The sequence below is a fragment of the Monodon monoceros genome, unplaced genomic scaffold, assembly GCF_005190385.1.
Source record: "Monodon monoceros isolate NGI ecotype Baffin Bay Population unplaced genomic scaffold, NGI_Narwhal_1 Super_Scaffold_7, whole genome shotgun sequence".
Classification (NCBI taxonomy): Eukaryota; Metazoa; Chordata; class Mammalia; order Artiodactyla; family Monodontidae; genus Monodon; species Monodon monoceros.
The window spans coordinates 82617461-82836065 of NW_021703784.1; the positions used below are offsets into that span (position 1 = coordinate 82617461).

The window sequence follows — 218605 nt, forward strand, 5'->3', positions numbered from 1 at the left end:
TTTTCTCTACACCCTCTGCAGCATTTGTTATTTGTAGACTTTCTAATGGTGGCCATTCTGACTGGTGTGAGGTGGTACCTCGACAATGTAGTTTTAAAAAAAATTTTAATTTTTTTTAGTTTATTTTTGGCTGCGTTGGGTATTTGTTGATGTGCGCGGGCTTTCTCTAGTTGCAGTGAGTGGGGGCTACTCTTCATTGCGGTACGCAGGGTTCTCATTGTGGTGGCTTCTCTTGTTGCGGAGCACAGGCTCTAGGCGTGTGGGCTTCAGTAATTGCAGCACGTAGGCTCAGTAGTTGTGGCACATGGGCTTACTTGCTCCATGGCATGTGGGATCTTCCCAGACCAGACCGTGTCCCCTGCATTGGCAGGCGGATTCTTAACCACTGCACCACCCGACAATGTAGTTTTTAAACACACACGTACACACTCTCTCCCTCTCTCTCTCGCTCTCTCTCTCTCTCGCTCTCTCTCTCTCTCTCTCTCTCTCTCTCAAACGCTCAGGTTTATAGATAAGTCATTAAGTTTCTTTCCAGCAGTTGTCTTTGTGAGGGCCTACTGTGTGCAGTTCACTGAGGATTCAAAAAGGAAAAAGACATGAATTTTCTCTCAAGGAATTCATAGCCTTAGATGGGTAGATGGGACCTCCATGGAAATAGATTTTACAAAGTTGAAAGTGGAGGGCTTCCCTGGTGGCGCAGTGGTTGAGAGTCCGCCTGCCAATGCAGGTACATGGGTTCGTGCCCTGGTCTGGGAAGATCCCACATGCTGCGGAGCGGCTAGGCCCGTGAGCCATGGCCGCTGGGCCTGCGTGTCCAGAGCCTGTGTTCCGCAATGGGAGAGGCCACAACGGTGAGAGGCCCGCGTACCGCAAAAAAAACCCAAAAACCAAAAAACAAAGTTGAAAGTGGAAATTGCCCCAGAGAAGGTGTAAAGTGTTATGAGCTCGGCTCTTGACTATTTACAACAGGACAACACAACCAACCAACCTGGGTATATTTATAAGCATTCACAGGCATAAAAAAAATGTTTATTTTCTTGATGCTTCTTTAACATATGGCCATTTTCCCCTACACTATTTCTATTTATTGCACACATTGTGGTAAATTTATCATTGTGCATAAATGTCATTAAATTCTGCTCACTGTCTACTCTTGAGTTAATTCGTTTGCTTTGTAGCCAAAGGGTTAATGAGGAACTGTTCTGCTCTTGTCTGGAAGAAAACAGAAGTGTCCCACTTGTGAGGACTCCTCAACCTCTTTTATCCATATGTCAGCTATGTTTCCTTTCCTTGGAAGTTGAGTGAGCTTCTCTCCAGAACTTTCCCAGTTTTGTTTTGTTTTTTAAAGATTTATTTTTATTTATTTTTGGCTGTGTCAGGTCTTAGTTGCGGCACGCGGGATCTTCATTGAGGCATGCGGGATATTTTGTTGTGGTGCGCAGGCTTATCTCTAGTTTTGGCATGTGGGTTTTCTCTCTCTAGTTGTGGTACGCAGGCTCCAGGGTGCGAGAGCTCTGTAGTTGTGGCACACGGGTTCCAGAGCACGTGGGCTCTGTAGTTTGCGGCATGCAGGCTCTCTAGTTGTGGTGCGTGGGCTTAGTTGCCCCGCGGCATGTGGGATCCTAGTTCCCCGACCAAGGATTGAACCCGCCTCCCCTCTGCGTTGTAAGGCAGATTCTTTACCACTGGACCACCAGGGAAGTCCCCAGAACTTTACCAACTTTGAGAACTGAACTGGACACTCTGAAAAAACCTCAAAAGCAAGGACCTTCCTCCCTCTTGTCTCCAAACAGCCATCTCTTGCTTTCTTGCCACTCTTTTAGGCTTTGCTGGGGCTCCCCTAGAATTCAGGAGCAGCTAGCTATCATTTATTGAGCGCCTACCATGTCCAAGGCATTTTACGTATATTTTCTTTGAATTCTCTCACTTTATCGGATGAAGAAACTGAGGCCAAACAGTCAAGTAGTTTGACTAAGATCACATAGCTAAAATTTGGACCCCAAACCCGACTCCAAAAACTGATGCTTTCCCTATTGTGCTGTGCTACTTCTAAATCAAAGAACCCAGTAAGAGAGAAGATACTTTAGTCCAAAGGAGAAAAAAAAATCTCCCTGACCCACAGACTTTAAAGATAGTCTTCATTTAATTAGCTCTCTTATTGATAATCCCCTTATTGTCCTGCCCTTCTCCTCATATCCAAGAGGCAGGTGAAATGGGAAGAAACAGCAGGAAAAGGAGGTGTGCATCGTAACCATCCCACTGCAGAAGGAGAGTTTGTTCTACCTTTTTCCTACACTAGTAACCCCGTGGTGATTGGCTGTTGATGAGCTAGTTTTACCTCTTGTCCCATAGTTCAGCCTGTGGGGCATTTCACTGGGGGCCTCTCACCCCTCTCTGAGTGTCTTTTCTCCCTCTTGTGGAGCTTCCTGCTTTGCAGGGTCCTGGAGGCTGGGGTGAGTGAGGTGGGTTGTGGGACCAATGCCTCTGTCTAACGTTTTTATGAAGCAGGAGTTTTTCCTGTATGCTTCCTACTGCCCAGTCTGGTGACTCAGACCTGGCCAGGATATACTCATGCTGAAGCTAAAAAAGGAAGCTTTCCGGCCGGACTCACACTTTTAGGATGCTGTTGATGACTCTGTTTCCTGGGAAGCCACATGCGTTCTCCAAGTGGCTCACATAGTGTAGTGCTGCTCTTTCAGGTCGCAGCTGGATCCTTGCAAACGTCACAGGATGGATGAAGAAAACAAGATACTGGGAGTGTCAGTGAATTGCAGAGCTGTGAAAATTTGCAGTTTCGGGAATGAGTCAGATTATTTCTGGAAAAGATATCTGCAAGGATGGGCGGGGTGGGGGGGCCTCTACATTTTTCTGGAGAGGGTTTTAGTTTTAGCTTGCTCCAAATTTTAGGATTACTGGCAAGGGTAGGGAATGGAGGATAAGAGTTATTAAAGTAAGACTGTTGCAGGGGGAGCTTCTAGTTCATCGTGAGTTCAAATGTGACTCAGCAGTGTGAGATGGCTGGGTAAGAGAGCTAATTCACTCCTAGGGCACCTTAATAGAAATACGATACCTTGAATCAGAGATGTGATTGTTCTCCATACTTGGGGATGCTGTGGAGATGCTCCTAGAGTACTGGGTTCATTTCTGGAATTTCAATTCTGTTTTGTCTAGGAAATTCTCGAATTCTAGAATCTTTCTAGGTCACTTTTCTGAGCTCAAAAAGCAAGAGTTGTCAGAGGTGACAGGCATCTGATCGTATCAAGAATATAATTGAATATGGCCAAGTGGAGTCAGTTTCAACTTAAATTTTGAACCAATCAGATAAAAATAGCTCAGAAATACTAAAACTTAATCACCATTGAGCATCTGCAGTTTCTGCTTCGAGTTTAACTTTGAAAACATTTCTATGCTTAAACGTCATGAAAATAAACTCAAAAGTAAAATACAGTATTGGTTCATTCAACATCCAGTTGATCCTTTCTTGGTGGATATTGCCATGCAAAATATTGTAAGGAACACAAATAAGAATAACACATTCTTTCCTCCCTCCATTCCCCGAGGTTTTTACTCCTCTGTTACCAAAATGTTTATGTTCTATTTTGGGAAAGAGGTAATACTGAATAAAAAATTAAATAACAATTAAGGGCAAGAATAAGATCCCTTCCAGTAGAAAATAAGACCCACCTATCTGCAAGCAGCTATTATGCAAGCTCTCTGTCTAGAATCAAGAAGTAAGAATTCAACTGTAGGGCCTTCCCTGGTGGCGCAGTGGTTAAGAATCCGCCTGCCAGTGCAGGGGACACGGGGTTTGAGCCATGGTCTGGGAAGATCCCACATGCCGCGGAGCACCTATCTACTGAGCTACTACTCAACTACTGAGCCTGCGCTCTAGAGCCCGTGAGCCACAACTACTGAGCCCGAGTGCCACAACTGCTGAAGCCTGTGCGCCTAGAGCCCATGCTCCACAACAAGAGAAGCCACCACGATGAGAAGCCTGAGCACCTCAACGAATAGTAGCCCCAGCTTGCTGCAACTAGAGAAAGCCCACGTGCAGCAACGAAGACCCAATGCTGCCATAAATAAATAAATAAACAAATAAATAAATTTATATAAAAAAATAAAAAATTTAAAAATTAAAAAAAAGAGGAAGAGTCTCTGAGCTGGTGAATTAGACATCAGGAGGTCCTGACATTACAACGGAAGTTTACTGAGAACTCTTCATACCCTTGTTTATACCCTAACTATTCTTAATTTACAAACATTTCCAACTATAGTTCTACCATCGTTGCAATGTTGGCAAATCAGAGGCAACAATTGAGATGGTAAAAGAGGCTACCATTGACACAGGCAACTACCTTTTGGAAACAAGGTAGCCAATAAATAAATATAGGCAGATACCATGACAGTAATAGGGCTTGACATTGACAGCTAGACAATAGATGTGACAGAAAGCTATAAAAATCTCTGCCTGGGGTAGGTTTAAATAGCCCCACTGAGCCCAGTGACCCTGAGGGCTTCATTGCATTAAGGTGCATTATAGTAATTGATGTGTTTCTTCTGAGTCTAATAGCCTGTGTTCATAACCATGACCCTGAGCCCTGCGGGAAAGATTCAGTTAGTCTCAGTGGATGCTGTTTAAGAAGGTATGTGGGTGCACTGTATTATTTTTCTTAAATAATTTTAGAAAGATATTCTAATGTCTAAAGCAGTGGCATTGTCATAGAAGAAATATGTTTTGAAAAGAAAGGAGAAATAAGATGAAAAGGAATTGCTGCTTTAAAAGAAGTTGGAAAGCCATTTGACGAAAAGAAGGTTTAGTGATTGCTGCTTAGTTTTCCAGAAACCTCGGTCAGCCATGAGGACTCATTCTCCAAGGGAATTCTCTGGATTGCCAGCAATAATAAATGCTGTAGAACTGTGCTGTCTAATAAAATGGTAGCCACAGTTACATATGACTATTTAAACTCAAATAAAATTAAGAATTTAGTGCTTTGGTTGCACTAGCCACATTTCAGGTGCTCACTGGCCACCTGTGACTAATGGCTACCATATTGGACAGCACGGATATAAAATATTTCCATCATTACAGAAAATTCTTTTGGCCATCACTGCCATAGAATGTCAGGAGGAAACAAGGCTTCATGTGGGAATTAAAACAATCATATAGACATCTTTCAGTCTTAGTTTCTTGTTTGGCTTTGGCGTTTGAGTATTTGAACTAAAACTTCGTTGCAGAATTCCAGTTAGGTTTGGTTCTGTTAGAATTAGTCAGAAAAATGCTGTTTCTGAAATGATTTCATGAGTATAATGCTTCTGCATAGTTTTAGAGGCAGCTAGAAAAGTTCTTTGAAAATATGATGCTTCTGAGTCCTTTTTCTAAATGCACAGAAAGTTCTGGAAAAATCACAGAGTTCACAAGGCTCTTGGTTAATTCCATGCTAAGTCATTGGTGTATTTATCTTATTTTTTTTTTTAGAGTTATTCTGCAAGATGTATATTGGAAGTAGTAGGGGAAATAATCTCAGCCAGTTCTTCCAAATAGATTTTAGGGAGCAAAATGTCGTTTCTTCTTCACAAATGTGTTCAACCAAACACTATTATGTTTTAAGTTACCTGAGAAGGAAATGTTCACCAGCTCACTAGTGGTCCAATCTGTGAGTGATGGTCATGATAAAGAAGACTTCTCTTAGGAAAAGCGACAGACCAGTAAATTATGGGGAAGATAAAGGTATTCAGTTACTGACCAAGGGGGGCGTTCTCTTTAGCTGGTTGATAGTCGTCATGATATATGTAGGTTTAAAACGAAAAGAGGAGAAACTAAAGTCAGTTTAACAGGTAACTTATAATTTGAGCAGGGAACAAACTGACTTTCTCAATCTTAGAAAACTCAAATCGATGACCTAATTTATTTTTCCCCCAAGGGTGGCTGATGCTCTGTTGGAGGTGGGCGTCACGAGAATGTTGTAATGTCCATGCCTGCCTTTAGCAACCTAGGTATTTTATCCGTGGGAGTTAATGAGCACATATTGGTTTATTGAATGTGCTGAACTTGGTAGGGCACATGTAGGAAACAACTTTGCTCTTTCTTATATCCCTTAACTTTTCTAGCCACTCTCAGGTGATAAGCCAGTAGTCTTCTTTCCCATGTATTAAAAATATCCATCCAATGTAACATCAAAATCCAATTAAGGGCTTCCCTGGTGGCGCAGTGGTTAAGAAACCGCCTGCCGGTGGCAGGGGACACGGGTTCGTGCCCCGGTCCGGGAAGATCCCACATGCCGCGGAGTGGCTGGGTCCGTGAGCCATGGCCGCTGAGCCTGCGCATCCAGAGCCTGTGCTCCCCAACGGGAGAGGCCACAACGTGAGAGGCCCGCGTACCGCAAAAAAGAAAAAAAAATCCAATTAAAAAAATTTTTAAAGTCCTATTTAAAACACCCAGTTAAAAACTTCTCCCCACCCCCAACTCAGGCCTCCCTTGGTCTTCCCCTCTTGGGAAAGAGGGATGTGTATTGGGTTTCATGTCTATTTCCTGCTCCCCCTTATCCATCCCTTAGAGGGTGTAGTGAGGGGATTTGGGGGTGGGGGAGAAAGTCAAGGATCAAGAATGAGGAACAGGGCTTCCCTGGTGGCGCAGTGGTTGAGAGTCCGTCTGCCGATGCAGGGGACACGGGTTCGTGCCCCGGTCCAGGAAGATCCCACATGCCGCAGAGTGGCTGGGCCCGTGAGCCATGGCCGCTGAGCCTTTGCGTCCGGAGCCTGTGCTCCGCAACGGGAGAGGCCACAACAGTGAGAGGCCCGCGTACTGCACCTTCTGCGTTGGCAGAGGGACAGTTGCTGGCTCATTGTGAGGTGCTTTTAGGGTTCTCTGGGCTCCGCCATTGCTGAACTTTCTTATTTTTCCAAGACAAAGTGTAAGTCCCCTCTCCAGGGGAGGGGGTGGAGTGTGTTGAAATATGCAGCACACTGATAACTCTCTCTGTAGAAAATATCTTTGCCCTCCCAATGAATTCTTCACTCTCTCTTAAAGAGCCTGGAGGTGGGTGGTAGGCTCACGCTAGCAGAACTGGCAGCTCAGTCTCTTGGCAAGTCCTGCCAAGGTTGTCCAAGATACGAGGGATCTTAACATCTGTTGAGTAGTTTTGCTTCAACCACTCTGAGACCAGAGAAGAAGTGGACTTAACATCCTGTTATAAAAGCATCTGGACCGCTCAGCCAGGAGGAGGCCTAGGTCAACGGGCTTTTCAGTTGTGAACCCTGATCGCCACATACTTGGTAACAAACCCAGGAATTTATGGCATTTCAGCTTAATGTGGCCACTGCTCACAAGGCTCTAAGTCTCTACTGGGGGAAAAGACCGATAAATACAAGCTCAGTCCATATTACAGGTATTCCATGCTCATCTAGGTGTTTCTACAGCCTTCATTTAATAAGCATTCATTGAACCTTCTGGATTTGTGTGTGTGTGTGTGTGTGTGTGTGGGTAGTCAGGGATGACTTCCTGGAGGTGATGATCTCTTCTGAGCTAGGTTCTGAAAGAGGAATAGGATATGCCTGCAGAAACGAGTGGTACCAACCTTAGGCCTGGGCCCATTCTGGCCCTCCTCAGTCTGCACGTCTCCATGGGGCAGGGGCTATGCAGGGACAAGGAGCCGTGCCCTCCCTTCTAGAGTCTAGAATCTGCATTAGGCTTTGGGTGCCCACAACTCTGGAATTCCCTGTGCATGTCTGTTTCCATGGCCTGTGTGGGCTTCATTCCTTCCTCGCGAGGGCAGCCTGTGACACCAGTGTGTGCACCCATGGGCCTAAGAGATGACAAAGAAATGACTGCTCTGTGTGCTGAGATAGAAGGATTTGTATATACAGCCCAGCATTTCCATTAGCGCGAGTCCCCTTGTGCTGTGGGATGGGAGTGAGAAAAGAAGGTGGGCCGGTTGAGATCCAGGGGCTGAGGGCCAGAGTGAGAATTCTGTATTTGAAGCTGGCCTTCTAGGTCATTACGAAGGAATCAGTAATAAGATAGGATAGAACATACTTCATTTAATAACTTGTCAACTTGATTTATAACTTTAAATATTTACATTTATGGCATGCAGGCCTCCGTTTGTACTCCTGCCCCAGGTTCTGCAAATGTTAGGAGTGGGAGTGAAGGTAAGCACGTTAATTAGGGCGATTGGATGGCTTTAGATCATAGGGGTTAGAAGATAGCTCTAGATTAATTAGAAAAGAATCCTATTTAGGAGGAGATCCAAGAATCAGATGAATTTTAGGTGAAACCTGCAATTAAAGGAAGCTTAGTGTGGTGCGGGAGGACCGGCTGCAGGGTATCTGAGGGCAGCTGTGTCAAAGTGGGCCTGCCGTGAATGCTTACAGATGCTGTCTGGAACAGAGCAGGGCTTGGGAAAACTCACAGCCTGGTAGCTTGATGTTTGGCTCTGTTTGTAGGACCCGTAGTATTCAGAGCACAGACATCTGAAAAAGAGGGTGATCTAAGAAGAAAAAGGGCAGGTGGCCCCTACCTGGGTGTGTTTTTCACTAATGATTGTGCTGATCAAGTGACAGGAGCCAGTGTCCTGGTGTGGTCGGATGAGAGCTCAAGATGCTCACTGGTGCTTTTGTCCCCCATGAGGAGCTCCAGATATTGGGTTGGCCAAAAAGTTCGTTCGGGGTTTTGGTAAGATGTCACAAAACCCCGAACGAACTTTTTGGCCAACCCAGTAGATTTAGGGAAAGTGTAGAATTCACAGGGTTAAACTCGAGAGCCCAAAACTTAGAATTTGGGAAATGGAGGCATCTGAAAGTGACAGCTGGGATGGTAGGAGTGGCAGGATGAGGAGTTTCAAGCTTTTAAACAACATGTTTATTACTTACATTGCTTTTTATAATCCCCAGTTCCCCAATTTTGCTTGCAGTTACCAGCTGCTAGGAGATAGGCTTTTTTAATGGACTGCATTTATAAATTTGGGCATTTGGGTGCTAGTGGAGAGTTTATTTCAACTTTACAGCAGACTGAATTGAAGGGATGCAGAGCTTCACCCATTTAGCTCAGACACAGCTATTTCTAACCTTGTTGGCCGGAGGGGTAGGATGGGAATCCACGTCTATATTTATTTGGATCTATACTCTGATGCCACCCCTTCAGAGATCTGCTTCCTCCGTCTGCGTGTATGTGTTTTGGGGAGAGGAGGTGGGCACGGCAGGGCTTTCCAAAGGGTGGTTTGTGTCACCTCCTTTGGAAATGATCATATACATTTGGAGCCGTTACCCGACAGATCTGTCATCTAATGTCACTTTGCCTTTGGCCACTTGGCTGTGCTCTGTCTCACATATGTCCTGTCCCATGACGCTCAGCCCAGGAGGGTTTACTTTGTGCGACAGTGTGCTGTTAGCAGCATAACATATTACTTTTTATTTGTTACTATAAAAGGGGTGAGGAGTTGAAAAACCAGTGTCCTAGAGGATGTGGCACACGCATTCTGATTCATGGCCTCGGTCAGAACCATCCATCAGTCTTTTTCCTTTTCTCCTTGTATAAATAGCCTTCATCTCACCTGCTCCTTTTATCTTTATTTCTTCTCTCCCTTAGCAACCCACAGCATATCTTTTATGCTACTCACCACACTCGTGCTCTTCATGGCTACCTTGGACGGACCTGTATTGCTCAAACATAGCAAATAACAATTAATCCTAAGTGCTCGCTGGCCTCAGGGAGGGACCTCAGCTCCACTGAAGTGGAATTAGACAATTGGCTTTTCAGTAGTACCTCTTGATGGGAGCAGGTGGGAGCACAGAGATTGAGATGGGGTGGGTGGGGACAAGGGGAGTTGGGCAAGCATGCACATACCTGATTTTGTAATGCTCCAGAACCAGTCACTACACACAGGGCAGCCCAAGTCAGCTGCCTGGCATCGTGAGGATGGGGATGTGGGATGGAAATGAAATTCCATTGGCTGGACTCACATGGTTGTGTATATGTATATGAGGTGAGAGTTAAGGGGTTCCTGGTGTATGGGAGCCATCTGTTGGCTTTAAAACATGGAGTGGTATTGGAGTGCTGACAGACTCAATCATGCCTTCAGCTTGCTTGAGTACATGAATATTGACTATATTTGGATTCAGCATCAATTGTGAATGTGTGTGTATTTTTCTGCCTGGTACTTGGTTACATATTGTTGCTCGCAGGGAGATTTATGCATATTGAGGAGGTTGTAGGTCTTGGGGTAGCATGTTTAATTAAAAATAATTCCCTTACTTATGTGCTCCTGTGAAATAAATAGACAAAAATCCTTCTTAAGCATTTACATTTTGTTCCTTGCAAAGATTGGTGCAGGCAGGGATGGTCCTGAGGGAAATGGGATTCCTAGTCTTTGCTGTATGGGACTATTACAAATGGATTGGCATGTATATTATAGGCAGAGAAAAACCTTCTGGAAGGGTAAACACCGAAATGCCACATGTAGTTATCTCTACACAGTGGGATTAGGGGAGGCTAATTTTCTTCCTTTTATTTAGTCTCTATTTTTAAGGTTTTTTTTTTTAGAGTGAAATTGCTTTGCTGAGGTATTTAAAAACAGGTTGAAAAAAAAGAAGAGCATTAAAAATTGAGTTGGGGAGTTGATTTTTCATATATATATATGATATGATATCTATGATATATATGACACATGATATGATATATATATATATTTCCCTATCTCTAAAGAGTAATCAGTTTTACATCATGTTTTCATAAGAAATTGATTTTTTTCCCTTGGTAGAAGAGAAAACAAAACATTCTTATAGACCACTCTTTCAATAAAGAGGAAAATTGACACTTAAGTAAAATTCAATAGGCTGCTATAGTGATAGTATCTGTTGTTTACGGTGTGCCGGGCATTTTACACGTATTGTTTGCGGCTGTTTCAGCAACACTACGTGGTGGTAGGTAGTATCATCCGTATTTTATAAACGGGGGTACAAAGAGGTTAAGCAGCCTGCCTGAGGCTGCATAGCAGGGGAGTGCTGAGCTGGGATTTGAGCAAATGTCTGACTCTAAACTTTGGTTCTTCCCATATGCCAGGCTGCCTTCCTCAATAGGAAAGCATCCAGGATCATTGCAGTGCATCTTGTAGGTGTTTGCTATACCTCATGATTGCTGTTTGTCCCCAGGCATCTCATTCTACCTCATGCCTGAAAAAAATAGTTCACACCTGTGCAACCTCTTCTCCCAAAGGGCCTGAGGGTTACTACTGCTAAATAAATGATCTGTTAGAAAAACACAACTAACCAAATAAAACCTGCCAACCATTTCTAGAGTACTCACCATGTGCCATACATATGGAGTCTTTTTTTTTTTTACATCTTTATTAGAGTATAATTGCTTTACAATGGTGTGTTAGTTTCTGCTTTATAACAAAGTGAATCAGTTATACATATACATACGTTCCCATATCTCTTCCCTCTTGCGTCTCCCTCCCTCCCACCCTCCCTATCCCACCCCTCCAGGCGGTCACAAAGCACCGAGCTGATCTCATATGGGGTCTTTTATATGAATTGTCTCATTAGGTTTTTACAACGGCCCTGGGAGGTGGATATCGTTATGATCTTCATCATTTGCAGATGGAGAAATTGAAGCGTCAAGATATCTCAGCTTGTGCAGGAGCGCCTGGCTAGGGAGTATTAGAGCTGGTTTTAGGGTCCAGACAGTCAACTCAGTGCTACGTGCTTTATCAGGACAAGATGCCGAAGAAAGTGTAGGCTTCCTTCTTGGGGCTCACGGTGGCTAAGACTCTGTCACGCAGAAGCCAAGGATGTGGAGACTTTCTGGAGGAGAGGATGGTGTTTGCTGAATCCCAAAGAGTGTCTGAGTCATTTAGTGGCTAGCCAATTCTTAATTCATAAATGGACCGCCATATGGACGGAATTTATCAATCAGCAGAATTCTCCCCTCAGGTTTTTGCTGGAGAATATTCTGAACCATCTAATAAACCAGCTGTCGGTAAAAACTGAATGGAGAACAATAATATTTAGGGAAGGTAACTTAAGGAGCATATTCTCTGCTTCTCTGGATACGGGCCTCTCACTGTGTGGCCTCTCCCGTTGCGGAGCACAGGCTCCGGACGCGCAGGCTCAGCGGCCATGGCTCACGGGCCCAGCCACTCCGCGGCATGTGGGATCTTCCCGGACCGGGGCACAAACCCGCGTCCCCTGCATCGGCAGGCGGACTCTCAACCACTGCGCCACCAGGGAAGCCCTAAGCTGTGTTTTTATATAAGCCTTCTAATTGTTTTTGAAAGTTTTAACAAAACTATCTGCATATGCCCCTTATGTAATATTTCTAAGAAATTTTTCACTGAGTTTTTCACTAGGAAAAGCTTTTCTGAGTTTTTCACTAGGAAAAGCTTTTGCTTCCCTGAGAAGCTATCGTGTTTCTTCCCAAATAATAAGAATTATGTAATTCAGCCTGTGTCTGCCTTCACCATGACTGCCGGGAAACTCAGCAGTAGAGATACAGTGTCTTTGGTGATAAGGGGCCTGAGCTCTCTGATGTCAGACTTCCTGGGTTTAAAACCTGATTCTTCCACTTACTGAAGTTTCAAGTTTCTTAACTTGGGCAAGTTTCTTAACTTTGCTGTTTTTCAGTTTCCTCACCTATAAAATGGCAGTGGTAATGCTGTGTTTCCTTGGTTTTCAGCCATGGTTTTTATGTTTGTTTGTTTTTTTGTATTTTAGCATCTCTGAATTGCCTTAGTTTAGCTGGCAGTTTTTCCTTTCTTTTTTTTTTTTTTTTTAACAGATCTTTTTTTAATTTTAAATTTTATTTATTAATTTATTTATTTTTGGCTGTGTTGGGTCTTCGTTTCTGTGCGAGGGCTTTCTCTAGTTGCGGCGAGCGGGGGCCACTCTTCATCACGGTGCGCGGGCCTCTCACTGTCGCGGCCTCTCTTGTTGCGGAGCACAGGCTCCAGATGCGCAGGCTCAGTAGCTGTGGCTCACGGACCTAGTTGCTCCACGGCATGTGGGATCTTCCCAGACCAGGGCTCGAACCCGTGTCCGCTGCATTGGCAGACAGATTCTCAACCACTGCGCCACCAGGGAAGCCCCAGTTTTTCCTTTCTTAATGATGCCTTATATGCAGTGAAATATGGTACCTTTCAACCATGTGGTTATTATAAGAACTACATAAGGTGACACACATCACGTAACACATGAATATCATGAGTGTTATGACCTTTTTTCACGCTCACTCCCAGGAACCACAGTCATCCTTATTGTTGGCTCATCTGCTCTTCTCCTCTTAACTGTTCTCTTCCTTTTATTTCCATTTTATTCATTTTGTATTATTAGTCCCTTTTGAAAACCAGTGTAAATGAATTGCAAAAAAGTAGATAGTGTTGTAGGATGCATTAATTATTACTGCCACCAACTGAAACCACCCCAAATAAATACCAACCTCTGGGACAAGAGAGCAGCCAAGTCCACAGGCACACGTTCTTCTATCAGAGGAAAAGAAATACCGACTGTCTGTTGTCAGGCTAATCCCAGGAACACCACTGAAAAAGTAGCTCAGTTAAAATCAATGATTATTTTTCTGTTTGATAGTTATTGGTCACAGACAGTCTGAACCTCTTTCTAATTGGCAGAACATGACCTGGAAAGACTTTTATGTTACGTTGTGTCTGTGGCACCTTTCCTACAAGCTTTAACTTCTTTGCTCTCTAAATAATAAGCTCCTGCTCTTTAGTGGTTCAGTAGCTACTGAAATGAGGATTGGCCAATTTTTCCCATTACAGACAAGGAAATTTTTTAGAAGTTGTCTTCCACTTGGCATTAGGTACAGGTCTAGAATCTCTACTTGGTTCTCCCCTTGTACTGTATTTCTGGAACACTGTGCTGGTGCCAGGTGGCAGGGGGAGGGAGGGCAAACAAAACTGAAAGGGGCAGAGTTTTATTTGGTCAGTGCCTATGCTGTGCCAGACCTTCGCTTGGCAGTTTACGCACACGGTCTCACTTGATCCTGATGATAATATTGTAAGCAGGTATTATTATCTTCTTTTTACAAATGAGGAAACATTCTCAGAGGGGATCAACTTGCACAAGCTCACACAGCCAGTAAGTGATAGATCTGTGATTTAAATCAAATCCTGCCTGGTTCCGAAGTCCATGATCTTTCCATTAATACTTCCCGAGGCCTCTGTCCTCTGTCACTTGTTTATTCATTCATACTTTCACCCGCTCATTCAGGCACTCAGTCATTCATTCAACCAGCAGACGTTTATTAATTGCCTGCTCTGTGTCAGGCACTGTGCTGGGCCCTGAAGATACAAAGATAAATAAGACTTGGTCTCCCCTCTTACATCCCAATGGAGAACACAGACAAGCCAACAGACAAGCCAAGACACATGGTAGACATGCGTGACTGCAGAGCCCTGTGTGTGTATGTGTGTGTGTGTGTGTGTGTGTGTGTGTGTGTGTGTACAAGCTAGTTGAGGACCCCTGCACTTTTTTCCCCTAAACATTAACATTTACTGGTCAAAGAAGTTAGCAGTCCCATCTCCCCGTCCCTGCCGTGTCTCTTTAAATTCATTCTCTACACTGCAGCCAGAGTGGTTTTCCAGACGCACACCTACTTATATCACTTTCCTTTTTAAAACCCCTCGATGGTTCTTGATAGCCCCAGGATAAAGTCCAGACTTCCTAGCAAGGCTTACTAGCCCCTTCTTGATCTTCCCTGCGTCTCCCTCCACCTTGCAGTGCTTGATTCGGCTGTCCGGGATTCCTATGATGCTCTTAGGATACAGTCCAGACTTCTTATCCTGCATCTTCCTTCACCCCCAAGTCTTTGATCCAGCTCTACGGAACTTCTTGGGGATCTAAGAAATCTCAGAACATGCTCTGCATCTCTGAGCTCTGACCTTTTGCCCCAGGTGTTCTCCTCGCTTGGAACATCCCCACCTCCACCCCAACCCCCTCTTGACCTTCTTGTCTTCCTTCACCATCACCTCCTATGGGAAGCATTCCCCGACCCCAAAACCTAGGTCGGGGGTTCCTGCTTTGTGTCCCCATCCTTTCATGCATGACCAGCATTTATCACATAGTTTTACAACCTCCTGTAGACACACCTGTCCTCTCTACTGGCCTGTGAGGGCCACAGGGGCTTGAGCTTGTTCTCTGCTGAGTCCTCAGCAGCTAGCACCCTGACTGGCACATAGTAGGAGCTTAATAAGCATTGCTGAGTGAATGGATCAGACATTTATATGCCAGTATGAAGAAAACAGAGGCCCTGTTTTCTTTTATACTAGTACGCACTGAAAAATGTTTAGCCTTTTTCTTTTATTTTTTTCACAGTCTGATACTATTGTGTCAACTTGTTGGGTCATGGGATGCCCAGATCTGGGTGCGTCTGTGAGAATGTTTCTGGAAGAGATTAGCATTTGGGTTGGTGGACTGAGTAAAGCTGCCCCAATGTGGGGTGTGTGTGTGGGGGGGGGGTGCATCATGCATCTGCTGAGGGCCTGATGGAACAAAAAGGGGGAGGAAGGGAGCGTGCTCTGTCTGGCTGATTGGGCTGGGACATCGATCTTTTCCTGCCCTTGGTGCTCTTGATTTTCAGGCCTTCAGATTCTCACAGGAATCTACACCATCAACTCTCTGGCTCTCAGGCCCTGGAACTGGGTCTCCAGCTCGCAGATGGCAGGTCATGGGACTTGGCAGCCTCCATGGTCCTGTGAGCCAGGTCCATATAATAAACTTCATATATATAAATTTCATTATATATAATATATAAACAAATATATTTCTATCAACATATTTAAATGAATAATACATTATATAAATAATATACATATATTAAAATAAATACAAATATATTGGTTCTGTTTCTCTGGAGGACCCTGACTAATACACATGGCTAAGTTGATGGACCTACGCCTGATATGCAAATACACAAACAAGTGCAAGGTGAAAATTGTGGAAAGCAGCAGCAGTGAGAAGAAGGGATGGTGGTCTAGAATTTATTAAGATGAGAAGGCTGGTATCTTTTGTTCTATAATAGAACATGTTGTGATTAACAAGTAGGAAACAGAATGCAAGCACACCCACACTAGTGAGACAACTGAAATATTTCTAATAAAAAAGCATGTCCAGGGCTTCCCTGGTGGCGCAGTGGTTGAGAGTCCGCCTGCCGATGCAGGGGACATGGGTTCGTGCCCCGGTCCGGGAGGATCCCACATGCCGCGGAGTGGCTGGGCCCGTGAGCCATGGCCACTGAGCCTGCGCGTCCGGAGCCTGTGCTCCGCAACGGGAGAGGCCACAACAGTGAGAGGCCCGCGTACCGCAAAAAAAAAAAAAAGCAAGCATGTCCAGAGAGAGAGTGACTATGGAGCAAATGGAAGGCTCATTCTTGAGTTTGAAGGAGGAGCATAGGGGTGGTACCTGCTGCATTAAATCAATGGCAGGGACAAAGTGGGAGGGCTCCAGGGGACATGGCCTGGCCACCAGGAGCTTAGTAGGTTTGCTTGATTGGAGTTGAAGTTCCACGTGGGAGAAGGAGAGGTTGGTAAAAACCTTGCTGAAGAGTCTGGGCTGCTGGTTGGGTGGTTTGCTGTGAATACCCTGGGTATCTGGACGGATAGCAGACTACTGAACATTGGACCCTGAGAACAGTATTGCCATTTGTGCATTTTCTTTTATTCTTAATTTTTATTCTTTTACTGAAGTATAGTTGATTTACGTTTCAGGTGTACAGCAAAGTGATTCAGTTATACATATACATATATATATTTTTTCTTTTTCAGATTCTTTTCCCTTATAAGTTATTATAAGATATTGAATATTGTTCCCTGTGGTATACAGTAGGCCCTTGTTGTTTATTTTATATATAGTAGTGTACATCTGTTAATCCCAAATTCCAAATTTACCCTTGCCCCTGCCCTATGCATTTTCTTTATTGCTTTCTCTCTCTGGGCAGTATAGTAGATTCCTTTTTTTGTTTTGTTTCTAGATCAGCTTTAATGAAAATCTACTGTGGGTTGAGAGATGCCACCTTTGTTTCGAGGGTGCAAGGGAAAAACAACAGTGACCCTCTGCAGCGAGCAAAGTGTAACACCTGGGGTCTGGCTTGCTTGTCTCATACTATCCCAGAGTTCAGGTGAAGGAGAAGGTGAAAAATTCTGCAGTTCCATAAGAAAAAGAAAACAACAAAAAAAAATCCAAAACAAAATCTTGTCTTTTGTGCTCCTTTGGAGTAGGGCACTGGGCACTCCCAGCCACCTTGTCATTAATTCCCTGGATGTATCTACAGCCTTCTCCAGACAGCCACATTTTTCCACTGACAAAACATTTCTCAGTGACATTTCTCCATCATTATAAATAGCAGGGAAGTTTCAGTCATGTTTTAAGTGCCAAAGCTTTTTTCGCCCAGTAGGGCTATAGCAGTTTGAGCAGAGCCATTTGGATCCTAAAACAGATCGACTGGCTAGTATTACACTTGGCTCTTCAAAGAGAACTGCTGATTTTAGCACATTAGGAAGTTTCACAGGGGTATACATTTTCATATTTTCCTCCTCCAGTCAGGAGTTGCCACGGCACCAAAATTTTTGTGTAGCTGTCAACACTCTGGGATAGCTCCAATGATCTCTAAGGGTGTCACACATTTTGAAAAAAATTATCAAAAAGAAATTAGTTTCAATTCACTGTAGTTATGAAAAACTCCCCAGCCCTGGCAAAGAGTGTTACAGAGTCACCCAGCTAGGTCATTCCAGACCTGGGACTCACCTGTGTCCTCAGGTCCATCACTGTCACATTATCTGGAGTGATGCGTATTGCCCGAGAGCTTATATTCCTCTGCTGTTCTGCCCCGTATCCCTTGCATTGTTCCTCGTTTATGTACTGGTGAGTGATATGGGTTAATAAAACTTGGGAGAAAACATCATGTATGAAGCAAGAAGATTAAATTTGGTGAGTGTTGATTAGCATTCTCAGTACTGCTTTAAAAATATATACTGTAATGAACCCTTCTCGGCTAAAATATGGCGTTACATGATCATAATTCTGGTTTCTGTGCCGGCGTAATCTCCGTGAGTATACTTTATTGCTTCCTGGTCCTGGGTAGAATGAAGATACTGAGCTTATTTTCTTTTTAAAATGTTGTAGGAACATCAACAAATCGTTTTTTAAATATCCCCAGGAAGGTAGAAGTAAGTATTGAAAGAGGGAGCATTGATGTGCTCTGGGTTGTATTGGGTCTGGGCAGAAATGGTCCTCCAGTGAAGTTTTTTGGTTTGTTTTTGTTTCTTAAATAACAGCTTTATTGAGATATAATTTGCATGTCATAAAATTCGCCCATTTAAAGTGTACAGCTGAGTGGTTTTTATATATTCACAGAGTTGTCCAACCATCAACACTCACTCATTTTGCAATATTTTCATCACCCCCGCAAATAAGCCCAGTACACATCAGCAGTCACTCCCTATTCCCCCTTCCTGTCAGTCCTAGGCAACAACTACTTTCTGTTTCTGTGGATTTGCCTATTCTGTGCGGCCTCTTGTGTGTAACTTCTCTTACTTAGTGTGCCGTTTTCAGGGTTTATCCATGTTTCAGCAAATATCAGAACTTCGTTCCTTTTTATTGCTGAACAATGTTCTATATGTGTATGTAACCTTGTTCATCCATTCATTGATTGATGGATTGGGTTGTTTCCACTTTTTGGCAATTGTGAATAATGGTGCTATGAACATTTATGTGTAAGTTTTTGTGTGGATATATGTTTTCAGTTCTCTCCAGGAGTGGCATTGCTGGGTCATATGGTAACTCTATGTTTACTCATTTGAAGAACTGCCAAACTGTTTTCCCAAAGTTTCCAAGACACTGTTTTACATTCCCACCAGCAGTGTAAGAGGGTCCCAACGTCTCCACATACTCATCAACACTTGCTATTGTCTGTCTTTTTGATTGTAGCCATCCTAGTGGATGTGACTTGGTATCTTATTGTGGTTTTGGTTTGCATTACCCTGGTGGTTGATCATGTAGAGTGTCTTTTCATGTGCTTATTGACCGTTTGTATGTCATCATTGGAGAAATGTCAATTGAAATCCCTTGTCCATTAACATATTTTTAAATAGGTTTTTTTTTTTAGAGCAGTTTTAAGTTCACAGCAAAATTGAGTGGAAGGTAGGAGAGTTCCTACACACCCCCTGCCCCCATACACACATAGCCTCCCCAACTATCAACATCCTGCACCAGACTGGTACATTGTAACAGTTGGTGAACCTGTGGTAACACAAAGTCATTATCACCCAAAGTCAGTAGTTTACGTTAGGGTTCACTCTTGGTGTTGTACATTCTAGGGTTAACTCTTGGTGTTGTACATTCTATGAGTTTTGACATATGTATAATAACATGTATTCACCATTACAGTATCTATCATACGGACTTGTTTTACTGCCCTAAAAGCCTTTCATGCTCCACCTATTCATCCCTCTTGCCCCCCTGACTCCTGGCAATCACTGATCTTTTTACTGTCTCCATAGTTTCTGCCTTTTCTGAAATGTCATATAGTTATAATCTTACAGTTAGCCTTTTCATATTGGATCTTCCAAAGTGGCTGCACCATTTTGCATTCCCACCAGCAATGAATGAGAGTTCCTATTGTTCCATATTTATACTAGCGTTTGGTGATGTCAACATTTTAGGTTTTTGCCATTCTAATAGATATATGAGGTATCTCATTATTGTTTCATTCATTTTAAAATTGATTTATTTGTCTTTTTGTTGAGTTGTAAGGGTTCTTTATGTATTCTGGATATAAATTATATATCCTTATCAGATATGTAATTTGCAAATATTTTCTCCTATTCTTTGAGGTTTTTTTCACTTTCTTGATGGTATCCTCTGAAGCACAAATGTTTTTAATTCTGATGAAGTTCAGTTTATCTGTTTTTTTTGTGGCTTGTGCTTTTGGTGTCATATCTAAGAAACCATTGCCTAATTCAAGGTCATGAAGATTTAGTCCTATATTTTCTTCTGAGTTTTATAGTTGATGCTCTTACATTTCGATTGATGATGTATTTTGAATTAACTTTTGTATATGATATTAGATGGGAGTCCAACTTCATTCTTTTTTTTTTAATCTTACTAAATAGTGATTTATTTATTTATTTTAATATCTTTATTGGAGTATAATTGCTTTACAAATGGTGTGTTAGTTTCTGCTTTATAACAAAGTGAATCAGCTATACATATACATATATCCCCATATCTCCTCCCTCTTGCGTCTCCCTCTCACCCTCCCTATCCCACCCCACTAGGTGGTCACAAAGCACCGAGCTGATCTCCCTGTGCAATGCAGCTGCTTCCCACTAGCTATCTATTTTACATTTGGTAGTATATATAAGTCCATGCCACTCTCTCACTTCGTCCCTGCTTACCCTTCCCCCTCCGTGTGTCCTCAAGTCCATTCTCTACATCTGCGTCTTTATTCCTGTTCTGCCCCTAGGTTCTTCAGAACCTTTTTTTTTTTAGATTCCATATATATGTGTTAGCATATGGTATTTATTTTTCTCTTTCCGACTTACTTCACTCTGTATGACAGACTCTAGGTCTGTCCGCCTCACTACAAATAACTCAATTTCATTTCTTTTTATGGCTGAGTAATATTCCATTGTATATATGTGCCACATCTTCTTTATCCATTCATCTGTCGATGGACACTTCGGTGGCTTCCATGTCCTGGCTATTGTAAATAGAGCTGCAATGACCATTGTGGTACATGACTCTCAACTTCATTCTTTTACATGTGGATATCCAGCTGTCCCAGTACTGTTTGTTGAAATGACATTCTTTCCCCTTGAAGGTCTTGGAACCTTTGTAAAAAATCAATTGATCAAAAAAAAATAAGTCAATTGATCATAAATGTAAGGGTTTATTTCTGGACTCTAAATCTTATTCTGTTGAGCTGTAAGTCTATCCTTGTGCCAGTATCACAGTCTCAATTATTGTAGCTTTGTGGTAAGTTTTGAAATCAAGAAGTGTGAATTCTTTGGCTTTTAAAAAAAAACACATCATTTTGTCTATTCTGGGTCCCTGCATGGAGTTTTTATTGCTAGAGTTCCATTTCCACTTAAGATTCTGGCTTCAGAAAGAAGGGGGCAGGGTTAGTGGCTGACGGAGGGGATAATGACTGAGCATAATGTTGCTGCAGTGTGATTCAGTGCTTTGTTCCGGTGTCCATGGTAACACAGGTACTTCAGTAGGTTTCTTACATTCTGAGGGAAATGTCTTTGAACACCACTACCACCCCCCAACTTTTCATGGCTTAGAGAAGCTGAAAGCCCTTTTTAAAACTTCTTTGAACATCCTCAGACTCGTGATCCCAGGGTCTCCTCTGTCTAGCACCTGCAGCTGGGTGGGCCATCTCAGATTCTTTCCCCGTGGCACCTTTGGTGACAGACTTAGCCACCTTGTTGGTTCTATAAATCATGCAATCATGCCAAGCATTTTGCAACTTTGGTAGACTGCCAGTGAAAATTGGCAGCTCACTTGGAGTAGTTCTGCAGGGTAGGTAATATTCTTCCATCTCAGTCACCCTTTCTTCTCTCTCTCCTCAGTCCCTTCATTCCAGATCTCCCCCTCCCCTTCTCTAGTGCTTGATGCTCAGTTATACAGAACAGCTTTTCTCTTTCTTAGACGCCTCATTCAGGCTTTGAAGATATAACTTCTAGCCCAAGGAGCTCAGCAAAGCCTTTATGCAACAGCAGCAGATGTCTCTCTAAGAGGGGTTCTCCTCACCACCTGCTAAGAGAAGAAAACTTTTCCATCTCCTTTCATATGTTAACTCACAGCAAAGTCTGTCAGCTCTACCAGGGAATTTGTTAGGCAGGTGCAGATCTGACATGAGCTCTGGTAGGAAGGAACAGGGAGCCAGGTTTCTGAGGTCCTTCCTGGATCCAACATTTTGGGAGTCTGTGAATCCTTAGATTCCTTATCAGAGCCTCTTCAACATTTTCATGAAAGCAACCAGACAGTGGCTTAAACATTCATGGCTTTATTTTCTTGTGTAAAAAGTCCAGAGTTAGGCAGCCCAGAGCTGGCATGCAGGCTCCTTGCAACCTGCTGCTCTGATGTCCTTAGAGGACCACCTCGGGATCCAAGATGGCTGCTTGAGCTCTCTGCTTCACGTCTACATTTCTTTCAGCAGGAAAAAGAAAGGCAAAGACAGAGTGCCTTTTCCCTTTAAGGACACTTCCTGGAAGTGACAGACAACACTTCCACCTACATTTAATTGACCAAATCTTAGTCATATGGCCACACAAAGGAGACTGGGAACTGAAATTCCAAGGACCATGTGCCTAGTTAAAAGCAGAGTGTTCCAATACTTTCTCTGGACTTGGTGATAACACTTCACTTCCCAGAAGGCTGGACTTGGGCTCATGAGGCTCTGTGGGAACTGGTGTTTAGGGCCTTTGGATTCCATCATGTGACCAGGAGCAAGAGTAGGGGCTGACTTGGGAGGCAGACACACTGTAATTACCAAACCGGAAGCACGGTGCAGGGTATAAAATAGGGCCACAAGAAGTGTTTGTTGGAAGAACAAAAGAGCAAGTGAATTTACTGCACCTACAGTTCAGACTTGCATGGCTGTGGTTGTAGTGTCTTTTGGGGGCTTTTTTGATGCTGTTCGCTTTAACCCACCAAGCTTTTATTGAGCATCTATTACATGCCAAGAAATCAGGAATTGAGGGAAATCAAAGATGAATAACCATGGTGCCTACCTTCAAGGAGCTTCCGTCTAGTGGGAAAGACAGGAAGCAAACAGAAATTTCAACGTCAGTATTCGGTATGAGGAAGCACATAGGAGGGGCACCCAACCCAGTCTCTGGAGAACAGGGGATAGACGCCTCCTGGAGGAGGTGATGCCCAAGGCAAGTCTTAAAGATTGCTTAGGAATCATCCCAGCGTTGAAGGAAGGGAGAGAAAAGCATGTGTGAAGGGTCATTGGTGAGACGAACTGTCAGTAGTTGGAAGTGACCAGACGATAGTTATCTTCTCAAGGCCCCCGTTTTATCACCCCTCTCCTTTGGCCATCAGTGTTCTGTAATACCCTTTGCCTAAAGAACGTAGTCCCCACTTCCGGTCATGGCATTCAGGGCTCACCACCCTGTTGGTCTCCTACCCATGCTCCTTTCTAATCATATCGGTTTGGCCCCCATTCCCTGAACGTGTTCCTCATTCCCACATCTTGGCTGATTATATAATCTCTGCATAGAGTAACTTTTCCTAGCTTCTCCTCTGGTCAAGTCTTATCTCCTTTTGGGAAGTTCTAACTAAGATGTCACCTTGTTTGTGAAGCCTTAAATTTGTCCTGAATTGGACCTGCTTTGCCTGTCTCCCGTGGTTCCAGGACTCACGTTTCACCATGTCGTGCTGATCACCTTCAATTCTATACCGTAGTCACATACCCGTTTACCTTGCCCATCGCTCTTCTGTGAACAACCTGAGGGTAGGGACGCGAGGCTGAGTCATTTTTATGTCGCAATTCTTTACTAAAAGAGCGACATGAATGCACACCCACTTTAGACTCAAATCTGGGTTCGATACTGCACTTAGGCAGGAGTGATGTGCCTTGGGGAAACCCTTTCCCTGCCCTGGCTTCCCAACTTGCTCATTTGTACGGGAGAGATAACAATAATCACCACAGCAAGGAGTGGGTTGGATGATTAGATGAAATAACATAGGTGAAGTGTATTTCATAGAAACTGGCACATAATAGGGGCTCAGGAATACTTGCCAAATGAAACGGGGCTGCGACCTGATCGCTGCTGTTTGTTTTGGTCCTGTTTTTTCCAGGCCGGGGGTCTTGGGGCCTGTCATCCTCATACACAGTCTCATGTGAGAAATGGTGTGGGCATTCTAATTATTTGGTGCTGTAGACTTTTTTTTTTAATTAAGGAGGGCTGCGAGATTTTACATGTTCAGGGGAATATCCAAGGGAATTGAAAGCCAGGAAGAGTATGCATCTTCAGGGCATGTGGTTTTGAAAACCCTGCGTGTGTGGATTTGCTGGTTGCTGCTGTGGAGCTGTGAACACTGAAAGCTAGGAGAGTGAAGAAGCAGGTGCGTCTCATTCTCCTGCAATGATTTTCTGAGCAGAGAGGGTCAGGGCTCCATATACTCACTAACCCATAATTCTTCACCTCCTCTTCTCCTTCCTGATATAGCCCTGATCCATATAAGCAGGAGACAGTTTTTTTTTTGTTGTTGTTGTTTTTTTTTTTAGGAGAGAGTTTTTCCTCTTCTGATTCTGTGACTGTTAGTGTACGGATGTGTATTTATTTATTTTTTCCTTAGCCTTGTTCAAAATAAGAATTTGCTGTGGTGAGCTTGTAAATATAGCCTATCTCTCTGCAGTTTAGTGGCTGTTAAGCAGAGGTACATGTCAGAATTGCCTGGGAAACTTAAAAAAAATACAGATTCCATGCCCCCTCCATCCTGGCCCTCCCTGGGTGGTGATTCACTAAATCTAGAGTGGGCTGGGGCACATCTGGAAACTTCGCCAAGTCCCCAGATGTGTCTATCCCTGGTTGAGAAGCTTTGCTCCACATCACCCAAATGGTCTTGTAAAATCTGGAAACCCCACACAACTGGCCAGAGTAACAGCCTGTGTGAGAGATGGCAAGTTTGAATGTCACTCAGGAAATTTATTACTGAGCTGAGATTGGCAAGCTGCCAGGCTGGTGGCTTTAAAGGGAAGGAGAGTGCAGTTTTGTTGAAAGAGAAGTTTCCTCTGCAATCAGGGGACTCGGCTAACGAGCACGCAGACCATGCTGATTAGGGAATAAGGCATTTAGAGGAATGAATGGGGGTGTGTGTGCTCATTGAGAAGGCTCACCCCCATCTCTCTCTCAGTGTGGGCAGCAGAGAGGCTGGGGCCAGACGTTGGACTAGAGAGAACCTCAGGTCTAGTAAGCAAAAGTCAAGTTCAGAGAGGTTATCTGAGAAAAGGAGGAACAGGTAGATGCTATAGGGCCAGAGTCCTGAACACTTTTATTTATATTTATTTATTTATTTATTTTTTGTGGTACGCGGGCCTCTCACTGTTGTGGCCTCTCCCGTGGTGGAGCACAGGCTCCGGACGTGCAGGCTCAGCGGCCATGGCTCACGGGCCCAGCCGCTCCGCAGCATGTGGGATCTTCCCGGACCGGGGCACGAACCTGCGTCCCCTGCATCGGTAGGCAGACTCTCAACCACTGTGCCACCAGGGAAGCCCGAGTCCTGAACACTTTTGATGCAGTAATCTTTTAAAAACATGAGTCAGATCATGTCACCCTTTTGCTTAAAACTCTCCAATGAATTCCCATTGTGCTTAGAATGAAATCCAGACTCCATACAATGGCCTGCTAGCACCTACCTGCCCATCTCTGCGTGGCCGGTTCCTTTTCATTGTTCAGGCCTCAGCTCAGATGTCTCCTTGTGAGGCCTTTCTTGTGCACCTCCTCCCAATGTCACTTTGAAATGCATTACCCTGTTTTATCTTTGCTTTTTCATAGAATTTATCACCACATAAAAATCTCTCATTTATTTCCTTACTTGTGTACTTGCTGGTTTGCTTCTCTATCTGTCTCTTCCATCAAAATGCAGGTTCCATGAGAGCAGACCTATGTACCTGGTTCGATTCTGTATTCCCAGCACCTGGAACAGTGCTAGCCACAGAGTGGGAGCTCAGTAAATAAGTAATCAAGTGAATGAATGAATGAGTGAATGCAGATTCCAGATCTCAAGCCAGTAAGCTGGAGTCCAGACTGTAGTTCTAGCAGCTCGGGGTCGGCAACCAGGGCAAAGGCGGTCACACATCGGAGCTGAGAAGGGAGCCCAGTCAGCTCTGTCTGTGTAGGAGTCTCCTTACAGCCTCCTCAGTGGGACCTGAGCCCAAGGGGAGGAAAAGTGTCCACTGGGTAGATTGGCCCCCAGTGCACTGAGGAGGGAGCTGGGGAGTCTGCCTCTGACACCTCAGAAAGGGTGAATGTACATTTAACAAGATGTAGAAATCCAGTGAAGTATGACTCACACAAATGTTCTCTCCGACCTTCTGTCCAATGCTATGGAACACAATGAATTTTAAGATGTAAGATGTTTAATGTGGGGTTTTTTAGAAAGGCACCATGATGATGAACAATTTGTGGTGGAGTGTGCCTGGGAGGGGTGCCCAGGGACACATGCACACGCAAAGAACTCACATCCCTTTGTGCACAATTCTCTTTGGCTAGGTCCTCACTTTTTGAGCTGCATTAAGGTGCCACTTGCTTTGGAAACCATTGCCCCAGGGCCATGGGAGGTGCTCTGATTTGCAGTCCCTTGGCCTGAGCACATCCTACCCGCCCAGGGTCATCAGTTACCTGTTCCCTCTCACACCCCCAGGACTGCGAGCGCCTCAAAGGACTGTGTTGTTTGTCTTTATTTCCCTCTCACCAAGCACAGTGCCTGACCCACAGTAGGTCGTAGTAAATGTTGGTTAAATGCACAAACACATGCACACACGTGTCACTGCAGGAACATATTTTGGCTTTGTCTCAGTTCAGGGAAACAGGGAATAGTCCCAGGGGCACAGAGCACTTGATCTGCTAAAACAGCTCGTGGTTTGGAAACGGGCAAAATACAGGTTAGACGAGCAGGCCACATTTGGACAACAGGCTGGGGTCCAGCCAGGGAGGGTGTTGGCTTGTCCCAGAGAAGGGCAAGGCTTGAGTTTTCCTCTGGGATTTACTTCCCTAGCATAAAAGGGCACAGGAGGGGAAAAATCCCCAGCAGTAGCTAAAGCCGTTGTCTTCAGCATGCAGATCCCTCTGACCTTGAACTCACTGATGACATGGTATCAACTGCACCTGCAATCCCACGGCTGCAGCTGCTGGCAGAAGCCATGCTAACAGGGCTCTGAGAGAGAGAGTTTTGTTCCAGCCTGACCAGCACAGCTGGCTTTGCCGCCTCAGCCTGGGCAGGGGTTTCTGTAAAGCTGTGTCTTGCAGGGATTGCAGTTTTGTCTTGGGAAAAACACAGATTGGCCTGAACTGGTTGAGGGGAGGAACAGAGAGAAAGAGGTTTCTCTGGCTTTGCAGAGCTCTTATAACCACACGGAGCAGATTTTCCGAGTTGATGGGCTTTGCCTGCAGAAGGCTGCATAGCACCGAGGGAGGGCGGGTCGGTGAGTCCTCCGTTTCCGTCCTCTGAAGAGCCGGTCACAGAGAGTAATGGCATCTTTCCCAGTGGATTTTTTATTTCGTCCTTCAGGTAAAGAGTAATCTATAATTTTGCCTTAGGTGGACTGATAGAACGACCACAGTCCCAAGCCTTTTACTCGAATCATCTCATTTAATCCACACAATATTATTATCCCCATTTTCACAAATGAGAAAACTGCGACTTGGAGAGGCTAAGCAGGTTGTCCCTTAAAGCCACCGGTTAGTAAATGACAGAGCCCAGATTTGAATCCAACACAGTTAAAGATGTATATGGGATATATACAGATCTGCAGAACTTCAGAGTTTTCCTTCTCAGCAGTGAACCTTATAATGTCTTTGTCCTCTTTGCCTTTCTTTGGATAGAGAGGAGATGGCCAAGGTCTGTGGATTTGCCAGCTGGGGTCTGGAGCGTCTGGGGGTGTCCTGGGGTAGCTGTCAGCTGCCCTGTGGTGACTGGGGAGGCTCTGAGGCAAGGCCAGAGGGCATTCAAGCCACACACAGACCACCCAGGAGCAGCCACCTGGCCTTTCCTCCTCTGGGATTGGCCAGTGTTAGGAAGAAAAGCCAGGATATGGAATTTACGAATGGCTTGTCGAGGGATGGGGTTGGGGGGCTTCCAGATTGAGAGAGGTTGGCAAAGAGTGAAAATAAATCTTCAACCCAAAAGTAAGGCAGCATTGGGCAGGAGGTCTGGGCTACACAGATGACAAGCTGGTCCTTGAAGTGGCTGAGCCAGAGAGAAAGGCTAGGAAGTGCCAGGAATAGAATAGGGAATCAGTGGGAAATTTAAAAGTTGAATTAGAAAATCTGAAATGAAAGCAGCGTCGGGGGGATATGAGAAGGCTCTCAGTTGTACTGGCATAATAGATCTTGTGATTCTCAAACCTTTTCTCCTGTTGTCAAGAGCATAACCTTAGGTCTGAACATTGAATTGAGATGTGTGTTTTTAGCAGAATTGTTGGGAGGGAAAACAAGAGCCAATACTGGCCCAGTTTGGTAGAGAATTAGACTTATTTTAAAAGAGAAAAAAGAAAGAAGAAAAGATAGGACTGTCAGGACCAAGCAAGGGTGGGAGAAGAGAGCTGAGAACTCTACCCAGGGTCTCCATTTAGAAGTTGTAATATGTTTAGCAGGCAGGAATTTGTTTCAAAAGACTGGGCTACAAGAGACATCCTGTTAGCTTCTTTTCCTAAATCAAGTTAAATTTGGCTGTAGGCCTCCACTTATCAGGGTTGGAGGCAGGTTCTTATTAATGGTGTGTATGTGTGGTTTTCAACAGCTTTACTGATACAAAATTCACACACCAAACAATGCACCCTTGAAAGTATATAATTCAGTGACTATATATTCAGAGAGTTATGCAAGCATTACAATTTTAGAACATTTTTGTTACTTTAAAAAGAAACCCTGTATTCATTCTCCTACTTTCCCCTAACCCTCCCAGCCCTAGGCAACCACCAGTCTACTTTCAGTCTATGGATTCGCTTATTCTGGACATTTAAATAAATGGGATCATACAATATGTAGTCCATTGTGAACTGGCTTCTTTCGCTTAGCATAATGTTTGCAAGGTTCATCTATGTTGTAGTATCAGAACTTCATTCCTTTCTATGGCTGAATAACAGTCCATTGTGTAGATATGCCTCACTTTATTTACCCAGTCTCCAGATAGTCTTTGGTTTTCTCCACCTTTCTGCTGTTACGAATAATGCTGCTGTGCGCATGTGTATAAACGGGTTCCTCATAAGTTTGGGGGATCTCTGGCCTTCAGTCCCCATGAAGACCACAAGATGCTCATTTCCCAAATCTGTGTGGCCCATTTGAAAGTTAGTGGTTCTTCTATTCTCCGTATCCTCTTAGATCCCCTGGCCAGACTCTGCAAAGGGATGGCCACTGTTTGCAAGGCTGGACTTATGGCTCTGTTCCCTGGCAGCCATGTGCCACTCCCATCAGAAGCCCAGCTACCTCCTAGGATATCACGTGGAAGGAGCAATCTGCCTTTGCTGCTACTTAAAGGACATGGCAGCAACATCCTCCACTAAATCTACCATCACCAACATATTTTTTTTCCTGTATAATTGCACCCGCATTGAATTTTGCCATTTGTATTTATTTTAGTTTAATGTGTGCAGTTATGTCTTAAGTCATTTTAGTTTGTTTTGCTATAATGCCTAGGGACGGTACATTTCTCTCTCTCTTTCCTTTCTTTCTCTCTCTTCTTCCTTCCTTCCTTCCTCTCTTTCTTTCTTTCCTTTATTCTTTCCTTCCCCTTCCTTCCTCCCTCTCTCTTTCTTTCTTTCTTTTTCTTCTGTTTACATTTCCTTTGGGCTAAGTGAACCATCTCCTCTGGCCCGCTTAATGAATACAGTCTGGGCTTTTTGTATATATTTATATCAGTTCTTTTTTTTTTATATCGGTTCTTTATACATACTATTTTTGAATAGTGAAAGTTTTATCAGTTATGTTTGTCCTATTTCCACATTACTTTTTATTTATTTATTTTTCAAACCTGTTGATCTTTTCTCTTTTATTTCTTTAATAGTAAGACCATTCTCTCATCTTCATTTTTCATTTCTAATATAATTCTGGTAGTTCTAATACATAATCAGTTGCCCTGTTTGAAATTTATTTTGTATCACCAGGACCTAAGGTACAACAAATCATTTTTATTTAAGTTGGCATTTAACAGTAGTTATTTTTTTCACTTTTGTATTGCTTCTAATATGTAATTTTTTTTACATTCCTTTAATAGTTTGAATTATGTTTCTGAAGTGTATGTCAGACCAGTGATACTTGTTTTTTTGTTAATACATTTATTTATTTTTGTCTGCATTGTGTCTTTGTTGCTGTGTGCGGGCTTTCTCCAGTTGCAGCGAGCGGGGGCTACTCTTCATTGTGGTGTGTGGGCTTCTCATTGTGGTGGCTTCTCTTGTTGCGGAGCATGGGCTCTAGGTGCATGGGCTTCAGCAGTTGTGGCGCACGGGCTTAGTTGCTCTGCGGCATGTGGGATCTTCCCGGACCAGGGCTCGAACCCGTGTTCCCTGCGTTGGCAGGTGGACTCTCAACCACTGCGCCACCTGGGAAGGCCCCAGTGATGCTCGTTTTTAATAAAGCTCCATACAATTTCGATGACTGCGGTTTTATAGTTTACAATCCAGTAGGATGGATCCATCCTCATTTCTTCAAAAAGTCTGTTATTCCTTATTTCTCCAGATGAGTTTTACTCATCTGTCTGGTTCTCGAAAGTATTCCAACAGGTCTTAGTAGATAATGGATTAATTTGTGTCAACATAGGACATGTAGTCATCTTTACCAACTGAACCATCTCTATGCCCTTAGCTGTCCCCTTTAAGCCTGTGGACTCATCCCACGTCCCCCATAAATGCCCAGCCCCCTACTTCCTCCTCTTTCTCTCAGAGGAAGTTGGAAATTTACCCTTGGAACAGGGAACATTACTCCATTTATTCAAATTTTCTTTATTTCTCTTAACAGAGTTTTACAATTTTCTTTAAGCATTGTGCGTCTCAAGTTAAATGAATGTGGAGGAATTTAACATTTTATATTATTATTGCAAATAGCATTTTTCCCTGACTTTTTATTTTTAAGCTGTCTGGCACTAGTATAAGCAAAGGTTATTGATTTTTGAAGATTCATTTTATATCCACAATTTTGAGCAAGTCATTTTCTGGTTAATTTTCTTGAATTTTCTAGGAACACAAACACGGCATCTGGAAATACTGATACTTCTATTTTTTTTTTCCTTCACTATCTTTGCACTTTATTTTTTCTTAAACAGTTATCTACGAATATTTCTAGAGCTAGGTTTAATAGAGATGGTAACAATGGGGCATTGCTGTTTTGTTTGCAGTGGGTATAAAACTGATGCTTCACAGTAAATATGCTTAGCCCTTCCACTAGGCTAAGACAGAAATTCTGTACCATTTTTTAAAAAAAATTTTATTTGTTTATTTATTTTTGGCTGTGTTGGGTCTTCGTTTCTGTGCGAGGGCTTTCTCTAGTTGCGGTGAGCGGGGGCCATTCTTCATTGCAGTGCGCGGGCCTCTCACTGTCGCGGCCTCTCTTGTTGCAGAGCACAAGCTCCAGACGCGCAGGCTCAGTAGTTGTGGCTCACGGGCCAAGTTGCTCCGCGGCATGTGGGATCTTCCCAGACCAGGGCTCGAACCCGTGTCCCCTGCATTGGCAGGCGGACTCTCAACCACTGCGCCACCAGGGAAGCCCCCTGTACCATTTTAAAAAAGAAATTAATTAAAAATTAATGCTGAATTTCACTGAGTTCCTTGTTGGCACACTTTAATAATTATATGTATCTAAGGACTTTCTTTGAATATGCTACATTGTAAAAATAGTTTTTTAAATTTGTACTAGATTTACATGACTGGGACAAACTCTACTTGGTTATAATGATTTTATCTTATTTAAATTAATTAATTAATTAATTTGATAGGTAAGAAGTGGATTTATTTAGAGAGAAACACACTCCACAGGCAGAGTGTGAGCCATTTCAGAAGGTGAGAAAGGCACCAGGGTATGGGGTTGTCAGTTTTTATAGAGGTGGGTAATTTATAGGCTAATGAGTGGGAGGAGTATTCCTGCTATTTCAGGAAGGGGCGGTGATTTCCAGGAATTGGGCCACCACCCACGTTTTGATCCTTATGGTCGCCTTGGAACTGTCATGGTGCCTGTGGGTGTGTCATTTCGCTTGCTGATGTGTTACAGTGAGTCTATACTGAGGCTCCAGGTCTAGTGGAAGTGTCCGCCATCTTGGGCCCATTTGGTTCTAGTCAGTTTATGTCATGTCCTTGGTCTATGTCATTCTTTCAAAGGTTGTGCCCTGCCCCCTTCCCTCCTGTTTTATTCACCCCTCCGAGATTTTACTCCCATATTCTTATGGGAAGCAGAAGTGTGATAGTCTGTCTTCTGTAACTGCTTCAAGGATGAGTAGGGGCATCGACCCTGCCTGTCAGGGAGTAAAAATCTCTGGATGCCTGATCTAGGGGCCCCAGGAGCAGGACAGGTCCTTGTTTTAAGTCAGTGTGGGCTGGAATCCTCACATAGCCATCATCTTGGTGTGGAACTATTGTAACTGCTTCCATAGCCTTTCTGTGAGTCTCCTTGATGATGAAGCACTTTTTGTAACAGCATCAGAGTATAAAAATATTTATAAATGACAAAAGACTTAAAAGGCATGCTTAAACATGATTTTAGATGCTACCCCTTCCAAGGTAGTCTCCCAACCAGGTATTAGTGCCCAAAAAGTTGTCACAAAGAAACGGCACAGAAGACATCCCCAACGGTGTTGACGACGAGGAGGAGTTGGTCTAGCTTATCACTGTCCTTTCATGGTCACCAGCTGAAACCGTGCACCTCAGACTGGGTCTTGAACCCACGCAGCCGGGACTGGAACCCAGCCAAAACCCACAGTCTTCCAACTGGGATCACACACCCGGTTTCAGGACTTAATGAAGCTCAGGTTCTTGATGTCTTGTCGCAGAAAGAATTCAGTGACAGACAAAGTGATAGGTAAGAAGTGGATTTATTTAGAGAGAAACGCACTCCACAGAGTGTGGGCTATCTCAGAAGGCAAGAGCAGGCTACTTGGTTATTAATGATTTTAAATGTCAGTGTTTCCCTGATATTTTCATAAGACAGATAAACCACTACCCAGCTTCCTTCTCCCCATTTCCTTCCTTTGTTCCTTCTCCCCCATCCTCTCTTTTCCTCTTTTTCTCTCTCCTCCCTATCCCTCCTCTCCCCTTCTCTCCCTTCCTCTTCTTTTTCTTCCCTCCATTTGTCCTTCCTTCATCCCTTGCTTTTGGTGGTGCCTTTGTCAGGTTTGGGAGTCGAGGCCTTTATTTCATAAACTAACCTAGTTTATGAAGGTTAGTTCTAGAATATGAGATACTGCCCCCCCACCAGTAAGTAGAATATGAGATCCTTTATTTAATAAGTGGGTTGGAGAAATTTTCCTGTGAGTCGAGTAGTAACAGATATCTTATTTGAGGGGTGGACAAGGGGATTGGAAGTTGTGCAGGAGAATCCTACATTCTGGGGTGCCCTTTAGGAGATTGATATGCCAGCCTTGAGTGGAATGACTTTGGGGAGATATGGATGGATAAACGATTCAGGGGTTGGTACATTCACCTAGAGAGAATGAATGTACCATTCATTCTGATCTAGAATGGTGGGCATGACACTTACACACGGTGAAAGACACATTGTGAGGGTAGAGTTTACTCCATTTGGCAAACAACTGAGCATGACAGGCAAGGAGGCAGGACAGGCACGTGTTTTCCGCTCTCAGACCGTCTCTGTCTCTGGTAGTTATCCTTCCACCCAAAGAATTAGCTTGGCCATTCGGTCTTGGTCTTTGGGTCTGGAAAATATTCTTCGTGGTCAGGTACTGTCCATGCTCTGAGGGCTGCATGTGGCTTCATGTGCGGGTAGGTCCTTCCCAGATCCTTCTCTTTTCCTAAATGTGAAAGGTAGACTCTTAAGGTTATTCTTACTATTCCAACCATAACTCTTAATTTTAGAGGCAGCTCATGGATCTTCTCTTTGAATTTCAAGTTTAGAAAGCTGTTAAGTGCAAGTCTCCAGACCTCTCTTGGACTTCAGTCCTGCACCTAAATCTGCCGCCTTGTTGATTGATATCCACATAGAAATTGTCTTTCACATGAGGGCCTTTGTCTTTATCGCTGCCCTCTTATGATCTCAGCATCACTGCATTTGTTTTCCTTTTTTCTGTTGGTGCCTGTGTCACAGGGTGTGGATCTTCATTCTGTTTCCAGTTATGGCTGTTCCTTCTGCCTTGGAGGCAGTGTGGTGTGTTGATACGGGCAAGGGCTCTGCCTGGGTTCTAACACCAGCTCCACCACTTAGAGTCAGAGTTAAATAACTTGGCCAGTTATTTATCTCTGGTGTAACATGACGTCTCCAACTCTGTGATGAGAATCATGACCACTCTTTCCATAGAGCTGTGAGAACGAGCTTATCCATATGTAAGGCTTTGTACAGTGTCTGATAGAAGTGAGTATTCTATAAATACTAGCTGTAGCTTTATTGTTACAGTCTACTGGTGTGGTAAAGCTATAAATTAGGTTTTCTGTGGTTCTGTGTGCTCTGTTAAAAAATTCTGACTCTGATTACAATGTGTGTGTGTGTGTGTTTTACCCCACATCACCAAGCAATTCTCTGACACCAGCTGGGTTTCCTACAATTTAACTCAATTCAACACTGTCTACCCAGATTCCACAGGTGAAGGGCTCAGTCCCACAAGACTCTCCCTGCTTCAGGTGCCAGTCATAAGTCCGGGTTGTTACCTGTGCTTCTGACCAACTGGCTATAAATCAGAGATATGTACCACCCCCTCCTTGGGTTTGATTAATTTGCTAGAGAGGCTCACAGAACTCAGGAAACTCCTTTACTCACTAGATTACTGGCTTATTACCAAGAATATTAAAGGATACAAATCAACAGCCAGATGAAGAGGTACATAGGGCGAGGTCCCGAACAAAGGGGCTTCTGTCCTTGTGGAGTTTGAGGCCAGGCATGGTGGCATGTGGAAGCCACATGCTTCCAGGTTGGTTCTGTTTCACCAGCCTGGAAGCTCTCGGAACCCTGTCCTTTGAGTTTTTATGGAGGCTTCATTGCGTAGGTATGATTGATTAACTCATCAGCCATTGATGATTGATTCAACCTCCAGCCCTTGTCCTCTTTCTGGAGGTCAGTGTGGTGGGACTGAAGGTTCTAACCCTTTAATTGCACTGTTGGTTCTCCTGGCAGCCCCCATCCTTAGGTGCTATCCCAAAGCCATCTCGTTAGCATAAGAAAAGACACCTTTATCTTGGGACTTGGGAAATTCCAAGGGTTTTAGGAGCTCTGTGCCAGGAACAGTGGATGAAGACCAAATATACATTTCTTTTTTTTAATGGTTTTATTTATTTGTTTTTTGCGGTACGCGGGCCTCTCACTGTTGTGGCCTCTCCCGTTGCGGAGCACAGGCTCCGGAAGCGCAGGCTCCGGATGCGCAGGCTCAGCGGCCGTGGCAAATGGGCCCAGCCGCTCCACTGCATGTGGGATCCTCCCGGACCGGGGCACAAACCCCACCCCGTCCCCTGCATCGGCAGGCGGACTCTCAACCACTGCGCCACCAGGGAAGCCCCTACATTTCTTATTATAAATCATAGTATCACACCATAATATCAGTGTTTTACCCTGCCCTCCCTTTTTTCAGTCCCACTCTAGAGTTTGTAATTTTACTGTGGTACCGTTACTTCACTGCCCAATCTTGCTTTGATAATTCATTTCTTCCTGCATCTTTTAAATAAGTAGTCATGTGCCATGCTTCTATTGGCCTTCAGAAGGCACCAAGCCAATCAGGCCATTTTAAGCATCACCTGTCAACTTCTCCTCCCCTACTTGATCCCAGTATGCTTGGGTTGCTTTTTCATCTCTCTGGGTCAGGCTTTCCTCACCCCCTGACTTTGGCAGCTGCCATTGGCCCAGCACAGATCTGGCTTCCTTCTCTGGCACTCATAGCTCAGCATCTTGAACCTTACAACCCAGGTTGGGACTTAATTTGTTACTGAACCTTGGTGCTTCCCATGGTCAGGTGAGAGCCCCCCGTTCTAACGCAGCATTTGGTCATCTTGCCAACTTGCCCTTTGGAGTCAACAAAGCTTTTGAGGATCTGTGTCTTTTAAAATTGGTTTTAGAGCATACCTTGCTTGGTTTTATTACTGTTTCTGTTGGTTTAAGGTATTTGGCATTTTTTTATTTCGGCCAATTTGGTTCGGAGGGAATCCCCTGGGGATAATGCCGTTCAACTTGTTGAAAAAAAAATTGAACTACTATGCATTTACTTTATGTATGAAATTATACTCTGTATAATTAACTTAACTAAGTCTCTATAATAAGTGATATTATACTCAGAACAATGTTTTATTAAAGGCTAATAGATGATCTTCGATAGGAGAGACACCGTAACAGCTTTTCATTTTGTCATCTCACAAAGGACAAATTATCCTTTGAATCATTGCCTATATCTGGCAATTCTTTTAACATCTTTCAAATGTCAAGGTCTTTCCAGATTAAAGAAGAAAAGAATCTATGAATAAGTCAACCAAGGAGCTGCCTGCAAAACTCAATTTCTGCTGGTGATTAGGTATGTCACAGAAATCTGGTTACTGATGATGGAGCAGGTATTCTCAGTCTTGTTCGAGCCAAGACTGACTTTGGCCCATCCATTCCTAACAGTTTTTTTTAAAATTGGAACCACTACATTACCGTCATACACTTTGTGGACCCATGAAAACAAGTGGCTTTAATCATTCTCAACAGAGCCTGCCCGTGATGAATATCAAGAAATATTACATGGATTCCCTAGTAATTGATTATTCACTCAATCAGAAATAAATTGCATTTCTTCACTATGCCTTGACCTGTAGGAGGCCCACTAATGGGGAAAAGATAACATCTAATAAAGAAAAGCCTGGTTGTTTTTCGAGATGTCAAAGTGTCGAGGTCAGGTTCCAGCAAGGACAGGGTCATTTGAGAAGGTTATGAGCTGTCTCTTTTCTTGGCTCCAGCTATAGCTCATTTGCAAGATTCTTGCAGACCACAGAGACTGATTTGGAGGGGTGGGGCTGCACGGTGGGAGGGTGATATGTACTGACCAAAAGGTGCAGTCCACTAGATGGAGGCAGTTTGCTGGATGAAGAGCTCTGGAGGCAGGGACTGTGGTCTATTGCTTTTGTATCCTTAGCAGCTGACACACAGAATGTCTTGACTGTTCATTGAATGGCTGAGTGATTGCCCTGGGGCTTTGGGAAATGGGATGTTCTAGCAAAACTCTAGCATTTCAGTGTTGGAAGCTCTTCTTTCCCCTCTTGTCCTCAAAAGTCCATGAGCTGAAGCATTGGTTTGTAACTATGAATGCATTCTAGAATCACTTGTGAATGGTAAAAAAAAAAAAAAAAAGTGACACTTGGGCCCATGCTCAGAGATTCTGATTTAATTAATCTGGGGTAGGACCCAGGCATCAGCTTTTTCCAGAAGTTTTCTCATGTGACACTAATGTCCAGCCAGGGATGAGGACTCCTGGACTAACAGAAAGACCAGTGTAATGGTCTGAAGTTGAAAACCCAAGATCCCGTGTGTTAGACTCCACAGTTGAGCAGGGTTGGTTGGGGGGCCTGCTAATGAGTAAGAACTCTGTGTCCTCTCTGTAGCTGAAATCTTGGAAATTAAACCTAGAATCATCTTTTAGAGGGAAGATGATTTTCAGGGGGCAGAATGATAGAGTAATCCAGGAAATGGGCTGTGAGAGACTTAGATTCTGGTCCATCTTCTTATAACTAGCTGTGATCTTGGCCAAAACACCTAACATCTTGGAATCCCAGCTTTCTCATTGGTGAAACAAAGACTTCAAATTTTAGAATCTTTCCAGTTCTAAATATGGTTTGGTATATGTGCCTTTTTGTGCTGACCCACTCCCTCAGTAGTCAGTCTATGATGTTTGTGGTGCTCAAACCCAAAGAGAGTGTTAGGAAAGTGAGTTACACTGATGTCATAATTATTTACATTCCCTGCTCTAGTCTATGGATATTCCTGAATGTGGATAAGTCCATCTACAGGTATGTTCCCCCTCAATTTTCTTGAAGAACAAACATTAAAGGATGGCAAAAGGACTAAGTCTAATTATTTTAGTTGTCAGAAATATTTATATTGATCAAATACTGTATGTCTAGGGCTTCCCTGGTGGCGCAGTGGTTGAGAGTCCGCCTGCCGATGCAGGGGACATGGGTTCGTGCCCCGGTCCGGGAAGATCCCACATGCCGCGGAGCGGCTGGGCCCGTGAGCCATGGCCGCTGAGCCTGCGCTCCACAAGGGGAGAGGCCACAACAGTGAGAGGCCTGCGTACCACAAAAAAAAAAAAAAAATACTGTATGTCTAATGGGAAGCAAGGCCAATGTGGGCAAAGCAAGACATTTTGGGTAGTTGAAAATTATAATTCGTATGTCCTATTTAATCTTAATAGTTACCAATGTTTATTAATTGTTTGCCATGTACTAGATGCTGTTTTAGGAACTCTGTGCCTGTCTTCTCATTCAATACTCACAACGACCATACGAGGTAGATTCTATTATTATCCCAAATTTACGGGTGTGGAAATTGAGGCACATAAATGTTAATTAATGTGCCTAAGGTTACTATCCAGGAAGTAGCGGATCAGAGTTTTGAATTCAGGAAGACTAGTTCCTAACCACTAAGTCATATTGCCTGTGGAATAACAGCTTTCATTTCTATGATACATTCACTTATAAGAGCCTGTCATCTGCCTGAGAGCCCTGTGAAGTGTTATTCTTATCTCCGTTTTCAGGATCGGCTCAGAGAGTATGAATAATTTATTCAGGATCATCCAGTTTGTGTGCAACAGTGCTTGGAGTTGAACTTGGTCCTGACTCCAGATCTGGTGTTCTTTTCATTCTCTCTAAACATTTGCACAGCACTCAACAGTTTATAATGCATTTCTACATTTGCTATGTTGTTAAATGTTCACAACAACCCTATGAGGTAAACTGTGAAAAATGTGACTGTTGTACTGCACGGCTGTAGTTAGGTGGCACGCTAGATGCTACACCAGATACACCCTGAAATTGCTGACTTAACACAATATCAGTTTATTTCTCACTCATACAGAGTCCAGTCAGTAATGAAGGTGATTCACTGCATGAAGTCATCATTCAGGGGCCCAGGCTGATGGAGGTGCTGCCCTCCTCATCCCATGATCTCCAAGGTTACTCCATCCAGCAGCATACTGGGGAAAGAGTGGAGGGTCCCACAGGAGGCTTTGATGGGCCAGGCCTGGAAGTGGTATCTGTCTCTTCCAACTGCATCCCATTGGCCAAGACAGTCCATGGCCACTCCAGACAGAATGGAGGTCTGCAAAATGTAGTCTAGATGTGTGCTCAGGAATGAAGGAAAATGGGTTTGGTGAACAGCTGGCCAGATTCTGCTGCAGTAGTTAAAAATAATGAAAATATCAAATATTACTAATTCTTGCTATATGCCAGGCACTCCGTAATCTCAATAATTTACAAACATTATGTCAGTAAATTCTCATAACCGTCTTTGAGATAAGTTACTACTTCTTACAGATGCAGAATTTGAGAGACATGAGATCAAGCGACTTGCTCAAGGTCAAAGAGAGAGATGATAAGTAGCCAATCTTGAATTCAGGCCCAGGTCTCTCTGACTTTGGAATCAATATTCATAACCACTCTGCAACTTTTACGTCTTCTTAGGGCAAGTCAGGAGAGTGGGGTTCCAGTCCCACTCTTGTCATTAATAGTACAGCATAGGCCTTGAGTGATGAGGCAGCTAAGCATGTTGGGGAGCACTGACTAGTTTCCCTCTCTTATCCAAGGCCCAGGCCATGAAGGGCCTGAGTCTCGTGCGGGAGTTGATAGAACTACTTAATTTACTTCAAATTAGCCAGGCTTTTCTAAATCCTGCGTCCGTATACATTCAAGCAGATGTAAAAGTCTCTTCCCTTGATTATTCCTGGCACATTCTCCTTGCAGCTCCAGTTAGGTGTGTTAGCAGGGACCCAGCTGCCCGGTTTTTCGTTGACATTTAACACAAAGCTTTTCAAGTTCTTATATGCCCATGCATCACCTGGGATTGTATTAAAATGCAGATTCTGCTTCAGCAGGTCTGGGGTGGGGCCTGAGAGTCTGCATTTCTCACAAGCCCCCAGGTCATGCCCACCTTGCTAGCCCATCAACCACGTTTTGAATAGTAAGGATCTGGTATCTGTGTAGCAGAATCAGCCCGCTCCCTCCTCCTTTGTTCCTATCTGTCACTTCACTTGTTATATTGTACTACAGCTAATGGGATAGATGGGCTGTCTTCTCAACTAGAATCTGAGTTTCTTGAAGACTGAGACCATTTATACTTGAAACTTTTATAGCTGGCTTAGTGCCTGATTCATAATAATTGCTGAATCCATGTGTTTTGAGTGGACAACTAATGACTGCAAGTGCGAGTATGGAGCGAGGCTTCATGGAATCCTGCTCTTGAGGCACTGTCAAGGGCATTGCCTCTCACCCTATAGGGTGCTGTGTGAAAACAGTTGGCCATCTGCAGGTCCCACAGGGCTTTTGATCCTTTTTGGTTCCTTCACTGTTGGTATGACAATACAAAAACAAATGCAAGACCAAAGAGTAGAAGGATACATAGGGAAATTGTCTGGCTAATGTTAATTTGGTGGGTGCGGGAGGAGGGATCTGGAATACACAATCCATAGTGTTCCAAGCAGCCAAGGTTGACTAGTTACAGTTCCTATTTGGCTATTTTCTTGTAGGTACTAGGTTTTGAATGTGGGAGTACTTTCCAAACTAAAAAATGAAGATCACCATAAAATATATATCTTTCCCCAACAAATCCCTTTTCACATTTTTCTACAGAAAAATCTGTTTTCTCTAAAGAAACAGAATCTGAGGGCTATAGTTGTCTGAAAATGGGATGGTATCGACCCATTTTGTAAAGACACTCCTTCCCCCCAAGTAGTGGACCCTTGAGGTTACCTGAGGTGGCTGGTTCCTGCAGTTCTCACCAGTGACAGACCACTGACAAGAAAAAGAGGACATGAACTTCGAGTGTTAGAGGAGAGATCTGGTTTCCGTCCGAGGTTCAGATGGCTTAGAAACAAGATCTGTTTGTAGAAGGTGAGATCTAGGAAGGGAGTCAGAATAGGCAAGGAGAAGAAGAAGGTAAAGTTTCTGAAAGATTGTCAGGCTAAGCCTTTCTGTGGATCACCACAAAAGTCTGCTGGGACCCGTGGTACCTCTGCCCAGGAGGGCACATACATGCACAACTGTGCATATGATTGCAGCGAGTTCAGGGTGCCTTTGGGCCCCAGATTAAGACCAGGGTTACCCCTTGGAGTGACGAGACATGAAGACTAGGGTATGGATAACATGGGGCAGGTTTTAAAGAGGTTCTGTCTCTCTCTCATCTATTCCCAAATGGAATTTCACATGGGTACTAGTTATGGACATGGTTCTACCTTGTGTTATTTAGGCTGTTCAGAGAAAGTTTAGCTTCTTTTCAGACACTGATACAATCTCAGAGACGATCAGAGATGTCAAGAGCCTTAATAATTGGGCTGCATAGGTCATGGCATTAGTTCTGCTCCTTTAGCAAGATTGGATTTTATTGTCCCAGGCATGGGTACAATGTTCCCTATCAAAAGCTATTCCAGGGACTTCCCTGGTGGCACAGTGGTTAAGAATCCGCCTGCCAATGCAGGGGACACGGGGTTCGATCCCTGGTCCGGGAAGATCCCCCATGTCGCGGAGCAACTAAGCCCATGCACCACAACTACTGAGCCTGCGCTCTAGAGCCTGCGAGCCACAGCTACTGAGCCCAAGTGCCACAACTACTGAAGCCGGCGTGCCTAGAGCCCGTGCTTGGCAACAAGAGAAGCTACTGCAATGAGAAGCCCGCGCACCGCAATGAAGAGTAGCCCCCGCTCGACGCAACTAGAGAAAGTCTGCTCGCAGCAACAAAGACCCAACGCAGCCAAAAATAAATAAATAAATATCCTTCAAAAAGCTATTCCACATACTCTGTTCATTATTTTATCTGCCTGCAGTACTGTCATCAGATGAATACCAATCATTTTGGTGGATAGTTCCCAATGCTGTTCGGAGTAACTGTTTTTCAGCTCGGTTAACGTTAGCATTTGCAGTAACAAGGCAGGGAGCGGGGGGCGGGGGGTGGGGAGAGGGAGATGAGGCAGTTTATGTTCATCTTCAGGAAAACAGAGTGTTTTCTTTTAGCGGGAGTCCATGCAGTTGTCATGACTTCTAATTTAAAGAAAGAACAGGAATCCTCATTGTCTGACTTGCACCTCCGATTCCTGAAAGTGATGAGAGAAGGTCTTGGTCCCTCTCCTTGGGACTTGGCTCATTGCAGCAATAGTGAAGTTTTCATTTGAGCTGCAGCTGGGATGGTGAACTGAACTGTGCACATTATGTGATGCTTGGGGCATCACACATCTAGCTCTCTGAGTTCCTGCTGTGTTGAAAAGGGTGGTCCTGGTAAAACACAAAGTTCCAGAATCGTGGAGACTGTTTCCCATGGGTTTGTGTATCAATTAAATTATGCCTTTATATCTAAAAACAAAATGCTGGAGAATTGTCACTTTGATCTTTTGGCTGCCCAACCTCCATTTGCTCGCCTAATAGCACCCTAGTCCCCTTTTAGGGAATTACCTTTTCCCCAGTGCTACCAGGTCTGGCAGGGCTAGTAACCACGTGCCCTGTCTTCCCCTAGCTAAGGGGCAGGCTTGTGAATCAAACTAAGCCAGTAGTACCCTCCCTCCCCTGGGATTTCAGTCTTAAATAGCATGACTAAGGGACTGAAGATGATGGGAGAGCAGTCATTTCTAACAGCAGGTCTCCAGTAAGAGCAGTTCTGTACGAGGCCAGTTAAATCAGAGTCCCAGAGGACGAGGTCAAGACATCAATATTCTTTATTTCTTTATTTATTTTATTTATTCTTTATTTATTTTTTTGACCGTGTTGGGTCTTCGTTGCTACGCACAGGCTTTCTCTAGTTGCAGCGAGTGGGGGCTACTCTTCGTTGTGGTGTGCAGGCTTCTCATTGCTGTAGCTTCTCTTGTTGTGGAGCATGGGCTCTAGGTGCGTGGGCTTCAGTAGTTGCTGCACGCAGGCCCTAGAGCGCGTGGGCTTCAGTAGTTGTGGCATGTGGTCTCTAGAGCACAGGCTCTGTAGTTGTGGTGCACAGGCTTAGTTGCTCCGCGGCAGTGGGATCTTCCCGGATGAGGGATTGAACACGTGCCCCCTGCATTGGCAGGGAGATTCTTAAGCACTGCGCCACCAGGGAAGTCCGACATCAATATTATTTAAAAGCTTTAAAATCTCCCCTGATGATTCAAGTGTGCAGCCAGGATAAGAACCATTGCCAAAGAGGCTGTTCTGGAGTCTCCAGACCTGCCTGCCTGGTTTCCACACCTAATTCACCTTCTTGTTGAATCTGTGAGTTACTAAAAACCTTCTTTTAAATCCTCGAATTATTTAAATTAATCAGAGTTTGTTTTGTTTCTTGTAGCAGATGACCCCAATATTAAAATAAAAAACAGTCATATGAATATGTTTTACTCTGAACCCAATGCAAGTTAAGCCACCTTGCCAAGAAACCCAAAACTAATGGATTTGACAGCTTAAAGCCAATAATTACTCTTCCTTTCCTAATGGAAAAGCCAAATCCACTCATGAAAGGTAAGCCCATTATTCCACCAACACAAAGACTGGGGATTTGCATGGTATTAGGAAAACTTTTTAAGAATCCCTGGAAGACTTAAGCAAAAGGATACTCTAAGTACCAACATGCCCTCTTTTCCTTCTCTACCTGCTAGAGATAAATTAACATGTAGCCAAATAGATACTTACTGGCAGCAAACGTGTAAATCAGGGACTTTGCAGGCACTCTTCGAAGGCAGTTGGCAACAGGAGGGCTTTCTGGACCTTCAAAGAATTTTTAAGTGCCTTAGATTTTCCAGTTGGCATCACAGAAGAGGAAATTGTATCTTTGAGAATGAGGGTGATAAGTGGCCAGTGAAAATGGAAAATTTTCCAAAAGCCAGATTTCATTTAGATTGTGTTGCAAATCCGGAAAAGAGCCACTTTGGCTTGATGCTTCTCCCCTGGGTACACAGCTGAATTTCAGGCTTTGGAACAAAGGTGCAGAGGCATCTCATGCAGCTTTCCTGTGAGAAGAAAGAATTTGTAATTTGTGAATATTTATCTGCATTTATAGTCACATCGCTTTTTTTTTTTTTCCCAGCAAAGCATTTTTATTTTTTTAAATAGATCTTTATTGGAGTATTATTGCTTCACAATACTGTGTTAGTTTCTGTTGTACAACAAAGTGAGTCAGCCATATGCATACAGATGCCCCATATCCCCTCCCTCTTTTTTTTTTAAACATTCACAGAATATATATTTTTAAAATTTATTTATTTATTTTTTATATTTATTTTTGGCTGTGTTGGGTCTTCGTTTCTGTGCGAGGGCTTTCTCCAGTTGCGGCGAGCGGGAGCCACTTTTCATCAGGGTGCGCGGGCCTCTCGTTGTCGCGGCCTCTCCCGTTGCGAAGCACAGGCTCCAGACGCGCAGGCTCAGTAGTTGTGGCTCATGGGCCTAGCCGCTCCGCCGCATGTGGGATCTTCCCAGACCGGGGCACGAACACGCGACCCCTGCATTGGCAGGCGGATTCTTAACCACTGCGCCACCAGGGAAGCCCCTCCCCTCCCTCTTGAGCCTCCCTCCCACCCTCCCTATCCCACCCCTCTAGGTCATCGCAAAGCACCAGGCTGATCTCCCTGTGCTATGCTTCTGCTTCCCACTAGCTAACTATTTTACATTCAGTAGTGTATATATGTCGATGCTACTCTCTCACTTCGCCCCAGCTTCCCCCTCCCACTCTGTGTCCTCAAGTCCATTCTCTATGTCTACATCCTTATTCCTGCCCTGCAACTAGGTTCATCTGTACCATTTTTTTTTTTTTTTAGATTCCATGTATGTGCATCAGCATACGGTATTTGTTTTTCTCTTTCTGACTTACTTCACTCTGTATCCATCCACCTCACTACAAATAACTCAGTTTTGTTTCTTTTTATGGCTAATATTCCACTGAATATATGTGCCACATCTTCTTTGTCCACTCATCTGTCCATGGACACTTAGGTTGCTTCCATATCCTGGCTATTGTAAATAGAGCTGCAGTGAACATTGTGGTACATGACTCTTTTTGCATTATGGTTTTCTCAGGGTATAAGCCCAGTAGTGGGATTGCTGGGTCATGTGGTAGTTCTATTTTTAGTTTTTTAAGGAACCTCCATACTGTTCTCCATAGTGGCTGTATCTATTTACATTCCCACCAACAGTGCAGTAGGGTTCCCTTTTCACCACACCCTTTCCAACATTTATTGTTCCTAGATTTTTTGATGATGGCCATTCTGACCCGTGTGAGGTGATACCTCATTGTAGTTTTGATTTGCATTTCTCTAATAATTAGTGATGTTGAGCAGCTTTTCATGTGCCTCTTGGCCATCTGTATGTCTTCCTTGGTGAAATGTCTATTTAGGTCTTCCACCCATTTTTTGACTGGATTGTTTGTTTTTTGATATTGAGCTCCATGAGCTCTTTGTATATTTTTGGAGATTAATCCTTTGTTATTTCATTTGCAAATATTTAATCATAGTCAAACATTGAAGCAGAGTGGTCTTGATAGGAAATAAATACATTCTTTATTCAGTGTGAAGAAAGGAGAACTATGCCTTGTTGTAAAAAGATTCACACACTTCTAGTCCTTGGGGATTGTTGTCATGTGTATTAACAGCCTTCTTAGGCCACTTGCAGAGATCAGAAGTTGGAATGCAGTTGTCACTTTAAAACTCTTCGATCTCCTTTCACCCATAGACAAATAAACCCTGAAGTCATTGGACTTCCTTATAATATCTGGGAATAGGGGTTTAGGATCCCAGGACCTCTGGGTTGGGCAGCACTGGAGGGGGTGGCAGTGGCAGCCGTTGATGTAGTGCTGGCAGCCCTTCTGCAACGCTGTTTTAGTCTAATGCATATCTCAGCTTACTATGCCCAACTTACAGCTTTGGAATTCTACTCCCAGACATGTTCCTCCCATTTCGGTATGGATGGCATCTTCAGTGGGGATCCTTCTCAGCATCTCCACTGTCACTCCTTATATTCAATTGCCGTAAACTTAGCCAGGCCACTGTAATAACTCCCAGCAGGTTGTCTTGCTTCTCCTCTTGCCTTCTTCCCTCCGACACTGCAATCATTTCCTCACTATACAGCCAGAGTGATCTTCTAACATGCAACTCAGTTTATATCACTCCCTCATTTAAAAGAGAATAGCTTTTAGAGTAGAGAATTGCTTTCCATCTCAATAAACTAAAACTCAGACTCCTTATGGTGACCATAAAGCCCTATGATCTAATGCCTGCCTTTTTTCTAATCTTACCTTGTATAATTTTTCCCTTTGCATCACGTTCTAGCCACAGTAGCTCTCTTCCCACCCCTTCAACACACCAGCCTTATTCCTACCCCAGACCCTTGCAGTTGGTGTTCTCTTGGCCTAGAATCTCTTCGCCAACTCTTCCCATGCTACTCTTTCTTATGACTCACATCTTAGTGCCAGTGTCACCTCTTCTGAGAAGCTTTCCCTGACTACCCAGGCTAAGGTAGCCTGGCTTTCTTCAGCACCACATTCTACTTTCTCCATAGAATTTAACACTTTTGTGTCCTATTCAACTGATTTCCCCCACTAGAACCTAAATGCCATGAAAGCAGGGACTTTAAAAAAAATTCATTGTTGTGTCTCCAGTACTTAGAATATTGCCCAGCACAAAGTGGGTAACAGTAAACCCCAAAGTAAAGCTTAATATGTAGCCCCAACATTCAAAGAGTAACTTAGATTGCCTCACCTTAATGTGCAACTTTATTAATAAGCAGGTGACATTCTTTTGAGGGGGGGTGAACTTTTTAATTTATTTTTTATTTTGTTAATTTAAAAAAAAATTTATTGAAGTATAGTTGATTTACAATGTGTTAATTTCCACTGTACAGCAAAGTGACTCAGTTATTCATATACATATATTCTTTTTCATGTTCTCTTCCATTATGGTTTATCAAAGGATATTGAATATAGATCCCTGTGCTATACAGTAGGACCTTGTTGTTTATCCATCCTATATACTAGTTTGTATCTGCTAATCCCAAACTCCCAATTCTTCCCTCCTCCGACCCCCTCCCACTTGGCAACCACAAGTTGTTCTCTATGTCTGTGAGTTTGTTTCTGTTTCGTAGCTATGTTCATTTGCGTCGTATTTTAGATTTCACATGTAAGTGATATCATATGGTATTTGTTTTTCTCTTTCTGACTTACTTCTCTTAGTATGATAATCTCTAGGTTCATCCCTGTTGCTGCAAATGGCATTATTTCACTCTTTTTTTTATGACTGAGTTACATTCCATTGTATTGTATGAGTAATACCCCATTGTATTGTATCCCATTGTACCACATTTTTATCCATTCATCTGTTGATGGACATTTAGGTCGTTTCCATGTCTTGGCTATTGTAAATAGTGCTGCTATGAACATAGGGGTGCATGTATCTTTTCAAATTATGGTTTTGTCTGGCTATATGCCCAGGAGTGGGATTGCTGGATCATATGGCAACTCTATGTTTATTTTTTTGAGGAACCTCCGTACTGTGTTTCATAATGGCTGCACCAATTTACATTCCCACCAACAGTGTAAGAGGGTTCCCTTTTCTCCACACCCTCTCCAACATTTATTATTTGTAGACTTTTTAATGATGGCCATCCTGACTGGTGTGAGGTGGTACCTCATTGTAGTTTTGACTAAGCAAGTGACATTCTTTTTGAGAAAACTAAAAAATCATTATTTCAGCTCATATAAAGCCCAGTTGTCTTGTGGCCACGTTTAGGTATGGTGTCACTTTCAAAGAAACATTACTCCGGGACCTCCCTGGTGGTCCAGTGGTAAAGAATCTGTCTTCCAATGCAGGGGACGAGGGTTGGATCCCTGGTGGGGGAACTAAGATCCCACATGCCGTGGGGCAACCAAGCCCACGTGCCACAACTGCTGAGCTCGCATGCCTCAACTAGAGAGCCCACGCGCTCTGGAGCCTGGGTGCCTCAACTAGAGAAGAGAAGACCCGCACGCCACAACTAGAGAGAAGCCCACGTGTAGCCACAAAAGATCCTGCGTGCTGCAACTAAGACCTGACGCAGCCATAGAAATAAATTAATTAAATTTAATTAAAAAAAAAAGAAACATTACTCCATCCTCCAAAATAATCAAAAAGGAATTAGAATCTTTACTGCAGTCTGGAGTTAAAACTCCAAAACGCTTCTCAAATATCTTCTTTCTTCCTTTTATTCCTCCTTAGTATCTCTAAGGGTGGAGGATTGCAATCTATTTATTAATACTTTCCTTTTTTTCCAATTTACATTGTAAAAATAAATTTTGAAAATTAAAATATAAAAAGAACACAACATAACAAGGCAGTATTCTGTCACTACAGACATATTTTATATTTACTTAACCTTTCTTCAAAAGTACTAGTGAAGTTTGTGTTGAATAAATATGTGCACACAAAATAAAAGTCCATTAGAACTTAAATATGCAATTAAAGTACCAGCTGTTGCACTACAGTTGCCAGATCTTGATGTTTATTTGAGCTACGGTACCAGACTGACCTGGATTCAAATCCTAGTTCCACCATTTGCTGTCAGTGTGATCTTGGACAAGTCATGTAAGCTCTCTGAGCCTTGGTCTCCTCACCTATAAAACAGAGATACTAATAATGGTGACCTTATGGCCTCCTTTGTACGGATTAAATGAGATCATGCATGGAAAGCATTTAGCACAGTTCTGGACTTCTGGTAACCCTCAGTAAGGGTTAATTTTAACAACATAAATTACTCTTGTTAATGGGACTGGGAGTGATGTCAGAGCATGTTAGTATTATCTAGGGGCTCTCCAGGAAGCTTTGCTACACCTTCTGTCTCCACCCACTCCCACCTCAGACTCACTGTGTCCTCCTTCCTCTTTTCTATCTTATCTGTCATCTGGCAGTCTGAGCCTGATAGCTACATTGAGAGGAGAATTGTCAGTGGTAGCTTGTGCTCTAATTAGAATATGATGTGTGGCTTGCCTCACTCAGGATCCAGCTGGCTGGACCTTTTATACCCTTCTGATGTATCCTATTCCCTGGGTTTTGGTGGAGATTATTAGTACATGCTTCATCATGTCTGGGTTGGCTTAAACAGCTGAGGGCCAGCTTGGATAGCTCAACTGGGGTCGTATATATGGGTTTCTCAGTTCTCTTCTACGTGATCTCTCCACATTGCTAGCTTATTAGGCTTCCTCATAGCATGGAGATTTCAGGGTAGCTGGACTTCTTACATGGCAGTTGCCTTCCTCCTAGAGAGAAAGCAGAAGCTGTCAGGACTTTGAAAGCCCGGACTCAGAAGTCCTGGAACATTTCTTTCATCACATGCTATTAGTCAAAGCAGTTATAAAGCCAGCCCAGATTCAGTGGGAGGGGAAAGAGACTCCATCCACATCTTGATGGAGTGTGTGCATACAGGGAGGGGAGTAATTGTCGGCAGCTGTCTTTGGAGATAATATGTCACAGTGAGAAAGTGACCGTTCCCTTCCTGCAGAGGGGTTGATGGGAGGGGATAGACTCTTCACACACAGTGCACTTGCTACAAGACCACCACTCGTAGCTACTAGTCCTTTTCTTACATTAACCTGTGAGGGAGGTAGGAGGGCTGGTTCTTCATCCTCATGACTCTCAAAGAGCCCTGTGACGTAAGGCACGTGTTTGACTCTAAAGCTGGTATCTCTCTGAGCTTACATACGAACACTCAGAGCCTTTTTTTTTCTTCTTCTTTTTTTTCCCCTGAACTATTGCACTGAGCAATTAAAAGACAAACCCCTACTTGACATTCTGCTGTATAGAAAAGATCTTCCTCTTTCCCCCATGTTAGCTTCTTGGTTATTTTCTCCCTCCAGCTTGTTTCAACAAGTAACCTTCTCTATCTAGCCTAATCTACTCAGGAACTGAGTAGATTAAATTACTTGTTAAATAAATCCCTACCATCTGAACTTTGATTACTCTTTTGATGACGCTCAGAGAGCAGCTAATGCACTGGGTGGCATCCCTCACTCTCCAGACCTGTATCCAAACTCTCCTAGGTTAATACTTATATTTCATATATTTGGGTATTTGGGGGTGGGAGTGGGGAATAGGGAGTCTGTATTCCCACCCTAGAATGTAAGCGTTATTGAAGGTGGAGTCAGTGTCCATCCTAGCCCTATGGTTTATTTAGCATAGCGCCTGGCATGTAACAGGTGCTCAATGAATAGTTGTTGATTGAATGAGTGAAGAGAATGTTATGCGCAGAGGCTTAACGCTCCCTGAACCAGAGTGAACATGCTCATCTCTCCATTTTGGTTTTTGTGCAGTTAGTTTTTGGACCAACTTGTAAGGCCTCAGAGTTATCTCATCTCTATTTCCTCTTGTTAGATCTTGTCAGGATTTAAATCTAGAGCTTTCTGTCTCTAAATATAGTGCTCTTATGGTGCTGATATGAGAATTCAATGAGATAAAGTATGTATAAAGCCCCCAACACAGTGACCGGCATGTAAAGGCACTCAGTTTCCTGATAGAGAATTCAAATTCATTCCCCATTAATAAAGCAAACAAACAAGGAGCACACATGAATCATTCTCCTTTGAAACTCAATGCAGTTCATAGCAAAATAAAGGAATTTATATGGGGGTCTTACTTAGCTCCAAACATCTGCATTCCTCATGTTATGAACCATAAAGTGGAGTATTAGGGAGGGTGGGAGGGAGGGAGATGCAAGAGGGAAGAGATATGGGAACATATGTATATGTATAACTGATTCACTTTGTTATAAAGCAGAAACTAACCCACCATTGTAAAGCAATTATACTCCAATAAAGATGTAAAATAAATAAATAATAAATAAATGCCTTCAGCGCATTTGGAAGCTGTTGCCGTTGCTGTTCGTGGTGCTGAATCGTTGTTGCCCGATCTCCCTCAGAATAATATTCTAAATATCAGGATAAGGAATGGTAACAAGGAAGAGAAGGGGCAGGGACACAGAGACAAAGCAAACAAAATCTGTTGGAAAGGCCTATATTTGCTTACAGAAATTTCCAGGGAGAAAAAAGTGAGCCCTTTGTTTCCTGTTCTTTTCAAATACAGACGTCATTCGTCATTCAAACTTGGGATCAGCTAGCTACAAATATATTTTCAGATAAACCCCTTGCTCTCCAAACTCTTGGTACTGGTACTATTATAAAATCAGGAATCAAACAGATTTGTATAACACAGTATCTCTGACAGTTCAAACTTGCTATTTAATCTCAGAAATTTAAATAATTTAGGTAACGAAGGACAGTTGTAATTGCAGTTCATTTATTCTAGTAATGTGTACTGAGCCTTCTGTGTCCCGGGGACTGTACTTGGCAACCAGACATAGAGGAGTGAACAAGAAGGATGAAATCACTGTTGTCATGGAGATAACATTTTTGTGGGAGAAGACTAAAGATAAACAAATAAATATAAATAATTTGAGATTCTAGTAAGTACTATGAAGAAAATAATCAGCAGTTATCAAGAAGGAAAATTGTCTTTTTTCTTGGCAGCTGTGTGTGTATGTGTGGAGGATATTGTATATAATTGATAATACTAACAAGTACTAGCACATGTTTAGTGTTAGGTGACAGGCACTATTGTGAACATCTTACCTGTATTAACTCATTCAATAATTACAACAACTCTATGATGTGGCTACTGTTTTTATCACCCCCATTTTATAGATGAGATGGCTGAGGCACAGGAAGGTTAAGTACTTGTCCAAGGTCACATGGTAAATCAGGGATAGAGCTGAAATTTGAGCCTAGATAGTCTGCTGTCAGAGTCCACCCCAGAATCTGAGATGCCCAGAAGCCAGTGGTGAGAATGAAAGGAAAATGGTAAGAGAAGAAAGGATAAGAGCAACCTCCTCAAGCAACCTCTCTCGGGAGAGGTTGGCCTTTCAGAGAAGCTCATGCAGAACTTTGCATCTTGCTTTTGCAGAGCTTAACCTTCCAGTCTTCATGAATCAGTCTTCATTTCTCCCTCTTTTTACATCTGTGATTCTATTGCTGAGACCGGATTCTTAGTGAGATTCTGCTCCACAAGCTTCTGGATAGAGCTCCATTCCATCACTCATGAGAAGTCAGTTTTTTTTTCTTTTATAAATTTTTAATTTTTATTTATTTAGTTTTTGGTTGCGTTTGGTCTTTGTTGCTGTGCGCAGGCTTTCTCTAGTTGCGGCGACTGGGGGCTACTCTTCATTGCGGTGCATGGGCTTCTCATTGTGGTGGCTTCTCTTGTTGCGGAGCACGGGCTCTAGGCACGCGGCTCAGTAGTTGTGGCACACGGGCTTAGTTGCTCTGCGGCATGTGAGATCTCCCCGGACCAGGGCTCGAACCCATGTCCCCTGCATTGGCAGGTGGATTCTTAACCACTGTGCCACCAGGGAAGCTCTGAGAAGTCAGTTTTAATCAGGAATTTTTATGTTACTACCTTCGGTCTCTGAGAGGAACTTCAGAGATAGGGAAAAAGGCTTAGGTCAGTTTGGTTTATGAAAAATTTTGTATTGAAAGCTTTAAACACTTCTTTAGAGCATCCATTTTTCCTTTATGTGAAGGCAACTTGGTGATATCTGAATCTAATTCTCTCTAATCTGCCCTCAGGCACACTCACTTTAGGAGTCGTTTTTTAGTTTCTCAAGTTGACCATGTAAACTTAGTTCAGAGTTTGTCCTGGAGTTTTAGTGTTTTATTCACAAAACTATACAAAAAGTGACATCTAATAGGAATATTGGTATCTTCAACTTTAAATGTTCATGAAACCTAACAAGCAGATGCCAAAGACAGATATATCAAAGAAATAGTTATTTTTATTACCAGAACATGCTTCATGGAGTATAATGTGGTCTCATGGAAAGAGCATGAGCTTCTTAGTCTGTGAGACCTGGTCCAAACCTCAGATCTACCACTTGTGAGTTGTGACCTTGAGAAAGTGATAATCTTAGAACCTTGATCATCTTGTGTCTTAAAATGGGGATAACCTCATACAGTTGTCTGTCAAGGTCAGTTGGAATCACGCAGATAAAGTTCCTAGCACAATGCCTAGCTAGTAATTGCTAGTTGATTTCTTTTTCTAATGTAAACTTTGTATGAAATATATACAATAGAAAAATGCACAAACCCTAGGTATACAGCTTGATGATTTTTTTTCAGATGAACGCATCTATATAACCACACCTAGATCAAGAAACAGAACATTACTAGCCCACCTGAATACCCCCTTATGCCGCTTCCAATCACAGTCTCACCTTATAGATAAATTTTGAATGTTTTTGAAATTCATATAAATGGAATTATAGATTAAATTCTCTTTTGCGCCTGACTTCTTTTCCTCAGCATTATGTTTGTGAGACTGAACCATGTTGGTATGTGTAATTGTGATTGTTTGTCCTCCTTGCTGTGTAGTATTACACTGTATGAATATATCACAATTATTAATCCATCCTGCTGTTAATGGGCATTTAGGTGGTTTCCTTTTTATCTGTTATGGATTTTGCTGCTAATTATCGTTCTAGTATGTGTCTCTTGGTGAACATATGTAGGCATTTCTATTGTATATGTATATTTTTTATTGGGCATATTTCTAGTAGTGGAATTGCTGGGTTATAGGATATGGTAGACGCTGTCAGTGTCAGCTTTGGTAGACACTGTCAGTCAAATGGTTTTACAAAGTGGTTCTACTTCTTCCTTTTCCTTCTACAAAGGAATATGTCTCAAGGTTTTTTTAAATAAGTGAGTATGTCTGGGTGTGTTTGTAACTTTATTTCTGAGAGTTCCTTTTCCTGGGAATTATTCACTCTGCCACCAAAAAGTCATCTGACAGTTTCAAATATGGCAGGGCTTAAACTGGTTGATTTTCAGTAGTAGCTTCAGTGTTTACGCCAAGCTTTTCTCACCTTTCAATTCTGTGAGTGTAACCCTTGAATTATTTACTAGCTCTCACTGAGTCTTGGCTTGAAGCAGGGACAGTTAACAGAATACACCCACTGTCATTATTCAGCTCAAACAACATTCACAAAAATTCTGCCTTCAAAATGGCCTAAAGAATTGTGATTTTGCAATCTCCCAAGTTATGTAAGTTCTCCCCTTGCAATTTAAGAAGTTTGATGCTGCCTCCCATCTTTACTATCCCCGTCATTTATTGCTTGCCTCTTGTGAACAGAGAGCACAGAGTGAATTACTTTACATGTGTTTCATTTAATTTTCATAGCAAGGCCATCAAAGAGGAATCATCACAGATTACTGAGCTAAGGCACAGAGAGGTGTTAAGTTGCTCCACAACAGCTCCCAGGTGGTGGAGTCAAGGTTCTAACCACAGTGCACAGGACTCCGAAGTCAGACCTCTTTCCTTCTATCACACGTCTTCACATCTCTGTATCCTTCCCTCAGAAGTACTTAAATCACAAAGAACAAAACACCCCATGCACAGAACTGCCTGAAGCGAATGTTCTGTTCACTCAAGTTCATTAGTTGGTTGTGAGGAGACTCTCCAGTGAATGCATTATCTGTGCTTTTAGTCAGTAAAGGCTGAAAACTCTGCATCTGTGAACTTTTTGTCTCTCTTCTCTCCTTGCCAACTAGTGCAGTTATTCTGCGGCCAACACAGCCTTTCTCTCCTATTCCTGTTACCTGATACCCCATGCTCGATTCGCATTGGGTTCCAAATCAATTGTAAGTTTTTAGCAAATTGCAAATCCAGGCCACCTCCCACTCCTGCTCTGCACCCCCTCCCCATTTCCCTCTGTTTATCTTCTACTCCCACTGCCATCAAATTGAGCCTTCACCTATTATGTCTGCTCATCCTCTATTATTTCGGGTCTGAGCAAAGCAATGGAGACTTCCTTTCTTGTACCATCTGTGCTCTCTAGGAGGTCAATAAAGCAATATTTGTGAAAATTAGTGAAAAGGAATCTTCTCTTTGATCCTTCCCACCTGTAGCTACAGTTCTGGGTTTTTGGTTTTTTTTTTTATGGCCAGATTTTTGGCATCTGGGAATATGATTTCAAGACTACAAAATCTTTCAGTGGCAAAGGGAAAGATTCTGATGTTCGACCTCCACAAAAATAATGGCTTCTATTTATTAAGCTCCCGGACCTGGGATCAAACCCATGTCCCCTGCATTGGCAGGCGGATTCCTAACCACTGCGCCACCAGGGAAGTCCCCATATGACATATTAATTTATCAACATGACAACCCTATGAATTCTGTTATTCTCATTTTACAGATGAGGAAATTGAGGCAGAGAGAGTTAAGAAATTGACTCATGGTTATCAACTTAAAAATGGCAGCATGAGGATTTGAACCCAGGAAGTCTAACTCTAGTAATGTTTACTCATTCTGCTCCCCTGCCCAATGGTGGATGAGTCCTGGAAAGAGCTCTGTATCTGAAGTTAGGAAACTGGGATGGTTCCTGGCCCTGCCATTTATTAGCTGGCCGTTTAGAGTGGAGAGGTCGCTCAGTTTCCTTCTGTGTAAAATGAGGACAAGCTGGGTTGATGTGATGTCCCATGAGAGTGCTGCATGTAAAAGTTCTCTGTGAGCTACGAAGGCTAGAGCGGCATTATGAGTATTGTCTCCTCGCATTACTCTCCTTGAGATGCAGCCTTAGTTCATTTAGATTTGATTCAAAACACATAATGGGGCTACAAGGAGCTGGCATTAATAACCATTTGCTATTTTGTCAAGCTGGTGGCTTGCTTCATCACCATTTCTGCTACCTCCAAACTATGAAAACAGCCAGGTTTTGGCCCATTGGAAGAAGATTAAAATATTTGAAGTGTTTCTGAAATTAGGCTTTACTTGACATTGGAGCTCTACTTTAACAGGTCTACCGATACCAAAATCCAGTTTGTTGCAGGAGCCCCACCTCTTCCTAAACCAGGCCTCAGATACATGGAGGGCATGATGCTTGGGAAGAACCTCCGAAGGGTTGAGGTCCTTGGAATAAATAGGGTCCAGCCCTGTTCAGTTTTCTTTGCCAAACTCCTGAGCAGCTTGATTTCTAGGGAAAATACCTAATTTCTGGTATGACAGTACCTTAAGTGGGAAACAGCAAGGCGTAGTGGAAAGAACACAGGGAGATTTGGGTCCTTTTGAATGATGGCTTCTTGAAATACCACCAAATTACCTGCAGCCAAGACAAGGCTGAGTTTATTGTTTGCTTCAGTCAGGCGAAGGCCACCTTGATGGAGTAGCATCTCAGGGTGAGGAAAGTTAAGATATTTATGAGCTTTTGAGGAGGTCTTGATAAGGATTGGGTGAGGATCAAGGTAGAATATTGATAGTTTAGGATTAGGGGACACAGCAAGGCAAGAGTTTCTAAGGGTCTTGGAGTATCAATAGTCATTTGATGCTATCATTGAAAAACCAGGCAGTTTTAAGTAGGTTTTTGGGAAGTCTTTGAAATGGATAATAAAGTTATTTGTAACTTATATCTTCTTGGCCAAGAGTTTCCTGGAAGAGCAAAGTCATGTTGATGAAGACAGTGGAATAGTAGAGTCCTGTCAGTGAAGCCAGTGGAAGAGTCCCATTAGTGTAGACAGTGAGCTGCAGGTGTAGACAGTTTTCACCTCTCAGCCTGACCCCTGGTAGAGCTTACCAGCTGTGTAACCTACATCATTTTGTGTGAGATGGAGTTACTCATGCTTACTTTACAAGATATTTTTGAGGATTGATTCATAGAACATATATAAAATACCTTGAATGAGTAAGTACTCGACTATTAGTAAGTTTCTGAACTTTCAAGAACAACCGCCAAAAACTATCTTGAAGAACTGTGCTCTGAAAAATCAGGAAGCTGCTATCATAGCTGATGGTTTGAGAATCACGCTGCTGTAGCCACGACCCCTGGCAGCAGAGAGCATGTGCTACACCTTCCTTTCTCTGCACGTGACTTAGCTCCAGATGGAAATCTTGTGCGGTGCATATACTTGTTGGAACCTAATTCACACACAAAACCCCAGCTGCAAGGGCATCTGGTAAATATGGTTTTTGGTTTTCCAGCCTCTTCATGCTACGAAGAGGTTGGACTGGGTATTGAGCAAAACAGTCAGTTCACATTATCCACATAGACAGTGTGCTACTGAAACCTTACCCAGACACTCTGCTCTTTCCCCATCCTTATCATTTCACTGCCTGTTAGACTCCTAACCTCCAAAGGAAGCAAAGGCAAGGAGTGAAAGAGAAATAAATTGCTCTGCTTTGCTTCTTGCAGATGAAAGAGGTAAGGTTAAAATTAATGGCTGCTGGTATAGTGCACAGAGCTCCAGAGTTGTGGAATTACACCTGAGTGTCTACTCAGGTTCGTTGTCCTCATTCTGCTTACCCCGGGCTTTGGGCAAGGTGATTATCCCCATAACGCAGATGTGGCTCACATCCTTCCCCTCCTACCGCTACCATGCCTGTACTTAGCCTGCTCTTCATTTAGTCATTTATTAATCAGACCACGTCACACACTTGCGTGAGAAATGGATGTCTCTGTTGTGCACCCGGACATCTCCCACCACCAACTTGCAAATCCCTTTGAGATCTCTCCTCTGAATGAGGAAGGGAAAGAGCAGTGTTCAAGTAAGTGGAAGCCTGGATTTTTGCCTTAGGGCAGCCCATTTCTCTGCTGTGTGTATTGGTCAGCTCAGGCTGCCATAACAAATACCACAGACTGGGGGGCTCAAATAATAGATACTAATTTTCTCACAGCTCTTGAGGCTGGAAGTCCAAAATCAAGATGTTGGCAGGTGTGGTTTCTCCTGAGGCTTGTCTCCTTGGCTTTCATGGCTGCCTTCTTGCTTTGTCCTCACATGGCCTTTTCTCTGTGTGTGCTTATCCCAGATGTTTCTCTCTTCTTATAGGGACACCAGTCCTATTGGATTAGAGGCCCATTCTTATCCTCTCATTTAGCCTTAGTTACCTCTGTAAAGGCCTTCTCTCCAAGTACAGTCACACTGAGGGTTAGGGCTTCAACATACAAATGGGGGAGTGGGCACAATTCAGTCCCTAACACTGTGTGGTCTTGGACAAGTCGTTTAACATCTGACCTCCATTTCCCCATGTATAACCTGAGAGGATTGGGGAATATGACTTCCTTTCAGCTCTTTGATTCTACCATCTCTTGGGGGGAAGTTCAGCTCCTAAATGACAACTGAGGGGGTGACTTGTTTTCTGAAGAGAGACCAGTGGCTTATGCCACCTTCTCTTGACCTTGACACCCCACTGCAGACTCCCTTCCTGCTCGGTTTCCATCACTCTTCTAGCATTCTCCATACTCACTGCATTGTACTTGTAATGATTCTTTGGCGTGTCTGTCTTTCCCACCGTCTTTACAGACAGGGACTGCTCTTTATCTTCTTAACTTTAAAAAGAAAGGCCAAACCTACCCTGCGTGATTTGCAAACAGGAAATCTCAAAGCACTGTTCTAGGTCCCACTGTAGTTTCTGTATTTTACCTCCAGCAGGAAGACTTGCACCTGCTCCCCCTTTATTCTTGTTCCTTACTCCATTACCCCAAAAGACCGCCTATTTTATCACCAGTGGTGATGGGATCACATCAGATAACATTTATGATGTTCAAGAAGTACAAAGTCGGGCTCCCCTGGTGGCGCAGTGGTTGAGAGTCTGCCTGCCGATGCAGGGGATGCGGGTTTGAGCCCTGGTCTGGGAAGATCCCACATGCCGCGGAGCAACTAAGCCTGTGTGCCACAACTACTGAGCCTACGCTCTAGAGCCCGCGAGCCGCAAGTACTGAAGCCCGCGAGCCTAGAGCCCGTGCTTTGCATCAAGAGAAGCCACCGCAGTGAGAAGCCTATGCACCACAACGAAGAGTGGCCCCCGCTCGCAGCACCTAGAGAAAGCCTGTGCGCAGCAACAAAGACCCAACTCAGCCAAAAATAAATTAATTTATTTTAAAAAAAAAGAAAATAATTATGGTACAGTGGACTCATTTTTCTTATACACACAATTAGACTTTTAATTTGGCCATCATTTTCTTAAAATATTTACCTTTTAATACCACAGTGGTGGTAACGATTAATACATAATAGTCACATTTTTTTCAGGCAATCTAGTTTATTTCTGTTTTATAACAATCCCTAGGCAAGGAGGTGGTTCTACCTCACGAAGCCATCCAGGGATTCAGGTGCTTTTCTCTTGCTCCTTAGCCATGTCCTAAGGTGTGTCCCTTGTTCATACAGTACAAGCTGGCTTACCAGTTACACATGTTATGTTCCAACCCAAAGGGAGAGTATGAAAGAATGGTGGAGGGACAGCATTTTCTTTGTAAGAAATAGAATATTACTTTTGTTCACATTCCACTGGTGAGAACTTAAGTCACCTGGTCACATCATTTGCAAAGGATAACGAAATATTGCTGATGGTTACTATGTATTGTACTAGGCACTATTCTAAACTCTTTTAATGCCATGTCTCCTTTAGTCCTCACATCAGCTGTGTAAGGAAGGTATTTCATAGGTGAGAAAATCGAGGCAGAGAGAAGTAAAGCGACTTGCCCAAAGTCACACAACAAGTGTAGTGCTGGGATTTTTATCTGGGTCTGTCAGGTTCCAAGGCTCACGTTCATATCCACCGAGACGGAAGAGAAAAAAGAAAGCTAAGAGAAAAATTGCACAGGGTTGAGAAATCTGAGCTCAGGTCACCTTTGTCAGTGTCACATTGGCTCCAGCCCCCTTCCCCCACTGCATGCTTGATGATGTGGTGCAGTTGTCGTCAGGACACAGAGACAGAGACTGTCAGCAGCGCTTTCTCCCAGGCCTCCCCTACATGGTGGCCAAAAGTGTCAGCTGGGAAGCTTTCCTCTAAATTTATAGTCAAATTCATCCGCTGTCTTTAAGAAAAAATGAATTTCAGGTGTTATTATGGTGTTTGGGACTGTACTGAACAGATAGACTCCAAAAATGGGGTAAAATGAAAGTAAATCAAATTTCTTCCAGCTCAACAGAAAATCCCCTGGTGACCTAGAGTCTTATCGTGGAGGGATTGACAGTTTTCCTCACAGGGGTTGGGGTGGAGGTGGATTGCAAATGTACAGAAGGTTTGGATGGTCGGAGTCTTTGGGTGCCGGTAACACTCATACTAGCTGAACCAGAGATGGGGGTTTTATTGGAAGGCTGCAGGGGTACATCAAGGAACCCCAGAAGAGAGAGTACCCCCAGGCTTGGTGAGAGAAGAACCAGCAGATCCAGGGCAGACCATCTCTGTTTCTATTGTCTGTCTCTGCCTCTCTCTCTCTCTCTTTCTTGTCCCACCGCCCCAATTCTCTCATTTCTGCTTCTCTCTGGTCCTCTCCTTTACGTTTATCTGAACACTTTCTCTGGGTCCATGGTATTCAATACAAATAGCCAACCTGAAAGGGCAGCATGGAGTCCAGTGTCCACCCCCCACCCCCAACACCTTACTGAAGCTCTCTGTGGCCCAGGGACAGCTTGATTGCTGCAAGGTCAGGTACAGTTAGCTCCCCCTGGGGCAGGTGTCCACTCTTGGACACCTGAGTGTCGGCAATAGGGGATGAGAGCAAACCAGCTTCGTGTTTTCAGGAGAGGGCACTTGCTGGCAGAGGGGCTGTGCACTGGACAGAAGCTCCAAATGGTGTCTTCTGCAGCTGGACAGAATAATGACTGTTGATTGGTCATTTACCTTGTACCAGACTCTCTACCGTCTGAAAATGAAAATCAAGACTGCCTTGATCATTCCATAGTATTTTACTCATACCCCAATTAGGGCATCTGGACAGGTCCAAGGCCCAAGGAGGTAAATGGCAAAGGCAGATTCAGTTACAGCTCTCTTTGCTCCAGGTACAAAGGTCGCTCGCTTGGAGAGTTTGGTTCGCGTTGCAACGTGAGCTGCACAGCTGCTCCTCGCCGTTCCAGGTACCTCTTTTGAGGCATCTGGGTGACTTCAAGGTTGACAACCGGGAAAAGCTCCAGAGGTTTATCTTTTTAGAGGTTAAATGTTACACGTGGTCTTGGAGTCAACTAGAGGAAGAATAAACTCAGCAAAACTAGAGTAGTTTATGCAAAATCACTAAAAAATTCAGAGATAATGAAAATTTTAGTCTGGAGTGTTCGTTTCCCAGAATGTGTGGTGGAAACTGCACACTGATCAACGCTTTGCAAATCGCATGACTTTTACAGGTCTACACTGCCTGATGCTGGCCATGGGGACATATCAACAGGATCTTCCCTCCACCTTCTCATTTTCTGTACCAGATTTGGAGGACTTCAGTGAAAACCCAATCCTTGCAAAAGTGAATTGTCTTTTAAAAAGAGTTTATCTGTCCCTACTTTATATCACTTTGCTTTCCTACAAGGAGGCTTCGGAGCAGTCTTTCAACAGGCTTTGCCTAAGCGCTCACCGACACTTTATTTAATCATAGTTTTATGAACTCTTCCTATGCCACCAGCCAATTTTACAGCCCCAGAATCTTGCTTAGGAGACAGACACTGCATTTTCCCACAGTCGATTTTAAAGGCTTTACCGTCTGGGATTTTTAGTAACTTGTGACTAGCAAACGGGTGCCATGTTTTCAGGACTTTGCAGCCTGAAAACTCTAGGGTTGTTGTGCAGAAATGCCTGGTAATAAATAAATGACATATACTTGTTTCACATGCGTTTGAAAAGCTAACCATCAAAATAGATTTTAAGTAGCTGATATCTTGTTTAATTTGATGTATTGCCTTAGTGCCTTACTTGGTGGATAAAAGTCAGTACATTATTGCAAAGGTTACCGTACTATGTCAGATTTTCTGAGAACATTTGACCTGGAAAAGGATACTATTTCTCATCTCCTCCTCTCCACAGCTGTCACTGTGTTCATAGAAAATGGAAACCAACCAGGGTTAGGTTGGCTTGGCTGAGGTCATATTTGCTTGCAAAGAACAGAAGCCACCTGAGCTAGTTGAGGCAAAAAAGTCTTATATTTTGGGAATCATGCAAGGGTATGTCACAGAACACAGTGGTCTGGACCCCAGCTGAGTCCCCCTAGAATGTGGAACCAGAGCAGCTAATCTAACTGTCTCTTCTTAAGATTACATGGTCTCTTGCCCGTGCAGCTCCTTGCATCTGTTTCATTCTTCTCTCTTTCTTCAAACCAGCATTCTCTGCTTTGGCACGTATGTGTGCCAAACGTGGCTTCCTGTTCTGTATCACTTCCCTAGTCAAGCACCCAACACAGAATGACAGTGGTCTCCAGGTCCCAGTTTCAGATTCTGGGGGAACAGTTCAGTTAGCCCAGCTCTGACCAGTTATCCATTCCAGGTCCAAGCATCTGTGACCACATGACCAGAGATCTGCTCAGATGGGGCTATAAGAGCTGATGCTCAGGGATGCAGCAGGGGAGGTGATACAAGTAGGTTCTCTCAGGTGAGTGGTGAGGAGGAAATTGTCAGTATCTTGGACTCACTAGGTGTGGAAACAGCTAATTTGCATACCCCCTGTAGCCTGGAAGTCATGTCTATCCTCTGACCCATCCCTATGAATCTTGCTGATCTTTTCCTCTCTTTCATTTGGTCCCGCAATCATTCTTTAACTTCCTCTCTTTGCTTCTCCTCACTTCATTTTCTCTCCCCTGTCTCTTAGCTGATGCTTCAGGAAAGTAACATGATGCATCTGGTGATAGAAAGCACACGGTCATTGGGAATCCAAGACCAGCCTCTAATTCGTACTTGCCCAGAGCTAGACCTTGGCCAAGTCACTTAACCACCCTTGGCCCTGGTTTCATCTTCTGAAAATGAATGGAGCTAGGCTAGATGCTGGAAGAAATCTTAGAGATCACGTTGTCCAGGCTGCTAAATATCTATCTGTCTGCTAATGCTACCATTGTGCAAATATGGCATCTGTGGCAGACATTACTAATAGATTCCAGCATGCTTCCCTGCTGATCCAGAGCTGTGCTTAGAATCCTTCACAGCAGTCTGGGCAGCCACTACCAATCAGTTGGAGGCAACCCACCTTTGAGATGAGACCAATTAGCCATCTCTAAAGCAAGAAATCAAGGCTCAGATGTCTACCAATTTTTCTTCCTTTTACCTTCCTTAGAGGGATGGGATATGTGAAGTCACTATTCCTAATTTCCTGAAACCTTGAAGAAAAAATAAATGCCCTCTTCTGCCCTTTTCTTCCTAATATTCATTCAATCCAATCCATCCAGTTCAGCCTTTAATTTCTCCTATGGCTGAAAAATTGACAGTTCTTTTAGCAAAGATGTGGAATCGGCCACATTTGTCTGAGAGCCTCAGAATTAGACTGTCTCACTTTGCAACTGTGTGGTGGAAGGCAACAGTGAGCGTTATTTTACTTCTTGAAAATATGTTTTCTGCAGTTATATTTGGACTGAAAAAAGATCCTTGCATTCTCAGCTCAAATTATATTCAATGTTCCTAATTGCTGTTACCCTCAAATACGATATTGAGTGAGGTCACATCTTCAGTTCACATTTCTCATCTATATTTACAAATGAAACAGCTTTGGAACATCTGCTCTGCCTACAGAACACTCATTTTTGTAGATGATGCAGCTGTAATGGCTGGTGGCAGAATTGTTTCCTCGACGACAATGCTGGGAAACATATCTTTCTCCCTTTCTGCCTTTCCTGCTAGATGCTGTTTTTTTAAGTCGCCTTCTGGAGTTCATTTCCCCAGGAGAGACGGGTTTAAACTTCTAAGGTAGCATATTCCAATTATTTCTGCTGAAAGGCTGCCTCCTTAGAATAATTACCGATGGCAGCTTCCATGTGGTTAGGGTTAGGACCACCTTATGTAACGGCCTTGAGGTGGGGGAGCTGTAGGTCTAGAAAGGAGACTGATTGTAAGTAGAGGGATGAAAGGAAACTTTTCCAAAGAAGACCAGACCTGGGAGAAAATGCCTGTCTCCAATGCATTGGAGCTGGGAGAAAATGCCAATCTCGAAGGCATAGGAGTCTAGAGCTGGCTTCCTAGTAAAAAAGAATCCTTGCTGTTGGTAGAGAATCTGGCCTTACCACTTTATTCCTCCTTGGAAAGGGATAGTGCTCTAGGTGAATGAGGAAGAGTGGGGTTACAGTCCATAAAGACTGCATTTAAATGCTTTTTTGTTGTTGTTATGTACTTCCCATTTAAAAATATTATAAGGTAATAACAGTGAGGACTTAAGTGCTTTCATTTCTGGAGCCAACTGTCATTTGCAGGAACTTCAGAGGACAGAGGTATATGTTGAATTGCACTGTGAGTAGATGCTGACCCAGTTCAGACTGTGGGAACTCTACAGGTTCAAGGTGACACATTGTAACGTCACAAAAGGAATGGAGGGCAGAACCTGGAGATTAAAAGATACCTAAAAGACATAACAAGTTTTTGTTTGTTTTGGGGCAAGATTAATATATATCTAGGATGATAAAACTATTGAAAAATTATTTCCTAGATTAAATCATGCCATAATTAATGGGCTCTTCTAGATGATCAGTTTTACCCTCTCATGTTACAGAGGAAGAACCTGGGACCCAATCAGACAAAGTAATTTGCTTCACATCTAAGTGGGAGAAGGTAGGAGAACCATGGTCAGAATCCAGATGCCCTGGCCCACGTGTGATGTTTCTACTACTCCCCGAGTATGATCTTTGTCATACATTAATTTTATCTTTGAGTTGACTGAAGTAGATAAGATCACAGCAGAGCCACGTACATATTGGAGACTACTTTGTGTTAATCTGTTCTGTTACTTGCTTTTCAAGCAAAATTGGCTATTTGTCCTTTATATAGTGGCTGTAAGGAAGCCCAGGAACTGCAGCATTCTCTGACTTTCAGATTCAGAGCATAAAGTTATTCTTTTACTTTCTACTTGTTTTGATATTATAAAGACACTTTCAATGTTCAGCACTATTAAAATGCTCTAAAGTTGCAATTAAAGCTATTAAATAATCTTTACCTTTGTTATTAAATTTCTTTTTTTCCCAGTAGTTCTTCCAGCACTGATTTAAATTACATATTTTCACATGTAGCACTTCTTCTTGGGGAATTCATTCTTATATAGACTGGATGTTTTGAAAATGGGAACTGCCTGATGTAGGTTGGCATGAAAAATAATGTTAAAATTTCAGAATTCTGAATAAAGATGTGTATCACTACCATGAAAACAACTTAGCCAACAAATTCAACCTTCTGAAATAGATTTAGGATTTAAATTATTTAATATTTCAATATAGTTTGAGAGAAAATAGATTTTAATGAAGTCTCTATAATAGAGATGTTGATTTCTATATGACATATATTTGTCATTGATTATTTCTATTTTTGAAAAGAGCCAGGATTTCAGGATCACTTACATGTAATTAACAACCCAACTAGTGTGCCACAAGAAACATTTAATTTCTCTTGGTATTTGTAAAGAGTGAACAAAACATGCTACTATTTCACTGGTAATGGTTCTAACAGTTATTTACTGTGAAAATAATAGTGTTAACAATTCAGGGTAGAAGAGGGAATTGTATGTTATTTATTTTGCCGGTAATAGTGTATGTTTTTAACTTCAAGAAGCTTTATATTGATACTAGGTGGCAGTTTGGCAGGAACACACAGCATCTCCCCCCTCCTCCCACCAAATGGTGTGTAGTCAGTCATCCCTAGGCTTCTTCTGGACCCGAGTGGGAACTGTGTTGGATAGGCCAGGTGCAGAGAGTACCAGCATTCTGGTTGCCTCTTGTGGGCAACCCTAGTTCTGGCCAGACTCTGTTGCTAGTCACTCCTCTCTGGAGGAGACTAGAAAGATAAGGGAAAATCCATTGCCAATACTGAAAAATCATGTCTAATGATTCTGGTTAATACTAGGTAAGCCAAAGTATTGGGAGAGAGAAATGGAAATTCTGTTGAATGGAATAAACTTAATATAGATGGATCTTACTATTTTATACCAAATGAGGGAAAATGTAGTCTCAGAAATGTCTAAATTATAGAATTCTTAAAAAATAAATGCTATCTTGATAGGACCACATGTGTAAACACTAAAGGCAAATAAACTATAAATGAACTAACACAACATTGTAAAACAGCTATACTCCAATAAAAATTAATAAAAAATAATATAAACTATAAATGGAAATTGCTATGAACATATTGGCTATCTTATTGAATTTTGGTGCTTCTAAAGGGTTTGAAAATTATTTACTTAGAATAAATATTTTCTTTTTTATCTTAGAGGTAATTGGTTTGATCATTATTCAATCCTAATGGAGTTGATCAATAATTTCTTCCTACAAGAATCTGAATTAATAAATCCTGAAATAGTGATATTCATATTAATGAAGTTAGACTTCTGTAGTAAAACATATGCCTACATCAGTCACCAGTGAATATGAATTAAGAGTCAGTAATAATATTTGTATTAATATTGGCTACTTATTCTGCTTCTTTGGTCTCCACATAGTTACTTGCAGGTTTTTGGTGTCTAATTGTAAGAAAATCATCAGTATCCATGAAGCATCACACAACCTTTTCCAGTAGAGCACTTTTTTTTTAGGTCTCCAGTCAGGGGGGAAAACAGTCAAGTTATTGATATTATTATTTTACCTAAATTAAATTAACTTAATGCCCCAAGAAGGCATTAGAGCCATTCAGTATAATAATGGTGGCCCTTTACGTTAGTGACAGTGCTTTACAGGTTTCCTAGTGGTTACCCTTGTGTTATCTCAGTGATGTGCATCGATAGAAGAGTTTACGAATAAGTCTGATAAGGTATACTGGGAAACAAGCAAACAGAAGCAGAATTTGTCAGCTATATAATGACCAAGGGTAAGTTTTCTGATTCTTTAATGGATTCAGTCCACCCATCAGTGCTTCTTTAGTTTTTCTGTGTGTCTGAAATTGCTCGAGGGCAACAACTTTAAATTCTGCAGTGATCTAAGCTAGAATTCCAAAGTGTTCTTCAGTTGGGATATTAAGTGGTATCAAGCAAAAAAGAAAAAGTCCCACAGTCAACCAGCTTGAGTATTTTCTAGATGAAATAGATTTTTTTTTTATCGCACACTTTTCAGAGTCTTTAGTGTATTTGTTTGCACTGCGAATCTCCCACAAGAAATTTCCTGAACTGTTTTGAATACAGAACTTCTTTTCCCTCAAATCATTGCATGGGACCAGGATTTATTGGAACAGATGTTGGGACCTGGTTGTCTTTCCTTTTTCTCAGGTTTAAGAATGTCAGGTTGTCTGGATGTCCGTAGGATTATTTTCTTATCAATATAAAAAAAAATCATGTGAGATACAAGATGAATGAGAAGGACTCTGCCTATCATGAACAGCAATGCAAATGGTACAGAGTTGAGGTTGCACACATTGAGTCCAGAGTTGGGCCTAGGGTCATACTATTTGGTCTTTAAATGCAGTGGAAAGTTTTACATTCTCCTTTTGTGTGTATGGATGTTTTGTGCATGCACTTGTGTGTGTGTTTGTGTTGACTGTCACAAACCTTATAAAATTTTTATTTATTAATTGATAATTTATGCATTGCATAATTTATTATTATATACACATACATAATTTTTATATAACTGCACAAATGTATCTTGGAGTGTACATAGATTTCTATTGTTCACTGCTGTCTTTTCCCACCCCCTACATACACAACATTTTTGCTTGGCTGCCTTGTATTCACTTACATATTTTGATCATTGCTTATTTGTTTAATATATCCATACTGGATTTGGGTGTTAAAGCAGTACTGGTTTCATAAAACAAATTGGGGACATTTTCACATATTTCAAAGGCCTGAATTAGTTTAATAACATTAGAATTACCTATTTTTTTTTAAGTTAGATAGCTCTCAGCTGAATATACCTCATTCTGGTGCCTTTTTTAGTAGTGGCTCTTCTTTTTGTATATTAATTTGTTTAGGATTTTCATATCTGGTTTAATTTTGGTTATCAAAATTTTTCTCATGTAATAAGTAAATAAATATTAATAAATACATTAAGTTTAAAATTTGAGATAAATACGTGAGAAGCTCTTGTTCTGTCTCTGTTTTCTTCTCTCAGAGTCTCAGCGATAGTTGTAGTTAGATTTGTAAAGAATCTTATTGGGAAAGTGTTCACTTGGCAACTATGCTGAATAAATCATCTACAAAACCACATTCCTGACTGTGGAAATAAGCAGGCTTCAGGGGAGAAATCTAATGCAGAAGCTCTGTGAGCTCTTACTAATGCCTAAGAAAGCCAGATGGATTATTCAGGTACTCATTGGAGAATTACGGCTGGGGAAAAGGGATTCATTGTAAGGAAAGAGAACTATTCCTGAGAAGATAGAAGAAGTTTACCCTCAAAAGTGGGAGTATAAGAATTTATTTTTATCATAGTTTAGAAAAAAGATATGCCTCTGAAACCTCTCAGTTGGATTTTGTGCCCCTTGATGATAATCATAACAAGTAACATTTTTTAAAACATCTTTATTGGAGTATAATTGCTTTACAATGGTGTGTTAGTATCTGCTTTATAACAAGGGGCAGGACAGGAATAAAGACGCAGACATAGAGAATGGACTTGAGGACACAGGGAGGGGGAAGGGTAAGCTGGGATGAAGTGAGAGAGTGGCATGGACATATATACACTACCAAATGTAAAACAAGTAACATTTTTTTTTTTTTTTTTTTGGTACGCGGGCCTCTCACTGTTGTGGCCTCTCCCGTTGCGGAGCACAGGCTCCGGACGCGCAGGCTCAGCGGCCGTGGCTCACGGGCCCAGCCTCTCCGTGGCATGTGAGACCTTCCCAGACAGGGGCACGAACCCGTGTCCCCTGCATCGGCAGGCGGACTCTCAACCACTGCGCCACCAGGGAAGCCCCAAGTAACATTTTGACTGCTAAACCACATACCAGGTTATGTTTCAAATACCCTACATGGATTAATGCATTTAAGCCTCAAAACAGCCTGTGAGACAGCAATTCCTACCGTCCTCATCTTAGAAAGGAGGAAACAGGCATAGAGAGGTACTAACTTGCCTAAATTTATACAGCTGGAACAAGGCCATCAGCTGCTCTGTCCCCAGGTCCCACACCCTAAACCATGACCTTTGCCCACCTTCCCAGTGAGATCAGTTGTTTTTTTTTTTAAATTTTTTAAAATTTTATTATTATTTTTGGCTGCCTTGGGTATTTGTTGCTGCACGCGGGCTTTCTCTAGTTGTGGTGAGCGGGGGCTACTCTTCATTGCCGTGCGCGGGCTTCTCATTGTGGTGGCTTCTCTTGTTGCAGATGGAGCACGGCCTTCAGTAGTTGTGGCTCGCGGGCTCTAGAGCGCAGAATCAGTAGTTGTGGCACACGGGCTTAGTTGCTCCGCGGCATGTGGGATCTGCCCAGACCAAGGATCGAACCCGTGTCCCCTGCATTGGCAGGCAGATTCTTATCCACTGCGCCACCAGGGAAGCCCTACAGTTCGTCAATCTTTGTAAAACAGCGACAGTCAGATAAAGCATTCAATATGTATTTGTGGAATAAATGTTAAGTGATTGAGCAAATAAGGGAGATAACTGGCTGTCATACTAAGCAGAAGGGAAGTACTCTAATAGAGCTAAAAATAGAGAGTTGTGGGAACAGTGCCATCTTAATTATGGGACTATCACTTAGGAGTGGTTTACATTTAAGCCTTTCAACGTGGGGGAGGACTAGTAACATGTTGTCTTTTTGCTCAACTCTCTAAGCTCCTGTTACTGCTTTTCTCTAGGTCCAGAATTTCCTAGATCTCCAGTATCTTGCTTAATGGATTTAAATGGTCTCAGCTCCCCTTAAGGCCATCAGAATGAAATAGTAAAAATTGATACGAAATTTGGAAAGGTTTGCCAATAGGATTGCCCTAGTTGTGAAGGTCAGCTCCTGGTGGTTAATTGTGTCTTCTGTCATTGAGTTAGGCCATCATGAAGTTTTAAATTTATAAATGACCCTATCCGAAAGATCAGAAGGATGCCAGGGCATAGGGGTAGGAGAGAAACTCCAAGTCCCATTGGTTTATTTCTCTTGATGAAGGTGATCTTCTGAGTGTATGGTGTCCTAGTCCATAAGAGGAGGTCATTGTATCTGTCCCATCTGCCACATATGGATTTTGATGACAGAATTGGAAGGAGATGAGGCCATTATTTATAATACTGAAAATTTATAAGCAACCTGTATCCTAACAGTTAGGGAATGGTTAAACAAATTATGATACCACATCTTAGTGGAAATAATATACAGCCTTATCCAATATGGAAAAACGCCTTAATATAATGTTAAAAGACAAGAAGTAGGTGCAAATTTGTATGTGCAGCGTGATCACCAGTCTGAAAAGCAAGCTAACCCAAACTTTCCCAAGAATGAAGTCCAGAAGTACAAGTCACCACAGCATGAATCCTAGTTTTCTTGGTGTAGCTGGACATGCACATGGAGGGGGCCGAGGGCAGCACGGGGTTATTTTTCTTTTCTTTCTACTTTTCCATCTTTTCTGAATTTTCTGTAATGATCACATATGCCAAGGTTTTAAAAAACTGAAAATGAAATTTATTACTGTTATAAAGGGGGAAGATCAATTTTATTTTTAAACCTGTTTCACAAAGGATTTGAAAGCAATAAACTTTTTTTAAAACTTTTTTTAAAGAAGAAAACAGGGGCTTCCCTGGTGGTGCAGTGGTTAGGAATCCGCCTGCCAATGCGGGGGACATGGGTTCGTGCCCCGGTCTGGGAAGATCCCACATGCCGCGGAGCGGCTAGGCCTGTGAGCCACAACTACTGAGCCTGCGCGTCTGGAGCACGTGCTCCGCAACAAGAGAAGCCGCGACAGTGAGAGGCCCGCACAACACGATGAAGAGTGGCCCCCGCTCGCCACAACTGGAGAAAGCCCTCGCACAGAAACGAAGACCCAACACGGCCAAAAATAAATATAAAATAAATAAAGTTTAAAAATTGTAGTATGTTAAAAAGAAAACAGCTGTGAAGGAGCTTTGAAAGTTAAAATGCTTCTGTCAAAGCAGTAAACAGAAACTGTTTGCTGGCATCACTTCAAGGAATGGCAATTTGATTCTATTAACTGGTGCATTTCATTTTAAAAAGCCCCAGGAGAAATCATCTTAGGCAAAAACATCCCAGGTGCCAGACTTCAGGACTGTGGGGTCTGGGGTGTGGGGTGGATGCTTCAGCATAGCAGTGATGCTTAATCCATCTCTTCTGACCTTCTGGGAGTCGAAGCCTGACAGGTCTTGGTGATTTAGAGCTGTGTTCCAGTAATGTTTGCCAAAGCAGCACCAAGGAGAGAGACTCATCATCAAACTCAGGAGAGGAGGGCAGCTACCATGTGGGCTGGAGGATGGAGCCCACCCCAGACCTGGAGATGGAGCAAGACCTACTCATGTGGAACAGAGAGCCTTGGATCTGAGGTCAAAGGGGTTGACTTGTACTTGGCTATAGGGTCACTCTCAGAGTGACCTTGGCCAAGCCAGCACTTGACCTCCCTGAACCCTGGTTTCTTCACCTGTAAAATGGGGATAATAACCTTTATCTTCTACCTCACAGGAACTGTAAGGAACAAGTTGGGTTGAGGGTATGACAATACTGTGCAAACTGGAACGGGTTCCACAGATGTGTGGGATTGTGGCAGTGCATGATCTGCAGGCATTTCTAAGTTCTGACTGGTATCCAGATCCTCTGAGGAGGCTTCTGAGCCTCCATGTCTACTCTGGGCTCAACAGGTAATAAAATAACAATAACAATACTAGCTAGCAGTATAGGAGCACTAGTACCAGGAAGTGTCCTAAGGACTTGACATGTATCACCTCATTTTAATCCTTAAAACAATTTCGTGGTACTGTGGGTGCCATGAAGTAGGGACTGTAATTGTCTCCTGAGGAAACTGAGGCACAGAGAGGTTAAGTAACTCATCCAAGGTCACACAGCAAATAGAGGAGTGAGTGGGATTTGAATCCAGGCAGTCTGACTATGGGACCTGGTAGAAAGCCTCAGCTATTTTTCTCTGACATACAGGGAAGAAGAGTTTGGGATATTTATTAATCGGTTGCCTTAGTTTCCTACATTTAAAGGTTGTTGGGGATCAGGTTTGCTTTCCTTTAAGTGCTGCAGGGAGCAAAACTGCTGGTGAGCGGGGAGCGGGACAAAGTGGATGGTTTCTCGACCTTGGCTGGAAACGCAGCCATGCCTCATCACGCATTAGGCCGGCTGTGGAAGGCTGTCTTCCCCTCCATGTCGCCAGCAGTCAAAGAAAGGAACAGCGCTGATTGGGAAAGGACTGTGGCGGGGTTACAAGAGTGGTTTTGAGGAAACCAGCAAGCAACCCAGGGAGGGCAGCGTAGAGGCCCTGTGAACCTGAATGAGAATGCTCCTTAAGTAGCAGACTCTGAGGGCTTTGGAAAAGAGGGTCTCTGAAAACAGCCATGGCCAGGGGACTGACACAGCCCTGGGGACTGAGGAAAGAGGCTCAGGTGAGAAGCTGCAGAGGAGTCTGCTGTACCTGGGGGCTCCTGTGAGGTTAAAGTGTGCCCGGTGCAGGCAGTGCATCGCAGCCCGGCTCTGCGTCTTATGTACAGGTAGTGAGGATGATAAACGAGCAGCAGCGCCAGGGGCCTCAGGAAGACAGAGGCCTGAACAATCCGTCATTATGCATCTCCGTGTTCCCACGTGGATCTCTGAGGTCTGGGGAGACTAGGGAGGTAGTTCTCACCATTTTGACATTAGTCAGTGACAGACTCTGCCTCCAAACCTGGCCAAGCACTTTCTTAACTTTTGATGTTTCATTATGTTAATGATCTGTTTCTGGACTCTTTTCGTTGAAGGCTAAGTGTAGTTGCCCTGGGACTCTGCAAACTTGCTGAGCAACAGAAGCACTTGATGCTTAACCTGTGCGTGCAAGCTTGTGCACTTTATTATTAAGTCTGATATTTGGACAGGAGTGACTTATCACTTCCCTGAAGCTCTGAGAGTCATGGTTTTATTTAAACCCGGCTCAGATAAGCTTGGTTTAAAATGCGTGTGTGTCGGTTGTCTGCTGAGCAGCATTTGTGTGACCACCCATCCTTGTTGCCCGAAGAAGGGAAGAGCTGACTCACGTTAATTTTCTTTTCATTATTTTGAGCGTCTTCATCTTGCTTGCTTTCACTCGTTTGCAACATAAGTTGATCTTTGCTCCTTGTCTTTCTTCATCCAGAGCCTCCTTAAATCTCTACCATCTAAACGACTTCCCTTTACAGTTCTACCAGTCCCTTTGTGGGAAACACTGTCCAAACAGAAGGTAATTGTTGGCTTGTCCCTGGAATGGATGATGTTTGTAAATGTTCAGAAAGGGTAGCCAGCCTGGGGCTCGTGCGGAAAAACACCACTGTCTTTCATCTCCCTCTGTAATGTGTGGGACTTATCTTTGCTTTCTGTACACGTTTTGAAGACTGTTACCATATTTTCAGCAAAGAATAATCCATTTATTCTAAATAGAAGAAAGTTATGGGGGAGTGGAGATTGGAGAGTCAGCGGGAGTTCATTGAGAAAAATAAGAATTCAGTTTGATTAGAATGGTGTGGCTTTTTTTTCCCCTGAAAAATGGGATTTAAACAGAAGAGTACACCCACCCTGTTTCATAGCAACATTCCAACGTGTCTGGCGCTATTTGCTGTGGCTTTGTTTCTGCTCTTGCAAAGCCCTGTGTTCTCTTCAAATAACATCCTCCGAGTCGCAGGTACTGTGTTAGAATTTTTACTTCACAGCTGTTCTCTGTGATAGTCCAAACAAGCATATTAATTTGTGCTCCTTTTCTGCTGACTTGAGTACACCTTCTCGCCATCCTTCATGCTGCACTTCAGCCATGGTACCTCGTGCTCCGTCTCTGCTTCCTTCATTCCCTCAGCACCATATACCCTTCCACAGCGTGTTACTGCCTACTTATATCAATTTTCAACTGTTGTGTAGTCAACTGCCACAAACTGTACAGCTTAAAACAGCACACATTTATGATCTCACAGTTTCCATGGGTCAAGAGGTTGAGGATAGCTTGTCTGGGTCCTTCGTACAAGGTCTAATAAAGCTGCCGTCATGGTGTCAGCTGGGCTGTGTTCTCATCCAGAGGCTTGGCTGGGGAAGAATCCACTTCCAAGTTCACTGAGGTTGTTGGCAGAATTCATTTCCTTGTGGCCGCCAGATTGAAGGCCCAGGCTTTTTGCTGGCTGTCAGCCGGAGGCCACCCTCAGCTCTGAGCCGCCACTTGTAGTCCCTAGAGGCCACCTGCAGTTCTAGAGGCCACTGCCAGCTCTTTGCCACACGGGCTTTCTCAATATGGCGTCTTAATTCATCAAGCCATCAAGAAGAGCGAGTCTGCTAGCAAGGTAGAGTCTTGTATAAGGTAAGATCATGAGGGTGACAGTCTGTCACCTTTGCCATAGTCTCTTGGTTAGAAGCATGTCACAGGTTCTGCTCTTACTCCAGGAGGGCGGTCACACAAAGGCATGACCACCAAGAGACAGGGATCATGGGGCTGTCTTAGTCTGTCCAACATACCACCTCTACCAAGCTTCTACTTCACTTCCTTCGAGTGTGTTTTAAGCCCTCTGTAATTTGGTTTTGTCCTACTTCTTGTAATTTACTTTCCCTTCTTCTTAATCTATACCACCTACCTTTCATTTCTCCTCAAAATTTTTCTTCCCTTCTTCTTTCTGTGATGCATCTTTAATTAATACAAAAATATTTAAAATTTTTATTATTTATTTATTTATTTATTTTTGGCTGCATTGGGTCTTTGTTGCTGCACGCGGGCTTTCTCTAGTTGTGGCAAGTGGAGGGCTACTCTTCATTGCGGTGCGTGGGCTTCCCATTGCGGTGACTTCTCTCGTTGGGGAGCACGGGCTCTAGGTGCGTGGGCTTCAGTAGTTGTGGTGCACAAGCTCAGTAGTTGTGGCACATGGGCTTAGTTGCTCCGCGGCATGTGGGAACTTCCGGGACCAGGGCTCGAACCTGTGTCTCCCGCATTGGCAGGTGGATTCTTAACCACTGTGCCACCAGGGAAGTCCAGTACAGAAATATTTTTATTAGCAGAGACAAAGTTCTAAAATCTTATGTGTAAAGCAGAAGTATTTTTCATTGAAATGAAGGCTTCTTAACTGTCTTTTTGGCTTCTGAATCCTTTTGAGAATCTAATCAAGGGTATAGAGACTCACTCCCAGAAGTGAGGGACACAGCCCTGTACTGTTTCAGTTATTATTTCTGCACAACATACCACCCCTAGCTAAGTGTTGTAAAACAACAACCATTTTGTTGTGCTCATGGTTTCAGGAATTCAGACAGAGCACAGGGGGGATGGCTTGTCTCTGCTTCTTGATGTCTGGGGGCTCCATAGGGAAGACTCAGACAACCACAGTGATTCAGGTGGTTGGGGGCTAGAAGTATCTGGAGGCTTTTTCATTCACCTGTTTGTGCCTGGGCTGGGATGACTGGGAAGCTTGGCTCAGCTGGGACTATTGACTGGAGTACTTGTGCGTGATCTCTCCACATGGCTTGGGCTGCTCACAGAGCAGTGTCTGGGTTCCAGGAGGAACAGTGAGGGAGGGGTATGGAGGGGAGCATTCCAAAGACCAAGCAAAAGCTGCTTTTTATGATGGTAGCCTCAGAAGTCACATGGCATTATTTCTGCCACACTAATTGGTTTAACAGTCTCAAGTCCACCCAAGGGATGGGAACCTAGACCCCCACCTCTCAACGAGAGGCATATTGGAGAATTTGCAGTCATTAAAAAAAAAGAAAAACCCACCACATACACAAACACACACATTTTTTTAAATTTTTAATTCAAGTTTTTATCAAACACCAATACTTCATAGACATGCAGGACATGACCATACTATATTTCCATATTTTCCACAGAAGTGTGAGGGATCACATGTTGCCCACGTTTTCCTTTTTTCCACCCATTAGTGAATCTTTTTTTTTTAACATCTTTAATGGAATATAATTGCTTTACAATGTTGTGTTAGTTGCTGCTGTATAACAAAGTGAATCAGCTACATGTATACATATATCCCCATACCTCCTCCCTCTTGCGTCTCCCTCCCACCCTCCCTATCCCACGCTCCCTATCCCACCCCTTTAGGTGGACGCAAAGCACTGAGCTGATCTCCCTGTGCTATGTGGCTGCTTCCCACTAGCTATCTACTTTACATTTGGTAGTGTGTATACGTCCATGCCACTCTCTCACTTCGTCCCTGCTTACCCTTCCCCCTCCCTGTGTCCTCAAGTCCATTCTCTACGTCTGTGTCTTTATTCCTGTCCTGCCCCTAGGTTCTTCAGAAACTTTTTTTTTTTTTTTTAGATTCCATATATATGTGTTAGTATATGGTATTTGTTTTTCTCTTTCTGACTTATTTCACTCTGTATGACAGACTCTAGGTCCGTCCACCTCACTGCAAATAACTCATTTTCGTTTCTTTTTATGGCTGAGTAATATTCCATTGTATATATGTGCCACATCTTCTTTATCCATTCATCTGTCAATGGACACTTAGGTGGCTTCCATGTCCTGGCTATTGTAAATAGAGTTGCAATGAACATTGTAAACACACATATATTTAAAGGAATATACTATCTTGAACTCTGAGAATTGAAAGGGACCGAGAAGGATTATCCATTTCAATCTCCCACCCACGGCTCAGCTCCTCTTTACAACTTCCTGTCATCACATACCTGGACCACAGCAGGTGTTTCCTTACTAGTCTTCTGTTGTCCACTCTTGCCCATTACAGTCTGTTCTTCACTCTGTAGCCAGAATGATTGTTCTGAAACACAGATTTGCTCCTGTACATCACCCATCCTCAACTCCATTCCCTCCCACTCCTCTTTGAACTAAAATCTGTGACACTCCAATGGTCCAGTCATCAACTACCTCTTCAGCCTTATGTCATGGCCACTCATGTTCTACTTGATCTTGCTATGGTTACTTTTTTAGTTCTTTGTACTACTTATGCTTCTTCCTGCCACAGGGCTTTTGCATATGCTCTTCTCTCTGCATGGAATGTTTTCCCCTACCCTCTTGGCTTGATTAATTTCTCCTTATTCTTTGGCTCTCAACTTGGTAGTAACTTTCTCAGTGATGTGCTTTCTGACCTCCCTGATCAGGTCACATCCTCTTATTGCATGCTCTTAAGGACTGTGCATCTTTCATCTGTAACATGTATCATTTTCACATTTGTGAGAATGTCTTGATTTAACTCCACATCTCCCATAAGACTGTGAGGTCCATGAAGCCAGAGACCATGTATGTTTTTTGTTATTTATTCTTTATGTATTTATTCTTACATACAGATGTTATAAATATTATTTCCTAAGTATGCAATAGTTTTTTATTTTAGGAGTGAAAAAAATTTAATGCAGCCTAAGAATTTATACTTTCCTTGCTAGCCTACATTCCTATTGTAGCTTATAATGAGCTCCAGTCAAACCTACCTATAGTTAACATAAGCTATCCTTAAAGGGAAGCTCCCCCATTCTGTTCTTGTCTGGGTAATATGTGGATTAAGGGTAAGCCTTTATACTTAATCCTAATTTATGTCTTCCTTCAACAATAATTTCAGTCAGTTGACATGTCTTTGAAGCGTGTTTCTCTGGAATTCTTCATATCAATTATTCTTTTGAATTTGCTATCATTTGCTAATTCAGTGAACATGGTTTCTTCCTTAACTTTGTGTATATCGGTGGGGTTTTTTTTTGTCACCAAGTTCTGAGGTCAAATATGTTTGAGAAATATCCTAAACATATTTCAGAAGTTAAATATACTTGATCAATTTTGGCCAAAGTTTAATTAAACCATCCAACATCAATTCATGGAGTTTTTACTGCATCCCAGGCACTTAAGTTTTCTTGATTATGGGACTTCTCAGCCTTTATTTAAATGTTGATATACACGGGAGTATGCCCATTTAAGTTCCAAATCCACTCTGATACCAATTTCTGAATAGGTTAGGGTAAGTTAGGTTATGCTTCAGTAACAAACAACCCCCAAACTGCAGTGATTTAAAAGAGCAAAAGCTTATTTTTTCCTCATGCTACCTGGACACACTTTTGCAGCAGAGGGCTTTTACTTATTTCAGTCCCTAAGGGACTCAGGCTGGTGGACCGACCTACAAACATTTTGAAGATTACTAGGTTCCTTCTCATCCTTCTTCATAACAGCTTACTGAGATATAATATTGCTAGGGTTTTTGTTTTTTTTTGTCTTCAGAGGAAGCAAGTTCTGGAGAGTCTTGCTCCAGCATTGATTATGAATGTTCTAGACCAGAACTCACAACTCATTGACCAGAACTAGTCACATGGCCCCACCCAACCACAGAGGTATCCGGGAAGTGCAGTCCTATTATATGCTCTGAAGGTAGAGAACCAGAAATATATGGTGAATAACATTAGTGACTGTTAGGTGTGAGTGTAGTGTACAACACTTCTCAAAATTGTTAGTTTGTTGAAACTTTTCCTCATGAGGCATCTTGGGGCACTGTGTTTTGTAAGGGATAGCTTGGGAAACACTGGATTCTAGTCTAGAAACAACAAGGTTTAGCAGAGGCAAGTCCACTAGAGACTACTTCTTTACTTCAGCCTCCTTTGGCTGTGCCCATCCAGTCAGTTACAATCCCCCTTGTATTAATCATCCAACACCCACTTCCCCTTCCTGTTTGTAAGATTTTTATGAAAGAGTTTGTAAAAAATATTTCTGAAAGCAAAAACTGCTTTGCCTGTCACATTCTTTTTGACTTAGACGGGTACTTACTTGAAAACAGTTTAATTTGGTATGACTCTTGAATCCATGAGTTGAACCCATGGTTGACTCTATTTCAATGAGAGTACAAAAGAAGAAATTCTACATAGATTTCATCTGACATGCCAGTAATAAAAATGGATTCTAAAGTGTTAATGGAAAATGCCAAAATGCACAAACTACATTAGATGGATGTTATATTCACTCATGTAAGTACTGCCTATATACATAACCAGACAAGACTGCATGACAAGTGTGAAGCTGAGTCTATCTAGGAGATAAGCATCGTGAACAAGAAGGACTGAGGCATGACAGTAGTATCAGCCTTCCATGTAAAATTGCAATCAAGGGAGCATGGATACTTCCTTAGGCTGAGTTTGGTAACAGAAACACAATTTTCATTGCAAACCATGAGGTAGTTCCCAGGGAGTGCAGATATTTTAATGAAAGGCTGTGTAGACTTTTTTGTCCTATAGCTGTATGTACGTTTGGCACTTTTCCTGTAAAAGATGCATTTTTGCTAACAGAGGCAGGAGGAAGCTTTGGGTCCTGCAGGTAAGGGCTGTAGTGATTCTGATCTGGCGACAAGGAGACAAAGAGGCTGAGCCTGGCTTATGAAGATGGCTTGCCCAGGAGAAGGGGTTGGTTCTCACTTGCAAAATTAAATGAACAAGGCCGTCGACTGCTGTAAGTATTGGCTTATATCCTGATGTGTTCTAAAAATGACTTACGGCTAATTCCTTGGGTATCTGTAAATCCCAAGAATGGGGAATTTTTAAAACAAGAAAACAAAGAATCAGAAAGGAAAGTTATTTTTTTTTTGTATTAATTCAGAGTAAAAGACATCGTTTGTCCTTGCTTTTTCCATCTTAAAAAATGAAACCGAAAACAATATTTCAGAACATCATCACTGTTAGCCTTTTGTGACTCAGAGTATATTTCATATTCTAAAGGCTCAAATATATGAAAGCTTCAGCTTTAGCTGTTTGGTTTTCTGGTGGCAGGATACAACGGGGGTGGAGTGAAGGCTAGAACTGGTTTGGGAGAAGCAGTTGGGAAGAAGACACTGCAGTGGGAGTGAGGAAACCTCGCATCTGGACCTGCTTCTGTCCCTGATGGGTTATGTGGCTTCTGGCAATGATGTCTCCACTCTGGACCATAGCGTCCTCTTTTGTGAAACAAATAAACAGAAAACACAGGGACTTAGAGCCTGTAATGACCGCTCACTTGTTTAATGATTTTTTTTTTTTTTAAGCATTTGTTTGGTGCTTTTCTGCTTGGGGAGCCCTTCCTTCCACCTCCTTGATTTCCTCTGTTCCTCCCAGCCAGCCAGTGGGGCAGTTAGAGTGTGCTTGTTGCCCTCACTCCTGCCCCAGCAATCCACAGATGCACACACGGCCGCGGGGGGCTAGAGGGTGCGTGCGAACCCAGGTCTTCTGACTTCCGCTCTTGGTATGTCTGCTTCTATCAGATGGTTCTAACGTTTTTTTGGCCAATAACATAGAAAACTCTAGGAGTACCTTTTCTTTGTTATTTTTAATTTAAAATACTATTTAAGGGCACTTAGCCATCTCTGGGGGGTCATCAACACCATCGGCACCACTGTGGAAAGGGGGATCAGAGAATCCTCAAGCAGGATGTCATTTCTCTTCCCAAGCATGGAATTCCCGGCTCTCTGATCAGTTATTTCCTTGCCTCCTTTCCTGCGGAGTCACCTTTTGGCCCCGTCTCCTCGCCTTTCTGCCTGCAGTTTTGCTCATTAGTGCTGACAGTTCTGGTTTCTCTGCAGGTGCTGGGAATGACACCAGGCCTCATGAGAGGTGTCTCTGGTCCTAGATGGGATGTGAATAGTGTTTCTCTCAGAAATAGCCTAATTTGAAAGAAATCCCCTTTGCTATTTGAAATGGTGTGAACGATAGCATCAGGAATCCTTTTACATCCAACAAAATAAATATGTCTCCTTGGTGCCATGTTCCCAAACACAGGCAACCTCAGTTATTGTGCTTGAGATGCCCTAGGGTCTGAAATAAAAAAGATTTGCATTCAGATACACAGTCCTTTCCCTTTGCATTTTGGATTATTGGATGGGATTTATTTTGGTGTCCTTGGCCGTGGCAGGGAGCCATGTTCATCTTTGATTTTCCAGGTTGTGAGTTTCACAGTCCAACCCTTGTAGGTGGAACAGAAAAGAGATTTAAAATACACAAGTATCTTCCACATCTTTGCTTAAACGTCACTTCATCAGAGACCAGTTCTCACCAACCCTGCCCTGTAGGTTAGCTGCAGCATCTATGTATTTGTACCTAAGTTATCATTTGAATGTGTTTAATGAGTCTTCTGTGATGTGGTGGAAGCTCTGTGAGGTCCGAGCGGTGCTTGTCTGGCCTACCCTTCTCTCCAGGACCTATGATGAGCCGATGCCTGACTGCTTGATCCTTTGTTTCACAGGAAGGGACAATCTACAGATCACTGTCACCCCAACCCCGGTGTCATTTCCTCATGGGAAATTGTTACCGATTTCACCAACATGGCCTTTGTCCGAAGTCCAGTCTTCCTCAGCGGTGGATAGAATGAAGCCTGTGCCGGGACGGTCCCCTGACAACACGAGCTGGCCGCAGTCTGCCCAGACGCCTCCACCCAAGACACAGCGCCAAGCTCGGGCCCACAGGCACTTCTCTCCTTCCCCTTACCAAGGCAGTGGACATAGCGCCTCCCTCGAGCCTTCCAAGGATTCTACTGAGGCCCTGGTCCAACCAAGACCTCCAGGGGGAAAAGAAGCAGCCGCCGTGTCAGGTTTGCCTCACACCAGCATGCTTCCCACACTGTCCCCTCTCCCACCAGTGGCGTCCTCCCGTGCTGGCCTCCCATCCCGGCCACCGTGGGTAGGGACTCCTTCCATGGCAGAACTACATTCCCTGAGGGCAGACGCTCTCCCCTCATCTTCACCTTCTTCATTGGCTCCTGCCTCACCTCATTCCATCATCTTTTCTAAGCCAGCAGAGCAACCCATCAAAGTGCTTTTATTCCCCCAAACAGCTCCAACTGACTCATCCTCAAGTCAGAGCATAGCTAATCCCCTAAACCCATTTGCTGAGGAAATGAACCACACTCCATCCAGAAATGCCCAGGATTTAATAGGCGTCCCTCGTCTAGGTTTTCCTGGATCCTCAAGCCCAGCAGAGGATCCTCACTCAGCAGTCTCTCACACACCTGAGTTTCTGAGCTCCGTGGCCGACCTGGCCCATCTGTCTCTCCCTCCCCTAGCTCCCGGAAGTCTTCAGCTTCCAGGTGGAACACCCTCATCACCGGTGTTGGAAGGGGCTCCAAGTCCTGCGTCCACCCAGCCAACTGAAGCTGAGGTGGCTGAAAGAGCACGTAATGGGGTGTCTCTGCCAGCCTTTAAGAGCACCGCGACCCATGAGGCTGTGTCTTCACCTGTCCAGGCTGCAGAATCGGTGGCAGTGGGAATGATCAGCCGAAAGGCAGCCCCTGCTACTGCAAAGGACTCTGCTCACCCCCTGCGCTTGTCAGCAGCTCCAGAGAATTCCAAAAGGCCCGCCCTTTCAGCAGAACACACATCCTCCCCTTTGGTGCCTTCTCTGCCTCTCACCCCAGCCAGCCGAGGGCAAGAAATCCTTCCTGGGGAGGTTCTCACATTCTCATCAAATGGCGCAGTGGCAGACTTCCCCTCCATGCCTTCTTTCCTCCGGCTGGCAGGGAATCATGCCTCTCCATCCGCCATGCCCCCAATGCCAACTCATCAAGAAGCAGGCAATTATGGATCCTCTCCTACTGCAGCTGCAGACCTGCTCCTCTCAAGCACATTTCCTAATCTGCCTTCCACGACTTGGACATTTCCCCTGCAGAAAGAAGGTAGCGGAACAGATGTTTTAAAGAAAAACAAAAAGGCAAATTTGACAGTTGCTCTCCAGACCGTTTCAAGTAAAGAGAGGCCAAGTCTTCACACTGTAAGTGGAGTCACCTCTGATTTTAGCACTGATCGGGTTTCTTCAGACATTACACCACCAAGAACAAACCTCCTTCCTTCAGAATTATCTCCATCTTCCATCCCCTTCGCACGAGCCACCCAGACTGTTTCCCCATCTCATAGCTCTTCCAACACGAAGCCAGATACTTACACAGTTGTGACGGACCATTCTGAGTTGCCAGTTTCAGCTTCCAAACAGGTGACAGCATTTCCCTCCTCCAGTGAGGTCTATGATTTCTCAACAATGGGAGACATGAAGAAGCCAGCAATCACAGATGTTTTCTGGCATTCTCTTGCAGCAGAAACTGGATCCCGTTCAACAGAACCAATGATATCTGGCTTGCTGCAGCAAACAAATTATGATGTGAACGGGCACACAATTAGCTCCACAAGTTGGGAAACTCACTCAGCTTCAACTGCTCCTCCCGGTGGTTTAAATTCTGTTGCCAGTACAATAAAATCTCGGGATTTCAAAGGTAATGTTGGGCATTTAGCGACTGCAGAAGGCTTTAGCGTTCAGGATCCAGTCTCTGGTACAAGCACTAACCAGCTCGTCCAACAGTCAGACGTTACCATGGTTGGAAACCATACAGACTTCTTGTCTATAAACACTAACAACTATTCCAGAGACTTTCAGACAGCTGAGGTTGAAGATGACCCACCCATAAGTCAACATTCTGTGTCTCATCCCCATCTACGGCTGCCTGGCCATCCAACACACTCTCTTGTGCTGACCTCTCCAAGTCTAACTTCCACAGCTAGCTTATGGGAAATGCTTTCAGATGGAATGGATACAAGTTTCCAAACTTCCGGCAACGTCTATCCACCTCCGGTGATAAATGCTTCCCCACCGTTCCAGAGTATCCCGAGATATCACTCTACTGCTGAATCTCCTCCTCTATCAACCAGTGCCTTATTCAGGACCCCATCCAAAGCACTGCCGGCTTCTCAGCACCCCGAGAAGTGGACAGGTGCAGCCTCTAATGCAGGTAGTTTGTTTCCTGGTACCCCCTCCCCCAAAATAGGTGTGACTGCTTCTGGGGCCAAAGCATCTTCAAGCTCAACACAGATACCCAGCTTTTCCAGATAGTCAGGCCCCTGATCTTCTGCCGACTTGATTTTTTGGAAAGTATTCAGAATTTAAGGGTCCTTATTTCCAACCATAGCTTTGCTCTAAGTGGCATTCTCATTATGGTTAATCGACTTAACGAACCTAAAGCTGTTTTGCCTAAATTCCAGTGCTCAGAGACTTTTCACCCCAGCAAATCCATAAGTTACATCCATTCATTCCCACAGTGGTGTGTACATTCCGGACCAATGACAAACTTCGCTTTTCTCTCTTTGCAGTGGACTCCTCGGTGTCGCCCAAGGCAGAACCAACAGCAGCAACCATGTTGTTTCTTCGGAAACCAAGTCCACTGGTGCTGTCTGCAGCCCTGGTTGCTAAGGGCGCCGGCAGCAGCCCTTCGGCCGTGGCCTCGGGATTAGTCAAGAGCAGCTGGACCACTGCTGTAGCTAAAAACGTCACAAGCAACGCAGCATCTGGCCCAAAGGCGACACCAGGGGCAGCCCATCCAGCCTTCTCGTTCACGCCGACCTACATGTTTGCAAGAACAGCACACACCGTGAGCACTCCCATGGCCATGCAAGGGAACACGGGCACTGCCTCTGGCCTGTTGTCCACAACACACCTCCCCAGGAAACCACAAGCCATGTACACGGGCTCCCTGAACCCCACCAACCCAGACATGCCCAAGGTGTCCACCGCACACCCGCTGACAATCACGGCAGCCTTGACGTCCATCACTGCACCAGTAAGGGCCACCCGGATGCCGCCTTTGTCAGCAGAAAACGCAGACGCCGCTCTTCCCTCTGTGTCCATGGCCATGGTCACAACTGGCAAAATGGCATCCAACCTGGAGTGTCAGATGTCCAGTAAGCTCCTGGTGAAGACAGGTAAGAGTCCACTGTCCTGATTTGACTTGAAAGCAGCAAGTGCATCGTGGCCTCAGAGGTGTAGCGGAATTATTAGATTTCTTTGAGATCAGTGGTTCTCAACCAGGGGGCGATTTTGCCCCCCTGCCCAGCCACCAGGGGACATTTGGCCATGTCTGGAGATGTTTTTGGGTGTCTACAACTTGGAGGGTAGGGAGGGTGTTACGGGCATCTAGTGAGTTACAGACCGGGGATGCTGCTAAACATCCTACAGCGCATGGGACAGTCAGGCAACAAAGAACGATCCAACCCAAAACATCGGTAATGCCGAGGTTGAGGAGCCCTGATCTTTATCGAGTGACAGAGGAGAGGAGCATCATGTGACATGGATTCTAGTCTTGGGATCCATCCTGATACCAGAGGCCCCTGGGAAACCAGTTCTGCCAGTGAGTCTAAGACAACAAATGTACACCAAAGTTTGCGTGTAGAGACCTCGGTGATGTCTCACACGCGTGAATGATGTGATCGGTAAAATGCAGAATCTTGGGAAGGGCTACAGAACTCAGAAAGGCTTTCTGTCATGTATTTTCTCAACCAGCAGATACTAACAGTACAGCTACCGTACACTGTGTTGGCGCCCAAGATTTCTTCTGATGTTAAAAAGGAGACCTTCTTGAAAAAGTCGCGTAGATGCTGTCTTTTTTAGCCCCCGCCTCTGAGTTGCAGCAGACGGGCCAGGAAGGCACAGGATGCTTTTAATAGTGTGGCAATGTCTGCTATAAAAAGCATTAGACACGTTATTTGAAAGAACATGCCAGTGTTGAATGCTCACGTCCCGCCTTCCTCTTCACCCCGCAAAGAATTAAATGAAATTTATCTCTTGAGACGTGTCTTATTCTAAAATGGGAAATTGTGAAACTAGGCAGAGCAGAAAGCACAGTATCTTTTTCAGTTTCTCAAGCAGTTATACCATCTGGTTTTCCACATCCCAGCCACCTAGGTGCAGAAATCTGGAACATTCTCCCCTCCCTCTTCTTCACAACCTCCCTTCACCCCAGCCACCCCCAGTCAACGACCGGTTCCTTCCAGTTCTACCTCCTAAATACCTCTTCCCTCCACCCTCACTGCCGCTTCCCTGGTTCACACCGTCACCATCGCTCACCTAAATTTCTGAAACCACAGCTAGATTTCTCTATCTGCCTGCAGACTTCCCCCACCCTCCAATCTGTTCTCCAGTCTGGAGTCCAGGGAGCCTCCTAAAATACATGCCTTTGCTTTAAACCCTTCATTGCCCACTGCCCCAGGACCGAGCCTGATACTGTAGGCTGAAATATTCACTTCTCTCCCCTGTGCCTTTGCACTTGGTCTTCCCTCTGCTGAGAGTGGCTCCCTCCGGCCTGGGCCTGGTTCTCGCCCATCATCCTCCAAGACTCAGTGGAAGCGACAGTTCCACCCGGAAACCTTCCCTGATCCCCACCCCCTTGCCCAAGTCAGAGCTGGATCCTTCTCCAAGGGCCTCCAACCACATCCTAGGCTTCCGTTCACATAGCACCTGTCACGTTCAATCACAAATGCCTCTTCTCCATGCCAGGTCTCCATTCCTGTCTCTGTCCCGCTTGTGGGGTGAGGACTGCACCTCCCGATGCAGGGTTGATTTAGGCTGTTTTAGGATGCAGGGCCTGCAGTTAAGGAGGTTCTCAGGGATGCTGTTCCAGGAATTTCCTTGCATGCAGACCGGTCAGGGGCAGGCAAGGCTTAGCCTGGCTTTCAGGGTCAGAGGCAGCGTTGGTCAGAAGTGAAGTGCCACCAGCATGCTAGCTCTCTCTCCACTAGGGCCACACGAATGGCTGGGGCCTTCTTTCCTTAGGACTTGAGCGGGACCAACGGAGCTGCTGCCCCATTGGTTGGACCTGTGCCCACTAGCTTTGCTCAGAGCCTGTAGGAGGTGGTGGGTAGCTGGGGAGGAGAGGAGGGCTCATTAATTAGGAGGTCTGCTGCCTTATGCTGATTGCATGCTTCTGTTTCGCCCCACAGTTCTCTTTCTGACCCAAAGGAGGGTGCAGATCAGTGAAACCTTGAAGCTTAATGTAGCCAGAGGGCTCACACAGGCATTGCGGAAGGCATTTCACCAGAATGACGTCTTGGCTCATGTAAGCCCCCTGCTTTTTTAACCAGGCTCATCTGTCTCTTCCTCTTGGGTCCAGAGTCTGTTTAGATTGTTTTCCTCCTACCTGGGTACCATAGCCACAACAGAAGTAGGATCTTTCATCATTTGGGCAAATAGCTAATGCATGGTAGCTGGAGAAGGTCAAATTCTGAGATGGAAAATTGAGGATAATTGCCTTATGTCTAGTTTTTTTTTTTTTTTTTAAGCCTGGAGGTTCTGTTTTAAATTGTCCCATTATCCTGTTGTTTGGGGAAAGTATTTAATTGTGTCAGTGTAATTTTGCAGAAATCATCCATTGTGTTTTTCCTTTATCTTCCTCACCATTGTGAACAATTAGTGATTTATTTCTGGACATTTAAAAATTACTCTGACTTGTAAACTGAGTCCACCTGTGCTTGAATTGCCAGCAGCAGATAGGGAAGTAAACATTTTTTTTCTCTAAACACTTTAATGCCAAGAACTATTTAACAACCACTAGCTGATTTTGATGGCATATCTAAGTGATGGAAGCCTTGCTTTACACCCTTTTGGTTTGATTCCAAGTTTTCAAGCAGTAGATGTGATTGGCAGTCAGTGGACAACCCTTTACATCACTAAAAAATATTGCTCTCACTTCCTCCTTTGATGCTTTGTGCCCCAGCTGCATTCAGATTAGGGGTCCTTCCCCACCACCACATGAAGGACTAGGAAGGAGATTGGGCACACAGTTTATTGGTCATTGTTAATCTCTTTTATGTAATTCTGAAAAAAAAAAAAAAAAGAAGAAGAAGAAGAAATGCTCTCCACGAGAGGCATCTGTGGTTTCTGCACCAGAAACTTTATTTGAAAGTTGAAAATGTGAATGCTTCCATGTGGTTACCTGAGAGAGTTTTCACTAAACTTTGGTCGTTTGCAAATTACCCTCACAGCTTTTGCCTTTTTTGCATATCATCACAGACCGCTGTGACAATTAGTACATGTTAGTTTTTTTTTAAATCAGCTTTTATTTAAAAAACACTTAAGATTGGGATTGACATACACTACTGTATATAAAATAGATAACTAATAAGGACCTGTTGTCTAGCACAGGGAACTCTTCTCAATACTCTGTAGTGACCTATATGGGAAAGAATTTAAAAAGAGTGGATATATGTATATGTATAATTGATTCACTTTGCTGTACACCTGAAACTAACACAACATTTTAAATTGACTATACTCCAAAAAGTTAAAAAAAAGAAAACACTTAAACATGTTTCTGTTGAAAGGATGTTTGATATTACCACCATAAATGGCAATCAGGATCATTTGCCACAAATAAAAGGTAATCATAAAAAGGAGAATAGGGAGTTCCCTGGTGGTCTAGTGGTTAGGATTTGCACCTTCACTTCCATGGCCCAGGTTCAATCCCTGGTCAGGGAACTGAGATATTGCAAGCCGAGCGGTGTGGCCAAAACTTTTAAAAGATAAAAATAAAAATGAAAATAATGGAGACAGTCTGTTAAATTCAAGCTAGACATTGTTGCTTACAGAAGGCATTAAGGCTGGGCCTGGTGTTCCTTTGTTTGTTTAAAAATATGGTTAGCAAGGATTAGAGAGGTGTTAAAAGTCAATTATCCTCAAACTGAGACCTGCTCCTTGAGGTGATTGGAAGGGTTGGAGTGGGAGTAACTTTCTTGCTGGGTGACTTGGTGGCATTTGGTGCTGAGTCCATGTTCCATCCCGAAAGTCACCTAAAGTCACGTTGAACACCGCCTTTAGGTAACAACGTGCTGGGGAGCACACAGTGTGGAGGAAGCAAAGGCATACCCAGCCTGCTGCAAAATCAATTGTCTTGGTTTCTTTGGCAAATACACATGACACTCCTAATGGAGATGCAAGAATAAGGGGGAGGAAAGCAGGTGTTAAAAACACCCTGAACTGCTGATATAAAACACTAAGAAAACAAAACAAAGTAAGAATAAAATCGAAAGTCTCAGAATCTTCCGGTTGGGTCAGAATGAGCTCAGATCATCAACATCCCTTAGGACTCAGCTGTAAGAGAAACTCTCCATGGCCCATCCCTGCCTTGGTCTTGAACCAGTCACAAGCTAAGAATGGAGTGAAGTCTGAACAGTTCTTCTCTCAGCTTCTAAAGAAAGGAATTCACCTCATTTACTACCTGACCCCTGTCCTGAAGGGCCTCCACTTAATCTATCTCTTCTGCCTTTTAATGTTTATAAATGATGAGAAATATGATACAGCTGTTTTTCCCAGCATCCCATTCCCTGGAAATCTCTTTTGCCTGCCGTCTCCTGCCTGCCTTCCTGGGTGCTAATTGATGCTCACAGGATTATACTGAGGCACTTAAAGAATAATAATAAAAAAGAAAACCCCACATTTAATTCTATTCCAGAATTAAATTAAATATAGATTGAATCCCATATCCGTAGGTTCAATATAAACTATATTTTGTTGTATTCTTGTATTTTGAGACTTGACAATCCCCATAGGCTTATGGGATTGTTAGAATATTTGTCAAATGGGAGTGTCCTATTACTTAGCCATGCTGAGTAACAGTTGTGGTTCTAAGAAACACCAAGAAGAACTAAAAGTACCATGGAAATGAACACTGAGTTCTGTGGGTCCATTTGTTTTGTAGGTGGACATTCTGGAACATTCTCACAACGTCACTGTTGGTTATTATGCTACCAAAGGGAGGCTGGTCTACTTGCCTGCTGCAGTGATTGAAACGCTGGGCATTTATGGGATCAGCAATGTCACTGCAGATCTGAAGCAACACATCCCAGCCTTGCAGTCTGTGGCAGTACTTGCCTCCCCGTGGACTCCCCAGCCTGCAGGCTACTTGCAGCTGAAAACAGGCAAGTAACTCAGAAGTAAAGGATTCCTATCCGTTCTGGGATCAGCGGCGGTACCAAGAGGACACCTGTTTGAAAACTCCATCACTGGCTGCTCTGTTATTTCTTAGAGTCATTGTGTACCTTCCTCCAAGGGCCTTGCTAATCAAATGTCCAAGTTCCCTGCACAGCAGCCTAAACTTTTCCAACCTGGACTCATTAGAAATATTCCTTCACAGGAGTCTTTCTTCCCAATTTATATAATTATGAGTATATCGTACTTGTGAGCATCATATACTGTATTTTTTTTTTTCCTGTATTAGCAATGGATACTGAGGAGAGTTGAGCGTCCATAAAATCTGTGCTTTGCAGCAACACATTCCAGATGCCCCTGAATCAGAATCTCTGAGCTTAGGCCTTGGAATCTTTCTTTCAAACTCCCTGGTGACTCTGATCTGTGGTTTGTAAACCACAAGAGTAGAGGAACCATTGAAATTGAAAGACTCAAACAACTTAGTCATGCAGGCCAATTGATTGTTTTTTTCCCCTCCAAAGAAATAGAAGACATGATCACTCTTAAGCCATTTTGTTGTCTTGGAGCAGATGTCTCCATATGCCAATCAAATGAAATCACAAAATCCTTTGCATTGGAGGGAATCTCAGGTTAGATCCTGCTTTTAATTCTTCTATGTTATAAATCATTTTAAGAGCCACTTCCAAAACTGCAACTGTCCTTATTTGCCTGATTTCTCTGACGTAAAATCATGCCGTTTTATATCATGACTGCTATTAAGTTCAAGGAACTAAGACACAGAGCTTTGGTGAGCACTGATTTATTACTCTCATTCTAGTGCTACAGTTTGTGAGCCAGTCGGACAACATACGGTCCTGCAAGTTTGCTCAGACGATGGAACAGAGGCTACAGAGGGCCTTCCAGGACGCCCAGAGGAAAGTTCTGAATACTAAAAGCAACCTGACGATTCAGGTAAGGAGGAGGTTGCTTCAGCTGTGTAGTTGACAGAGGCCAACCGGAACACAAATGTTGGCAAGAAGTGATTTGGTCCCGCATTTCAAAGCTGCCTGGTGTAAATGTAACTTTGTACTTCGGGCATGTGATATCAACAGGAGAAGGTGCCACTTTGGGGCCACCGAGTTGAGTCAGGCCTGGCAGTGATGAGGATGTCTGGGGTGTGGTGGTCATGACAAGGGAGATGCTGTGACACTGTGTACCTGCTGTGATTTGGGATTTAATATTTATTTTCCCAAAGCCTTTCTTGGGAAGGCTTGAAGCTTCCTTAAGCCTTTCTAATACATTTATTATTATTATTATTTATTTTATTTTTTTTTGCAGTACGCAGGCCTCTCACTGTTGTGGCCTCTTCCGTTGCAGAGCACAGGCTCCGGACGCGCAGGCTCAGTGGTTTTAAAATTGACATTTAGCATAAGTGAATTATCAGCAAAGCCGATATGATGTGAAAAGCATACATTTTAATTTGAATGAGCAGTCGTCCTTTTCTAGATTCACCCAAAGTATATATGGAAGTATCTCATTATGATCTGGTTCATATTAGACTAAGATCTAAAAACATGTCACAGACATAAGATTTATGTAAGGAGTGTGACTCAGCTCTTTTTTCTTTCTGTTTGCATTTATGATCCTCACAGGTACATGAGTCTTATTGGAGCTTGGCAGTGGAACATATTCTAATTATATTCAAGAAGCACAGACTTATCGACTAGCTTCTCTTTATCAGGCACTGGAAGGGACACCAAGATAAATAAGCTGCCCTTGGCCTTAAGAAGCCTCTCTTGTGTTGTCGTATGATAGTCAGGGGCCGTGAGATGAAACTTTATAAAGCAAGTAACAAACATTCCTTGGAAAAGACTACAATGGGCAATTAGATAATTGCATCTAAATAGATTTTAGATGCTCTTGAACATATCCACAGCTTTGGGTGGATTGTTTTATTAACCTTCTTTCACTTTTTGCCTTGGCTGGCAGGAAGCCCAGAGCCAAAGTTGTTGTGTGGATTTAGTAACCCTCTAGGCCCCTATATCATGCATAGATTGCTACATGCTAATCATCCCCCCAGGGTTGTCTTTTTTTTTTTTTTTTTTTTTTTTGCGGTACGCGGGCTTCTCACTGTTGTGGCCTCTCCCGTTGCGGAGCACAGGCTCCAGACGCGCAGGCTCAGCGGCCATGGCTCACGGGCCCAGCCGCTTCACGGCATGTGGGATCTTCCCGGACCGGGGCATGAACCCGCGTCCCCTGCATTGGCAGGCGGACTCCCAACCACTGCGCCACCAGGGAAGCCCCAGGGTTGTCTTTAATCTGTTTTTTCAGGACCTGGTTTTGTAATTAATAAATTACCATTTTATTGTATTAAATGTAATTTGTGGGGCACCTTGAATCTTTTGTGGAATAAGACCATGTAAATATTTAATTTGTTCAGAGAGTCATCAAAAAAGTGACTTGATTATTTTTTACTTGTATAGCATTGATATTAGGGGCTAGAGTATAGTAGACTCAGTTAGGACTTTTTGATTATAAGCAACAGAATCCAAGCTCACAGGCTTATGCAAAAAAGAGGAAGCGATTGGGTCATGTAACCGAAAGGTTCACAGCTCCTTACTTCAGGAGCAATTGGATCCAGGTGCTTACATGATTTCTTCATGACGTTCTCTCTTCGTCTCTTGGCTTGCCTTGCTCTGGGCGGCATCATCCTCAGGCCCCTGGCACCTCCAGGTTTGCCTCATCCTTATTACTTACAGTCTCATGGATCCAGAGTGCCTTTTTTGTGTCATTCCAGTCAAAATCCTGGATTAGTTTTCATTGAACCCTCTTGGATCACGTGCCCATTTCTGGACCAGTAACTGTGGTCGAGGATATGAAATATCCCAGTCAACTAAGTCTGGCTGAGATGCCCACTCCTGGAACCTGAGTGGGACAACTGCAACAAAAGCACATGAACTGATTGGAGAGGAGGAAGTGTTTCCCCAAGGAGAATTGTGGTGCTGACAAGGAAGAAGGGAGAATGGATACTAAGAATGAAAACAACAGCTTTCCATTCTGTCAGCGTTGTGGGTCTAGTTAGCTAAATAAATCATGGCATGAGTGAATGGGAAGTAAGAGATACGGTCAGAACCCATACAAGTCTAAGCGTAGAGGGGTAATGGGAAAGTATCCCCTGCAAGGCACAAGGCATGACTATCAAGGAACAGTGATATGACCTTGGTTTCAGGCCTGTGGATCTCTTCTTATTTATGAAGTTGTTGTTAAGCAGCCCCCAAGAATGGTCACACTTTTCTTAGCTATAAAAAAAAAAAAAAGAGTACAGTAAAGAAAACACAAATAAATGGAAAGACGTTCTGTGCTCATGAATTGGAAGACTTAGTATTGTTATGATGTCAAATACTACCCAGAATGATCCCTGTGCAATCCCTATCAAAATTCCAGTGATGTTTTTTGCAGAAATAGAAAAATCCATCCTAAAATTCACCTGAAATATCAAGGGACCCCAAATAGCCGAAACAATCTTGAAAGAGGAAAACAAAGTTGGAGGTCTCACACTTCCTGATTTCAAAACTTAGTGCAAAACTCTGGTAATCAAAGCAGTATGTTACTGGCATAAAGACAGACATATGGACCAATGGAACAGAATAGAGAGCCCAGAAATAAACCCTTACATATATGGTCAAATGATTTTTGATGAGACCATTTGGTGGGGGAAGGGACGGTTTTTTCAACCAATACTACTAGGAAACTGGATCTCCACAAGCAAAAGAATGAAGTTGGATCCTCACCTAACACTGTATACAAAAGTTAACTCAAAACGGATCAAAGACCTAAATGTAGGAGCTAAAACTGTAGGACTCTTAGAAGAAAATAGGGGAAAAAACTTCATGACATTGGATTTGGCAGTGATTTGTTGATATGACACCAAAAGCACAGGTAACAAAGGAAAAAATAAATAAGTTAGATGTCATCAAAATTAAGAACTTTTGTGGCTCAAAGGACATAATCAAAAGGCAACCCACAGAATGGGAGAAAATATTTGCCAATCATGTATCTATAGGGGGTTAATATCTAGAATATGTAAAGAACTCCTACAGCTCAGCAAGAAAAAAACCAAACAACCCAAGTAAGAAATGGGCAAAGGACTTGAATAGACATTTCTCCAAAGACGATATACAGGTAACCAATAAGCACGTGAAATGATGCTCGACATGACTAATCATTAGGGAAATGCAAATAAAAACCACGAAATACCACTCACACCTATTGAGGATGGCTATTATATAAAAAAATAGAGAATAATAAGCATTGGTAAGGAGAAATTGGGACTCTTGTGCACTGCTGGTGGACGTGTCAAATGGTACAGCTGCTGTGGAAAACAGTATGGCATTCCCTCAAAAAACATAGAATTACCATATGGTCCAACAATTCAATTTCTGGGTATATACCCAATAGAATTTAAACCAGGGACTTGAACAGATATTGGAACACCGGTGTTCATAGCAGCATTATTCACAACAACCAAAAGGTGGAAGCAACCTAAGTGTCCATCCATGGGTGAATGGATAAGTCAATGTGGTATATACATGTGATGGAATATTATTCATCCTTAAAAAGGAGGGAAATTCTGGCACAGGCTACAACATGAATGTACCTTGAGGACATCATGCTAAGTGAAAGAAGCCAGTCACAAAAGGACAACTACTGTATGATTCCACTTATAAAAAGTATTTAGTTTTGTCAAATTAATAGAGAGAGAAAATAGAATGGTGGTTTCTAGGAGCTAGGAAGAGGAAGAAATGGGGCGTTATTTAGTAGGTACAGAGTTTCAGTTTGGGGTGATGAAAAAGTTTTGGAGATGGATGGTGGTGATAGTTGCACAATAATGCGAATGTACTTAATGCCACTGAACTGTACACCTTAAATGGTTAAAATGTAATGTGTATTTTACCACAAAAAAGTATGAAACTAATATAATGTTGTATGTCAATGATGTCTCCTCAATTAAAAAAATTCTCATCTGAAAAAATGTATAACTTACCTGGTCGAGTGTAGTAGGTACAGAGATACCATACTGCAAGCTCTTTGGGAGCCAGTGAGATTTAGTTTTGTTGAAAAGCAAAAAAATAGAGTGTTCGGAATAGAGATAAAGGTTGCAAAGTTATTTTAGTTACTATTTTTTTAGGTGACAGTGCAGTGAGGTCTTTTGAATTATTCAGAAAGAAGTGCCTTTTTTCTTGGTACCTTGGGAGAGGCATGAATATCTGTGGCTAAACCACATTCCAGAAATACTGTTGGAAAGGAAGTAATAGTTGACCAGAAAAGTTGACTCTGTATATCGTTAATCATGGGACTCTAGCTACTGTGTTAGAGAATTTAAAAGGAACTTCCACTTATGGGAACAAGTTCGAAATAACATGAAGAAGCTATTCTTGACGGTCTTCTTCAAAGTAAGGTTTAAAAGGAACGTTGCAGAGATATTTATGTCTGAGCACACAAAGGTCTGGGACAGACTGGGTATCAGTTTCCAGCAGAAAGAGAGGACACATTCAAATGAAGATAATTTGAGGAAAGTCCAATGAAAAGGACTTTGTAGAAGTGTGGGCGGGCTCTAGGGAAACCACAGGGACAGTGCAGCTGCCAAGGCTGTGACAGTTGGGGCTGATGCGGTGAGAGGAGCCAGCAGTTGTGGGAAGCCTGAGGCCAGAGCTGCCCAGCGTGAGCTGTGACCCCACGGGAGGGAGTCCCTGACACCAACTCTGACCTCACTCTCCTCCTTCTCTCCCACATCCTCCTGAGCTCCCTGCAGCTGAAGCCAGGGGGCCAAGGAGCCCATTGACGTGGTCCACAGGGGTCTGCCTCTGGGGGCGCTGAGCAGAATGAGGGCAGGGTGGCAAATGGATCTGGAGGGGGAAGGGGCAGACGCCAGCACAGAAGCCCATAAAGAGTGTCTCACCAGGCAGAATGCCTTCCTACCGCATCTGTTTTTCAAAGCTCATCTGTGGGATATTTTTATGTATACATTGACCTATAAAAGTCTCATTTCCTCATAACTAAAAAACTGACTTAGACAAGATTCGAGAAGAAAACCACACCATCTCATAGTAATATTAACATGTTTTACATTGAATTAATAGACCACAAGGAAATGGAATCTCTCTCTAAAGAAGCTGTTTTCTGTTTCTGAATTCTTTTTGTCATCAGGTTCGGTCACGCTGTCCATGACTAGGTTGATGATGGACGGTGTGCATTCCCTGTCCTTTCAACTTTAAAACCCCCATAAGTTTGACTCAGGCTTTCTCTGTCTGAGCAGTTGAGTCCTTCTTAAATTTACCATTCCTATGCTCTGTTGTGTATTTTCAGAACCATAAAAGTAGCCTGAGACCATTTAGCCCCTGGAAAAGATACACACACCAGTGGTTAAAACCCGAAGTCAGGCTGCCTGGGTTGGAATCCTGTCTCCGTCACCTTGGGCAGGTCCCTTGATCATTCTGGGCTTCAGTTTCCTCCTCTGTAAAAGGGAGTCATAACAGGATACACCTCCTAGGGTTGCGGTGAGGATTAAATGAGATCATGTGCCCTTAGCACGATGTCTGGCATGTAAGCAAGCAATCTGTAAGTGACAACTACTGTTATTCTTATCTCTTCCTTGCTCTCTTCCCACCTCCCTTTCATTCCTAACCTCAACTTCTCCTTAAACTTCTCCTCCCATGGCCTCCATGAAACAGACCCTCATCTTATTTGGCATGTCTCCCTCCCCTTTCCTCCTGTGTCGATTCAGATGGTGAGCACGTCCAACGCCTCCCAGACAGTCACCTTGGTGTACGTGGTGGGCAATCGAAGCTCCTTCCTCAACGGCACCGTGGCCAGCAGCCTCCTCCGCCAGCTCTCCGCTGAGCTGGTGGGGTTCTACCTCACCTACCCGCCGCTCACCATCGCCGAACGTGAGTATGTCCACGTCCTACAGGGACTCTGCCATCTTCTCCGGGGCCTTGTCTGTTTAGCAAACCTCCATGGTGCCAGGCCACATGCTACCTCTTTTGTCATTATATCACAACTGAAATATGTGGTCAATGGGGATTGAATTGATGAAAACTTTATTACACGTTGAAAAAAGCACTAGGTGCTTTTACCCTTCACTTATCTCATATCTCATTTAATCCTCACAACTACCCTATAAGGTAGGTGCAAAATTAACCCCATTTTGCAGATGGGAAAACTGAAACTCCAAGAGTTTCAACAAGATGCCTACTCTGACATAGCTAGCGAGACATGGAACCTGGGGTTTGAACCCAAGCAGTCTGCCTTCTGAGCTTATAACACTGCCTGGTATAGCATCTGTCCTTGTGGCAATCTGGGTTGCTATGGTTTCCTCCACTTCTGCCATCAGCAGATGTTCCTGGGCCTACAGCCCTTGCCCGGGCTATAGATATTATGATGCAACTCATGTGCAGTCAGCATCGTGACTTCACTTAATGAAGTCTCCGTAGGCTTGTGGCCTCATCTTCCTCTAATGCTTCAGTTACATAATCCTCATTACCATTCAGCAGTCATAGACTTTGAAGACGATGCAGCCTACATTTTGTACCCAAACATTTACTTGGTAGCCAAAGGAAGTAAAGATCTATGCTCTTAAATTTAATCATTGGTACATTTCTAAAGGTCACTGGGCAAGTTATTTTTTTAAACATGTATTAGCAAAATTGTTTCTATTTCCTTCTTTTATATATGGTAGATAAGTGAGATAATGTGTGTGAATGTACTTATTAGCACATAGTAGACACTCAGAGTTTTTTTTAATGTTTGTTTAATGGCAAGCTTTTGTGACTTTCCATATACTAGGGAAAGATGCTTCTGGATTTTATGGAAAAGATGATGTCATTAAAGATGGCATTACGTCACCTGGCAGCACATGAAGAATTTCTTTTTTCATCATCTTGATATTCTGAGAATAATAACAATAACACAACTATGATTTATTGAGTACTTACTATGTGCCAGGTACTATGCTAAGCCTTTTACATGTATTAACTCTGATGGTCACCACACCTGTAAAGAAATGGTACCGTTACATTTGGCTATAAAACTTAGTCCTTGACACTGGAAAAATCCATTCAAGAAATAATTATTCCTAAAAGTGTTGTGATGGTTGGATAATTTTTAAAGAGAAAGCTATTGTTAAGATAGGTTCTACCTGTAGGTCTTGACAATGGAAGTGTTTCACTTAAGAAGGTTTTGATGGAGAAACCAAAAGCAGACACCCAAAAGCCCTTTACTGAGTATTTTAGTTTTCTGAATAGCAAGTTTCAGTCTGTATGTCCTAGAATTCCCAAGAATGATAAAGCAGGATTTAGCTGCTTGGTATTTTGTCAGCTATGTCTATTTCTCTGAACAATATTTACATATAAAACCTGTGAAAGTAATTTGGTGTGTTGCTTGTTTGTTTTAGCGCTGGAATACCCCAACCTTGATATATCAGAAACAACCAGAGACTACTGGGTAATTACAGGTAATCTCTTCTTTCATTTCCCCTTTCACCCTATCAGGTTGGTTTATTTCTTTCTTTATTTCTTTCTTTCCTTTCTTTCTTTCTTTCTTTCTTTCTTTCTTTCTTTCTTTCTTTCTTTCTCTCTCTCTATTTCTTTCTTTATTATTTTTTTAACATCTTTATTGGAGTATAATTGCTTTACAATGTTGTGTTAGTTTCTGCTGTATAACAAAGTGAATCAGCTATAAATATACATATATGCCAATATCCCCTCCCTCTTGCATCTCCCTCCCACCCTCCCTATCCCACCCCTCTAGGTGGTCACAAAGCACCAAGCTGATCTCCCTGTGCTATGTGGCTGCTTCCCACTAGCTATCTGTTTTACATTTGGTAGTGTATATATGTCCATGCCGGTCTCTCGCTTCGTCCCAGCTTACCCTTCCCCCTCCCAGTGTCCTCAAGTCCATTCTCTACGTCTGTGTCTTTATTCCTGTCCTGCCCCTAGGTTCTTCAGAACCATTTTTTTTTTTAGATTCCATATATATGTATTAGCATACTGTACTTGTTTTTCTCTTTCTGACTCACTTCACTTTGTATGACAGACTCTAGGCCCATCCACCTCACTACAAATAACTCAATTTCGTTTCTTTTTATGGCTGAGTAATATTCCATTGTATATATGTGCCACATCTTCTTTATCCATTCACCTGTCAGTGGACACTTAGGTTGCTTCCATGTCCTGGCTATTGTAAATAGTGCTGCAGTGGACATTGTGGTACATGTCTCTATTTGAATTTTGGTTTTCTCAGGGTATATGCCCAGTAGTGGGATTGCTGGGTCGTATGGTAGTTCTATTTTTAGTTTTTTAAGGAACCTCCGTACTGTTCTCCATAGTGGCTGTATCTATTTACATTCCCACCAACAGTGCAAGAGGGTTCCCTTTTCTCCACACCCTCTCCAGCATTTATTGTTTGTAGATTTTTTGATGATGGCCATTCAGACTGGTGTGAGGTGATACCTCATTGTGGGTTTTTTTGGTTTTTTTTCGGTATGCGGGCCTCTCACTGTTGCGGCCTCTCCCGTTGCGGAGCACAGGCTCCCGCGACATGGGGGATCTTCCCAGACCGGGGCACGAACCCGTGTCCCCTGCATCGGCAGGCGGACTCTCAACCACTGCGCCACCAGGGAAGCCCCGCTTATTGTGGTTCTGATTTGCATTTCTCTAAAGATTAGTGATGTTGAGCATCCTTTCATGTGTCTGTTGGTAATCTGTACATCTTTTTTGGAGAAATGTCTGTTTAGGTCTTCTGCCCATTTTTAGATTGGGTTGTTTGTTTTTTTGATATTGAGCTGCATGAGCTGCTTGTAAATTTTGGAGATTAATCCTTTGTCAGTTGCTTCATTTGCAAATATTTTCTCCCATTCTGAGGGTTGTCTTTTTATCTTGTTTATGGTTTCCTTTGCTGTGCAAAAGCTTTGAAGTTTCAATAGGTCACATTTGTTTATTTTTGTTTTTATTTCCATTTCTCCAGGAGGTGGGTCAAAAAAGATCTTCCTGTGATTTATGTCAAAGAGTGTTCTGCCTATGTTTTCCTCTTAAGAGTTTGATAGTGTCTGGCCTTACATTTAGGTCTTTAATCCATTTTGAGTTTATTTTTGTGTATGGTGTTAGGGAGTGTTCTAATTTCAGTCTTTTACATGTAGCTGTCCAGTTTTCCCAGCACCATTTATTGAAGAGGGTGTCTTTTCTCCAGAGTATATTCTTGCCTCCTTTACCAAAAATAAGGTGACCATAGGTGTGTGGGTTTATCTCTGGGCTTTCTATCCTGTTCCATGGATCTATATTTCTGTTTTGGGGGCAGTACCATACTGTCCTGATTACTGTAGCTTTGTACTATAGTCTGAAGTCCAGGAGCCTGATTCCTCCAGCTCCGTTTCTGTTTCTCAAGATTGCTTTGGCTCTTTGGGGTCTTTTGTGTTTCCATACAAATTGTGAAAATTTTTGTTCTATTTCTGTGAAAAATGCCATTGATAGTTTGATAGGGATTGCACTGAATCTGTAGATTGCTTTGGGTAGTAGAGTCATTTTCACAATGTTGATTCTTCCAATCCAAGAACACAGTATATCTCTCCATCTGTTTGTATTCTCTTTAATTTATTTCATCAGTGTCTTATAGTTTTCTGTATACAGGTCTTTTGTCTCCTTAGGTAGGTTTATTCCTAGGTATTTTCTTCTTTTTGTTGCAATGGTAAATGGGAGTGTTTTCTTAATTTCTCTTTCAGATTTTTCATCATTAGTGTTTAGGAATGCAAGAGATTTCTGTGCATTAATTTTGTATCCTGCTACTTTACCAAATTCATTGATTAGCTTTAGTAGTTTTCTGGTAGCATCTTTAGGATTCTCTATGTATAGTATCATGTCATCTGCAAACAGTGACAGCTTTACTTCTTTTCTGATTTGGATTCCTTTTGTTGCTTTTTCTTCTCTGATTGCTGTGGATAAAACTTCCAAAACTATGTTGAACAGTAGTGGTGAGAGTGGGCACCCTTGTCTTATTCCTGATCTTAAAGAAATGGTTTCAGTTTTTCACCATTGAGAACGATGTTAGCTGTGGGTTTGTCATATATGGCCTTTATTATGTTGAGGTAAATTCTGTCTATGCCTACGTTCTGGAGAGTTTTTACCATAAATGGGTGTTGAATTTTGTCAAAAGCTTTTTCTGCATCTATTGAGATTATCATATGGTTTTTATCCTTCCATTTGTGAATATGGTTTATCACATTTAATTGATTTCCATATATTGAAGAATCCTTGAATTCCTGGGATAAACCCCACTTAATCATGGTGTATGATCCTTTTAATGTGCTGCTGGATTTTGTTTGCTAGTATTTTGTTGAGGTTTTTGCATCTATGTTCATCAGTGATATTGGCCTATAGTTTTCTTTCTTTGTGACATCTTTGTCTGGTTTTGGTATCAGGGTGATGGTGGCCTTGTAGAATGAGTTTGGGAGTGTTCCTCCCTCTGCTATATTTTGGAAAGTTTGGTTTATTTTTAAAAACTGCATGCCATTCAGTGATAGAATTGGCATCTTTTCTTGGGTCCTGTGTTATACACCAAGGAGTTACTTCCCTAGGACCGGAAGTGTGTGGAGTAAGCTGAGATAGGAAAAGACAGCACGCTGAAGATCAGGGTTAAATAACCAATACAAAACAGCTACGCTGAAAGTCCCACCCAGGAGCCTCCTCTTCGCAAAATGCGTGCCCATCAAAAGGTGCGGCATTAAGCTGTGGACATCTGGGGCATGTCCATGTGAATGGGTGTCTATTCGTTTAAAGATCATTTAAAGACCGTAGGACTTTCTGCACTGCTTTACAAAACCCAAATGAAAGTCAGAGGAATGCCAGGCATGCATTTTTCTCTCTCCCTGGTACCCCCCGCGCTGATCCTGGTGGAGCCCAGGCGTGTCCTGACAGTGAGGGTGGATGGAAGTAAAAGGGTGTTTGGGTGGCAGTTTCCTTTTTTCTTCCTTGACATTTCCCAGCTGAGATTTATGAAACAGCAAAAAATTTTTGCTTGTGTTTTTCAAAAGCCAGACAGTAGCTCTGAAAATTAGAGGAGCAAGGATTGGAAGCAGAGAGAGAGGACAGATGCTTGTAGGAGGGAAAGTGACCAGCCGGGCCATAAAGGGTGATGCCAAAAGCTCAGCTTCTCGGGCTTCCCAGGTGGCGCAGTGGTTGAGAGTCCGCCTGCCGATGCAGGGGACATGAGTTCGTGCCCCGGTCCGGGAGGATCCTGCATGCCTCGGAGCGGCTGGGCCCGTGAGCCATGGCCACTGAGCCTGCGCGTCCAGAGCCTGTGCTCTCCAACGGGAGAGGCCACAACAGTGAGAGGCCCGCATACTGCAAAAAAAAAAAAAAAAAAAAATGCTCAGCTTCTCTGTAACTGGTGACACACTGAATCTCAGAGATGGAGTTTTGGGTTAAGTAGAAAAGGATAGCTTCATTGCTTTGCCAGGTAAAGCAGAACACAGCAAGTTCCTGCCTTGAAAAACTATGTGTCCCAACCAGGGAGGATCTGATGAGGAGTTTTATAGCAATAGTTCAAGGGTGGGGTTGCTGATAAGATTAGGGTGTGTGCAGGGTCTGCATGCCTTTACTCTCATCTCAGGTGGTCGGTCTCCTAATCTTGATGAGCTTCTCTCGTCCCTTTAATCTCACCTCAGGTGGTCTCTTGGCTGCTTCTCCCTTGATTAGCAACTCTTGGAATCTGCCCTTTGGAACCCAGGGAGGGTCATGGAGGCTGGAGTCTTGCCTACAAGAAAGGGGGGACAGAAAGGCTTCCATGCCCAGGAGCCCCACAGGGTCCTCCTCAGTTTCAAGGGGAGGGACGGAAGGGTGTTAGTCTGCTAGAGCTGCCGTAACAAAGTACCCCAGGCTGGGGGAGCTTCAACAACAGGAATTTATTTTCTCATAACTCTAGAGGCTGGAAGTCTAAAATCAAGGTGTCAGCTGGGTTGTTTTCTTCTGAGGTCTCTCTCATTGGCTTGTAGATGGCCTTCTTCCCTCTGTGCATGTCTGTGTCTTAGTTTTCTCTTCTTATAAGGACACCAGTTGTATAGGATTAGGCCTCACCCTGATGAACTCATTTTATCTTAATTGCCTCTTTAAATGCCCTATCTCCAAATACAGTTGCATTCTGAGGTCCTGGGAGTTAAAACGTCAACATGTGAGTGGTGGGAGGACACAATTCAGCCCATTACAAGGAGGGAGGAAGGTTTTGCAAGTCCTGGAAGATGTGCCTGAACAAGCAGGCCCTCCCAAACCTCCTTCCTCCCTTGCCTGTCTCCTCCCTCCCTTGCTGTCCTAAACAAGCAGTGGATGGGCTGCTGCCTGGAATACTAACCAAGGAGCTTGGTGAAGCTCACTCAAGATCTCTCCTAAACTGCAGAAAATTGCATTTCTTTCTCCCCTGCAAAGCCGTGGATTTGTAGAGATTATTTTACCTGCTAAGAAGGCCAACTAAAGAAACGTTTAAAAAGGAAACAACAACAACCCATCAGAGTTTATGCTCAAGAGAGACAATGCAACACATTTTGGAAACCAGCAGGTTATGTAACATTTACAAAATCATGTTTCCTGCACAGGGAATGCTGTTTTTTTAACTTGTAGCCATTTCCTCCCTTCTCTTAACTTTTAAGATTTACATTCAATGGTAAAACATCCTGTCCTTGACAGACTCCTGTTTCATGCTTTCCTCATGTACCTGTGTCTTGCCCTGCCTCTGTTTTAGTGACATAACCTTAATAAAAAGCTCCATACGTGGTCTTGTTTTCGGGATTCTTCTGGGACTTGACCCCTGCCCACTCACCTACGTACCCAACTTTGTTATCGCTGTTGCTGCCTGTTGGTAGTCAGCATACACAGTGGCACCCATCGCTGTGTTTGGGGCTGATTGGATCAGTTGATTAGTGCTTGCGGGGGAAGAGGAGACAGGTCCAGGTCTCAGGATGACCCTCCTGCCTTCCCTTTCGCCCATAACCACTTTCTAGACCCATGGGCAGCCACCACCAACTTTAACCATCTTTTCCAGAAGGGGTAGGAGATTAGGAACTGAGAGATGAAGACAGCACTTGTTCAAACCCTCGAATAACCTGTCTGCCCAGATATTCATCCTGGGCATCCTGTCTTCTGCTCATTGCTAACAGCCAAGAGGATTTGAAGCAACTTTTCTTCCTGTAATTTGTATCGTAAAAGCCTAACATGTTTTCATCTGTTTTCCAACTAAACTTATATTAAATATGTTTTGGCACACTATCCACTTCTCCCCTCCCTGAGTGTGGGTCCCGCTGTGGTGGAAAATCACTGGCTTAGGGTGACTCCTGCAGCCCCTCTTTACAGAGTACCCAGGGGCTACCCTGCTCTCATGGATCCTGCAGTCAGGGGTGTATATATGAGGTGGGGTAGAAATGTACAGACTTAATGTTGCTGCCTGACAGAGGTGAGAGCCCCTCTTAGGTTTATTCATCTGTCTTTATTTCACCTACCAGAGTCAAAATATCCCAGACCCAGCAATTACAGGATTTCTTCTGGTCTCAGCTCTGCTACTGACTAACCTAGTGTGTCCTTGAGCAAGTCAACTTAGACCCACTAGGCAGCACATGCTCACCTTTAGAATCAGGAAAAGATGTGAACTGAGGATTGAGGTTCTTTTGGCTCTGAGTATGTGAGATTCAACCATGAATAAAACAACTTAACTTGAGTTCACTTGGCCTGATCGTTGGAATCTTAGAGCCCAGTGCAATTGTAAACAAAGAAGGAATGAGAGACCAGTGATGTTACAGCCACCAAATCCTCTGGACAAAGCTCCTAGGAACACAGCTGGGACTTGCCCGCCTCCTCTGAGCTGAATCAGTGGTGGGTAAGGGTGGGTGGCCAGGGCCCTGGCTGATGTACTGAGGGGCTGCGGTCTTCCTGGGCCCCCGTGCCAGGGTCCAACCCCCGCTACTGCTTCCGTGTCTCTGTGAGAGCTATGGGCACACACCTCTTTCTACTCCCTTCCGGGTGGGCAGAGAGGGCCAGGAGCCTGAGGTCCGCCGTGCTTCTCAGGGGAAAGGAAAGGAGCTACAGTCCTGCAACACAGCTCTATGTTTTCCAGGCAATTCCTTCCTCTGGTGAGGATGTGTCTAGTGAAGGAGGAGGCGCGTTTGAGCAACAACAGCTACTGTTTACGGGCACCCGCCTCTCAAGTGCTTTATGACACTATGCTGGAAGCATTTTTGTATAAAGTATACTGTTCTTTGCAATGATACAGTCAGGAGGAGCTTATGATAACCGTGTTTTCTGATGAGGAACTGGGGCCCAGAGAAACTAGGCAACTTGCTCAAGACACTCGGTAAGGGGGCATCAGGATTCAAACCCAGGCCCCTGGCTCCAACCCTCTGCTCTTCTCCAGCCACCTCGAGAAGGACACATCCTCTTTGCAAATAGAGCCACGAGGCATGAGGGAGCTGCCCAGTTGATTCCATGTAGCTCTGTGACTGGTTCCCACGGCCTCCTGTACTTCCCTGGAGGTATTTTTTCTCAATTTTTAAAACTGTGGTAAAATAAACATAAAGTGTGATTTACCGTTTTAACCTTTTTTAAAAAAAATATTTATTTGTTTATCTTTGGCTGCGTTGGGTCTTTGTCGCTCTGCCCGGGCTTTCTCTAGTTGGGATGAGCGGGGGCTGCTCTTCGTTGCGGTGCGCAGGCTTCTCCTTGCGGTGACTTCTCTCTTTTTTTAAAATATCTTAATTGGAGTATAATTGCTTTACAATGGTGTGTAAGTTTTTGCTTTATAACAAAGTGAATCAGCTATACGTATACATATATCCCCATATCTCCTCCCTCTTGCGTCTCCCTCCCACCCTCCCTATCCCACCCCTCTAGGTGGACACAAAGCACTGAGCTGATCTCCCTGTGCTATGCAGATAGCCAGTGATTTTCCCACTAGCTATCTGTTTTACATTTGGTAGTGTATATATGTGCATTGGCTTCTCTTGTTGTGGAGCATGGGCTCTAGGCGTGCAGGCTTCAGTAGTTGAAGAACGCGGACTCAGTAGTTGTGGCTCGCGGGCTCTAGAGCACAGGCTCAGCAGTTGTGGCGCATGGGCTTAGTTACTCCGCGGCATGTGTGATCTTCCCAGACCAGGGCTCGTACCCGCGTCCCCTGCACTGGCAGGAGGATTCTTAACCACTGCGCCACCAGGGAAGCCCTTAACCATTTTTAAAGTGTACAATTCAGGGCCATTAAGTACATTCACAGTGTTGTGCAACCATCACCACTATCTATTTCCAGAATGTTTTTGTCACCTGAAGGCTTCGACTGTTCTCTTCTTTGATGTCTGCCCTTGCATCATCTCTGGGATTCCTGTAAAGTAACCCATGATGACGTCCCTCGACCATCCTGTGTCCCCTCTCTTGCTCTTGTCCACCAGTTAGGAGAGACCAGTGTAGAAGTAATCCTTCAGCAGTTGGCGCTGTCCTTTTACGGGAGGGGTGTCTTTGAGCGCGCAAGAACACGGGCTCTCCTTCTGGGGTCAGGAGGCTGGTCAGCCCTTCCTCAGCCTGACAGCTGTGTCAGGAGGGCTCCAAGGGGCCACAGTGGGAAGTGCAGGAGTGTTTTATCTTTGTTTGCAGGAGTTCTGCTGAGCTGGGAGTCCCTCATGAGGGCCCTGGAAGGAAAGCTGCTTTATGCCCTCCGTGGGGATTATTTAGCATTTGTGGTTTCAAAGAAATGATTTCTAAGACTCAGCTGTGGGTTTTATTTTTCTCTTCATTGGTTTAAACATCGTTCTCTGTATCTCGTTGTCATCCGTTGCATGTTCTGGCCCTGTTAGAATGCCATCATAGCAACAATGCCGTCTTTATATCCAAGCTATTGCCAGATCCCAGTAGACAGGTGGTATTAATGGTCCTTGGCTGGACTGTAGTAGAACAAACTCTGCTAAATGAAAAACCTTGTATTACATTCCCAGCCCTTGTAAGTTTTGGTCTAAGAAGATGAGAATTGCTTTTAGCATTTTTGTTTTCAGGGATGACTGTGTTTGGAGGGAGTGTTTGTGTGTTTGGGAAGAAGTGTGCTTCTTCCCAAGGGTCTCGGAGGAAGGGCTGGCATTGGGGGTAGACAGCAAAAGGCAGTCGCCCCCATAGTAATTGACCACAGCAGTCCTTGGACGGCTCTGGTGTTCACTAAATTCTCTCCCGTGCACCAGCCATTGCCTGGAATTCCATCACCAACGCCTTAACCCATTGATTACAGACACCCTGGATGTGGGTGAAGCCCAGCAGTGAAGGAGGGATGGAAAGAGAGGGTTTCATTTGCCTTCCGCACACCAGGCTCTATGCTAAGCTGCTATATACATCTTATTTCATCTCAACCTTAAAGCCCGCTAGAAATATATTTGCTGTGATGTAGCCCTTCTTATTCCGTTTTACAGAAAAGGACTTGGACTCTGAGAGGGCCGGTGGTTTGCCCAAAGTCCCCCAACTGGCAAGGGCCAGCACTGAGAGAGCCCACTCTTTCTATCACACAATCCTTCTCTCAAGTGAGAGAGACCCCAGGGGCCCTGGGCAGCTTTAGGGGTGAGCCCTGAAAGGACCCCATTGAGGAGAGAGGGAAGAGGACACCGAACAGGGTGGTTTGCCCGTGTGAAAGGGGCTGAGTTGCAGGATGGAGCTTAGATTTCTCACCAGAGCTGTTGGGAAGGAAAAGTAAAATCAGGGTAGCGCTGAGCCAGGGCTTCTGAGTGGGAACCACCAAAAATCCAAGTAGTTGTACCCATTAGCGATGCTGTATTCCCATATGGACTCTGACAACACATACTATCTTAAATAAGGTTGGGACCTAATACAGCAGCGTTACACCTGTCACAGCTTGTGAAGGACAGAGTGCATGCTTTGGGGTTCCACAGGCTCGGGTTTGAGCCCTGGCTTTGCTGATTACTAGCTGTGTGACCTTCGACAAGTCACTTAACCTTTTCAGCATCTCGAACAGGTCAATAGCGATTCCTAACTCCTGGGGCTGATGTGAGGGTAAAGTGAGGGAAGGATGGCCAAACCCTAACGTGGGGTCGGGCCCATGGCCCTTAGTGGCTGGTGGGGGCCAGCGGTGGCGGCTGTGGTTCCGAGTCAGCAGGCAGCCTCTCCTCTGACAGCCCCTCTGTGTCCTGTGTCCACAGTGCTGCAGGGCGTGGACAGTTCCCTGGTGGGCCTGCACAACCAAAGCTTCGCCCGGGTCATGGAGCAGCGCCTGGCCCAGCTGTTCATGATGTCCCAGCAACAAGGCCGGCGGTTTAAACGGGCCACCACCCTGGGAAGCTACACCGTGCAGGTGGGTGTGCGCAAAGTCACGGGGGTCTTATAAGAAGGGTGTGGAAATGTGCTTCCTGAGCCTAAAGAAAACCATGCTGCGTGCCGAGGAGCGCTCACATTGCAAGCTGATGAGGTCCGTTAATCCACACTGCTCTTAGGTTTTGAGGGGGGGCGGGTGACAGTCATAATCATCGAAATCATGAAGGAGGGTGAGAGCTGCTCTCCCGACTACTAGACTGTAGGGAAAGGAGGTCTCGGAAGAAATGCTGCCCACATGCACATATTTATTAAACAGAAGGCTATTAGTAAGCAAGAGCAACTCCTCTGCATCCTGTTCTGGAGGCTGGATGACGTCCCAGCTTTCAGGCCTCTCAGCGCCATGACTGTGATCAGCAGAGACACCGATCAGCCTTACAGGTGTGGGATTCTGTTAGCCTTGTCGAATCCGTTTCAACAAATAGAGCCCTCTACGTTTATAATGGACACGTGACCACGCAGGGATTCAGGGTAGGGAGCTGTAGGAGACACCACTGGTGTCCTGCCCAAACCCCCTTCTAGCTTCTATGATGAATGCTGATGAACTCCCAGCATCTCTTTATTGATGGGCCGCTCTTGAGATGCCAGAACGTCCTTTGCCCAGCCACGGCTGGCCGGAAGCGCCTGGGAATTCACCAGTGGTGGAGGTATAAATGCCACAGCTCTCTTGCTTCTTGGCTGGGAGGATTCTGAAATGTATGCTTTAGGATCATTGCCAGAGCTTTCCCACAGAGAATTACACTTTAGTTTCCCGCTGCGGTGACTGGCTTCATAATGCATCCCTTGTTAGCTCCCTTCCACCCCCTGTCAGTTCCCTGCATCTCTCCAATAAATTACAAGCATTCAACTCATCTCAGAGTCTGCTTCAGAGGGAACCCAACAGAGACAGTAGCCATCCTGAGGGCAGAGGCTCTCTAGATTGTTTATCCAGTTCAAACAAGAGTGGGAGTGTCTATAGCATATTCTGGCCAATCCACGTATCTTGAGTACCACTAATTTCACCAAAAGAGAACCCATTTCTAACATTTGTTATGCTAATTAACAAGCTCTCTTGAGCAAGGTATCAAATTACAGAAGTGCTTCTGGTAGTTGCCTCTAGGAAGTGGGCTTCTTATTTTCTGGGATCTAGTTGACTGACCCTGGATTGGTAATTGACCACATCTAGTGTGTAACTTAACCCAAACACACATGCATGGTGTCTAACTAAGAGGAAGCTTTAAAGGAAATTGCAGACATTACCACCGTGTCTGCAGATCATGTCCCCAGGCAATCTTGGAAGTACAAACGACCCATCTTCTGGAACACACTTCCCTATGTTAGTCAACATCACGCCCCTGAGGGAGACTCCAGGTCCCCCGTTCGCAGTTGGTGAATTTGGCCTCTTGTCCTATTGGATGTTGCTTTGGTTCTAAAAATCTTTGTGGTCTGAGACAGCCTTGTCATGAGGTAAAGCGATAGTTAATTTCATGTGCCAGGTTTGTGATTTCCCTTCTGTGGGTCCACGTGAGCCCTACAATTCACACTTTTCCAAATGACAGAAGGGAAGTTGCTGGGCTTCAGACAGTTGAAATGGGATTTGCCTCAGCTGAAGGGGAGGAAAGAATTACCCTACATTGCTGGTGTTATTTGTAAACCTAAGAAACCCAGAACATTCTAAGTGTCTAAAAGAGCCCAGTGAGATGCTGTTTCCTCTTTTTTTCTGAGTACCCAGTGTGCTTGGTCCCTTTCGTTGCCTGGAAAGCCTGAGTGAAGTAAGTAGTGGTTTATTTCTGCAAATCCCCAATTTACCAAGGCTGTAGACCACCTAACAACGTCATCCTTGGAGAAATTTGGTAAGAAGAATTTGCTATTAAGTTGAAATTGAGCAAAGTTATTAGATACTTGAATGTTCATTCACCTTGTACCTGGTTATACTAACGCTCTCCCTACCTCCTCTCCCACTGGGGACAGAAATAACACCCCCAAGTTTCCCAAATAAAGTTCACTCTACACAGCTTACATCATCCTTCACCCAGAGAAGTCCTTCATCTTGGCTCAGATCATTTGTAAAGATGAGCCACCTTCATGAATATGGAGATTTTAATGTCTAGAATCTAAGGATATTTCTCTAGTGGATGTATTTGAGAAATTGAGTCCAAAGAAGATATACATATGACAAGTAAGCATTTTTAAACATTTAACTCTTGTCATCAAAGTAATGCAAGTTTTAATTACCACAAGATGCCATTTTCAAGATGAGTAAAATGGTACTATCCCGTGTTGATGAGGCTGCAGTGAAGTGGGCACCCTCAAACACAGTACATGGATATGACCTTGCTGGAGGGCAGGTGAGCAATTTAGACAAGAATCTTTTAGATGGTGACAACATTACTCCTATAAATTCATTTCGAGGAGATAGAGATGAACACAAAGATGAAAGGGTAAGAGCAGTGTTTCTCAGAGAGGGTCCAGAAAATGACTCTATAAGGTGCCCAGAGGCAAAGGGGCTTTCTGGCCAGGGCAGTTTGGGCAAGGCTGCATCCTGTAGAATGTTCTTGAAGATTCCAAAGGCATATTGGCATACCAAAGACTCTAAAAAAACCTGCAAGTAAAGAAATCTCCTTGACTTTCTTCAATATACTGGTTCTACATTTCAATGCCAATAAGACCCTTGTTTATAATAATATCTACATTTCCCCAACATTTTATTATAAGCATTTTCAAACTCACAGAAAAGTTGAAAAAATTATGACGTAAGCACCCATTTACTCACCGTCTAGGTTCTACAATTAACAGTGTATTATGTTACTGTTTTATATTTGATAACATATCATTTCCATACCGTAGATCAGTTTGGACTGTTCTAGAATCTCATATAAGTGGAATCCTACAGTATATTCTCTCTTGTATAAGGCTTTTTTGACTCTGTAGTGTTTTTGAGATTCATCCATGTTGTTCTTTTATTCAGTAGTTTATTCCTTTTTATTGTTGAATAATATTCCCTTGTATGAAATATACTACCGTTTGTTTATCCATGCTTCTGTTGATGGACACCTGCGCTTTTCCCAATTTTTAGCTATTATAAACAAAGCTTCTATGAACCTCTTCTGCAGGTCTTTCCATGGCCATGTGCTTTCATTTCTCTTGGGTATGTAGGAGTGGAATTCCTGGGTCATAGAGTTGGTCTATGTGAGTTCTAGGAGAGACTGCCAGACCTTTTCCCAAAGTGTACAGTTTGACGTTCCCACTCCCACCAACCAGATGTGGAGTTACCCCACCTCCTCATCAACACGGTGTTGTCAGCCCTTCTTATTTTAGCCACTCTGGTGGTTGATATTGATGACTTGTGTTCGTTTTTTTTTTTTTTTTGCGGTACACGGGCCTCTCGCTGTTGTGGCCTCTCCCGTCGCAGAGCACAGGCTCTGGACGCGCAGGCCCAGCGGCCATGGCTCACGGGCCCAGCCGCTCCGTGGCATGTGGGATCTTCCCGGACTGGGGCATGAACCCGCGCCCCCTGCATCGGCAGGCGGACTCTCAACCACTGCGCCACCAGGGAAGCCCGACTTGTGGTTTTAAATTGAATTTCCTCATTGAGCATTTAAAAAATATGCTTATTGGCCATTCAGATATCTTCCTTTGTGAAGTATCTGGTCAGACTTTTTTAAAACCCATTTTTTATTGGGTTGTAGTAATATTTATTTTAATTATTATTTATAGCATACATACATAGGAGCATAAAAATATGTAGAGTTTAAAGAGCACTAGTAAAAAAGAACCCACAACCCAAAGAGTAAGAACATTACTGTTACCTTATCCAAGAAGCCTTTTCTGTGTCTTTTCTGATTATACATACTCACTTCCTTCCCGTCAGAATTGACTGTGCTTCTGAATTTTGTATTAAATCACACCTGTGTTTTCTGTATAGATTTTACCATCCTCATGTGTATCCTTAAGTAGTACATCATTCGGTTTTGCATTTTGTATTCTGTAATTTGTTTCTTTTGCTCCATATCAGGCTTTTATATTCACCCATATTGATACAAAGAGCCATAGTTCATTTACATGACTCTATAATATTGCATTGTGTGACTGTACCATAACTCACATATCCATCCTACTGTTAGTGAATTCTGAATTTTCAGATTTTTTTGCTATGATATGAACAATGCTGCTATAAATATTTTTGTAACATCTTTTAATATCCTGTGAAACTCGTAATCTGTAATGTACACTTCGGAAAATACTATATTATGCCAATAATATTTGTCGATGGTTAATTACACTAGTAAAAATTTGAAAACAACCTAAATGTTTAAAAATGAAGGGTTAGTTAGGTTTAAGAGACATGCATACAGTAGAACATTATGTAGGTTTTAAATTTATGTTTTCTGTATTTCTAATGATTATCAATTGTTAGTTACAATGCTGAAAAATGAGTAACAATTTAAGTGTTCAACCATAAAGGACTGGCTAAGTTTATGAGGCATGCCTTGGAATGCCGTGTAGAAGTTAACATTTATGCTTTTGTTATATTTAAGCCCATTATGGATGCAAGTAAAACTGGCAATATATAATACTATATAGAGAGTATGATAAATAATTTTGTAAAATGATAAATAAAAGGCCTGTGTGGAAAAAACAAAGAATAGAAGCAAATACTCCAAAATTGTAATAGTAATTAACTTGTGGTGGAAGGATTCCAGATTGTTTTTATTTTATTTCATTTCTCGATGCTTTTTTGTATTTTCAGATTTTTCTGTAGTGACGATGTGTGACTTGTACAGTGAGAAAAAGCAACAAAGGGTATTTTAGAAAAAGAGCTTTGAGTCTCCAAGTACTGCTTTTGTCAGAGTTCTTCTGAATTGCAGACATATAAGTTCATTTTTTTTTCCTCTCTGGCAACTGCAGGAATTTGAAATTAGAAATCTTGTTTGAGAATAACCTAACATGCCCTGAATTAATGTGGAGGCCTACTTTCAAATGAGGCCAGAGTTCTCTGGAGGCTGGAAGACATCACCATTTCAACGTTTCCTTCTCCAGCCTGAAACTGTTCTTTCCAGATGTTTATATTTTCAAAACCCTTTTCTCCTCGCTGCCTCCCTCCTCCGGCCATAGCAGGGTTTCTTGAGACGTTGGTGATAGGGAGGTATGAGAAGGGTGATGTCTAAAATATACATCATGGGTCCACTTAGCCATGGAAGGCTTCGCAGTCGGGAGACAGCCTGCTGATTGCCCAGGTGATTGCAGAGTTGATGCAAGATGCCCTGTAAACATGGCCTGTCTTTTTCTGAAAGATGGTAAAGATGCAGCGGGTGCCAGGACCCAAGGACCCCGCGGAGCTGACTTACTACACCCTGTACAATGGGAAGCCTTTGCTGGGGACTGCAGCTGCCAAGATCCTGAGCACCATTGACTCCCAAAGGATGGCCTTGACCCTGCATCACGTTGTCCTTCTGCAAGCTGACCGTAAGGGGATAACCTTTCCATTCATTCATTTTTAAATTTTTAATAAATTTATTTATTTATTTTTGGCTGTGTTGGGTCTTCGTTGCTGCGTGCGGGCTTTCTCTAATTGTGGCGTGTGGGGGCTACTCTTTGTTGCGGTGCGCGGGCTTCTCATGGTGGTGGCTTCTCTTGTTGTGGAGCACGGGCTGTAGGCGCGCGGGCTTCAGTGGTTGTGGCACATGGGCTCAGTAGTTGTGGCTCGCAGGCTCTAGAGTTCAGGCTGTGTTGTGGCACGTGGGCTTAGTTGCTCTGTGGCATGTAGGATCTTCCCGGACCAGGGCTTGAACCTGTGTCCCCTGCACTGGCAGGCAGATTCTTAACCACTGCGCCACCAGGGAAGTGCCATCATTCGTTATTTTTAATACCAGTAAATGTTTCCTGAATCACTTGGATGTTATTAGACCCAGAGCTAAACATACTTCTGTTCTAGAAGGTTCTCAAATCAACCAGTTGTTTCCTGTGTTGTTTGAAGCAATAGGTTTTGGGTCAGGGATATGTTTTGGCTACTAGGATGATGATAATACTGCTTTTCCCCAGGTCCTATCCTCTCTTCCTCCTCAGTATAATCTTGTGAACAGTTAGAAAAATCACCACAGCTGAGCTGGTATTTGTCTGCTGGGGAATTAAAGGTAATTTCATTCAATAAGCTTTGTAGAGTCCTGCATGAACTGTGTGTTCAGTGCTGGAGGACATATAGAAGTGGGCAAGTCCCAGTCACTGCCTTTAAGGAGCAGAGAAGGCGTTAATGCAGATATAAAGGCATAGAATGCAGGAATGCTTTGAGGAGACAATGTGATTGATACAGGGCTCAACCGAGGGACAGATTGCTCCAAAGGAGCATCCAGGAAGGATGAACAGAGAAAGGATATGAAACATAACAGCTGCCTCTTTGAGGACCCTCCCCTGGCAGCTACTATGCTTTTTGCTTTACATAGATTTTCTCAATTTCTCTGGGGCAACTTTATTCAGCTCCAAATTACAGATGAGGAAACCTAGGCTCAGAAAAGTTAACTAACTTGCACAACATCACAGAACTAGGACTTGAGCTGCCAAGATATGAATCTGGATCTGTTTGACTTCAAAAGTGTGTTCTTAACTGTATTGCATGCTACAGTTTCAGCAGAGGGAGAGGAGGATGTACTGTCCAGAAAGAGGGAGCAGCAGAAGCAATAGAAGGGAGGTGAAAAGTACCAAGGGTGCTTGAATAAAAGGAGTTCCAGTTGCCTGGAGTGCAGAAGCATGAGGAGGAGGTGATGGGATTAGAAACGAGCATTGCTTAGGAGACTCAGGCGTTGGATGGCAGGGGAAGGAGATTGTACATGATGTGATTGGCTGTGGGGAGCTGTTGGACATTTCTGAGCAGGGCAGTAGTATCACTGGAAGTACCCATTATCTAGGGAGGTTAATCTGTCGGCAGTGTCCAGGATGAGAGGGGGCAGGACTAATGAGGCTCTCTGGTGGCCCAGGCATTGGGGCCCCAGAAGAGGGCTGTGAAGACAGCAAGGGGAGAGGGGGTTGATGAAGATGAGAGATTGTGTGGTAGAAATATTAGATTCAACAGCACACTGAGCATACAGGGCCTGGAAGGTCATCTCCCGTTGATCTCCTAGTTGGTGTCCGTGTTCCTTAGGAACCTGACGCCTGGCTCATGGTTTTCCTCTCCCCTCTCCTCCTCGTCTCCTGCCTTCGTCCGGGGTAGGTGTGGCTTCCACAGGGATGGTCCAGCCCACATGTGGTTACGGCCCTCACTTCTGCTCGGCCAGCACATCCTCACAGACACACCTTTGCCTGGAAATGATGGTCTCCCTCTACAATCTTGTCTTTGAAATGACTTTTTAACCAAGATGCTCTTCCTTTGCACCTCTCTCCTTCCCTCCCTGTGGGCTCTGTCCCATCTCTGGTCAGGTCAGCTACTAGCTTCATCAGTTTTACTGCATCTTCTTTAAGTGTGTTCCCCAGGGCTCCATTCTCAGCTCTTTCTCCGTCTCTCCAGGTAGAGAATGAATTGTAGAGGACTGGAGTGAAAACCATTGTAGGTGCCCAGGTGAGAGGGGAAGGTGTCCGAGGTGGAGACTCAGAGAAGTGGTTGGATTCGGGATATTTTTGGAGACAGAGCTGTTGGGGCAAGGTAATGGATTGTGTGTGTGGCAGGAGGAGGTGAGGGCTGGAGGACTCAAGGGTGATTCCCAGGTGTTTGCTTGAGCACTGGTTGTGGTGTCATTTGTTGAGATGCAGAGAGGAGAGGAGGAGGTTTAGTGGGGCTGCAGTGGCGGTGGGGGAGATGGAGTTGAAAGTTTGCTTTTGGACATGTGAGCTTACACATTCAGGGAGAGCTCAGGAGATAGGAACTCGGCAGTCATCCACACAGGTGACATTTAGAGCTAAGGGAGTAGGTTAGATTAACCAGATTTGCCTTGATTTAGAACTAAAGAGAAGAGGGTAAAAATCAGGCCCAGGGCATCCACATGAGGGAAGAACTGGAGCCAGCAAAGGACCCTGGGAAGGAGCATCTGGGGAAATGGAGGAGGTGGTGTCTAGAAATAAGTGAAGAAAGTGAATGTCCTGGGAGGGAGGGAGCTGCTGCGTCATCTTCTGTTCTGGAAGGATGGAGATGAAGTGAATTTGGTAAACTGAAGTTTGGTGGTGACCTTGGCAGGAGGGGTTTCCAGGAAGAGGTGGTGGAGACAGCTTGGCTGGAGTGGACCCAGGAGACGGTGGAGGTGGGGAAGCAGTGACAGCAAAGGGAGAAGATTAATGGGACAGTTGCTGGAGGGGCATATGGGAGATATTGGGGTACGTTTGAATATTATGGGTGACTAATAGCAAGGGAGAAATTGACGATGCAGAAGAGAGACGAACACTGCAGGGGTGAAGTCCATATGTGCTCAAGGGGGTGGCACAGGTGGAGGGTTCAGACTCAGCGAGGAGCAGGGACGGCTCAATCTTTTGCACCAGGAAGGAAGGCAGAGTACAGGGGTGTGGGTGTCGGTCAGGGGGTACATTTGGTAATGGAAGCCTGAGGATGTTTCTGTGGTTGTTTCTGCTCTCTTGGGGCATAATGAGGTTGGCAGCTGAGGTTGAGGTTGTGGGGGGGGCATTTGAGCAAGGGTGCGGTAGTACACACTGAGCATCAGGAAACTGATGAGAGAAAAACCGGAAGATTGGCAAGGCTCCCCTCCTCCTGGGTCCTCATTGCTATGTTCAGACCATTTCTTCTATTCTTTCAAAATTCTAGATGCTTTGAACTGCCCCTTCCTCACTGTAGCCACCTCTAGAACCCAAGCTGGCCCCCATCATCCTGGTTCATTGTCTCTTCCTCTGCATCGCTTCTCCTGTCCCAACCCATCCTCTACTTTGAGGTCAGTTCCTTGACCTCCTCACATCTACTCTAGGCCTTGTGGTACTTGGGAAGGGGCAGAAATGGGAGAGCTTGCCTTATTTAGAGCAAGAAGTGAATGGAGTGTCAGGGCGAGAGGTAAGGGGACTTTGCTGAAGGAGATGGATGGGAACAGTGTCTGAGATCATGGGCAGGAGAGAGCAATCACATCAAATTAGAAGGTGCATGGAGCCTTGTGGAAATGAGAGTCGAGAGGTCATCTAGGGGTGACCTTAGAGGTTTGACTCGGGCTCGGAGAGCCAGGATTCAAACTCTGTTCCGCCTGGCTCCGGAGCTGCTAACCCTCAACCTTACTTCTTTGTTTCCTTCAAATCCACCTGGCTCTCTCGGTTCCCTCCTAGAGTAACTCACAAACTGTTTCCTCTTCTCCATTTCATCATTATCTCCTCTTGGACTTTGCAGGTGCTTCCCAAATGACTCAGCCTCAGCCTCTTTGCCACTAATGTACCATCCACACTGTAATTAGAGTCATTATAATAAACACAGGTTCTGGTCTTACATCTACTCCATTTAAAAAATATTTGGTGGCTCTCTGCTGTTCATAGAATAAAATCCAATCTTCTTAAAGTGGGTCTTTGAAGCCTTTCACAACAGGTGCTCAGCAAATGTTCAGGGCCCTTGACAACCTGGTCTCCAGGCTTCTTTCCCAGCCGTACAGCTACTCTTCTCTCCTTCAGACCTAATGCTTCAGCCACATGGGAGGATTCATTCTTCACATTCCCTATGCCTCTGAAGCCTTCCCTGACCCCTGAAGCATGACCCCTCCCCGAAGTTTCCCTAGTTCCAGGGGCCTCCATTGCCCTTATCACACTGGGCAAATGAGTTGTTTTCTCGCTTTTCTCCCTCATGAGCTCTTTAAAAGCAGGTACCACATCTCATTCCTTTTTGAATATCCAGCCCCAGCTACTGCCTGGCTCGATCCTTGTGAAGGCAAAGAACCCACTTTTGCTAAATGCCTCTGCCAGGCCCTGAGTGAGGCACGTGGTTGGAAGACACCATAGCAGAGCAGTTGAGAGCAGAGCCTTTGTAATAAGACCGAAGGCAAATGAATGACCCTCTGACCTACATTTTCCTCATACGTAAAATGGTGATATCAAAAACACTGACCTGGTAGAGCTACTGGGGGGATTAAATAAGATAATTATTGCATGTAGAGGGTTTAGTACCATCTACTACGTGTCTATTAGGCACGTAGTAAATGGTAGCCGAGTGTCTCATTTATCCATAAGGTAGAAGGACTCGAGGAGAGGCAATGAAGAGGGAAGGGAGATTTGAAGGTTAAGAGCCTGTATAATTCAGAGAATAGGGTGCTTTTAATGCAATTAGAGAGGGGGTTAGAGTGGAGAAGCACTTTCAGGAGGGAGAAGGTGATTTACTCAGTTTGGACCATGTGGAGTCTAAGTGATGAGCTATTAAGGGGTGTCATGGGGGTGTTGAGGGCTGAGGTTAGGAAAGTTGTTGGAAATCCAAGCCTGGATCCCAGGAGAGAGGCCTGTTAACACTATGGATTTTGAGAATGTTGTAGATACAGGGTAGAATTTAAATCCTGGAGAAAATTCGAGTCCTGGAGGGAGTATAGCTAGATGACAGACCCTGGGAAATGCCTCCATCCCAGGATCAGATGAGGAGGACACTAAGGCCAGTGAAGAAGAGGAGAAACAGAGAGGTTTTAAATCTCATTTTCTCCTAAGAGCTTTGAAATCAGCCTGAGATGTGAATCTGAGGTCAGCACTTTGAATAGAGAGTCATGGTGTTGAACAGACACCTTGTCCCTCTGAAGGTAGGGTGTAGCGTTCTGTGTGTTCCAGTGTCTTCTAAATCGCTAGGTCTAGGGCCGATGTGCAGTGCCCTACAGTGGAATATATGATGCCCACTCTACCCATGTCATCTCTGGGTAATGGGGCAGCAATGACGTCTAAAAAAGCAACTGCATTCCCGATGGGGGTTTTCATCTACTCCCTTTGCAGGATCTGGAGTGAGAGGCCCCTCAGAGAGGTTATCCAGCTGATGGAGTAGGGAAAATTCTCCCCATGCAGAAGCAGTCCAGGGCGGGAATTGGTTTACCTTACACGGCCATCAGAAATTTATCTCAAAAAAAATATCACTTAAAGAAAGCCATAGACTGACCCTTTGGTGAAGGGAACTCTCATTCATTCCTTCAACAAATATTTTTTGAGCACCTGTTACGTGTCTGGCACTGTTCTAGGCACTGGAGATACAGCCGTGAGTAAAGCAGGCAAAACCTCTGCCCTCATGGACCTTACATTCCTGAGCGGGCAGGTTAAACAGACAAAATAACTGAATAATATGTTAGATGCTAATAAGTGCCATGGAGAAAAATTAAGCACAGAAGGGGCTAGGGGATGCCGAGGAGATAATGGCTGTGATTTTAAATTGTTGGGGTGTCGAGAAGAGGATACTGAGGAAGTAACCTTTGAGTGACCACCTGAGGATACCTGGGACAAGATTCCAGGCAGAGGGGGGAGGGTTTGAGAGCCAGCGAGGAGGTCCCGATGGAGGAGAGCAGCAGCGATGAGGTCAGAGGTGCAGACTAGGGGCCACGATCGGTGGAGCCCCATGGGCTGCACCCAGGTGGGGTGAGAGCCACGGGAGTGTGTGGGCAGGGGCAGGATGGGCCTGGGCTCTCACCAGCTGCTGGACCCTCCCCTGTGTCCACTCACAGCAGTCATGAACTCTGATGTTTTGACAGCCACAGAAACGAGCTGGGAGCTTTTTCGAATGGATTCCTTCTCCTTTCAACATTTGCTCCACATGAGAATAATTATTCTGAGTTTAGGTTATGTGGACCGTTTGACTTCATTCCCTCTGACAGATACTGTGTGCGTGTGTGTGTGTGTGTGTGTGTGTGCATGCACACGCACACATGCACAAACTTCCATTCATGTGTGATAACTCAGAACTGACTTAAATTGTATATTTCAGAGAAATGAATTTTTTGGTAAAAAAAAAATATCTAACCTCCCCGGGGCTCAGTTTCTTCATCTGAAAAATGGGTATAAGAATCTTGACAAAGAGTGTATCCCAATGCCTAACACACGGTAGAAGCTCAAGAATGTGTTGTCTCGTTTTCCTATCCTTCCTCTGACATTCTTGTAAGTTAAATAACCATTTGTTCCTTTTCACCTCTGTACATGACTTTGTAGTTTTAGATCATTATGCCAATGAATATACTGGGTTTGGATGACTTCAGCTGACCTAACTTTACTATCGCTTTGACTGTTCAATGAATTTATTAATGTACATAGCATAAATTTGTTCTCTCCCCATTTATATGGAGGTGAAAGGATTTTCCATACTGCATCAAGAAGGCACACCTCCATCAAAACAATAAAGCTGAGTAAAAGCAGAACACATGTAAATATTTCATTCTTGCTAACGAAAAAACTTATATACATATATAACTATATTTAGGAGATCATGTTCTGATCCACTATACATTTTTCTCCATCAGGATAGAACAACAGAGCCGAAAAGAGGCATACTGATATTTTTCACAGAAGCACGGAGCTTTAAAAAATGTTAATGGCCTAAAACTCACATATAAATACTGAATTACTAAAAGCAGCAGCAATTACATGTTTAATGTCAACAGGAGCACATTATCTAATGAGCTGTTTTTGGAAGTTAATAATGTGATTAATCACTGACTGACAAAAACTGTGGAAAAGAAGTTCTTTTGTACTAATAGTACTCCCGAGGCAGTTGCTGCCTGACGAGAGGTGGATCTTGGCTAATGAGGTGCCAGTTCAAGTTAGGGGCTGGTGGAAGTCAGAGAAAGCTCAGCTGGCTCCTCAGGCAGGCCCTCACCATGTGGCACTTACTGGTGGGGCCTTTGTATTCCAGAGTCCAGTCCTCAGCTTTGTGGGTCTAGTAGCCCCCAGAATGAAGCAGGATCAGGAGGACCAAGTTACGCTAACCAGACTTATAAGAGATTGATATATAAACCAGATCGAAAGTATTTAGTTTAAAATATGGATTAGAACGACCAAGGAGAGGGGATTTCTTTAACTGGCTGTTACTCTATCCTTTGTGGAAATCTGTATGGGGAGCCAAATTGCAAAAGGAATAATGGTAGTTCAGTTACACATTCATTCAACTTTTAATTGAGCACCTACTATGTGCAAGGCACTGTTCTAGGCCCTGGGGAATGCAGCAAACAAGGGACAAAAAACCTCCCTGCTCTCTTAGGGTGTACCTTCTAATGGAGAGGCAGGGGGTGACAGATGGTGAGCAAATATATATGTATCATGGCAGATGGTGATACGTACTTTAGAGCCTCACCACTCCAAGTGTGGCCTGGGGGCCTGCTGCATGGGTACCCCCGGGGAGCTTATTAGGCATGTTACTGAGTCCAAGCTTGTACTGCTCACCACACGACAGGCTGATAAATCGAGAGACGAGTTGTTGGGGCCAGGAATAGTGACTTTATTTGGAAAGCCAGTAGACTGAGAAGATGGTGGACTTGTGTCCCAAAAAACGTATTACAGGGGGACCCATCCCAACCCACAGAATCAGAATCCACATTTGAGCAAGATTCCCAGGTGATGGGCATGCACATTAAAGTTTGAGAAGCACTGATTTAGAGAAAAATTAAGTAGGAAGAGGGGGATGGAGAGTGCTAAGGGCAGGGATTGTTATTGATATTTTATAGAGAGTACAGGGAAGGCCTCACAGATATGGTAACACTTGTTCAGAGCCCTGATGGAGGGAGGGAGGGAGCCACGTGGATATGTAGGTGAAGAGCGTTCTAGGTAGTAGAAGAATAAGCTGGTGCAAAGGCCCTGAGGCAGGAGCATGTCCTGCATGTTTGAGGAACAGTAGGAGGGAGGTAGGCTGGAGCAGAGTGAGTTGAAGGAAGAGTTGTAAGGGCAGAGAAGTAACTAGATGGTTGGTCGGGCAGATCACTTAAGGTCTTATAGAAATTATAAGGACCCTGGCTCTTACTCTTAGTGGGGTTGGAGCCTCTGGAGGGTTTGAGCAGAAGAATGTTGTGATCTGAATTTTTAAAGGATCACCCCAGCTTCTGTCTTGCAAATAGACTATAGGGCACAAGGGAGGAGCCCATTGCAGTAATTCAGGTGAGAGATGTTGGTAGCTTGGACTATAGCAATAGAAAGAAGTCATATATTTTGAAGATGGAGATGACAAGGTTCGTTGCTCAGTAGGATACTGAGTGAGAGTAAAAGAGACAGGTCAACATTGACGGCAAAGTTATTGGTCTGAGCATCTGGAAGGAAGGAGTTGCCATCTGTTGGAGTGGAAAATATCACAAGAAGAACAGGTTTGGTTGGGGGGTGGGGGGATTGAGAGTTGGGCTCTGGATATATTAGAGACATTTCTTAAGTATCCAACTGGAGATTTGAGTTGATGGGTGGATACAGGAATCTGGAGTTCAGAGTAGTGGTCCTGGTTAGAGATATAAATGAGCAGCAACAGCACAGATGGTTTTTAAGCCTTGAGTCCATGAGATCATCCAGGGAGTGGGAGAGAAGAGAGCTTGTGTGGTATTAACAGTATCACCAAGCTCAAACAGCCAGCTGCAGCCATCTTGCCCACCAGATAGACCTGCCATCCGGCCAGGTTACCCATGTCTGCTGGTCGGGGTACCCTCCCCTGGCATGGATAAATCTTTGGTTCTCTTTTTCTAGATTTTCTGCAGACCCCACTCCCTTCCAATAACTCTTTATTCCTATAAACAATTATTTTGGTTACTGTTTTCTTTACTCCAGCCCTTTTGATTGGACTGAGGTGTTTCCAAAGCTTCCCCACCTGGGATCGTGGGGGGAGGACTCATTCATCTCATATCAAAGGCTTTTTCTTTTTCTCACATTTTCCTAACCCAGCTTACTAAAAAGTTGAAAGAATTGTTCAGTGAACACCCATGTTGCTACCACCTCGATTCCACAATTAGCGTTTTACTAGATTTTAATAATCACATCTCTGTTCATCTATTTTTCCATTCATCTGTTAATCCATCATATTTTTTTGATGTATTTCAAAGTAAGTTGCAAACATCAGTAGACTTCAACCCAAAACACTTCAGTATGCATATCACTGCCTAGAGTTCAATATTCATTTGTGATGTTTTAGATAAAATCAACATACAGTGAAATGAACAGCTCTTAACTATACCATTTGATGTTTTGACAAGTGTATACACCTGTGTGACCCAAACCCCTATCATGATGTAGAGCATGACCATCAACCTGTTGCCCTTTGCAAGTTAATTAATGCCAGCCCCACCCTCCTTGAGGCACCTACTGTTCTAGTAACACATTCTTCCTACTGACAGTCACTTTCGTTACTCTGTTTCACTCTGGCTCTGGGAATAGCTGGATCGTTTTGATTAGACAAGGCATTTCCATGCCTCCCCAGCCAGCCATGGGGGGGCGGGGCAGATCCGTCCACTCAGGTATGTTTTATTCGTTGCTCACTCAGCGGGTGACTTGGCTACAATGTTTGGGGTCATCTCTCCGTGGCCTTTGCCGCCTGACTGCCCCACTGTACTAATCCTTGGGTTGCTTCTCTCTTCTTCTCTTTTGACTCACGGACATTACCAGTGGGGAAACTTGATACCAATCCATCTTCCTCTTCCTCCTCTTAATCACAGTGAAGGCTCACATTTCTTGAGCACCTACTAGGGGCCACACCAAAGCACCACATGTACCTTGCCTCTCTGATGCCTTGCGACGTGATAGCCCCATTTTACAGATGAGGACACTGAGGCTCAGAGACTTTGAGTAGCTTGCCAAGGCAAGAGCCTTTCTGAGCCCAAACCATCTCACGACCTGGGACTGGAGGGCATTTATCTCCTGCTTGCTTTCCCCTTCCCCGAGCTCCTTGTCATGTGCTTCCCCCACTCTTCCCTGCAGCCGTGGTGAAGAACCCGCCCAACAACCTGTGGATCATCGCCGCGGTGCTGGCGCCCATTGCCGTGGTCACGGTCATCATTATCATCATCACTGCCGTGCTCTGCCGGAAGAACAAGAACGACTTCAAGCCAGACACCATGATGAACCTGCCCCAGAGAGCGAAGGTACGAGACGGAAGCTGTGAGGAGAGGGGCAGGAGCCCTGGCCCCTTGGGGCTCCACCTGCCTTTTCTCTCATGGCTCTTGAGGTCTTTGCAAGTACCTTCAGAAGCATCCTCATGAGTCCTCATGTTGAAGGAGACCCTTTATTTACTTATTTGAATGTTTTAAAAATTGTGGTAAAATATACGTAACATAAAATTTACCATCTTAGTCACTTACAAGTGTACAGTTCAGTATTCTTTAGAATATTTGCATTCTTGTGCCACCTTTATTTTTATAATGAGGACACGATAGCTAATGCTCATCTAACGCTCACCCTTTGCCTTAAATGCTTCTCAGGGCTTTGCATATACCAGCAACCCCTAATCTTGCCAGCAACCCTTTGAGGAAGAACATTATTTTACAGATGAGGAAACAGAGGCACAGAAAATGAGTTGCTAGCTAGACCTGAAAGGGGCCTCAGAGGTCATCTGATCTGACACCTTCCCTTTTACAGAGAAGTGACTTCTACACAATGGCACAGTTAGTAAGTAGCAGAACTGTTAGTAGAACCAGGTCTCTTGGATCCTAACTCAATACCCTTTGGGGCACATCAGACCCTCAAAATTTTCCTTCTTCCGCTGGCCGGAGTGTCTGATCTTCAAAGGCTGCATGACGGGCGAGCTACAGATACTTGGCCGGGCAGCCATCAACCCCCAGTTCAGTGGCTCCCCTGAGGACCGGCCAGGAGCCCCGTCCACTTTCCACAGCCTCCATAGGGCCGTACCACCCATCTTCAGTACTGGAAGGGGAATGAACTGAGGAAATTCCAAAGGCTAATTCTCCAGTCACATAGCTCCCTTCACAATAGTCCCCAAAGGGACTATAATAACCTGTAATACCCAGTGTTTAAATAATGCCTTACAATATCCTGGGCTATCCTAGGTCTGTCACCTTGTTTGCTCATCACAGTAGCCCTGTGAGGTAGGTTATAGTCAGGGCAGCATTTATGATTTTCATTTTACTGCAGAGAAACCCAAAGGAAAGAGAGACTGTGGGACTTACTCCACAGCAGTGGGGGAGGTACTCAGGCCCATATCTGAGTCTTTGGGCTGTGTCTACTTTATATCCCTTCCTGAGCTCTGAGATTTGGTGGGTAGGATCCTCTTCCAGCCCTGAACGTCTGAGCTTGGTCTACCTGTGCAGGAATGAAACAGCGAGTGGAATTTCACATCCACTGGGATGCATGACGTAGTGATCGTCCTTGCTGGGAGTCAGGCATGTCTAGTTCTTCCTGGATGATCATACCTTGCTTCAGCAAAAGCAATCAAAGGAATTTGATTGTTTGTTAAACCGAGTCACCTGTTGAGAAGCTGCAGCTTGCTGAGACACTGTCTCGTGAAGAGCCCAACCCCAAAGAATGTCGTTCTGTGTCTGTTGACATAAAGCCACCCGCTGCGCGGACGCAGCATGATGTTGGTAATTACCCAAGCAGTGAAAAATGAAACTATTCCAAGAAGGGGTATTTCATTTCCAGCTTAGCTTGGTTATAATCTGAGCCTTGCAGACATAACAGTAATTACCAGAATCTAATTGCAGCTGAGTCCAGGAATGCAAAACATGCCATACTGAGGTTGTAACTGCCATCTTTGTGTGCTAGATGAAGCCAAAATTTTACTAATTTGCCGAGATGAGTTGGGCAGCACGTGATTTCAGCATATCTTCTGGCTGGAAAGCTGTCTGAGGCTGGAACAGATTCATGTGTGTGGGTTTTCATAGCCCCTTTTGTGTCCCTTCCCGGTGCATTGTGCTTCAACAGATACCCGGCTGCTGTGGAAAGTCAAGCAAATTTATGTTCCATGAGATGATTGAGTTCACTCGTGTGGGGTGATGGTGGTTGTTTTCTCTCTCAATGAGACTGGGCTACGCACTTGATTTCCAAAGCCCTTTTATCACGGGAAACCAGCGGGGTGGAACTGCCTCTTTCTTACCGCAGCCCTGCCCGTTGCAACCCAGGGGCACTGCAGTGTTTGCAAGAGGAGAGAGCCGCCTGCATCACTTCTCACAACCGTTGTGTGTGAGCAGAATTCATTTAACGCCAAGGGACCAGGCGGGATGAAAAAGTTAGCTTTCGCCACCAATCCAGAGACCGGGAGGGTGGTCTCCTAGTCTCCAGGGACACCACTGTGCCTGTAAGGATGCGGGCTGCAGTGCCAGAGGACATGGCTGGGGATCCTTGCTGAGCCTCACTAATAGAATTAACATCCTAAGAGGAGGTGAGTGTGGCTGTCCCGGGAGCCAAGACCCAGCCGTGCACGCCCACACCCTTCTGCAGAGACAAGGTACCACAGATGTAACCCTATTACCATTGCTGTCATCCGGGCTTCGGCAGGTAGAAGGTTGAGAAAATGATCAGCGCAGGAGGAGGGCCAGGCGTCATGCCTTTGTCGCCTCCTTTCTTCCTAGTTCACTTTTCCCTCCTCTTTGTCATTGGATTCATAGCCTTTTCCCAGGTTTTCCCTTCAACTGAAGAGAACATGATCCCCTGGAACAGGCCACCTTAAGAGAAAGTTGTTAGGGCCATATCCAGGTGCAGAGTGAGCTTGGAGGGCCTGCACTGGTTGGCATGACCTTCTGCTTGGGATGGGTCTGCTTTAGTCACCCCCTAAAGATGCCCAGATGTCTCCTGTTTCTCACATATTATCTATATGACCATACTTAACCTCTTTGTGCCTCAATTTTCCCACCTGTGAAATGGGGGTGATAACAGTATTCACTTACAAGTTGTTGTGAGGATTAAGTGAGTTATGTGAATTACTTTGAGTGTACCTCGTACAGAATAAATATTATATATAAGTTCGTTATTATTACACTTGCTTTCTTCTTAAAAGATCTGGGTAACATGTTTACCTTTGAAATTGTTGGAGATTATTTTGATTTGATAATTTTACAAAACTCATTAAAGCAACTGTAAATGTTTCATGATGTTGTATTAACGGTGTTAGGGGTCACTAGTGTGTGTCCCGTGGGCAGTTGGTTAATCTCAGGTGATTTTCAGGTTGGAGGCTGAAAGACCACTATCTTGTCAGTCAGAAGAGTAAGGTACTAGTCTTGAGTCTTTCACCACTTAGCTGTGTGATCTTGGCCAAGTCACCGAACCTCTCTGAGCTTTTGTTTTCTTACCTATAAAGTGGAGACTGTGCTGTTTGCCCTGCTTTCCCCATGTGGTTGTTGTGAGAATGAAATGAGGTGTCAGTGTTTTGCAGGCTGTAAGTACTGAACATGCACAGGGATTGTTATTATTAACCTAATAACAAGGGCCGCCTTTTAAGCTTGTCATTCCTTAATGTCTCCCTGCTCACCCACCGTCAACCCAGTCTCCTGAAGTATCTAGCGGGTAACTTCAGCCCAGTGTGAAGGGTGAGAGGCCAAGTTCAGAGAGAGTGAGGATGAGGGGGGCAAGCCAGAGCTAGCTCGTCTTCCTCACTAGGTTCTTAGGTCATCTTAGCCGCCAGTGCAGACTCCCAGTACCTCACACACAGGCCAGGGGTCTCAACACAGGAGCCAGGCCAAGTGTGGTAGAAGATGCCCAACCAAGATGGCAGGCTGCAGAAGGAGAGGAGAGGCCGTGGGAAGAACCATCAAGCAGTGGTTGGGTGTTCTGGCTCTGGGTCATATAGTACTGGGTTCAAATCCCGGCTCTACCATAGACCAGCTGTGTGAGCCTGGGGAAGTTGCTGAACCTTTCAACCTCAGTTTCTTCATCTTTAAAATGGGGAACCATAACAATACCTACCTCCTTGAACTACAGTGAGGATGAAATGACATAATTTATGCAACATATTCGATACTGTACCAGTAATATCAAGTGAAGCTGAAACTGTGAGCTCCTTGAGGGTAGGGGGCCAGTTATTATTCACCTTTATGTTTCCAGCACCAAGCGCAGTCCCTGACACAAGTCAGTGCTCAATAACTAGAGTTGGAACAAAACTGAATAGGATAATGGGAGGATGGGGGTATGGCATAAAAGGGACCAACAGGAGATGAGGCTGGGCACGTGGGTTCAGACAGAATGTGAAGGGTCTTGAGTGCCTTGCCAAAGGGTTTGGGTGCCATGGAGCGTTTTTAATGAGGGAGTGATGATGACCTGACATGGTTCTAAGGGAGGTAACTTTGGAGGCTTGTCAAGGGTGGGCCTGGAAAGGAGCAGAATGGAAGTAACAAGACCAGGGCAGGGTCAGTACAACAGTGGACCTGGAGAGAAAAGGTCAGCTTCCAGAAACATTTCAGTTGAATTCAATTGGTGATCAATTGTTTGTAGGAGAAGCAGGTGAGTCAGTATTCTAGGAACATCAGCACATCATCTGAAGGCTCCTTAGTATTTCATGTACCACCAAGGGAGGGGAGGGAAATGAACAAACACTATTTCAGAAGCACATTCCCAGATCTTAGCATAGAATTTTAGTGGTTACCACGTGGGTCAGAGTGTGTCTCAGAGAAGAGGGACCAGTGACCACACCTCCCAGAGTGAGTTATCCAGGGAACTGTCCGTGGCTATACTACAGACAGCTTGAAATAAGGAAGCTTTGCTGGATTTAGCAAGAAAACTCCATCCTATTCTGAGACACTATTTGATGGGTTGGGCCATGGTCTTAGACCATTAAATCTGGCTGGAGCCTTCCTGTTACAATTCTTAGCTAAGTAACCTGCTGAAAGAGGAACTTCTGATCATATCAAGTGCTGATAGAACCCAAACAATAGAGTTAAGTTTCATCCCAAATTTTCTTAAGGAGAATCCACTGATGTCCATTTCACCTGGCCTATGATTTAGTAGGCAGGAAAGCAGTATTAACTAATATTGATTGAGCATTTGCTGTGTGTCAGGTACTTAGCTAAATGCTGGACTTGAATTTACTTATGTAATCTACACAGCCTCCTTTTGAGGGTAGTTAAATATCACGCTCACAGACATACACATTTGATCCTGCTTACGCTGTTATTCTCTCCATTTTACAGGTGAGGAAACATATGCAGAGAATTTCAGTAACTTGCCCAAGGTCACCCAGCTAATACATGTCAGAGGCAGGATTTGAATCCAGGCTGTCTGCTTTTGGAGCTGCTGATCTTAATCTCCCCATCGTCCTGCCTCAAATCTGTGTTGTACTGTTTTGGGGTGTCAAGCAGAATAGAGACACTCGCAGGAATTGTTTAAATATGCTTCTTGGTTTTTTCATTACCCCACTAATAAATGTCTGTTGGGTTTTGCTCACAGTTGCCCTATTCACTTGGGATTTCAGACATTGTACAACAAAAGCCTTGCTAATTTTTCAGTAATGAATTATAGGAGAGCCAGCCTGCTTAAGGGAGAGGTCTGGATTAAAGAGTGATTCCATAAATTCCATTTTATTATTAATAATTGTGCTGCCTCGCATGTGGTAGCACATTTCCTCCCTCTGTTTTCAGATCTGTGATCCCCTTTAATACTCAAGGGTGGTGGAGGTAAAGCAGATATGATTATCTTCATTTCTCAGATGAGACAGCTGAGGTTCAGAGTTCAAGTGACTTGGCAAGGCCACACACCTGCTATTAAACAGGATTTAAGGGATGACAAAATATTCCTAGGTAGGAGAAGATGCGGGACCTGTTTAATGAAGCAATTAAGAGCTTCTAATTAGCAGTATCCTGTGACTTAAAATAAGTGGTCTAAAATCCTTGAAAGCATTTGCTCTCACACACATATTTGCATCTTGTTTATACTAGTCATTTTTCTGAGTCTTATCTATAGAGATTCTGTAGCTAGGTGGAATTAACACGGATTTTGATTTTGCAGAGACAGAAATTATGATGGAGATTTATGTTAACTCTTGTTCATCAGAAAGCTAAGTATGGTCCAAGCACATGCACTTTCCCACCTGTCTTCTCTTAAAGCTGCTGTGAGCGTCTTGCTTTGCCAGAAACGTGACTGCAAATCTGTTTCCTCTTTGCAGCCTGTGCAGGGCTTTGATTATGCCAAGCAGCACCTGGGCCAGCAAGGGGTGGACGAAGAGGTCATCCCCGTGACTCAGGAAACGGTGGTCCTCCCACTGCCCGTTAGAGATGCTCCTGCCTCTCAGGAAAGGGATGCCCCTCAGGATGGAAGTACTATCAAGACGGCCAAATCCATCGAAACCAGAAAGAGGTAGGCACGGGGCCAGCTTCTGCCTCTCTGTCAGCAAGAAAAATAATGGATGGGGAGAACAGCTGAAGCCCTCAAGTTAATTCCTCTGTTCTCTTTAAAAATTCCCCTTCATGCTTGTTTTGAATATTTGAGAAGGAGACTAAGGGAGATGATAAGAATCACAATACCTGCTTCTCATGAGCCACTCGTAAGCTTTTAGATGCCTGATCAACCACAACGGAAGAGGTTTAGCTCTTATATTTCTTATAACAACTTTGGCACTGATGTCACACTTATATCTTTAATTTATCTCAAGAGCAGTGCCTTTGGTTCAGGATACTTGTATTTTATCTGGCAATTTCTCTATAGAGCTTATGATTTTAGTTCAAAAACCATTTATTGAGTTTTTACTATGAACAGAGCACTTTGACAGGCATTGGGAGGACTACAAAAAGGTTTAAGATTGATTCCTGACCCCGAGCATCTCCTGATGGAAAGACAGAAAGAAATTGCTGGAATACTGCACGTGATGGGCAGGTGCCCACAGTGGAGTCTGAACCAAGTCCTGGGGAAAAGAGAGGAGGAAGAATTTAATTCTGATGAGGGAAAACGTCGTGGAGGAGGTTATGTTGTAGCCAAGCCTTGAAGGGCAAGTGGGATGCCCATAGGTGGGAAGAGATAAAGGCATCCAGGCTGGCAGAGCCAGGAGAGATACGGACATCCATGCTCACTTAATAATGAGTGTCTCTGGGGCTTAGAGCTCACAGTGCTTGGGTTATAGTGAAAGATTAAACCAGAAGATAGATGAAAACTGTGGAGGGTCTTAACTGCCAGCCTAAGGAGTTTGACCTTTATTCTCTAGGCATTGGTAAGGCACTGAAAGTTCTTCAGGGAGACAGTGATGTCCAGCCTGTATCTTAGAAAGGCTACTCCAGCGGCAATGTGGATGATAGATGGGAGAGGTTAGGCTAGAGGGCAGGAGCTTGTTAGGACTTTGCAATAGGCTCACAAAGAGGTAATGAACTCTGGCCAGCCCTGTTGTCTGGCTAAACCAGCTCCCATTGCCAGCCTTGCCTGGGACCACAGTGGCGGCTGGAAAAGCTACATCCTCTCTCCCTCCTTCCCTCCCTTCACCTAACATAGTTATCGATTGCTTGCTGTCTCCTAGGCACTAGGGATACTGCAGCAAACAAGACAAAGTTCCTACTCCCGTGGTGCTTACAATTTGGTAGGGAGAGATAGACAATAAACAAATAGAGAAATAGAAATATAGTAGGTTGGGCGGTGATGAGTACAAAGAAGAAAACCAAAGCATGATAAGGGCATGCAGAGTTGGAGAGGGGAACATGAGGCTATTTTAGCAGGAAGTTGGGGAAGGCCTCTCTGATAAAGTGACATTTGAGGAAGACCTGATTGAAATGATGTGTGAGCCTTGAGGTTATCTTGCAGAAAAACTTTCCAAGCAGATGGAACAGTGTGTACAAAGCCCAGGGGAGGGAACTTCTTGACTTGCTTAAGGAAGAGCACGAAGGCCAAAGAGGCTGATATGAACGAGGGGGGAAGTGGTAGCAGGTGGGCCAGAGGAGCTGCCTGAGGTTGAGCATGTCAGGCTTTATAGACCAAAGTCAGGACTTGAGATTTTGTTGTGAATAAAGATCAGAAGTCATTGGAAGGTTTTGAGAGGAACAGTGATGGGATGTGACTTGCAATTTTAAAGGTTCACTATGGCTGCCGTGTGGAAATAGACTAGAGAAGCGGCATAGAAGCAGAGAGACCCATTAGGAAGCTATTGCAAGAGTGGAAGAAGTGATTGGGTTCTAGAGATGTTTAGAAGGAAGGACTGACAAGATTTGCTGATAGCTTGTTGTGGGGTATGGAAATAGAGAGGGATGAATTTGCCATTTATTGTGCTGGGGAAGACCGGAGGAGAAGTTCGTAGGGGACGATCAAGAGTATGGATGTGGGTATGTTAAGTTTGAGATGCTCATGAGACATGCAAGTGGAGATGTTGAGAGCTCCGTTAACCATATGAGTCTGGAGTTCAGAGGAGAGGTCCAGAGTAGAAATATAAATGTAGGAGCTGTCAGCGTTTGGTTATAAAAAGCTCTGAGACTAGATGGGCACCTAGGAGAGTGTAGCTAGAGAAGAAATCAAAGAACTGACCCCTGGGACATTGCAATGATTAGAGGTCCAGATAATGAAGATGGATCAGCAGAAGAGTCTGAAAAGCATCAGTAAGAAAGGCACAAGGAGAGCGAAGCAAGAGTGGAATCTGAGAAGCCAAGAGAAGGGAGTCGTTGCAGGAGGAAGGAAGGATTGTTTGTATCAAATATATAGATTTTGCATTGGAGTCAAGCAGCAAGGCTCTGTGCTTTTCTCTAGGAGATATTGGTACTTAAGAAAGAGGTACAGAGAAACAGGGATGGATTTCAGCTTGTGTGGGAAAGAATGTTGAGGGCATGTGGATTAATTATCTGTTGCCCTCTAACAAACCACTCTAAAGCTTATCAGCTTAAAACAACAACCATTTATTTAGCTCATGATTTTTGGTGGGTCAGCAGTTTAGGCTGAGCTCAGCTGGGTTGTTCTTCTAGTCTGAACTAGGCTTGGCTGATCTCAGCTGGGCTCACTCATGCATCTTTAGTCAGGTGGAAGGCCTGCTGGGCTGGCTTGTTGATGACAGCCTTGTCTGGGGTGGCCAGATAACTGGGACCTCTTGACATGTGGTCTTGAACCCTCCAGCAGGCTAGCACTGACTTTCTCACAAGGTGGTTACAGGGTTCCAAGAGCAGTAAGAAAAGAAGCCCCAAACAAGCTTCAAGTCTCTGCTTTTATCATGTTTGCTACTGTCCTGTTGGCCAAAGCAAAACACATAGTCAAGTCCAGAGTCAGTGTGGGAGGGGACTACCCTAAGCTTGGTTACTGGGAGGTGTGAACAAATTGGGACCTTAACTGCAACAGTCCACCCCAGCATGAAGTTGAAACATACAGAGAAGCAATGGATGATTTACCTGAGTTGACTGGCAAGTAGTATTATCTATAGTAATTATTCCCATGATCTTTGCCAAGTACCACCATAAAGGCATGTTAACAGTTTATCACCTATTTAGAGGACACTGAAAAGAAATAAATAGAATTACTAAAATTAGAATATTAACATTATACTGCACTGCCAGGAAGAATAGAAACTTTTCCACCCATTCTAGTTGAGGGTTTAAATTGTGCAAAGATTTCTTTTTAAAAAATTGTTTTAGAACAAGCTATTTTGTTTCTTGAATTTGCAAGGAGTCTACTCTTGCTAATCAAATTTAAATACTTAACCTCAGATTTTTATTAAGAAATATTAGCTTATGAAACAAATACAAGTAAAGAAAACAATGCCTACCCTATTGAATGATTTCTCCATTTGCTTCATAACTTTACCGTAACGATATACTTTTATTAAAGACTGGCTATATCATTGCCATAGCTGTGGGGGAAACATCACCTCTGTTCAAGTTCAGTTGATCACAGGAATCTCTGATCATTTGGGAAGATTTTAGGATGCCACATCCAAGAGCAAGCCCATCACGCATCTATGTTTCTAGCTTCCCCAACTTGCCACTTCAGTTTCCTCATTTCCGCTAGAGCAGGACCGCATGACCCTTCAGAATGGGGCCGTTAGATGGTCCAGAAAGTTTTGCAGGTGAAAAATAGGGGAAGCCAGTGATCTGGTGGTCATTAAGATATCTTTAAAAAATTTGTTTTAAAACTGAAGGAAAAATGAAGATTCAGCCACTTGCAGACAACCAGATGATGTTTCAGGTCCTTTTCCTTATGTAGGCTTTTGGCGATGGCTATTTTGTTGTTCCATGACTGGGATTAATGAGCAAGGATAGAGAAGCAACAGCCATTCGCAGTGGGTACTTCAGTGCAGTGATTGGTCATGATTGTTCAGCAGTTGATTAATCCCCACCCCCAAGATTGTTCTTCCAGGATCCATGTGCACCCATACTCAGAATGGGGACTACTGAGTTCAATAGACTTAAACTGCAACCTCTCAAGGGACACTTATTTCAAAGACATTTTTGTTACTGTCATGAGTGGACACACACACACACGCACATACGTAGATCTCACTCTCTGTTTTTGACCAGAAATTCTGAGTTGACGGGTCCATGTAAACATAAGTCTATAAGCTGATGCAAAGAATAAAGCCGAGCTGGGTTTTTTTTTTCCCCTCCAGAAATGTGTTCATTCATACCTTTCCTCGGAGCCAGAGTAATAGCCAGCAAATCGTTTCAGGATCAAATGAGGGAAAGGGTACGCAAACGCTACAAAAACCATTAAATATGTTGTGCACATGAAGTAGGTTGCAAGGAGCCTTTCCTTCGGGACCTCAGTGAAAGCCTCGTTGTGCCAAGGAAGCCGGTTGGAAGAGTAGGGATCATTAACTGTGAGGTTCTGAAAACGATCCAAAGGTGTGTGTGTGTCTGCACACCCAGCACTCAGTGATCAAATAGTTAATGCCTCATTCATATTTTCCTGAACTACGTTCTTTGTATTGCTTTTATGGTGAAAGAGATTGTGGCCAAACAAACTGGGAAGTGCTGAATTAAACACAACAAGATGAGTCTCTTTCTGACAGGACTGATGAGAGCCTTTGATATGCTGATGTGCTGTAGGAATATCCAAAGAGGGAGTATAGTGATTGACATCTCCCAGACTCGTGCTTGTCTGTGCACCCTTGGCGGGGAGCATCTCCCGTGGCCCCGGCGGTGCTCTGTGGAACGCTCGTGGCTGACTCTGCCTTATCCCATGGTTGTGAGCAGGCACTTTCATTGTGCGTGGTTTTCAGGGTGCTAAAGTGCACAAAAGTGTACAGGACTGAGAATCCCAAATTCCCAGAGGATGAGAGGGGGATGGGAGGAGGAGGTAGAGGAGCATCCACCAGGATACGCGGCTTCCACCTAAGAAGCTGCTTACTTATGGGTCAAGGGCTGCATTTTTTTTTTGAATTTTATTTTATTTCTTTATACAGCAGGTTCTTATTAGTTGTCTATTTTATACATATTAGTGTATATATGTCAATCCCAATCTCCCAATTCATGCCACCACCCCCACCCCCCGCTTTCCCCCCTTGGTGTCCATACGTTTGTTCTCTACATCTGTGTCTCTATTTCTGCCCTGCAAACCGGTTCATCTGTATCATTTTTCTAGATTCCACATATATGCATTAATATACGATATTTGTTTTTCTCTTTCTGACTTACTTCACTCTGTATGACAGTCTCCGTCCATGTCTCTACAAATGACCCAATTTCGTTCCTTTTTATGGCTGAGTAATATTCCATTGTATATATGTGCCACATCTTCTTTATCCATTCATCTGTCGATGGGCATTTAAGTTGTTTCCATCTCCGGGCTATTGTAAATAGAGTGCAATGAACATTTTGGTACATGACTCTTTTTGAATTATGGTTTTCTCAGGGTATATGCCCAGTAGTGGGATTGCTGGGTCACCTGGTAGTTCTATTTTTAGTTTTTTAAGGAACCTCCATACTGTTCTCCATAGTGGCTGTATCAATTGACATTCCCACCAACAGGGCGAGAGGGTTCCCTTTTCTCCACACCCTCTCCAGCATTTGTTGTTTGTAGATTTTCTGATGATGCCCATTCTAACTGGTGTGAGGTGATACCTCATTGTAGTTCTGATTTGCATTTCTCTAATAATTAGTGATGTTGAGCAGCTTTTCATGTGCCTCTTGGCCATCTGTGTGTCTTCTCTGGAGAAATGTCTATGTAGGTCTTCTGAAGGGCTGCATTTTATTCCAGTCAATTTTCCATTATAGGGGCCAGATGCCAGTAGGTGCTGAATTTGGACAATTGACATCAGAACAACAAGGGATTTGGTGAACCTCTGCATAGCTGCTTCCTGATTGTCTCCCACAGAGGAGAAGGCAGTGGGTCTTTAGCTCAGCCCACCCACAGGCTGATGTGATCCAAGGAGCATGAGCCTTAGCAGGGGTTCCCAAGAGCCCATTTTCCCACAGGTTCCAGAACACTAGTGAGTGGCCCCAATGGAAGGCAAGAAGGCCCTGTGGCTTGCCCTGTGTAAGGCCTGCCTCATCTGGGACATTGTAGGAGACAGAAAGGGAAGGGGCTCTGGCCTGTGGCGAAAGCTCCTACCCGCAGGGGGAGCCCTGGCTTCCAGGGCTGATTCGCCACTCCCAACTCTGTCCTGGACAAAACACCTTGCCTCCTGAAATTCCTCACTTGCTAACAAAGGTGACAGTCACCACGTCAGTGAGTTGTCATAAGGATGCATTAACAGTTTGGAAGCATTCAGCACAGTCCTTGGCACATGGTAGGTGCTCGTGGTGGGGAGCTTTTGGAGAACCTGGGTGGTGTCTTCATATCGCTATATACCTGTATACCTGACACAAATCCACAGAGGAGGTGCACATAAAGCCTTTCCTGAATGAATGAATAGCTCGAATTGGTAGATTCAAATGTAAGTGGTTGCCAATTAGCTTGAGTGACTTAATCTTTAGGAGTCAAGCTATATTCTGTAAAGAGACCAGCCGAAGAGAACGATGTTTTATGTATGTCCCTCAAGATGCCATGTGAATCAGACACTCTGCAACACTATCCAAAGTGCCGCATTTTAAAAAGAGGGCACGCTTCCAAACGCCATCACTGTCTTGTCCCTGGTCACTGGGGGTTCATGAAAAAGAGATGGGAATGGAGCGCTGCGCTCATTGAACTTCTCTGAGGAGCCCAGCACTGGTAAACACACTTCACAACAGCCAGGTCCTTAACCCATGCTGTGTGTTGGGTGTGTTTTTTTCCTTTTCCTGTATAGTGTCTTCTCTGTGGATAAAACCGGAATGAAAGGCTGCAGACACAAACTGTGCGAATAAAATAACCTTGAGAGGAGGCTGCTCTAGTTGAAACTTACCGTCTCCCTGTTGCTATGGTTACCTCCAGCAGGTCGCCCAGTGAGAATGGCTCTGTCATCAGCAACGAATCAGGGAAGCCCAGCTCGGGGAGGCGCTCACCCCAGAATGTAATGGCACAGCAGAAAGTGACAAAGGAGGAGGCGTGGAAGAGAAATGGTGAGAAGCCTTCCCTGCCAAGCAGCACCCCCAAGCCCAGTGCACACGTGCACGCACACACGTGCACAGGCTCGCACACCAGTGTGCTTCAAACCACCGCCCACTCTTCTCTCTACTGTGTCCCGGAAAGGTCCTACCTACCTCTTGAGGTAGTAGTGCCTTACGCCCTTGCCTGAATTACTCTGTTTCACTTTGTCTGCCCTCTGTGCTTATGGAATTGTGCAGGGCCTGAGAAAAACCCTATACAGATTGAGCTGATGTTTGCTTAGAGATTTTTCTCATTTGGGGGTGAATTGCCTTGATTTGGAGCACCAGGTCCACGAGGGTGGCAGGTTTCTGAAAGGCTGCTTGTCTTGGAGAGTCCCCTCATTTTCTTGCCCTGACTCGCTTGATAAGTTTCAGGGCTTCAGTCTGTGCCAGTGAGTCCAGATATTACAAATCCATCTCTCCCAGGAAAATCAAGACAGTAATAAATCTCTCATCATAAAAATCAGCCTGAGGTTGTCTTTATGCTCCAGGGACACTTAACCGTTTAGTTTCTCCCTCGTGCAGATCTTTTCACCACCTATAAAGGATTGGTGTTGGGGGTTATTTCCAAGTTGTCAGTGCTGCCTTAGTGTGCTGTGGCACCACCTGGAGATCTCACCTCTTAGACCTCATTGTGCAGCCTCCTTCCTCCTCATCCCACTTTTGTTCTGAGCCTCGTCTCCACTCGGTCCTTCTGTGTGTGATGCTGGCTTCCTAAAGTGCTGCTACTCAGATCAGGGAAAATTCCTTTTGGATATCAAAGGGTTGTAGGTGGAGTCCTACAGAAATGCTGGGCAAAAAGGCAAACCATCTGGCACTCTGGTTAGCTGTGCTTCCCTTGTACAGGAATCTGATGAAGTGTGGTTCAGGACTCTCCCTTGAAACTAGTGCCAGAATATTCTTTTGTTTTCGAACGTCACTTACTTCTTTCTTTTTTTCTGACCAAAAAAGAAAGAATGGCACAATGCATTTGTCTTCTGCATGGAAAATGTGGTCCCTGTTCCCATTTCCAACCATTGTATAAAGCATTTCTTTAAACTGTCAAACTGATTTGATTCTTACATTTTTTCTTTTCCTGATCCCCCCCATGCCACACAGAGATTGTGCTTTCCACGCCAGAATCAGGGTGTGACCTGTGGTGTTTTCCTGGAATATCACCCTACCCGGGACCACCAGAAATTCTGTCCGTCGGCAGTCTGCCAAGGCAGCTCACAGCGGGCCACAGGAGCTGTGGCTTATAAAGGGAGATGTGAACTTAGCCACTTTCTCCTCTTTCCTCCCAGAGTGAGATGCTAAGGAAGGTGGTCAGAGGGAGTGAGGCAACCCAAAGGCAATGCAGTGAAGCCATAGGGGAAGGTTGTTTTAACCAACTGCGGTGACTGCCATTGCCTCTAACCGAGATGCCCCCCCTACTCCCATCACACCCCTCCTTCCCTCCTTCCCTCCTTCCTTTATATTCTTCCAGGAAATGTATAAAGTCGAGTCAAAGTCCATCCTCCCCCAGATACCCCATCACCCACCCCAGTCCTCAAATGGCCTTGAATAACTCAGTGTGTGTCTCTCTCAGACTTCTTTACTATGCATATGACAACACACATGTATCTTCACATGTATCAACACATGTTTTTTGTTGTATTGCCTTATTTTACTTTGTGCAATGGGATCAATGTACACACTGTTCTGTGCCCTTTTTCTTGCTTAAAAATATGCAATATACAGACTCCTCTGTCAGTAAATACCCACTGACAAGATGATGCCTTTCCCCGTGCCCCGCATTTAATCTGTAGAAGAGGAGGGGGCGGGGTCAGTTTCAGACCCCATCACTCCCCACCCAGCTGGTGAGGCATTGACTTCCCTAAATGTTCCCACTGACCTTCCTGTTCTTGTTTTCCCACCCTCTCTACCTGCCTTCTCATTCTGTTTAGGTCACTTTGATTATTTAAATATCAGGTTCAGAAAGAACAACAGCCGGGTGCATGAATAAAATGCAATTACTGTACCAGGTTGAGGTTTTAACGTGTTTGTTTTATTAGAAAGCCATCCTTTCTCCAAGTTCACAGTGCTTCATTGCATTTTATTTTTGCCAGAGGTAAACCCAGTGAATTTTCAGACTTGGTCACTTCTCTTTGCCCAAACGTTCTCGTTCAGTGAAGTTTCACTTTGAACATTTCAAATAGAAATAAGAGGACAAACTCATTTAATGTAAAATTCAACAGATGCTGAAGCACATCAGAATTCTAGACTGGACCTTCAATGGAACCTACACTTGTCCTTTTTTTTAATCACAGGGCCCCACTTTATCACAATACTAGGTTAGAGTTCACCAAAAATATCAATAGCATATTTTATTGGATTAGAAGATGAACAGAAGAAGGGAAGGAAGGAGGGAGGGAGAGAAGGAAGAAAGGAAGGAAGGGAGGAAGGAAATAACGTTGAATGGAATTGGGGAAAAACTAAAAGGTGTAGTTCCATCACATTGTCAGCTTGCAAAAAGTACTTGATTGTGTGAATGTAGCCTCTGAGAATAGATTATTCTCTTGGTGCGGAATAATCAGAAGTTGTTTTTATGGCTTAGTATCCATTCTAGAGGTTAGGGTTACTGAGGTTAATTAATAAATGTTCATGTACCAGGCTGTCATTCTAAAACTCTTCTTGTTTTCCACCAGGTTTGTTGCATATGTAGCTTCTAATTTTCTACTTTTTTGTGAAGATAAGAACTTTAAAAGGAAAAGACACTATTCCACTAGCAACATGGCTGGGGGTGGGTGAGGGGGAGGTCCTTATAGCACAATGGCCTCGTTAGTTACCATAACTGCAGGCAGTTTTAGAGTCTGTTTCAAGGTGACTTTAAATATAAGTGGGAAAGATAGATGCCCAGAGCTAGGATTTTGAAAGCAAAACAATTTGGCATTCTCTCAACTAAATACAGATACTTAAACTTCTGAACCCAAACCAATGTCACCTTAGAAATAGTGTTTTCCAGGAAAGAGTTAACAATGAGTTCAAGGTGAGAACATTCCGTATTTGTACCTTCAGTCATTTAGAAGAAAGAACCGCCATAAACCCTTAAGGGTGCACCTTCCTTTAAGACACCAAGATTTCACCACCAGGTTTCAGAATCTAATCACACCTTGCCTCCTAGTTGTCGTGGGGCAGGTGGCACAGGAGGAGGACAAGCATCAGAGAGCTTGGAGGATGAATCACTACTTTCTTAGTAGGAGCCCTTGAGGATTTGTCAGAAATATTAGCCCCAAAACAGTTTCAGTTTATTCTTTCTTTGCCTTGCCAGTGAGATGAAGACTCACTTATTATTTGATAAGCAACACCAGAGGGCAGTGATTCTAGTTGTAAATTATTTGTCTTTGAGCTTTAATAAAGATTCCCCCAAAAGAAAATGGTTTAAGAGCATTTTCTGCTTTACATGGGAAGGTTCTCCCCATGCCAGTTCAAACATAAAGAAATGAAATCTCCCTTTCCAGCCTGATATACTGAAGTTCACACCAGCAATGCAAATAAAACACAAATAGATACAGGGTGGATGCCTGGTGGCATTTACTGTGATGATGTGATGATGTTCTAGGATACTTCCTCAATTTCACTGTGGCCCTTTTCTTTAGCATTGTCCCATGCTTTTTTCTTTAGGGACAAATTACGCTTTAAATATTCCCACGAACCTGCTGTACTCACATAACATTTTAATGTATTAATATTTAATGCAATGCCTTTTGATGTAGTTTTTCCATACAGTCCTTTTGGGGGGAGGATAACTATTTTGCTCTTAAAGAAACCTAGAGGAATTATTTTGCAAATCTGAATATGACTTTGAGTGATAGTGGAAAGGAACTGCAGTTTATACAGTTTCTAGGGTGTTCTTTTCCTGTCCCATTATAGTTATGCTCCCCCCTTTCCCTCCACGGGGTGAGGATTAAGGGTGTCACAACCCAGAAGCAATAAGAATGCTAGGTATCATCTCTTCAACCTCGGAATGGTTAACTTTTACATGTTTAATTGTTCTGCAGGTACTAACAGCATCTCTTTTATCAAGTCAGGAAATTTTAGTCATTCCTTCATTCATTTATTCAGCAAATCCCTATTGAAAGCCAACTGCATGTGAGACATTGCTAAATGCAAAGGCATGAGCCTTTAAAAAGATGGGCAAGAATTTAGCTCTTCTATTCTAGTGGCAGGGGGTGGGAGCCGATTAAATCAATACAACAAATCAATAGTGATAAATGCATTGAAGAAAATACAACAGAGTGATGAGGTGAGTTTTTTTTAGATTGGTGGATAAGGAAAGTCTTTTTTAAGCTGAAACTTGAAAAATAAGAAGGAACTAGGCATGTAAAGATCTGGGGAAAGAGCAAATGCAAAATCCTGGAGGTGGGAACAAGCCTGCTGTGTTCAAGACGGCCATTGTGGCTGGAGCAGAGTGGCTCAGGGAAGAAGTGGGAAATGAGCTCAGCAAGGTAGCCAGGGCCACATGGTACAGGACCTTGTAGGTCACAGTAAAGACTCTGGATTTTATTCTGAGAGAGATGAAGCCTTCAGAGGGTTCTGATCAGAGGAGTGCTGTGATCTGGTTATCTTTTGAAAAGATAATCCATCCTGGCTGCTGGTGGAGTGTGTATTTTAGAGGTAGGAGGACAAGAGTGGAAGCTCAGAGGAGGGGCATTGTTTAGGAAGTGTATTGGTTACTTATCACTGCATAACAAATTACCCCAACATCTAGCAACCGAAATGACAATCTAAATTTATTATCTCACGTAGTATCTGTGGGTCAGGAATTCAGAAGTGGTTTAATTGGGTGGCTCTGGGTTCAGAGTATCTCATGAGGTTGCAGTCAAGATATTGGCCTGGGCTGTAGCCATTGAAAGGCCTCGCCGGGCCTGCAGAACCCACTCATAAGATGGCTCACTCACATTATTGTTGTCAGGAGTCTCAGTTTCTTGCCACATGGACGTCTCCATAGGGCTCCTTGAGTGTTTGCATAACATGACAGCTGACTTTCCCTAGAGGGAAGTGATCCAAGAGAGAGCAAGGTGGAAGCAACAATGCTTTTTTACGACCTAGCCTTGGAAGAGATACATTGCCATTTCTGCAATTTCCTGTTTTGTTACACAGGTTAATCCTATGTGGTTGTGAATATCGGGAGGCAGGAATTACTGGGTGCCATATTGGAGGCTGGGTTTCATAGGAGTTGTCTGGTGGGAGATAATGGTAGGAAAGCAAGAATTGCCCAGCAAAACTACACTCTAAAAAGATATATGCCTCTGGTAACACATCTGAATAGAGATTTTCCTCTGTCATTGGCTTCTTGGTGGCCTGCTATTTACAAATAAGTCCACAGAACCCAAAAATACTCCAATTATAACCCATGGTTAGACTCTGAGGTGTTTTTGCCACATTGCAAACTAACAATTTACTTGGCTTAATTTGACAAATCTTCTGTGATTATGATAAGTGACAGAATGGTACAAACTATGTTTCTCGATAATTTAAATGATATCCCAATCTCTCGAGACGGGAGGAAAGATGAATACACTTCTATTACATTCGTATTTCATATAACACCTATTTTGCTCCTAAATTGCCGGCTGGCTTGGTTGTTTGAACAGGCTTAATTTATCTCTTGCCGAGCCATGCTCAATAAACTGTCATTCGTATGGTTACTTAATGGGAATGTGCTTTAAGAACAAGTAAATCAGCCAGGTACCGCTGGCCCTCCAACGTCCTCCGTCAGCTTAGCTGTGGAAGCGCAGGCAGATGGCTGTCTTTCAGCAATCACAGCAGAATCCTCTGTCAGAGGGGAGAATTAATTTAACAGAGTGTAGGTGGAAATCGCTCTACTTAATTAGGGGAGTCGTCTGTAGCTTTAAATTCGTTTCTCGGGTGGTTATTTCTTAACTTTCTTTTGTTTTAGTCACATGAAAGAAACCAAACCCTAGTCATTGAAGAAGCAGTCTTTAGAAAGAAAGAAAAAGTTTCAGGAGCAATTGCTGTGGCTGGTTGACCAGGGAAGACTTGTGACCTTCACATGATGCCAAAATGGGTAGCTTTGGTGGCAGAGACTAAACTGAATGCTGTTATTCTCTTGATTGTCATATTTTAAGAATAGTTGCCAGGTTTGGCCAAATGGCACTTTTCCCACCTCCGACTCAAACATAGAGAACAAATTTACTTTTTTTTTTTCAAGTGTGTTCTGTCACAGTTTTGAAGGAATGGAGTGAGCCATTGGCACAGAACCAGACACTGTCGTTCCTGAGGTCATTTTGAGCAAAGTCATATCCTTCGGCCGTGAGCCTCTCATATATTCCCCCACGGTGGCGCAGCTTCCGCACATCAGAAAATCAATGTGTTTATGTTGTGCTTTAGTGCCGGCGAGCGACGAAGAGGAAGGAGCCGTCCTCTTTGACAGCTCTGGCAAGGCGGCTGCTGATCCCTTTGACACGTCTTCTGGGTCTGTGCAGCTCATCGGAATAAAACCCACAGCCCTCCCCGTGGTGCACCCCACCTCGGACAGGAGCCAGGAGCCGGTCGTACTCAACGGCGAGGTGAGCACCTGAGGACCAGAGCAGGAGAGAGCGGGTGCAGCCAGGCCTCCGTGGATGCGGACTAAGGAGTAGCACCTGGGGGTCCTGGGTGCAGGTTGCATCCAGGTGTACGGGGCTCTGGGGGTCATTTTTACCTCTGCATGCGCGGGCCTCAGCAGAACTAATCAGGGCACAAGTCACCCCAAACCAGTTTGCTGAGTGATGTTTTCAGAGCATTTTCTACCTTCATTAGAAAGCCCAAAGGGGACTTTTTAAAAACTGTAGTTGTGAAGAGAAACATCAGAAATTCTGCTTCCCCAGCATCTCACCCACACAGCCTGCTGTCTTTCTTGGTACTAAACTGGTCAGGATGGCACGTCTGTTGCAGTGGTGGTGAGAGGCACTTGAATTGATAGGGGACCGGAGGAGATCCAGACCGGGATGTGGCCCACTATCTAGGCTTTGAAATGACTTTTACTCCTTTGAGCAAGCTTGAGACAACCCTTTGCCTGCTTACAGGAGGATATCGATGGATATCATGATGTTAACCAATTTTCCTAAGTCTGAAAAAAATTATTAATGTACACGAGAATAATGATTCCACCAAAGAAAAACAGATAGATGGATGGATGGGTCGGTGGATGGATGGATGGAGATAGATTGATAGAGGCAGTTTAGAGGAGAGCAACATAGTAAATTGGGTAAAAATTATCTGCCATTTCTCCATCTCCTGCAGCAGAATGGTCAGTGGGCTGAAGGTGTTTATGATCCTTTAAGGCCATGCATATGGAACCTGTATGTGAATACATTACACATGTATGCACGCACACACGTACTTTCATATATTTTTCTCTGTTGTTAAGCTGTCAGGTTGGTTTTTCACTTCATTAGTTTATACCCAGCTATGGTTACCTGCATCAGGAGGGAGATTGCCTAAGCTTTGAAGTCTCTTTACCATCACACCTGGAGGACAATGCGACAGCCCCATACAGCTGTGTATTGTAAGCGCACTTTAGCGGCTTGTCTGCATCCCCCATCCAGGCCACGTATAAAAGCCTGTTACAGACCTGATTCAGGAAGCTCCTCTGGTTTTCTGGACAGAAAGACCGAACTGCCCAGAGGTGTGATGAGTTGAGGTTCATCAACTTTTAAAAAGAATTTAACTGGGAATTCCCTGGTGGTCCAGTGGTTAAGACTCAGTGCTTTCACTGACGTGGGCCCAGGTTTGATCCCTGATTGGGGAACTAAGATCCCACAGGCCGCGCGGCATGGCCAAAAATAAATAAATAAAACTAAAAAGAACTTAACCGGTTGTGGACTTATAGAGCACTTCTATTCCAACCTCATTCATGGGCAAGAGGAAGGAACAGGGACATTCTAAGACTTCAGTGCAGCCTGTGGCCTGTCTGCCTTCCTTTGTTCATGCTGCCCCGGCCCCAGCACACCCACTCCCACAGTGCTGCACCCATGCTGCTCAGCCCAAAGCCCCCTCACTGCCCCACTCCACCCACGTCTGCTCACCTTAGTGCTCTGTGCTCCCAAAGCTACTCATTCCCCTTTCCCTTCTCTCTGTCAAGCTCCCTCTCCCTTACTCTTAGATGTAAAGGAACCCCAAACAACCCACATTAGCGATAATAACATTTTAAAGTCATTCTCAGTGATGGTCATGTTGCAAGCATGCCATGCATGTGAACTCATGCAGATCCTCACAACAGCCCAACGAGGGCAGTAGTATTATCTCCCTCTTCACCTAACGAATCTGAGGCACAGAGAAGTTAAGTAATGTGCCCAGGGTCACGTAGCTAGGGAACGACAGAGCTGGGATTTAAACCAGGCAGTTGATCTGGTCCCCAGAACCTATACCCTTAGCCACAGCTTTATGCTGCTCCATCATTAAAATGTAAATGACTGAAAGCAACGGTATTATCCTCCCAAGTGTGTTTGCATATTAACCCACTGAACTCTGGTGAACATTTCATGAAGAGTTGGGAATGAGTGAGAGACAGAGATTGACTTTAAAAGGAGATTCTTCCCCTGTGTTGCTTTCAAGTAAGTTTGGCTCAAGTGGGGACCCTGCTCCTATGCTTACCTGTGACAGTTGGGGGAACTGGGGGAAAGAGGGGAGCAATTCCCTCAGCAGAAGGGAGTACTGCCGGCCTTCGTTTTTGGAGTCTTGATGTTCTAGCAGATTTTAAGTTAATTATCCAAATAGAAGAGCCTTAAGAAGAAAAAGAGCTTAATCTAAAGTATCGTCAGCAGCATGGGCAGTGAGTCAGGGATTCATGGGCCCGACTGGCCAGAAGCCCAGCATCCCAGGCTGTGGGTCCTTGCTACCTGGGGGACTTTCAAGTCCAGGAGGGACACAAAGGGCGTAAGACAACTGTACCCCTCCCTCCCTCTGTGCCCCATTGGCATTGGCTGCAACAGTGAGGAAGCTCCGGTGCCACGTCCCGGGGGCCTCAAGTTTCTGAACCCAAGACCATTGGACCTTATGCCTTCTCGAACCCCCTAATCCTTTCTTCAAACACGCTGTTTTGTAGCAGTCTGATATAGAACACGAACAGGAGTGTGGTGGGCTGCTCTGTTGGTTGGGGACCAGACCCAACAGCTTAGCTGTCTTCTTTTTTTTTTTTCGGTACGCGGGCCTCTCACTGTTGTGGCCTCTCCCGTTGCGGAGCACAGGCTCCGGACGCGCAGGCTCAGCAGCCATGGCTCACGGGCCCAGCCGCTCCGCGGCATGTGGGATCTTCCCGGACCAGGGCACGAACCCGTGTCCCCTGCATCGGCAGGCGGACTCCCAACCACTGCGCCACCAGGGAAGCCCATTAGCTGTCTTCTTGCTGCCTCCACACTTTCCTGGCTCCTGAGGACTCTCCTGGAGCTCTGGGGTAACAGTTCTTAACCCAGGTCCCTGGACTTGCTGAAGCTATTGGCTTTTGGAGGGCAAGACTCCTAATTCTCGTAAGATTCTCAGCCGACCTTCCAAAATGACACAAATCCATGGAATATAATTTGAAAACCAATGCTCAGTGCCAGAGGTTTCTCACCCAGGTGCTGGACCAGAGTCAGCTCTGGGACTTTTTTCAAACTACAGATGCCCAGGCCCCACTCTTGAAGATTCGGATTCAGTAGGTCTGGGGTAGAGTCTGGGCCTATGGATTTTTTGCCAGCTCTGTATCCAGTGCCAATGCACTGCCAGATGACCATTGCCTTGCACATCTTCCCAATGGAAAGACCCAACTCTGGCAAGCCCACACCAACCTCAGCCCTCAGCCATTCTTGGGGTGGAATCTACCAGTCCAGGGGCTTAGACTTTGGACCTTCTGTACTTCCTCGTCTTCTCATCCTGAGAGGCAGTGTACATGGCAGCTAACTGTGCAGACTCAGAGCTCTGACATGGGCTGTCCAAGGTCAAACCCTGACCCCACCACTGACTATCTGTGGGGACCGTGAGAAAGTTCCTTAATCTCATGTGTACAATGGGGAATGAAATAACCTGCCTATGGGTTGTCACGAAGGTTAAGAAGACTTCACTTCACACACATTAAGTCACTCCAGTGATTGTACATCACAGATTCTATAAGGGGAGCTCTTACTTAGTTTGCTAGGGGTCCCAACTCTGCACTTTACTAAATTAGCCGTTTGGGGGCCTCAGTTTCCTCATCTGTCAGGTGGAAGTCGTCCCCACACTTACCAGACTTTCCATGATTGTCCCTTGAAATTACAGCTGTGAAAATGCTCTCTACAGTATACATGATTATACAGATGTAGTCAAGTCCGATTACCAGCAGCACTAATGGTTCTCCATATTGTTCAGTGTCAGGCGGATTTCACCGTTCAGCTCTGTTTGTGGGAGTAACATCCTCGTCAGTTGTTACTTATTTAGCAAAGTCATCTGCTTGTATCTTTGACAGGTAAGCAGGAACTGGTTGGCAATAGCGACCATGCAAGGCTTCTTTCAAGAAAGCTATAGGTTGACAAGAATAAGCTCTCAAGTGCAGGTCGATAGAGTGGGGAGACCTTGGGAGCAGGGTGTCTGCTCCCCTTTCCCACCCCATTCGTCTCAACTCTCCTCCTTCAGGAACTGGCTGTCTTATCCAGCTGGACACCAGCCAGACCGCCAGGGGAGGCCACTGGGCTGCTCAGGGCTGGAGCTAGAGTCGGAACCCCAAGTCTAGCTGGGTTGCCAAGTCCGAGTCTTCCACACAGGGGAACCAAAAGGGTTTAGGCGGGACTAAGGCCCACACCACAAAGCCAGAAGTGCAGAGTCAGGCCTAGACCCGAGTAGACTCGAATAGATGGGCAAGGAGGCCCTGCGGGAAGGTCTCAGGTGACTTAGGCAAGTGCCAGGCTCCACACTGTTAGTGGTCCACTCTTGAGGGCTGGTCTTGGCATGGGACACAGGTGGGTCTGGCTGGCTCAGAGGACCAGAGGTGAAGCCCAGGATGGCTTTTCCAGGAGTTGTGACTGTCTGATGAAGCTTCCTGTCTGTGGGCTGGGCCTGGTCAGGTGTGGGCCTGAGACTGTCTCTCTCCCCAGGTGAACAAAGCCCTGAAGCAGAAGTCAGACATCGAGCATTACCGGAACAAGCTGCGCCTCAAAGCCAAGAGGAAGGGGTACTACGACTTCCCTCCAGTGGAGGCGGGCAAGGCTCAGATGGAAAGAAAAAAGATGTATGAAAAAGCCCCAAAGGAAATCGAGCACGTTTTGGATCCAGACCCAGAAATGTGTGCCCCATTCACTGAGGCTAAAAACAGGTGCAGTCCCTAAGGAATTCTCTGAAGGTCGCTGTACCATTAGTGGGATGAGGGCAGGGTGTGCCTCGGGCAATACAGTCTGGGTCTCTGGATCTGTTTGTTACTTTAGGACTATCGTCTTTGCAGGCTGCTGGCCTGGGCCACACTGGCCTGTATGAACAGGAGTTCCACAGTGAGTCTGGAAGAGAATAAAATTGAAGCCGTTAAAAAAAAATACTTGTGCAAACAACCATAATTGTCCTTTAGCTGAATGATGTTTTCAAACCTGTAGCTGTTTCAGAGCTGGGTTCAGATATAATTATCACCCACCTGGCTATGCAACTTCCAGATCAAGGGACAGTGTATTCGTCAATTATTTTAGTGGCTCTTGCATAAGAAAAACAGAACGCATGCCTCACCTTTTCATTCAGCTTCAGTAAGTATTTACCGTACCGCTACTCCAATCTCCATGCCGAGTCCCTCTTTCATTCATAGACTTGTTCATTCACTTGCCATTTATTGTCACCTGCTCTGTATTGGGCACCACGCATGATCCTGGATACTGTCATGGTCACATGTTCATTCATTCAATTCATTCCAAATTTTATGGTGGACAGGACAGCCCAATCACTGCTCTTGTGGAACTTAAGGTCTGATGGGAGAGAAAGATCACCACCCCAAAAGTTCATTACTCACAAGTGCAATGGATGTTTGAAATGTGAGCTGCTGTGACAGTCGAAAAGGTGGGCCTGGCCTAGCAAGAGACGGGTAGGCCTGGTGGTTGGAATTGGCATCTCTACAAGCTTTGGGGCTAATTCAGCAGGGAGTGGCCTCACCTGCTGGGAAAAGGGATAGAGGTCAGCAAAGCTAGATAGGCCCGCCTTTCTTCTTTGCCTTCCCTCTGAGGTATTTCCCCAAAAGCATTTTCATGATTTGAGAACATCTCTTTCAAATACTCCTTGGCAGTGGCCCCTTGACTTTGAGCTGCCAGTGCTCCAACCCATCCTGTAGCCTTGGCAGACGTACCCCCTTCAGAGGTCCCCGGGGAGGACAGGATGGTTCCTGGCCTGGGTGGGTATTTATTCAAAGCCAAAATGACTATGTGGCAGGCTTAGATGGAAGCCATAAAATCAAGCTGCTACATTTTATGAATGGAATCACCATAATTTATTTTTAATAATGAAAGGGGAGAATTCTAAGCCAGTGCTTCATTTACCAGGCTTCTCATTAGGCTTGGTGGGGATACCAAGCTGTTGATCTAAAATCGTACTGTGATGGGATCACAATGTGTGTGCCACCAAGTTGATAACTGTAGGAAAAAAAGAGAAGAACATATGTAGATTTTATTGGGAGGCTGGGGCTTCTTTAGCTTCACTTTATACTTTGGGGCTTTTTACTTCAGGGGACTTTTATAGACGAGGGCGGGGAGTTTTTTTGCTGGGTTTCCTGCTGATACTTGGAAAATGAATCAAAAGCCCCGTACAAGTAAGAGGAACTGAGTTTGGAAATTATTTGAGAAATGAAAATTTCCGTTAAGGTATTTTATAAGGAGAATGAACAAAACTTTTTTCTGGAGAGGTGCGTCTCCACTGCCTAACAAAAGGTCAGGCCAGATTCTTAAGGCCCTTTGATGGCCTGCTGATGCTGGGATGATAAAGGTAATTTTTAGGAAATGTCTGTTGAAGAAATGATTTAATTAAAATTTTTGACCAGTTAAGGGAAAAATAGAGAAAACCACAAATCAGGTGAGGTGGGGGGTAGGAAAGGAGATGGGGTCAGCAAGAGACTGGGACGAGAAGAGAAAGCTTAAGAGAGAAAAGGAGAGAAACAGAGGCTCAGTAAGCTCTTGGGTGCTATTCTTTTTTTTTTAAGTTTTTTAAAAAAATAATTTTTAATTTATTTTTGGCTGCGTTGGGTCTTCGTTGCTGCGTGTGGGCTTCCTCTACTTGTGGTGAGCGGGGGCTACTCTTCGTTGCGGTGCACGGGCTTCTCATTGCGGTGGCTTCTCTTGTTGTGGAGCACGGGCTCTAGGTGCATGGGCTTCAGTAGTTGTGGCCCACGGGCTCAGTAGTTGTGGCTCATGGGCTCTAGAACGCAGCCTCCGTAGTTGTGGCACACGGGCTTAGTTGCTCTGCAGCGTGTGGGATCTTCCCGGACCAGGGCTCAAACACGTGTCCCCTGCGTTGGCAGGTGGGTTCTTAACCACTGTGCCACCAGGGAAGCCCCTCGGGTGCTATTTTTGTCACACCCCACTGTTGACTCCAGGCACTGTCCACTGCTACCTGCTGTGTGTGTTACCTGTTATCACAGGTTAGACTTGCCTGTTAATTACTGTTCACAGTTCAACTTGTTAGAGGTTCTGCTCTCAGTGACCTAACCCCTGCAAGGCACAAGTAAGGGACTCATTCTCTAGGCCAGAGGTAGCATCAGTAACCAGAATCTTACTCTGAGACCTAAATAAATCAAAGACAAAGTTTAGATTCCAAATGATGGCTCATCCTGATACCCTTTAAAAGAGTTTTCACAGGGCTTTCCTGCTGGCGCAGTGGTTGAGAGTCTGCCTGCCAATGTAGGGGACACGGGTTCGTGCCCTGGTCCGGGAAGATCCCACATGCCACGGAGCGGCTGGGCCCGTGAGCCATGGCCGCTGAGCCTGTGTGTCCGGAGACTGTGCTCCGCAACAGGAGAGGCCACAACAGTGAGAGGCCCGCGTACCGCAAAAAAAAAAAAAAAAAGAGTTTTCACAGCTTTTTTTTAAAAGTCAGAGCACACCCCCCTTTTTATTTTATTAACTCTTACCCAGAGACACAGAGTATGTAATATAACTGAGGCAGGTGCTGTCAGAGGCCCCCTACATGTCCCCTCAGCCCCCCTATAGGCCAGCAGCATCCTTCATCTGTGACTCTGACGTGCACCCCCGACCAGAAGTGTCAGGTAGTTAATGTGCTCTGGAGCAGCTGTAGTCACTGACAGATGGGAACTGATGGATAAAGACCCCTGGCAGAAGAACTATACACTGTTGCCTGGTTTCTATGTTTGATGATTTGACATCTGGGACCTTGCCCCTGGAGAAACTGCCCCTCCCAGGGCTGGCTAGCCTTTTCTTAGGGATAGTAAGTCTCACGTGCAAGTGCACTTGTTAGACACAAACCAAACAAGCTGGAGCCCAGACTCCAGCTGCCTCTTGCACACAGGGCTTTTGCAATCTGAGCCCCCAGCGTCCCTGCCCGAATCACCCTGGCCAGGTACCAGACAAACAGGGACAGCTCCCATGTCCCAGAGTCTGCCAGAATCTTTCAAGTGAGCCAGCCCTAAGCCTGCTTACCCTGCCTTGCCAGTTCTTTCCCATGAAAGCCACAATAAAGGCTCTTGCCCACATTTTCCCCACACTCCCACTGCCTTGTGACTGATCTTTGTGCTTTCCATGTGGCCCTCCATAGTGTGGCATGCCCTTTCCTCTTGAGACCTGTGAGTATACGAGCTATCTTTTCAATGGCAGTCATCCCCTGATCTGTTGGTTTTACCATGCCTGAATAATAATGAAACCTACATTTTATTATTTTATTTTTTTTGTGGTACGCGGGCCTCTCACTGTTGTGGCCTCTCCCGTTGCGGAGCACAGGCTCCGGACGCGCAGGCTCAGCGGCCATGGCTCACGGACCCAGCCGCTCTGCGGCATGTGGGATCTTCCCGGACCGGGGCATGAACCCGCGTCCCCTGCATCGGCAGGCGGACTCTCAACCCCTGCGCCACCAGGGAAGCCCGAAGCCTACATTTTAAAACATCTGTCTCCCACACTTCTCTAGTGAGTTTGAGCCCCAGATGCCCAAAACACTGATCTGCTCTGGATCGTATCCTTTATTGGCCTCCTTTCCTTCCCTCTCTCATTTTCCCACTTCCCAACTTGTGCTTCCTGGAACCCTCTCCCAAATAGACCACTTCTACTTCTACTCAGATCATCACAGAGCTTGCTTCTGGGGGAACCCAACCTAAGGCAATAACCTATAAAGACAGAGTTTCTCTGATAGAAGCAGGGCGTCCTCCTCCTTCTCAATGGCTCTAGTCCATCTTTATGGAACCCTAGGGTTCTGTAGAACACAGTGTGGAAACTACATTCCTAAACTATAGTGGTTAATCCCAGGCTCCAAAAAAATCCAAATAATATTTATCATTATCCTCCCAGCAGTATTTTCAAAGGTTAAAAAGCTTATATCTCAAGTTTGCAAGTTTCAAAATTTGTTAACTTTTAAAGAATATAGCAAAAATACCAATAGGAAATGAATATACCTAAGGGAACTCTATTTGATTAAAATAAGTAATTTCTCTACCTGAAAGCCTAATTTATCTCGAAGTAGTTGCTTGCACATCTGGCACACATTGGTGATCTGGTCAATTGAGCTCCATGTCAAACAGCAGTCTTTAAGCTGTATATAAAAGAACATTGTCTTTGACGGAAAAGGAGACTGGGGTGTATGCCAGTGTCTAAGGGCTCACCCCTGTTCATGGTTCTTGAAAGGGCTTACACAATCTCACTATTGTATTTCTAATACTTCCAAAATAAACTACTTAAATGACAATTGCTAATCCTAGTATTTACTCCTCCATCACCTTTATTAGTAATTGGCAATCTCAGGACAGTTGTGAAGTCTGCTTCTTCCAAAAATGATTTGTAATTAGGTCAAGGGTAAGAATTCTTTGGGATCTGCCTTTAACGTGTGAATCACTCAGAAGAGATTCTGTTTCACGAGGCTGTGCTTCTTTCCTAAAGGAAGCCTCTAATTGCAGATAACTACAGGGCACGTTTGATAACACTAGGTGGTAAGTTCCTATATTAGTCAGGATTCTTTTGGATGTAAATAATGGAAAACCAACACAAACTGGTTAAATAAAAGGGGAATTTACCATTGAACAGGCCAAAGCTTCAGGAGTGGCTAGATCTAAGAGGTCATAGAATGTCTTCCATGTTTACCTTGCTGTTTCTTCACTCTTTGCTGGCCGGTTTTCAGGCAGGCTTTTACCTCAGAGTGGCAAACTGGTTACCAACAACTCTAGACTTATATCCTATCTTCTTAGAAACCTCAATGCCAAGAGAATGCCTCTTTGCTGGTTGCTGTAGCAAAAGCCTTGAGACTTAGTCTCATTTGACTAACTCAATTGCCCACCCTCTGACCAGCTGTTATGACCATGGGGTTGTGATGCTATGACTGTCCAGCCTGAGTCACATGCCTATCCCTGGAGGAAAGCTGGCCCCCAAAGAACATCCTAGTGCTCTTACCTAAAGAGGGTTGTCCTGGGTGCCAGGGAAGCAAAGACCACAGAGGCTCTCTAAACAGGTATAAGCTCCTCATGGTGAGGGAGTCGGTCTAATAGTGTGTTTTATTCCCTAGACTAATTGCAAGGGTAGTGTCTTGCCTTGGGAGTTCTAATGTCTGTTCTAGACTAACAGTGTGTGAGTGTCATGCTGTGACAAACTGGGTGTGGGATCATGAAAAGGTATCTATATGTCCCAGGTTTCTTCCATAGTCACTGGGAATAAATAATGCAACCTCTTTTCCTTCAACCAATGAATGGATAGAATCTTAGAACAAAGACACAAAATAGGTGGTGTTTGGGGAGTTCTCTGAAGGCAGATGCTCTGAAATGCAAGTTATTTACGGAGAGAAACTTACTGTTGGATGAGAGGGAAGTAGCCAGTGATTTTATCCCACCTTTGTGGGATGAACCCTGCAGGATCATGTGAAAGTCCCTGCTACTAAGAATTGACTCTTGTGCAAGAAGAAAAGCACAGCCACAGCCCTCACTATGTTACTGTTTCTTTCCCCCTCCTCAAAAAATTCCTCTAATGACAAGTGGAAACAAGACAGTGATGATGCATTTCCTAGTGGGAGCTGATGGAGCCTCTGAACACGCTACTCCCTGGGCCTGAAATGCTCTATGCCTAGATTGGCGTGTGGCTGGCTCTGTTAAGGTGTCTGCCAAAATGTCACCTCTCCAGAGAGGTCTTCCCTGACCATCCTATCTAAAGTCATCCCTCATCCTATCGCCATCTGTCACATCACCTCGTTTTTCTTCCTAGCCCTTATTTCTCTTGGAAATTAGCATGCGAATTGTCTGTCTCCCTTATTAGAATGTAAGCTCAGGAGAGCGGGGCCATGTCTGTCTTGCTCACTGTGAATCTTCATCATCTTCCACAGTGCCTGGTACATAGTAGCCACTCAGTAAATACTGAATGATGAATGGATGGATGGATGGGCCCCAAATTGCCTTTTGGTTTATAGCTCCTTAGCCCAGAAGGGAATCCACTGTGGTAAAGGTAGAAAAGAAAATCTATCAACACTTGTGTTTGAGAAGCTCATTAGCCACAGCATTTGTTAACGCATCATGGAACCCTGCATGTGAAATCAGAAAGATGAAAAGGAATAGGAGGCTGCCAAGTCAACAAAGCTAACAAAAGCAAGTTTGTTCTTCCAGCATTAGCTGTCCTAGAGGGTCAAGGGAGAGTCCGTGGCCTTGCCGTCAGCAGAATTTTAGATGAGGTTGCAGTGTTGCAATTGATTATAGTTACCTAGTTTCCATACAAAAGAGCGTTTACAATTCAGCCAAATGGTTATAGCATCTGGAAGAAAATTCTTTATTCTACTCTTTCTACAGCCCCTGATGGCCAGGGAACAAATACCATCAATTCTGAGATTCGTGAAGCAAATCCAAACCCTTCATTGGTTGCCTGTAGTTTGGATCAGTGGAGAATTCCATCTGTCAGGGCATTTGCTGCATCATAACAGTTGTTGAATTTTCTTCAGGCAACAGATGAAGAACTCTGTCTACCGGAGTCGGCAATCTCTGAACAGCCCGAGTCCGGGGGAGACGGAGATGGACCTTCTGGTGACTCGGGAGCGACCTCGGCGTGGAATCCGTAACAGCGGATACGATGTAAGTCTCTGGTGGGCCGAGCTGAATACAGCTTTGCTTTGTCCTGAATGCAGAGGGGAGAGAGCATCCTATAATGTTTCAGTTTACTGCATATTAGTGGAATTTTAAAATGCACTAAAATGGTTTCTGTTTTATTATTTATTACCTGTTTTGCAAAGTAAGACTAATTGGAATGTGTCAGAGTAACAAATTATTGCTCAAAGGAGCTCAGTGTCTAAATTCAACCATTATATGAATAGTACGTTATTGACCTTAAACTCAACAGCAATTCTAAATGCCCTTAATTTTTTTTCCCTTTGTCCTTACAAACTCAGTAGGAACTATGGCTGTGGGTTAGAATTCATTTGAACATAGGCTTCTTTTAATCCATAGCACCGTTGAGAGGTTGGATTTGTTCCTGATTTCATAACTCCTCAATATGCCATGGAAACAATGAGATTTCCAACAGAGCGATTTGGTGATGGCATATGATAAAGCACATGCTTATGTGCAAGGATGCTCCAAGCTGTAAAAATGCTTCTAATCCCATCAAACGTCCCCAGATGATGACTTACAATTTGGTGCCTCCTCTCACGTTGTTTACATCCCGTCACATGTAGTTGCTCTCATGAGCTCACATGAACAGTACTATGCTGAGATGTTCAATAATGCTTCATTCTGCCCCAAGATTTCAAATGGCCTTGAATATACTCTTATGTTTTATGAAAATGTTTCTTTCCCTTTCTCCTAAAATGTTTCGCTAATTACAAATAAAAATTTTTATGTAACAAGAGTTATGATTCAAATATATCCAGATAAAGTTTCGTTACAATTGTGAGGTTGTAATTTGAAAATGACACTTGATTTCTTAAACATCCGGTGCTAATTTGAAGGCAATAGGATTTCTCCACCCTCAGGACTGGTCATTGTTTGCCACAAAAACTTAAAGTGGGATTTTTTAATGGTCCAATTAAAAGCAGAGATATTATACCTAATTTGAATTCTAATTACCTTCCTTACATTTAAACTTGATATTTGTGTTGGTGATGATGCCCTTATCTTTTATTTCTCTTTCCTTTTTTATAGAAAACAGTTTGATGGTTTAGTTTTGTAAAATTCCAGTTGCTTTGGGAAAATCTTTTTTTCTCCTCCAGATTAAATTATTCAATGTTAAATTTTCTCCCCATACAAATATTTCTTATACTAAACTTGATCTTCAATTTGATAATCAGCCTGTGGTTAAAAATAGGGCGTTTGAAATTTCCAATTAATCTCTCCCTACTAACAGTGAGTATTCTTCCTGGATGCTTGTAGCTTGGGGAACTACTTCTTCTGCTCGGGACTATTCTGCTGAGGTATGATAGCATTCTTAATTTATTTCAAGATTTGTATTAATAGATTTCTCGTGAGGTTCTAGACACAGACATTTTTACAGTTTGAGGAGATAGGCCAGAGGTTTCCCTATTAGTCTTGAAAAGAGAACACTGCAGGGTTTCTTTTTACCACTTTGCCAGGAGTTGCAGTACTCACCTAATACTCCTGGAATGTTGTGTAGAACAGTAGGAGAGGGACGATTTTTTTAAAGGCGGTTGCTCACCTCTCACAAACATGTATAAATATTCCAATTACAGATTACTTTAGGGGAAGCACACTTCATTTCAATAGATACTTTAAAATATACAATTCTTTGAAAAGTGTGTGTGATCACAAAAACATAAGCAAATATGTTTCCTTTAGAGAAGATGATCACCTAGGGAACAACTTTAGGAATTTAGACTGTTGATGCTGAGAATGAAATTGTTTCTTGTATCTCCTCCTGAGCCTTTTAATCCCATGAGAAGTATTTGCTATCATCTCCTGACTGCGCACACGAGACCAGGCCCTATTCTAGTCTTTTTACGGGTATAATCTCATTGAATTTGCAGTCACCAGTCAGGTAGGTGCTCTCATTATGTCCGTTGTACAGATGGGAAACCAAGGCTCCAAGCAGTTACATAATAAGTTTGCCCGACTCCAGAGCCCATCCCCTTAACCACCACAATACGACCTGCATGTGCCCTCACAACACTGTATATCTGTCTTCTCATAACATATGCCCAGTATTTCTGATCTCTATAAGATGTCAGGTCTCACAAAATTCTTGCATGGATAACCCACACAAGCAAAAACTGGACCAGCAGATAAAGTAGAAAAATAAGAGTCTTAGTTTTAAACAATGCACGCATTCGTTTTCTGAATCTTGATTTTCCAAAAGTCCTGAATCACTCCTGGCAAAAGAATCCATTAGCTCAGCAGTGAACAGGTCATTCAGTTGGAAACACGTCGTGCTTCCTACTGGGTCTGGGGACCTTGAAGCTAGGCCAACATTTGCAAGTCATTTCTGCCAGATTAGGAAACACCAGAGGGACCAGCTCCTTTTTTTTTTTTTCTTTTGAATTTTATTTTATTTATTTTTTATACAGCAGGTTCTTATTAGTTATCCATTTTATACATGTTAGTGTATATATGTCAATCCCAATCTCCCAATTCATCACACCACCACCACCACCCCCTGCCACTTTCCCCCCTTGGTGTCCATACGTTTCTTTTCTACATCTATGTCTCTATTTCTGCCCTGCAAACTGGTTCATCTTTACTATTTTTCTAGGTTCCACATATATGTGTTAATATACGATATTTGTTTTTCTCTTTCTGACTTACTTCACTCTGTATGACAGTCTCTAGATCCATCCACGTCTCTACAAATGACCCAATTTCGTTCCTTTTTATGGCTGAGTAATATTCCATTGTATATATGTACCACATATTCTTTATCCATTCGTCTGTCGATGGGCATTTAGGTTGCTTCCATGACCTGGCTATTGTAAATAGTGCTGCAATGAACATTGGGGTACATGTGTCTTTTTGAATTATGGTTTTCTCAGGGTATATGCCCAGTAGTGGGATTGCTGGGTCACCTGGTAATTCTAGTTTTAGTTTTTTAAGGAAACTCCATACTGTTCTCCATAGTAGCTGTATCAATTGACATTCCCACCAACAGTGCAAGAGGGTTCCCTTTTCTCCACACCCTCTCCAGCATTTGTTGTTTGTAGATTTTCTGATGATGCCCATTCTAACTGGTGTGAGGTGATACCTCACTGTAGTTTTGATTTGCATTTCTCTAATAATTAGTGATGTTGAACAGCTTTTCATGTGTTTCTTGGCCATCTGTATGTCTTCTTTGGAGAAATGTCTATTTAGGTCTTCTGCCCATTTTTGGATTAGGTTGTTTATTCTTTAATATTGAGCTGCATGAGCTATTTATATAGTTGGAGGTTAATCCTTTGTCCATTGATTCATTTGCAAATACTTTCTTCCATTCTGAGGGTTGTCTTTTCATCTTGTTCGTAGTTTCCTTTGCGGTGCAAAAGCTTTTAAGTTTCATTAGGTCCCATTTGTTTATTTTTGTTTTTATTTCCATTACTCTAGGAGGTGGATCAAAAAAGATCTTGCTGTGATTTATGTCAAACACTGTTCTTCCTATGTTTTCCTCTAAGAGTCTTATAGTGTCTGGCCTTATATTTAGGTCTTTAATCCATTTTGAGTTTATTTTTGTGTATGGTGTTAGGGAGTGTTCTAATTTCATTCTTTTACATGTAGCTGTCCAGTTTTCCCAGCACCGCTTATTGAAGAGACTGTCTTTTCTCCATTGTATATCCTTGCCTCTTTTGTCATAGATTAGTTGACCACAGGTGTGTGGGTTTATCTCTGGGCTTTCTATCTTGTTCCATTGATCTCTATTTCTGTTTTTGTGCCAGTACCATATTGTCTTGATTACTGTAGCTTTGTAGTATAGTCTGAAGTCAGGGAGTCTGATTCCTCCAGCTCGGTTTTTTTCCCTCAAGAGTGCTTTGGCTATTCAGGGTCTTTTGTGTCTCCATACAAATTTTAAGATTTTTTTTGTTCTAGTTCTGTAAAAAATGCCATTGGTAATTTGTTAGGGATTGCATTGAATCTGTAGATTGCTTTGGGAGTATAGTCATTCTCACAATATTGATGCTCCCAATCCAAGAACATGGTATATCCCCCCATCTGTTTGTATCATCTTTAATTTGTTTCATCAGTGTCTTATAGTTTTCTGCATACAGTTCTTTTATCTCCCTAGGTAGGTTTATTCCTAGGTATTTTATTCTTTTTGTTGCAGTGGTAAATGGGAGTGTTTCCTTAATTTCTCTTTCAGATTTTTCATTATTAGTGTAAAGGAATGCAGGAGATTTCTGTGCATTAATTTTGTGTCCTGCAACTTTACCAAATTCATTGATTAGCTCTAGTAGTTTTCTGGTGGCATCTTTAGGATTCTCTTTGTATAGTGTCACGTCATCTGCAAACAGTGACAGCTTTACTTCTTCTTTTCTGATTTGGATTCCTTTTAAATAAATTTATTTGTTTATTTATTTGACTGTGTTGGGTCTTCATTTCTGTGCGAGGGCTTTCTCTAGTTGCGGCGAGCGGGGATCACTCTTCATCGCGGTGCACGGGCCTCTCACTGTCGCGGCCTCTCTCGTTGCGGAGCACAGGCTCCAGACGCGCAGGCTCAGTAGGTGTGGCTCACGGGCCCACTTGCTCTGTGGCATGTGGGAACTTCCCAGACCAGGGCTCGAACCCGTGTCCCCTGAATTGGCAGGCAGATTCTCAACCACTGTGCCACCAGGGAAGCCCTGGATTCCTTTTATTTCTTTTTCTTCTCTGATTTCCATGGCTAGGACTTCCAAAACCATGTTGAATAATAGTGACAAGAGTGGACATCTTTGTCTTGTTCCTGATCTTAGACGAAATGCTTTCAGTTTTTCACCATTGAGAATGATGTTTGCTGTGGGTTTGTCGTATATGGCCTTTATTATGTTGAGGTAGGTTCCCTCTATGCCCACTTTCTGGAGAGTTTTTATCATAAATGGGTGTTGAATTTTGTCAAAAGCTTTTCTGCATGTATTGAGATGATCATATGGTTTCTATTCTTCAGTTTGTTAATATGGTGTATCACTTTGATTGATTTGCATATATTGAAGAATCCTTGCATCTCTGGGATAAATCCCACTTGATCATGGTGTATGATCCTTTTAATGTGTTATTGGATTCTGTTTGCTAGTATTTTGTTGAGGATTTTTGCATCTATATTCAGCAGTGATATTGGTCTGTAATTTTCTTTTTTTGTAGTATCTTTGTCTGTTTTTGGTATCAGGGTGATGGTGGCCTCATAGAATGAGTTTGGGAGTGTTCCTTCCTCCACAATTTTTTGAAAGAGTTTGAGAAGGATGGGTGTTAGCTCTTCTGTAAATGTTTGATAGAATTCACCTGTGAAGCCATCTGGTCCTGGACTTTTGTTTGTTGGAAGATTTTTAATCACAGTTTCAGTTTCATTACTTGTGATGGAGCTGTTCATATTTTCTATTTCTTCCTGGTTCAGTCTTGGAAGGTTATACCTTTCTAACAATTTGTCCATTTTTTCCAGGTTGTCCATTTTGTTGCCATTGAGTTGCTTGTAGTAGTCTCTTAGGATGCTTTGTATTTCTGCGGTGTCTGTTGTAACTTCTCCTTTTTCATTTCTAATTTTATTGATTTGAGTCCTCTCCTCCTTTTCTTGATGAGTCTGGCTAATGGTTTATCAGTTTTGTTTATCTTCTCACAGAACCAGCTTTTAGTTGTATTGATCTTTGCTATTGTTTTCTTTGTTACTATTTCATTTATTTCTCCTCTGATCTTTATGATTTCTTTCCTTCTACTAACTTTGGGTTTTGTTTGTTCTTCTTTCTCTTGTTCCTTTAAGTGTAAGCTTAGATTGTTTATTTGAGATTTTTGTTGTTTCTTGAGGTAGGCTTGTATTGCTCTAAACTTGCTTCTCAGAACTGCTTTTGCTGCATCCCATAGGTTTTGGATTGTCGTGTTTTCATTGTGATTTTTCTCTAGGTATTTCTTATTTCCTCTTTGATTTCTTCAGTGATCTCTTGGTTATTTGGTAACGTATTGTTTAGCCTCCATGTGTTTGTGTTTTTACGTTTTCTTCCCTGTAATTGATTTCTAATCACATAGTGTCGTGGTCAGAAAAGATGCTTGATATGATTTCAATTTTCTTAAATTTTCTGAGGCTTAATTTGTGACCCAAGATGTGATCTATCCTGTAGAAGGTTCCGTGTGCACTTAAAAAGAAAGTGTAATCTGCTGTTTTTGGATGGAATGTCCTATAAATATCAATTAAATCTGTCTGGTCTGTTGTGTCATTTAAAGCTTGTGTTTCCTTATTAATTTTCTGTTTGGATGATCTGTCTTTGGTGTAAGTGAGGTGTTAACGTCCCCCACTATTATTGTGTCACTGTCGATTTCCTCTTTTACAGCTGTTAGCAGTTGCCTTATGTATTGAGGTGCTCCTATGTTGGGTGCATATATATTTATAATTGTTATATCTTCTTCTTGGATTGCTCCCTTGATCATTATGTAGTGTCCTTCCTTGTCTCTTGTAACATTCTTTATTTTAAAGTCTATTTTATCTGATATGAGTATTGCTACTCCAGCTTTCTTTTGATTTCCATTTGCATGGAATATCTTTTTCCATCCCCTCACTTTCAGTCTGTATGTGTCCGTAGGTCTGAGGTAGGTCTCTTGTAGACAGCATATATATGGGTCTTGTTTTTGTATGCATTCAGCAAGCCTGTGTCTTTTGGTTGGAATATTTAATCCATTCACATTTAAGGTAATTATCGATATGTATGTTCCTATTACCATTTTCTTAATTGTTATGGGTTTGTTTTTGTAGGTCCTTTTCTTCTCTTGTGTTTCCCACTTAGAGAAGTTCCTTTAGCATTTGTTGTAGAGCTGGTTTGGTGGTGCTGAATTCTCTTAGCTTTTGCTTGTCTGTAAAGCTTTTGATTTCTCCGTCGAATCTGAATGAGATCCTTGCCGGCTAGAGTAATCTTGGTTGTACATTCTTCCCTTTCATCACTTTAAGTATACCATGCCACTCCTTTCTGGCTTGTAGAGTTTCTGCTGAGAAATCAACTGTTAACCTTATGGGAGTTCCCTTGTATGTTATTTGCCATTTTTCCTTTGTTGCTTTCAATAATTTTTGTCTTTAATTTTTGTCAATTTGATTACTATGTGTCTTGTCGTGTTTCTCCTTGGGTTTATCCTGCCTGGTTCTCTCTGCACTTCCTGGACTTGGGTGGCTATTTCCTTTCCCATGTTAGGGAAGATTTCGACTATAATCTCTTCAAATATTTTCTCGGGTCCTTTCTCTCTCTCTTCTCCTTCTGGGACCCCTATAATGCAAATGTTGTTGCATTTAATGTTGTCCCAGAGGTCTCTTAGGCTGTCTTCATTTCTTTTCATTCTTTTTTCTTTATTCTGTTCCCTGGCAGTGAATTCCACCATTCTGTCTTCCAGGTCACTTATCCCTTCTTCTGCCTCAGTTATTCTGCTATTGATTCCTTCTAGTGTATTTTTCATTTGTTATTGTATTTTTCATTTCAGTTATTGTATTGTTCATCTCTGTTTGTTTGTTCTTTAATTTTTCTAGGTCTTTGTTAAACATTTCTTGCATCTTCTCGATCTTTGCCTCCATTCTTTTTCTGAGGTCCTGTATCATCTTCACTATCATTATTCTGAATTCTTTTTCTGGAAGGTTGCCTGTCTCCACTTCATTTAGTTGTTTTTCTGGGGTTTTATCTTGTTCCTTCATCTGATACATAGCCCTCTGCCTTTTCATCTTGTCTATCTTTCTGTGAATGTGGTTTTTGTTCCACGGGCTGCAGGATTGTAGTTCATCTTGCTTCGGCTGTCTTCCCTCTGATGGATGAGACTATCTAAGAGGTTTGTCAGGACCAGCTCCTTGACATGGTAGAAACAAAAGCACCAGGAGGTTGATTTAAGTGTGAATTTTTCAAAGGTTGCCTGCTTTAGAGTCCCAAAGGAAACACCTGCATGTAAAAATAAATGAATAAATAAACAAATAAGCCAACAAACACACTCTTCATGGGCAAATCTTAGTCCCAGGACTGATGGCAGCCTGGATTGTTTCAGAATTTTTCCACTGAACAGGAAAAGTGAGGGCCTACAGAAGAGAGACTCTTAGCTCCAAGGGGTTTGGGAATCCCTGTGTTTTGCAGCAAGAATTCTCAACCACTTTGCCACTCTAACAGCTAAGGGATGCCACACACTCCTGGCATTTACTGGGGCTCACTTGGATAGTAATTTTCAGAAGGAGGCACCCCTTTTAGAAGAAGGCATGATTTTAGAAGGATGTCCAAAACTGATCTGTCCTAACAAGGACAGATCATATCTTTAAAGTAACTTTGAAATTAATTGAAATTAATTCCTCCAAGTGCAGAAAGCGGGTAGAAAAGATAATGTCAGCCTAATATTTCAAAACAAAAATAACTATTTGAAATTTTTTTTAAATGTTATTTTCCAAATTAAAGTCATATAGAAAATAATGAAGCAGTGGGGAAAGGAAAAGAAAATGCCCCAAATGTGATTTCTCAGGCAAAATAAAGACCCAACTGTTTTTTCCTACATCAGCCAAATTGTTAACCCCTGTATGTGGATGATAAATCAGTCTTTGCTTCCAAAGGGCAAGTGATAATCAAATCATTCCCCAGAAATAGAAACGTACTTCCTCAACCTTGATTTGCATTTGGACTTCAAAAACCTATGACAGGAATAGGGTCAGCTATGTGCCTTGGCCACGAGATCGTCTCTGAAACAATGGTTTGAATTATAATGTTGAAAATGAGTGCTGACCTCCCAGAAGTAGAGAGCTTTACAAGCATTTCCCTTAGTTTCTCTCCAGCACCATGTCTGGAATTCCACACCCTGGCGGTGCTCAGACCTTAACAAACATGTGGGCAGTGAGTGAAAATGTTAAGAAGGATGATTGATCCATTGATGCGTCTCAGTAGAGGTGATGTCGAAGGCTCTGATGTAGCCATCACCAGCACTATTACAACCTTGGGGGAAATGTTTTGATATATTAGCGGAAACCAGATGATTTTACAACTGAAGAGTTTGTAAACCTACAAAAAGGGGCGCTACATCAGGCAAGGCTCAGCTGCAGAAAACAGAAAACATCGAGCCTTTTTTTTTTTTTTTTTTGCGATACGCGGGCCTCTCACTGTTGTGGCCTCTCCCGTTGTGGAGCACAGGCTCCGGACGCGCAGGCTCAGCGGCCATGGCTCACGGGCCCAGCCGCTCCGCGGCATGTGGGATCTTCCCGGACCGGGCACGACCCCGTGTCCCCTGCATCGGCAGGAGGACTCACATTGAGCCATTTTAAACAGACAAAAAGGAACTGTAAGGAATTAGTGCTCCCACAATTATCAGAGGGCTGGAGGAGTGTTCCAGGAAAGACTGAGAACAAAACCGCAGGGCTGGCTCTGCAGAGGGGCCACTGCTTGTGCCCCAAGCAAGAAGGTGAGGGAAGTGGGCTGCCCTGGAACTGCTGACCAGCAGAAAGATGGGCCCTGCCTCATTCCCTTGGTCCAAACCACACACTAGTGCATTTAATTGACAGAACCTAAGTCTCAATCACAGCCAGTTCCTCCTGGAGGGCCCCAAGTGCATGTTAGCTGTTAGCCTTCGATCTACAGGAAAGTGTGTAAAAAAGAGGTTGCCAAGGCCTGGTCCAACATTCCTACCGTGGCACGGGGTAAAAGCAAGATAGAGAATTACCAGGCAGAGCAATATTTGGGAAGCATTTGGGGGAACTAGTGGAGGAAAGCATAGCAAAGAGGGAGATGGAAACACCGCTCAGAGCTCAGTACCCACCCAGGCTGCAGGCTGGGCGCACTGTGTTGTGTGTGATGGGCTGTTTATCTTGCTGGCGTCTCTCGGCTGACAATGAAGCCAGTTTCCTTTGTTCCAGGTGAACAGTGGTTACTGGAAGGAGGCCAAGGGATTGGAACAGTTGTTTTGACGGTTTCCATTTTCAGGGAGATGAAATATGATCTGGAAGGCCCCTGACTGCCTGAGATAGCATACAGCACGTCTGGGGCCTTCTCAGTAAACTTGTAAATCCTATTATTAATGGGAGTCTCTCCTGCTCACCTCTCCCCTCCCTCCCCCAGCGTCTTATGGCTTTGGCATGATAGTTAGAGACCAAGGCAAAGCACAAGGATGCCCTGGCACTGCCTGATGTGCCCAGTTAAGGGTACAACCAACCTTTGCTTTCATTGGGAAGCAGATGGTTGGACTTGGGGGTTTTGTCCTTTACCAGAAGCAACCTGCCGTTGCCCTCTGAACTAGGTGCCCTGTGTTGGCCCTGACCCCAACACCATCACCTCCTAAGCATCCCATGTAGAACTGCCTTACAGATGTCTCCCATCTCAGCCTTTCATTTCTTTCTTCTGCCTCTGCCAGCTAGTTTAAGCTGCTAATAAGCCTGGCTTGATATGTTATCTCAAGTTAACTTATAGTACATTGTGTTTTAACAGGGGCCTTTAATCCCAGGGAAATATCTGATAATGGGAGATCAGGCTCCCTGGTTGAGGCTGAGGCAGAGGTGGAGGTGTTTGGTGGTGAAGTGAGCCTTTTGGTGTAGTCCAGACCCCAGCGGGCTGGTGGCTGCCCACAAAGATGCTCGCTAATCCCACAAAGATGGAGGCCTCTTGGCAGGTGGAGAGCAGGAAGTAGATTCTTGTTTGCAGATTTTGGGGGTGGAAGGCCAGGTTTCAGGACCGCCTAGTGACCCCACTTGGTGCCAGGCCTCCCCTGCTGAACTTTCCCTCCCGTGCCGGCATGTTCCCACTGGGCAGGAGACAAACCGCTTCCCTTCCTTAGTGAGCACTCAAGTGCCATCTGCCTGCCTGTTCTCTCTGGTTCCCTGTGCTCTGGACGCTGCCTGTTCCTGCTCCCCGCCTACTCACCCTGCCTCTTCTGAACTCTGAGACCTCTTAGCCTCGTGACTAGGGCAGCCACTTACTGCAGGCCAGCGTCCCTAGCATGCTCTTGGTATGGACACCTGTAGGGGAAGGGAAGGAAGCAGGATTGGACAGAGTTAAAGGTCGGGCTATGGTACAGGAACTACAAGCCCTCAGCTGACCCCCGGGGAGCTCTGTAGCTCACATGGCCCCGAAGAGCTGTCCCAGGTTTTCGAGACGCATCTGGGCTCTTATCCTCTAGCACTGGCCAGTCCCTAGGTGTCCTTGGGAGAGGCAGCTCTCTTTAGCCAAGAACAATTCCCAGCGAGAGAGTTGCCACTGCCGGTTCCCACTAATGCCCGGGGAGAGTGAGGGCGATTCCCAGTTGACACCTGAGGGCTGGCGGCGTGCCCAGCAGCTCGGGAAGGAGCCCTAGAGTCCTGGGCAGCACAGCACCATCCACCCCACGCTAGTGCCTCCCAACCGTGGTGTTCCTTGGCCCACTGTGGCCCTTGAATTCCTGCAGGAGCCGAAGGCCAGGGAACAAATGAGAACACCCCTTGGTAGTTTCTACCCCTTCATTTCCTCTAGCAAACATTTCTCACGTGCAGTGGAACCACTGCATCATATTGCATTTAACATACGCAAATTCGGTAATATAGACCCTATAAGACAAAGGAAAGAATTTTAAATACTGCAGAAAAAATAGCTTTTGTCTGTATTCTGTTCATATCATGCATTACAGGTGATCTGTTTCTTTTTACATATTGTTCTGTAAGATGGTACACACAGGCCGTGCATGCTGTACCATATGGATGATTTAAGGACTTCTCAAAGGTTTAACTACATGATTTTTCCCTTCTTTGCTGGCATTGGCATCTAAGCCCCACATGTGACTACCTGTGTGAGGCTCTATGGAGAAGAGAAAGGTAGATTAACTAGTCTTGCCCCGAGGCGCTTTTGCAGACTAGTGGAGGAGACAGGTAGAGACATATGCAGCCGGTTGTGCCAGTGAACTTGGATGGGAACAGGAAGTCTTCCGGTAGGTCTCTTCCTGTCTGTCCCACGGTTGCCAGAGGAAACCTTCTAAAACATATACCCTTGTTTAGAATCCTTCATTACCTCCTCAGGGCGTGGGCATAAGACTCAAACTCTAAGCTTCCAGCTCAGGACTCATCTTCTCTGGCTGGCCTGGGCCTGCCCTTCTGGCTGCGGCTGCTGCTTCTAACCCAGCCCTTGGCTGCGGCCCTACACGCCCTTCCCAGGCTTGCCCTGTGATTTCACATCTCTGCGTCTTTGCTTGTGCTCATCCCTCTTCTCAGAACATCCCTTCCCTCTGGCTTAGTGCAGGCCGAGGTTTCTCAATTCAGCACTACTGATATTTGGGGCTGGATAATTCTTTGTATGGAGGGCTGTCCTGTGCATTGTATGACGGTTAGCAGCATCCCTGGCCTCTACCCACCAGCTGCCAGTAGCACCTCCCAGTTGTGAGAGCCAAAAAATGCCTCCAGACATTGCTGAGTGTACCCTGGGGTACCCCAGTTGAGAACTGCCTATTCAGGCAATGCTTTCAGAACTCGGTTAAGCATCATCTCCCCGAGAACCTTTTCCTTGACCCCACGTCTGTGGTCTGACTTAAATGCCGTCCCTCGTGTTCCAGGAGCACCTGGGACTCACCCCAATCAAAGCCCTTACTCCCCATTCTCCCTCTGTGGGTTTATATATATTATTTCCCCCGCTGCCCTCCTCAAGGACAGGAATCATGTCTTCTTCATCCTGGGAGCCTCAGCACTCAGAATGAGAACCAGCGCATATTAGATGCCGTGTCTCTGTTTTTTGAGCAAGTGAACAAGCAAGTGTCAACCAGAAGTGACTCCGGAGCTGAGACTTGAAAATATGGGGCAGATTTCGCTCTGAGTCAGATAAACAGTTGATTTGACTGGCTTATCAACACTGTAGACAAATGCCTGTTAGTGTTTGAAGTTCAGTCTAAATGGTGGTTATCAGTTAGGATGCTTTGGCTAAACTAACAGAAAACTGAACCCAACTCAGACTGTCTCTACTCATTAAGGGCATGTATTGGGTACAGTAAATCTGGGCCTGGTCTGATTGATGCTCCCATTCCTTTTCTCTGCATTATGCAGTGCTGTCCCCCTCATGCTTTGGGTTCATCTACAGGTTGATTCTCTCCTGTAGGAAATGGCTGCAGCAGCCTCAGGCCTCGTGTCTACATACTGCGTTGGCCAACGCAAGAGAGGATATCTCTTTTCCCAGCCATGAAACAAAGCTTATGGGTTTTACTCTAACTGAGCCACGGTAGGTCAAGTGCCCACCCTACCCCTGTATCAAGCGGGGTGGGGGGAGGAGGGGGCTTATACTGATTGATTTAACCCAGTCAGACCTCAGCAGCAGATATGGGACAGGCTTATTAGTCCCTGCCGGCCCCCCAGCAGAGCCCCTGTCTGAGACCCAGGGAGAGGAGTGGATGGATGCTGAGGCCATTACAGTACCTGCGACTTGAGGAACATCAATCTTTGGGCCTTCTAAGGGGCAAAACCAGCACAGTCCTCCATGTCACTTGTCCCTCCAGTCTCAGTTGTGGGACAAACACCTCTTTGGTTGACCGTCCATAAAGGGAAAGATCGGCATGGCGATAAGCCCATGACCATTTCTCCCTGTGGGCTTGGGGAGTCCTGGCTAGGTTGTGTTTTAGAGGCAGAGTGACCAAGAGGGATTTTGTGGGTCTGTCTGGCTTTTTCAAGAGGTGGAAGGAGGAAGAGCAGATTTGAGTTGGTGACAGGGAGAGCCTGTTTGGCTGCGGATTCGTGTCGGCTCTCAAAATTGAGCCTGAGTCCCCTTGCTGCCTGCAGGGCCAGCTCAGCTAAGAAGATGAGAAGAAGCAGGTGATGACTCGTCTCAAGAGCAAAAAGCAAAATAACTTCCCATGAGAGAAAGCCATTCTTGTGTGTTTACTTTCAGGTGGATTTTTAATTTTATTTTTTAATTTTTTGACGCGGGCCTCTCACTGTCGCGGCCTCTCCCGTTGCGGAGCACAGGCTCCGGGCGCGCAGGCTCAGTGGCCATGGCTCATGGGCCCAGCCGCTCTGCGGCATGTGGGATGTGGGATCTTCCCCGACCGGGGCACGAACCCGCATCCCCTGCATCGGCAGGCGGACTCTCAACCACTGCGCCACCAGGGAAGCCCTCAGGTTGGTTTTTTAAAACGTATTAGTCATTAGTTGACTCTGGCTCATGTATTGTTCTCAACATTCACAATCAGTACTGTGTAATGGTTATGCTCATGGCCTCTGGAGCTAAGCTGGGTTCACAGTCCAGCTTGGCTAGACACTGGCAGTGTGAAGCTGGGCTAGTTACTTCACCTACCTGTTTTAGTTTCTCCACCTGGAAAATGGGCATGCAGGTTGAACCTGCATTATAGGGTTGTTGTGAGGATTAAATGAATTAATGCAGGTAAAGCACCTAGAAGATGCACAGTGAACAGTAGCTGTTGTACCTGTGGCTAACAGATTACATGAGGGAGAGAGGGATACTCTTTTTTCTGTTTCTTTTCCATTGTAGCACTTTAGACATCGCAGGACTGCTGTGAATTGTCTCACCCACTGTGATACTGTGATTTATAATAAGAAATAGATTATTTGGTCTTAGTCCTTGTTGCTGGCCCAGAGCTCCAAAACCCCTTGGGATTTCCTGAGTGATGGGAGCATTAAATGTCCTTTATGTTAATGAGGTGACCTAGAAAGCACCTAAGGAAAGCACCTGGTTGCCAGTAGAGCCCACCATGGGATTAAGGGTTGGAACTTTCAGTCCCACTCCCACCCCCTGACCTCCAGGAAGGGAAGAGGGGCTAGAGATCAAGTTCAATTTCCAGTGATTAGTCAATCGTGCCTATGTAATGAAGCCTCCATTAAAAACCTAAAAGGACTGGGTTCGGAAAGCTTCCGGGTTGGTGAACACGTGGAGATTGGGGAGAGTGGCACCCTCAGAGAGCGTGGAAACTCCTTGCCCTTCCCCATAACTTGCCCTATGCCTCTCTTCCATCTGGCTGTTCCTGATTTATATCTTTTAATAATAAACCAGAAATCTAGTACGTAAAATATTTCTCTGAGTTCTCTGAGCCATTACAGCTGAACCTGAGGAGGGAGTCGTTGGAACCTCCAGTCTATAGCTGACTGGTCAGAAGCACAGGTGACAACCTGGACTTGCGACTGGCATCTGAAGCGGTTGGTGGGGTGGGGTGGGGGGCAGTCTGGTGGAGCTGAGCTCTTAAAACTGTGGAATCTGATGCTTTCTCCAGGTAGAATCAGAATTGAGTTGAACTGTAGGATGCCCAGCTGATGTCCAAGAACTGGATGTGTGGGGAAAAACTCACACATGGTGATCAGAATTGTACACACTAAAGAGAGGATTGTATTCCTCAACTCCTCAAAGAGTGTCTTTCTCCAGCATGATGGGGCTGGAGAAGGGCTTTGTAAAGGGTGGCCCTGACACAGGCCAGACTTCCAGAGGTGACCTCTAAGAGCACGCTTTGCCAGACCCGGGGTTGCCAGTGGTTATAACTTGGTAAATGTGATTTGCTCAGTAATTGAATTTCCACTGCTCTGTGGAGGGCAGCAGGTCATGGGGAGAAAGACAAGAGGATGGAGCCCGTTCCTGAGACTCCTGCTTCAGGATGAAGACGTTTTGCTTTGGGAGCAGCGAGTAAAGCTGAGACTTGTCCATTTGCTGAGGACATTGGACACCTTCTTTTACCCTTGATTGTCCATCCCCATAATTTCAGTGTAATTATGGGTCACTCTTTGGAAGATGAGAAAGAAAAAGAATGTCCCTCTTCTTTAGAAATCTATGAGAGACCCTGTAAGGTTTTTTCTACTCATCTGAGACAGAAACAGCATGCTTGGAAGTGATTGTGGGTCATCCTTTGGAAGACAGTCAAAGTGAAACTTGAAATTTTGCTGAGATTTTTAACAAATTCTTTTTGTACAGCCTGTTGCAGAAGAGAAATCATTAACCATTATTCTGAACCCCACTATCTGTTCTGAGGGATACCAATCTCCCTCTATTGTCAGAGAAGGTTTTGAGATGTAGGCTCAGGAGGAAGCTGACCCTGTGTCGTGATAGCTCTTCTCCCCACAGGGGAAGTGAAAACTCCTTGAACTTTGGTTTTTACAAGTGGCTTTGTAAATGTCTCTGCTTACTCAGTGACAAGCAGCACTTGCAGTGGGGCTGTAATAGCCAGAGCAGACATTGAACAGAGAGAAGCAGTAGTTTTGTGTTGCCCAAGGGACCCTGTTGGTGGAGAGAAAGATGGTCATGGAGCCAGATCAGTTCATCACGGCCATATGGCCCAGAGATGTATCTTGCTGAAACCTACGCTTGATCTTGGGGCTCTTGCTGTGAAGATGCAGAATTTGCTCAGAATCTGTTCTCCATGTTAGATAGAGCTGTGATTGGCACTGAGTTGACAATCAGGGCTTTGGGACAAAATTTAGAGAGAACCTTCAAATTTTTGTGCTTCAGAAATGAAGTGCCAGGGTGGGGCAAAGTGCTGTTGTACACACTTGTGTGTCCTGGAAAATATGACCTTGTAAGACATCTGTCCACTTTTGGGCTCATAACTCAAGAAATTCTAGAATAAATGGCTTCCCCAGTCCTTCATCCTTCCTCTTCAATTCCTTTCTAGATAAGACTGCCTAATTCATTTTAGACGTTTGGAATTGTCTTTTACTGTTAAAGACTTTTGAGCAGAAATTCTCCAGGCTTCTTTTAAGATTAATTTCCATCCATTCATTCATTCAATGAGCATTTATTAAAGTTCTACTATTCGCCATTCTGGGGTGCAACAGGACACATGACAAAGTCCCTGCCCTCATGACACTTATATTCCAGCAAGGGGAACAGATAACAAACACGTAAGCCCATAGATACACAGCACAATGTCAGAAACGCTATGGAGGGACCTAAAGCAGGGCAAGGCGATGGAATATTGAATATAGAAGAACGTAGAAAATAGACTACCAGGAGGTGCTCTTCATAGGTTGACCAAAGTAGGGCTCTCTGGGGAAGCGACTTTTGAGCAGGGACCTGAAGTGAGGAAGCCAGCCAGGCTGACCCCCAGGGGAAGAGCATTCTGGGCAGAAGGTATAGCAAGTTGAAGCGCCCAGAGGAAGATGTGTGCTTGAGGAGCTCAGAGAACATCAAGGAGACCGTGTAGCAAGATGCCCTTTCTTGGTAAAGGGTCTCAGCTCTGACTCCTTCCCTATATCCCCACATGTCACTATCTACAAGTCCTATCAGCCCTCCTCCAAAATGCATCTTGAACTCAGCTGCATCGTCTTTGTCCATGACCACCCTAATCCAAGCCCCTGCCATATCTCTTCTTGCCTGGATTATTGCAAGAGCCTTCTAACTGACCTCCCATAAATTCCAATCACATTTCAACCCGGCTTAAATTTCTTCAACACTTTCCCATTGCCCTTTGAAGACAGTCCAGCCTTCTTACCATGGCCTTCAAGACCCTACAGGATCTGGCCCCTGCCTGCCTCTCCAGCCACATCTCCTGACAGTTGGAGCTTCAGCCACATGGTCCATGTATTTATTAGTCAGCTCGGACTGCCATCGCAAAGTACCACAGACCTGATGACTTAAAACAACTGACATTTATTTTCTCACAGTTCTGGAGGCTGGAAGCCTGAGATCAAGGTGTTGGCAGGGTGGCTTCCTTCTGAGGGCTGTGAGGGAAGGATCTGTTCCAGGTCTCTCTCCTTGGCTTCTAGCTGGTCGTCTTCTCCCTGTCTTCACATTGCCTTCCCTCTTTACATGTCTGTGTCCAAATTTCCTCTTCCTATAAGGTTGCCAGTCGTATTGAATTAGGGCCCACTCTAATGACCTCATTTTAACTTATCTCTGTAAAGACCCTATCACCAAATACAGTCATAGTTAGGACTTCAGCATAGGAATTTGTGGGGTCAGGGTACGGATGGGGACACAATTCAGCCCATAACAGTTACTTTTCTCTTCCTCAAATACTGTGAACTTTTTCCATCTCAGGACTTTTCATAAGCTTTCCTATGATCTTCACATGGCCACCCCATTTTCCTTCAGGTCTCCATAAATGTCACCTCTTCAGAGAGGCCTTCCCTACCATCCCCATCAAACCAGCTATGATGCCAACCCATGTCGTTTGTTTCATTAAGCCAAATTTATATATGATAACGTATACGGGTCTTTAGTGTACAATTGGATGGGCTTTGACAAATGTAGATACCCTTGTAACCACCAGTGCAATCAAAATTTAGAGCATTTTCATCACCTCTGGAAAGTTGCCTCATTTCTCCTTTCAGCCAGTCCTTACCACCACAACCTCAGATGGCAACCACTTTCCTGATATCTACTATCATAGTTTTACCTGTTCTTGAATTTCACGTGAATGGAATTATTCGGTATGTACTCTTGTGTCTGACTTCTCTTGCTCAGAGTTTATCAATGTTTTTGCATGTATCAGTAGTTTATTGTTTTGTTGCTGAGTACTATTCCATTGTATGAATATACCACTATTTCTCCGTCATCCTATTGTTGGACATTTGGGTTGTTTCCAGTTTGGAGCTACTAGGAAAAAACTGCTGTAAACATTTTCACATATATGTTTTGTGAACATAGGCACTGTCGTCTAAATGTGTGTGTCCCCCTAAAATTCAGGCTTTGAAATTCTAACCCCCATATGTTGGTATTAGGAGGTGGGGCCTTGGGGAGACGAGCAGGTCGTGAGTGTGGAATCCATGAATGGGATTAGCGCCCTTATAAAAGAGATTCCCGCAAAGCAACCTCGCCCCTTCCTCTATGTGAGGATACAGTGAGGAGTGTGCATCCTGGAAGAGGGCCCTCACCCAACCACGCTGGCACCCTTGGACTTCCAACCTCCAGGACTATGAGAAATCAATTTTTGTTGTTTATAACCCACCCAGTTTGTGTTATTTTATTCTAGCCGCCGGATCAGACTAAGACAATATGTTTTTATTTATCTTGGATAAAGATGTAGGAGTGGAATTTCTGGGTCCCAATGTAGGTGTATGTTTAACTTTTTAAGAAACTGCAAACAGGTTTACAAACTATTTCTGCTGTTTCCCTTCCCATCAGCATCGTGACAGTTCTAATTCTACTCCTCAATCTCACCAACATTTGTGATTAATCTTTTGAATTTTAGCCATTCCAGTGAATGTGAAATGATGTAATTTCCCTAATTACTCATGATGTTGAACACTTCTTCGTACATTTATTGAACTTTTATGTACCTTACTTAACGAGGTGTCTATTCAAGCCTTTTGCCCAATTTTTAAATGACATTGTCATTTTGTTATTTATTTGTAGGAATTCCTTATATATTTTGGATACAAATCCTACTATTTCTCCTGGTTGGTGGCTTGTCTTTTCATTACTTGTATGATAAAAAAAAAAAAAGCTGGTTTTTAATTTTGATGAAGTCTTAGGGCTACAGCATGTGTTCTAGGACCAGGCAATATGATGGAATATTTTCCAGAAAGAAGATAATTAGGGTTCCTAGCAGGGCTATAATTTCCTTCAAGTTTGTTCCCATGGTGTGTCACGTGAATACTTAGCCACTGTGTGGGCCTTCCTAGGTGTGCGAGACAGGTGTGCTCTTTTAGACAGTGTTGAAAGGATCGCAAATGTTTACTCCGTCCGGTGGGCACCCTAAAGCTCAAGCCCAGAGGCCCGTGTGTTCAGGTATGAAGAAGAAATGACGTTAATTTCTTCTAAATTCCTGCGGCCTTTGCTGCTGAGGATATACTTAGATTACCAGCTCAGGTCTTTGGTCTCTTTACTCAATAGAAATTGATAAGAGACCAGACTAGGAATTCAGGCAAGACTTTCTTGGGACTCCTGCTACAGCAGGAGGGCGTGAGAACAAGAAACACGTGCCCTTGCTCACTCCCTGAGGTGGGGGGCGTGAGCTGTTTCCTTAAGTGGGGTGAGGGTGAGGGCGGACCCAATGGGTCGGGCAGGAGGCGTGGCTTAGGTGGCCTGCCCACCCCGCTGGTGGTCCCGTGTGCGGGGATCGTCCGCAGAACCCTCAGAAATGGTTTGTGTTCTTTTTGTATCTTATTGTTCATCATTTGTCCCAACTGCACTTGTGTGCAGTTATTCTTAGTCCCTTATAGTTTCTTTGTATTCTGTTGCTGGAGATGTTTGTCCAGGTGCAAACACTGCAGCAAAGATTCCCAGGTCTCAGCCTAGCTCACTTAACACCATAAATATCCAAAATCTTAAATATGGGCGTTTCCTCTAACCCAGTAATTCTACTTCTAGGAATTTAACCTAAGGCTAAATTTATGGTTATATGCGAAATTTTAATCACAATATACATATGTCAGCTTTGTTTCTATGGTAAAATATTGGGAAACCACCTAAAATAGTGGATAGTTAAAAATAGGTTGTAGGGACTTCCCTGGTGGCGCAGTCGTTAAGAATCCACCTGCCAATGCAGGGGACAAGGGTTCGAGCCCTAGTCTGGGAAGATCCCACATGCCGCGGAGCAACTAAGCCCGTGCGCCACAACTACTGAGCCTGCGCTCTAGAGCCCACGAACCACAACTACTGAGCCCATGTACCACAACTGCTGAAGACTGCTCGCCTAGAGCCGGTGCTCTGCAGCAAGAGAAGCCACAACAATGAGAAGCCTGCGCACCGCAACGAAGAGTAGCCCCCGCTTGCCACAGCTAGAGAAAGCCCGCGCACAGCAACGAAGACCCAAGGTAGCCAAAAATAAATAAATTAATTAAAATAAATAAATAAATAAAATTTAAAAAGTAGGTTGAAAACTCGATATAGCAGAATGCTATGAACTCTTTTAAGGTTATTTCCTATAAATACATATTTTTATTGACAGATATTTATTTGTAATATTGTATAAAAGATTTCCAAATATTATATATAATTCCATTATATATATATGTAAATCCATATATATTCATATATATAGGAGGATTTTTATATAATGGGACATTCAATTTATATATATTTATAAAATATATATGTGTGTGATTATTCTGTTTATAAAATCATGACCCAGATGGCTCTGAGAAAGTATCTAAACTCAAAAGAATTATGTCGACAAAAGTAGATTTTAAATACTTCTACTTCTTTACTCATATTTTCATATATTGATACAAGAAAACTATCAGTCATGCCCAGTAATACTTTTTCAACTTCCTTAATTCCTTTCCCATTCACATGCTTTATTGCTGCTTTTGCATCTCTCTCCAAAATCTCACTAAAAAAATCCTGCCGCCCACTCCGCTTCTGCCTCATTGCCCTCCCCCACTTCCTGTTCTCCATCACAAAAGCCAGAGAATCTTGTGGCAAGTGGTGAACTCTCCTTGGAAGAGGAGGAGGGAGAAACTGACTTGGGCCAAGTCAGCATTCTTTGTAGCTGCCTGGGGTGGGGTGATGGGTGAGGTGGGGGAGTAGAGAGGAGAGTGTCCGTAATGTGCCACCATTCATAATCTTCATCTTATTTCATATGCATAGAAAACATCTGGAAGGGCAAGCACAAAGGTCAAAATGTTAACATTAGTTATTTCTGGTGGTAGGATTAGAATGGATTTTAATTTTCTTCCTTTTGCTTATCTGTGTTTTCTAATTTTCTACCATGAACAGACATTCCCTGATTAATTTTTTAGAATTTTTATTGAAGTATATCTTGATCAATTTATAAAAATCATTAAAAAAAAAAAAGTTCCCCAGTGCTTCTCTGGAGTATGAGGTTGGAGAGGCTAGTATGATAAACTCCAAGTTAAGGAGGTTTAAAAATATATTCTCTGTCCCAGATACGCCACTGACATTTTTACCCAAGCCAGCCATCAGTCAACACTGGGAGATGTGTCTTTGTGCCTGTCTCCCTCTTTTTGTCAAATAAAAGCAAAAGGTATTTTCAAAATTGTACAAGTTAGGAAGAAGGACTTGGAGCAGGTTAGGCCAGTTGACACATACGCCTTATCTGGAAAACGGGTACAGCCATATGGCCCTCAGGGATTGGTGAGGGACCACAAGTGGAAAACCCAGCACAGGGCTAGCATATCACAGGTCCTCAAGTAACTGTGAGTACCTGCTCTGTTCAGTTCTTTTGCTTAACAGGCAATTACTGGTTTCAGCTTTGGGCTAAGCTCTGAATTGGAGGCTGTGGATATAACAAAAAGACACTGACCCAGCCTTAAAGGAACCCACAGACTGTGGGGAGGAGGAGATAATATGGGAGTGTCTGCCAGACCCTCTTCTAAGCGCTTGATATTTGCATATTGATGCTTTACATCTTTATAGTAATCAATAAGGTAGATTTTCTCAATTATTATTACTTTTATTTATTTTATTTTATTTTTTTGTGGTACGCGGGCCTCTCACTGTTGTGGCCTCTCCCGTTGCGGAGCGCAGGCTCCGGACGCGCAGGCTCAGCGGCCATGGCTCACGGGCCCAGCCGCTCCGCGGCATGTGGGATCTTCCCGGACCGGGGCATGAACCCGTGTCCCCTGCATCGGCAGGCGGACTCTCAACCACTGTGCCACCAGGGAAGCCCTCAATTGTTATTTTATAGTCTGTCTTCCTGGTCACAGATATCTGTTCATCCCTCTGCCAGAGCCAATATCTGTGGTACGGTAATGGACCTGTTTATGTATGTGGTGAGTAAGAGCTTGGGTGCTGGGAATCAGGCTCTCTGGGTTCAAAATGCAGCTCCATCAATTATGGGCAGCATTGATCTTTCAATGCCTCAATGTCTTCATTTGTAAAATAAAGATAGGCATAGTTGTTGCCTCATAGATTACTGTAAGGAAAAAATGGATCTATATAAAGCACTTATAACAGTGTCTAGCACATAAGCTATTAGTAAATGTTAGCCGCTGTTATTATTGTTGTTGTTGTTATTTGTCTCCTTCTATAGACTGGGAGCTCTTTGAGGGCTGGGACACTATCTTATTTATTGTTGTATCTGCAGATCCCAGCCCAGGGCCAAGCACAGGGTTGAAATCAATGATTATCTGTTAAGTAAAAGAACAAACATCACTACTCATATATTGATATTTTGAGATAGGGGAGGAGGTGATACAGAGGGTGGGGAGGGATTCCCCTTATGAGTGGACATCAGATTCCCCCCAGGCACGAAGATTGTAGGAGGAATCTGGGCTCCCTTAGAGCAGATAGCATCCAAGAAATCAACCTAAATCACAGTAAATGTGAGAACCAGAAGGGACTTCCCCAGACCATGGTTAACACTCCCATTTTTCAGGTGAGGAGCCTGAGGCATAGGGAATTTGCGTTGCTCGCCTGTGGCTCTGCAGTGTTGGGGGAAGTCTGTTAGGGAATGAGGGCTCTTTATCTTAACCTCAAGTTCTTTCTACTCCATGGGCAATTGACAGAATTTTTTATTTTGGTTCAGTTTCACAAAGCTTTCTTGAATGCCAAGTGTCTTGTGCTAAGTTCATGAGAGACAAGTGAAATGGGCGCAGAGCTTCCAGACTTGGTCAAGATTAAGTAAGCAAATCAGGTGTGAAGAGGGGAAATCCCAGGATATAATGAGAGCTCATCTTGTTTCCATCTGTAGATATCAGGAGGCTAAAAAAGCAAGTGAGAAGAGTGGGAAAAGGGGTTCTTTAGCACCAACCTGTTGAGGTCATACTTGGGTTATGACTCTGGCCCTCCAGTTAAAGGGAGCTCCCTGCCCACGCAAAATGAAAACTCGGGGCGGGGGGAAGCGCAGGTTGATTTGCATTGGGGTGTTAACGGGGTAGATGCAATGGGATTCTGAAGAATGTCTCCACCTCCCCAGCCAAGATAGTATCTTCCCTGAGCCTTACTCGGAGAACCCCTCCCCGAACTCAGTACAGCCCCACCCCAGGGCTCCTGGGAGAATGGGTGAGTAGGAAGTTGTTGCTAAGAAATATATTTTTGCCCTGCTGAAGTCACAGCTATAAATTCACATAATAATCGATCCACCAGTATGACTGGAAATGCATAGCCCAGCTCAGGTGTGGGAAAAAATCATAGCCGTCCTCAGCACCATTAATCTTCCACCTGGGAGTGGCTTAGCGCTAAGCATCCATTATTTATACGGGAGGCTGGGGATGTGAGGAGGAAGGGCCGTGTGTGGGTAGCAGCCAGCATTGACAGGGAACTGTGAGAGGTAATGGGGTGCAGCAAGATGTGCAAGGAACAGGAGCTGGGAGAGCAAGGCTCTGCCATTGCCACCTCTGGTGGACATTGGGTAAGTCACTTAACCGCTCTGGCCTTGAGCTTCTCATCCGTAAAATGGGGCTTGAATTAAATGGTCTCCTAAAGTCCCTTCCGGCTTTGAAATTCCATTCAGAATGTTCTAAGCGTTGTAAGAAAATTTTTTGCAGAAGTTGCATTCACTACCCTAGAAGGTATCACTGGGAGCACGTTTCCTGGAGAGGGATTTCAAGCCTTTCCCTAAAGAACCCCGATGCATGAGGGCCCCGGGGCGTCCCCAGCCCAGGGTCTGGGGGCATACACCCAGGCATGAAATGTCTTTGAGTTCTTGTTTATTATTATGAAGGTAATTTTGCACTCTACTCCATAACCTGTTCTTGCATGCGTTAATATAAAAATAGTATTCTGAATTACTGTTGATGTACGTTGATAAATCTAGACTTGCAGGTCCACAGAAAATCTTGTCTTTTGATCTTGAACTATAGCCAAGCCCTAATTCTGTGTGCTAAGATTACAGGAAATGTCTAATTTCTTTTTCATGCTTTCTGTATTTTTTATTCTCTAATGTGTGTGTATTAATACCAAAGAAAAGTACATAAATGTTTAAAACATGAAAAATAATGTAGTTCTGACCTTCCACATCTAGATTATTTTTAATTTAATTTTTTTTGTGTGGTACACGGGCCTCTCACTGTTGTGGCCTCTCCCGTTGCGGGGTACAGGCTCTGGACGCGCAGGCTCCGGACGCTCAGGCCCAGCGGCCATGGCTCACAGGCCTAGCCGCTCTGCGGCATGTGGGATCTTCCCAGACCGGGGCACGAACCCGTGTCCCCTGCATCGGCAGGTGGACTCTCAACCACTGCACCACCAGGGAAGCCCCACATCTAGATTTTTAGGAGGGAAGGGGTCCCTTTAATGAATGGGTTCCCTGATGACATTTTCTTGCTGTGCTCATTCCTATATGTCCGAGTGCTTTATCCGTGAGAAATAACGTGTGGTTGAATGAATAAAAGTAATAATAATGACAATTATGATAACAAAAGCTACTATTCCTGTGTTTTTACCATGTGCTGCTGTTCTAAACTCTTTACCTCTACCATCTTGTTCAGTCCTTATAAAACCCTTTGAGGCAGTTCTTATTATTATCCTCATTTTACAGATGAGGAAACTGAAACATCAAAAAGTTAAGTAACTGTCCTGGTTGGAACATCTTTTCTGCCCTATTACCTTTTCAGATCGCCTTTTAGATCTGGTCATTGCAGCAGCATCCGCCCTGCACGGTAGCAGCTTGACTGTGTTACCCTAACAGTTCCCCATCTCTTGGCTTTGCCCTGAGGCTTCTCTGCAGTATTCTGTGGGACACCCGTGGGGCCCCATTCTGCCCACCTGGCTCCTGCACAGATCTCAGAGTGCAAGGACAGTCTCTGGAGGGTCATTGACTCATTCCTCGGAGGTCCCCAGAGGGATTAAGCCTCTGTGGCCCACAGCAATCATTAACTCAGTACCGCGACTAGCTTTTCTTCCTTCCCCAGTTTACTCATTCTAGGCCCCCAGTCCCCAGGAATTCTTTTCCAAAATGAATTATCTGTATATAAATGTACGTCTCAGGTTCTGCTTTTTGGAGCAACCTAAGCTAAGACATTGCTCAAAGTCACACAGCAGTTAAGCTGTGAAACCCAGGTAGGAAAATATTCACTCTATGTAAAATAATTATAAGCACCTAGAACCAGGATATAAATACATAAATCTTTTTAAAGGGGCATGTGTTCACAGAAGAGGACTGTACACACAAAATCAGATAGGTTTAGGAATGGAATAACTACGCCAAATGTAAATGAACTTTATTTTTTTCCCTCTTGCTTATCTGTATTGTCTAACTTCCCTAAAGTGACAGCTGTTTCTTGTGTCATGGATGGAGAGCAGGGTGGCAAACTGATCTATGCCAGTTTATTCACACAGAACCCTCAGGTTCTTTTAGCAGATAGCGGTAGCCATGGACATACTTGAAGTGGACGTGGGTTAACCAGTCTCTGCAACCTCACTATCATTTTATCACAGAAGCAAGTCTCAGACCAAAATGTGCCACACATGCAGACTTATTAAATAAGCGTTCATTAGCAGGCAAACATAAGACAGTCCAGGCAGCCTGCTCTGGAAGCTGACCAAGTCCTAGCTCTCTGCCCATCTGAGTACCGCAACTGCTCCCCGAATGGAAAGTTCACTGGAAGAAGGCAGAAGAACATTCTAGAGCAGTGGGTCTCAAACTTGAGCAGGCATCAGAATCTCCTGGAGGGCTTGTTAAAGCACCGATTGCTGGGCCCTGACCCCAGAGCTCCTGACTCAGGGGGCACTACGCTTTGAGGTCTGGTTTTGTTATTCTCTCTGATAACTGGCACCAGGCAACCAGCCATTCCCTCAATGGCTGGGGCACAGGACCATTTAGGGGGTTAGTCTATGGTCTAGAACACCAGCCCCTGGGGTGTAGACTACAAGATGCTCTAGATTCTTTTACCTGAAAGGCCTAAGGGTGGAGAACATCTCTGAAAGGTTTTAGAGGATACCACTAATGTCATCAATGAAAAGCCATTTCTCATCCTCATTATGCGAATTAGCAAAGCCTGATGCATTCCTTAAGGTCCAGAAAACTGAAGTTCACAGAGATAGTTGTGTGTGTTCACATAGATAGTGTGGCCTCACTGATATAATGCTAGCTGACTACCCCCGTAGTGTGAATGGCGGGAGAGGGCGCCTAGGGTCTAATATAAATTAGCGCAACTGCCTAATGACACGCGCCTAAACAGAACGTTTTAGAGTAAATTACAGACATCGTTAATGGGAAGGAAAGTTCATTAACAAATCAATGGGCATTTGTTTGGTCCCACAGACTGAGCCTGAAATCATAGAGGAAACCAACATTGACAGAGTGAATGAGCCCCGGGGCTACGCCCGGTCGAGGCAGGTGAAAGGCCACTCGGAGACCTCCACGCTGAGCTCGCAGCCCTCCATCGACGAGGTCCGGCAACAGATGCACATGCTGCTGGAGGAGGCCTTCAGCCTGGCATCCGCAGGACACGCAGGCCAGAGCCGGCACCCAGAGGCCTATGGCTCCGCCCAGCACCTGCCCTACTCCGAGGTGGTGACCAGCGCTCCTGGGACCATGACGCGGCCCAGGGCTGGGGTGCAGTGGGTGCCGACCTACCGCCCAGAAATGTACCAGTACAGTCTGCCCCGGCCGGTAAGTCAGACATCCCTCTGCGTGCCTGCCCTCACCAGGTCAGCCCCGGCCAGGATGTTCCGACAGGGGTTTCAGAGCGGGGACTTTCCTGATGAGCCACCTTGGGATTTGGAAACACTTCGCTGGGCTTTCACACGTCCTCCACCCAGGATCCAAGCCTAAGCCTTTTTAGTCCTGTGGACACAGACACACAGGAAGCCCTTATGTCCGACCGTAATATGTTTTAGAATGACTTCCCTTTTTTTTCCCTTCCCTCCTGTGAAGGGCTGACCTCACTCTTCATGCACTGGTTGTTTTCTACAACCCCATGTTTAAAGGCCCTGGTTTAAATGTCAGAACGTGTTGCAGAGCCCCATGTTAGGGGGCCGTGTAGCCTGGTGGCTCCCAGCAGAGGCTCTGGAGGTGGGTGCCATAACTTTGAATCCCAGCTGACTTTGTAACTTGGGGACTTAAATTTTCTACAGGTAAAGTAAACAGGTAAGAAAAATAACTGATATCCTAGGGTGGTTGTAAAGATTAACCACGTAGTTTTATAAGCCACAGACCATAATAGGCAATGCTTTGTATATGTATAGATTCCACCCTTGTAATACTTCATGCCCTATCCCCAAGGGTTACTCATTAATAGAGCTTTATAAATTGTCATTGTGATATGTAATTACCCAGTAAAAGCTAACATTTATAGAGTGCTTCACTGTTACTAGGTACTGATCTAAGTGTCATGTGTATGTTAACTCATTTATTTAGTCCTTACTACAAGCCTCTGAGACAGGTACTAGTTTACTAGTTTTATCCCTATTTTACAGATGAGGAAACTGAGGTTACACAGCTTGTTCAAGTCACACAGCCAGAAAGGGGCAGAGCCAGGACCCAAAGCCAGGCCATCTGGTGACAGAGTGCATGTTCTCAACCTGCCTTGTGCTGTTACATTGTCTCTCCATCGTATTCTTTCATTTTCAGTAGACTATTCCGGATACCTATGGGCTTGTGGAGCCTTTTGATAACTCCAACCACCCCCCCACAAAGCACACACTACAGTGGCACTTAATAGACTGCTGTTATGCTACATAACTACCTAATCTACACACTATTGTGAATTTCCTTATTCTTTGCTCCAGATTCCTCCTGACCAGGTCCCTGAGATGTCTCCCCTTCACACTTCTCCTAATCCCCTCAGTCTCTCTTTCTGTCGGTGCCCTCTCTTTGAATGTCAGTCTCTGGCCCAGCCTTTCCCTGTTGATAAAACTCTGTCAGGAGAGACCAAAGTTTATTTCACTGAGCCTTTGGGGCAGGGACACTTGTGCTTGAGTGCGGTCATCATCACTGCAAGGGTTTGTCCTTAAGTCGGCAGGTGCAGAATTTCTGTTTTGTCTGTTCACTCCAGGGTGATCAGATCTTGCTGAATAAACTCACAAAAACTACTTTATTATTAAGAATATTAACTTACAAACTTGCTGTGAGATGCTGAATGATCAGGTGGGCCAGAATACTTGTTTCCTGGTCTTTCCTGTTAATGGTCTTTCGTTAAGTAAAAGCCAATTCAGGGGAAGTACGACATTATCAGAAGGAGAACTGGTTGGTATTGGAGTCATCTTCCTCAGTCTGTAATATGCAAACCCAGAGAGCATAGTCAATAAAGGAAATAGAGTGAATGTGGGACATGTTTTTTCGCATCCCATTTTCTGAGATATGGGTAGAATAAAATGCAAAATTCTTAATATAATGTTTAAGTTAAAATAGAAGACTTTGGGGCAATGCCCAGATCTCAGCCATAGGAGTTTGCCTCTGCCATCATGGAACTTTTCTGAATCTGTTCAAGAAGCACTGCCTTCCAGAAGAGTGTCAGCAACTCGGGGGCCACCACTGGCCATGCTCCCATCAGATGAGATTCCAAATATCCTTTTTTTCAGAAAGAGTTAGAAAAATGCTCACTGAGCCTGGCAAATCTGTTACTTTAAAATACTTTCCCATGACAGTCGTATTATAGTTTCCACAATTACAGTTTTCTTAACTAATTGCCCATTAAATTGGTACTCTTCTTTAGGGGGAAAGAAGGGATTTTCTCACTGAGATTTAGAAAACACTCTAATCTTACCACATTTATACCTACCTCTTAAAGTGGCCGTCCCCTGGGGAGAGTTACCTGTATCCACTCTATACTGGTCCACACTGACTTCAGTGTCATTGGCTCATTCTTCCTGATTCCAGACATTAACCATGTCCCCGAATTTTCCCTCAGCCCAGAGTGGAACGGCACTCGCCAGCTGAATGACCTCAGCCAGCGATCGTAACTCTGAGTCTCAGATCCCTCAGCCGTAGAATGGTGGCGAGAAGAGGGCTGCAGTGAGGAAGGGATGATAATTCGTGTGAAATGCTCAGCACGGTCCTGGCATTTAGTAAGCACCTAACACGTGTTAGCGGATATTAATCAGAGTGCTTCATATGGAGCCTAGCGCATCAAATTACTGGATAAATGGTAGTCATTGTTATAAAAATATTCTCTTCTTTTCCCTGGGTTCCACTCGTTATCTCCCTTTCCCTGACAGTTCTGAGAGGACATCTTCTTTTCCTTCTACTCTGTTACATTCTTTTAAGAGCATGCTCTGTGCTCAGGGAAGCTTCACTTCTGCTTAAAGATGATTCTCAAGGATGACTGGGCCTCTCTAGCTGGAGGCCAGATTCTGGGAATCTGTGAAGAGATCTGGGTTTCAGAGAGAAAAACTGAAATAACAGGGTTGAGTCTTCCAATGACAGGCAAGAAGATGCCACAACCCACATCCATATGCCTCAATTGAACAAAAGCATCTAAAAATGTCATTGTGGGAATATGAAAACTTGGATGGTTCTGTTTGTTATAATTCAGGGTTGGCGGTTGTGCCAGGAAGGGCAGAAACATTAGCATCATATACTTAAAAAAATGAAGCCACCAAAAAATGGAAATGGACTGAGAAATAACACAGCAGAGAGATGGGCCGTCAAACTGAACAACATCAAAGGCAGTTCTTTCGTTATTAAGGTTTCCTTTTGCCAACAAAAAATGAGGTCCTTATTTTAATGAAAAGAGAAATGGCTAACAATACACAGTAGCAGTGATGATTCTTAACCCAAGTTCTTGCCAAGCCCTCTGTGCTATGATAATGTGGAAATCAGTGGACAGGGTGGCAATTTAGAATGATAACTGTGATTACTTTTCAGCTTCCAAAAAGGAAGCACTCTGAGCTCTGCTGTAGGATAGTGGGAAGCCGGTGGTTCTAAATGCACTCGGCCAGGCTGATGGCATGTACATCGTGGAGAAGGTTACTGCTGGCAGCTGGGGATTTCTGCACTGCAGTTCAGGAGACCCTTGATCATATTCTACCCCTTGAATCTGGGAGGAAATTGGACTTGACACCTAATGACCAATCCAATTTTGCTAGCAGCCGTAATGAGTCTGTGCCAAGAGGAATGAAAACATCCTACAGCCTTCCTGCTGGTGTCAGGGATTCCGAGAAAGGCATCGGGGTGAAAGCATCTTCCCCATTAGAGGCCTTACAGATGCAACTAATAGTAATAATAATAGCACAATACCAGCTGCCCTCTCTTGCGCTCCCGCCGTATACAGGACATTAAGCTAAGTGCTACTGTCTCCTGATCTGACACCCACCCTATGAAGTCAACATTACTATCCCCGTGTACTCCATGGGAAACTGAGGCCTGGAGAAGTGAAGAACCTTGCCCAAGCTGACACAGCTCTAAAGGGCAGAACGGGGTTAGAACTCAGGGCTCTCCAACTTCAAAGCCCATGCTCTTTCCACCCTCTGGCCAGGTGAGCCAGAGGATGTCCTAGTCTCTGATGAGAACTCAAATCTCCTAAACTTCAGAGTGTGATCCTATAAGGAAGCTTATCCAGTTTGATGGGATTTTGTCCATTCCTATCATTGCCCCTTGTAGGAGAGACATCTCCATTAGGATGGAATTGAGAATAATATTACAGCCCGTTTTCCTCCTCTCCCCTCAAAAACAAAGCAAAACAAAACCGAAAATCCCCTTCTGAAACCTTCATTAATGATGAGATATGCAGGCATATCAGGCAGGAGTTTGCATCCACCCCAACACTTGGCTTCAAGAAACGTTGCATTTCTTATGTTTCTCCAAATCAAATTTGAATCTGTTCTGAGCTCCCATCTGGCCAAGTTTGGTGGGGTGGGAAAGGACGGGGGGAGGGGGAATGGGAATTCAATGTCAGTTATGCACAGAAGTCATTGGCAGTTTGCTGAAGGTGGAACAGCGGGAGAGGGTCTACCCCAAGCAGTGTTGATGGGTGCTTAAGGATGGAGAAAACCCACCAAACCGAGAAGGTATCTGGAGACTGAAAAATGAGGCAGGTAGCTCCATTTAATCAATGGATCAGTGTATTATAGGGTAACTTACATGCAGGGTAGGATGGAGCAGATGGCGATCCAGAAGCATTCACAGGCTGCATTCCACACCACAGAGGGGCTACTGGGACAATTTTATAGTTAACCCGGGGTATGGGGGTATGTGCTTGGAGACAGGGAGTGCACTCCTACGTCAAGACTTACGGTGGGTAATTAGTCTTGTGGGTGCGGGGACTACATCATGAAGGTCTTTATCATTGGAGAGTAACAGAACGTAGAGGCCACCTGGACCTAATGGTCATTAAATAATATCTATTAACTACAAAGCCCTTGATGGCAGAGAAGTGATTTACCACACAGTACAGTCTTGGGTAGGGTCAGTGGAAGGACAGGGGGAACTGAACGGGTCCAAGATGGCATCATTTATGCTAGCAGCCAGACAATGGAGCGTTTTCCAGCTCCCAGGAGTCCACGAAGGTGGGTCGCTCTGTATTACCTGGGACAGCCTGGGCTGGGGCTGTTTGCCTTTGGACTGCCCCAAGGAAGCCCCCCTTGAAAACCAACAGAGTACCCAGCGTCTGGCAAAGGCATACCCCTCTAAGCTTAATCGTTCAAGTGAGTAAAAACCAGTTTGTACGGGAAGGCTGTGTGGAAAGGGAGAGAGGGAGGGAGGAGAGGAGTATGTATCTTAGCTCACAAACTCAGGTGTGCAAGACACGTGAGTTTATTTTCCTGTAATCTTCCAGCGCCGAAAGTTCAGTCTCAGTTGAGGGTTTCCGTCCCCACCTCTGATTAAAGCTTAGTGTGTTGGGGGGGGCGGGGGAGGGGAAGCTAAATGGTGCAAAGCCTGGTCAGGGTGGGGAGGAGGCTTCAGGACTTGGTCCCAGTTTGCTCTCATCTAACTACTCATCTGGCTGACGTCCCAGAGAGCTGCTTGTTTCCATCTAGTCTGCAGGTGTTAGTCCAGGTAGAGCACAGCTGTGTCCTGGTCCTCTTGCTTAAAGCTCTCTCCAGATCCCTCCTTCCCCTCCTCCCATGCTTGAGCCTTCTCTCTCCCTCTCTCTCTGCCTCTCCCCTCTCCCCCTCTCTGTCTCTCTCTTCCACGTGCACGGGCGTGCGCACACACACACACACCCTTGCCCCTCTCCCCTCTCTAGCATCTTCCTTATATTTATTCTCTCCTCACCTCCCCACCCCCCTGTGCTCCCAGACTGAGGCGCTTCTCCAGACCCATCAGCATCTAAGCTCTCCTCTTCTTCCTAACCTAAGGGTGTTTAGGGGGCAGAGTGGTCTAAAAGTCCCTCACTTCTTCCAAATCTCTTGTTTTGGCATCAGCCTTCAGCCTTCAGTGCTCTAAGGGCTTAGGTTTTTGATACTCAGAATCCTAAATGCTTGCAATTCAGTAGCTTGGACTTTTGAAATGCCCGTAAGAGTTGGCTCTTGGGCCATCTTTAGTGGGGGTGGCCTTCCTTCCCTGGGGCAGGAAGGTGCGATGCCCTCACTGCTTGGGGCAGGGGAAGGGCCCTGGATTCAAGGAACCGTGGTGGCAAAGTCTTGGTTACTACAATTACTATATCAAAATATTATCTTGTCTCAAAAGGAAGAGAATATCATTTATTGAGTACCCACTATGTGCCAAATGTCATATTAACATATAAAAATGGGTCTTCTAAACAGCCTTTGAAATGGGGGTGTGATTCTGTTCCTTTCATCACCTAATGAGAAAACAGACACAGAGAAGTTAAGTTACTCGAGGTCAAGCAGCTGGTAAAGATCAAGCCAGGATTCAACTCCAGTTTTTTGTTTGTTTGTTTTTGTTTTCTTTTAACTGGAGTATAGTTGTTTTACAATGTTGTGTTAGTTTCTGCTGTACAACAAAGTGAATCAGATCCAGTTTTGTCTGACTCCAAACCCCCGCCCTCTGCATCACGCCACCCTTAGCTCAGAATTGCGAGATAGCGCCCTTAACTGGCTATGTGATTTTGAACGAGTCAGTTCACCTCTCTGGGCTTCCATATCTCCCTGTGTTAAGGTAAGAGGTGTGGTCTCCTGCTCTTTCCAACTTGAACCTTCTATGATTCCCAGGGCCTGGAAGCCTCAGTGTTGCTCCATCAGTAACTCCTGGTGAACTGACAGATCAAGATAAGCACTGGGTTTGCACCATGGGGTCAGTCTTCCATTACAATGCGCTCTGTTTTCAACTAAATAAGAACTCTCCGCTGGAAGATTCTACTTTGTGCACCAGGATGTAAAGTTACTTGTAGCTGCATGCAGACTTAGACACTTGTGCCCGGAGCAGTACTCGCAGGGTCAGCACGGTGCGGTGGAAGGGGCACCTTGCAGTGGAACCCAGCATTGTCAGCAGGACTGGAAAGATTGGCACGTTCGCTCTGACCTGAGGCTGACTTGCTGTCACAGGACAAGGGCCTCCAATGAGGGTGGGGGGCTTTGGCCTGTTGTTCCTCGTGCTCCCACCAGTGCAAAGCCTGAGACCCCTGACCTGTTCCTCCAGCTGCAGCCTGCCCCTTTGACTTGTCACCCCTCTAGTGCTACCCCTTGAGGTTGATCTTCACCAGATTCCCCCTCTGGATGGATGCACATGCCCAAGGAGGGTCCAGCACACAGTGGGTCTCACCCGGGCTCATTCTCTACTGGGTTTGCTAGAAAGAATGGCCCTGACCCACCCCCTCGCCCCCTGCCCAGGGACATCAGGACTGGAGCTTTGAGCAAACTGTGGTCACCTTCCCTTCTACTTTTACAACCAAACCTCTGAGCCCAAAGAGTGGCCTATTCTTGTCACATCCAGGCTCCTTCCACCTCAGAGACTTGAGAGCTATTTATAAAGACTGCCTGCAGTTCTGAGTGTGTGATCTCCTTTCTAGTCAGAGGCCAGGGGTCCCAAAAGATGGTGTCCTTGGGCGCCAGACTGGGCCCCTCACGGCCACTGTCACCGAACTGGAAACTTGGAACTAGGTAACAGTTTTGAGCAATAGCTTCTAGTGGGATCCTAGTCACAAAGCAGCCCGCAGGGAGCCAGGTTCCAAACACATGGAAAGGGGAGCCAGAATGCGAATCCAGGACGACTTAGAACTATGGGGAAACCGCATAGGGGGAGGTCGGAAGACACTCCTGGGGGGATTTTCCTCAGCCATTAGCACAGGGCACAGGTAGCCTTTCTGCTTTTTATGTGATCTCTGTGGCTGCAGGGAGCCCCGAGGATACAGACAAAAGGAGACCTTGATCTCCTGTGTAGTCTTGCTTTGTACCTGGAAAAATCATCCAAAGAAGGAAACTCCCTTGGTACTTTTTGTCAAAAGTTCAGAACTTTTCATCAATTCCTCGGTGAACTGTTACAAGACAGACATAAAATGCATTTTCTTGGCTGGAAAACTGTGTTGACTACAGAATAAGCCTTCCAAGAACCAGGGATAAAAATAAGTTGTCTGTCTCCTCTACTGATATCATGAGAGGCCAGAAGAGAGAAGAGGGGCTATACACCCCTTTCTCTATTTGGGGAAAGACATATCCTTACTTGTTGGTTTGTTGATAATAATGGAATGCAAAGCTGGAAGGACCTCTGGGACAATGATTTTCAAACTCTGTAAAACCATAGGGTTCAGGGAGGTCCCCAGGGTGTCATCATGCAAGTAAGCAAAGGGCCAAAGTCACCTAGGCATCCCTACCCCCAACTTCAACCAGAGCAGTTCTGCTTTAATCTGGTTATGTATTCAGGTCATGTCAGAATGGTTTCATGGCTAAAGAAATGTTTGTTTGGAAGCTCATGAACTACTCCAATGCTGTATTTCACAAGGAAAACCAAAAACAGAAAAATGAGATGCAGAGAGACTGAATGACATGTCTACAGAATGTGAATGGCTGAATCAAGATGAGAGCCTGGGTCTCCTGACTCCTGGTTCACTCAGCATTCATTCAACAAATAGTTATATAGCACTACTAGGTGCAAAGCACTTTGCTTGGTAAGGCGGGAGAGCCAGGATGAGAAAGATGCTCTTGCTGAACTGCAAGGAGCTTAGGATCCAGTGGAGCTTAAGATTTTGGTTCCCTGAATACTACCTTAGCATACATACTGGGTTGGCCAAAAAACATCTTATGGAACATCTTACGGAAAAACCCAAACGAACTTGTTGGCCAACCCAATAGCTTACTGATGCCAAAAAGGAAAATGCAGCCTGGTGATGTCGCTTTCCATATTGATTCAGCCAGTACCTCTAGATTTGGGCAAATGTTTTTTCATTCTTTTTCTGGAAAATTACTGTTGCTGATACATTTCTAGGTTGACAGTTATTTTCTTTGAGCACTTTGCATACCATGGTCTTCTGGGTGCTGTTGAAAAGTCATCTGTCAGTCTAAATGTCATCCCTTTAGACTGGGTGATGTCATCCCTTTACAGGTGTCATCCCTTTTTTTTCCTCTGGCTGCTTTTAAGACCTTCTCTTTGTCTTTGGTATTCTACCATTTCACTACAGTGTATGTAGGTGTGTATTTTGTTTTATTTATCCTTCTTGTTATATATTGTACTTCCTAAAATGATTATTTCTTCAGCTCTGGAAAATTCTTAGTCATTGCTTCTTCAAATATTGTTTCTTCTTTCTCCAACTTTTCTCCTTTGGGACTTTGACTAACTGCATGTTAGACCTTCGTATACCATCCTCTATATCTTTTACTTCTCTTTTATATTTTCTATCTTTTTTTATCCATTTAATGAGTTTCTTTTTATTTTTTTTGAATTTTAGTTTATTTTTTTATACAGCAGGTTCTTATTAGTCATCGTGGTACATATATACAGTGGAATATTACTCAGCCATAAAAAGGAGCGAAATTGGGTCATTTGTTGAGATAGTATATTTTCTATCTTCTTGTCTCTTTGTGTTTCATCCTTAGTAATCTCAATTCCATTTTCTAGTTTATATTTCTTTCCATCTGTGATAAATCTATTACTTAATTCGCCTATATTGAGTGTTTTACTTCAGTAATGTTTTCACTTCTAAAAGTTCTGTTTGTTCTTCAAATCTGCTGGATCATTTCTGATAATGTTTCTGTCTGGTCAGTTATTTTCTTAAAACATTTCTTACCTTGTTACTTTCTATTTTGTATATGGAAATTTCAAACTCTAAGGTCCTTTAAGGTCTAAATTTGTTGTTTTTTCTAACTTTCACTTATGTTTTCTGGTGTGTCTTCTGATACTTGATTATGAGCTCCTTTTTGCTTCATCTCAATCTGTGCCAATCCCGAGAGCCTAGGTTAGGAATATCTCTTCCAAAGAGGACTTACAATTGCTTCTGCCTGAGCCTGGGAGCATTACCAACCTTCCTCCCTGGGAGGAGCCGATGTTAGCCCCTTCCAGGTTGGCTGTAAGGGTCTCAGTTTCACCTGCCTCACCTTGCCCTATTCCAGGCTTGATCTCTTAATTGATTACCAGTATGGCATTTGTTTTCCAGGCAATCCCACCTTTCATATTTTTTACTACTCATTGTTTCTACCTCTGATTTCAGCTCACAGTTTTTATTTTAGTTTGCTGAGATGTGAGAGGGATGGGGTGGGTAGTGGGTGGAGTCCTTAAGATTTTCCTTATATCCTGCAATTCCTACATGCATTAAAATCCAGGTTTTATCCAGGATCTACTTGTTATTTACTGGGTAGGCCCTTATGAGTAGGTAGTCTGCCATGATGCTGAAGGGAGAAGCCCTCATTCGGTTTAAAGAATCCTGTGTATGGATTCTCTCTGCTGCTACTTTCTGTCTGGATGCCTTCAGGTCTAAAGCCCTATGATCTTGTTCCTCAAGAGATCTGGCAGGCCTTGATACCTAAAGAAAAGAAATGAATGAGAAGCACAAGCCAATCTTTGTCTTCGCAGAGAGCATTTCTAGATTTTCTCCTGCTCAAAGAGGCTGTGGCCTGGCTGTCTGGTCCTGTCTCTGACCATTTTCCTTTTCTCGCCTCCTATGTTGATTAAAGTCTTCACTTTTGTGGCATTTCTGATCCCTTATCTTTGAATAGTGCTTTATAGATCACAACATACTTACACATACACTCTCTTGCCTGATCTTCTTTGCACCCACCCCCTCTGGGCAAGGTATCCTTGTCCCCATTTCAGAAGAATACACTGAGGCCCAGAGAGGTCACCTGACTTGCTTAGGGACATAAAGTCTATTCATTAGCAAATTAGGGCCTCCACCCATACTTCCTGACTCCAGACCCATTGCTTCCCCCACTAAACCCACTTTCCATGAGTGAGAAAGTAAACGCAATCAATGATTCATTCCTTATCTAATATTTATTGCTCATCCATGATATAACAGGCACTGTTCCAGGCGTGAGGATGCATCTGAGAACAAACCCCTTGCCCTCATTACAATCTAGTTTGTGGCACATAATAAATAAGCAATGATATGATACCAGAGTGACAACTGCTATGCCAAAAAATAAAACAGAATATGGAGACAGAGTAAATGGGGCTCACAGGGAATATGGGGCTGGATGAATGAAATGAAGGAAGGAGCCACGGGAAGGACTGGGAGAGAAGCATCCCAGGGGGAAGGGGCAGCATGTACAAAGCCCGAGGCAGGAAGGAACTTGGCAGATTTTAAGAACAACTGAAGGACTCTGTGACTGCAGTGGCCCAGCAAAGGGGAAAATGGTGGCAGATGAGATAGAAGAGTGGGCCGGGGAACATGTTAAGGGAGATCGAAGGGGAAAGTTTGAGGAAAGAAGGAAAGTCTAACCCTCGGAAGTTTGCTTCCCTTTCAAGTAAGAAGAACCTGTGTGTTGATGGGCACCGGGTTTTAACACATCTTCCTCTATTTGCTCGTCTCTTTCACAGGCCTACAGGTTTTCCCAGCTTCCTGAAATGGTCATGGGCTCTCCCCCTCCACCTGTGCCTCCGCGGACTGGCCCAGTGGCTGTCGCTTCTCTCAGGCGGTAACACATTCCTTTCTTTGCCTTATTTGGCATATTTGCAGAGGATTTGGTCCTGTGCGCCCCGCCCTGAAAGATTTCCTTCCTGCCCTGCCCCATTCAGGGTGCATCACCTGTACAGACAACCATGTGCCTGGGACACCCCAAGTACCATGAAGGAAGGGAGTGGGGGCCACAGAGGGTTGACCTACTCTCTTACCATTGAAAACTGAAAGTCCTGTAGAACCCACAATTGAAAAAACCCAAGGTCAACTGCCCCATACCTTGACCTTGAACATCTAAAAATTACTCCAACTTGGGCCTTCACAACAGCCGCCTCAAGTCTGGGCACCTCCTGCCGGGTGTGTGCACCCAGAAGGCCCTTAGTTATTGAGGGATAGTGTCCGAGAGGCTGGGGAGCAGCATGTCTAGGCTCCTGCCCTGACTCCTGACTTGCAAGATGGAGAGGATGAAAGCCCACGAACTTGGATAGGTCAGCTGTGAAACATATATTCAGCATTCTCTTTGCTCTGTAATAATATAAAACACATGTTTTAAATAAAGATAGACAAGAAGCAACAGCCAAGAGCGTGGGGGAGGTTGGAATAGTCATCATGTCCAAGGCCAGGAGAGACACCCGTGCCCTGGGGCCTGTACGGGCCACTGCCCTGGCCCTCCTACCATAGCTTCCTCCAACATGCTGATCACACACTATTTGTGGGCCACAGGTCTGAACTTTGTCAAAATGGTGAAAAGAAATGAGTTTTCCTCAGAAACAACCTGCCTTCATTTCCAGCAGTTTAGGATGCCGAGCTGTGTGTAGACACCACCCTTTGACCCCAGTCAAGCTTAGGGTGGGATGGGAAGCAGCAGACCAGGGTTCCACCCTAACCTGCCAGTAACGTGCTGTGTAACTCCAGGCACATTGCCTCACCTGTCTGACTCCTGTTTCCTTATCTGTAAAATGAGGGCACTGACCTAAATGATCTCAAAGGCTCTGGGAGTCCTCAAAGGTGGCCGAGTGTACAGAGCAGAAGCCAGGGATTTTCCTAGGTTGGTTTTCTAAAGGAGTAGCAGATGCCTGGAAACAGCCTGTGGGAAGCCAGGGCTGTGGGAGTGAGCAAATGGGAGAAGGAGGGACGGAGAAAGGAAGGGAGACCCTACACTACTGAGCCCCTAGCAACCCACCCTGATGTGTAGTTTAATCCTCACAGCCTGTGTTTGACCCTCCCTGGGGAATAGTTGCTCCTGAGGGTTCTGGATTGGAGGAGCTTTTCAATCAGTCGTTTCAGCTATGTTTGCTGAAGGCCAGCACCTATTTCTTTTTTCTTTTTTCTTTTTTTTTTTTTTTGCGGTACGCGGGCCTCCCGTTGCGGAGCACAGGCTCTGGACGCGCAGGCTCAGCGGCCATGGCTCAGGGGCCCAGCCGCTCCGCGGCACGTGGGATCCTCCCGGACCGGGGCACGAACCCGTGTCCCCTGCATCGGCAGGCGGACTCCCAACCACTGCGCCGCCAGGGAAGCCCCAGCACCTATTTCTTCTCTCAACTACCAGTCTCCTCTCATGTCCGGCACCGTCTGCCATCCTTGCCAGATATCAGGAGGTCACTGCCCTCCTTATGAACCCAGAGGGTTAGACCAGGGAAGAACCTTTGAGATGGAGTCATCCTCCCCTTTCATTTTACAGATGAGGAACTGGGGCTCAGAGAGAGGAGGCAGCCGGAACCCAGGCTCCCGATGCGCTCCCTTACCGCGCCTCTATTCTGCTCTTACTGTGAAAGCCTGCCTCTGCTTAGAGGGTGGCCCTGTGGGCTGGCAGCCTTTGCCTCCCTCCACTCTAATTTTAGGAGAGCCCGAAGCGCCTCTACCAAAGGGAAGACAGAGCCTGGCTACAGCACCCTTTATACTGGGGGGAGAGGCCCATGCCCTCACCCCAGCCAGCTCTTCTTACATGGCTTTCTGAGCTATAAGTGGAGAGAGGTGTTAAATGCGCCAGATTCTCTGCTTGCCTGTGGAACTTAAAAAAAAGTGTTCTTTCATTCATAATGCCCAGAAAGTACTAGGCTCCTGCTTCCGGGAGCAGCCCGAGCTTCCCAGAGCCTAGGGCTTCTTGCTTCCTGCCAGTAGCAGCAGGGAACGCAGTCCCCGCAGCCCTCCAGGGTCTCGGTCCAGGTGTCAGGAGGGGGAGTGGCTGCGCACTTCAGACGGAGCCTTCCCATTGGCTGCCGATGATGTCATCACCTGCTAGGTCGACCATCCCCAGCTAAAACCCAGCGCTAATTCTTGGCGCATTTTTATGTGGAAATTAAGTGTTCTACTCCCCAGAGACATGGGAGTCACCCTCAGGGGAGCACTGACCTTGAATATCTAAAAATGACTCCAGCTCGGGCCACCGCGACGGCTGCTCCAGGCCTGGGCTTGTAGGCCCCCTTTGTTATTCGGGGCAAACCCAGGCCTGAGGACCCCGCCGTCCTGGGGCTTGGAGGCCGAAGCCATCCTCGGCCGTGATCTGCCCCGGGAGCCCCGCCTTGCCCGGCCGGCCGCGGTCCTGGGAGGCGGCTAAGGCGGCCCCTTTCCCCCCGCAGGTCCACCTCGGATATTGGGAGCAAGACCAGGATGGCCGAGTCCGCGGGGCCTGAGCCCACCCAGCTGCACGACAGCGCCTCCTTCGCGCAGGTGTCCCGAGGCCCTGTGTCTGTGGCGCAGTTGGATCAGTCGGCTTTAAATTACTCAGGTGGGCAAGAGGACAAAGGCCTGGAAGAAGCCCGCGCCCTGCGCCAGCCCCCGTGCTGTGCACTTTGTCTTCCCCGCTCTCCACCTTCTACCCGCCACCGTCAGGAATCAAAGCAACTGTATTTCTGGATCCCCTCTGGACTTCAGTAGCCCTGGCTAGAAGAGCTACTGCTTTTATTTCTTAAAAAGATCTGAACTCTGACAAAATATTAAGATAGGTTACGGTCAGAGTGGATGTTCACATTTTGCCAGACTTAAGGCCTTTTAAAAAATTATTATATATATCTTTAAAGCATTCCAGATACAACTATCCACTCCCAACTCATTCCCCTTCTCCCCAGAGGTAATCACAGTCTTTAAGTCATGGGCTTTCACTCCATATGTGTATCTATACAATGGTATATGTTAATGCTTTGTATATTTTAAATTTACATAAGTGATGTTAAGCTATACCTTTCCTTTTGCACTTTGTTTTCTTGGCTTAACATTGTTTTCAGGAGTTCTCCAGGTTGTTACACACATGTTGGTCTAGTTCATTTGTTCACACTGCCATATGGTATTCCATTATGTGATATGCCACCATTTATCCTATCCCCTAGTGAGAGACATATTGGTTGTTTCCAGTTTTTTGCTATTACAAACAATGTCAATGAACACGGAGGTTTGAACATGCCCTCATGGGTTTTTTCATTTATCCAAACCATACCTTTTAGGCTAAAACTGCAAACACCCGGTTGTCAACACTTACTAAAGCATACTGTGTCCAGAAATGCCACCAGTGAAATCTATTTCTTTTGGTTCCTCTTCTTGGCTTTTGAAAAATACCCATCCTCCTGGGAGGAAAACACCTGGCACCCCAGCAGGTCAGGGGTGTTGGGATGGGGATGGGGGTGTTGGTGAGGGCTCGGCAAGGATTGTGAGCCATCACTTCTCTAGAAAGCTAGGTCTGAGTCCCAACAGGTGATGCCTCCACTACTGTCTGGGCAGGTGAGCAGGGCTGGGGCTGCAGGTGGAGGTGTGATGCCTTCCCATCAGCCCTTCCCCCAAGGCCAGAGTCCTCCCATTTCCGAGCTTCCCCCAGCTTGTGCATATGTCAGCCCAGTGGGCGAGGTGCCGGCCTAATCTCGCCCGTACATCTCCTCCATGCCAGGTAATACGGTGCCGGCAGTGTTCGCCATTCCAGCTGCCAGCAGACCCGGCTTCACCGGCTACTTCATCCCGACGCCTCCCTCGTCCTACAGGAACCAGGCCTGGATGTCTTACGCAGGAGAGAATGAGCTCCCGAGCCAGTGGGCTGATTCGGTGAGACCCTCGCTGATTCCCTCACTACTTTACCTGCTTGACACCCTACAGGGAGAAAAGGGATGTGAGGCTGAGACTGAGTGCTTTGTTATCTCAGGCCCCCTTCCACCAACCAGGTGGCTAAAATCAGCTATTAGAGGAGACAGTGCGGGGGAGGGGAGTGTGATGTCCTTTGACACAGGAGCCTTCAGTCAGATTCCACCTCTTTCCAGAGGGCACCCTTAATCAAATACAGTTTTATAATAACTACCATTTTTTAAGTATTTTCTATGTGCCAGGCACTATATTAGATGTTCTATTTATGTTATCTTATTTAATCTTCACGAGCCCTGTCATGTAGGTATTATTCCCCTGATGTGTCCAGCAGTCAAACCTGCATCTTTCTGGCTCCAAAGCCTTTACTAAATTTGTTCCTTTCAGCTTTAAAATCCTGTGAAAATTTTAGATGCAATACCAGAAAATGAAGTATTAGAAACCCAAGACTGAATTACTTTGCATGTAGATCTAAAGTTTTCTGCCTGTCTTCCAGCTGAAGACTGTCTTTTCATGGTCAGCTGGTTTCTTCCTTCATTATACTAGTAGGAGTTTATGGCACAGTGGACCTGGCCCAGCCTGGACCAAAGAGGGGCAGCAACCAGATGAACCTGGATATTCACACCCAAACCTGCCTCTGAGACACCTGTCAAGCACTGCCAAGTGAAAAACAAAAAACAAGCAAACAAAAATAGCACAATGATGGCCTCTAGAATGAGTTGCTCCACTCCCTGTGTGAGACCATCCATCATGGATAAGAAAGGCAGGCCGTTTCCTAGGGCCCCGTGGTGCTGTATGTCGTTTTAGGGTTTGGTCTCAGCATTTGAAATACATCCTAGATTTAGGAAACACATTGACACCTGTGTCATCTTTTCTCTCCAAACCCCTGGGGTCCATACTTTCTACCCCTACAGGTTCAATTCAACCTCAGCGTTGGTGTCTCTTCTCATTGTAGTGATGCCACATTTAAACAACATCATCAGGGTAAAGCTACCCTACGTATATTAATTTTCCTAATAATCAAAGCTATTCCTTTAATTTCCAAAATATTTAAAAAATATATGCCACCCTGAATTTTTAAATTCTGGAATGAATTACATCCTTCTCCCCTCCTTCTTTAAAAGAAAAACATAATTTAATTTGTCTTTAACAAATGATTCAGCGTCACTATTATGGCTCACTGTACTGAAATGACATTTGTCAGATGGGCTCTGACGGCTTGTAGGATTATTGCCCCTATGTCAGACATCTCTAAACTATTATAACTTTTGGAATTATTATAAGGCTTAGTATGTTTTTTCTTTCTCTGACCTTGCTCCCAGCTCACACCTTGCTCAATTTCCCCACTTTCAGATACATACTCACCTTTAAATATGCTTTTCCTAATGCTCGGTTATCTGCAAATGAGGCATGTCTGAGCTCATTAGAGTTGTTTGTAGAGCTGGAGTAAATAGTCTCTGAGAGGGTAACTGGAGGGGTTCCCTACTGTTCAGTCTACAAATCTAAATGCGGGAGTGTATGGCGTCTCTGTTGGTTGGTTGTGGGCCTTTTTTGCTTCCTTTGTCATGCTCAGCTCTTCTAAACAGCTGAACTCACTGGGTGTGAGTTGGTCAGTTCAGAGGTTATTCACCTCCATAATGCCACTTGCAATCTAAACATAATGTGTACTTTTCAGAAAGTAGTTGATACTTGTGCTAATTAGGCAGTAGGCCTGCAGCTTTGTCAGCTCACCCTCTGCATGCAGGGTGCACTGGGTGCTTTGCAGGAGTCAGCAAAAGTATTTACAAAACCTTGTCCCTTGCCTTCAAGATACTTACAGATAATACGTAGCCAGGCTTCTGGTGACATCCAGATACCTTTGGGTTCATGTTGCCTTAAAGATGAAGGAAAAGGAGCCCAGCAAATCAAAACTTAATCTTTTGGACATGATGACTTGATCACCATGCCACCCCCCATTGTGAGGGAGTGCTAGTTTCCTATTAATTGTTTTTAAGAGGAAAGTGCTTGCTGCAGCCCAAATGGGTCTTTCCTGGAGCCCCATTACCACCTTCAGTTAAGCAGGGTTGCGTGCCCATGCGTGGAGCACGGAAGCCAGGAACCAAGCTGGGAGGTCAGGTGCTTTATTGCATTTGAAATTCAGCACAGGAGGCTCAGAGGGACCAGATGTGGGCTTGAGAAAGATAATCCAGTGGGAAAATGTTCACCCTCCACATCCATGTGAGAAGAAAAAGCCCCCACCATCATTTGGATGTCTGACCCTCCTGATCCCAGGTATCCAGATATAAGGAGCTAGCTTGTATAAAATCACCTGGACCTGGCTTGACAAATAGGTTTCATCCTTGGTACTGGATGGAGAGGGATTGAGAGGGGGTTCCCAGGCTCATCAGGAAAGTGTGCTGTGATCAATAGGTGATGCCTGCCACAGGCACTGGCTTGGGAAGGAGTGGTGTTTGCCAGCCCTGGATTTTGGCCCACAAGGTGTGGTGGCTCCCGCCTGCATCTACTGTAAGGGAGGAAGAGTGTGTCATCTCCTCATCTTCCCTGCTTCTGAGTATTTCCCTGAGGCCACTCCAGTGGCATCAGATGTCCCTGGCCTGTCCCAGCCACAAGCACCAAGTTGCTTAATGCTGCAGAACTGGGAGGTCTCAAGAGTTGGACACTGACCCTCAGCTCCAGCTGAACTTGAAATGCAGGGAAAGGGGACATGGCAGCCTCCTTCACAAACATACGGCACCAGCTGGTCATCCTTCGGTGATTTTCAAATTGTGCCGCTCAGAACCCCAGGTCTGAGACACTCCCTACTGTGTACCGTGCACAGTTCTGGGCACTGGTGCACAGTGATAAGTAGGTGAGACACAGTTCTGCCTTCACAGTCGATGCCTGAGACAGGCGATGGTATTGTGAGTGATGACTGTTATGCTAGACAAAGTGCATGGAAGGACCTTACAGGGAGCCCTCAGCTAATATAGGACTGGGGAAGGTCTCCCGGAAGAAAGGGAGTTTGAGCTGAGACCTGACAGGCAAGTCCCGTGTCTTGGCCTTGGCTCTCTGTTAGCCCCCAGTCACCTGTGCATTCCCAGCTGTGTGGCCCAAGGGCTCGGACAGTCCGGCTCTGATTTTCCTCTGAGATGCAAGTGAAATATATTTGCTACTTTGTCTTCCTTTACCGGGTCTTGTAGGGGAATTAAAGCCCCAAACTTTGGGACATCCATCCCATCACTTCTTCCCTCACTTGGGTCCTTCCCGACTCTTACCTGGTCCATTGAGGTAGCCTCAGAACTTATCTCCTCTCTACCTCCAGTGGGTCCACCTCCAGAGTGTCCTTCCTAAAATACAGACATTTCCCCTGCCTGACACCCGTTGGTGGCTCCCAGGCCAAGCCTTCTCCGGAGGGGTTGTCAGAACCTCTGGCAGGGACTGGGAGAGGCCTGCTTTCCTACTACACATTTGCCCATACAAAATTCTGAATCCTCACCCAACCCCATCCCACTCCATCCTCACCAGCGCCCAGACATCTCTGTAAAGAATGGAAACACACTCAATTCCTTAGAAGTGTGCCATAGAAAACTTTACTCCGTAGCCTGGCGTTCAGCAGCTTTTTGATCTGGCCCTGACTGCCTGTCTTCCTGAGCTCCCCTCATACCCCACATACCCTCTCTGGTCAGACCAAATCACTGAACCTCCCTGGGTGCACCTTCCTCTGTGTACCTCCAGGCCTCTGCATTGCTTTTCCCTCTGCCTGGAATGCCCCTCCCACCTTGTCTTCTGAAAAACAGGCTCTTCATCTTCCAGACTCAGCTAAGCTGCTTCTCCCAGAAAGCTGCCTGACTCCTTACATGTGTGCCATTCACGGTAGCACCCCATACCGACGCCATCCATGGGCATTTATCTTGCGGTGTTGCAGTTAACATTATGGGATATAAAGGCCTTTTGTGGATTACCATGGAACAGCATCCCCTTTTATGGCACTGTTTCTGTGGGAAAGTTGACCCTGAATTCCAGATCATTGCCCTGTCCTTATTACTATAAGTGTCCATATATTAAAGCATAGAACTGTGTATCTTCCACTTTTAATGAAAAGAGAAATTTTTTTCAAGAAACCAAGATCATATTCCAGATCCAAGACAATATAGTGCAGTGACTAACTCCCAGCCTGGAGCTGCATCTCTCAGTGGCTTGTTAGCTGTGGCACCTTCGATTGAGGCACTGTTTGCTTCAGTTTCCTCTTCTATAAAATAAGGGTAACAATACCTACCTCCTAGGTTGTTGTTTTGAGAATTAAATGAGACCACGATTGGAAAGCCCTTAGCACAGGGCTCATTAAGTGTTAGCTATTATCATCAGTGATAAATCCCAGAGTCTGTTTTTTATAAAAATATATAATTAAAGTCTACTTAATTTTTTAAACATCTTTATTGGAGTATAATTGCTTAACACTGTTGTTAGTTTCTGCTGTATAACAAAGTGAATCAGCTATACGGATATATATATATCCCCGTATCCCCATATCCCCTCCCTCTAGCATCTCCCTCCCACCCTCCCTATCCCACCCCTCTAGGTGGTCACAAAGCACCGAGCTGATCTCCCTGTGCTATGCAGCTGCTTCCCACTAGCTATCTATTTCACATTTGGTAGTGTATATATGTCAATGCTACACTCTTACTTCGTCCCAGCTTACCCTTCCCCCTCCCTGGGTCCTCAAGTCCATTCTCTATGTCTGCATCTTTATTCCTGCCCTACCACTAGGTTCATCAGTACCGTTTTTTTACATTCCATATATATGCATTAGCATATGGTATTTGTTTTTCTCTTTCTGACTTACTTCACTCTGTATGACAGAGTCTAGGTCCATCTACCTCACTACAAATAACTCAATTTTGTTTCTTTTTATGGCTGAGTAATATTCCATTGTGTATATGTGCCACATCTCCTTTATCCATTCATCTGTTGATGGACACTTAGGTTGCTTCCATGTCCTGGCTATTGTAAATAGTGCTGCAGTGAACATTGTGGTACCATGTCTCTTATTGAATTATGGTTTTCTCAGGTTATATGCCCAGTAGTGGGATTGCTGGGTCGTATGGTAGTTCTATTTTTAGTTTGTTAAGGAACCTCCATACTGTTCTTCATAGTGGCTATATCAATTTACATTCCCACCAACAGTGCAAGAGGGCTCCCTTTTCTCTACACCCTCTCCAGCATTTATTGTTTGTAGATTTTTTTGATGATGCATTCTGACCAGTGTGAGGTGATACCTCATTGTGGTTTTGATTTGCATTTCTCTAATGATTAAGGATGTTGAGCATCCTTTCATGTGTTTGTTGGCAATCTGTATGTCTTCTTTGGCAAAATGTCTATTTAGGTCTTCTGCCCATTTTTGGATTGGGTTGTTTGTTTTTTTGATATTGAGCTGTGTGAGCTGCTTGTATATTTTGGAGATTAATCCTTTGTCAGTTGCTTTGTTTGCAAATATTTTCTCCTATTCTGAAGTTTGTCTTTTTGTCTTGTTTATGGTTTCCTTTGCTGTGCAAAAGCTTTTAAGTTTTATAATGTCCCATTTGTTTATTTCCATTTCTCTAGGAGGTGGGTCAAAAAGGATCTTGCTGTGATTTATGTCGTGGAGTGTTCTGCCTATGTTTTCCCTCTGAGAGTTTTATACTGTCTGGCCTTACATTTAGGCCTTTAATCCATTTTGAGTTTATTTTTGTGTATGGTGTTAGGGAGTGTTCTAATTTCATTCATTTACATGTAGCTGTCCAGTTTTCCCAGCACCACTTATTGAAGAGGCTGTCTTTGGACAGGCTATCCTGTTCCATTGAGCTATATTTCTGTTTTTGTGCCAGTACCATACTGTGTTGATTACTGTAGCTTTGTAGTATAATCTGAAGTCAGGGAGCCTGATTCCTCCAGCTCCGATTTTCTCTCTCAAGATTGCTTTGGCTATTCATGATCTTTTGTGTATCCATACAAATTGTGAAGTTTTTTATTCTAGTTCCGTGAAAAATGCCCTTGGTGGTTTGATGGCGATTGCATTGAATCTGTAGATTGCTTTGGGTAGTATAGTCATTTTCACAAGGTTGATTCTTCCAATCCAAGAACATGGTATATCTCTCCATTTGTTTGTATCATCTTTAATTTGTTTCATCAGTGTCTTATAGTTTTCTGCATACAGGTCTTTTGTCTCCTTAGGTAGGTTTCTTCCTAGGTATTTTATTCTTTTTGTTGCAGTGGTAAATGGGAGTATTTCCTTAATTTCTCTTTCAGATTTTTCATCATTAGTGTATAGGAGTGCAAGAGATTTCTATGCATTAATTTTGTATCCTTCTACTTTACCAAATTCATTGACTAGCTCTAGTAGTTTTCTGGTAATGTCTTTAGGATTCTCTATGTATAATATCATGTCATCTGCAAACAGTGATAGTTTTGCTTCTTCTTTTCTGATTTGGATTCCTTTTATTTCTTTTTCTGCTCTGATTGTTGTGGCTAAAACTTCCAAAACTATGTTGAATAGTAGTGGTGAGAGTGGACAACCTTGTCTTGTTCCTGATCTTAGAGGAAATGCTTTCAGTTTTTCACCATTGAGAATGATGTTGGCTGCGGGTTTGCCATATATAGCCTTTGTTATGTTGAGGTAAGTTCCCTCTATGCCTACTTCCTGGAGGGTTTTTATCATAAATGGGTGTTGAATTTTGTTGAAAGCTTTTTCTGCATCTATTGAGATGATCATATGGTTTTTCTCCTTCAATTTGTTAATATGGTGTATCACATTGATTGATTTGCATATATTGAAGAATCCTTGCACTCCTGGGATAAACCCCACTTGATCATGGTGTATGTCCTTTCAATGTGCTGTTGGATTCTGTTTGCTAGTATTTTGTTTAGGAGTTTTTGCATCTATGTTCATCAGTGATATTGGCCTGTAGTTTTCTTTTTTTGTGACATCTTCGTCTGGTTTTGGTATCAGGGTGATGGTGCCTTGTAGAATGAGTTTGGGAGTGTTCCGCCCTCTGCTATATTTTGGAAGAGTTTGAGAAGGGTAGGTGTTAGCTCTTCTCTAAATGTGTGATAGAATTCATCTATGAAGCCATCTGGTTCTGGGCTTTTGTTTGTTGGAAGATTTTTAATCACAGTTTCAATTTCAGTGCTTGTGATTGGTCTGTTCGTATTTTCTATTTCTTCCTGGTTCAGTCTCAGAAGGTTGTACTTTTCTAAGAATTTGTCCATTTCTTCCAGGTTGTCCATTTTATAGGCATATAGCTGCTTGTAGGAATCTCTCATGATCCTTTGTATTTCTGCAGTGTCAGTTGTTACTTCTCATTTTTCATTTGTAATTCTGTTGATTTTAGCCTTCTCCCTTTTTTCTTGATCAGTCTGGCTAATGGTTTATCAATTTTGTTTATATTCTCAAAGAACCAGCTTTTAGTTTTATTGATCTTTGCTATTGTTTCCTTCATTTCTTTTTCATTTCTTTCTGATCTGATCTTTATGACTTCTTTCCTTCTGCTAACTTTGGGGTATTTTTGTTCTTCTTTCTCTAATTGCTTTAGGTGTAAGTTTAGGTTGTTTATTTGAGATTTTTCTTGTTTCTTGAGGTAGGATTGTATTTCTATAAATTTTGCTCTCAGACCTGCTTTTGCTGCATCCCATAGGTTTTGGATCATTGTGTTTTCATTGTCATTTGTTTCTAGGTATTTTTTGATTTCCTCTTTGATTTCTTCAGTGATCTCTTGTTTATTTAGTAGCATATTGTTTAGCCTCCATGTGTTTTTACTTTTTACAGTTTTTTTCCTGTAATTGATATCTAGTCTCATAATGTTGTGGTTGGAAAAGATACTTGATACAATATCAATTTACTTAAATTTACCAAGGCTTGATTTGTGACCCAGGATCTGATCTGTCCTGGAGAATGTTCCATGAGCACTTGAGAATAAAGTTTATTCCGTTGTTTTTGGGTGGAATGTCCTATAAATATCAATTAAGTCCACCCTGTTTAATGTGTCATTTAAAGCTTGTGTTTCCTTATTTACTTTTTGGATGATCTGTCCAGTGGTGAAAGTGGGGTGTTAAAGTCCCCTACTGTTATTTTGTTACTGTCAGTTTCCCCTTTTATGGCTGTTAGCATTTGCCTTATGTATTGAGGTGCTCCTATGTTGCGTGCATAAATAAATATTTACAACTGTTATATCTTCTTCTTGGATTGATACCTTGATCATTATGTAGTGTCCTTCTTTGTCTCTTGTAACAGTCTTTATTTTAAAGTCTATTTTGTCTGATACGAGAATTGCTGCTCCAGCTTTCTTTTGATTTCCATTTGCATGGAATATCTTTTTCCATCCCCTCACTTTCAGTCTGTTTGTGTCCCTAGGTCTGAAGTGGGTCTCTTGTAGACAGCATATATACAGGTCTTGTTTTTGTATCCACTCAGCCAGTCTGTGTCTTTTGGTTGGAGCATTTAATCCATTTACATTTAAGGTAGTTGTCGATATGTATGTTCCTATTACCATTTTATGAATTAATTTGGCTTTGTTATTGTAGGTCTTTTCCTTCTCTTGTGTTTCCTGCCTAGAGAAGTTCCTTTAGCATCTGTTGTAAAGCTGGTTTGGTGGTGCTGAATTCTCTTAGCTTTTGCTTGTCTGTAAACCTTTTAATTTCTCTGTCAATTCTGAATGAGATCCTTGCTGGGTAGAGTAGTCTTGGTTGTAGGTTTTTCCCTTTCATCACTTTAAATATGTCCTGCCACTCCCTTCTGGCCTGCAGAGTTTCTGCTGAAAGATCAGCTGTTAACCTTATGGGGATTCCCTTGTATGTTATTTGTTGTTTTTCCCTTGCTGCTTTTAATATTTGTTCTTTGTATTTAATTTTTGATAGTTTGATTAATATGTGTCTTGGCGTGTTTCTCCTTGGATTTATCCTGTATGGGACTCTCTGTGTTTCCTGGACTTGATTGACTATTTCCTTTCCCATGTTAGGGAAGTTTTCAACTGTAATCTCTTCAAGTATTTTCTTAGTCCCTTTCTTTTTCTCTTCTTCTTTTGGGACCCCTATAATTCGAATGTTGGTGCATTTAATGTTGTCCCACAGGTCTCTGAGACTGTCCTCAATTCTTGTCATTCTTCTTTCTTTATTCTGCTCTACGGTATTTATTTCCACTATTTTATCTTCCAGGTCACTTATCCATTCTTCTGCGTCAGTTATTCTGCTATTGATTCCTTCTAGAGAGTTTTAAATTTCATTTATTGTGTTGTCATCATTGTTTGTTTGCTCTTTAGTTCTTCTAGGTCCTTGTTAAACATTTCTTGTATTTTCTCCATTCTATTTCCAAGATTTTGGGTCATCTTTACTATCATTACTCTGAATTGTTTTTCAGGTAGACTGCCTATTTCTTTTTCATTTGTTTGGTCTGGTGGGTTTTTACCTTGCTCCTTCATCTGCTACATATTTCTCTGTCTTCTCATTTTGTTTAACTTACTGTGTTTGGGGTCTCCTCTTCGCAGGCTGCAGGTTCGTACTTCCCATTGTTTTTGGTGTCTGCCCCCAGTGGGTGAGGTTGTTTCAGTTGCTTGTGTAGGCTTCCTGGTGAAGGGACTGGTGCCAGTGTTCTGGTGGGTAGGGCTGTATCTTGTCCCTCTCGTGGGCATGGCTGCATCTGGTGGTGTTTTTTGGGGTGTCTGTGAACTTAGTATGACTTTAGGCAGCCTCTCTGTTAATGGGTGTGGTTGTGTTCCTGTCTTGCTAGTTGTTTGGCATCGGGTGTCCAGCACTGGAGCTTGCTGGCCATTGGGTGGAGCTGTGTCTTAGTGTTGAGGTGGAGATCTATGGGAGAACTCTCGCTGATTGATATTATGTGGGGCTGGGAGGTCTCTGGTGGTCCAATGTCCTGAACTTGGCTCTCCCACCTCAGAGGCTCAGGCCTGACACCCGGCCAGAGCACCAAGACCCTGCCAGCCTCACGGCTTGGGAGAAAAGGAAGAGGAAAAAAAGGGAAAAAAACCCAAAAAACAACAGATAGAACCCCAAACCAAATGGTAAAAGCAAAACTAAACAGACAAAATCACAGAAAGAAACAAAAAACAACAAAATAGAAACAAACAGTCAGAACCCTAGGACAATGGTTAAAGCAAACCTAAACAGACAAAATCACACAAAGAAACATCATATACACACTCACAAAAAGAGAAAAAAAGGAAAAAAAAATTTTAATTAAAAAAATAATAAACTTTAAAAAAAGAGAGCAACCAAACCAATAAAAAATCCACCAATGATAACAAGCACTAAAAACTAAACTAAGATAAACATAAGAAACAAGTCAGATGCAGAAAGCAAACCCCAAGTCTACAGTTGCTCCCAAAGTCCACTGCATCAGTTTGGGGAACATTCATTGTCTATTCAGGTATTCCACAGATGGAAGGTTCATCAAGTTGCTTGTGGGGATTTAATCTGCTGCTCCTGAGGCTGCACGGAGAACTTTCCCTTTCTCTTCTTTGTTCGCATAGCTCCCGGGTTTCAGCTTTTGTTTTAGCCCCACCCCTGAACGTAGGCCACCCTCAGGCGTCTGCTCCCGCCCAGACAGGAGGGGTTAAAGCAGGGGCTGATTAGATCTCTCTTGCTCACTCAGGCTGGGGAGTGGAAGGGGTACAGTAGTCATAATTGTAATTCGGGGCGAGCCTGCAGTGGCAGAGGCCAACATGACATTGCAATAGCCTGAGGTGTGCCATGTGTTCTCCTGGGGAAGTTGTCCCTGGATCTCAGGACCCTGGCAGTGGTGGGCTGCACAGGCTCCTGGGGCGGAGGGGGGTGTGTGTGGGTAGTGACCTGTGCTTGCACACAGGATTCTTGGTGGCAGCGTTAGCATTTCATGCTTGTCTCTGGGGTGTGAGCTGATAGCTGCGACTTGCACCCGTCTCTGGAGCTTGCTTAGGTGGTTCTCTGAATCCCCTCTCCTTGCGCACCCCGAAACAATGGTCTCTTGCCTTTTCAGCAGGTCCAGACATTTTCCCTGACTCCCTCCCGGCTATCTGTGGCATACTAGCCCCCTTTAGGCTGTGTTCACGCAGCCAACCCCAGTTCACTCCCTGAGGTCTGACCTCTGAAGCCCAAGCCTCAGCTCCCAGCCCCTGCCCACCTGGCGGGTGAGCAGACAAGCCTCTCAGGCTGGTGAGTGCTGGTCAGCACTGATCCTCTGTGCGGGAATCTCTCCGCTTTGCCTGCTGCACCCCTGTTGCTGCGCTCTCTTCTGTGGCTCCGAAGTTTCCCTCCCACCCACCCTCAGTCTTCGCCCGCGAAGGGGCTTCCTAGTGTGTGGAAACTTTTCCTCCTTCACAGCTTCCTCCCAGAGGTGCAGGTACCATCTCTATTCTTTTGTCTCTGTTTTTCCTTTTTTCTTTTGCCTTACCCAGGTACATGGGGAGTTTCTTGCCTTTTGGGAGGTCTGAGGTCTTCTGCCAGCGTTCAGTAGGTGTTCTGTAGGAGTTGTTCCACATGTAGATGTATTTCTGATGTATTTGTGGGGAGGAAGGTGATCTCCGCGTCTTTCAGCTCCTCCATCTTGAAGGTCTCTCCCGTGAGTCCTTTGACATCCATAAAGAACAACACTTCTTTTGGCTAGATGGTGCTTATATTAAAAAGGTAGCCAGGTAGATTCGGATGTAGATTCAGGTATGTGCCCACTGTTTGCATACTGTTTAAAACACGTATTTAATTCATCCAACCAGCAGATCCAGTGAGTCCAAATCACCTATTTTCCAAACAGACTCCAGCTATTGTATCTGCACAATGGTGCGTTGCCTTCATTTTCCTCTAAATCTCTTTCCTTGTCCTCAGTCCCCTCCTGCTTTGGTATCGAGTGCGTCCTATGACTTGAGCCGCTTCCTGACCCGAGGTCCTTGTCTTCTCTCCCAACATGCTTTGTAGGTCCCCCTCCCGGGGTACATCGAGGCTTACCCCCGGTCCCGGTATCAGCAGAACTCGCCCTCCAGGCTTCCTCGCCAGTACAGCCAGCCAGCCGGGCTGCACCCCAGCTTGGAGCAGGCCCCGCTGCCCTCTGCAGCAGCCTCACAGCAGAGCCTGGCAGAGAACGACCCGTCCGACACGCCCCTGACCAACATCTCCACAGCGGCCCTGGTGAAGGCCATCCGGGAAGAGGTGGCCAAGCTGGCCAAGAAGCAGACGGACATGTTTGAGTTCCAGGTCTAATGCCTTCGCCCACTTCCAGACGACTCTGAGGAAACAGTCTTTGGTTTTCTCCAGCCTGGCTTGATGGGTCTGGAGGCACAGACGATGTGGGCGTTTTTCTCACCCTCAGTTTCTAAAAACGTGAACAGTGGGGCTTCTGGGGAACAGGAAACTCTTGAACAACTGGATGCTTGGCTTATTCAAGTGATTGTATGTCAACAAGTCCCCATGTGGGACCATATGTTTGATACTCTGTTACATTAACTGTTTGAACTGAGGGTGTATTTCCCTACGGAGCCTTAGTCACGAGAGATGCTCGCAAATCTGCAGATTCCTGTCCAATGCCATATTTTAATAAATCACCAGAATGGGGAGAGCACAGCTCTATCTTCGGTGACCTCTGCATGTTAACTCTATTTCTGTGTTAAAGGCAATGCAGGCGTGCGATGAAGTCCCAGACTGTACTCTCTCTCATTCAGCCATGGCTGTAATCATTGCAATCACCTCCCGTCTCCAAGGGAGACACTGACTCCAGCCAAGAGAGCTGAGTCCTTTTCTTTTAAAGGTTCATATTCAGAGTCAAATAAATTGGATGAAAATCAGTACTGTCAGTCAATGACTGCACCTATGAACAGTCCTGACTCTTTTCCCCCCGCAATTAATTCAACAAAGGCCAAGAAAGAGAGAAGATGAGAGGGAATGGTGGATTCGTGTTGACAGGTTTTTGAAAAGGTGTTGTTGTCATTTTGGAAATAGAGTATTCTGCAAGCTGGGCTCTGGCTGGAAGAGAATCGGTGCTAAGAGCTTTAAAGGTCCTACAAAAGAAAAACAGGTTTTCTTTGCCCTGCAATGAAGGTGGCCTGAGAACGAAGCTTCTCTCTTTTGGGGGACGATAGATACATCGACTTTTACAAGGAAACCTCTGTCTCTTCAACGATGATGTCCAGCATGTGCTGCCCAGTGATACAAAAGGAAATAGTCACTGATGCCTGTTAGAAGCAGGAACAGTGGACCCAGTCTCCCCAGGCTGCAGCCTCTGTTCATAGAAGCTTCTGAATGCAGAAAACCTGTTGATTTACATTTAAATGTAAATAACATTTTTAAAGGTGTATGGAGTTAGCCAGTCCCCTCCCGCACTCCTTCCCATAGTTAGTTAGTTAATAGACATAGGAGGACATTTGCCAAAAATGGCAGGCTTCTGACCTCATGACCGTGATGTTGCAAATCAGCCTCCCTGGCGTGGCAGGTGAGCCTCCAGAGCTCTGGGTGGACAGTACCTCACAGCACCAGCTGCTGACTGTCAGTGCAAAAGCAAAACAGGTACTGACTTCAGGTAGCCCAGGGGAGGGGACACCGTGGTGCCCTCACCAACTTTGGGAGCTATGCTCAATGTTGGGGACTTACTTGGTGTCTGTTGGAGAGTGAGGTCCTGTCCTGCCTTCTCACCCATGATCCATCTAGCTTCAGCTTGTATCCATCCCCTCTGAGTCCATCTTTCCATTCTCCTCATGAGTTTCTTTGGTCTTTATTGAGAGAAGAAGCTGGAAATTTTAACATTCAGAGAAGAGTAGGAGTGGAATTGATTAGAGTGGGAGAGTCAAACTGTCAAAGCACAGACTTTTCAAAGAAGCTGTTTTTATTTCCCAATGGCAAATTGCCCTTTCTGGAATGTTCTGGAGATGCTGTGTCATGGAATCCCCAAACGAGTCTCTTGTCCTGATGATATTAGGTAGTGTCCTTTTGGTATGCCGGTTGATCTTTCATAGTGTTAGTTTTTTGTTACTTAAAAAAAAATCAGCTATAAATAAAATGTATTTTTGTAATTTCCATGTGTATATATGGTATATTTCTACCAATGGCCGCTTGTTGTAGTCCAAAACCTAAATCAGTTTGCAAAACACTTCGGACAGTGCAAGATTTTACTGACAGATAAACACAATGCCTAAGTCTATCCAAATAGGTATTCTGTGCACTTGAATGAACAAAGAGCCAAAGAAACTCAACCTTTTCATGCAAACGGTATGAGTCCGATAAAGTCAGCTACATTGTCCCGCCTTATCAATGATATGAATATTTCATCAGTGCAATGATATCAACCCGGTACTTTGTCTACTTGGTAAATGCCTGGAAATACTGTATGTTAAAATGAAGTTCCAAGACCTTAGTGTAATTTAAGTGTAGGCACATGCTTTCAAGACAGTGTCTGTGTTTTGGATGTACCAGTGACTCGAAGAGGAGCCCACGGTGTGCGGTGGTCTGGCTGCAGCTGGCTAAGAGGATGCAGAAAAATCATGGTGAGCTGTGTAGAACCCCATGAAATACTGAGTCAGTCGATGGAGATGGCTAAAAATACAGCATGCTAAATCAGACACTCTTTTAAACGAGATACTGCAGGTTTAAGAGCAGTATATGGGAGGAAAACCTTAAGTTGAGAAGAAATCAAATCTGTTTGTGTTGTCCCACCAATGCGAAGATGGCCGCCATTGTTTGATATTCTGTGACTAAGATGTGGTCCCTTTTCTGAAGAGTGTCCTGACCTCATGGAGGTTATGGATACCTGGACAGCTGACTGTGAGAAAAGGCAGGTGGTCAAAAGTGCCCTGTGGAAGTGAACACAGAGTTCCACGCAAACCCAGAGGCTCTGTGTTCCTCATGACCCTCCAGAGAGTTGAAGAAGCCACAGAGGACATTGGTGACCTCAGAGAAGGAAGCTAAAGTCCGAAGAAGTGGACTGACCTGCCCGAAGCCTCCAGCCCAAGCCCACTGACTCATGATCGGGCTTGCTTTCCATTTCACCATGCTGCCTGCACGCTTGCCTGCGACACGTTTCTTGAACTGTGCTAGGAAGTTCAAAAAGTAGACAAGGGTCATATGAGGGACTATCTACATTCTTGTGAAGAAAAAAGATAATTGAATATGTAAAGAACTTCAGATAAAGTGTATGAGGACAATGCATTTGTGGCATAATAAACATTTTTCGGAACTAGTTTCAACGTGAGTTTTCTGCGTTCATGAAAAGAAAGGCATTTTGGCTTTTTCCAGAGAGCGCCATCGAGGAAATGGTGTTCTCTACTGCTGGTCAAGACTTCAGGGGTGTGTTCTTCTCTCAGTGCCGTGGATCCAAACAGGCAGGTGGGGAAGCCACAGCAGCTTGTCACCGAGAGGTAGCCGATCCTGCACTCTGCATTGGGGGAGGCGATCCCGTGGTACAGGAACGTAAAAGTCTATTGCGTGCCCTGGTACCTACCACCCGAGATGCATTGGTATCTGTGGAATAGGAACTTGCCTCTTTCAGGGTGTGCTATGGACTGAATGTGTCCTCCGCAATTTCTATGCTGAAATCCTAACCCCCGATGTGATGGTGTTAGGAGGTGGGGCCTTGGGAGGTACTTAGCTAGTGAGGGGAGCCCTCGTGAATGGGATTAATGCCCTTATAAAAGGGACTGCAGAAAGCTCTCTTGCCCTCTTTTCTGCCACATGAGGATAAAATAAGAAGTCGATAGTCTGCAACCCAGAAGAGGGCTCTCACCAGGACCTGACCATGCTGGCACCCTGATCTCGGACTTCCGTCCTTCAGAACTGTGAGAAATAAATGTCTGTTGTTTGTGAGCCACCCAGGCTATGGTTCTCTGGTATGGCAGCCTGAGCTGACTAATGACTAAGACAGGGTGGATCACGTAGGAATCAATTCTCCGGTGCCAGAAGAAGTTACATTGTGCATGTGCTAATTTAAGAATTCAGCAGAAGGGCATGTAATTTCTGAGCATTCTTGATGGAAGAATGGGTAGGATATTGTTAGATTTGTGATATAAAAAAAGAAGACTTCTGAGAGTCCGGATGGAGGAGGAGAAAGATTTAAATACCTGACTAAAATAAGTGCTTCTCTAACAGGCAGAAATTAACAAAATAGATCAAAAGATTTAAATACCGATTACCAATAAATAAGCTTCTTTTTTCTACGTAACACACAGGCACTCATTGTTTAATGAAAAAAAATAACAGGGGGGCTTACCTGGTGGCGCAGTGGTTGAGAGTCCGCCTGCCGATGCAGGGGACACGGGTTCGTGCCCCGGTCCGGGAAGATCCCACATGCCGCGGAGCGGCTGGGCCCGTGAGCCATGGCCGCTGAGGCTGTGCATCCGGAGCTTGTGCTCCGCAATGGGAGAGGCCACAACAGTGAGAGGCCTGCGTACTGCAAAAAAAAAAAAGAACAGATATTATTTTAAAGTTTGAGAACACAATTTAAATGTAATCTACTCCTATTACACATCAGAAAGTAGTTTGGACTTTTCTAACAAAATACAGCCAAATACGCTTAGGGAAAGATAATCATTTAGTAGTGACTGACTTGGGTCCAAGTATTAGAAATTAAATGCAGCCATTTAGTCCAATCTTGAAGATATTCTAGGCAAGGACCTTTGTGAGGACCAGAAACCCATTCACACTTGCTCAAATGTAGAGACTGACTGAGCAAATACAGGCAGACCTCAGAAGTATTGTGGGTTTGGTTCTAGACTGCCACAATAAAGCAGATATCACAATAATGGGAGTCACATTAATTTTGGGGTTCCCAGTGCATATAAAAGTTATATTTACACTATACCGTAGTCTATTAAATGTGAAATAGCATTATGTCTAAAAAAATACATACCTTAATTTAAAAACACTTCATTGGTAAAAGGTGCTAACCATCACCTGAGCCTTCAGCGAGTTGTAATTTTTTGCTGGTGGAGGGTCTTGCTTCAGTGTTAATGGCTGCTGACTGATCAGGATGATGGTTGCTGAAGGTTGGCACGGTCGTGGCAATTTCTTAAAATAAGGCAACGATGAAGTTTGCTGCATTGATTGACTTCCTTTCATGAACGATTTCTCTGTAGCTACAATGCTGTTTGATAGCATTTTGACCACATTAGAACTTCTTTCAAAATTGAGTCAATCCTCTCAAAACGCTGCTGCTGCTTTATCATCTAAGTCATATTCTAAATCCTTTGTTGTCCTTTCAACAGCCTTCACAGCATCTTCACCAGGAGTAGATTCCATCTCAAGATACCATTTTCTTTGCTCATCCATAAGAAGCAACTCCTCATCCGTTACAGTTTTATCATGAGATTGCAGCAATTCAGTCACATCTTCAGGCTCCACTTTTAGTTCTCTTGCTGTTCCCACCACATCTGCAGTTACTTCCTCCCCTGAAGTCATCCATGAGAATTGGAATCAACTTCTTCTAAACTCCTGTTATGTTGATATTTTGACCTCTTCCCACGAATCACAAGTGTTCTTAATGGTATCTAGAATAGTGAATCCTTTTCAGAACGTTTTCAATTGACCTTGCCCACATCCATCAGAGGAATCACTATCTATGAAGCCTTACAAAATGCATTTCTTAAATAAAAAGACAAAGTCAAAAGTACTCCTTGATCCATGGGCTGCAGAATGGATGTGTTAGCAAGCATGAAAACAGCATGAATCTCATTGTCCATCCCCATCAGAGCTCTTGGTTGACCAGGTGCATTGTCAATGAGCCGTACTATTTAAAAAAAGAATCTTTTCTGAGCCATAATCTCAACAGTGGACTTAAAATATTCATTAAACCATGTTGTCAAACAGATGTGCTGTCATCTGGGCTTTGTTGTTCCATTTATAGAGCATAGGCGCGTAGATTTGGCATAATTCTTAAGGGCCTGGGGTTCTTGAGCATTGGCTTCAACTTTAAGTCACCAGCTGCATTAGCCTCTAACAAGAGAGTCAGCCAGTCCTTTGAAGTTTTGAAGCCAGGCACTGGCTTCTCCTCTCTGGCTATGAAAGTCCTGGATGACATCCCCTTCTAATATAAGGCTGTTTTGTTGTATGGCTGTTAGCATAACTGATGCCATCTTGGACGCTTAGTTTCTCCTGTCCTTTTACTGACCTCACCCAGGACTGCACTGTGCAGTGAATCACCTCTCTGTCATCAAAGGCTTTGTAGTTAATAGATACTGTTTAATAATCGTTAGGACCCGGTAGCCTCTATGCCCTCTAGTCCCCCCAAATGATGAAAACCTTCCCTAATGTAATCCCGGTGCCCACGAGAGTAGTTACCCATCATAAATCTTGACTTAGGAATGCACGTCCTCTTTCCAAGCACATACCTCCAGTATTCTAGGTTAGCGATAAAATTGTCCCAATGGCCCCTCGGCAGTGCAGAATGCTTCTGGATTGTTGTCCACCCGATCCCACCCTGTGAGTAAATTACCCTATAATAAACTGATCCGTTGATTACATGGAGCTTCCTGCCTAATTTTTCAGTCTCAAGATGCCTTCTCAGTTTGGTGGGTACTTGTCATTCCCGCTGTCCTCCAACATTCGTCTACACTGACAGTCTGTTGTTGAGTGCCGTCACCTTCATGAATCATCTCAGCTGTATCTCCTGGGCGGCTCGCTGCAGCTTCTGCATCAGCACTTACTATTTCACCTTGTGCTTTTATGTTTTGGAGACGGCTTCTTTCCTTAAAGCTCATGAACCAAACTCTGCTGGCTTCAAGCTTTTCTTCTGCAGCTTCCTCACCTCTCATTGAAGAGAGCTGGGGCCTTGCTCTGGATGGGGCTTTGATTAAGGGAATGTTGTGGCTGGCTGGATCTTTAGACTACTAAAACTTTTTCCAGACCAGCAATAGGCTGCTTTACTTTCTTATCATTTGTGTTTTCACTGGAGTAGCACTTTTAATTTCCTTCAAGAACTTTTCCTTTGCGCTCACAGCTTGGCTAACTGTTTGGTGCAAGAGGCCTAGCTTTTGGCCTGTCTCAGCTTTCAACATGCCTTCCTCTCACTAAGCCTAATCACTTCTGGCTTTTGATTTAAAATGAGAGACATTAGACTCTTTCTTTCACTTGAACATTTAGAGGGCATTGTAGGGTTATTAATTGTCCTAATTTCAATATTGTTGTATCTCAGGGAATAGGGAGGCCCAAGAAGAGGGAGAGAAGAAATGGGGGAACAGCCAGTCAGTGGAGCAGTCAGAACACACACGACATTGACTAAGTTTGTCCTCTATATGGGTGTGGTTCATGGTGCCCAAAACAATTACAATAGTAACATCAAAGATCAGTGATCCCAGACCAACATAACAAACATAATAATAATGAAAAAATTGAAATATTGCAAGAATTACCAAAATGTGATACAGAGACATGAAGAGAACAAATGCTGTTGGAAAAATGGTGCCAATAGACTTGCTCGACACAAGGTTGCCACGAACCTTCGATTTATAAAAAAAGAAATATCTGCGAAGTGCAATAAAGCAAAAGCGCAATAAGACCAGGTGTGCCTACATTTCATGGAAGCAAAACAGCTCCCGGTGGGGAGGGATGGAGACCGCCGTCCTCCCCCCGGCTCGCTCTCTCCTGTTCTCTCTCCACGTGGGCTTTCACCTGTTTTTCTCTGTATACCTGCTCCGTTCTCCTGCTTCCCTCGGCCTACTGTCCTTCTCTGTTTTCTCATTAGTGTGTATGTAGCTGCAAATCCACCCCAGGACCCACTCTGCACAACTTTACCCTTTCATTACCCACCCCTCTCTGGCTGCCATCTCTGTGCCCCCAGGGCAAATTCTTGAGACTCGGATTGGTCCAGTTCACCCACCTACGATGAGCCACCCTTGGGTCAGGTGCCTATACAATCAGCTGTCAGCAAGGAGACAGGGGTCATGTGACATAAGCATGGCGCCCCTGGACTGACCCTTTCAGTGAGGGCTTTTGCCGAGGGCTTGTACCCAGAGGAGGAAGCATGAGTGGGTAGGTCCTTCAAAAGCCTGGAATTGGCCACTACCCCCAGGATGGCAGCCAGCAGGTGGGCAGTCCCTGTGGACACTGCCACGGAGAGGCGAGGGCATCCTCGACTCCCACGTCAAGTGAGCATGCACGTGCTTGCAGACCTGCCCACCACTCCCACCCCAACACCTGCCCTGTTGAAAATGCTGCTGGGTCTAGGAAGTGACTTCTGACTGAGGCCCAGTTAGCACAACGTCCTGCTTAGCAGGTGATAAATACTTGTAAATTGAAACGAATGGTCTTAGCTCAGGTGATGTTAATATGGCTCCTGGCCACACACTTGCATGGTGTGAAAACTGATGAGCTTCTCAATAGAGTCTTTTGAAACGAAATTGGTCTCTAGTAAAATTGATATGATTGTGGCTCTTCCCTTCTAAATATTTAATAAGTTAATGTCCCAAGAATTGAAAAGTCTCTTGATTTCTTAAGGTGAACTGTTACAGAATCCTAGCCTGTGATAAGTGCTAAAATGTAGGGTGTTTCTG

General features: G+C 44.2%; 1 protein-coding gene across 1 annotated transcript; it reads left to right on the plus strand.

Moving 5' to 3' along the window:
* The first annotated feature begins 81575 nt into the window (after positions 1 to 81575).
* Positions 81576 to 210338, plus strand: KIAA1549L (KIAA1549 like). Its single transcript, XM_029209631.1, has 20 exons — positions 81576 to 83742; positions 84101 to 84709; positions 86723 to 86838; positions 89476 to 89695; positions 90523 to 90656; positions 96469 to 96631; positions 98137 to 98196; positions 107896 to 108047; positions 113338 to 113509; positions 123839 to 124002; positions 129966 to 130156; positions 137105 to 137232; positions 143632 to 143810; positions 148329 to 148546; positions 155326 to 155455; positions 182456 to 182806; positions 194006 to 194103; positions 196664 to 196812; positions 197962 to 198113; positions 210057 to 210338. Exons 1-20 carry the CDS (start codon positions 81576 to 81578, stop codon positions 210336 to 210338), a joined length of 5835 nt encoding a protein of 1944 aa, XP_029065464.1.
* Positions 210339 to 218605: the final 8267 nt, after the last annotated feature.

Bases quoted from the DNA above. Each gene is read 5' to 3' on its own strand.
- KIAA1549L (XM_029209631.1), top strand. From the start codon at position 81,576: ATGCTTCCCACACTGTCCCCTCTCCCACCAGTGGCGTCCTCCCGTGCT. The intron at 86,839-89,475 runs GTAAGCCCCCTG...TTTGTTTTGTAG, and splicing joins AGAATGACGTCTTGGCTCAT to GTGGACATTCTGGAACATTC. The intron at 90,657-96,468 runs GTAAGGAGGAGG...GTGTCGATTCAG, and splicing joins AAAGCAACCTGACGATTCAG to ATGGTGAGCACGTCCAACGC.